This window comes from Mytilus galloprovincialis, chromosome 10, assembly GCF_965363235.1.
Source record: "Mytilus galloprovincialis chromosome 10, xbMytGall1.hap1.1, whole genome shotgun sequence".
In the NCBI taxonomy this organism is placed as follows: domain Eukaryota; kingdom Metazoa; phylum Mollusca; class Bivalvia; order Mytilida; family Mytilidae; genus Mytilus; species Mytilus galloprovincialis.
This window is the reverse complement of record NC_134847.1, coordinates 50,974,491-51,233,195: the sequence shown is the minus strand read 5'-3', so window position 1 is coordinate 51,233,195 and position 258,705 is coordinate 50,974,491. Positions and strand designations below refer to the sequence as shown.

The window sequence follows — 258,705 nt, the reverse complement described above, 5'->3', positions numbered from 1 at the left end:
GTGGCAAATTTATGAATCAGGAAAACTCTCAGCGGGAAATGCAAAAGACTATGACCCTCTTGTGAATACAATAAAAAATCTTATCAGTGATGGATTTTGATCATGGAAAAGTTACAAACAAATCAGATTTTTCGAAATTTATATTTATATTGTATTTACAAGGATAACATTCAATATAAGAACAAAATGTTTGTTTCCCTATCCTTTCAATCTGTGCTTGTGACTTGCATCATTAAATTGTGTTTTAAATTTCGCAACATGAACGCTCTATGTTTATGTTTGTTTCCACTGTAAAGCATCTTAGATTTCATATCTACTTACTTTCAAATACTAGTACTGACAATATTTAACATCCAAGTGTATTGTCTGCTATGGTTTTATTTATTATACACCCGCTTTAAAAAAAGGGGGGGTATACTGTTTTACCTCTGTCTGTCAGTCCGTCCGTCCATCAGTCCGTTCATCAGTCCGTCCGTCAGTTAGTCCGTCCCATGAAACTTTCGTCACATTTTTCTCAGGAACTACACATCCACCCTTTCTGTAATTTGGTATCAACATTTATATATGTCAGCCACACCGTGTGATGCGTTTTCAGATTCATCACTTGACAACTTCCTGTTTACCGAACACTTGTCTGATTTTACACATGATAGCCAAGTTGAAAATTTTCGTCACATTTTTCTCAGGAACTACAATACAAGGATTTCTGAAATTTGGTTTCAGGATTTATATAAGTCAGCTATACCGTGTGATGCGTTTTCAGATTCATCACTCGACAACTTCCTGTTTACCGAACACTTGTATGATTTTACACATGATAGCCAAGTTGAACATTTTCGTCACATTTTTCTCAGGAACTACAATACAAGGATTTCTGAAATTTGGTTTCAGGATTTATATAAGTCAGCTATACCGTGTGATGCGTTTTCAGATTCATCACTCGACTACTTCCTGTTTACCGAACACCTGTATGATTTTACACATGATAACCAAGTTAAAAATTTTCGTCACATTTTTCTCAGGAACTACAATACAAGGATTTCTAAAATTTGGTTTCAGGATTTTTATAAGTCAGCTATACCGTGTGATGCGTTTTCAGATTCATCACTCGACAACTTCCTGTTTACCGAACACTTGCATATTTTTACACTATTAATATTATCCACTTGCGGCGGGGGTATCATCAGTGAGCAGTAGCTCGCAGTTTCACTTGTTAGCTTACGAAAAAGTATATATTTTACAAATTGTATAGATATTCAAATCCATTTGGCTCAATTTACCTTCTACACTTAATCCAATATCTTTCCTTCGGCCATCATTTTGGTGTACAAAGGGTGAATGCGCAGCAATTTCAGTACAGACTGACTATTTTATTCAAAATGTATTCATGACATTTAAACTGAATATCGACTACAAAGTGTCACCTAGCAATAGTCTTTCATAAGGAAATAAACTCGAGGTTTACAGCTTTTACATTAATGCTAGCAAGACAAATCTTTGTTTGGCTTGCTTGCTTTGTTTGTATTAATGTTTGCTCAAGCATGGTAATTAAGATAGGCGGGGCTTTAGCTTGTATACATCATACTTCAATTTTATTGGACGTTATGTTGGATTTCAAAACATCACATGATACATATTCTAACATGTTTCCTGACCTCTAAATACACAATACAGACAGGTTTCTACTTCGTCGAAATTATCTTTCTATTACGCCAGTTCATTTTCACAATAGTAGAAACGGAAGACAATTTTTTTTTTCAGAGATCCAACTTAAAGACTGTCGTCAAGCACTTTTAGTAAAATAGCTATTCGAACACACCTACTCTGATTTTGTGATCCATTGGATAGGTTTTTCACTTGACCCCTATATTTCATCTTTTAGTACTGTGATTTTTTGTTATGTTATAAAGTCAACCTGTAGCTTTGCTATATAAAATGATGGAGTCTGAAGCGAGATGATGTATCAAATACTCTTGTTTTGTACATTTTCAAGACAAAATATTCATCTCAAACACACCCTAACATAAAAAAGGTGCACTCGATTTTCTCTTTTCGATACAATTGTTTTCCATTTTTCAGAATATTTTCTTGAGTTGCATAGTCGAAGGACAGACATGGAAATAACTGACTGAACTAATAGATTGATATGTTATAAAAACAATATTAGGTCAATTAATGTTGAAGACCAGTTTCTCAGCCTCATACAAGAAAAAAGTTTATATTTTTCTTTCATTGACAAATTATTGTATTTTTACAGGTGAGAAAACATGTGAGAATATTTGACATGTGATGTTTTAAAATTAAGTGTCCTTAACCTCAGACATAACGTCCAATACAATCTAAGTATGATGTATACAAGCTGAAGCCCCGCCTATCTTAATTACCATGCTTGAGCAAACACTGATACAAATAAAGCAAGCAAGCCAAACAAAGATTTGTCTTGCTAGCATTAATGTAATAGCTGTAAACTATATATATACAAACTTTGCTTTGATATTTCATTATTATAAATCAAAAAGTAAAATCACAAAAATACTGAACTTAGAGGAAGATCAATAATATTCTCATTACATCATATCATGCGTATTTCTTAAAGGGACACTAGCTGTCAAATTCATGTTCACCGATTTGACTCATCTTCTCATGTTTGATTTATAGCATATCAAAACATTTATTTAAATTACAAAAAATTATAAAATAAACAATTAACAGGCATGGGCTCGATGTTAGGTCTCGTCGTTTGGTGTATATTTTAGTTGAGACGCCATCTAATTAAGTATCGTGTTGTCCTCTCCGAATACTGCCTATGGTGATGGTCATAGAAGTGATATTTTAAACATAAATAGAGATATGAATATATAACGAACTCGTGCAATTGTATTTTTGTAGGTCTGTTTCATTTCATATTATAGGTTAAAATATATATTTAATCATCGTTTTCACCTGTATAACAATGGGTGTTTGAGGATCGAATCAGACAATCAAATGTTTCACTTTCAATGTCTACATACTGCTCCTTTTGATAACTGAACACGAGCAATTAATGGGTTATCCATCTCTAACTGAGTTAGCAATACACAGTTAGCAGTTTGGTTTCGTATTATGGCCATGGTGAATTTATTAGATATGAAAGTTTTTGTACAATAAAATTGATATTTAAATAGTTGAAGAATAATATAGCCTTCGAAGTGAAGATTTTTTTTATGTTTTATAGGTAATTTTTCTGTTTCACAGTCCATATTTTCTTATCCGTACCACCAATAGGCTAGAACTTGTTGTAGTGTTTTTTCAACAAAGATTTGACGCTCTATCTTTTCAATTCAGTTTTATGAAAAAACGAGCAGAAATGCACCTGTTGATTGATAAATGTCTATGTTTTTAGTAAAGGTAGCACTCTAATTGATTGAAACTTTCCTTTGGACCTAATTTTTGGAGACTTTTGTGACATTTCACCTCCCCCCTCTTTGCAATATTTTATATCAAATAAATGCAGATAATTGCCATGGTTATATAAAAAAAAAAGAGAATATATTTTATTGAAAATGAAATCTATGGGAGATGCTCTTTCTAGAAAATTAATATACACATGCAGAACACAAATAGTAAGCCTTATTTATTAGACAGGTAGGAAAATAGGGTGGTTAAAAATTATTATAAGTTTGTTTTTAACTGTGTATTGTTACCTAAGGGTTAAAATGAAGTTCACATGAATACGGATTCAATGAGGTCGAATTATTCACTTGCAAGTAAAAAAATCATCATATGTGTTCCTCAGCTTAATTTAAAAAAATTGAACCGTGCTGGCTGCTAAAAGCGAATTATTATTTATTATTTCAATTTCATTAATAATTGAACAAAAATAAATCATGTTTTATACTTTTTTTTATATATATATATATCTCGTAACTATTGCCCATTTAAGACGAACAGAACTAGTTATAATGCATTCAACTTTTAGTTTCATCATTTCCTCAGATTGAACTACCCCGACATTTGTAAAATTATGTCTGTAAAATTTTGCAGACAATAGCAGGCGTTTTTTTTTTTTTTTTTTTGCTCTTTTAAAGTTTTCAATCGAATTGCCTAAATTACACGACTTCAGTGACTGATTTATTTTGTTTGCTGGACATCATCAATTATGACTGGATTAAAATGAAATCAAGAAAATTACCGAAATTCAACAATCACTATCATCAATCATCACGGATTATCACCTTCATTAACGAAAGACGTATACTGTTGTGACCCTGCACTGCATATAAATTAATGCTATCTCGACTGTATATATACAATGTTGTAACCACTGGATATTATGTTTTAAATACTGCATATAATGTTATGACCACTGCATATAATGTTATAACAACTGTATATAATATTGTATTCACTGTATATGTGTTGTGACCACTGCATATAATGATGTGATAATTGCATAATTATTATGATGATAATCAACATAAGGCAGTCCATAGGATTTTATTGTAAAAAACTGCCCATATTTATGTAGCAGAAGCATTTTACTATCCAATAAATAACTAAAAGTTTACATTTTAAAAATTTTGTAAAACTGCTATATTTTGGGGCCAAAAAAGGGTCTTACTGGACCTTCTCCTTTATAAGATATCGACAAAATATTTTTACAGAATTGTTAGTTGCAAATTGTTGTAACACGTACATTTTAGTTGAAAGAATACGTAGACATTGAGTCGCCCCTTTTTTTATCTTATATTAATCGTATCATCATTATCAATATATAGTAGAGACCTCTTTTTTTAGGCCCTTGTTTCATGACCTTGAAATTGGGGTCAAGGTTAGAGGTGAATTTGACGTTCTAGATTTTTACTTTTTCTTTAACTTTTAGTTTATGCATAATAAAGCTATGGGAATTTGTGCATAAAGTTGCAAGCTATATGACCTTTACAAAAACAACCAGAAATGACCTTTTGAAGTAGCTTTTTTTGTACTTAATTAATTTAAAAGTGCATCAAACCATGGAAGTATTATATTGACAGGAACTACAACGATTTATTAGCACTTATTTATAACCCGGGGAGCTCTGTAGAAAAGATATGGAAACTGACTAATTAGTATGTTATCGTTAATAGCCCTTTGTGACCATGTGCGATGCCGCCGTCCTAAACTGACCAGACATACTTCTTATCATCACGTGGTTTTTATTGCGAAAGGTTGTCTCTAATACCTGTCGGAAAACCCCTTTGTTTATTTCAATCTCGTCTTTGGTCTTTCGAAATTATTCAATTTTTCAAAACAAATCGACTGATGTACAAAACAAGAAAATCGGACGAGAACTTTGAATACTACAACGTTTTGAAATGGTGAGTGACAATATTTCATTAGTTTGTGGGTTAAGTTTAAATCGTAATTAAGGTGTGTTCCGGTTACCGCCGGTTAAAAATAAATATATTTGATAAAAATAAATACTGTGAAGTTTCGAGTAATCTATATAGTTAAGGTACTGGATAATCCTGGAAAGTAGAAATTTCCAGTTTAAAATACGAAAATTAATCGAACAAGTACCAACATCAACAAAATACAGCAGAAGAAAACAGAGATCTCACTTCGTTGTGTAGCTATTTATATAATGTTGGTTAATATCTTTTTAATTGTGAATATAAAAACTTCATGTCTACCCGCAATTGAAAGACCTTTCCGATCATATAAAGCCATGGTCAGTATTTTATCATTTGAACATGTATGACTATGCCAGTACTAGCCAAGATTTAAAAAAAGTCTTATGACCCGAGTATTGTTTTCTCACAAGGACAAATCTTAAATTTATCAACTTTTACTGTAAATCTAATGCTTTATATATTCACTTAAAAAACAAGGTTTTAATATCTATATCAAAAACTGAAACTGAAACTGTTTTACAGTGCACTTAACATATACATGTCCATGAAATCAGAATTCAGGGATGTATATTTGGCAGTCAGGATATTTCATATATAATTATATACGTAAAGCCTTATTTAACATGGTGTTATACCAACCGTGGATTTGGAGTAAGTCTTATAATTGTTCTATAATCAAATAGTCTTTTTTAAATCTTGATTAAATCGGCTCAATTTTCAATATGTACAGTCCCGAATATGAATGAAATACATGCCACTGGACGTAAGACAAACAACTTTCAATCACAACTTATGATGTGCTTTTTCTACCCTTCAACCCTTTAAAACAAATCCAATATAGTCTTTTTTGTCAACAGATATGGTAAATAATGGACCCAGACTATAACTGTCGTTTATGTGGAACTACAGAAAAGAGAACTGCTCACCACCTACCATACGAAAAATCAAAATATGCTAGAGACATAAAACTCTCACTAAACATTGATATTCAAAATGATACAAGTGATTTTCCAAAAATTTATTTGTATTAGTAGTCAATCTAAGCTGTATTTATGGAGAAAAAAATCAATAAAAGCAAGAAAGCTAACATAAATATACAGATAGCAGACTTCAGCCATTTGTGTCATCAAACCAGAACATGGGAAGATACTGAAACTTGCGATATATATTACATATAGTGCAATTTCTACCGAAAAAATAAATCAATAAAAATTGGGCATTTATTCAATAAATTTGGTACAAATTTCCATCGTCAATGTGTTTTTCTAACATGATTAATGATGACTCGCATTAATCAATCAATCACTCAATCGGCACAGTTAGGTAACGGAATCTGCCGAGGTTTGCCGATTGCTGTTTCCTAAGAATTTATCACAACTTTCGATTTCTTCGTTTTTTTCCGTAATCCCGAAAGCAACCCGGAGAGACAATATTGTAGGGCACCACACGCTGGTATGTAAATAACGTGCCATGTTTCAAGCTAATTAACATGTCATTAAATTGGTCGCGGCATCGCAGATGAAACGTTTGAAGTCGGGTCGTAGTAGTTCCTGTCAATATAATACTTCCATGATCAAACCATATATATTTGGAATCGGTGTCTATTAAACTGTCAAATGATAACGTAAGAGACATTTTTCAAACAGGAAGTAACAGAGTATCTCCCTTATTTCAAGAAAAAATGTAAAGATTAATATATTTCAAATTCAATGTACATTAAGCTATCATTTTGAACTGAAAATGACATTTCTATGCGAGTTTTTCACATCAAGATATATCATTTCAGGTAGAAAGACCTTCTTTTAATTATGTTTATAACTTTATATCGCCTATTTTACCATAGGGGGTCAACTCGATAGTTAATTAGATACGTCAGGACTAAAATACACATGAAACATGAAATTATGCCATGTAAATGGTTTATTTTAGACTTTTTATAATTTGGATAAATGTTTTACGTGGTTATAAATCAAATATGAGAATTTGAGTCAAATCGGTGAACATGAATTTGACAGCTAATTCCCCTTTAAAATATTCTTCTCCTTCTTCCTTTATAGTACAGGCTTCCCATGGGAGTATTATCGTTCTGTTTTATGTACATGTTCGATGTGAGAACTACAAATGTGCGGGTTGGTGCGAAGTATCTACAGTGAAAATGATGATTCTTTAAGATAACGATAAAAACAAGGTTGGACATCTATCGAAGCCGGACCACTTGTACAGCCCTTTTTAATGATTCAAGGGTTGTACAGCTTACTAAGTGTTGTGGCAGTCCATTTCAGATTATGATGGTATCTGAGAAAAACGAGTCCTGGCAAAAGGAATGAGGAATCTTTCTGTGTGTCCTATAACTGATGATGTTACTGGCTGTAAATTTGTAGTTGGTATGGCAATCAGTTGGTGCACTACTCTATAAAGCATGATGACCTTACATTGAGCTTTCCTTTCCTATAGTGTCTTCCAGTTTAGTGCTTGTAGCATTGATGTTACACTACTCGTTCTTCTGTAATCATTGAGTACAAATCGTGCGCATTGGCGTTGTATAGCTTCTAATTTGTTTATATTGTCCTAAGTAGATGGATCCTAGATGGTGCTAAAGTATTCCATGAGTGGTCTTACAAGGGTTTGGTAGCATAAGGCTTTAGTTTTACTAGGACATCTTTTGATGTTCCTCTGATGAAAAGCTCTGGTAGAATTAGTTTTCTTTGCGATGTTGTCAATGTTTTGTGTATGGAGACGCAAAGATATTTTGCAGAATCAATCTCTTCTAGGATATGGCCGTGGATATTATAATTTGCCTGAACTGTTTTTCGCTTTGTTGTTACTCTAAAGAGTTGGTATTTTGGGGGATGGAATTCCATCTGCCAGTCTGCCTCCCATTGTTGTAGTCAATCCAGGTCTTTTTGAAGGGTGGTCACATGTTTCATTTCTTATTTGTCGGTAGAGAACTCGTCTGCAAAAAATCTAACATTTGAAGATGCCACATACTCTGGGAGGTCATTTATAAAGATATAAATCATTAGCGGGCCAAACATGCTAACTTGTGGAACTCCAGACTGCACTGGCGAGGTTTCTGCCGATTCTCCCTCCAGGAATACACATTGCTGTGTGTTATCCAGAAAATTTCTCAGCCATTTTAGAGTAGTGTCGCTCCTCTAATGCCATAATGGTTGATCTTGTACAGTAGTCGCTCATTTTGGAAATTTGTTAAAGGCCTTTGAGAAGTCTATGAGAATTAGATCTACTTTCTCTTTATTGTCGATGTTCTTTACTAGGTCTTGAATTGTGAGTATCAGTTGGGATTCACAGGACCATTCTTTTCTGAAATCATGTTGAGCATCAGTCAAGGTGGAGTGACTTTCTAGGTGTTTGATGATGTTAGTACAGATGATATGCTCCAATAGTTTACATAATATTGCAGTTAGCGAGACAGGTCGATAATTTGATGCTTGGCTATGACCCCCTTTTTTTAAATATCGGTACCACATTTGCATTTTTCCATTCAGATGGTAATGTGCCTTGGTCGACTGAGGCTTGAAAAAAAGGTGGTTAGTATTGGTGATATTTCAGTAGCTATTGATTTTAATAATCTTGTAGTGGTTTCATCTGGCCCTGATGCTTTATGTATGTTAAGATTTGACAGTAATTTGTGTATTCCGTTTTCCACAATAGTGATGTTTTCCATGTGTGGGTACGGGTTCGTTTTCATTTTCTTTATGGTAGTCATGTCTTCATTGCTGTTAAATACCGAAGAGAACTGAATGTTGAGTAAATTTGCCTTCATTTTGTTATCCGAGTATGTGAGGCCATCTGTGTTTCTAAGTGGTGCAACTCTTCCGTTTTCGCATCTTTTATTCTTTATGAAGAACTTCTTAGGATTGGATTTCTGTTCTGGGCTGATGATGTCGTGGATGTATGTAGAATAAGCCTTCTAACACTCTATTTGTGAGCTCTTTGTTTAATGTTTTGTATCTCTTAAGGTCTTGAGTTGATTTTTTTGTTAGAGCTTTTTTTGAAAGCGTTCTTTTTGCCTCGTGTAATACGTTTTGTTATACCATTTATCCAAGGTTGGTGGCCTCTTGTTGATAACATTTTGGATGGTACATTTTTATCCTGGATAGTCTTGAGTCCTGATTTAATGAAGTCCTTCATATCTGTTATTGAGCTCTGTGTGTTGTTCAAGCCATGGAATATTTTGACTAGTTTTCTATGTCTGCTCTCTTCCAGATGTTATTTTTTCTTTGTGTTGGTTTTGGGTGCATTGCTATTGCATTACTATCAATATAGACGATGTCGTGGTCACCTATTTCAGGAATTGGCTCGCATCTATTTACTAACGATGGTCTGTTTGTGAGGAAAATATCGATTGTTGCTGTTCCTCTTGTGGGAAATGTGACCACTTGATCTAGGCAGCAGTTATTTACCATATCTACAAACCTGTTATTGATTTGTGTAGAATATTGGTTGCCACATACTGAATTTGATTTCCAGTCAATATCAGGAAGGTTTAGGTCTTCTCCTAACCATAATATTGAGTATTTCTTCTGCTGTGTTACTAATTTTATTTATGAAGATGATATCACTACTACTGGGTGGTCTATAGAGACATCCTACTATGATACATTTACTATCAGGTGTTGTTACTCTAATATATAAAGATGCTGTGTCACATTGTGCGGGTAGTTCTTCGCTGATGATGATGATATCTCGTACAGCTATCAATACACCCCCGTATCCATCTGTACGATAATTTCTATATACTGAGTATTGTGGTGGAAATATCTCGGAGCTTAATATGTCAGGTCTTAGCCATGTTTCAGTCCCTAACATTATTTCCGGATTGGAAGTGTCTACCATGTTCAATTATTATTCTTTTTTATTGTCTATGGTCTGAAAGTTCACAACAACAATTTTAGTGTTATTGCCTTTCTTATTTTGCTTCTGTTTGTCTATTTTTCTTTTTTGCTTAGGTGATGACGAGTAAGCTGGTAGTCCTGGACTTGATATTGATGTTTCACAGCTGGATAAGGATTGGAAAGAGTTGTAAGTTGAGTCGATGATGAAGGACTCAAATAATGATGACGAAAAATTTGCCATTCCGCAATTTACACAGTGCCATGAATTGGCCAGTGTGTTATATACAGGTGTAGATATTAACATGCAGTCTGCATTGTACCATTCACTGCAGTCATCACATGCCACTCCTCTCTGTTTCCATGTTACCGCTTTGGAGCATATTTGACAAAGATATTTAGAAGTACGTAGACAAGGATTTAGTTCAATATCTGCTAATCTTATTAACTCTCAAGTATATCAGAATATTGAACTACACCGTTGACGATTAGCCGTTGTTTGAAAGTTAAGAAATCGTACCACACTGTTATCGATACATTGCTGCATAAACTTTAAAAATTGAACTACCTTGTAAACAATATATAAATGTATAATCGTGAACAAATCTTACTAAACTGTTAATGTTACGTTGCTGTATACTGGTAAAAAAATTGAATTACACTGTTACATGTCGATCTTTAATTGTAGTCTTTGGGTGGGTTTTTTTTATGTATACTTATTTCTTATTGAGTAAATCTAGTTTTCACAGATACCATAGAAATTATTAATACTATTCTGTAGACCTTCTTTACTGTCTGATTTTAAAAGATATAGAGAGTCAAGGGTTGAGTAGTTTGGTTAACTAGAATATAGCTTGTATTTAAGCTACAATTAAAGAACCAATCTTGTAGGGAAAAAAAATATAAGAACAACGTTTAGTAGTCAGTCGAGAACCAGCTTACTAGTTTAAGAGGCATAGGTTGCTGGCAGGTAAAGCCGTCCGCCCTACAAGTCCGTTCATTTAACTTGACGATATGTTAACAAAATGCACGAGCGGACAGGAAGAATGATATAATATATACATAAAAGACGTGTAGATATGGAACGTCGTTACTGCCTTATGGTACTTCCTTCTTTATCACGATGAGGTTTTTCTTTATCATGATGAGGTTTTTCTCTATTTTGATAGGGTTCAAGGTCATGCTATGGAAATCCATTGTACTAAATTTGGTTGATATCCATTGAGAGATGTTGATTGTGGAGTGTTTTAAAGGATTTCTGCTGAAAATTAAAGACCCATAACGACCTTAACTTTTGACCCATGGCCTTGAAAATCAATAGGGTTCAAAGTCTTCTTATGGATATTTTTTTTACCTAAACGGTTAATATTCATTTAGCAATTTTAATTCTATAATGTTAAGAAGGATTGTATTTGCTGAATTTTTTTACAGTTAAAATGACATTAACCTTCACTTATAACCTTAAAAATAAACAGCTTTCAAGATCTTGAAACGGGCATTCATTGTACAACGTTTGTTTGAAATCCAATAAGTGATGTTGGTTCTAGGGTGTTTACAAGAATTATAACGGACAGATGAAGGCATTCACATACGTTGGCGATGGTATAAAAAAACAAACCACGAAAAACTGGGACGGCCTCGCGTATATATATAGGAAGATGTGGTGTGAGTGCCAATAAGACAACTCTCCATCAAAATAACAATTTATAAAAGTAAACCCATATAGGTCAATGTACGGCCTTCAACACGGAGCCTTGGCTCACACCTAACAACAAGCTATAAAAGGCCCCAAAATTACTAGTATAAATAGTTATCAAAGGTACCAGGATTATAATTTAGTACGCCGGACGCGCGTTTCGTCTACATAAGACTCATCAGTGACGCTCTTATCAAAACATTTATAAAGCCAAACAAGTACAAAGTTGAAGAGCATTGAGTATCTTAAATTCAAAAAAGTTGTGCAAAATACGGCTACGGTAATCTATGCCTGGGATAAGACAATCCTTAGTTTTTCGATAAATTTAAAGTTTTCTAACCAGGAAATTAAGAAAAATGACCACATTAATGATCTTCATGTCAACACCGAAGTGTTGACTACTTGGCTGGTGATACTCTCGGGGACGGAACGTCCACCAGCAGTGGCATCGACCCAGTGGTCTAAATAGTTATCAAATGTACCAGGATTATAATTTAGTGCGCCGGACGTGCGTTTCGTCTACATAAGACTCATCAGTGACACTCATATCAAAATATTTATATAAAGCCAAACAAGTACAAAGTTGAAGAGCATTGAGGATCTAACATTCAGAAAAAGTTGTGCCAAATACGGCTAAGGTAATCTATGCCTGGGATAAGAAAATCCTTAGTTTTCGATAAATTCAAAGTTTTGTAAACAGGAAATTTATAAAAATGACCACATTAATGATATTCATGTCAACACCGAAGTGTTGACTACTGGGCTTGTGATACCCTCGGTGACGATACGTCCACCAGCAGTGGAATCGACCCAGTGGTGTAAATAGTTATCAAAGGTACCAGGATTATAATTTAGTACGCCAGACGCGCGTTTCGTCTAAATAAGACTCATCAGTGACGCTCATATCAAAATATTTATAAAACCAAACAAGTACAAAGTTGTACCAAATACGGCTAAGGTAATCTATTATGCCTGGGATAAGAACATCCTTAGTTTTTCGATAAATTCAAAGTTTTGTAAACAGGAAATTTATAAAAATGACCACATTAATGATATTCATGTCAACACCGAAGTGTTGACTACTGGGCTGGTGATACCCTCGGAGACGAAACGTTCACCAGTAGTGGCATCGACCCAGTGGTGTCAATAGTTATCAAAGGTACCAGGATTATAATTTAGTACGCCAGACGCGCGTTTCGTCTACATAAAACTCATCAGTGACGCTCATATCAAAATATTTATAAAGCCAAACAAGTACAAACTTGAAGAGCATTGAGGATCTAAAATTCCAAAAAGTTGTGTCAAATACGGCTAAGGTAATCTATGCCTGGGATAAGAACATCCTTAGTTTTTCGATAAATTCAAAGTTTTGTAAACAGGAAATTTATAAAAATGACCACATTAATGATATTCATGTCAACACCGAAGTGTTGACCACTGGGCTGGTGATATCCTCGGGGACGAAACGTCCACCAGCAGTGGCATCGACCCAGTGGTGTAAATAGTTATCAAAGGTACCAGGATTAAAATTTAGTGCGCTGTACGCGCGTTTCGTCTACATAAGACTCATCTGTGACGCTCATATCAAAATATTTATATAAAGTCAAACAAGTACAAAATTGAAGAGCATTGAGGATCTAAAATTCCAAAAAAGTTGTGCCAAATACCGCTAAGGTTATCTATGCCTGGGATAAGAAAATCATTAGTTTTTCGAAAAATTCAAAGTTTTGTAAACAGGAAATTTATAAAAATGACCACATTTATGATATTCATGTCAACACCGAAGTGTTGACTACTGGGCTGGTGATACCCTCGGGGACGAAACGTCCACAAGCAGTGGCATCGACCCAGTTGTGTAAATAGCTATCAAAGGTACCAGGATTATAGTTTAGTGCGCCAAACGCGCGTTTCGTCTAAATAAGACTCATCAGTGACGCTCATATCAAAATATTCATAAAGCCAAACAAGTACAAAATTGAAGAGCATTGAGGATCTAATATCCAAAAAATTGTGCCAAATACGGCTAAGGTAATCTATGCCTGGGATAAGAAAATCCTTAGTTTTTCGATAAATTCAAAGTTTTGTAAACAGTAATTTATAAAAATGACCACATTAATGATATTCATGTCAACACCGAAGTGTTGACTACTGGGCTTGTGATACCCTCGGAAAAATTCGTTCGCGGTATCCCGACCGAGTTGGAAGCCGATCACTTCTTCGATGCATGGACCAGAAACCTACTCGTGCTGGACGACCTGATGTCGACCTCGGCCAAAGACCGTCGCATCAACGACTTGTTCACGGAGGGATCGCATCATCGGAACCTTCGGTGGTGGCTGTGAATCAGAACCTGTATTTCGGGAAGAATCCGACTCAGAGGAGAAACTGTCACTACCTGGTCCTCTTCGACAATCCAGTCGATCGCCAGCCCGTCGCCACGCTAGGTAGACAGATGTATCCGAGTCAGAGACACCTTTTGATGCAAACGTTCCGAGAGGCCACGAGGAGACCCTTCGGATACCTTCTGGTGGATCTGAAGGCCGCTACACCCGAACACTTGAGATTACGTAGCGACGTCTTGGGCGGAGGCGAGGACGACGCTGAAGCCGAGGACGAAGACGTCAATTCCACCGGAAGCGAATCGAACACCTTGGAATTCGGGGAAGAAGACGTCGGAAGCGAATCGGACCTGATGGCTTGCCGCGCATGTGGACTGGTATTTGCGCACGCCCGGGGACTCGAGATCCATCAAGAGGGGGACTGTGGCGACGAACCATCCGCCAAACGATGCAGAACGGAAGACGACGGCGTGGAGGGAACCTACGGATACGAACTGGAGTGTTATCTCAGAGACCTGCCGGCGACCGTGTGTTGTGCCGATGAACTGCCGGATGAAGTCTCGAACAGGCCCTGCAGTTTCGTCGTCAACACGGACGACTGCGACGGCAAGGGCATTCACTGGGTGGCGTTCCACTTCCCGCGAGAGGGACCCGTCGAATTTTTCGATTCGTTCGGTCGAGCGCCAGAAAAGTATTGATCTCGCTTCAGAGACGTGTTGGTCGCCAACGGACCCCTATACAAGTTCAGTCGGGTGCGAGTGCAGCCCGAAGACGGCGACAGTTGTGGATTGTACTGCATACAGTTCGACAAATACAGACACAAGCACTTCACAATGAAAGATATCGTGAACGAACTCACCGCCCGAGACCCAAAGACGATCGAATCCGAATTGAAAAACATTTACCAATGAGTTTGTTTGTGAATAAATAAACGTTTAAAACTAGACACGTCGTTATTGTGGACGCCATACATGACTCCTTCCTATATATGATTAAACAGAATGATATGCTAGACCAATGTCGGTTCGTCTAGAGTTATCTCCCATTTCCCGAGTTGCCTCCCCTCTCCATCGTTTTCAAGAGGTTGATTTTTGAATGACATACATTGTCTGAACATATTTTCCTTATATGGTCATATCATACTTCCATATATGGACATGTGTGTTTATTTCGATTTTCGTGTGAAAATAAAGGGTTGACCTTATTTGGACATATTTTCCTAATATGGTCATTTGATACTTTGAGTTATTTCCTTATATCGTCATGTGCGTTTATCTCGGTTTCTGAGTGAAAATAAAGTGTTGACCTTATTTGGACATGTTTTCCTTATATGGTCATATCATACTATGATTAGAACACACGGTGACCACGATTGCTGGTCAATCTTTTCATAGGTAATTACGTTTCGAGTTTATCTGGAATTGTTATCTTATATGTAGACAATTAGTGGTAAATGGATTGCACTGTAAAAGGTCATCTCGGGGCAATACCTCCGACGAAAACAAACAAGGGTGTACTTTTTTCCCCTAACTATTAGATTAAAAAATAAATATCATAACGAACAGAAAAAATACTTCTCGAATATTCATACGTACATCATGGTATTGTCATTTAGTGAGTCATGCCCCGATCTTGCATCCTGATGACTCATGGTTGCGTCATGACCAAATATGACCGGCGTCCATCCGTCGTGATTCATCTTCCTTACTTCCGCTGACGTCATTAGGGCTAGTATATGCCCATATATCATATTGGGGGCGGGGCATGCCCATATGACGTCAGCGCCTTAACGCCTTGTGTTTTTGGGGGGACTAAAACTGATCCGTCCCTACTACTAATGTGGTCTAATAAACTTAACAATTTACTTTTTTGCTTTTGAGCAATACACTATGCTGTTGAATATTAATCGCCTCAAAACAAATATTTTTAAGGAATTTCTTGAAATCTGAAATGAGTAAAATTGTACCCCCCCCTCCCTTTATTTTTTTGTTCACCTACCCCTTTCCCTTATTTCAAAAATTATTTCAATTCAAATTTCTAATTGAGTTTGCAACAATAACTACTCATTTAAATTCATCATAAAATATTAAAATATAAAATGACATACAGTCATGGTTAAAATTAATATTAATTAATTGTAACTTCTAAAAATGAATTTACAGCTAATGATCTCAAGACAATAATAATTTCTTAATTATTATATGAATTTAAGTCACAGTATTTGATGTTTCTAGAAACTGTTTAAAAAATTTCATACTAGAACTAGCAAAAAAACCATTAAGAAACAAAGCTAAAGTAATTGTCCATTAACAAGGAAACCCTTGTTTTCCCCCTTTTTTGCCCCTAATTCCTAATCAGATTGAGTAATAATTCCACAGATCCTAATCATCCTTTTGTGGTGTGGAAACTTGTGATACAATGTCAGGCAATTATTTACACTGTTCCACAAGTTATTGTCTGGACACTAGAAAAATGCGTATATATATATATATATTATTTGTGGCACAACATACTATATTATTTGTGGCACAACATCCTGTCCACAAGTTAACAATTTTTTTTTTCTGTGACGTATTAAATTTATATTGAGATCCATTTTGTTACATCTTGTGATCAATTTTATTTGGCAATCGGCAATGGCAGTCAGCAGGGTTAAAGAACATTAGTTGTTCGACCTGTTACTCAAATGCGTTTTGTTTAAATATACTTTTTCACTCTTTTGGTCTTTTGGAAAATGTTGTTTGTGCTGTTTTTAGACCCTTCTACAACGAAATTTGTTTGACATGCACACGTATAAAAATTGCGGTTTTTATCCAACGCAGTCATAGGTTTGAAAGTAGTTTTCAATTTAGACTCGTTTATATATTTTGTTTGGGCATGTATCATATTTTCCCTCCGGTTTATATGATCCGTTCATCCTATATATTGACTCTTAAAATTCAAGAGTTAATCTAAAAATGAGGGTACTTTCTCTAAAAATGAGGGTACTTTTTATATGGCCTTCCAAATACCGTTTCGATCCCTAACATCACTGAAAAGACATTTATTGTCGAAATCCGGATATGGTGTACTAAAGAAATATTGACACCGAATGTTTGTGGCACAACATCCTGTCCACAAGTTAACAATTTTTTTTTCTGTGACGTATTAAATTTATATTGAGATCCATTTTGTTACATCTTGTGATCAATTTTATTTGGCAATCGGCAATGGCAGTCAGCAGGGTTAAAGAACATTAGTTGTTCGACCTGTTACTCAAATGCGTTTTGTTTAAATATACTTTTTCACTCTTTTGGTCTTTTGGAAAATGTTGTTTGTGCTGTTTTTAGACCCTTCTACAACGAAATTTGTTTGACATGCACACGTATAAAAATTGCGGTTTTTATCCAACGCAGTCATAGGTTTGAACGTAGTTTTCAATTTAGACTCGTTTATATATATATAACTCGTCTAAACATCAACCCAACAATGTTAGATCTGTAAATTTGCTTTCGCAAATTTTTGGTTCTTCCCTCGCCGGGATTCGAACCCATGCTACTGTGATATCGTGACACCAAATCGCCTGCACTGCAGCCGTCCCGCTAGACCACACGACCACCTGGGCTCTAGCGGGACGGCTGCAGTGCAGGCGATTTGGTGTCACGATATCACAGTAGCATGGGTTCGAATCCCGGCGAGGGAAGAACCAAAAATTTGCGAAAGCAAATTTACAGATCTAACATTGTTGGGTTGATGTTTAGACGAGTTGTATATACATTATGTACACAGCCATGTATCACCATCATTGATGGCGATCCGATGGATACATCTGTTGTAGGGTTGTCACTGACTCAGACGTACTTATATATATATATATATATATATATATATATATATATATATAATTAAAAGCATTGTGAAGTAGTTCAAATATTACTTTTGGATTACACTGTTTTCAAATTGTCTTAACTATCCTTTAACCAGAAAAAAACCTTGTTCTTCCCCTTTTTTGCCCTTAATTCATTAATGGTTGGAGCAATAACCCCCCGAAGTCAATCCTTACCATCCCTTAGTAGTATGGAATCATGTGGTATAATTTCAGAAAGATTCATACACTTTTACACAAGTTATCTTGAAACTAGAAAAAATGCTTGTTTTTGGCCCTTTATTCCTAGACTGTTAGCTCCATAACCCTTAAAATAAATCCCACCCTTCTCCTTATGATATTAACATTGTGGTACAATTTCAGAGCAATTAAAATACCTATACACAACTTATTGTCCTGAAACTAGATACATGCTTATTTAGGGCCCCTTTAAGCCCCTAATTCCTAAACCTTAAGGATCATAACCCACAAAAGCTATCCCAAGCTTCCTTTTGTAGTTATAAACACTGTGTTAAAATGATATTCATTACTATTTACTTATAAAATTGAGAATGGAAATGGGGAATTATAAATACTTAAAAGGGCATACGATACAGTAGAGATCCCTCGTTGATTTTTTCTTAAAATTTTGATAGAAGGTCAATTTCAATGTGTATTTTTCAAGTATGCAAAGAAAAAAGTACCTTCATGACTTACTTTTTGAGATAATTTGGTTCGAAATTTGCATATTTGGAAGAAAATCCCTGAAATTTCATTAATAATGACTCTTAAAGAAAGTAACAATACTTTTGAACGAAAAGTCATAACTTGACCGGGTTTTTTGTAAAATATTCCCTTGATTCATGGCATCAACATACTGAAACAAGTATAAGGTTAAATCAAATCATCATGTTCCGGATTTTGATTGCTATATCCGAAATAAAGAAATTGACCATATTTTTGTGTCTTTTCGGAAGTGCAGAAAAAATTTGATCGTTGATTTTTTCCTAAAATTTTGGCGGAGTGTTCTTGAAACAGTACTTGATTGATTGCAAAAGAAAAAAATTGGGGTCCATGTGCTTGTTTTTTCAATAAAAGCCATATACCTTATTTTTTTACGACGTCTGTCAGTATGGCGCTAAATTACGTTGAATTAAGTTTTAATTGCAACAACGTCGTGTAATCATTCCCGCCGTACACGAGTTCGATGTCAAGTATATGCAGGTGTTTTTCAAAGCGTTCATACAAAAAGTTATAAGATGGTTAATCATAAAATGGAAAAATATTTTTGCTAAACATTTACGAAACGAAATTTGGACAGGAACCTTTTCATAATATAAAAAAAAAGACTATAAAAACGATTCTAGCAGATTGCTTTATCAGATATACGGCAAAAAAGAAAATCTGATAGAAGTATAAAGGTGCATCTCCGTCCGACATTAGTTCTAAATTGCTTCATGTACTGTAAGGGGATAGATAACATTATTGACATGACAAAATGTGAACCAACTATACATTAAATGAGGCGATACCATAAATTGACAACAGTACAACCTTCAACAATGACAAAACCGATACCGTATCGTCAACTTTAAAAGGTTCCGACGTACTTTGATTTTCTTTTTTTTTACATTCGAAAGATAGTCATCTTTCAAATTTGAATTATAATCAGTACTTCTTGTTTTATAATAAGAGCTGTTTTGTGCAATTTAAATCATGCCATTATTGCCTAAATCGACCTAAAATGAAGTTGTAATATACTATTTCATAGTACAGTAGCCGGTATAAGAGAATGATATTGAACGATGTCTTTATCAATAGATAAGTTACACAACCTTTTTTACGGCGTATACGTAAGAATATTGGCGTATTTGTTTGTCTAGAATTAGAGCTATATTGAAAACACTTTGTTCGTCTGTCCGATCGTCTAACTATACGACGAGTTTTAACGTGTGTACACTTTCTTATCTGTCTATCTGCAATTAGTATACATTTGCCGATACTTCAATTTTTATCTCTCAATACATTGAAGTACAATAGGGACATGCTTATACAAATAAGTAGACGTGGTATGATTACCAATGAGGCAAATCTCAATCAGAAACCAAATGGCTAAACGACTATAGTACATCGGACGGCCTTCAACAATGAGTAAAACCCATACTGCATAGTAAGCTTTGAAAGGCCCCTACATGACAAATGCAAAACACCTCAAACGGGAAACTTACGACCTGATTTAAGTACAAAACAATGAACAAAATACAAATATGATGAACATGATACCAAAAGACACCATTTAATTACAAGCCCTTTTAACAGCATTTGAACGGGCGTTTTCTTGTTTGGGTCTATTACATCCCTCGTCATATACAAAAAGAATACAACTAATTACAAACAAACTAACGTGTGACAATTCTGCATCTATTGGTAATATTTTGCTTAAATTCAAACCAAAAACGACACAAATATATTTTTTTGAAATCTTTTTAACGGACTTTTATTGACAGTTTTTCTACATACACATACAATATTATATGTTTTTAAAATATCCGAATTAAAATCGGCTATTTTTTTTATGTACCAATTTCAAGTCTAGAACAGGATGAGACACTCTCTTTATTTATTATTTTATTTACGAATAGGGGTGTTATACGACCTTGTCCACCAAATGAGGGTCTCGCACATGCAGTCGGTTTTGTTATTTCATTGATAGTCTGTTAAATTTGGCCTTACAATGACAATTCTCCGTAAAATTTGGAGGCTGCCAAATGCTAAACAAGAAAAGAAAAAAAAGACACAAACTTAACTATTTTGATTCTGATGTTTTTCAATTCAAGATAGTATTATTTACTTCGAATTCATTATCAATAATTGAAAATAACTGTTCTCGTCATGAAAAATATTGCACAGCTGTACAACACGCCGTAGTTATGCCTTTTGTGTATGGATTTCAACACCAAACCCGATTCGGTCACCCTACGCGCCATACATTTTGTTAAATTTTTCTCATTAATCACGGGTTCATACGTTAAGTTTTCTCATTCTTTAAGTTTCATTAAAATAACATTTGAATGTCATAAATATGCAATTATATATTTGCCGCTGGATGTTAAGCAGCTACTCATTATTAAATATTGCAAGTCGTTTTGTTCCGAATTGTGTTATTGGTAAAATGTTTTTCAGCATGTTACAGTTTAAGCAACGAATAGTAAGATAGACCCCAATTCCTTGAAATTTTTCTTTCTCTACGTTAAGCAGATTCCGCTGGGCCGTGCTGTTTTGGCAGTTATTCAGTGCCAGACTAAAAAGCTCCACAATTCTTCTTCCGTCTTTCCATGTTATACTGTCAGTACTCTCTTCTGTGTCTATCACCATTTCTTCAATTTCGTCATGCAAAATTGTTTTTGATTTATTGTATTTCCTTTAATCTCACTGCTTTTCGGCGGATTTCTCCGCCTTTTAGAAACGGCATGACCACTTTTTTAGCAGGTACTTTTTTGAAATTCGCGCAATCGAAACTTATGACGTCAGTGAATATTCCGCGAAATATTACTTCTTTTCAAGCAAAGTCGCAAAATGTTAACGTTCTGATTAGAAACATAGCGAAATTACAACGTTCTGGTTACCAACGTCGCGAAAACAACATGAACAGTTTTGAAAACGTTATTATCTGCCCCTGCTACTGTATCGTATTCCCTTAACGTCGGTTATTATCCAGAAACCATCCATCTTCGGACGACGCTGACGACGTGGTCGACGACGACGACGACGTGATACCAATATAGGACCGCAACAATTTTGCGGTCGTATAAAAACCTCCTCATAATAGAGAAAAACCTCATCATAATAGAGAAAAAACTCATCATAATAGAGAAAATCCTCATCATATTATAGAACAACCTCAACATGATAACGAAAAACCTCATCACAATAGAGAAAAACCTCATCATGATAGAGAAAAACCTCATCCTGATAGAGAAAAGCCTCATCATAATAAAGAAAAACGTCTTCATGGTAAAGAAGGAAGTATCATTTATAAGACAGTTACGGTACGGCGTTCCATATATGACCATATTTCTGTTTCAATGAGTCGATCAACAACAACAAACAAAAAAAAGAGTTTAAATATTTTTCATTTTTCTTCAAGATATTTCGATCATTGCTACACTGCTCTGTCGATTGTTCCAGCACTTTAACTTCAATTTCAACGCTTCTCGGAGTTTTACACTCATAACTATATAGATCATAAAGTTTGATGCACAACCAAAAACCATTGACAGTTTTAAAATTTCAGTTAGGAGCTTAAAATGATTCAAACTAATGTCAATATGTCCCCAGATTATGTTTAGTCTGTAGTTCATCGGTTCGCTGTAAGGGGTAGACCCTAATATCAGAAACGGAAGGTTTGAAACAAGTTCCTCAAATTTTGAAGTATATAAGCAGTCAGAGTTTAGAGAAATATTAAAAAACACGTCCATAAATATGTCTTCAGGTACATCATTACAGTATGAAGTTATGGAAGTCCTTATCATTAGTTGTTTTATCATAGTATCTTGTGAAGACGCGATCTTCTCAAATGCCTCGTATAGCTGGTCATACCGATTTGCCGGCATTATGTTTTTCATATTCAAAAAGAAATCGAAACCCTTTACATTCAAAAGTTTATTCGCATATAAATCTGCATTCCTTCTCAGTTTTGAAGGTGATTTGAAAATTAAATTTTGTATTTGAAACTTTCCTATAGAGACATTTGCTACGATATCAGTGACCCATCTCCAATCTGACGGAAGTTCGTCGAGTCCAGATATACAGGTCCAATCGTTAGTAAACTTCGCCTTCTCTCTTTGCTGTGCTTCGCTAATAAGATTTTCTGACAGACCCTTACCACATGATAACGACTGGCGGTAAATTTCTGTTTTAACTTTGTTCAAAGCAATATCTACCTTGTCCGTGTCTGATCGATATGTCTTGAATAATGATACGTTGATATACAATCTTGGAACTTCTGAGAGTAGAAAAACTACCATTACGCAAAGAGTCAATATAAAGGACCTCTTTGTAGACATTGACACGTGCCGAGAAGTATTTCCAGTGCTCTTCAATCGGTAGAGAGTGACACTTATACAAAACGTGGAAAACAGCATTGCCATTACAGCAATAATTAAAATGCTTGTAAACAGAATTGGATAATATGTCAAGACATACTTTTGTATATATTCGTGAGGTTCCGATACCATGCATTCGTCTTCTTTTCCTTGCGTTAAAGTGACGACGAACAGTTTTGGAATATTTATAATGATAGAAACAATGAAAAACATAACACAAACTATGGCAGATTTTCTTACATCAAGTTTCGTTATATTGATCCTGTGTCGTATAAGACATACTATTAACTTTTGTAATCCAAGACAAGTTGTCAATAATATAGATACGAGGTGGAACATGTCTGAAAGACCGGATAAACAGTAATGCATCAAACAATATGGAAACTTTAATCCAACTAGCCTTTTTGTCTCCTCTATAGAGACACGAAGTTCGTTTGTAATCTGATATAAGATGTTTCCTGTGCCAGAAATCCCGATTTCTTTATAATGTAGGGAAAACAGAGGCTCAAAGCCATAAGTACACAGCGCTGTTAACCCATCCGCCACTGCCAGTCCCTGCATAATTACCGTGGTAGGTGTGCGTACCCTTCTATCAAATAAAGTCACAAAGATTATGGTATTCATAACTATTGATAGATATGAAACTGTTGGTCCAGCTACAATATTTATCCAATACGGACTTCGAGCATAAAGTGTAAAAAACATTTGAAGAGTCTACAAGTAATAAACAACATTAATGATAAGATCACTTAAAATCATATTTCAAGTATGTATGTCCTGAGTAGGGATCATCTCAGAAGTTTAAGTTGTGATGAAATATGGATATTATGATTACTCATTTTTTATGATGTAAATAAACTCATCATAGATACCAGGATTGAAATTTTATATTTACCCCAGACGCACGTTTCGTCTTCGAAAGACTCATCAGTGGCGCTCGAATCAAAATGTTAAAAAGGCCAAATAAAGTACGAAGTTGAAGAGCATTGAAGACCAAATATTCCTCAAAGTTTTCCCAAATACATAAACATTTACAGCTAAAGGCAAACCCCTGAAAAAACAAATCATGGTATTTTGAACTAAATGTCAGTCACTTTATCTAAGGGGGGGGGGGGGGGTCTTGGGGTCCCGCTCTCTTTCCTCCAAAAAAGTGGTTGATTATAGATTTTATCACTGAGGCATCACTGTAGGGGGCCCCCTATTATGACAGTCATTGCACCCAACTTTTTTATAAAAAGTTTTGGGTCCGCCATTTTCTATTACTTATTTATGTTTGCTATTATTTGTATGGCACGCCTGAACCACTTTAATAGATAATCTAAGATTATCTCAGATAAATTAGGTTTATCTCAGATAATCCCGGTTTATCTCACTTTTTTTCATTAAGCTCAGATAAACCGGGATTATCTCGATTTTTTTCAAATAATCCCGGTTTTTCTCACAATTTTAAGATAAACAGGGATTATCTGAGCTTAATGCATTTTTGAGATAATTCAATATTTTTCTCAAAATATTAGATAAATAATTATCTGGAGATAATCCGGGATTATCTGAAAACTCTGAGAAAAACGATTATCTGGGGAAAAAAGAGAGACTCCGAATCATTAATTCGACCAATAGAAAGACACGACACATCGGTAAACATTTTGCAAACAAGCGCCATTTTTAAAAAACCAAAACATGTTGTAGTCACCATGAATCGTCTCCAAAGATCTCATCAACCTACTGTAAGCAGTGTCTTAGATCGTATCAGTAACACTTTAAGAGGTATTAAAAGACAATATTCTGCCAACACATTGGAACCTGAAGCTGCACATAGACAGGTAGATGAGGTAAGTCGGTTAAATTGTTTAGGTTGTCAGTGTTAAAAGTGGGTCTCATTGCCATTGGGTGGGGGGGGGGGGGGGGGGGGGGGGGGTTCTAGCGTGATGCGGGATTTCCGATTTTTTGTAAGCGTAACAGTAGTTTAGTTAGAATGTATAAATGTTCTATTGATATTACTTTTGTCTATATGTATACTTATAAAAACTATTGAAAGATATATAACAGTTCATAGTTTGCCAATTTTGCATAGTACACCTATAATTTTTTTTTAATGAGTAAATAAAAAATTGTTATTACGGAAAAAATATGCCTGTAATAACTTGAGGGTGTTATCACTTCAAAGCAGTTGCTCAGGCATACATCATGCTTGAGGTGGGATAGGACCTTTATCGGGACTCCGGGATCGGGTGTTTTTAAGCTCGGGATTTCGGGATTGACCCTTTCGGGATCCGGGAATTCTTTTTTCGAATTTCGGGACCTCGGGATCTCGTATTTTTTAAGCCCGGGATTTCGTGTTTTTAATCTCGGGATTTCGGGATCAAGACCCCTCCTAACCCCCCTCATGCTTATGTCACAGGGTACTATGGCCACTTGATCTTCGTAAATAGGGCGTTGAATATGTGACAAAATATAATGTTGCAAACCATTTATTTCACACTGAAAGTACATAATTATAATAAACATTTATTTCAAATGTTAACTTGAAGTTTCCTTATAAATTGAACTATGAATTGGATATAAGTACATGCATGATAAGGCCTAAAAGAAAATGTGCTTACCTGAAAGTAGGGAAAAAGTTAGGTCTCCCTTATGTAGCGTGCTAGTCCAAATAATTATGACGTCTTGAAAGGCTATTATAATTTTTTTCTTTGACGCCTTAAAGCGTGAAAGAAAAAAATTATAATAGCCTTTCAAGACGTCATAATTATTTGGACTAGTAGCGTGCGTGCTAAAGTGTGTGAAACTCGCATTAGTACGAGTTCACCGTATATATAGTGCTAGAAAAAGTGGCGGGGTTGCATGCATAATAACTTCGTGCAGAGTAGTATATAGAATAAAGTCTTTTTCTAACTGTCAGGGGTTTCATTATCTTTCATGTTGACTGGTACTTTCCACGTTTCTAGGTGGTACTTTTCAATTTATTCCATGAATATCTTATATAAAAATTCCTACATTTAGGCGGTACTTGTCAATAGCATAGGAGGGTAAAAGTACCGGGTACCGCCTCCTAATGAATGGCCTGAACTGTCCGTCAATGAATGAATGAATGTATGAATGAACATAGTAAATATATAGTACACACAACATATAGTGTAGTACTAGTATATAACTGTACCCTAATAAATAGCTACGGTGACACTTAATTACAATGTATTTTAATTTATTGTAAGAAATAATGACCAGAGCATGTACAAATGTACTGAGGTTCTGTCCAAGATTCTCAGTAATTCCCAAAGGTTTTATATAATAAGTTACATTCCTTTAATAGCTGAGTTTTGTTATCACAGCTAATTTTATCCATTGATAGCCTTGTCTCATTGATTTTCCATGGTATAAAATAAAAAATGTATTAATTAAATTAAAAATTAGTTATCAAGGCTATGCATTTAGTTTCTGCGCAAAGTCTCAAGAGTTCCCTAGAGCTCACTATAAATTAAATAATTTTACAAATAACAAACATATATAATATGTTATTACAGATTTAGAAAATTTAAGGAATAAAGAGTAGACGACTCATGAAAGTATCTGTAATAACACACACAAGTTATTCTCTGTAATAACCCTATAGAGTTATATCTCTGACTGTGACATGTAAGATGCTTGCTGAATTTTGCAAGTAAACTGATACCCTATTGGCTTTTGAATTGTTACCCATCATGTATACGCCATATTTTATATAATTTTTACATATAAATTAAAGACACTGTGACTATCAGGACTGTACATGTGTTTGCTTTTTTCCTCAGAAAAGAATTTAGTGCACTACAATGTACATATTTGTTTGTATTTAAGGTACTTCGCAACTTAACAAGATTGGAAGGCAGTGATTCTCTACCAGATGCAGATTTAAAGAGAGCTATCAGATCAGTTAAAGAATTTAAAGAAAATTTACCACACCATAAGGAAACATCTGAAGAACCAGAGCTAAACAGATATGGTAAGTTTACATATACTTATGAAAACTGTGACTTGTGATGTTCCATACCACAAAGGGAACGGTTGGGATTTAGTTTTGGGGTAATGACACCAAAGGGGCTTGACACTCATACCACATGACATCTTCTTATATCTAATAGTGTGTGTTGAAGTGAATGGATCTATTCAAAATTGTACCACAAAGTTCCATTTCACAAAGGGAAAACACAAATTAAGTTTTGTGGTAATGCCCCCAAGGGGTGATGAGGATTCATTTTTTTTTTTATAAATTTTTGAAATTGCTGAAAGCACCATTTTGTGCAATACACATCAGAATGCATTGAGTATGTAGATTTGTATAGAATCTTTGGTTAGCATGATCGTTAGATGAAGCGTGAAGTCATTTTGTCGAGCCTTCAACTTTTGTTGAAAAAGCGATATGTAAGGATCCTACATTTAAAATGGTGGTAGTGGCAGCCACAAATATTCACGCTGTGGTTAAAGTTTTTAAAATTTGAATAACTTTCTTAACGACATGAATTCACTTCCTAACTTGGACAGCTTTATTAGCTCACCGGTTATGCCATCACTTGGCATAAGTTGTTTGTCGTCGTAAACTATTTCAAAGATCTTCTCTGAATCTGCTTGGCCTGGGCAAATACCTTCAAACTTTAACTGAATGTTCCTTATATCTAATTTATAAATTATATCCAAAGTTTTGATCCATCGACAAACATGGCCACCATGGCTAAAAATAGTCTAGATGTTGGGCTTATATAAAAAACTAAACTTTTAGAGGAAATCTGACATGGGGTGAAATTGTTCAACATGTACAATGTATCAGTCCTGATATTTTCAAACGAATAGAACAACCCATTGTTGGGTTGCTGCCACTAAATTGGTAGTTTTAAGGAAATTTTTCAGTTTTTTGTTATTATCTTGAATATTATTATAGCTAGATATAAACTGTACCAGCAATGATGTTTAGCAAAGTAAGATCTACAAAAACGTTAAAAAGTCCATATTTGTCAATTGACCCCTTTAATTTAGAAGTAATTACCCTTAAAGACAATTTTACACAATGTGTTCTTCAAGTTTGCTAACCTTTAAAAATCTTCTTTTGTGAAATACAGGTGAGCAATTCAGGCTCTTGACAGCCTATTGTTATGATCTGACATAAGATAGTATCTCGAAGTAAAAAAAAATTAAATCCAATTTTTTGTATGGACTGAATTTTTGATAGGAAACATTACATTCACTTAGTAATTTAAGTTTTTAAAATTTTGATAACTTGCTTAAACTATCCTGGATTACAGAAGCTTGTTTATGATCAAAAGCTAGTTTCTAGAAGATAACTTTGTAAAAATTTTGTTCTTTTTTTTAGGTATTTTTTTTTATAAACAGACTGAGTTTTTTTTCTAGTTAACATTGCATACAGTCTGCAGTTAAAGTTTTGTAAATTTAAAAATATTTACTAGATTCATAAACTATCCTAGATTTTTACCAAACTTGGACAGAAGGTTATTACAATCAAAAGATAGTATAGAGAGAAATATTTTTATTTATTGTTTTCCGTATTAACTCACCTAGCCTGAAAGGCCAAGTGAGCTTTTCTCATCACTGGGCCTCCCTCGTCATCCTTCATGGTTAACTTTTACAAAAATCTTTTCTCTTCTGAAACTACTGCCGTACTGGGCAAAATGATTACTTAAACCAATCTTGGCCACAATCAACATTGGGGTATCTAGTTTAAAAATGTGTCCAGTGATCCCACTAACCTACCAAGATGGCCATCATGGCTTAAAATAGAACATAGGCCTAAAATGTAGAATTTGTCTTATATCTCTGAAACCAAAGCATTTAGAGCAAATCTGACACGGGGGTATACTAAACAGGTCAACATCTACATGTATCTGCTCTAAAATTTTCAGATGATCAAGACAACCTGTTTTTGGGTTGCCCCTTAATTGGTAAAAAAGCAAAATTTTGAGTTGCCTCAACCAAATTTTTTGAAACTTATACACATTTGCTTATAACCACAAAACACAAATCAAGTTGAATTTGGATAGTGTCACTTTAATTATCATAGAGTTATGCCCCTTTATATTATAATTTATTTATTATACCCCACGCAACAGGTTGCGAAGGGTTAATTGTTTTTGGTCAGTCCGTCCGTCAGTCCTGTTTCTTGTCATCGCAACTCCTCTCAAACCACACAACAGAATTTCACGAAACCTTTTCAGATAATAAGGACATACTATGTAGTTGTGCATATCGACAGGAAATTGCGATTAAATTTTTTTTCTAGGAGTTACGCCCATTTGAACTTATTTACTTTAATGTACTACTGCAACAGTTACGCCCATTTGAACTTATTTACTTTAATGTACTACTGCAACAGTTTGTCACCGCAACTCCTCTCAAACCACACAACAGAATTTCACGCAACCTTTTCAGATAATATGGACATACTATGTAGTTGTGCATATTGACAGGAAATTGCGATTCAATTTTTTTTCTAGGAGTTACACCCCTTTGAACTTATTTACTTAATGTACTACTGCAACTGTTTGTCATCGCAAATCCTTTGAAACCACACAACAGAATTTCATGAAACTTTGTAGATAATAAGGACATACTACATAGAATACATCTTAGATGTGCATATCGACAGGATATTATGATTCAATTTTTTTCCAGGAGTTACACCCCTTTGAACTTATTTGCTTTAATGTACTACTGCAACAGTTTGTCATCGCAATTTCTCTGAAACCATACAATAGAATTTCATGAAACTTTGTAGATAATAAGGACATGCTATGTAGACATGCATATTGATAGGAAATTACGATTTTTTTTTCTTTCTAGGAGTTGTGCTCCTTTGAACTTATTTGCTTCAATGTACTTTTGCAACAGTTTGTAATCGCAACTCCTCTGAAACCACACAACAGAATTTCATGAAACTTTGTAGATAATAAGGACATACTATGTAGATGTGCATATTGACAGAAAATTATGATTCAATTTTTTTTTGTTATACAATTTTCTTTTCTTACACTTATTTCATTTCTCCAATGACAATGTGGGGACGGTGGGGTATGTGAGCACGCTCACTAAGGTTCTTTAATTTTTTCTGTCCTGTAACTTAAGTTTGCCCAAACCAAGGGTTGTCAAATCTATACACAAAACTATGTATCACAAAACTCAAGTATAAGGCCAAAAAAAAATATGTCTGTTTCCTGTTGCATAACTGACAGGGACTCAAAACCCTGACCTGGTATTTTTCTTTAAATTCTGAGAAACGGTTGTTTCCTTCCAATCCCGATTCAGATCCAGATTCCGATCTTACTACATGTATGTCTAAACAATCAAATTGGCTGCTCCCAACACAAGTGGGCTACAATTAAGGTTTAAAAAATGGTGACATTTAATTTACCTTGGATGGTGTGATATCCAAAATAATACATGGTAATTCAGTTTTATATAAAACAAATGTTAATGCTGTATGCCAGCAGGGGAATCATCTGTGTCAAAAGGGATGCATTGCCTTTTCTCCATTTGTTTTATATAATACTGAATTACCATGTATGATTTTGGATATCATACCATTCTAGGTAAATTAAATGTCCCATCTAAAACTTTAAAGATCTTTGACCAATTATTTTGTGTCATAAACCTATAATGTGTCAAAAATCTGATCACAATCCAAATCATACATTATCAAGCTTAAATATTCAATATTCAACTGTTTAAGAATTTGAACATGACATATTAATTTTTGAGTTATTTTTCTGTGTACTTATAGGCCAAACCATACCAAACCAGTTTGGTAAAGGTAGAAACCAGCTAGACATTGACATGACAAAGTTTCAACAGCTTCTACAACTTGGGTTTACTGTTAAACAGATTGCTGAAGATGGACTTCTTGGTGGTGTTATACATGTTAACACGCTGTATCGTAAACTAAAAGAAAACAACATACAGATAAGATCCTCCTTCTCAAACATGCCAGATGATGAGCTTCAGGGATTAATCTCAGATTATAATAGAGATCATCCAAATGCAGGTTAGTATTATAGTTTTGTATACTGTATATCTTATGAGAGGTAAGTTTATCAGAAAAAAGGTATATGATTGAAGCTGATCGACATTTAGCTATGACTCAGCATTGAAGGCCATACTACAACATATAATTGTTATCTTCAACAACATTGTGTTTTGATGGAACATTGCCTAATTGCACTCATGCCACTTCTTTTTATTTCGACTTGAGTTAGCTACCACCTAAAACATGTGGCATTTAGTGGCCAAACTTTCAAACTTATATAGTATCTGGAACTCTCATCATAAAAGTTTTGTTGAGCCAATGCATTAACAGTAATTATATATATATATAAGCAGGGTAAAATATATAACATTATCTTCAATTTGCATGCTCAAATTAAATAACATTGATTTATTAATACTGGTTAAAGATTAGACTTTCTATTTCGCCTTGTTCAATGTTGTAAAAGTAATTTAAAAGGTTTGTCCATTGTTAAATGTGTTATGCATTGTAGTACTGCATTAGTTTCATTTGACAATGTAATAGCAAAAAAGTATGAAAACCCCTTTACTATTTATTTTAATAGGTGCTTTAGAGGTCCAAGCCTATTTAAAAACTAAAGGAGTAAATGTTCAGCGTCAGAGATGCAGAGACATATTAGGCAGAGTAGACCCACTTGGAACTGCTACAAGATGGTCATGTACTATTCAAAGGCGTCAATACAGTGTCCCCACTGCAAACTCAGTTTGGCATGTTGACACTCATCATTCACTCATCAGGTTGGTATTGATTATCATGATTATGACTGTGGCTACTGAATAGATATCTTATGTGGATGTACATTTACATGCAGATATAGGTGAACAGTTTCAAGATTAAATGATATAAATAGTGATTTAGTGTGAAGGTCTCTGAATCATGACATGTGAATCGCGATATAGTCCAATCGAAAATATACATTTAACATAGATCATTTTTCAAGGATTTAAAAAAGAAGTTCTTGTTCCTGCTGTACAAATGTACTTTTACATGTAGGTTCATAGGCTGATCCAGAGGGGCCCTGCCCCCTCCCCTTTTTTGGAAAATAATTATGTTTGATTATATAGGGAATCACTAAAAGTTCAGAAAAACATATAGAAATACATAAAAAATTGTTTATCTTTTTTATGGAGATTAACATGTAACACTATGTACATCCTTGAGATATTTTTCTGCATGTGTACAGGTTACCCTGATTATTCTGTATGTGTACATAGATATTATCAGTGATTTTTTACTTGTGTTTATATAATAAATATATATTTCTAACGATAAAAATATTCATATTATTAATTTATGTTCTTAACGAAAACATTTAAGAAATGAATTTCATAAAAAGCAAATAGAAATTTTATTTTGCACTCAATAATATCAGTGTATGTATAAATCAGTTAACAGTCAAAAACAAAAGTTGTGTATGTAGAAATCTTGCAGAAACAATACATTGGATTGCCCTCATTGTCATAGTGATGTAAAAAGTGTTGGTGTATAACACCTGGCTGTTAATGCACAATTTTTATATATGATAGCTCTGATGGGGTCAAAAGATGAAGAAATTTTGATGCGAAGGCGTTGAAAGGTTTCCTCTTCCTGAGTGCAGTTTGGAAAGAATGAGTTGGCAGTGCCACCTTTTAAATTGTTATCATCAGTCAGGCCTAAAATATCTATTCATTAAATTGGCTTACACACATGGGCACATGCATCACATATAGGAATAGATTTTTATTTATAGATATATAAATAATAGAAAAGATATGAGCTCAATAACCAATAATAAGTCATTCACTGCGATAAAGAGATGAAAGTTTGCAATTTTTTTTATTTAATGTTTTTAATTTTTCAGATGGGGCATAATTGTGCATGGCGGTATTGATGGTCACTCAAGACTAATTCCATTCCTAAGGGCTTCAACTTTCAACACATCAAAGGCTGCTGCATGCTTTTTTGTTCAAGGTGTGAAGAACTATGGAGTACCCAGCAGAATACGAGCTGACCATGGTACAGAATATGCAGACACTGGACGGTTCATGATTTCAGTAAACGGTGAGGGAAGAGGAAGCTTCATGACTGGGCCTTCTGTCCACAATCAAAGAATCGAAAGATTATGGCGTGACATATTTATCAAAGTCCTTGATGTTTTCTACAAACTATTTTGTCTTATGGAAGAACAGAACATTCTTAACACTACAAACAGTATCCACAGATGGGTCTTGCAGTATGTTTTCGTACCACGTATTGACTTTGCTTTAAGAGAGTGGATGAATACCCACAATAACCATAAGATTAGAACTGAGGGTAACAAAACACCAAATATGATGTGGTTCAAATCACTTTTACTAGGGAATCCAGAAAAGAACACCAGCATACGCAACATAGAGAATCCACCCGATGAGCGTGTTGATGAGGTCATTCAAACTTTAAACCTTGAACTGAATGGGACAATCTTCTTAAAACCAAGAGACAACTGCCCATTAATAGAAGATGAATTCACGGAATTAAGGAATACCATTGACATAACAAAATATTCAGTATCACATGGACTAGACGTGTTTAGAGATGTTATGCTCCATGTTATGTCTAAACAAACTTAAACACTACTTTTTCATATACAATGTATAACTGTAAATGTAATATTAAAAGTATAAGCTTTTATATAAATGCAATATTTGATATAGGAGTAATCTCCTTCTTTTGTATTAAAGCATATATATATATATACTGAGATTCAGTGCAAATGTATATTCACTGTGCAAATTGCATGGTTTCTCCATCAAGTTATAAAAAACGCCTATTAAATTGGTGTGATTAAATTATTTTTGAGCAATGATATCAGTATGTATTCCTTGACAAGATTTAACCCTTGTATACCAGGAATTATGTGTTTTACTGAACAGAATATGAAGTGTATGATCTAAGCTGTCAGTCTCTCTTATTTGTTGTGATGCTGTGATAAATGAATTCCTGTTTTTTTCTCTTTCAAATCTATAGTTTAAATCCTAGTATGCCCAATAAGGCCCTTAATTTTACTGCTAATAATAATTTTGTATACAGCCTTAAACACAGAGCAAAAGCCCACACTTTATACTTAGCTTTGAATCATTCCACAGTGACAAGTGTAAAAAAATGCAAATATGCAAGCAGCCTCATTTATATGCACAATTTAAAACAAAATCAAAAGTAAATACTGATACAATGACAACCCCTTATATTGGCTTATGGACACAATATGTCCAGATTGGGAACAGGCACAGGCGTTAATGGAAGGGGTAAAAAAAATGAGTGCCAAACCCTACCTTAAACTGAAACTGTACAAGTGGTGTTATGACAGTAGGTAAAAATTAGTTGAAAAAGGCTCAGATCAATGCACTTCAACAATAAACAAAACAATGAATAATACTCAAAGTTATGATCTTATAGTAATATCCATTTTTGTCGAGCCTGCATTTTTGTTCCATATCTCAGATACTATAAGCAATAGGTCTAGTACATTCAGTGTATGTAAGGACTGTAAAGTGTACATGTCCAACTGGCAGGTGTCATCTAACTTTGACCTCATTTTTGTATTTGTGTTTTGGTCTTTTTCTTTAACTATTAACAATAGGTCAACTATGTTTGTTGTATGGATGAATTGTTAGCTGTACATGTCTGCTTGGCATTGTTAATCTGACCTTGGACCTCACTTTGATGGTTCATTGGTCAATGTTTAGTTTTCTTGGTTTCTGTAAAGTGTATGTGACAGTTGTAATGAAGCTTTATAGTAAGGACTATCAACATGATATCAATGATTAGTGAAGAAGGCGAGACATTACAGTGTGTGCACTCTTGTTATACATTTCCACATGTACATAATAATTTTCATAAATCAAATCCTAACCAATATTATCCAGGATACATCAATCTTTTGTCAAAAATGTAGATATCTAAACAGTCCAAGAAATCCTAATTATTTGCAATACCAAAATAAAGTCCTGACAGGTGATCGAACCATTTATAGAGAATACAGCTATGTAGATCTGTTTTATTTTGGCATTGTCTTAATTCAGAAATGACCACATTTGTGCATTCAAAATGTATATGTGGTTGAAATTTTATTCAAGTCAACATGAGTTAGAACTAGAGTATTAATTTTCTATATAAAATACAATATATTATATACTATAAATCAAGTTGTTTTTTTAATATCTAATTGTATTTTTATTGTGTAAACAGTATGTAAATTCTATGTATTTATGCTAATAAATGTTCTTTTTCTTTATACTTGTATTCTCAATATGCCCCGTGTGGGCCCTTAATTGGTATTAAATTATATCTTATCTTTTATATAAAAGAATAATTTCCTATTCTTATTCTGTAATATTTGAATATTAGGTTCTTTTAAAGTTGAGATACTTTTGTTTCTAAATTTGGTCAATGGTCAAAGATGTAATAACTTGATACTTCATACCCTTTATACAAATACAAATATTATGTGTTGTATGTCTGTTGTCCAGTGACTGAGACATGTGAGAAAACAGACGGACGGACGAACGAATGGAGGCACAGACCAGAAAACATAATGCCCCTCTACTATCGTAGGTGGGGCATAAAAAAGATAACTACATGCATATCTTCCAAATTGCACATGTTTTTACAGTGGGTTTCACCAAGTTGAGAATTTGTGAATGGAATATCACTTGTGGTAAATTATATGTTTAATACTACAACCACTAGTTCTACTTTATTTGATGTAAGTCTTGATTGTTCATTAGGTTTTATTCCACCTGGTTCTAAATTTTTGTTGAGCCTGAGACTTTTGCAAAAGTGAGACATATTGATCCTACATTATGTATACTTTGGACATATTCTTGTTCTATTTGTAAAGGTCATAACTCTGGAATTGTAAAACATTCATGGTTATGAGAATTGTGATTTCTGTGGATTCATTATTATTCTTTGGATACCAATTGTAATGAACTTAGTGGGTACACAAATGACATATTTTCTAAAGGATTATACTCCAAAAAAAACAGAACTCCCCAATGAAGATCACATACGGTGGATACATGTAAAAAAAAGATGTAGTTACAGGTCTAGCTTTCAATGCAGAGCTTTCACAGATGCCTGTAGAAATCTATAAATGGTCAGTATTTAAATAATTATCAAGACATAACCAATAACGTGATTGAAAGACAATTTCTTCGTTTTCTTTGTTCACTTGACCGGGAAATTGGGGTGAAAACTGTAATTTGGCATTAAAATTAGAAAGATCATACCATAGAGAACATGTGTACTAAGTTTCAAGTTTATTGGACTTCAACTTCATCAAAAACATCCTTAACCAAAAACTTTAACCTGAAGTGGGGCAAACGAACAGACAGACAAACGGACCCACAAACCAGAAAAACATAATGCCCCATTACTATCGTAAAAAACGGACACTAGCGTCAGCAACAAATGACAAGCAAAATAAGAGGTCACACTATTATGAAAAAAAAACTGGATGGGCAACAAAATCAATGCTCTTAAAATATGTGTCTGGAAAGATAATCTTTTAAAGGCATGTCTTGTTTGCTTGGTTACTTCAGTTTCTCAGGTGCTACAGGTTATTAGTCTACTTTATATGTTGTATTAACTGGCTTCCTGATTCATATAACTCTTTTGTTCAAACTAAGAATTGTTTCTCTGATACAACTAATATGTTATCTATGTATATGGTGTTAAAAAAACTTAAATGGTGTAACTGTCCATTTATGGACACTCACAACCAATGTGAGCAGTAAACAAACTACTCAATTTTGCAAGTTTGACATGGATATTTAAATAACATAGATAATAGTAACAATTAGTTTGAAGGCTGATAATTTTATTTTTCATCAAGACACAACATCAATGATAATATAAGCAGCAATAGTTAAGAGCCTTGTTATAAATAGTGAGTCAGAACAATAGACTTTGAAAGTGAAATAATTTTATTTATTGTATAGCAATATAATATTTCCCACAGAAAGTAACCAAAAGTTAGCGTGCAATAAATTCCAATATTGCACTAGTGCAATAAATCTTCAAAATTCATGACGTCATCAATGTCAAAATCTCAGTTTAAACCAATTTGTACTTTCAAATATTATATTGCTATACAATAAAAGGGTTATTGCATGAATATTGGGGAATATTGTCCCTCGTAGAACATATATTGCACTCACAAGCTCGTGCAATATAAAATTCTACTCGGGACAATATTCCCCAATATTCATGCAATAACCCTATATTATCACATTATCAACATCATTTGATAAATAAATTAAACATAAAATAAGTATGTACAGTATACTGTGGATTCATTTATGTTCGTGGGTACCAATTTTCGTGGATTAAGAAAATCTTGCATATTCGTGGATATTTAATTTAATGGTTTTGCAGAGTCTGTATATATAAACCTTAATAAAAGTTTGTATTCGTTGAACATTTAATTTCGTGGTTCTGCTGTACCCACGAAATCCACGAACATTGGTATCCAATAAATAATAATGAATCCACAGTATATTTGGAATCCAAATAACAATGAGCCACTTAGCACTAACAAACATATCAAAAGGTCCTAAAAAATAACCCTTTTTTATCATAAGATATATATGATATATAACAAAATTAAAAGTTTAACTTGAACTATAAAGTTATAAACTATGTACAGTATATAAATTTTGGAAACCAAAAAATAATGAACCACGAGCACTTCCATATAAAAAAGAATCCAAAATAAATTGTTTTTCCAAAGAATATATTTTTGATATATCAGAACTTAAAATTGAACTTGGACCTTTAACTATGTACAGTATATATTTGGAATTCAAACACTAAATAGCCACTGAGCACTATTATTATATTAGCATAACAAATACCTCTTTTTTCTTTAAAGAAGCAACAAAGGTATTTACATATATCTTAAAATATCATAATTTTAATAATATCTCTTATTCAAACTGATCATTGAAGAATCTTGAGACTAGAAGCTTAAATATTCCTATCACATATTTCTACTATATATAGTTTACATGTATTAATTAAAAATGTTAACTTTGCCACTGAGCACTACTTTTTTTCTTCAGTTTCATCAAATTTATTCTTCTTTTATTCAAACAAACAGCAATAATGCATTCTTAATTTTCAAATCTTTATAAAAATAAAAGCAGATGAGAATTTTGCTTTGAGAAAATTGTTAGGTTAACATAAATGTCAAGAACATGAAGCAATAATTTTTAGAGTCATTCATAGTAACAGACCTTTTTCTACAATACAATTTATATGGAGTCAAACATTGCACTAGAACTATGTGATAAATACATATTGAATTCTTCTATAAGTTCATCGGCAGAAAAATAAAATCGACTTATTTGAAGAGTAGCTGAACAAGTGTTCGCAATAGGTCTTCTGTTGAAGCCTTGAGTGGAATTGAAAGAAACGTAAAGCCTTGGTATACATAAAATGTCACTTGATGTCCAAAACTTAAGAAAATGGAGAAGTTGTTGGTTGGAAAGGCTTCTGATGAATCTTTCAAAATAAGTCTTGACCTTTTCTTCTAAGGAGCATAGGGTTGGGTCATCTGATGTTGTGTAGGATATTAGGTTGATGACTTTCAAATGTGTCGGTTTGTATTGATTCATTAAATTAATAATCACATGTTCAGTAACACCGTTCCATAACAAATGGTAGCAGTCCATACCCACTTTAATCTTTGAAATAGGAACACATGGGATAACAGTCATATTTATTTTCGCCAAGTCAAGAATAGTCTGTTTAACATTAGTTTTTGTTGGTACCTCAAAACCTCCATATGTAGAGATGAGATTTACAATCTCTGCGTGTAGGCCTTCCCAGTTTGTGTTTGATAATAGATGGTTCACAAGGTTACTATCTGTTTCAGTGATAAATGATGAAAATGTTTGCAAGAGGAGTTCATCTGTATATATGCCATTGCCAGCAAAGATGTAAAGAAGCGGTGAAATTCCTTGAGGAAGATAGTTACACAACACATATGCATGACTGATGATTTTACCTATTAACTGAAGGGTCCCATTAAATAAAGTTCTTGCATCAACTCTAGGGAGTTTATGAAGGTTCCCGATGAAGAACTTCATAATGACGGCCATAAAAAAAACGGAAAACATTTCCCTAGTCACACCCTCTAAGTCTAGAGCATTTTCTTCCCCAACAAAAGTACAGTTGATGTGGTGGTGAATAATGTCTGGGTGCTCTCTGTAAGTAGTTAGTACATCTTCAATGATGTCTTCTCTTCTAATAGTGACATTGATGGCAGGAAGAAGGCCTTCTTGAATCCTGTCTCTTCTTGTTTCTAAATCTGTGAGATCTGAAAGTTACAGTCACAATTAAAATGCAATCAATTGGAATAAATCAAAATATTAGACCCAACATAAAACATCATTTAGAAAAATGTTACTTTTACATTGTATAAATGTAAAACAGATCATTGAATCTTTGTGGGAGTACAAAATGTACTGATTTTGTGTTCTTTGCTGAGTGAACCCTCAATCGTGGTCAAAACCTTAATCTTGCATATATTTTGAACCTAAAATAAATAGAAATGGGGCATGTGTCTCAAAGACATGAACATGACATAGCACAGAAAATCCATGGGTCTTCACAACAGGAAAACCAGCCCCTATAGTTGGCTCATTTGCTAGGCCCTTAATAATGCAGAATGTTTCAGTGTATGAAATTCACTTTATAACATACATCATACCTTAATTTCAACATGATTTTGCCATCATACAGACCAAAGTTTTGATATGGCTATGGTATAATTCATGAGATAACTTAACGAAAATAAAGAGGGAATGGTTTATGTGATACAGATGATGATCCCTGCATGCATTACATAGTAAGTTATACCGGGACATAACTAATGAATGATTAAAGTTAAGCTACTAAAATTTGTACTTTATCTGATTTTCGTGGTTATAAATATTGTGTATTAGTCTCATAACATATGATTAAGACTGACTTAAGGATGTTCGCCGGTCATGTTTGGTATTTTTGTCCGATTTTCAGAATCTGTTTTATCCATCAGAATGCATTAAAAAATTTTGCTCATTGACCCCTATTTTTCTTTTTATAAATCTTTTACATATGTAATGATAAGCCATCTGTAAAGGTCTTACAAAATCTTTGTTATTTTTTATTTTTTTTTACAAGCACATTGACATATCATATATATTTTTTTTGCTTTTTTGGTTCCTTTATAAACCCCTATCAATATAAACTCATGTTTTGAAAAGCTTGTTATTGTAAATCTGTGTGGCAAACTTCCTTAAGTCAAAGAACGGAAACTTTTGGATTTAAACACAAATGAACCAAAGGATGAATGTACTGACAAGGATAAAACTTTATGCCACCCTCCGTTAGGGAGGAGCACAAAAATATATAAGATATCAGTTTATGAGATATCTTGAAGTTAAAACAAATAATAAAACAGCTTGCCATATGTATTTGCATTGTTGATGGCAATAATTAAGTTGGGACAAATAACTTTCCTAGCAACTAGGTCACCTTGTCTATAACAGGAATACTTGTAAGTCTCATGATAATCATACCACTACATCTTTGTTTTAAAATGTTCCCTACTGATACAATTTAAAATTTGCCGTCAATGTTTCAATTAGTCATAAAACCATATGCTCCGCAGGGTGCAGCTTTATACGACCGCAGAGGTCAAACCCTGAACAGTTGGGGCAAGTATGGACACAACATTTAAGCTTGATACAGCTCTGAATTTTGATTGTGATTAAATAGACACAACATAGGTTTCTGACAAAGAATGAATGTGGTCTAAGAACTTAAACTTAAAAACTAAAAAAATTTAAATTGGATCAAAACTCCCGAAATCATCCCAACCTTCCTTTTGTGGTCATAAACCATATGTTAAAATTTCATAGATTTCTGTTTACTTATTCTAATGTTATTGTGCGAAAACCAAGAAAAATGTTTATTTGGGTCCTTTTTGGCCCCTAAATCCTAAACGGTTGGGACCAAACCCCCCAAAATCAAACCAAACCTTGCTTTTGTAGTCATAAACCTTGTGTTATAATTTCATAGATTTCTTCTTACTTATACCAAAGTCATAGTGCGAAAACCAAATGTCTTTGGACAATATTTGATGTCGTATAAAAAATTGGGCAAAAACTCCTATTAAATAATTTCTTACCATTTACATTAAGGAGGTTGATAGGTTCTGAATCTTCAGGTTCTTCTTCAGAGCTGCTATCATCAAGGATTTCCTAAAAAATGAAGGTGAAATTCAGAATCTGTCTTCATAGTGTACATAAAAATATTTCCAAAGTGACAAGTCTTTTGATATAGAACCCATACAAATTAAACGAACACAAGTGTGGTCGCATACAAAATGTACAGAAAATAACTGAAATATTGGTTGAATTCTTAATTAACTTAAAAAATTATGCCCATTATGTTTTACCAAATCTTATGAACTGCAGACTGACTTCTTGCTTGAGTCAGCATCTTATACTTCTGCATGGCAATACATCATATTTTGAATATTGGGCATGAAATGATCTTACGATTTGTAATCAAGCTTTTTATAGGTTTTGATATAGTGAATACCTTCATACATGATGAACATGCTTAACAATCATAAAATGTAACATGTGATTATTCTGTTCATCTACAAGACTTTAACTAAATGTTGGCAAGGATACATTGAATTCTAGTGAGGCAAATACTTAACATACTAGTTTTTTTTATGTTTTGATGTTGAATGACAAACGGTCCAAAGAAACTTATATCAGTGCTTTGATCATAAATAAAGCAGACATATCAGTAAATTTAAATGCCATGCAATCATTTAAGTGAATTTGGTTTTTACGGAAGTATAAATTATATGTTCTCAATGTTTGAAAAAAAAATACATATTCCAAATTTAAAATATAAAAAAAATAAAAAAAAATATGGGATTTAAATGATTTCTATGATATTTTGGCTGTTGACACATTATGCATAATATAAAATCTTAAATTGTCATACTCCAGTACACATTTTTGTATATAGTTAATAAATTGGATTATAATATCTGTATTTTAAATTCAGAAATCATCAAATAATTCTCTAACAAAATTTCAAGCACACTCATGCTCAATCGTCAGGAAAATAAAACGTTAAAATCAACCTAACTCTTCTTAATATTTTAGAGAAATTTTAGTCTGTTTCCCAAATATATTTTTCTGGGTTCAAATAAGAAAAAAATTCCAATATAAGAAAACTGTTGCCCCAAGCTACCATAGAATTAATCTAATTTCATTTATGAATATCTACCTCAAGATTCTCTTCAACAATGATTCTGGAGTTCCCTGTTATACCAAGGCTTTCTATAGTTGAATCCTCTCTTACCAGTAGCTGACCACAATACACAAGCTTTGCCAAAACAACATCTGTACATGCCTCTACATACAGGTGAAGAGTCTGAAGAGTTGAGAAAATAAACTTATAAGTAATTCACAGACCCAGCAACAGCATTAAAGCATAAATTCATTATTTCAGATTTAGAAGTAAGGATTTAATACAATTTTTTTTCCATTTTTACGCTAGAACATATTGTGTAATTGTCAATCTTTTATCCTCTCTTTCTGATACGATGTAAAAATATGGTGGCTAATTATTTATGGCTTGAAGCCGTAATTTGCCGATTGTCACCTTATAGAGAACAATCAACAAAGAATCATGGATATAAAGCAGACGTATAACACGTACAATCAGATAAAAATTTATTGCGATCACCCAATTTTTACAAGAAGGGTCATGCTAAGGTTACTTGTCTTATTTTGCATGCCAAAAAATATGTCGGCAAAATGCTTCCTGGAAGCACGTAATTATAAAAAAAAATCTTCTAAATGTGGACAAATTAATTTAAAGCAATTTTTCTTCAGAAAATTTTATGTGTACATCAGTTTCAAAATGAAAACTATCCATTAAGTTATAAAAACATGTGCATATTTGTTTTTTAATTTGAAGTTTCATATGACTCTAAGGTCAATACTTATATCGTAATTTATGTCACTTGGTCTCTTGTAGAGAGTTGTCTCATTGGCAATCATACCACTTTTTTATATTACTTATCATTAGCAACCCAATCATCAATACATTCAGAAACTAGTTTCATTTTAATAAGTACAATATTTTAAAACGTGTTTATGAACATTATTATCAATAACTTTAGAGAAATAAATGTTTACAGTAATTTATAACATTCATTAGAGAAAAAAACTAATATTTAACCAACAACTTCTAGAAATTGGGAATTCATTAAATTTATTTAATCATACAGAACTGACAAAGTAATTGTAATGTAATCAATTATATTGAAGGTAATTGGACCCATCTCTGAATATATGTACTGTATCCCCAGAGTAAACAATAAGTAAATAGTTACCTCAGAAGATGTTTTCTTAGAAACAGTCTTTTCTAAAACTGTCTGATCTGGTAACACAAATACTAGAGAGACGTGATCCTCAGCTAGAGATGTTATGAATAAGATGTGGAGATCTCCAACAGCCTTTATTTGTAGCTGAAAACAAAAGGAATATATTATGCTCCACCCTCGTAATATTACTAAGTGTCATTTCTTTCTTAAGCAAAAACATATGGATTTCACTGCTTATTTATGTAAAGCATGATATGCATGTCTCTTTTCAAAGGATAAAGTTCAATCAAGTCTCAATTTTATATCAGAAATTCATGAATAATAATTACAAGGGTATTATCTATAGGTATAAACTAGTGACCCAAGTTTTATGAAAAGCTTAAAGCTGGGAAATTTCCCCTTTTTATGAATTACATTGTCTTACTCAGAAAAATTAAATCTAAATATATAAAAATTTAAAGATAGAAAAAAACAAGTTTTGGAAAATAAAACACAAAATTTGTACATAAAAACCTGAAAGGAACCTCATATATTCATAAATGTAAACAAATCACCTAAGTTTCAGGCAAATATGCTATTATATGTAAATGGTTTTTGATTTAGTGTACGACATTATGAAGACTGAGTGGCAGACAGACTGAGGTATAGACAGACGGACAGACATCAGTATTCCATAAATAGGCATATAAAAATATATTAGAGTAAATTGTCACCATTTCTTTATTGACAACTTTATTTTACTAGTGTATGTGGTATAGAAATTATGAAAAGTTCAGCCTATATAAAACAGCACAAACAATAATCAAATGAATATTCTGTATAAAATGATATCTCTTCAATTACAGATTCTTTTATCCTGTGACCAAGCATAATACAGGTATCAAATGAGAATATTCTATTTCAAATACTAGTTGACGGCAAGAACATTGAAATGTTTTTAAAGCTGATAGTTTATGAATTTGTGCTGTTTCAAAGAGCTGTAACAATTTCTTGTATGATTCCTGAGTTTGAGCTGTTTATCAAACCAAAAAAAAAATATTTTTTCTTCCCAATTTCTTAGTTTTTCAAAAGTTTTATCACATATATCCATTTTCTTGATTGTTTACCAGTAATATTTCTTTTTCTTTAAAATAAAAATTGTAATGTGATAATTACAAACCTGTTCTATTGCCTCTTTTCTTTGTTCTCTTTGCCTAGTCCTTTCGGTACGCTCCAATGTTCTGCGAGCTCTTGCTGCCTGTCTAGACTCCTCCTGTAATTCAGAAAACATTATTTATAAGCATGTAATATTGTAAAGAAAAGTTTCAATGTAAACGACTCTAAAACAAGATAATAAAAGAATATTCTCTAAAAAACATTCAAACTAGCTACAAACGTTTAACAGAATAAATCTGTATAAGAATGTCACTGTTTTCTTTTCCAAGTGTCCCAAAGTACAAATTGTGAATCTTAATAAACTTTAGTAAGATGTTTTCTTTCTTCAATAAAATGACCTTTATATACTGTTTTTTACAAACTTTATGTTCATGTGTAGCACATATTTGTAAATGAGACGTAATTTTTTTTTTTCTTAATTATTTGATAATTTTGCAAATAGAAAACTACATATTATTCTAAATTTAATATGAAACTTTTAAACTAAAAATAAATAACTAAATTGAATAAAACACAACCTAGTGTGTCTTACAAAATCAATAATAAAACTTTTTGAATTCAACCTGATATATTGAACAGGATACATTAAAATATTTTTTTATACATAGCAAAGGAAATTATACATTTCTTCAGTTAGTACCTAACCCTGTGGCTAATATTTTGTTTTAGAATGAAATGTCAAATTGAAGAAACAACTATATGGAACTCAGATGAATTAAATGTCATATTTCCTTAATTTGAAATCAAATTTTTAATCTTGTATTACAAACCTTTTCCCTGTCTGCTGCTAGGGAACTTGCAAAGTCAATATCTTGTTCATTTACTAGGTGCTGCCTTGGATTGAAGGTCACCTGGAAAGAATGAACAAAAACTTAAGACTGATATAAAGACATTTTGTGAAAAAACAATTTTCAGAACTTATATAACCATAATAACTATAAGGGTAGAAATGCCCTTTAACAGTAATTTTCAGTTTAAGTTTTATTCAAATTGGTTTAAAGATGCTGTGATTCGTCCAAATAACCTTATCGTGAATCGTAAGAGGTCTAAAATAATTTTCGTTAAAAAAATTTATGGAAGAAATTAGAAGTTATAGGTAAAAAATAGTCATTTGTTAAGAATTTTCACCGTTGTTTGCCATAAAGGTATCCCTTTTGCAACCCTCATGACTATATTCAACAAAAATATTTGGTTGCTCCTTAAATAAGCTTGTTTAGAGATCAGGTGTCAACCTATAAACTATTTTGTCTGGAAAATTGGTTCTAAACAAGACCTGTAGTAATATGTTACAAAAATCTTTATATTTTTTCAATGGAATTGATATTTAAGAAAATGTATTCCTATATTTAACTAAAAATCATATCAATGCCTTTTAAATCAGAATTAACTAGAACTCTTGTAGTCATTATGGAAACGTTTTGTACAAGCCAATCAATTTAAAAAATAATAATAATAAATTACCACTGGAGTTCCCGATGAGATCCAGGTCTGATGATTAGGTGTAGCTTGAGTAAGTTCATGTTCTGTAGTAGTAGGAGAAGGTGCTAGTACTGGTGTGGCTGTAGTAGATACGGGTACTGGCCTGGCTGGAGTAGATACTGGTACTGGCCTGGCTGGAGTAGATACAGGTACTGGCCTGGCTGGAGTAGATACTGGTACTGGCCTGGCTGGAGTAGATACTGGTACTGGCCTGGCTGGAGTAGATATGGGTACAGGTCTGGCTGGAGTAGATACTGATACTGGCCTGGAAGTTGAAGGCTGGGTCGATGTTGCAAGTGCTGCAGTTGAAGTAGGAACTGTTAAGCTGTTTGTAGGATTCTAAAATAAAATTTCATTATTTTTTAAATTTTACCAAAAATAAGGAATATTTATATATTAATGAATGGCTTAAAAATGCCATTTAAATTTTCATTGTATCTGTCATATTATGTTTCAAAAGCAAATAAATGCATTTGACCCATATGTTCCATTTAAGTCATTGTGTCTAAAAAAATTATTTCTTGACGTATATAGAAATAAAATACAAAATTAGGTCCAGTAAGGGTAAGGTTCATCTGATGAAAGATTTGACATTTTTTTATCACTTATGTGTCTATTTCAGTTGATTCATTTAGTCTAGGTGAAAGATTTTACTGATTTACTCATTCAAAATGCTCCTATTCAAGCTTAAATATGAAAAATCTGTCAATCATGCCAAAAAATGTCACTTTACAGATGTTTTTTTGACAAAAATGAAAATGGCTGCAGCCGTCTTCATCCTCAACCTTCATATATGGTTGTATAATCATCAAATACAACTTTTATTTCAATATAAAGATTGAACGCAAATGCAGCCACTTTTATTTGAGACGGAATCAGTTTCTAAAATTTAACTAAAATGCTAAAATTGTGAAGATTTCAGTTAATTAGCATGTCTTAATGATACTAGTACCTGATATATGTGCATTCTATTGTTAAAAACAGCCCAATTTAAGTAACAGAAGCATATTTCTTTCCAATAATTAAATTAAACTTTACGTTTTAACAATTTTGTAAAACTGCTAAATTTTGGGGCCAAAAATGGGTCTTACTGCACCTACTCCTTTATACTAGATTCATTTGACAAGATTTTAAAATTAAAAAAACATAAACAACTTGTGTAAAATTGTCCTTAAATGGCAATAACCCCTTAAGGGATCAATTGACATTTAGGTCATATAACTTTTTTTTTTGTAGATCTTACTTTGCTGAACATTTCTGCTGTTTATATAGTTTATCTTTACCTTATATAATATTCAAGATAATACCAAAACTGCAACAAAATTTGCAAAATTAACCAGTTTAGTGGCAGCAACCCAACATTGGGTATTTTGGTGGTTTTTTTTTAAATTTCAGAGTTGATAGAAATTAACCTATTGATAATTTTATCCTACGTCAGACTTGCGCTAAAAGCTTTAATTTTTTATATGTAACCAAAAACTGCTTTTTACCCCTTATGTTCTATTTTGAGCAATGGCTGCCATGTTTGTCAATGGATAAAAAGTTTGGAAACAATTTATAACCTTGATATCTTAAGGAACATTTATTTAAAGTTTGATGGTATTTGGTCCAGTAGTTTCAGAGGTGAAGATTTTTTAAATAGTTTACGACAACAACAGACACCAAGTGATGGCAAGTGATTACTGAAAGACAGACCAACAGACATTATAAAATAGTGATGAGGGGTTGTAATAAGTATAATATAAATAGTAACTTACCACTAAATTTCCTGTAGCATCCTGAAAAAGAAAGAAAAAATTAAGATTGTGTGATTTTGTGTGAAATTGAAACATTATATACACTACCATAACTAGTAATATTTAAGTGGTAATATATTTCTCACTATTAGTTTGATTCTATTCTAATTATTTTCCTACTATGACAAATTAATAACAACTTTTTACCATAATTATATAAATCCTGCTAAAAGTTGTTCAAAAGTCAAACATTGCAGTAATTCAGTTGCAGCTGGAGTGTTTCTTATAATCAGGACTCAAAAGATCAACTTTGAAAGGAGTAAAATGGCCCCTCTTTTTTTTTAACCTAACTTGGATGTAGAAATCAACGTTTTAGAATAAAACTATGACAGAAATTGTTCTATACAACTTTGTCATGTCTTTAAGTCAACTTAAAACATTTCTTATCTTGTAGCAAATATGACCCTTATAATTCAGGCCAAATATGACCCTTATCGACTTTACTCCTTCACTGGCCAATAATTTTGATGAGATTGGCTAATAAGCATAAATAAGTAAATAAGTGTATAAATTTTCTAGCCAAATATTAAGTCATTTCATTCAGAAAAAATAAAAAGTTATTGCATTTTGCATTTTTCAAAAGATTGTGATGGAAATCTTTGGAAGGAGGATGAAAAGATGGTAAAACCGACATACAAGCAGATGCATGATTAGCCCCACCCCTACAGTGAGGGCATAACATGTGCCATAATTTATAACCAGAAACTATTACTTTTTTCAATTAAATGCTAATACTAACAATGACCACTGCCCTTTCCTCGGTCTTGATATCTATATCACTAACGGAAATCTTAATACTAAAATTTATGATAAACGAGATGATTTTTCATTTCCTTTCATTAATTATCCATTTTTAGATGGTGGCTTTCCCTTGATTTTATTTTATTATGACTTGTCATCCTGCCTTTTCTTTTACTCAAGACTTATGTCATGTTTCCCCCCATAAAACTCAAATAGTAAGCTCCCTCAGTAAAAAGTTATAAAAAAATGAATCTAAAATAAAGTACATACTTGGATTTTTATTATGACAACTCCTTGGTACTTCAGGTCCTTGAAGTGTTGAGGATGAAATGGTGCCTCAGTCAACTTTCTTCTTTGATTCTGGGTGTAAAGGTTGAATGTCTTGTTCATAAGCTTTGGGAAAAGGCTTTGCAACATTTCTTTTAATTCATCTTCACTTAGGTGGAGTGCCACAGGATGGTTTTTACCCTTGAAATTGCTGTAATACATCACTGGAAATCCTATGAAAAAAAAACACACTATTTAACAATAATTTAACCCTAGACCTGAACTAATATAATACCAATTTAAAGAACAATTGCTTACAAATTAAATCAAGGTTTACCATGAACCATTCACATTAAATCACTGTATATATTAATTTCCACGAAAATCAAAAAATTTAACCTTTAACCTCAGTATTTAAACCTTGAGCATCTCCATTTAAAAATCCATTAGGAAGGTGTCCTTAAAAACCCACAGAAGATTTAAAAATTGATTTTTTGTTTAAATAAGAATTTGTTAACTATACCCCTAATGCAATAAAAATTTCAAATTTTCATAATAGAATTTGAATCAGAAAAAAAAAGATGTTCCTTCATGCTACACATACATGATTTAAACATTGCCCTTATACAAACTCACAAGTACAAAAAATCTAAAAAACCTATATAAAAAAAACCTTTGCATTATAAATTAATTTCATTTAAAGGGGCACGTACTAGCTGTCAAATTCATGTTCACCGATTATTATCAAATTCTCAAATTGGATCTATAATAATGTTAAACATTTATTCAAAACAGTTAACAGGACATAGCCATGAAAATATGTAGCTTTGTTTCGTGTATTTTATTCTAGATGCCATCAAATAATTACTCAGTTGACCTCTAAAGTCATCTGATGACCATATAAGCGATGTTAACATAAATATAGATATAAATAGATTTCTCTAATTCTTCGTCAATTTATCCCTTTCTGAACCCATTGTATAAAAAAAATTAATCAACGTGTAGTTCGTTTGATATCAGTTCTTCATTGGTTAAAATCCGATTATGACGTCGAATTTTCTTGATTGTTTCTGAATTTCTTATTGTGATGGCGCGAAAAAAGGCAACCATGCCTGATGACGTCACATAGAAAGAACACATCTTTTTGCAGATCAGTCGTAAAGAAGGTAAAAGTTTGCCTGTTTAGTTTAGTCATTAACAGTTTATCATTGTTATTCTCACTTTTAGGGTACCAGCTCAAGCAAGAAAAATCTTATTTTTTTAGATGTCTAAAGATAATCCATAATAATATAAGGTTAATATATTATACAAGACTTTTTGTACCAGCAAAATATCATATCTCTCATGAAGTCATTTTTTATATGTTAACAATTCATCGATAATTACATGAATTATTCAAGGGACATTCTGAACAATATTGATAAAAAATTAAAGAGGCAATGTGTCCCTAAGGACACACGATGATGCCTGATCTATAGTAAATACCTTAAGTGATGCTACAAAAATTAAACCTGACTTTTGTGGTAATGAGCATTATATACACATTTCATAACGTTTAATTACAGACTTAATAAAGTAAGACAATGGAAACAAACAATAAAAAGGGGCATAACCCTAGAATGGTGAAATGACAACCAAAATTCATACTTGACGGGTGTTTTGTGGTGATGGACATTATCTTATTGATAGATTCTTTTATATATTTTGGAGTTTGGTACTATGTCTGTTATCATTGAACTGGTGTACATTTTAGGGCCAGCTGAAGCACATCTCCAGTGTGTGGTTTTCTCCCATTGTGACCTTTGGCTGTTTTCTTCTCTTTAGTTGGGTTTTGTCTCTTTGACACATTCCCCATTTTCATTCTAAATTTTATTGTGTAAAAGTTTCATAACATTTAGTAGATTTAGTAGAAGCAAAATAAGTACATGTAAGAAAACAGGAACGGAAAACTCAGCACTTTTTCCTTTTGGTAAAGGGGCATAACTCTTTAACCGTAAAAGTGACACCAACAAAATTCAAACTTAATCCATGTTGTGTGGTAAAGACATTGTGTATAAATTTCATATCATTTGGTTAAGACAAACTTAATTAATTAGCTGAGAATGGAAATGAAAAAAATCAATTTGTCAATATGTAAAGGGCATAACTATAAAATGGTATAAGTGACCCCATCAAAAATCAAACCCAACCTGTGTTCTGTGGTAATAAGCATTGTGTATAAGTTTCATAACATTTGGTTGAAAGAACTTAACCAGGTTTGGACAAACAGATGTATGTAAAGACTGACAAGGGTGAAACTTAAACGATAATGCCCCCTCCACTACGACAGGGGCATAAAAAAATGTAGCTCAGACAATATCAATTACTCTGGTATTATGATGTATAGATTTTTTTTTAAATATTTAGTTGATGCTTTACATACCATATCCTAAATTTTGATGCCTCTCAATAAGTGGGTCTGGTTTTGTGAACTTGGGAAGGTCACTGCCATCTGGAAGCAGATAAAATCTTAACCGGACTACTTTTGCTTTTGGACCTGGTTTCTGTTTTGCTGTCCTTGACCTCTTTGCTGGTCTTGAGTAATTTCTGAGTAAACCAATATCTGCAATTGCTGATTCAAGGCGTTCCTCATAGGTCTGGTTGGGTTGGAAATCATCATCAGAGTTGTGATCTGTAATTGTAAAAAACAAATGACAAGGGTTGTAGGAACAATTAATTGAAAGATTAAAGGTCTTTCAACAATATCACATGGTATTCATAATAATAGGAAGTGCAAGAGTTTTGTGAGAAAACATTAACTCTTTGCATATTAGCACTGGATCATACAAAATTCAGAAAGTTCTAGTCATTGACATTAATTTGTGTTCAAGCCAAAGAAAGTTAAATATTTGAGTTCAAGGTCCCCCCTTTAAAAGTGAAAAAATAATCGTTGATTATATAGGAAATCACTGAAGCAGGATTGGAAAGGGCCCCCTCTTAGAGCTGTCAGACTAGGTGCTTCAAATAGAGAACTACTTGGCATGAGTTAGAGTATATGTTTTATCCTGTTCTGTTTTATAGACAAATTTTACACAACATTTCATACCATATTTTAAGAAAGTAAATTTCCACCCTTAGCCTTCTTGTGTCTAGTGTACAAGCTTTAGTAACCATGTTATGTCAAGTTTCAAATATATTCTATAGAAACATATAAAAAAGAATTGTTTTACTGCTATGAAATATAGGGTTAATTTCTGTTCAGCCTTTTTTTTAACTCATTAATATATATGCACCTGGAGGTGACATATTAATATGTTTAAGAGGCATAATGCCTTTTCATTGAACTAAAACTGTATTTGGTTTATATATATTAGTTCAAATCCTAGCAACAGAAGTAAAAAAAAACAGATGCTCCGCAGGGCGCAGCTTTATACGACCGCAGAGGACAAACCCTGAACAGTTGGGACAAATATGGACACAACATTTAAGCTTGATACAGCTCTGAATTTGGATTGTGATTAAATAGTTGACACGACATAGGTTTCTGACACAGAATGAATGTGGTCTAAGAACTTAAACTTAATTAAAAACTTAAAATTTTTAAATCAGACATAATAAAAGACATTTACTATTATGGTCCAATATCCTAAATCTAAATACATGGTTCGATTCAGCATATCATAGAACCCAAATTTTTAATGAAATCAAATTATGTTCAATTTTAGACCCTTTAGACCTCAATGTAGACCAGTTTGGTAACCAGGCCCAAATATTGAAGACATGGTTAGATTCAGCATATTGAAGAACCCCATATATTCATGTTGAATACAAAGAAAGTTTAGTTTTGACCCTTTGGGCCTTAATGTAGACCAATTGGAAAACGGGACAATAATGTGCAATTGAATATTTCTTGCTATTTCGCAAAACTATGCAATTGAAAATTTCTTGATATTGCGAAATATTGTGAAATTGAAGATTTCTTGCTATTGCACAATTCTGTGCAATTGAAAATTTCTTGCTATTGCACAATACTGTGCAATTGAAAATTTTTTGCTAATGCACAATACTTAATATAATAATTTTGGACCCTGATTTGGACCAACTTGAAAACTTAGACCATAATCAAAAATCTAAGTACATGTTTAGATTCAGCATATCAAAGAACCCTAAGAATTCAATTTTTGTTGAAAACCAGCTAGTTTAATTTTGGAACCTTTGGACCTTAATGTAGACTAATTTGAAAACAGGACCAAAAATTAAGAATGTGAATACACAGTGAGATTTGGCATATCAAAGAACCCCAATAATTATTTTTTTGATGAAATCAAACAAGTTTAATTCTGACCCCTAATTCGTTGGGACCAAAACTCCCAAAATCATTCCAAACCTTCCTTTTGTGGGCATAAGCCTTGTGTTAAAATTTCATAGATTTCTATTACCTTATACTAAAGTAATTGTGCGAAAACCAAGAAAAATGCTTATTTGGGTCCTTTTTGGTCCCTAATTCCTAAACTGTTGGGACCAAAACACCCAAAATCAATCCCAACCTTTCTTTTATGGTAATAAACCTTGTGTTTAAATTTCATATATTTCTATTTACTTTTACTAGAGTGCAAAAACCGAAGTCTTCAGACAATGACGACGAAGTGATACCAATATACAACAAAAAAAATTCAATTTTTGCGGTCGTATAAAAATTGTGAAAGCAAAGGAGTAAGTTGGTAAGGGCCATATTTGGCCCCAATTATAAAGTTCATAATTCTAAAACGTTGAATTTTACATCCAAAAAGGTCAAGATAAGGGATTTTGGTGAAATTTGACAAAATCTGCTAGATTCCAACCAAATAAAGGACCAAGAAACATACAGCGCAGGCGTCGACAAGCTTAAGATTCAAATAAGACATGTGAAATGTCTTCACAAACATTATTTTAAAAGATCTTTGTTGTTGACGTATGCGCTCTATGTTTCCTGTCCAACAATCTATGGAAATTTACCCATTTTCATTGATTTTTTCGTGAAAATCAATATGAGTACATCTTGTGACGTCATAATGAAATAAATAAATTTGGTGAATTTACTGTCTTCTGATTGGTTAAAATAATTAGCTTTATTTTCAATGTTATCAATTTTTATGGCGACACGCCCACTCTAACATTGTGTATTCATACGCAAAAATCTGTGTACGTTGTTATTCGTATTAATATATATCTTTGAGCCTTATTTTTGATAGAAATTTATTTATAATGAATGGCAATAATTTATTTTGAATTTATTGAAATATATTATAAATAAATTCATTATAAATAAATTCAAAATAAATAACAGCCATTCATTAAACGCAGAATTGTAAAATTTTCAACAAAATGGTTTTTATCCTAGCTAGTCAATGTGTTAGCTATAATTTATCGTGATATTGGTCGATAAATCCGAATTTGAAATTTATGCTATAAAAGGGGGCCATCTTATCGAACATACTCCTTTATAGGATAACATTGTTGGGCTTATGTTTAGAGGAGTTATATATATAAATCTATATCAGTCTGTAATTGCCAACTGTTTGAGGGTTTGTCTTACTGAAAAAGAACTCTTTATGTTCCACTCAAAAGAATAAATTTTCTGTCTGACATACATTTGGTCGGTCAGACACAGTTTGGGAAACACATGTTACAGTAAATAGGTGAAATTAGGTTTTATTAAACAATTCAGTATTTACTTATTTTTTGGTCATTTTTACAGCTATTTACTAACTTGATATTTTGTTTCAAATTTGAGACATAATTGAAGACACCAAAAAAGAAAGTAAGATTGTAGGGATTACTTTAAGATAACTGAGGACTGTATAAATTTTTGTTCGATAGATTTCGTTTTGTGAATTGAAAGTGGAACATGGTTGTTTTATTATTTTTGGAACTCGCTAAAAATCATTGAAATTGTAAGACAATGATATAATCAACATAATTAACAGGCTATTATTTGAACTTTGAATTATTTTGAATTATGGAATTTGCATAATTTCTTGTGTTTAAATTTTTTTAATAAATTCCATGTTTATTTGGTATTATGATCTTTTGAGCAGTTAATAACACTTTCCATACAATGTATTTTGGTTAGATAGTGTTGTGCGCGGCACAGTACATTCTATTGAAAATATACTATTTTCTTTGTAATAGAAAGTGTTGTGCGCAGCACAGAACATTTCAGTACAGAATAAACGTTGAATTTATAAAAAAATTCAAAAACAAGAAATCAAGCAAATTCCATAATTAAAAATAATTCCAAGTTCAAATAATAGCCTGTTATATGAGAAATACATTTGTGAGAAGTTAATAGACAACTTTGCCATTTTTTTTTGTTGGTAGACAATTTATTATGCCAAATTCGGTTAAAAGATCTTGATAATTCATAATGAAAAATTAAAATATGTATTATGCATACTTTGCCGATCAATCACACCAACTGTATATATGAAATGATAAAATTCCTCTGAAAAATTAGGTTTAACTAATTAAAGAGGTCATATAGCTGTTACCCCCACCTTTTTTGTAGCAAAACTGAATACCAATTCATAATTAAAATACATGAATACGTTTATCGATGTTGAGTGGCTATTGACATTCAATTTGTTAGTGTCACATGAGAAGCCCTAATACAGCCCTGAATTTGGTTTGTGATTAAATATCTGACGCAGAATCGGTCTCTGACACAGAATAAATGTGGTCTTAGAACTTTTTTTATTTTTACCTCTTATGGTCCAATAAAAAAAAATGGTTACATTCAGTATATCAAAGAATCCTAAGAATTCAATTTTTGATGAAATCAAATAACCTTTAATCTTTTACCATTCAGACCTCAGTGTGAACTAATTTAATAATGGAGTCCAAAAATCAAAATACATGGTTAGCTTCAGTATATCAAAGAACCCCAAGAATTCTATTTTTTTTCGACAAAAAATGTGGACCAATTGATAAAGGGGGTCCAAAAATCAAAATACATGGTTTGATTCAATATATATTGGAGAACCCCTCATAGTCAATTTTTGTTGAAATCAAACGAACTTTTATTTTGGACCAACTATTCCCAGGTGACCCTGTTAAGGGTTTCATCATCCTCTGTGGATGGAATCTCCTATATATTCAACATGGCCCCATCTTTTTGTTTTTAATATTATCATGACCTTCTTAAGACAATAGTTACATATTATCATGATGTACAACCATATAAGTTCACGAGGATGCAAAAGATTTCACCATCACTTTTGAGAGTTATATCCACTTGAAGCAATTTTTTTTATTTGGATTTTTCTTAAAAAGTAATAGAGATGGAATCGATTTGAAATCAGCAACATTTACAAGAACTGATGGCAATATTTATAAATACATACACTTAGTTTGTTATCAATCCTTATAATGAGTTATTTTCCTTAAAACAGAAACATTTGGATTTCTAGAACTGGAAGTTGTAGAGACTAGGCACCTCCACCAAAATCTTACATTCATGCGATCTTCAATAAGCACTCAAAGTCAAAGGTCTTTAGCAAAAAAAAATGACGCTGCTATTTCAAGCTTGTTTATTAAAAAATGATAAAAATACACACAGTCTGTCAAAGATCCATTCCTCCCTAAGAACCTCAACATTTAACACATTAAGCCCAAAACTCTCCGTTCAAAAGTTACAACAAGATCATTCTAAAAAGTATATTTTTTAGTATTTCTTTGAAAAGGTAACAGATATGAACCTACTATCAATTGCAAAATTAATCAGTATACTAATACCTGCAATTTGAGGTCAACGTCAACTCAGGATCAAATTTACCCTAATCTTCAAAGTGTACTATAACCTTGACCTTGTGACATGTGAAAGCTCAAGTAGTCATGATTTAAACCGTGGTTGTCCAATGTCTCTATAACTTCCAGTTCTCAAGTTTGATATTGCATCATGTATTTTAATCATTGTGACCTTGATGAACCTTAAAATTATTTCCCCTAAAATGTTGTCCTTTCACAGTAGATCATCATGATCATTTTTCTATTAACAGATTTGAGAAATCTATTGTTGTTTTTAATGAGATAGTGCAGTTTGAAATTTTGCGAGTGGAGGCATGTTTTTCTAAATCATCAACAGTTTACCACCTAAACTTTTTAGAAATTGAAAAGTTTTACATGGATATAAGTTTGACCAAATGCCAAATCATTCTATGAAAAATACCCCGAAAAATCAATTTGAAATTTTTATGTTTTGCATCGACTTTGTAAGTTTCATAAGTTCTATGTATATAATTGATATTGCATCATTTTTGGTACTTTGATATATCAAATTAATGTCGTAATGAGCTTATATTCATAAATGAAAATTTTAAACTCCTTTTTTTCCAGTGGAAATGGTTAGGATATTAAGTGCAAAATATTCAAACTTGTATTTTGTCATTGTGTATACAATTCAAATATGAAATTCCTCTCCTAAAAAATGAGCAAGATGGGATCATCAAATGCAAAACATTAAACCTTTCAGATCTTGTTTTTGCATAGCAAATGAAAGATCATAAAGTCTTAATGTCAAATATCGTAATAACATTTGGAAATTGGTTGGAGTCATTAAGTGTAAACAATTCTGATCAAAGCGACCCAGTCCAGAAACTTCAAATGAGAGTTATTTCCCCTTCTGCATTAAAATTATTGGTAAACCATAACAGATATCTATCTAGGGTCTTTTGGTATTAGATCATTGTTCAAAAAATATATATGCTCAAGTTGAAGGGTAAAGGTCATTTTTAAATTTGAATTTAGGATTATTTTAAATTCTGTCCAAACAGTAACTATAGTACAGACCTCAATTTAACTAATTGAAAGATTATATCTTCATCGAATGAATATCAAGCACAATCCCTCTTGTTAAAGGCTTAGTATTATACCATCATAAAAATATCCTAAAACACCATATTTTATTAGATAAGGCATGCATGTAAGGACAGCATATTTACACATAATTGTTATTTGCTAAAATTTAAGAATATGCTAATTAGAGTTTCCTCTCCTCTTTTTAAGAATACATGTATGGTGATAAAACTCACTAACCAAATTTAATTAAGTTAGGGTGATTTGATTTGAGATCCCTGACGTTCCAGATTTCGACCTTGGATTTTACCTCGTATATAAATATACATAATACAGCCTTGGGATTTTTTGCATTAGATTGCAAGCCATTTAAGGGGGATCGCGGGTATAAATCTTGGTTGGTTGACCGTTACCAGACACATTTTTAAAACTTACTAGATACCCTAATGATGATTTTGTTTGGTTTAATTTGGGCCGGTAGTTTCAGAGGAGAAGATTTTAGTAAAAGTTTACAGACGACGGCAGAAGGACACCAAGTGATGAGAAAAGCTCACTTGGTCTTTTGGGCCAGGTGAGCTAAAAAGGGAACCATTAAAGGTAATTATCTATAAATAAAGTATAGTTTTGATGTAAAATGAATAATTTCAACCTACTTCATGTACTTTGAATAAACTATTACAGTATTACAATCTGGAAATCTGTACAATAAAACAGGTTAGACTAACCTCATACATGTCATAGCTGAGACACTTGTATAATTGTCAAATTTTTAAACAAGTATTTTTTTCTAAAGGTTAAGATTGATAAAGAATTTAATATTGGTATATCTTTAAGTTTCAAAGAGTGAAAAAAGGCAAGAGCTGAAAAGCAACAGGGGCCAAAGCTAGTATGTACAATATTTCATTATTCAAATATTGCATATTGGATTTATTCTACAGATTTATAATCATCATGATCATGGTAATGTTGATACTTTTGTATGGATTTTAAGTCTGTAAATTTGGTTTAAAGCTTTTGAAATGAAAACTTGTGACACTAATCTCTATAGTCGAGATTCACGTTGATAGTAAACATGCATATTTAGAGTATAAATATGGTATATTAGTATATATATGGTACAAATAAGTACAAATAAGGGATATATATAGAAAAATCTGAGATTTATGATTAAAAAAATATATATATAAAAAAGGGGGAGGGACTATTTGGGGCTCATACAGGATCCTGTCCTCAAGCACCTGTGTTTGGAATAGCCCGTGAAAGGTATAACAACAATTGGGTTCGAATTCGGGATTGTCTTTCATTTTGTAGTGCGACCAAATATTTTTTGTGTACATTGGAGCACTTCCGTTTTTAAATTTTTGTTGAAGAAGAACAAGGTAGAAAAGAAATTCCACACATTGACAGCCGCAATATTTAGTTTAAGAATGAAAAATAAATTATCCAACTGACACATTATATACCAAATTGAAAATTACAAGTGCCAAAATTACACATTTATCAACAGGGAAATTTTACGAACCTCTGATCAAAACACAGATCAAGTTCTAATTTGGGTACCATCACTTTTGTCACAGTTCAAGGATAATTCCACACACTCCGGCAACAGAGTCTTTCCCTTTATACTAGGAAGAACCTTGCAAATTGAAATAATCTATATAATCTATAACTATTGTAACAATAATATGTCTGTCTATATCAATACCCTGGGCCAACATTAAAAATATCTTAGTTTCCCCTCACCCGACTGAGGTTGTTAGGGTATGGGTAGGTAGGTAGGCAAATTATTTTATTGTATTCCTTGATATGGTTTTCTATATTGAATTTGTATAAAATTCAACAGGTAATGCTCAGGTCAAGAAAAGTTGGGTATTCCCTGTATTCTAATTCAGTGTACACCGGGTTACACTAATGACTGGACCGAATGACAGGACCGAATGACAGGACCAAATGAAAAATGCTAATAACTTTTTCGTTTCTCAAAGGATTGATCTCAAATTTGAAATATAAAAAGATTTCATCATTTGATAAATAGATTTAAGAAAAAAATTAAAAAAGTTTTGTAAGAAACTTTAGAAAATGTGACATGACCAACTCTGATAATGACAGGACCAACATCGAGAATGACAGGACCAAATAAAAATGCTAATAACTTTTTTATTTTTCAAAGGAATTATCTCAGCTTTAAAATATAAAATGGTATGTCATATTTTGAAACCTAAATGTTATAAAAAATATAGATTTATTTTCAAAAACTTTCGAAAACGTGACATGACCATCGCTGACTGACAGGACCAACAACGACAATATGACCGGACCAGATGAAATTGCTAATTTCTCTTTTAATTCTCAAATTATTTTTCTGAAATTTGAAATATAAGAAGATTTGATCATTTGATAATTAGATTTAAGAAAAAAATAATAAAAAATTTGTAAGAAACTTTAGAAAAAGTGACATGACCAACTCTGATAATGACATGACCAACATCGACAATGACAGGACCAAATTATAAAAAATGCTAATAACTTTTTTAATTTTTCAAAGGAATTCTCTCAGATTTGAAATATAAAATAATATGTCATATTTTGAAAAATAAATGTTATAAAAAATATAGAAAGTTTAAACGTGACATGACCATCGCTGACTGACAGGACCAACCTCGACAATGACGTACAGGACCAGATGAAATTGCTAATTACTTTTTATTTCTAAAAAATATTTTTCTGAAATTTGAGATATAATCAGATTTAACCATTTTATACATAAAGATAGGAATAATATAGAAAAAAAATATTAAAAGCTTGCTGTAATGTGACCTGATCAACACTGAATATTTTGTATATTAATTACCGGTCATAATCTGACACGTCTGAAAACAATTATAAGGTAACAAACAAAAGGTGTGACATAAGCCATAAATAAGTTGATAAATCCAATAAAGATTGTGATGACAGTAATTAAAATCACATAATAGTTCATGTCATTGTTTAAGTAATATGTTCAGAGCAGTAAATAATTATTTCCATGTATGCTTGAGTATATGCAGGATATATCTTTCCATAGTGGCTTAAATTGGGCCTCATGATGTCAAGAAATATTATGATGATAATTCAATAAATCTGAATTAATCTATAGTTTAATGAACTATCTCTTTAACTAAAAAATGATTATATACAATAACATATAAATATTTCAAGATCTCTTTCTTAAATATAGTGAATATTCGTGTCTTTTTGTCTTGTGACTCTGCATGTCCTGTGACTCTCTGCCAACATACGTTTAGTAGCTAGGTCAAGATTTTTAACCACCATAGAATATATTTTCCTGAATTTATAAGATATATCTTACTAATTATGGATCAGAATTGAACAATTTCAGTAAAATAAGAAAGAAATTATGATTTTTTCATCGGCCAGATCATAGCCGATGTTGGTCAGGTCACACAACTGCAAGCTTTCAATACGTTTTTTTCTATTTTTATCTTTATATGATGTGCAAAATCGTCTAAATTGTCATTCTTTCAAATTTGAGAGGAATCTTCTGACAAATGTTATGCATAATTAGCATTTTTATTTGGTCCTGTCATTAATTGTCGAGGATTGTCCTGTCATTGACAACGTTAACCAGGTCACATTTCAACAAGCTTTTTATACCTTTTTCATATATTTATGTATAAAATGGTATAATCTTCACATATTTTAAATTTCAGAGAAATATTCTGCGAAATAAAAGAATAATTAGCAAATCATTTGTTCCGGTCATTGTCGAGGTTGGTCATGTCAGTCAGCGATGGTCATGTCACGTTTTTGAAAATAAATCTATATTTTTTATACCATAAATGTTTCAAAATATGACATATCATTTAATGTTTCCAATCTGAGAAAATTCTTTTGAAAAATAAAAAAGTTATAAGCATTTTTATTTGGTCCTGTTATTGTCGAAGTCAGTCCTGTCATTATCAAAGTTGGTCATGTCACGTTTTCTAAAGTTTCTTACATATTTTTTTTAATTTTTTTCTTAAATCTATTTGTCAAATGATGAAATCTTATTATATTTCAAATTTCAGGAAAACATTTTAAGAAATAAAAGAGAAATTAGCAATTTCATCTGGTCCGGTCATTGTCGTTGTTGGTCCTGTCAGTCAGCGATGGTCATGTCACGTTTTCGAAAGTTTTCGAAAATAAATCTATATTTTTTATAACATTTAGGTTTCAAAATATGACATACCATTTTATATTTCAAATTTGAGATAATTCCTTTGAAAAATAAAAAAGTTATTAGCATTTTTATTTGGTCCTGTCATTCTCGATGTTGGTCCTGTCATTATCAGAGTTGGTCATGTCACGTTTTCTAAAGTTTCTTACAGAACTTTTTTATTTTTTTTCTTAAATCTATTTATCAAATGATGAAATCTTATTATATTTCAAATTTGAGATCAATCCTTTGAGAAACGAAAAAGTTATTAGCATTTTTCATTTGGTCCTGTCATTCGGTCCTGTCATTCGGTCCAGTCATTAGTGTAACCCGTTTTCACCCCAGTTTTCTGGTGTTAAAACAAAACAGTATACAGGGACCTCCTTTTTTCCTATTCATTTAATGTAATGAAATCTACAAAAGCGCATATTCTACTTGTGATAACAATGCTTAATGATAGCAAGTGTGTTTTTAGTTAAAAAATCAAGTTTATTTCAAGTCAAATTTGATGCATAACTCACAACAAAACAATTCCTTTGTTCACCAATTCATACCTTGATCATCAATTATGAGATGACAAAAAGATACATGTATGTTAATCACTTGGGAATTAAAATTCAATGAATAAAAATTTTCAATAGAAGTGAACATATTAATTTAGTTATGTTCAGTTACACCTGGATCATGCAGCTTGGTCAATTGATTTCTAAACAAAGATTTGTATGTATTTTTCGAGTTCTAGAAGAAACACGGCTTCACTTTATATTCATGTTTTGTATTTCCTAAAATACTTTTAATAAGTATTTACGAATTCTACGGATGCAGTTATAACGTTAAACGTGCCCTTTTGTAATGTTCATGCCATAAATTGAAAAAGGAAATCCCATTTAAACTGGGTTTTTTTTACACCAGAAAACAGGGACGTTCCCTGAAAGCAGGGAATACATGTATCCCACATTTCCTGACTTGTGCCCAACCTGTTCAAAGACAAAGTAAGTAGATAGATTTTAAAGCACGATTCAGGAACAGAGGTTAGATACAAAACAATTTAAGATGCACTCAGCGGGTTGAAAGATGCTTCAGGTTTTTTTTAATTTTCTAAAAGGATCACCCTTGCACACAAATCGTGTGGCTTTGTTTCCTTGATTCCGAATCATGTAGACGCTTCCTTGCAAAAATGCCTTGATTTAAAACGCTCGTTGACTACAGCATCATAAAGGTATCACCAAAAACCAACGCTCGTTGACTACAGCATCGGAAAGATAACACCAATAACCAACATAACAAAACAAAAATAGTGGACAAGAATGGCCAATAAAATTTTTCGGGTCGCGTTGATTTTACTGGGTCAGGGGAAACAAACAATATTTTATTTTTGGCCCTAGAGAATGAACTGGCTAGTGATACATATATTCCTGGGATCCATATTGCATACACCTTGTTGCTTTTCCCGGCTGACCAGAGAATTACAGAAGTCTGAAATATTTGTATAAAACTCATTTATATATGATTAGTGGGTTGAACTGTATTTGGATACACTAAAAAGTGCCACGATAAAAGAACAAAACATTTTACCCAGTAAAATCTGCCTAGTGAGAGGGAAAACATAGAAAATTTAATTATGACCTAAATTTAATTTCTGTAAAGATTTCTTTTATGTCAGTTACACGATTAGCAGAGCAAGCAACTGGTGAAAATTTGCACTTTCATTTTACCTTTACAGGAAAAAGATGCTAAAATGAGTTTTATGATTCAAGATTCACCAACTTCAAGGTATAACCAAAAGAATCGTCCAGGCAGTGCCAGTAGACGTCCTGGGAGCTCAATAAACCCTATAACAGTAAGTTAAATGCTTACCGGTAAAGTCAGACTTGGTTATTGTTACATGTAACTTGAAATATAGCTGTGGAACTGTAGCTCATATAGTTTAGATCCTCATGATATTTATTGACAATTGGCAAACCTAAGACCATAGATTTGCAAATGGTAAAAAAATATTATATGGACCTATATATGACCTACAGTTCCGCAGCTACTTATAATGTAGTTTTTGATTGACCCCTTGGTATCCTTTGTCTCTCTCTTTATCATTCACATTTCATGCTTTAGATTATTTTTTTACTTATATATAATTATGTTTCATAATATTTCTAGGGAGAAGAAACACCTGCATACAGACCGCCATCTAGACCACAATCAAGACCACCAACAAGACCATACAGTCTACGACCAGACGGGTAAAATCTTTAATTTTATTTAGACAATTTATTTTCCAGACAAACACTTTTAAAGTGCAGAAATGTAAAGTAACATGCAGAAGTTGCCAAATAAAATTATGTACATGTATGACATGCAATGAGTTTATGGTTGCATTTGAACATGCTATAATGTGTGATGCCCTTTTCTATCCATTGCTCCTCAAGTTCATGTTTCCTAATACATGTTCTTACTTTAGTAGTTTTATTAGTGAGTCATTGCTCAGAGTTCTTCTTGTTTCATTTTCAATTGTAGTGACTGTAATAGGAAAATGCTCTTAGTCTTAGTAATATTTTCAAACTCCTTTGGCACTTTAATAGCTGCAGAGGGATGATATGAAATTAATTTATAGCATGGAAAATGTCATTTAACATGTTTAAGGTAGTTTAAAAAAATGTTATTCTAATTATTTTCTTGAGTTAGAATGTGAAATAGTGTAGCTATTATATTCAATGTAGTAATATACACAAAATATGGCAAAGATATAAGTTGCACGAAGGCACTGTGCAATTGACGTGAGATTGGTATTAAACATTCTTTTGAAAAATATTTGACAGTGTTCCAGAACTTGATCTGCATTGCTTTAAAGCTGAGCCAAAGACAGTACTTCCAGAGCAGTATGATTATGTATTAGATTCTGGTAGATCAGGAGTATCCACAATTAGGTAAGACAATAACCTTTATTTGGATTTATTTTCAAGATTAATAGTTGGTTGCTTAATGTCCAGTGGCAAATATGTCATGATTGTTCAGGACAAGAATTGATTTATAATGCATTCTGACGAAATGTAGGTCTTTAAATAGGGGTTGACTATGATAAAGGACAGGAAAAATAGAGTGCCTCTGGAAAATTAGGGTAATTTGGATAGGGACTGAAATTTAGGCATTGAACAGGTCACCTTCACACCCCTTAAAGATTTATAGCAATAGTTTTCAATATGCAGAGATACCTGTCTTAAGAAGAAGGAAGAGTATATAGGTGCATAAAAGGGGAAAACAAATCCTTGAAATAATATTTGCATTGAAGAAAACTGTTTTTGCTGTTGTTTTTTTTATTTTGACAAAACTTGTTAAATAGTCTAAATGGTGCACTAAAAACTCTAAAAATATCTTCAAAGTAACATATACAGGAGAAATCTGTAGTGTGTATTCATTTCAAATGAATTTTCATTCCTTCATTATTTATATTGTCAATTTACCTGTTTTGACTACAAAATTTACAAAGTATTTCAGTTGATGATTGGTTTGATTGGACAGATTTGATTGTACTGTATGGTGTATTGCTATGTTTTTATATACTTTAAAGTCTTTTAATACCAATTTCTTTGTGATAATATGTATTTTTGCTTTTATATAATAGTTGGGGAACAGATACTGAAAGGAGCTATAGAGATTACCAGGAAAATGATACAGGACGAGGTAACCAAGGCTACCATGGTAACCAAGCATACCATGGTAACCAAGCATCTGCGAGATCAGCAAGAGTAAGTCACAATTATTTGTGCAGATCTATTTAATAGTTACAGTTTCGTAAAAACGCTTGGTTAACTTTTATAGTGCAGGGATACAGGTGATCCCCTCTATCAGGTAAATGACATCATAAAGGCGTGCCAAAATTAAGTGGATATGACAATTTTTTCCGGTGAAGGACATCCATTGAAAGTGGTCTTATTAATCTGATTTATATTTTTTTTTACATTGAGTTAAATACATACTACAATTTCTAAATTAATGTTGGATCAATAAAATCATTCTTAAAATTATATTGTTTTCTGTGCTTTAATAGAATAATATTGATGAAGACTTCAAGCATCTGAAATTGAAAACTGAAGATGATGTAAAACCAGTAAAGAAAAAGACCTATGGAGAGATAAGGAAAGAGGTTGAAGAAGAGGAGGACTACTTAGATCAGAACTGGTCTAAAAGGAAACCAGCCTCAAAAGCAGAAATGCTGAAAAAGATGGATGCTGTAAATATGCTTTGAAATTCAATAGAAATGTTCTTAAAGAAACTTATTTTTTTTATACTGCAGAATAATTAATTCTCCAAAAAATGTCAGTATTTATTAATACTTTTCCATTTTTTCTAGACAAACAGTTAACTTACAATGCACCAAGTTCCAAAATAACTAGAAAAATGTTTTTTGTTTTGTTTAATTCTCTCTATATTAAAACTTGATCTTACAGTGGATAGGTGAAGGTTCTTCAAAGAATATTTACAATGAAATGAGACAACCTTAAAAGCACCTGCCATAAATTACTATTTTAACAAAAAAATACAAGTACAAAGTATAAGCACAACAATAATAAACTATACATATCAAAGAAGTGTCACAGAAAGCATGCTTGAAGAACTTATAGTACACCATCAAAAAGAAGGTTGAAATAATAGTAAGGTGTATCCTTAATGTTGCATATTAACATAGTAAATTCTATTCATATGATGGCTAAAGTTATTCTGCAATAAATAAATGTGGTACTGTTTTTCAAGTCTTGTGAACTGATCCAAAGTTAACTAATGTATTGCCATTTATGCTGTTTTTTCCCATCCTAGTTTTTAGCAGTCCTGTGATCTTTTATCAGACAGATACTTTAATATTATGAGTTTTTTGTTGATAGGAGGAGCTCTTGGAACATAATAAGCAACAGAAACTTATTGAAACGGTTATGATTGATCAACTATCAAGGTAAATTAGCTTAGTCTGTATAAATTTAAAACCAGGTGTAATACCACCATTGATTTTTCCCTATTAGTCTTTGTTAAATTTGCATTTTTCAAAATAATGTGCAAAAGTTATCTTTGTTTCAAATAAAGAAATACTTAGCATGAGTAATGTTTTATCCTGTCCAGTACTATAGAAAAAAAATTACAAAACATTTCATTGCATATAAGAAAATAACCATCACTGGATGTTAACCAATCAAATTTCTCCCCTTATCTAACCTGTGTGCAAGGTTTAGGAACCATGTAACTGCAAGTTTAAAAAATATTCTATAGAAACCCCAAATAAAAAATAATAGTGATTTGAAATACCTAAGACATATGTTTATGAAATAGAAATGTTTTACTGCAATAAAATGAAGGATTAATTACCTACAACTGTCAAATTTCAGCTCTCTTCTTTCATTTCCACCCCAGAAAAATTAAGAAATGTATGAGAAAGGGAAAGAAAAAAAATAAAGAAAAAATACAGTATAATTAAAGGGAACTATATTCTTGAACAATGAAAAGCGGGGTTATTAATTGTGGTCTTGGGCCATGTGACATACCATGATTTGGTGGTACATGTATTACACATAAAACAGGGAGTAATTATTCTTGAAAGATACATATTATAGAAAGGAAATTAAAATTGTATTCAAGGTATAGATATAATTAAAAATTATTGAAATTTTAAATTATTATTGTTTTTTTTTGGGTATACAGAAGTTTAAAAGAATTTGTTCAAACTATTTTTTGGAAAGTCTACATGTACTGTAATTTATTATTTAAACTTTAGATTATTACTCAATTTACAGAGTACTTGGTATACAGAATTAGAGTGCTAAAAAATAAATGATTTCTTGGAAGGCATATTGAACACTTACAAAAAATTGATAGATTGAAAAATTTAACAAAACGATATACAACTCATTGCAACAAATTGAAATAATTTAATATGTTTTAATTACAGAAATGTTACTTGAGCAAAATGGATATTCCATAAAAAATAAACATGAGCACTTTTTAATCCACATAGTAATACATGTATAGACTGAAAATGATTAATATAACAAAACTTATAATTATTAAACAGACCTGTTATAAGTGATCCAGACCAAGATAGCAGATTAAGTGTACCAGTTTCAGAGAGGCCTCACAGAGGGAGCCAAAGAATGTTACATTCAACAAAGTAGGTTTTGAAAAGAAAGAAAAAAACATATTGAGGGCTTCATAAATAGAGAAAAAAAAGTCCCATACAAGTGGGTTAGTTTTCAAAATAATTTTTTTTGGTGTAAAACCCATAGTTATTTACATTTTACCATGCTCTGGGATATGTTTTCAATTGCTTTTAAGCTATCAAAATGTACAGTCATGTATATATGTAAAAAAAGACTTGATAATAAAGATAGAGAAGAAAGGGTGTGACACAAACAGTACAAAATGTTGAAAAACTTATGTTGAATGTCAGTCTTGAAGAAAAAAACACAGGGTATAATCCAGTAAATTCATATTACACATACACTTTGTAATCCTGAATAAACATTTTATCTTATTTGCATTTATTCTTCATAATAGTCAGCTTACTGCTACAATGTTGAAAACCAGAAATACTTGAAGAAAAAAACACAGGGTATAATCCAGTAAATTCATATTACACATACACTTTGTAATCCTGAATAAACATTTTATCTTATTTGCATTTATTCTTCATAATAGTCAGCTTACTGCTACAATGTTGAAAACCAGAAATACTGGTATATATGTTTTAAAACATTATCTGTTTGAATAGAAATAAATGATGTAAAAAGTATGAATTCATTTTTTTTTTTTTTTTTTTTTTATAGAATGAGAACTAAGAATACTACAACAGAAAATATGTTATCAAAGAGAGTAAGATTTGGAGCTAGAATTTTAACAAGGTATTTATTGAATCCTGCATTTGAATTTTTATTTGAACATATTTTAAAAAAGGGACAATTATAATAAAGAATAACAATGTATGTAAAGTAATAAAATACTGATGAAAAAAAATTGTACACTTTTCGTCAGGCAGCATTTCATAGATAGATATAGGAAGATGTGGTATGAGTGCCAATGAGACAACTCTCCATCCAAGTCACAATTATAAAAGTAAACCATTATAGGACAAGATACAGTCTTCAACACGGAGTCTTGGCTCACACTGAACAGCAAGCTATAAAGGGCCCCAAAAAAAGACTAGTGTAAAACCATTCAAACAGGAAAACCAACGGTCTGATCTATTTAAAAAATGAGAAACACATAAGAACCACATCAACAAACGACAACTACTGAACATCAAGTTCTTGACTTAGGGTTAAACGTTTTAATTGTGCAAACCTTCTCCCTTATCTAAAACAATAATGTAACATCACGACATTTACATTTGGTCAACATGTTATAACACTGTGCTATGAAACATGAAAAATATGTATTTTTGGGGTTGGTTATAAAACCAAGTAGAAGTTCAATTAATACTAAGGCATTTTTTGAGGTCCATGAAATGTGCTATAAATTCTTGTAATGATTTTTCTCTGCTTTATTCAATATTTTTATGTTTGATATTTTTCAAAAAATTCCTGCACAGTTTCCACTTTTAATATGTGATCCAAAGACATGTCATAAAAAGAAGATGACTTTGTCATTAATATTGTGATTCATTTGGTTACTGTAAATTCAGAAATTATTGTGTGCATTTATTATTGCAATTTTATCATTTTTGACTAAAACACGATTTTAATTTTTGTGATATTGATGAAAATCCTGTTTAGTTTATTAACAAAATTTAAAATGCTAGTTTGAATTATTGGGATTATAACACTGTCACATTTTTTGAAATAATAAAACATCACAATAATTTCTGAATTTACAGTATAAAAAAATATCATTTAGTCACATGGCTGCCATTACAATGATTGTGTTGCTCAAGACTCAGTAAAATATAGGGTTCATCTCTTATTGATTGATAATGGTGATGTGACGTGTAATATGTTCTTTTGATCTTTATTGGTTAAAATTCAATTATGATGTCAGGAAAAAAGGCAACAATGCATGATGGCATTACAGAGAAAAAACACACCAGTTTGCAGACTTAAAAAAGAAGAATTGAGTTTGTCTGCATATCGTTTAAAAATCATTTAAGAAACAGATTATATCACCAAATCTAGTGCTTTACAATATATATTTCCGCTTTCAGCCTTTAAAATTTAAAAAAATATATTTCTTAGCTGGAAACAGTGAAATTTTCAGTAATTTTTTTAAATTAAAATGCTGAAAGCGGAAATATATTGCCTATATATATATGGATTCATTTATTTTAATGGGTACCATTTTTGTGGATTGAGAAAAGTCCATTTACATGGATATAGAATTTTGTGGTTATGACTAGGCTGCATACAAATCTATAGAAAATTTGCAAATCGTTTAACATTTAAATTTGTGGTCTACCTGTACCATCAAAATCCACAAAAATTGATATCCAACAAAAATAATGAATCCACATTATCACACTCAATGCAGTGGTAGAAAATATCTAAATTTGTGGTTCACTTGTACCTTTGAAATCCACAAAAATTGGTATCCAACCAAGAGGGTGGTAATGGGGTACCTTCATGAGGAATAACGGTAAAAAATTTTGCCAAATGATGTAAACGGTAATATTTAATGCATTACATTATGTGCACCTTTTTTTTAAGACGAAAAAAAATCAACTGATTTTGACGAATCACATTGAATTTTTCTCAAAAATGATGGTAACAACAATTTTTGGAGACCTCTGACGAATCACGTTAGGATATTTTGAGGAATCACAGTAAAATTTTAACCAATTTGATGCTAACAGCAGCTGAAAATGACGGTTTGACATCTGATGGTAAAGGAGTCTGGACATTTCAACCTAAATGAATAATAATGAATCCACACTATCACACTTAATGCAATAGTAGAATGTATTTTGGCTATCTCGTTACAGAAACGGACATGATGCTTTGAGAGAACTTACTGGATTTTTCTTTCACTTTGACAATACACTTACCATTTATGAATTTAGGCAGTTTGGTAAAAGGTAAGTTATGTTTTATTTTTATTGTTTAAATTGTGGTCACTTCTTGTGTAGAATTGAATAAAAATGTACTAAAAATCTTATTGGAAAAAAACTCCTTAGAGTACATAACAGTATATCAAATATGAGAAAATTTTATGCTTGTCCTATTTTCAAGATGAAGTTTACCTCATTTTTTATTTCACTGTCCATTTATATAGATAGAACAAGCTCCAAAAAACAAACAATGTGTAACAAACACAGGCTAAACCATGAACAAAACCAGAATCAAAATTAACCAGATTTACAGTAAAGCATTGAGGATCCTGAGACAAAAGTTAACTTTAGACAAGTGTCTTTGTAGAATGGGTTTCTGAATAAACAGGTCTCATAGTAATACAAATTTTTAAATTAAACTGCATTATACATAATCTATTTTTAAGTTTTGGCCTATTTCTTCATGAAATACAGTTAAAAAGGACCTATTTCTTCATGAAATACAGTTAAAAAGGACCTATTTCTTCATGAAATACAGTTAAAAAGGACCTATTTCTTAATGAAATACAGTTAAAAAGGACAACATGCAATTGTTCAAATATGAATGCTATCTGCTATCAAAGGCAGATAAGTTAAAAAAATATTGAAGGAATACTTTAAATAATTTATTTTGCGTTTATAGATAATAATGTATTTTTAAGTGCAGAAAGATTTGCCTCTATTGAATATAAACTGGTCAAAAGGAAAATGTAAATAAGAATTTCATACTTTCTTTTAGAGGTAGTCTTGTAAGAGTCTTTGACTTCAAAGTTTTTCAACAGTTGTTGAAGTTGCCAAGATCTGAATTAAGTTTTATCTGCATTTTGATTTAGTATGGGTTCAATAATCCATTTACGTTTTTGAAAAAAGAGGGGAATTTTCATTGTGTATTTTCCAAATGATATATAGAAAAGTGTATATTTTATAGTGCGAAAGCTTTGCCATTTGTCACAAGAGGAAGATATGGTCACATACAGGGACCTAGAGAAGATGATCCATATAATCTAACAGATATATTTTCCGTAAGTAATATTACTCTAAGTGAAGATGCAAGATAAGTGCTAGGTAAACTCAATTTGCGACATTAAAATCTATGTTTTATAAAGGCCAAGCTTAAAATAAAATATAGTTATCTCCTAATTACCTGAAGTCTCATTTCTTACTACCAATACCAACAGTGATCAACACAAATGAGTGGATTGATTAATTTTTTGTGCCTAATGCCGTCTTCCACACTATTGGCTATATGATAGCATTCAGTTTTTATTGGTAGAGGAAGCAAGAGTGTCTGGAGAAAACAGGCTAATTACTGAGTGGAAACATTAATAAAAAAATATAACATTGTATTGAAACATTATAGTTCTGTTTATATCTAAAATTGTATGATTACTGTATATATAAATACTTCTTTTTTTCAGGGGAATGAAATTATAATTGAAACAAGAGGACAACATTCGCTTCCAGATACAGTAAAGAAAAGAGACTGGGTTTACTTCAAAATTACAGATGTTGATGAGGAAGAAAAACAAATTCTTTTGTAAGTGTTTCATCCTTTCTATTTTTAAGAAAAAAGAAAGCTGCTGGCATTAAGTTATAAATAAGTTATAATTATTATAGTAAATTGACCGTATTCTGTGTTGAATATATTTCTATAATAAATAACATATTTATGGTGATTTTACAAGTGAAAAATAGCAAATAAAGCACTATTTGCTTTTGATTTAACTTTTATATCATTTGGTGTTAAAATATGCCCAGGTCTATTCTAAATTTGAGATTTTGTCTAAAATCTATCAGTATGTCTTTATTGTGTAAAAATTGTAAATTGAAAAGGACCCATTAGGATTTTAATCCATTTGGTCATTAATGTCAAAGGAAAGTTTGTAAGGTTTTAGGGTTTTTATACGCCCGTCAAAATTTTGAAGGGACGTATTATGGTATACAAATGTCCGGTGTCCGTCCTTCGGTCTGTCTGTATGTCTGTCTGTCCGGCGTAAACATGTCGCACCGTAACTTGAGAACGACTTATCCAAATTTCATGAAACTTAACATAGTTGTTTCTTATGATGGTCAAATGATCTGTATACTTTTTGGTGAAAATAAGATTAAAACTGTTTGAGTTACGGCACTTTGTAACTAAAACAGGGGTGTGTTTTTTTCACATGTCGCACCGTATCTCAAAAACGATTCTTGATTATAGCTTAAAACTTTACACACTTCTTAGTTATATTAATCTTAATATCTGTATACTTTTTGGTGATGATTCAAAATTTTATTTTTGAGTTATTGAGTATTTTTTTAAAAAGGGGGAGGGTTTTTTTACATGTCACACCATATCTCATAAACGTTTTTTGATTATTGCTTAAAACTTTACACATGTCTTTGTTTAATTAATCTAAAGATCTGTATACTTTTTGGTGATGATTCAAAATTTCATTTTTGAGTTATTGAGTATTTTGTAAAAAAGGGGGAGGTTTTTTTTTACATGTTGTGCCGTATCTCAAAAACAATTTATGATTATTGCTTAAAACTTTACACACTTCTTTGTTATATTAATCTAAAGATCTGTCTACTTTTTGTTGATGATTCAAAACTTTATTTTGGAGTTATTGAGTATTTTGTTAAACAGGGGAGGTTTTTTTTTACATGTCGCGCCGTATCTCAAAAATAATTTATGATTATTGCTTAAAACTTTACACACTTCTTTGTTATATTAATCTAAAGATCTGTATACTTTTTGGTTTTGATTCAAAATTTTATTTTAGTGATATTTAGTTTTTCGAAGAAAAAAAACAGGGTTGGGGGTTTCACATGTCCCGCCGTGTCTCAAAAACAATACATGTATATGGTTATTGCTTAAAACTTTCTCAGAAACTATTTATGATTATTGCATAAAACTTCCACACAAGACGTCGGGCGTATCATGCGCCCATGGCGCAGCTGTTTATTAATTTTTTTAATATGAATAATATTTAGAAGTAAAATTATTTGGAATATAAGATATATTCCTTAATAATACTATTCCGGAGTCTTAAAACATTACAATTTGGAGGTACAATTAGTCCAGGATATTTGGTATGCAGTTAATGAATCTCATTTCTAGGCATATTATTTTGGCCTTGTCCACTCAGCCTCTGTTTATCAACATTGAAACTTTATCATAGTTTACATGTTAATGTTTGTGTTTGTATAAGGATAAATACTGATATTAAGTCAATTTCAACTAATGGGTTTGAATGCTCTTTAAGAGATAACTGTAGTGTATTTGAAGCTTTGCAGACGTCCATCTGAAGTTCTACTGTCACAAATTTAGTTAACCTGATGACGCATAATGGAGACAGGTAAACAGGTATTTCCAACAGTAAAACTACTGATGGACTTCCGCAAAGCATCAAATACAATACAGTTATCTCTATTCTAATGCAAAACAAGTTCATAATTAAATTTCAATCATTATTTCAGTGTAAAATTCTCATTAAAATAAAAATGTTATCTTCTTTGGTCCCTAAACTCAGTGACGTCATAGGTATGCTTCACGTCAAACGTAAACACCGGGCGTTTTCTTGCTTCTTGGTCGCTTCAGAATGTTATAAAATTTGATAAAAAGAAGATTTCTATGTGCAGCATGTGAGTTTTTTTGGCTTATTATCTTAGAAATAACATGTCAATACATTCCACAATTCAAAATGTCAGCATCCTTAGTTACAGAAAAGGAGATAGGGAATTTTACGCTTACTGTCATCCAATCAGAACCATTGATACAAAAGAATAGACAACTTTTGAGTTCGATGCAAACTTCGGTTTTAGTGAACATTATTCGTACCTTCAGGGGCGTAGTCACTTCCCTTCTAACATTGGAAAACTATGATGCCTACAGAACAAACATTATTTCTAGTTCATCCTGCACAATGTTGATCACTAAGACGGTTGATGAACGTTAATCCCCTCTATCTGGTAAATGACCCCAGAAAGGCATGCATAACTGAGTTTTTTTCGGTGAACAAACTTGAAAGTGGTCTATAGATTGCATTAGAATTGGTATCTTAATGTTGATATTTTATTTTAACAATTGCATTATACAATCAAAAATACATCCAGAATATGTTCAAGATCATTAATATCAACTGTTTGATAAATAACCTTTAAAATGAATTATAATACTTTACAGTTCTGTAAAATATGTCAAGTTCTTTAGATATATATATAACATAAGATATAGACCGAAAAACATGCTAGAGGTCAGAGGTTATGTAACATACAAGATAAACTATTTTAAAAGAAAATTTATGTATGGAATTATTTTTATTTTAGACAAGAGGAGACATACAGATCCCAAAATAAACAAGAAATGATAAATAGAAGAATTCTAGATGGTGTACAAGGTAAATATTTCACTACACAGAAAGTTCAAAATCCTGACTGAAATTTACATATTTCTTTAAAAGGTGTAAATTAGAATTTCTTTACACAGTAATTTTTAGTTACTAAGATAATGAAATCTGAAAAATCATTGTGATATTGCCAGAAAACTAGATTAAATTCAAATTATGCCCCCTAATAAGGTTTACCCTTCTCCTTCTTTATGTCCAGATTTGGTTTCTGTTCTCTAACTTTAGTTTGTTTCAACCAAATGTAATGAAATTTATACACAATGCTTATAAACCCAAACTCTGATCAAGTTTACATTTTGGTGGCATCTCTTTTACTTCTGAAGTAATGCCCCTTTATGGCATTATACACAAGCATCATCTATGTCACATTGACACATTCTCCGTTTATATCAAGATAATTTTCTGATTGATATTACAAAGCAAGTTATTATTAAAAAAGAAACTGTTTACTAAAAATGAAAAATTCAGTTAAAATTTGCAAAAAATGAAATATAAATTTTATAAGAATTGACATGGAAATAACTCATTCTCTCTTCCTTGCTTAGACTCATCAACCCAAACTAAAGCTTACCAAGGTTAAGAATACTGCTTTTTATATGACCCCAAAAAATGTTTTTGGATCTTATAATGGTATGATGTCGTCATCGTCGTCTAAAGACACATTGGTTTTCAGACAATAACTTAAGTTTGAGTGAATGGATCTCTATGAAATTTATTAATAAGGTTCAATACCACAAAAGGAAGGTTAGGATTGATTTCAGTGTTGATGGCCCCAACCGTTTAGGAGTAAGAGGCCCAAAAGGGGCCAAAAACAAGCATATTCTATTTTTCTAGTTTTAGGATGATAACTTGATAAGTATTTCTATTACTCTGAAATATACCACAATGTATAATACCACAAGTAAAAGGTTGGGATTTATTATAGGAGTTATGGGGCCAACAGTATAGGAGTTTAGGGCCAAAAAGGGACCAGTATTTTTCTAGTTTCCAGACAATAACTTGTGTGTAAGTGTATGTATCTCTCTGACATTCTACCACAAGGTTCCATACAACATATGGAAAGCTTGGATTGAGTTTGGGGTCAGTTTCCTCAAACTTATAGGAATAAAGGGCCAAAAACAAGCATTTTTCTAGTTTGGAGACAATTTTTCTAGTTTGGAGACAAAAACTTGTGTTTAAGTGTATGGATCTCTCTGAATTTGTACTACAAGATTCCTTACTACAAAGGAAAGGCTGGGATTGAGTTTTGTTGTTATTGCTCCTTGGGGGTTTCAAAAAATATAGGAAAGGGGATTTTTTTCCCCCATCTCTAAGGGATTCATATATTTTTCTTCTAAATTGCACAGTATTGCGCAATAGATTTGTAAGATCTTTGACCACATTTATTTTGTGTCAGAAACCTATATTATGTCAAAAATTTGATCACAATCCAAATTCAGACAGTATCAAGCTTGAATATTGTGTCCAAATTTGCCAAAACTGTTCAGAGGTAATTTTGATTTTATACATGAATTCTATGCATTAAATGTCATCTTTATATTACAGAGGAAGTGAGAGAAAGATTGAAGAAGAGAGGAATAAAAACAGTGACTGGTTTAGGGAGATACTACAGAAAACTGGATAAAACCGGATCTGGAGTACTGTACAAGTTTGAATTGGAGAAAGGATTGTTTACTTTCCATATAGAACTACCTCCTCAGGTGAGATTAAGTTTAAACATATTTATTTATAGTGGATTTGGAAACAAGTTATTACATCTTATATCAATCTTTTTCCATTTTGCGGGGGCTAGTCCTGCCTTGCAGCGCATTAGCCTGCTCTTTTTTTTTTTATATCTACAAGGTTGCATTTTACGTGCAAAGGATATTGCTCTCTCTTAACATGTGTCAGCCTTTTATCGTCCCCTTCTAATGGATTATCAATGTTTCTCAAGACCATACTCTCAAATGGTGTCAAGGGAGAGCAGAAAATTCAGTCCCTAAATAGATAAGTAATTATTTTATTTTATGGTATAAATACCCACAGAAAATAGTGTCTATGGAAATCTGGATAGAGTGAGGTTTTTTTCTTATTTTAAATATTTAGATTACAAGACATAGGCATGATCATCCAGCAGCAACAGATGCATCAACTATTTTATCAAGCTTCAAATTTCAGAGTTGGGTCTCAGTGGCTGAGTGGTCTAATTATAAGTATTCAAACTACTGTATCACTAGCCTGTCAATACTGAGATTTTGAGTTCATTTACAACATTAGCTCCTGACAACTAAATAAGATGGTAGCAAAGTTACAATATATGGTACACAAAAGTAATATACAGTACACCACATTAATATATAGTACACTAAATTGTGTTCTTGCAATGTTATTCTTCTGTTCTAGTACAATGGCCACCTGTTAACACAATTTCTGTCAGATAAGAAGGTAGATTGCTATTTTTTGTTTGATTTGGATTATTAATAGAATATAATCTATTGAATTTGTACAGGAATTATTTATATAGATATGGTATTGTAATCTTTATTTTACAGGATTTGGACCAAGCTTTTGATGTGCTAGACCCTGACGAGACAGGAGAATTAGATTATAGTATCTACATGAGAGGTGTCATAGGCCAAATGGTTGAATCTCGTAAAAATCTAGTCAGGAAGGTTGGTGTTTTTGATTCACACTTTAAGTACTAAGCTGATTAATATAAGAATAAGGAGATGTGGTATGATTGCTAACTAGAAAAATATCCAATAAGTTCAGATGACATAGATGATTTGTTTTTAAGAATGTGATCATCAGCACTTTTAATGTCGGCTTAGACTCACCTAAATACTAACATCAGATACAATCTCCTTTTCTCCACTGTCAAAGAAAAAACACCAAGACCCTTGTTTTGTAAAGTGTTTTTAAAATTTTCAGACTTTTTTTTTGTAAAAATCAAGGACAGATAAGTTTATTGAATTTAATAAGACAATATGCAATTTTTTGGCCCATGACCATAACTTTTATTTGATATTTGGTAATTATTTGTGAAAAGCAGTTCTCTCATTGAAATTTAACAAATTCTGTTGTTTAATATTTCTCCAATAAGGAGAAGTTTTCCTTAATGAATAAAAAAAAAAGAAAAAGAAATAATGGGGTCACAGGAGTTTTTTTCTTGCTACAGTAATCTGATTGTTGTAAAATACAGCAGTAAATAGGATAAAACACATAATTTTCTTTATTAACATGGAAAGTCTTACACATCAATCACATACTACTCTCAAAATTTGCACATTTAATTAATGATCTAAACCAATTGTTATCTGCTTCTTCAAAATCCAAAATGGAGGAAGACTCATAAGCCTCTTTTATGTGCTGTCTGTACAAGGGCTGTATAGCCAGTCGAGGTTGTTAAAAACTTCAATATAAATATATAGCTTCCTTTATAAGAATCATTTATTCACTATTTGCTAAAAAAAAAAATTTGCCTAAGTTTGTCGATTAGCTGTGTTTATGAGGAAGAATTTATTTACCAATGATGTATGATATAGGTTTCATAACAAGTGAAAATTGCATTTCTCTTGATATCAACTTTAGTTTAGTTATATACATTTTATTAACTTTTTAGCAAAGCAGATTAGATGTCTCTTTTTAAGCAGTAATACATATTTTTATCACCAGGCCTTTAGAAAAATAGATTCACAGAAAAGAGGAGTAATTACAGTTAGCGAGATCAAGAAATATTTCAATGCTAGTTTTCAGCCTCCTTATAAACAAGGTAAGAAAAACATGGTTCAATCATTATGCAGCATTGAAATTGTTGTACAATCTTCTTTAAACATTTTTGTACAAAAATTATATTTTTTTGTTTAACCCTAAATTTCTAATTTAAATTGTCCATCATCCTCAGTTATTCAAGAGTATGCAAATATGGAACATGTTTTCCACTAAATTTTGACTTTGAAATGTTTGCTTATTTTACATGTATTAGTTTTTGATTAGGTCAGTTCATTGGGAGCCACTACTGGTGGTTCAATGATATTTGGTATTCATTTTTATAAGCATTGGCACATCTCATTTCCATTGAGATTATTTGGCTCTGCCCCCTTAGTCATGGTCTATTGACTTTGAAACTTTTGCTCTGTTTCCATGTATTAGTTTGTGATAAGATCAGTTTAAGGTGAACTGCTAATGTTAAGTCAAAGATATTTGGTATGCAATTTTTTTGGCATTTGCAAGTCTTATTTCCATGGAGATTATAGAGCTCAATCTCCTCTTCATGGTTCATTGACTTTGAAACTTATACAAAGTTAACAAGTTAATGTTTGTGTTATGGTTTGTTCAAAGGGAATGACTTATGATAAGTCAATGGTATTTGGTATATATGCAGTTGTATAAACATTGGCACATCTCATTCCATTGAGAATGTTTAGCCATGTACATCAGTCATGGTTTATTGACTTTGAATATTTGCATAACTTATGTAACATGTTAAAGCATTGCTATTTTAATTTCAACATTTGCATAATTAAAATTACAAAAAGGCAAGACATTTCTCTGTGAAACAGTTTATTAATCTGTATATATTGAATGTTTTTATGCCCCACCTACGACAGTAGAGGGGCATTATGTTTTCTGGTCTGTGCCTCCGTTCGTCTGTCTGTGCGTCTGTTCGCTTCAGGTTAAAGTTTTTGGTCAAGGTAGTTTTTGAAGAAGTTGAAGTCTAATCAACTTGAAACTTAGTACACTTGTTCCCTATGATATGATCTTTCTAATTTTAATTCCAAATTAAAGTTTTGACCTCAATTTCACGGTCCACTGAACATAGAAAATGATAGTGCAAGTGGGGCATCCGTGTACTTGGGACACATTCTTGTTTTAATATTATTTTTATTTATACCATTTATGTTGTAGGTGCTACCCCTGGTGTTAGTAGTTTGAAGGCTTTTTTGGAAGCAATAACATCATCTCCAAACCAGGAAGAAATAACCTATGTAGAATTTGAAGAATATTATGAAGGACTTAGTATCAGTGTAGATGACAATAATGAATTTGCTAATATACTACACAATACATGGAACATATGATTACAGTCAGTTTAACATTTTGAAATGAGCCATCAACAATTTTATTTTTTTCTTCATGTAAGGAAGTTGAACTATAACCAATGTTATTTATATTTGTAGATGGATTTTATGTGGAAAAAAAATCCTTTTTCTTTTCATTTGTAATTATAACAAGTAATTTAAAAAAGATTGAATTTTTAATCAAATAATAATCAAAGTTCCAGCTCACATTGTTGATCTCAGAAATATATAAAATGGATTGTAGGGCTATTCCATTAAAATGTTTGTGGGAGGGTAGGAATGGACTTAAATAATACATGTATCCCACAACCAAGAACACATTTTTTAGATAATTTTGCATAATGGTTATAGACGCATACTGAAAAAAAAACCATGAACAACATTCACTAATTAAATTTTCCTTCCTACCCTTCCACATACATTTTAATGGAATAGCCCTTATTGCTTATTCCTCCAGGTGTAAAATTTTGGTTTTTGAGCATAATATTTTGAAACATACATTTTTCTATCTGAAAATTTGTTTACCATTTCCCTTGGGGAATGAGAAACCACAGAAATGTTGGTTTCAAATGATTTATTTTTTATATATCCCTCCAGTTCCAGGTTTTTATTGATAATGCCTCTTTAAGGAGGGAATATCTCTTAGTTTTGAGGTCACTTTGTCATAATCACAGTCATTTTGAAGCTATTAATAGACAGAAAACATGTACAAACTCAGCTCTGCCCAAAACTCTGGGTGTAACACATTTTGGCAAGGTGTCATATTACAACTGATTTTTTCAGTTATTTTTTTATTTGTCAGTCAACTTCATTGTAAATATTAAGATAAAATTTCTATGAATGGTTGCAAATGATATTTATGTCATGTTTTCAAAATAAATGTGCTTCTGATTCTTCAGGAATTGTCATTTTTACAATGCAGGTCATTTTAGAAAAAGGAATTATTTGAGAAATATTTTGAGAAAAAAATGGATGTTGAACATTGAATTCATTGACACAATGAGTGACAATGGGATTTTTTTTTAAATATTTTTTTCTGCAAACTATTTATTGCACAAGCTTTTTTGACATATTTTAAACATTCCATTATATTATGATTATTCTTTTAGTAAAACAAAATATAGAATTATAAGCACTGTGATAAAATGTTGAACATTGATATTTATTGTTATTCTATTATGTAATATTACTGCAGGTTAGTATTCCTCAAGGTTTGTGAATTTAAATACACAGAAATATGTACACTTAAGGTGAGAGGTACGTAAATGAACGCCTCTAGCGGAAAACGGGAAATTCGACGTTTGTTGCTATGGGAGTTATCTCCCGTACACCATAACAAATATTTTCAAGATGTCGGAATATATCCCGCTTCGTCGGAATAATGGTCAATTTGGTGAAAAAGTATTGAATGCAACTCATCAAAAATATATCTAAAATTGAAGAATGTAAAATGAAATATCTCGTAACAGTAAAACAGTGCTTTCCTTCCATGAAAATGAAAGAAACTTGGCATGTCGTGATGGCCGAAGAGCGACTGAGTTGGGTTTACTAATACTAGCGGACCAACTTAAAGCTTGCATTTAAATTACGTTTCTACAAAACTGTTTAAAGTACAAAGAATGGGTCTCGGAACTATTTTGTTAATACCTTGGGGTAACTGTCCATACATGAACTTACTATACGCCGTCAATCGGCTTAAAAAATCAAGAATGTTGATATGTGACGTAAAAACCAAATGTAGTATATTGAAAAGAATATATCATAAACACGCACATGCATTACACACGTAAACTCCCACAATAGCAAATTAAAGCTTATACCATATATTGTCATTTTATTTATTGAAATTCCAAAGCAAACTTTGTCACGGACTTACATTCAGTCTTTTGCATTCAAAGAAAAAAAAATCCCCAAAACAACTGTCAACGGTGAGTGAAAACGGCTAGGACGTATTCAATCCTCGACACAAAAAAAAGAGGTTAATACTTATATTTTTTAATTTGATATTCCTGTTATAACTGTTATATAACCATTTTCTCATATAAATATAAACATAAATCTTTCTTTACAGTGCTTTCTTTCACGTCCGCGATTTGGTCTATAAATAGAATTTGAAAATGAAAGTACAGTCTAGTACTATTTTAAAAAAACAAATAATTTATGTTTAGTAAAAATAAATATTGAAAAGCAAAAGAATGTAAATGCTTTCTGTGTGACATGAAATTTGTAAAATATAATGTCGGAAATTACTTCAGACGGGTAAGCAATAGAAAGTGACAATAAACTTTCAAAAACGAGAATCGTAATGACTAATGGTGATGGGACCTTCCGCATGAACAAACGGGAACTCCTAAGTAAAACTGTCTTTCAAAATTAACGAAAATTTGAAAGAAATGAATACACGGTGCTTTTCAGTCAATTTGAATTGAATGGAACATTGCGAATTACAAGCTTCCAGCGTGAAAAAGCGGCAAGGGAAAAATATAGATCCGCTGATTGAAAATTACGGCTTTACCATGTTTACCGCCACTTCAAAAATAATAATTAGCAAAGTATATATATTATACTGAAGATATAGAAATTTCTGCTTGCATCAATCAATTCATTTTTAATTGCACAAAATTTCGGAATTACAGTTATTTCGATTTCAGTTGATACTGTTTATATACGTGCAAATGCTGATGTAAAAATTTAGAATTAGAGTTTTTATTTTTGCTTTACGTATTTCTTCTCAATTTTCGCAAAACTTGCAAAAAATTCTAAAGTACGAACAGGAATATTGTTGGCATAAATTACGAGGTCCATAATACTGTTGGCGATTTCCAATCTCTGCAACATCTATAACATACGTTAAAATCCCTCGAAGACGGTTCTTCAAAATCACACGCAGCTTTTCTATTCAGTATATTGTAAGCTTGATCATTACAGCTCACAAAATCTAGACTGGATATATTTATCTGAACGTCATATAAAGTGTGTTCAAAGTCTATGTTGAACAATTTATAACAACACATAGCTAAGTGAGGGATAGAGAAGATTGGTATCCCTAGAAAACATTGTCAACCGCGGCGAAGCCAAATAACAAAAAAAAACACCAAAAGATAAATAAGTTGGAATGTATATACATTTGTTTTTAGATATTCACATCTATGCACTCTCCGCAATATAATAACGGAACAAAACCAACGATGGAAAAAAAAGTAGGGATAATATGCAACAAACTTTGAAATATTTTTTTTGTTGGTCTGGCCTATACTCTACATTTCTACATCTCCTTTCGTGTCATATTAAACACACTAATTAAGTTTGCAAATGAACAGTACTATTTGGATCGAAGTATGTGTTCATGTTTATGTTATGTTCTCGTGTCATTGAACCATAATTTTATATATTTTATATGCATGACCTCCTGCAACTATCGGAGGATTAAAAGTTAAATGTTGTGTTTTTTTTATGCACACGCTGTATCGGAGGGGGCATTACTTTAAGCACTTGTCCGTCTGTCCGTCCATCGTATACCGTCCGAAATTGGTTTCCGTTCTCTAACTTTAGTTTGCCTCAAACAAATGTTAGAAGACTTATACACAATGCTGATTACTAAAACAAATCCTAGATCTAGTTTAAATTTTGGTGGCGTCACTTTTAAAGATTTTTAGTAATATCACTTTATAATATCATATGCAAGCGGGCGCATCATCTGTGTCCCATGGACACATTTCCCTATTTATTTACCTTTGTTTGTCTTTTGGCCGTTTTTCGTTTTTTTCACATGACATTGTCAGTATGTTTTCGGCTTATAAGTTTCAATTTCCCGTTGCACGGTATATTTCGCCTCCAATATTGTGAAGCAGGAAAATTGTGGTCGAATATATGAACATTGAATGTATCTCGTCATTCGGAGAATCTTTTTTAATGATAGATCTTTTATCGTTTCTGTTCAATAAGTTTATAAACATATATCCTTAAACATTGTGTTTTAAATCATTCCAGCCATACGTTATAAATACTTAGGACTTCGCATAATCACTGAAAAAACAGTAATAGATAATCAATCCTTTTTTCCAGGCAGGATAATATGCTCTATATGGCATTTGAATAACCAAACAAATTATAATGAGGCAGTCGTTGTCTTTACAATTCTGCTGAAATAGCTTTGACGTTGCGTAATCTTTTCGGCGACGTCATGATTTTTTCTGTCTTTTCCCGTCAACAACACCCTTTCAACGGCTGATATATGAAAGAGGAGTTCGGTAACCCCATGAAAATTATATATCAAAAGAAAGGAAAATAATACCTCAAAAACATTTGATTTTTATAGAAAAATCGTAGGATTTATTTAAACTGCAGAATAAATAAAGCATGAAATTTCTTATTATTGGTTCAAATTTGACGTTATGTCTATGTACTTTATGTCGTTTCATTACCATTTTCAAATGCCTGGAACTCGGAAATTAGATCGGTGACCAACTTAAATTTTTCGATTTTTCATTATCTTTTGATAAGTTCTACGTGTATACAATTTCTTTTAAAAATCACAGGACAAGCCATTTACGTACCTGTTACCTTAACAGAAATGTGTCCTATTTAAAATGTTTACTCTTGCTAGTTTAACTTGACTTTGATATCCTGTAGATTTATTTATATTTTCGTGGGTATCAATTTTTTCGTGGATTTCTAAAAATTTCATTTTTGTGGATATTTGATTTCTTGGTTTTTCCAATCTCTGTATACAAAGCCTACCAGTACTGAAATATGTTATTGGTTTTAATATTTGAATTCTTGGTCCGATCACCTCTACCCACGAAACCCACAAAATTAGTAACCAATGAATAATAATGAATCCACAGTACTAAAGATTCATTTTAATTCATGGGTACCAATTTTCAATGATTTAGTGGTTTATATAGGGATAGGGAAACCGCAAATATAAATGACATATACATTTTTTTAGTATACTTACATTTTTAAAAACATGAAATCTAATATCCATACAAATACACTTTTTCCTCTATCCTTGAAAATTGGTATGCTATTCTGATAATCCATAATTGTAACAATTTGAAAGCCAAAGGATTAAACAATTAAGTTAATAAGGTTAAATAGTAATAACAAATTGTGGTCATATTTTGTGCTTAACAATACTTGTATAGTTTATATTACATGTTGGGCTATTTGGGGAGAAATATTGTATTTTTTTATTCTGAACACTGCAGATGGAAACAATTTACTCAAATACAGCAAGGTGAAAGTGAGAATAATTATGATTTATTTATATTGTTAATACATGTAATGTCTTTAATGTGAATCAGTGTTTATTCAAATGTAGTTTTAACCATGGTTGACCCATCACCCTGATTCAAAATAATATGCAAATATCTTGAATATTTTCGTAAAGATTCAAAATAACCGTATTAGTTTATAATAGCTCTATACCTTAATTCTGTTATTTCTGGATTGTTTTACAATGGTAGCAAATATGTATAATGTAAAGTAAGTTGATTTCAAATGATTTAAATGATTTTCCATTCATTATACAGTCAAACCTGCTGAAGAGACCACCTATATTGAGCAAAAATCTGTGTTATAAGACCATTCATTTTAGATCCCTCTGTAGAACATTTTATATAAATTAAAACTGTATTAAAAGACCATCTGTCTTAAGAGACCACATTTTTGCTCTCCCTTAAGTTGTCTCATAAAACAGGTTTCACTGTATATGTAAGTTCAGAAATTATTGCGATGTTTTTATTAATAGGAGTAATGCAACTTCTTGGATATCCCAATAATAAGAACTCCCATTCTAATATCAAGTACATACATTTGTATGTAATTTTTTAAATAATAACAACAATTATACTCACGTTTTTTTTGGTTCATTCTTCCAAAATCCCAATAATAAATACATGCAACAATTTCTGAATTTACAGAAGACAAAGTTCATTAATGTGTTTTGCTATTTAAATTACATTTTACATTTATAAATGCGTTTTAAATTCCTTACCAAGAATTTTCTGGTGTCTAATTCGTAGAAACACTCATACTTTCAGCACACGCCAAATATGTGTGAACTCATTTTCTTGCATATGAATTGAGATAAAATGTCAATGCTAAAATCAGTGTTGCATAGGTTAACTCATGTCATTGTGAGTAAAGTATTTTGCAAGCTATATAGATTGAATTGACCAGTTACAAGACAATTGGCTAAGACATATACAGTTGATCCTGTAATAAGAAATCCATTTTTAAACTACAGTCTGTTTAAGACTAGATTTGTTTACATTAAATTGTGATGAAGTAATATATATATATACCTCTTGTGATTTTCTATTGTTGTAGTTATTTTTTATGCTACTTATTTTCTGTTTTGTTTGTTTTACATTCCGTCCAATAAGGATCATTGATTAGAAAATGTAAATTTAATGTAAATTTAATGTAGGTTAATAACAAAATGTTATAACAGATAGCCAACATTAGTACAACCCTGCATATGTATGATTTTTTGCAACTGGTAAAATCTTTTAAAGTATCTAACTTTTGAAATAAAAAAAAATCAGTTGTAATTAGAACCTTATGTTGTTAACTTTTTTTAATCACATTTTTGGGGTTTTTAATCTGTAAATATGAGAAAAGTGGGGATATTAGTTTGTGAGCTCTACACCCAGCATTTATTTTGTGAAAGAATTAAATCGATAATTAAAAAGTGAGAAAAACAAACCAGAAATGTCTTTTATTTCTTCAAAATAAAAAGAGCAGTTAAGTTTATAATACTGTAAACCAACTAATTTTTACGAGAATTTATTTTTGCAAGTTTCACAAGTAGAAAAATAACACGAATATAAATCATCACAAATATGTAAAACTTGGATTTTTCCCTATTTTATTACATCAAATAAATTTCAGAATTGCGATATCACATCTCTTGAAAATAGACTAGAATTTAGGGCTAAATGTGAAATAAAGTATCCGCAAAAATAAGTTGGTTAACAGTATACACCTTTACAGTAAAATGAAATTAGATGGAACAGAATGTTGTTAGCTATTGTTCTAGAATCTGACTTTTCATGTTTTATATATTTATTTTACATGTGTTGCAAATTAAATATAACTAATTTACATAATAATTCTTTGTTTTTATTATCATAAATAATTGAAAGTTTAGAGCTCTTTTCCTAATGCTTGTAGTTTAAAGGTTTGATTGGCTTGCTTGCTTTGTTTGTATAACTGTTTGCTCAAGCATTTTGATGAAGATTGTCCGTAGACTACAATCATAGATAGGCGAGGCATTTCAGATGTCAATCTAATTACAAAGTTTAAGCAAGCATTTATACTAACAAAGCAGACAAGCCAACCAAACCTTTAAACTACATGCATTAGGTAAATCTAAATTATGTCACCACCTAATTACAAGCTGAAATTCAATGCAGTCAGATGACATACAAAAACAACTGTTGCAGGCTGTAAAGTGACCTATCGTTTCTTACTCCAACATATAAGAATGATGACATAATACATAAAAAGAGTACCAGAAATCTCTGAAAATACAGGAGAGTTTAACAGACCACATTACCCAATAACAATAAAGAAATTGAAAACACATTGGTGGTGTGGTGTGGTGTTGTGGATTTTTATTTTGGTCAGGTTGTTGTCTCTCAAGTTCAGGGGTACTTGTAGGTTTATGTCTGTCATATTTTTACCTGTTAATTGCTTTTATAAAGGCAGTTAGTTTTCTAATTTGATTTATTACACATTTTTCATATCTGATCCTTTTATAGCTGACATGGGTTTTTCTCATTGTTAAAAGTCATTTGGTGGCCTACTTTTGTTTTTATTTACTTCATACAATAGTTTTCTCATTTGCATGCATGTATTCATACCACATCTCCTTATTTTCATAATATTTCAGAAATGCTGTTGCATTACAGAAACATAATTGTTTTGAATGTTCAGGAATAATTTTTCTAGAAGGCATTTGGCAAAATCTTTCTGAATTTTGGGTTCTTAATGCTCTTCAGACTTGTACTTTATTTGGCTGTTTAATATTTTTTTCAGGTGTCTCTGGTGAGTCTTTTGTATACCAAATGCACATCTGTGGTACAAAATTATAAACCTGGTATCTATGATTTTTTTAAGAAATCATGGCAAAATAAGTAAGAAGATGCTTAAAGGGTGCAATAGTAAACTATCAGTTGAAAAAGGCTTACAACTCCATCACAAAAAGGCTGAATAAAGCATGCAGTCAATTAAACTACACACAAAAATGAAGATTGGAGCCAGACAAACAGAAATTATTAACCAAAGGTGAACTCACAATACCCCTGAAAAGGTAAAAAAATTAAAAAAAACATGTTATGAATTTAATGCATGCTTTTCTGGATTTACCTTCATCAGGAATGCAAAGCTTAATATTTCGAAAGTAAAGAGTTCATACTCATCTAGAGGCACATATTCTGTTAACTTAAACAAAAAGACCAAGCAACAACTAACCAACCAAAAATAAATTATTATGGGCGCAGTGGCGATAGGTGAATTGTCCATTTTTGGTTGATTAGTTGTTGCTTGGTCTTTTTGTTTAAGTTAAGTTCACTGTGGACTGTTCATTTTTTGTCTTTTCAAAATTTGTCTATATGCCAGTGTGTTACTTAACAGTGTGCACCACTTTTTTTATGTTATTTCCAATAGACAGAAAAAATATTACAGTCATTTCTTATAATTTAATTCTAAATTCCATTTTAAACCGTAGAAAACCATGAAAAAACGTTGATGACGTCACGGTCACATGACTAAATTATATATATGGGCTGATAACAAAATAACGTCAGCTAATCAGAAGACGTGTTACATACTAAATTAAATTATTTGGTTTTAATTCAAAATTATAAATGAAAATATTCTGGATTCAGTATATCTTTTATTCGAAATATTGATTCAAATAGTTGCTTTTAGTCCTTTTAAAAGAAAAAAAAGTACAAGAAATGCTGTATTAGACCATTTTTACATTCTAACCAGTGGCGGATCCAGAACTTTTCCTAAGGGGGGGCCCGCTGACTGACCTAAGGGGGAAAGGGGGGGGGGCTCAATTCATGCTTCAATGATTCCCTATATAATCAACCAATTTTTTCCCATAAAAGGGGGGACCTAGGCCCCAACCCCCCTGGATCCGCCTATGCTAACTTGCTTTATTTGAACCGTGATTTGAACTTGAAAATTGTCGTCTTCTGTTTTAAACATTTTAGTCCAAACTTTTTATTGTATTAACATAATTAAGATGAGAGCAACAATCAAAGCATTTGATAATTTGCACAATGCAAGTCAAAAAATTTAAAATAAAATTACTTGTTTTGACTTAGTTCAGTGACAAGTCTTTACTTAAGTTTAGAAAGTCCCTGCTTTATAGTTAAAACAAACATAGTAGCTAAAAAATATCAAAATTTGTCCAAAAAAAATGTCAAACAAATAAAATTACCACAACTCCCCAATAGAGCTCGTCAAGAGTTACAGTTCAGACGTTTAGAAAGCCTTTTTTTATAATGTGGCATTTTATATTATATGCCTTGGTACGTTTTAGTATTATGTTATCCAACATATTTAATTTTGTCTATAGATATATCATAGACCCGGAAGTTACATAATTATCTCCCCTGAAGAAAAATAATACACGTTCGTTCTTCTGTCAACATGGCAGCCCCTGGTATACTTCCAAACCGATATGTAAACGGGGTTCCCGTCCCTACTTCAAGAAAGACATTAAGAATGAAAGAGAAATACATTATCCTGTTGGTATTCATTACATTTGGAACTGTATGTTTTGGTGCTTTTATGTACCTACCAGACATGAGAGATCGAGCTCGCGTGGAATCACTTCGGGGACAATTTCGTGATGTTATAGTACCACATCATGGAGGGGTGGGGAAAATAGTACATGACAACGATGGTATTGATATCCATGCAATAAATGACAAAGCGCGATTGGGTCAAAAAATAGAAATGGACATGGCCGAACGGAATAGAATTGTAAAAGTTGGACAACAATTGAACATGTCCAAAGATGATACTCTAGGGTTTAAACAGAACATTGAGAACGATAAAGAGAGAATTCGACAACAGAAGAAGGAGGAGGAAGAAAAGAAGAGACAATCTGAGATGGAAAAGCTTAAGGTGATAAAGCAAGAACATCCAGGGGGAGAGGGCGCTCAAGGAGGTGCACCATCCGAAGAAGATGTACTAGAAAAAAGAAATGCAGTTAAAGAGGTATACAACTATTATTGAATATAATATGAGGCAGGCATTACCTGTAAATCGGGACGAAGTCTGTATTAATTTTTTTTCAATTAAAACATGATAATAAAAGAAACGGAAATACCGTAACGTTTCCGATATAAACGTATTTACACTTTTGGTATTTAGCTGAATCTTGCCTCTGAATGACCTTAGATCTACTCCGAATCACCTTTTGACGTCAAGCAACAATCACTTTTAAATTGTGACGTCAAATATTTTGAATTATGATGTCAAAGTTTACGGGAACCTGTGTGATTTTACGTAATGGCGGACAAATTTGCATACAAGTGTAAATACGTCTATTGGTTCTGTTGTTAGGGATTTAGTTATGACGTTATTTAAGTTATGACATATTCAATGTAAACAAAGAAACGCTGTTATCAGGTGACGTTTTTTTCTTATCAAACAATTATTAAAAATGATTGAGTGTTGAATTCCGTCCTATATTTGTTGATATGTTGATAAATATACATTTTATTGTAAGTCTCATGCAAACAAGACCGGAACAGGAAGTAGATCTGAAAAAAAAGTTAACGATTTTGAGTTCATTAGTAGAATGAAAAATTTGGGAAATTTTCCTGATTTTTTCTTCTTTTTTTTTATTGATTTTTCTACCGTATTTGTCCCCATATTATTTTAAGGAAAGCCCTTTTTACATCATGTCTCAGATGAAAGAAAAGTCATGTGTGTCGAACCCTACCTACCCAAATTGTTAGTGTGTATCCTACCATTTTTATGGAATTTTGGAACAAACACTGTTCAAGTCTGACTAGTAGTAACCGGGTAAAACGAATGACTGAATAACACTTGTAATGACCGAATAACGCTTGAAATTTTAATATTAGCACATATTGGTGACTTTTAAACATTGATTATTATAAAATAGTATATTATCGATGTATTTTATAATCAATACATGTAATGTAATAATGATTTACAGAAAGCAGATGTTCATAAAGAACTTTTTTAATTTAGTGTGTTCATCCAACATGGTGGTTGTGGAAATCACAATGGCCGCCATGTTGGAAGAACACACTAAATTTAAAATGATCTTTATGAACTTATCTGCTTTCTGTAAATCATTTTTAAGTTATTAAATACATCAATAATATATTCTTATTTAATAATCAATGTTTAAAAGTCCCAAATATGTGCTGATGTAAAAATTTCAAGTGTTATTCGGATATTAACAGTGTTATACAGATATTAACAGTGTTATTCGGTCATTCCAGGTACCGGTAATAACCAGCAAAAAAATGTCTGCAAATTAAAATAATATTGTCCACTTACCTTCCCTAATGTATTCAGCACGTTAATTAGCAGAAACACATGTATTTTTTGGGGGGTCCTTAGATCTTACTTGAGTGTTTATGCACAGAGTACATTATGTACATGTACATTTGTACTTGTAAACCAATGGTATCATCTATAACTGTATACATGTATCCTGAACGCTACAAATCATTTCGACAAGAAAAATAGAGATTTCTGAAGTCACCAATTGTTGAAGGACTAATACTGTTAAAAAAAGATACATGTCACCATGGTAACTATGAGTGTTATGAGAGTGTTGCCTAATCACTCAGCTGATTTGATTTATTTTTATCAATAACAAGCAAACCAGTTGTACTTTTCATGAGGTTTAGCAAATGTTTAGGGGAGAGTATAAACAGCAAATTTCTTTTATTATTTTTATTAAAAGTGAAATATGAAAAGTAAAATAAAGCCAACACATAATTTGATTGTACATGTACATGTAAATACACGTTCAAAGTGTTGTCATATTTGTTATCTTGTGGTGCAAAATATTATACCACCATGAAAAAAGATATTTCTAGAAAGTTCTGTACTGTGTGTGCTACATTTTTTGTACCAACTGTCCTACAATGTATCACTATTAACATTATTAAGATAACTTTCATGAGATCATGATACAGGGGCGTTACATGTACAATGCACATCTCTTGTGAATTTGTGTTGAGAAAGTAAGACAATACAGAAATTGTTTCACAGATGAGTCACTGGTTCCAAAGAAAGCCTTAATGAGAACTGAAGCATTGTCTTTTTGCTGCCAAGCGATAACTGTAATTTTGAGCAAAATGATTTTTGTGGCATAGTCTCAAAAAAGTCACAAAGGCCTGTCTCATGTTAATCCAAAGAATAATGATGTTTTGAAAAGCTATTATATTTTTATGCCCCATTTATGTTTTCTGTTCTGTGCCGCCGTTCGTCTGTTTGTCTGTTCCGCTTCAGGTTAAAGTTTTTGGTCAAGGTAGTTTTTGATGAAGTTAAAGTCCAATCAACTTGAAACTTAGTACACATGTTCCTTAATAAGTTATGATATATGATCTTTGTAATTTTAATGCCAAATTAGAGTTTTTATCCCAATTTCACGGTCCACTGAATACAAAAAATTGCTGTGACATGTGATGATTACGTCTTCAGAACTATTTTATCCCTGAAACCTTCAGATATGTAGTTCAATGACATAGAGGTTTTTCATAATTCACATGTTAAAGTACATGTACATGTCATGTATTTCCATTTTAGTTTTTAACATCAACATTTACATTTTTCTTTCAAAATAACTTACAGACAAGATATATCTATGTGTCTTACTCTATTTTCATAGCTATGGTAAAGTTACATGTAGTTAAGATTAACAGACTTTTTCATATTATACAATTACTGCCTTTTGAGTATTAATTTTTTCGACAAGTTACCAACTCTTAGATAAGACATTCTGTTACTTGGTCAAGTAAGAGCAACAAAAAGAACTAAAATCAAGCCTACTATAGGTGCAATTAAAAAAAACCTGTTTTATGTTCTCGATACACAACAAATTCACCAATCAATTGCCTCCCCAAACTGCACCAATTGTAAGCTTTTACTTCTATGATTTGCTCTTCCTTGACTATGTTGCCAGTAAAATGCATGTACATAGCATATATGTAATATTTGTATCATACATTTTTTAAACCTGTCTAATACATTTTTTATATTTTATTTACCTGTATAATACATTTTATTTACCTGTGTAATACATTTTTTATACCTGTATAATACATTTTATTTACCTGTATAATACATTTTATATACCTGTATAATACATTTTTTATACCTGTATGATACATTTTTAGGTCTTTCCACTTTTCGTGAAAAGACCTTTTGTTTTTCTTCTGATAATTTTTTTTTATTTTTTTTTTTTTTATTCTGCCGTCTGAGATGCTTTTTTGTCTTACAACATATCGAATGGATTTTTTGGCCAATGATGTTGTACAGTAATGGGGGTTTCAAAACTCACCCTGTGTGACCGAACACTTATTCTTATAGGAGTTATCTCCCCACGTCCCCTTTTTCTTGTTATCGCTATATCTCTAAAACCGTAAAAGATTTTAGCGAACTGTTTTCACAGAAACTGTGACAGTAAATGATATGATTTGTTTGCCAAATAACTGTTTACAATTAGGCGCAACTTCAACCTATTTAAGTCAAAGTGTTTTGGTTAACCCTAATAGGAGTTTTCTCCCCTTATGTATTTCAAATCAGTATTTCTCCACAACCATACAAGTGATTGACCTCCGGTCTTCTATTTTGAGTTCACTGACCTATGACCTTGAAACTGAGATCAAGGTCAAAGGTCAAGGTCATGTTATAAATTTTGAATTTTGCTTGTTATCGTTATTCCACAGAAACTGTTACAGTTAATGATATGATTTGTTTGCCAAATTACTGTTTACAAAAAGGCGCAACTTCAACCTATTTCAGTCGAAGTGTTTTGGTTAACCCTTATAGGAGTTTTCTCCCCTTATGTATTTGAAATCAGTATTTCTCCACAACCATACAAATGATTGACCTTGGGTCTTTTGATTTAAGATCACTGACCTATGACCTTGAAATTGAGGTCAAGGTCAAAGGTCAATTTGATGTTCTAGATTTTGACCTTTGCTAAAAATTATATTCTGTTCACAATAAAACAATTAAGTCTTCTGCATATACCTATTAATCTTATTCTTTTATATCAATTTGAAGAACCAAATTACATCAACAAGGAGTGACATTTTCTAACATCGTTTAATTCTTACTATCGAGGTGGAAAGACCTTCAATTGTCCTCTAAAGAATTGGTTTTTAATTTATATCTGTATAATATATTTTTATACCTGTATAATACTTTTTTTTACCTGTATAATACATTTTATATCTGTATGATTCAATTTTTTATATCTATATAATACATTTTTTATACCTGTATAATACATTTTTTATCTGTATGATACATTTTTTTATATCTATATAATACATTTTTTATACCTGTATAATACATTTTTTATACCTTTATAATACATTTTTTAACTGAAATTTTAGATGATGAGACATGCATGGGCTAATTATAAGAAGCATGCCTGGGGTTCCAATGAATTAAGACCAATATCACACAGAGGACACAGTGCCAGTATATTTGGAACGCTGAATTTAGGGGCCACAATAGTTGATGCTGCTGATACATTGTTTATCATGGAGATGACGGAGGAATATAAAGTAGCAAGAGATTGGATTGCTGAAAATTTAAACTTTGAAGGGGTAAGTAACAAGGGTCAAGGTTTTTATACGACTGCAAAAATTGAAAATTTTTTGGTCGTATATTGGTATCACGTTAGCATTGTCCGAAGACATTTGGTTTTCGCACTCTACTTTAGTAAAAGTAAATAGAAATCTATGAAATTTAAACAAAAGGTTTATCACCATAAAAGGAAGGTTGAGATTGATTTTGGGTGTGTCGGTCCCAACAGTTTATGAATTAGGGGCCAAAAAGGGCCTAAATAAGCATTTTTCTTGGTTTTTTGCACAATAACTTAAGTATAAGTATACAGAAATGTATGAAATTTAAACACAAGGTCTATGACCACAAAAGGAAGGTTGGGATTGATTTTGGGAGTTTTGGTCCCAAGGAGTTAGGGGCCAAAATTAAAATTTGTTTGATTTCATCAAAAAATGAATTATTGGGGTTCTTTGATATGCCAAATCTAACCATGTATTCAGATTCTTAATTTTTTGTCCTGTTTTCAAATTGGTCTACATTAAGGTCCAAAGGGTCCAAAATTAAACTTAGCTTGATTTAAAAAAAAATTGAATTCTTGCGGTTCTTTGATATGCTGAATCTAAACAGATTTTTGATTATGGGCCAAGTTTTCAAGTTGGTCCAAATCGGGGTCCAAAATTATTATATTAAGCATTGTGCAATGGGTGCAATCAACAGTTTTTTTCTATGACGTCACATTTTGAGGGACCATGCATAAGTGACCCTTAGTGGTGGACTGATTAATAAAGATACTTGTATAAAACTAGATATCACTGGAATCAGAATGTTCTCTAGTTTATAATGAAATAAAAATAATATGTACTTTTAATATATTTAAAAGATTCCATCCAATGAACATGGGGAAAAAAGGTCTAATTTGAACATAAAAAAACTTGAAACAAGGTCATGTGCACACCCATGAAGACATGATCCATGCACATTTTACATAATCAAAACTGTATGAAATTTGTAGGTTTTTACCTGGCCTTTCAAAAAAATCTTGTTTCAGGGTACGGTTTCATGCTCCGAAAAGAGCTACAGTGGCTGCAAATAAGTTTTCAATTTTCACTGCCAAAAAAACAGGATGTTTACAGTGTTGTCTCCCCTCAAAACATGTAAAGTTAATATAATTTTTAAAATTATTTCAATCATTCAACCTGTTTTAATTCAAAGCTAATTAACTAATTTTTACAATCAAATACAAAAAACATGATACTTTTTCACCAATTGAGTACATAAACAGGGGTTTCCCTCCATGGTTATTTTTAGTCGGGGAATAACCTCTAGTTTTTTATACGAAACTGTTTATAGCACCCAATAGCAAGAAATTTTCATTTGCACAGTATTCCGCAATAGCAAAAAATTTTCAATTGCACAATATTGTCCCGTTTTCAAATTGGTCTACATTAAGGTCCAAAGGGTCAAAAATTAAACTTTGTTTGATTTCAACAACCATGTATTTAGATTTTTAATATTTGGGCCCAGTTATCAAATTGGTACACATTGAGGTCTAAACATGCTAAAGGGTCTAAAATTGAACATTATTTGATTTCATCAAAAAATTAATTCTTGGGGTTCTATGATATGCTGAATCTAACCATGTATTTAGATTTTGGATATTGGACCCATAGTAGGTAAATGTCCAATTTAAATTTTTTAAGTTTTTAAGTTTAAGTTCTTAAACCACATTCATTCTGTGTCAGTAACCTATGTTGTGTCAAGTTTTTAATCACAATCCAAATTCAGAGCTGTATCAAGCTTAAATGTTGTGTCCATACTTGCCCCAACTGTTCAGGGTTTGACCTCTGCGGTCGTATCAAGCTGCGCCCTGTGGAGCATCTGGTTTAACTTCTTAACCTTCAACTTACAACCTTGAATATCTGTCAGTCATAACATTTCTTTAAATTTATGTTGCTTGGAAGGAGTCTTTTCAAGAAAATTGTACTGATCAGAACAAGGGTGGGGTCAGTTACTTTATAAAGTAATTGATTAAATTACAATTACTTTGCTAATTAAATGTAACTGATTACATTACAATTACTTTTCTAATTTAATGTAATTAATTACATTACAATTACACCTAACATCTTAAATCAAATGTAATTGATTACATTAATTTACTCAACCTAGAAGTAATCATACTGACACTGGATTACATAATATATTAGATATACTTACATGTATAGATAAGGCAAACATATTTTTAGCATACAAAATTTGCCTTGAGAAGTACATTTTAACATACTGGTATGTGTATCAAATGTCAGAAGTTACAAAAAATGTACATCTTAGAAAGAAAAAATATTTGGAAAAATATAACCCCAAATAATGAATATATATAAACTCTTTCAAGCATAGAAATGATGTTTGACTAATCATGCTAATATTGATATAGGTTTTTATGACACAATTTGTAAGTATAATTTGCACATACTTCACATACAGTTATTTGTAAATTAAGTGTGCCTTCTGTTTTAAAATAAAAGGGTTTTTGATATTACCAACTTGACTTCCCCCCTCTGCCTTTGGGTAAAAGTAATAAATACTAATATCAACTTTTTGCAATATATTTAAACAGAATGCAGACTATGAATATTTCACATAATTGTAACATTCTTCTGATTTAAAACAGAGTAGGTTTTTTTTAAACAAAACAGAACTTAGAATAACTCCTGTAAGAAGTTGTCTGACAGTTTGACCTTATGGACATTTCCTAGTATTAATGATATCATAACATTAGAATATTGACTATATGCCATCAAATTGAAACACTGTATTCAAACAAAAAATGTCAACTTATTATCTAAAATTGAGAATGGAAATAGGGAATGTGTCAAAAAGACAACAACCCAACCATAGAGAAAACAACAGCAGAAGGTCACCAATAGGTCTTCAATGCAGCGAGAAATTCCCGCACCCAGAGGCGTCCTTCAGCTGGCCCCTAAACAAATATATATACTAGTTCAGTGATAATGAACGCCATACTAAACTCCAAATTGTACACAAGAAACTAAAATTAAAAATAATACAAGACTAACAAAGGCCAGAGGCTCCTGACTTGGGACAGGCACAAAAATGCGACTGGGTTAAACATGTTTATGAGATCTCAACCCTCCCCCTATACCTCTAGCCAATGCAGAAACTAGTTAGCAGCACACTATGAATTGTTGTTCTCAACTCTCACATATGAAAATATATTGATACTGTGAGTGTTTACTGTTAATTTTAAATGTCCACTTGCAGTCAACATGATAACCTGTGATATTAATTTACTGTCACTATACCAAATTAACTTTTGGGTCAATTTAAGAATGAAAATAAGTAATAAATCTGGGAAAAAAAACTAAAGGTCAGAACATACACGGAAAACCAACTGGAACTTCTATTGATTCATTGCTTTGACTGTTCAAAATAATTGGGCAGATAGATAGTTTTATTATTAAAGTACAATGTATTGTTAATTTTCACGGACTTTCTAAAACAAAACTTTTTTTTGTTCTTTGCAATTTGGTAGTAAGGCAAAACTGGAAAAGCTTGATATACAGTCAAACAATTAAATAAGCATGTCTTAGAAACCCAAAACCAGATTGTATAATATTCTGATTGTGATCTTTTTTAAAGGCAGTGCTTTAAGGCCTGACTTTCAAGTCATGAGGTTCATCTTTCCTTACGCAAATCTTTGCTGGGGGTCATTTTGCAAGAAATAGATCCGGAAATGTTTAAATTTCTCCTCTACTTTTTGTGGTATGTATTGGTTTTTGTTCCTTTCATTTACATTGGGAAATAAAGAAACGATCAGTGTGTATTGTTCGTTTTAAAAATCTGTTTATTAATGTGTCTTTTGCATTATAAGCAGTCAATCTGATTACAAACTATCATTATTCGAATTCCGTGTGGAAAGAGGTCCGTTCAATTTCGTGTACTATTTGCGATCTAAAGATATTTTAAAATCATTTCACTCGTTGATATAACATGATATTATAATTAAAAGTCGACTGACCATGAATTATATTGCATTATATACAATTTAAAGTATTTCTGTACGTGAAGCCGTATGACGTTATAGTTATTTCGGTCTCAGTTATGTAAAATATGAAATTATCGTTCCTGAATAGGGTTCCACTAATTAAAGACAAGAAGCGTCAAAAAGTGATAAGAAGCGACAATAAAATTAAAATAGCGATAAGAAGCGACAATATAATTAATTTAGCGAGAAGAAGCGTCAAGAAGACTATATAGCGACTATACATAAATAAAAAAAATGTCATTGCAACAACTTATTCCCCATAGATATTAAAAAAACACATGCATTATTTTTTATTATAGGGGCGGTTATAAAACATTTTTTATATTACTGCACATTGATAGATAAAAATATATTTTTTTTAAGAAGAAAGGGATTAGTTTTTATTAGATATAAAAAAATATATATTTTATGCACACGCCAAAAATTGGCCATCAAAACAAAAAAAAATCAATTTCCTTTTAAAGAATTTATTGAATAAAAACCATGAAATATCATTTCCTTTCTAACAGTGAAATTCTTCTTTTTGATAGGGACATATTTGATAGGTGTAGCTTCACCCTATCACATCAAATGAGAATAGCCTCGTGAGAGAATTACGATTCGCTTGTCCCTTGTTAGTTATTGTCGCTTCGTCACTAAATTAAACTTCTTGTCGCTGTTTGTCTCTAAAATTCTTCTTGTCTCTTATTAGTGAGACCAGTCAGTTCCGTCCTTAACTTCCGTTTTTGCACTGCAAAACAATCACACAATTAACGATGCCTAGTCCTTGTTGGTGTGTACCTGAGTGTCATTTAAGAGGAGGACTTGCATTTCTAAATGACTTAATAAGAAGGAAAAGTTGGATCAACGCCATGGCTCAAACGTAGATTGTCATGTGCGATGCAATCGCAGAACCCATATCAATCAGCTGTTGTTTGCAAGGCACATTTTACTGAAAACGACTACGTTCAGGAAACTATTCATGGTAAAACTTTATTTTCTTTAAGAAATATGTACTGTTATTTATATAATCACCATGCAAGTAAACCAAAGTCTGTTTGCAACCGCAATTATCGTTTTAGAATAAAAAGGGGGGTGAATTCAAGACGTCATAACTTTTGGGATTACGATTCAATATCATCTGTTTGACATTTTTTGGTTAATACTACAATTGTATGGTTTTTCTACAAGAGATATATTATACTGATAATTATTTTAGCAGTAATTATGTAAATTTCGGTTGTAATGACAAGAATTCATGAGCTATGCCTCGGGCTTTCTTGAAAAATATCAATGACAATGTAAACAGGAACAAAACAATGACATGAATGATGCTCTCCACCTATGTTATAGTTATTTAGGTATGTGTGTTGCACAAGTCTTTCACAAGTTTCAAAAAAGCTAATGTTATAAAACTTTTTTCAGGGCACATACCCACTTTATAGAGACTTGTCTACTGCCATGCATTCCCATCCTATTTTCATGCACCATTTGTAAGCAAGAGACTGAATGGTTTACAAAATTAAAAATCAGGACGGTGTCCCGTTAAACCAAAAGAACTAAACTGGATGAATATTGTAGGAGAAATCTAGAGGAAAGTTTTGATTTGTGAAATTGGTTTTCCTGAACAGATGTACATTCATCCTGCAGGAAAGATTTATAACTGTCCTTCACCAACTGACGAGCTAATGTTGAGCTTCACAGATGGAATTACTCAAACACCATAAATGCCTATGTTTTCAGCACAGATTTCACAAATCATGACACAGCTGTGCATTTTTATGCCCCACCTACGATAGTAGGGGAGCATTATGTTTTCTGGTCTGTGCGTCCGTTCGTCTGTTCGTCCGTTCGTCCGTTCGTCCGTCCGTCTGTCCCTCTTCAGGTTAAAGTTTTTGGTCAAGGTAGTTTTTGATGAAGTTGAAGTCCAATCGACTTCAAACTTGGTACACATGTTCCCTATGATATGATCTTTTTAATTTTAATGCCAAATTAGAGTTTTTACCCCAATGTCACGGTCCACTGAACATGGAAAATGATAGTGCGAGTGGGGCATTCGTGTACTGGGGACACATTCTTGTTTATACCTGTTAAGAGTCGAAAACTAAATAAAATTTTTATATAAATAAACATATATTGCGTCATTTTAGAACTTATATTTTTCCAAAGGATGCATGAATGAAAGTAGTGAAATTCATTTTGCTTTGATATATAGATTTGAATTACAATTGTTCATGTTATTGTAATGCATATAAAAATAAGGAGATGTGGCACAATGTAAATATATGATATTCTGTGAGTTTATCAAACTAAAGGGGATAAGAAATGGGTATAAGCAGTTACAAGACTGTACTACTGTACAATCTCCAACAATGAGAAAAACTCATACTGTAAAGAGAATTTCATATTTACAAGTAAGTTTTGTTTTTTCATTGAATAATTTTCTTCTATTGTCTTAAAAGCAAATATGGAAAGTGGTTAAAATGCTAATGAGACAGCTTTTATGGCCACCAGATGTCATTGTTACCTTGATTAAAAACTCCTTTTTAGCTCACCTGACCTAACTCATCACTTGGTTTCGTCGTCCATAAACTTTTACAAAAAATCTTCTCTGAAACTACTGCGCCAAATTTAACCAAACTTAGCCAAAATCATCATTGCGGTATCTAATTTAAAAAATGTGTGGTTAGACCCGGTCAACCAACCGAGATTAAAAATCAAAAATAGAACATACAGGTAAAATGTAGATTTTGGCTTATAACTCTGAAACCAAAGCATTTAGAGCAAATCTGACATAGGGTGAAATTGTCTCTTCAGTGAAGATCTATCTGCCCAGGAATTTTCAGACAAATCTGACAACCCGTTGATGGATTGCTGCCCCCAAATTAGTAATTTGAAGGAAATTTTGCAGAGTTTGGTTATTATCTTAAATATTATTATAGATAGAGATAAACTGTAAACAGCAATAATGTTCTGCAAAGTAAGATCTACAAATAAGTCAATATGACCAAAATTTTAAGTTGACCCCTTAAAGAGTTATTGCCCTTTATAGTCAATTTTTAACAATTTTCATAAATTTTTGTATTTTTTGTTAATTTTTAAAAAATATTTTCAACTGTAAATACTGGGCCATGTTTATTATAGATAGAGATAATTGTAGCACCAAGAATGTTCAGTAAAGAAAGATCTACAAACACATCCCCATCATCAAAAACACAATTTTGTCATTTTATATGTGTCCGTTGTTTAATATGCACATAGACCGTCCAAGGTGAGCGACACAGGCTCTTGAGAGTCTCTAGGTCATTAATACAGGTAGATAACTTTATCATGTTTATACTGAAAAATAATTTTGCTTGGAGGGAGAATTTTAAAAAAGTTCTGTCTTCAAAAGAGTTGACATGTTACTATGTACATTAACCATTATGTTACTTGATGTTCTAGCAATACACACAGAACGGAGACTAGTCAATCTTTGTGAATTATTTTTCATAGGATAGGAGTAATTGAATATGTGTATATAATCAATAATTATTAAGAATGTGTCCTCAGTACACGAATGCCCCACTCGCACTATCATTTTCTATGTTCATTGGACCGTGAAATTGGAGTAAAATCTCTAATTTGGCATTGAAATTAGAAAGATCATATCATAGGGAACATGTGTACCAAGTTTGAAGTCGATTGGACTTCAACTTCATCAAAAACTACCTCGACCAAAAACTTTAACCTGAGGCGGGACAGACGGACGGACGGACAGACGGACGGACGGACAGACGGACGGACGCACAGACCAGAAAACATAATGCCCCTCTACTATCGTAGGTGGGGCATAAAAATAGTTTTATTTACATTAAAAAGGAAAAGTTCTTATGTCTTAAAAATGCATTTCATGGCGAGGTACAGAAAATATACTGTAAACAGTAGACTATAGATATAGGTGAACTAGGTACAAGAGAACTCTAAATCTTAAATACTACAAACCACCTCTGTTCTATGGAAGATAATGATATAACTGGACTAGAAATACACACAACCTGTAATTAACTGCCTTTACAGCGCTTTCGCGCTTTGATTTAAATCTCTTACTATAAAAGGTCCAAAACTTGCACATCTCAAGGGTGATTGGGGAATATTAAATACATTCCCTTTTGGTCATCTTCCAACTGACAAAAAAAAACCTTGCCAAAGTGGAGTATTAGCTTGGATTTGTGGGATGCAGTGATTTTGTTAGCTCTTGGTCATTTTTCGTCTTTCCCAAAATGACAAAAGTACTTCAAATCATTTTCGTCACTTAAATTTAGAAAGTGTAAAACTATTTTCAAATGAAAATATTGTAACTTTATCTGTGTTGATGTAAAGATGGCTTCTGTAGACAGAGTGCTAGAATCTCTGCACTTTTTGAACCCTATGAACTACTTTAGAGGGGTCTGAAAGTCACCGTAGATCTGTTGCAAGGGAAAATTTCTATCCATATATATATCCAATATTCCCTGAATATTTTCCAAGGACAGTCCAAATGACCTGCATCATATTTTGTTTGACCTGTATTACAGGACCTACAAAAATGTACTTATTGTATTATTTGTTAATTTGTTCTCACCCTGAACAAGCATGAAATATTTGCCACTGAACATAATGCAAATAACAATCCCAAATTTATTGCAAAAAATTTTAAAGATCAATTTCGTTATCTTGTTTCTTAATTTAACATTAAGAATCTAGTAAACTTCTATTATTTTGAGTAAAAAACTGTTATAGTTTACATGTTTGTGATCAAATCTGATTATTCTGGACTAGAGATATGACTTATCTGAACTAGATGAATACCCTTGGAAAGAAATAATCAATCATGTTTTCCAGTTGTTATTGATAAACCTAATCATTGTTGACATTCTATTGAATACTTATATAGCTTTACGATTCAATTCCTTCACAGCAAAGGGAATAAATAGTTTTTCACCATATATATGACTATTTACTTAAGTGTTTAAGATGTAATATATCCTGTGTAAATATTGACATTATAAAAATGGAGATTCTTTTAGACAGCAAATTATATTAAAACACAACTGTGTCTCTCACTGTCCTTGAAAATCACTATTTATTACAGAACTTCAGAAGTCTTATTTTATTAAAAATAATTACCAGTCACTAATATTTTGCCCCTTTGATAGTTCTTTATTTAGTCTTTTGTTTTAGTTCTTTTCCTGAAAACAAGGAACATATAATATTGTCCTCAATAAATACAGGAGCAGACACATCTTTTAGATTTAAATCAAAACTTTGTTTAGAAGCATGTTGTACCCTTAGTAGTAACAGTCAGTGTATTGCAGGACCATCCAGTCACTGTGACTGCAATTTCTCTGTGTAAATATTTGAAGAAAAAAAAAAATTTATATCAAGAACTGTTTATTCAAATATGAATGTGTGTGTTCTGGTTCATGCAAAAAAAGAAGAATTAATTAGATGGGGATCCAGAATTTTTTAGAGGGAGAGGGAGGGGGTAGGAGCACTGACTGCTAAAAAAAGGGGCTTGCTTCAGGCATGCTTTACCGATTCCCTATATCATCGAACAAAATTTCCCCCACTTGATCCACCTATGTAGAAGATGGAAAAACAATGGTATAGAACATTGTAATATTTGAACTCAATTTAAGTAATATTCCACAACATATGATAAAATAGCTCATTAATATCACTTCCATTATTGTGTAATATTGAAGATTTATGCATGCATTTAATTTAGAAAATACATTAACTTCAGTGGAAAAAGATGTTATAATATCCTGAAACACTTCACGATTTATGAATTTCTATGCTAATTACAAGAATGATTAATTCAGAAATCCTGTTTGAGAACATTATTTACAAGAACAATAGAATTTTTTTTTTGAACAAATTTTGTTTAGTTTTACAAAAATACCAGAAGTTTTTTCTTTTTTTTTAATTTTGAATTATAACAAATTAAACATTGCACCCATCATTACTTGTTCAGTTTAAAACTTTTTTAGTTAAATAAAAAATAAAGGATGATATATTTGTTGATGCCTTGGGACATTTTACTAATTGATGACTTGTAAAATTGTACCTTTCATGAATATATATGTAACACACACTTCCTTGTGTTACATATAAACAAAGACCTTTTAGATGAAAGCATTTAACTAATTTCTGCCTTTCTCTTTTTACATATCCATCATACCAATATATCTCCTGATATTTTGCTTCTGTATTAAAAAAGAAAAAACTTCTTTATATATTCTTGGCAGTGGCCTGTGTGTGTTAAAGCATACAACAACAAAAAAACGACTTTATAATCACAGTTGGGAGTGTGAAAAAAAATAATGATATCATACTAAGTGTCTTTATTAAATTTTCATGCTGTTATTTATCGGGAAATAACAGATTTATTAATAGTTCTCTATCATGACTATAAAAAGCAGAAAACCTTATGAGGTTTGATTTTATTCTCTGCTTTTAAAGGTCAAACAAAGTAGCGTTATTTGTTTATTTTGTTAATGTATGAAAATATAAATAAGGTCATTTATCTAACAATGGAGTAAATAAGTAGTAATGGCCTTTCCTGATTCCTACCAATATTAATTCAGTATTCAATAACAATACTTATTAATTATTCACTAGATCTGTAGTAACTGTTTTGCTTATTTTGCAAAACCATTGATTAGTTTCTGAAAAAACAAACATTAAAATTGACAAGGAAATAGAGACCAACGTTATGCGGTATAATACCTCTTTACCGTCAGAGTTTTTAGATATTCAATGTGATGATGGAAGTTTTTAAAGACCTAGACTGGCTATAAAGCCATCACACTGTAAGTTATTCAATGTGATTGTCGAAAGAGACTGTAATATCCAGGGGCAGATTCAGCCATTTTTAGCTAACCTGGCCCAAAAGGCCAAGTGTCAGAGCTTTTCTCATCACTTGGCGTCCGACATCAGCGTTGTTAACTTTTACAAAAATCTTCTCCTCTAAAACTACAGGGCCAAATTTAACCAAACTAGGCCACAATCATCATTAGGGTATCCAGTTTAAAAAATGTGTCCGGTGACTCGGCCAACCAACCAAAATGGCTGCCATGGCTAAAAATAGAACATAGGGGTAAAATGTAGATTTTTGCTTATAACTCTGAAACCAAAGCATTTAGAGCAAATCTGACATGGGGGTGAAATTGTTAATCAGGTCAAGATTTATCTGCCCTGAAATTTTCAGATGAATTGGACAACCGGTTGTTTGGTTGCTGCCCCTGAATTGGTAATTTTAAGGAAATTTTGCCGTTTCTGGTTATTATCTTGAATATTATTATAGATAGAGATAAACTATAAACAGCAATAATGTTCAGCAAAGTAAGATCTACAAATAAGTCAACATGACTAAAATGATCAGTTGACCACTTAAGGAGTTATTGACCTTTATAGTCATTTTTTACCAATTTTTCGTAAATGTTTGTAATCTTTTACAAAAATCTTCTTCTCTGAAACTACTGGGCCAAATTTAACCAATCTTAGCCACAATCATTATTAGGGAATTTAGATTAAAAATGTGTGCAGTGACCAAGCCAGCCAACCTAGAAGATGGCCACCATGGCTAAAAATAGAACATAGGGGTAAAATGTAGATTTTGGCTTTTATCTCTGAAACCAAAGCATTTAGAGCAAATCTGACAGGGAATTAAATTGTTCAACAAGTCAATATCTATCTGCCCTGAAATTGTCGAATTGGACAACTGGTTGTTTGATTGCTGCCCCCCAATTGGCAATTTTTAAAGAAATTTTGTCGTTTTTGGTTATTATCTTGAATACTATTATAGATAGAGATAAACTGTAAACAGCAATAATGTACAGCAAAGTATTGTAAGATCTATAAATAAGTCAACATGACCAAAATGGTCATATGACCCTCAAGGAGTTATTGCCCTTTATAGTCAATTTTTAACAATTTTCATTAATTTGGTTAATTTTTGTAAATTTTTACAAAATATTTTCCTCTAACTAAAGGGCCAAGTTTATTATAGATAGAGAAAATTGTAAGTAGCAAGAATGTTCAGTAAAGTAAGATCTACAAACACATCACAATCACCAAAACACAATTTTGTCATGAATCCATCTGTGTCCTTTGTTTGATATGCACATAGATCAAGGTGAGCGACACAGGCTCTTAACCCCTGGAACCCCACCCCCCCCCCCTAAGGATCCGCCACTGTTATTTTGACGAAATTCTCAGGATGTTGAAAGACTTGATTATCTTGTCACTATTTATTAATGCAGCCTTACACACACACACATTATATAAATAGTATATAAATAATATATAACCAACCTTCTTTTTTCACATTAAAACATTCTTATACTATATCTTTATTAATTTCTACCTAACATTTTAAATAATAAACCATGCAAAACCATGTAAATAATGTAATTAGCTGTCAGTGTACATCCCTTGAGTCAATGTTCATACTAATTAACAATAATTAGATTTCTTAATTGCCAATTAAAATGATAATTGGGAATAAAGGTATCTGAAATTTAACTCCTATCTATTGATTTTCAAGGGACTGGCTGACAATAGAATAAGCTTGGCGCTGACCAGAAATTTTAAAGTGGCGCACCGCCATCCAAAATAGGTTGTGGTTATTCCTGCATTTTCTATCAATGTCCAAAGAGTAGATCTGCCACAAATTTTTCTTCATGCCTGATTTTATTTTATTAGATGCTTTAACATTTACTTCAAGTTGAACTCTAATGTCAAGGTTAGATAATGTGTGGATTTAACATTTATCTCAAAGTTGAACTCTTAATGTCATGGTTAGATAATGTGTTGATGTTGTGAAATTGTCTGTAAACTTTTAGCACAAAATATCTTATAATCTGTTCAGGCTGGTTGGTCAATATGGTCCAGCAGTCAGTATAACCTTGTCATTAGGTTTATATCCAAGAAGTCAAGGTCAATAGAATAGAAGCATTGTATCTTGGGATTATGTGCAAGCCAACTCCTCTTACTGCATGTACTCCACACAATTATTATGAAACATATATTTGTGCCATGATTGCAGGGTCAGGGAACGAAAGATGTTGATGAGGAGGATCATAGGCTAAAAGGGGCAAATTAAATGCCCTTTTACATTCAGTATGCTAAAGATAATCATATATTCCCAGTTCACACTATGCAAATTAACTTGTGATTTAGATCCCAAATAGTAAATCTTGGTAAAATTTTGGGTTAGTGTGAATGTCTTAAGACATGGCCAAACTGTGGTTAAGATTACCCCTCATCTAAGGTGGAGCAAACCTATGTTATTAAGCTAATCTTATGTGTGTGAATTTTTAAAAAGTGAAAAGAACAAAGGCATTGAAATAATGCTACTGTATTAGATACAAAGATTGAAATCAGCTTCAGTGGACAGACACAAGAGTAACAATTTTGGTGCATTCATTTCTAATTATTTTGGGTGAAGAAAAAAAACAAAAATGGGTTTATTTTCTAAAAGTGTAAACCAGAGTAATGTATACAATTTTTTTTTTATTCGTTTTAGTCATAAGTGGTGCTGGTTTTGCTTTGCGTGATAAAATCTTTAGTATCTTCAGTAATGTATAATGAATTTTTTTTTGGTTATAAAAGTCATCCGATTTGTTTGTATATGTTATGATAAATTATAATGATGTATCTATGATAAAATGTATATTTTATTCATTTCAGTCTTCAGAGTTGTCTGTATTTGAAACAAACATTAGATTTGTTGGAGGATTGCTGGCTCTCTATGCCTTAACTGGTGATAAGGTAAGGGGATATAACTTTAATAAGGGGACACAACTAATGTATTAGAACTTAATATTGACAGCATGCTAACAGTCTGTAATTTCTGAAGTGTAGTTCAGTCGACTGTAGAGTGTATAAAAAAGTTTGACATGAGTGAAAGAAAAAAGATGTTTTTATGAACAAGAGAAGAAGAGGACAGATGATGATCAAAAGTTAATGTGAAACCAACAAAACTATTGCAAAAGCATTCAATGACAAAAAGACAAACTGTCTAGGAAACACTACTTGAAAAACTGAGCAACCGAACACAATCATAAAGACTAACATGGAATTAAGGGAACTTCTAGTAGATATCTATGACTCCAGTGTGTTATTGCATCATCGATCATCTATCATGAAGTAATGGGTGATGGTTGATCAAAGCTTGGATGTCATACATTAAGGGTATTCATAATATTGATGATGATATCGATGTAACCTGGCAACTTGAATCAAGTTTTCACATCACTGAAAATTTCTTGAGGTTCCATTCTGTCAAATAGAGGGAGGATATTAGATATGGTTTATGTTCTAAAACTGAAACATTAAAGCCTTAAAGAAACCGGTACCTTGCAAAAAAAAATTGTGTATTAAATTTCATATTTTTGCATCTACAAAAAAAATGATTCTAGTATTTTATATTATTAGAGGACTTTTGCAGGAGCTTTGCTTTTAATATCATTATATAAAATACACATTGGAAGAAATAGATAAATATTAATTGTTTTTTTCAGATGTATAAAGAAAAAGTTGTTAAAATAGCAGATAAATTATTACCAGCATTCAATACACCGTCAGGAATACCAAACTCTATGGTTAATGTCAGAACGTAAGTTTTTAGGATTAGGAAACTCAGAATGACCAATGAAATGCATATTTCAATGTGTTAAAAGTATCAATAATTCAGTTCTTATAACTAAAAAATGAACCTTATGGTTTATTTATTTTCTTAGAAAGTAAAAGCTGTGATTGGAAAAATAAAGAAAAATGTCATGGCTTTTTTGGCAACAGCTGATTTTGTAAATGATTGCTACTATTATTGAGTTGGGGTCAGGGTCATGATGGGTGACAGTTCTTCCTACTAGCTGTTACCTTGTGGGCCAGCATGGTCTACTCTCCAAACAGTCTTCAGACTATTCACTCACACTGTTAGTCTTGTTAGCATCTTTTTGACATAAAATCATTGTCTTAAAATTTCCATTGATTTTTTTATCCATTGGACATTATGTATCTGTCAATGAATAAATCATTCAAATTAAGGTACAACAGAGCATCTATGAAGCATACAGAGAGCGATGAGAACATGACAATTTTCAAACACAAGGATCGAAATTGCTTCAGAAAAGGAAACGTTTGTTCAGTGATAAATGATCAAATAATCCAATCACTAATTATTAGGAGCAGAAGTTATAATGACAACTAAAATTTTGCACCCTTTTTATGGGCTTTTACTTTTCCGAACTTATAACATAGTCAATTCATAACTGTCAGAAATTATTTCAATGTTTTTAGTATTCCAACAATAACAACAAGGTAAGTTTCACAAAAGGGAAAACTCACATTTATATTTTATATTATAATAGCATTGTTTGTATTTAGCATTTATATTTATTGTTAAGAAATACAATATTTCACCAGTTTGACTAGCTTTACTTTTGTTGATTTTAATTTTTGATCATTTAACTGTCCAATTGAATGAAGACAGTAGTTATTGTTTTCCGTTGAGCTAATTCAGTGGAACCTTTATTTTCTTCTAAAAGAAATTAATCTCTCATTGTTTAATTTACATGGTGACAAAAATTATTTGATTTTGTAGTTTTGCTAAAATCTGCATATAGAAAATTTAAAATTGGTTAATCAGACAAATTTGTGTCCTCAGTTCCCCACAAAAATGTGTATCCAAGGAATAATAATAAATCAAACAATATATATGGCAAAAATATTCAGCATAATAAAATCTTCAAATAATCAATATGTTAATTTTGCGCTTTTAATCCTTATTCTCCAAGTTTGAATTCTTTTGTTTGTCGTTTTATTATTATTTATAGCTATGTTTAAAAACAGAAATCGAAAGTTGATCTCTAAACTTAATTTCAACTACATATATTTAATTTATATTTACAGAGGTGGATCAAGAAACTGGGGTTGGGCTTCAGGTGGTTGTTCTATTTTGGCAGAATTTGGATCTTTTCATTTAGAATTTGTCTATCTATCTGAAATAACTGGTAATCCAATTTACAAAGAAAAGGTAAGAAAGTCCTGATTTCAAATGAAGTAACGTCTTTTTATGAATATTAGGAGATGTGCATATCCATAGTCAGGGCAGATTCAGATAAATCCGAGACATATATTTGCTAAAGACCAGATGTGTACAATTGCCAATGAGAATATCTACCCAGTTTCGGAACAATTTATTTTGTAAAAAATGCCGAAACAATATTGAAAATGATGGATATGAAAGTTTAGTTTTCAATTAATATTCTTCATGCAAAAATTTGGCATGTGACTCACATTAGACTAAGTATTACTGACCTCTGACCATCTCTGCAGAAGGGGTCATAAAATGAAAACTGTTATTAAGAATAACCTTAAAGGTTACTTGTGTTTTCTATCTAGAAATAGCCTTGTGCAAGTCATGAATGTTAATCTATAAATTTTTCTGGTTTTTTTTGTTTATGGTAATTATGTGTCTTAATATAATCGTTGTTTGTGCTTCAGGTTGATAAGATTAGAGAAGTATTGAACCAGATAGAAAAACCTGATGGACTGTATCCAAACTACCTTAATCCTAAGACAGGTAGATGGGGCCAGCGTAAGTATATCTGATGATCTGTCTTAAATAAAATATAAATATATTAGATTAGTTGATAACTATAAATCTAATTTAAATGTGAATATATAATGGACAGTTATCTTTGAATTATGACAATCCCCTTGATATGGGATTTATGTTTAACAAGAATGTTAAGCACCTTTATATGATATCAATGTTACACAATATCAGGTGAAATATAATTGATGAATTTAGTGAATTGTTTAATGTAAAGCAGAAATATTTCACTCTGGTTTTTTCCTCTCATAAATTTGAGGTATACGTAAATCAGAGTCATGAACAAGAAAACCATAATAATAAAACCTGGTAAACAAATTTTTCGTTAGATAACTAGAATAATGAAGTTTGAGAAAAGAAAGTTTTACAGTACAATTTAATTTACTGGCTGATATTTTTTGTTTACATTGAGTTTTTGAGAAATTTTATTCCATCTATTCAATTGAAATTGTACTTTAAGATATTATTCTTTTTGGTTTTTATGTCCCATTTCTGTATTTCTGTCTGTATGTCAGTTTGTTCATTTGTTCGTCTGTTCGTCCGTCTATTCTACTTCAGGTTAAAGTTTTTGGTCAAGGTAGATTTTGAATGAAGTTGAAGTCCAATCAGCTTCCCTATGATATGATTTTTAACCGGATTTTTTTGACAAAAATGTCGGTTATTGATTTGGGGATGTACGGCGGGCGGACGGGCGGCAATTTAATGTTGTCCGTGCATTAACTCATGAACCATTCAACCAAAGCTTTTAAAATTTTTATATGTTGTTACTGACAACTAAATGAAGGTCAAGTTCAATAATGGCGATTTTGACTTTTACCGTTCAGGAGTTATGGTTCTTGAAAGATTGAAAAATGGAGTATCCAGTGGTGTCCGTGCATTTACGCATGAACTGTTCTACCAAAGCTTCCCAAATTTTAATATGTTGTTACCGATGACAAAATGGAGGTCAAGTCCAATAATGACGATTTTGACTTTTACGGTTCAGGAGTTATGGTTCTTGAAAGATTGAAAAATGGAGTATCCAGTGGTGTCCGTGCATTTACGCATGAACTGTTCTACCAAAGCTTCCCAAATTTTAATATGTTGTTACCGATAACAAAATGGAGGTCAAGTCCAATAATGACGATTTTGACTTTTACGGTTCAGGAGTTATGGTTCTTGAAAGATTGAAAAATGGAGTTTTCAGTTGTGTCCGTGCATTTACGCATGAACTGTTCTACCAAAGCTTCCCAAATATTAATATATTGTTACTGATGACAAAATGGAGGTCAAGTTCAATAATGACGATTTTACCGTTCAGGAGTTATGGTTCTTGAAAGATTGAAAAATGGTGTTTCCAGTCGTGTCCGTGCATTTTCTCATAAACCATTCAACCAAAGCTTTTGAAATTTTTATATGATGTTACTGATGACAAAATAGAGGTCAAGTTCAATAATGACGATTTTGACTTGTACCGTTCAGGAGTTATGGTTCTTGAAAGATTGTAAAATGCCATTCACGTTGTTGCATTTACTAATGAACCATTCAATCTAAGCTTTTCAAATTTTAATATGTTGATACTGACTACAAAATGGAGGTCAAATTTGATATTGACGATTTTCACTTTCAGCATTCATCAGTTATGGTTCTTGTGATATTGCCAGGACACAAATAAATGTTAATAAATCCGGTTTGCTGTCGTTGTGACAGCCTCTTAATTCACAGTCTAATGAACATGGATAATTATTTTGCTAGTGGGGCATCTGCCATAAATAATCATTAACCTAATAATTTTTGCAGAACATGTTGCGATAGGAGCACTTGGAGACAGTTTTTATGAATATTTGATAAAGTCATATGTACAGTCTGGAAACAAAGATGAACTTGCAAAGAAAATGTACTTTGATGCAGTAAAGGTTAGAAATTTCAATCAGAACATTTATTCGTTTATTTACAAAGTATATTATGACTACTGTGCTGGATCTTACTTAGTGTCTTTAACTCTTATAGATTAAAACAATGTTTAATGATCAATTTATTATATATCTTAAAAATTCTTTTTGTGATGCTTTTATTTTCATGAAAGAAGATCACCTATGAAAATAAAGATGATTTTAAAAATCTACATATTCTATATATGGTTTATACAGTAAAGTCAATGGAAAAGTCTATTATATAGAATGCTAAATCTTTGCAAACACCACATTTGATTTTTTAAACATCTTCATAACCCTATGTAGGATTATGTTCCAAAAAAAAAGTCAAAACAATACGTAAGAGATGTTATGGTTATTAAAAAAAATACTATAGATGATGAAAGGAGTCTAAAAAATATTGATTTATTTTTAGTCATTCTTTGTTACTTTTTCAGGCAATGGAGAAGAAAATGTTACAAAAATCTAAAAGTGGAATGGTTTACTTAGCAGAATATAAATCAGGAAGACTAGAGCATAAAATGGACCATTTAGGATGTTTCTGTGGTATAGTTGCTTATTCTTTTATGCCTTTATTACAAAAATAATAAAAACGTTTCCCAAGGTCAGTGGGTTTTTACTTGGCCATTTAAATTTTTGTTTTTTCATCACTAAGAGTCTATTTTTGGTGCAGGTTAATAAATCATTCAATAGAACAGTTCCTTTTGCAAAACTTTAAATGGCCATGTGAATAACAACTGATTCTGTGTAAAATATTTCAATTCCATTACAATTCCATTACAATTCCATTACAATTCCATTACAATAAAAATATTTCAGAAGACTGGTGTAAATTTTAATTTAATGTTCAAATACATGTATTTATATAGTTTGTTTACTTTATTGAAAAAATAAGATGTTTTATGATTGCCTGCTTACTTTATTGAAAAAATAAGATGTTTTATGAGACAACTCTTCACAAGAGACCAAGTGATACAGAAATTAACAACTATAGGTCACTGTACGGCCTTCAACAATGAGCAAAGCCCATGATTTTCTCAAACCTGTAAGGTAAAAGACTGAATTAGATATTGAAAGTGAAGTTAACATGCATGCTGAATTCACTAAAATATGGAGAATGTAAATAATTTGATTTGATTTCATTAACGTTGTTTGTGATTTTAAAACTTGAATGACATAAATTTATTTTCAGGTGGCATGTTTGCTTTGGGAGCTGAATATTCAGATGATAAAGCAAAATACATGAAACTTGGAGCAGATATAGCACATACCTGTCATGAGTCTTATGACAGATCAGGTACGTAGAGAAACTGTTATTATTTATTTTAGCGGTGAGAACAATCATTTGTAATATTCACTTTTTCAATGATACTAAAAAAATTGCATAACACAGTACTCTTGAAAATATGGATAGCACAAATATAATAAAGTTCTAAAGCTTGGAGATAAAACTTGCAACAAGTTGTAACAAATAATACCATGGTACTTTAATACCAGAAAATTGTTTTGTGGATTTATTTATATTTGTGTGATAGAAGCTTTCTTGGATTTGGTGAGTTTAGATTAACTTTGAATTTAAAATATTCAACAAAATATAACATTTCATAAGATTTCCATGCTGACTTTGGCAAAACCATGCAATAAATACCCACAAAGTTACAAGTTTAGGCAATTCACCAAAAATTGGTGCATCCTAAAATGAATTCATCAACAGTATGCTCACAAAAAATATGAAAAATTGTATGATTGGACAAAATTTATATAAATATGAACATTGAAAAAGTACTGTCTATGGAAAAAATAGACTAAAATTATAAGGAGGACATAAAAAATTTGTATAAAAGAGAAGGGGAAAAAATACAATACCATAGCAAAAAATGTAAAAAAAAACTTTGTGAAGAGAGACAGCAAAGCAGTCTACTACACAATAGATAGAAAACTGAAAACTGCAACATTTAACACCAAGTACAAAGGGTCACCTTTGGTGCTCCTGAAAGGTAATCTGGTCTGCTCCACATGTGGCACCCATTTATAAGACAGGTCAATTTCAAAGTTGAACATATTGGATGAAATTAAATAAATTATAAGTTATTTGGTACTAAGTTATTTATTCAAATATATATTTAAATAGAATATTTTGTTATAAAAATTGAATTTATATCTAAACTCTTGTAAACTGATGATGTTATTTATTTCCAGCTACAAAACTAGGACCAGAAGCATTTAGATTTGATGGACAGACAGAAGCCAAATCTATTAGACAGAATGAAAAATATTATATATTAAGACCAGAAGTAGTAGAAACTCACTTTTATATGTGGAGATTTACAAAAGAACAAAAATACAGAGATTGGGCTTGGGAGGCTGTAAATGTAAGTGTAGATACATGTAGCTCTGTCCAGAGGCAGATTTAGAGGGGGCCCAGGGGTGTGGGAAATATTTGGTTGATTATACAGGGAATTAATGAAGCATGACTGGAGCAGCCCCCTCTAAGTCAGTTAGTGGGCCCCCTCTTATGAAAATTTCTGCATCTGCCACTGCTGTCCCACTTGTAGAAGACATTTGTAGTGAGTCTGAGTTGACTGGTTGTCTAGTTTGGGGGGGGGGGGGGGGGCACTCCCTATATATAAGGTGATAGGACATGCTGCTTGAATAGATCACCTTTTCAAGCTTGAAATATGTGAATGATCACCCAAACAATAGAAAGTGCAGAACCAGAAGTCAATTATTTTAAGCATATGTCTATTGATAAAAAAGAATGATATTAAACTTGAATCTCTCACCCTCAAAATTACTGGTGTGCTCTGTGTTTCTTGTTAGACACGTCTGTGAGATATTTAATTTTAACACACATGTAAATTACAGAAATGCGAAGAAAAAAATTCTCACCAAAACGCTAATTATGAAAGATTTTCTTTGGTAGCCATTTTACATTGAGCAATTTTTAAAATATATAAAAAAAAGAGCAGAAACTGAAATATATGAAAAGGAACCAATTAAAATACATTAAAAGGAACTAAATGAAATACATTAAAAGGGACAACAGGAATCGCCAAAATTCTGGAAAGCCTAAAAGACCACAGTAACAAACAACTCATGGTCCAGTATATATTTTGCTTGTATGTAATTATATTAAAACATCTGGAAATATTTGAGAAAAAAAAATTTCAAAGAGATCTGGTAAATATGATTGAGAAGACAATCAACAAAAGCACACAGACTAATTTTATATGGGGTCTTTTGGTAGTTATTGGCAATCCGATCTCATCTCCTCATTTTATATTTATATTATTGCTTTCAACCTTTGTGAAGTTAGATATAATCGATGGATGTTGTTTTTACAGGCATTAAACAAGAATTGTAAAGTTGATGGTGGATTTACAGGAATACGAGATGTCTATCAGGAACATGGATCACAGGATGACGTCCAGCAAAGTTTCTTTTTGGCGGAAACTTTAAAATATTTATATCTGACATTCTCAGAAGATACAGTGATACCATTAAATAAATGGGTATTTAATACAGAGGCCCATCCATTACCCATACAGGGAGCAAATACTGTTAAGGAAATAGAATCATGAAAGGAAAAAATAAGATAATTAGGTTTAAACTAATTTATGAAATGAAGGTGTTTGTCCCAGTTCAGGTCAATATGTTACATGATATGGAGAAAAACACAGTTAAACCTTTATTTCCATTAAAAAGAATTACCATAATATAAATTTTATGACAGACGAAATCAATTGATTATTTGTTTTCTGATTTTGGTAGTGTAATTTTGTAATATACAAATTTACTAATTGCATATTCAGAAATTATTAAGTTGATTTTATAAATGAAAACACTTTTGACAGGATGAACTTAACAATTATTCAAATGCACATTTTATAAAATTTTTGATAGTAGGTCATGTGTGTTAATTATGCTAGTACATCTTGTGTAATGAAATGTAATGTTAAAAAAGTGTTAACAAATTTATTCGAATGAATTCTAGATTTATTACTTTGATGCATAAGGTATTGAATGTTCCAAAATTAATCAAGGTGGATGAGAGGAGTTCAAATTATCAAGTGTGGGTTGGTGGGTGTGTCTTCCTTAATATTGTGTTAGAATTATAATTAAAATTACAACTTTTATATTATGAGGTTAGGGTTTAAAAAATTGCATCCCAGACCCACCATTCAATTAATTTTGGAACAGTCTTAAGGATTTTAATAAAGTTTTGTCTTTACAGATTATGTTAAAGTAAAACTTGATTCAGTTAAGTTTATAGTTTATGATATCAATTGTATGAATTCATGTAAATATTTTTTTTTATCTAAACAGATTTTAAATAATTGGTCTGTAGTAAATTATTTATAATCATGAACAAGAGAAGATGGAGTTTGTCTTTTCTATGAGTGATATAATTATGTAATTATGTTCCTGCTGGAAGGAATACAGTTGTGCAGAATTTAAATTTCATAATTAATTTTATTTTGACATAAATGAAATATGGGGGGAATGTACAATATTATATTTTTTTATATTCCACCACCCTTTAACATTTTGTTTAAAACAGCACTGTTTTTGGCTTCTTACTGTTAATACACACAGAAGAAAAAGCAGATGGTTTCTAGTTCTGCCATCCATTTTTTACTGGAATATCTGTAAACAATTTACCATTTTAGAATCTAATGCACTGTACCTGAAATGTACACCGAAATATTTTGATTGGTCTAGGAACAATGTAACGTAATATCTTTGGCCAAAAAAAACTATTGTTTTTGCACAAAAATTTCAAGAATAATCATTTTACCCATATGCCTTTAGTTTCTGAAATGGAGGATTAACTTGTTTCATTAGCATATTTCAATGTTTTCAATGATCTTTTTTTCATAAATTTGATACAAACAAACACACTATCTGCAAAACTAGATAATTCTGGTGATAAACAATCCTTTATTCTGCATAGCAGTGATATGAAAATAAAGAAATAATGTTGTTCTGTATATTTATGTTTGTAAATTACTATAAATTATTACTTGAAAAACAATTATTTTGCATAGTAGTACAAATGTATAATTAAGACTTGATTTTTCATAAAAATCATGATTTTATGTAACATAAAAGTACTATATTTCATAAGAAATATTATATTATTAAAGATATTACAAGAGTTTGTTTGAAGAGTTGCCACCATCAATTTGGGATTTGAAAATTGCAAATTATAAACTTTCACCGTAGCAAATATTTGTGAACATCAAATCGCAAGTTGATGGAGTCAACTTTTGAAACACATTAATGTTATTCATATTCTAATGCAATACTAGGAAAATGTTTAAAGTAAAACATGTGAATTAACCCAGAAATGTTGATACAACATTGTGCAATGTTGTTGGCAACTACTCTGAATGTCATCCAATCGAAAGTAGTGGTACATATCATGTTGCATTGGACTTACTCATATGATGACATCATTTTTTGAGTCATGTACTTTATATTTTTGTAAAGACTATTCTTTGTGTGCATGAGGTAGTTTTTGTTTTTCATCATCTTTAGGTTTCCTCATGTTGGAATAATTAATATTGTATAACTCTTATTCCATTAATATGATGAGCAAAAGATTATAAACACTGTTATATGACTTGTCACTATGTGGCTTTTGCAGAATCTTTTACTCATGTGAAGATATAGCATTGTTTAGGCGGATCCAGGGGGGCATCCCCTTTTTTGGGAAAAATTTGGTTGATTATATAGGGAATCACTAGAGCATGACTGGAATGGGTCCCCTCTTATAAAAAGTTCTGAATCCTCTACTGCATTGTGATCATATTCTTCGCATTAATTATTCCGTATTTTACCATTTTAAAATAGACCTAATTATTGGCAGTTGACATAACTCACCTGGAAAGGTTGCAGGGAAGTGGCTTGATTCCATGGTACCTTTCACAAACTTTTATTTAATGGAACATTTTGTGCTACTTAATTCACTGACAGAATCTGATATTTTGAAACATTGGTTGATATTTTACATTTTTTCTAAACCTTCATCCAAAACATAAAAATACTCTTCTTTCAATTATGTGTTAAATGAAGCGTTAAAGGTGCAGTATAATCAAGTTTGTAAAAAAACAATAGAAATGAATAAGTGCCAAACCTCCCATATTGTAAATAGACCTTTTTATTTTCATATTGGCTTTTCTAGAAATAAACAAACAGGGGTGGGAGTACTCAAATAAGAATGGTAATGTGTGTGGTTTAAAATAAAAGATTGATGAACAATTATCAAAAGTTGTGTACATTTCTGAAAATTCACTCAATGTATTTGTATGCAACACCTAGGGGCATTATGTTTTTCAATCTGTCCGTCTTTCTGTCCTGTTCAGGCTTAAGTTTTTGGTCAAGGTAGTTATTGTTGAAGTTTAAGCCAAATCAATTTAAAACATTGTACACATGTTCCCCATGATATGATCTTTCTAATCTTTTAATGCCAAATTAGATAGTATCTTGACGGCAGAGTGAACTGAAAGTTAAAGTCTGATATTTTAATCAAAAATCTATTAGAAACATTCCATTTGTTCGATTGTCTTTTAAGAAAGTCTATATGATGCCTAGAAAATAATCATGTTATACAACTTTTTCAACCTTTATTGATGTGAAAATCTCCGTTCTTATTTGAGGTCAGAAGTATGTACCTCTTGTCCCTTACTAACCCCTTGTATATTGTTTTTGGAATTGCATCAAGTTGGTTATTACAGCTTTCCATTAATGCTATTTTGATATTTAAAAGATATGTTGTTTATAAGTTTGACCTGGTTTTTATCCAGGTTTACTTTTAATGTGTCGACTGAAGAGTACTGCAATTGAAGTAGATAATTGGGACCAACACACTCTCTATTACTGTAGATTCATTTATTTTGTGGGTACCAATTTTCAAGGATTGAGGAAATCTTGTATTTATGTAGATATTTAGTTTCATGATTTTGCTAAAGTCTGCATACGAACTAATAAAAAAGTTGTAAATTATTGAACATTTAAATTTGTGGTTATCCTAAGAAAAATATTGAATCCATAGTAACTTTATAAAATTGTAGTAATTATTTCATCATTATTGTAAAAGGCTTATCATTTATATAGGCTGTGTGTCATTTTATAATATTTGTTCAATCTTAAAGATGTGAGAATAAATTTTGTTATATTTGCTATGATTGGTGAAATTTTCTACACCTATGTTATTACTGATTTAGTAATTGGTTTAAACAAATTTTCTAAGCCTGTGATTTTTTAAATATTTTTTATTCTAAGTGACCGGGATATATATAGAGTAACAAATGTCTATTCTTCTATTATTTTGAAATCCAACAGACAGTTTTTTTTATGCCTGTAGACACCCCTAAATGATGAGCTGAAGTTTGGTAAATGAATATAGAATTGTAAATTACCGGTACAGTGATTGTGTTTTTTTGTTTCTGGTAATTTTTCTTTTCATGAAATTATGTCTTATAGACTAAGAAAATTTCATGAAAATTATAATTGTCATTAGATAAAGGCATTGGTGTTGTCAAAACACATCAAGCTACAATAAAACTACTTTCCCTTTACTTAGTTTATAATCAGAGTCTTCTTATGGTTTATTTTTTATACCGTTGTCTCATCAATTCATTGTACTGGCGGAAGAGCCACTTACTATTTTTATTCACTTTTTGACTTGATTTTTTTTGTTCACTTGATTGAAGTATGTTTGTGAGTGTAAGATTGAAAAAGTTTTTATACGACTGCAAATTCTATATTGATATTGTGATGTAGTGTTTTTCATCTCCTACCAAAGTCTATATATGACCTATCTTCATCATGTGTAAACTGTTGTTTGTAATATTTGATACTGAAACATGTCTGAATTTACATTAGTAGAATGTTTTGCACTTTGTAATTAATAATATAACTCCTGTTGCAATCTGTAACAGATTTAATTAGTTTCATATGAGTGGGTGTATATTTTCATCATAAATTAATACCAGTAGTACAAACTTAAACTGTTACCTTTTGTTGTATGATCTCTAATACTATGCGGGAAAGGTGATCGTTCTTATCTTCTACAAAGTCTAAACTTTTTTTATTTTAATATTGCTACCATCATGAAAAAGGATAAAAAATTGAAAAACCATTTGATATTTTTAGGGAAAATTTGGCTATTTTTTTCAGAGATGAATGTCCAAACATAGGCATTTTAATATTATTGTGAGAACCAGGTACCCTTCTTTTCAATTCCCTTAAATGTTGATATGGGTGAATAATCTAAAAGAACCACAAATATAATGTTTATAAAATTTAAAAAAAATTATTGTATTTTCCTTTTTCGTCACTTTATAGAAACAATCAAAATCAGCACTTTGGACAACAAGTGCATGGACAGTATATATGATACAATTATCTTGATTGAAATGTCTTGCACCAGTTATAATATAAAGGGCACATTTAGTTGTGTATATAGTACTTGTTTGTATATTGCATGTTACTATTTATAGCTTTGCTCAGGTAACTAATGAAGTGCTAAAGTATGTATGCATGTGAAAAGGTTTTGTTTTCTGTGTGTAAAGTAGACTAATGATTAAAATATTAACTTGTGACATAATTTGATCCTGAATGGTGGCTTGGTATCATACTAAAAAGTAGAAGTAGATTGAAGGTGTACTAAGTACTAACTTTTTCATAAAATTGTACATCATGCATTACATGGTATACTATTTTGATTAGTTAAATAATCCCTAAATTTTTGTCATTCGTTGAATGTAATGAAAAAAAACATGTAGACCATGCTTATTTATTATAATAGAATGACTGATTAATACCAAAATCTGGTATCACTGATCTCTTTAGCTCATCTTCGGCAGGAGTACAGTAATGTAATAATTTTAGTAGTTTATTCATAATATAAAACACCAATTGTAATAATGCTGAAATATTTTATTTAAAAGATATCGTTACATCTTATTATGATTAAATTTTCTTTTTATTTCATTTCTCATATATTGGACTGCCAAGCTATCCTATTTATCGAAAATAACTATCTATATGTATATACAGTAAAAATACTTGCGACTTGGAAACAATAGACAAATCTTGGAAAGAAAATTCTGTTCCTTTTCATACTTCCACTTTCAAAGTGATTTTGTTCTTGTTTCTTAAATAAGATACTTTTTATTTATAATGTTTTGACTGTCAGAACTTTTCTGATCAACTATAGATATTGATGTGATGAGGACAGGGTGTATTTTTAACGACCTTAAATACCCATGAGGGTCTTGCTTTGTTCAGATATGTATTACCGAGACATACCAGGCCTATAGAAAGGAAAATTTGGCATCCTATTTTCAGTTAACCTCTTACTTTCTTTGAATAGGGTATAGTACTAATAGAATACCTCTGCATATCAACATTGTAACTTGTTTTATGTAAAACTGTAACTGGTTTACCTTCATTCTTTTATTAAAAGGGTGATATGATATAAATTAAAGTAGGGATAATTGCCCCCAGAATTTTCAATGTACTTTATTTTAGTCAGTTATTTTCTCTCATCAAATTAAATAAGAATACAACAGATAACAAAGAAACATGTTACAAAATTTGATAAGGGAGACAATATAAATTTAAAGTCATTAATTTTACTAGAATTATCTCCCTTGGCTATCTATTTTTTTCCTTTGTTTGATCTGCACAGTTATACAACTAAATCTGCTTTCATTTGTACTGTTAATTAAATACAATACTTATTCACAATTTAATACTTAAAATGTAATACAAGTATTATGCTATTCTCTCATATTAATGAAAATTCAGCAGTAGTGTTGAAAGTAGATTGGAGTCGATATTTTCCTTAGTTTATCAAGAGAGGCATTTAGCAATATAAAGGTGTGTGATATCTATTCTTTACTGTAATGAGTTTGATAAGATGTATATATAGTGATTGTAAGAATGAATAAGTGCTGTTGACTGTTAAATGTTTTAAATGTTTGTGTGATCATGTAAATTATTTATATAAATATGATTAAACCTCTTCATAAAAATGCTTCTTTGTCTTGTTAATTGAACATGTATAGAATCTGTATATTATCAGTCAAGGTTATCTTCCTTTATTTTAACATACTACAGTTTACTTATACAAAAAAGGTGCACTTGAATAACTAACCATAATCACTTATTCCATACAAAAAAAGGTGCACTTGAATAACTAACCATAATCACTTATTCACTGTTATCTGGGAACAGTATTCCTCCTGTCATTGAAAAATGTGTGTTTTATACAAAGCTAAAAAAAGATTTAATAATTTTCTCCTTGAGTAGATGCTATATTTTCAGCATACTGGTTGGCCCAAAATTGATCGGAGTCTATATAAAAAAAAGATGTGGTATGACTGCGAATGAGACAACTCTCCACAAGAGACAAGTGAATCTCTCATTTTAGGGCCTTTTATAGATGACCATGCAGTATGGGCTTTGCTCATTGTTAGAGGCTGTACGGTGACCTATAGTTGTTCATTTCTGTGCCATTTTGGTCTCTTGTGGAGAGTTGTCTCATTCGCAGTCATACCACATCTTTTTTTTATATAGACTCCGATCAATTTTGGGCCAACCGAGATTCACTTGTTGTCGAGTATCGAGTTGCGAGTTAAAAAAATTGAGTTGCAAGTTAAGAAAGTCGAGTTGCGAGTTACGAAAGTCGAGTTACGAGTTACAAAAGTCGAGTTGCGAGTTACAAAAGTCGAGTTGCGAGTTACATAAGTCGAGTTGCAAGTTACAAAAGTCGAGTTACGAAAGTCGAGTTGCGAGTTACGAAAGTCGAGTTGCGAGTTACAAAAGTCGAGTTGCGAGTTATAAAAGTCGAGTTGCGAGTTACAAAAGTCGAGTTGCGAGTTACAAAAGTCGAGTTGCGAGTTACGAAAGTCGAGTTGCGAGTTACAAAAGTCGAGTTGCGAGTTAAGAAAGTCGAGTTGCGAGTTACAAAAGTCGAATTGCGTAAAAATATGGAAACTGAAATATTTTATTTTTTTGGTGCAGCTGTATAACATTTTGGAATGATGATTGCTTATAGAATTGTACATAGTGTTGTTGATTATTTTTGTGGTTTGTACTTTATCTGAGTCTCTTGTAAAAATAAAAAGGACTAGATAATAACTACGTATAGTATTTTCTGAAGAAGCAGATTGCCTTTTGAAATACAGCAGATGGCTTGCAGTTTAATTATTTTTAAATTTCATACATAGCACCGTCGTATTAAACGTAAAGGGAGATAGCAACTAAACTATAGTACATATATGTAAAACACCCCTTCTGCAGATTTCGTTTAAAGTGGGCTTTTTGGGGCAGCTGCAGAGCCGGGCAATACCGATTTGTTAGGGACCGCAAAATTTATTGTTTGTCAGTGACACTCAAAATTGAGGATGTTAAAATTATATGTGTCTTATACATTGGCCAGAGATGAGGGGGAAATGATGGGCGTGAATAAAACCAGTTTAACCCCCCCCCCCCCCCCCCCCCCCCATTTTTGTGTCTGACCTATGTCAGGTACTTTTAGCCTTGTTGCTCTTGTATATGTTTTAATTTTGGTTCATCTTTATATTTAGCAGCATAGAATGGCGTCTATATTCTTGATCTATCTAATATTGTGTTTCGGGGCCTGCTCAGGGCTCCCTCTAGGTGTGTGATTTTTCGCTGTGTTGTAGACCCAATGACCTTTGGTTGAATTGTATATTTTGATTTGGTTGCTGTCTCTTTGAATCATTCCCCGTTTTTATTCTTTATTTTATAAATGTAGCTGTCAAAGATACTATTGTAAAAACTACATTTGCGCCATTTTACAGGTAAGATTTAATTGGAAAGTATAAAATGATTATTGCTACATCGTGATTTCATAAGTATTTTTTTAAAGTATTGGGTAACTTATTAAACTGAGTCACCTATTAGGTTTAAACTTGAGTTATATAGTGTTCACATGTTTGATATTGTCAATTATAAGTTATTTTTAACTTAATTAAAACCGGCAAAATAGCAAAAATCTATATAAATCGCTATTCTGCTGGAGCTGGTAAAATAGCCCCGAAGGGAGTCGACAAAACAGCCACTGCCATATTTTATACGTTGAAACGAAATATTATTCTAAATAAGTCACAAACATTTAATTCAAGACAGGACCTGAACTATAAAATCATTACAATTATCATTGTTAAGTAACATATATTCATTTACATTTCGTTTAACATCTAGACTTGTAATAATATACAAATGTAGTTCCCTAAATATTTATGTACAGACACATTCTCAAATATACATAACAAAACAAATTTTGTCTCATTTGAGAGATATGAAAAATTAGCAAAAATACTAAACAATATCTCCTTGAAACACATCTCCCTACAGATCATCTTTGTACATGCCGGACAACTTGTAATGAAATGTTGTTCATCTTCAACTACATTTCTTACAAATCCTTTAAAATGGTCTCTTGCTATATACAAAGTTTTATATATTGTCTCTTTCTATTTTGAGATCGTGGGCACTGATTCTGATTTTACATATGACGACACTTCATCAAAAAATTGTTTAAAGATTCATGTAGATACATTTCTTTAGAAAAACAAGTTTTTAATTTGAAATAAAAATCTAATTTACTACTCTTTGTATCTATTCTTTTTGTGTTCCAAAATTTTACCAAACTATAACAAAGTTTTTGCTTAACTGACTTGATAACAAAGTCAAGCTTTACTTCCAAATTATGGATATTTCAGCTTTTTGAAAAAAATAATGTATGTGTATGGATGAATTAAAGCATTCAATGTTATTAGTGAACATGTTTTTGTTACACATAAAGGTATACATAGTAAACCATCTTTCATATTGTTTTTTTTAATTTTTATTCTAAACCGATATTTCATAATTGATAATACAACTGAACAATATAAAGGGAATATATCAAGCTCTCCTAGCACAGCTATAAAGTTACTATTTGTTTAACCTAAAATATATTTCATATACTAGTATTTTAAATTGGATTCATCTAAAAAATCGTTCATATGTAAAGGTGCTGTAATAAATATTCACTTTCTTTCTGGCATGCTGCAGAGATAGTTTTGAACATTCCTGTAATTTCACTGCCATTCATTAAAATAGGTTTTATTGTATGGTCACATATATATATGTTATAGAGTAAAATTACTTGGATTGTTAGATGATGAAGTTCGCAATTTAAATATTGCTTATAGTGATTTTTTGTATACCTCTCCATTTCCATGCTTAAAAAGTCAATATACATTTTAATCCTAGATACTGATAATTGTAAACACATTCTATTATATCTTTTTCGCAATACAAATATTCTTTTAAACGTTTTCCAGGTTTCAAACTTTGTTAAACATATTAACTTTGGTTTTAGATAGATTGACCTCTAAACACCATTTTATAGTACAGGATAAACTATCAAGTCGTTTTTGAAAGACTTGCCTTGGAACTAGACAAAAAATAACAAGATCCTCTGCATACATGAGGCAGTCAATTCTGCGGTCATTTATATCAACAGCATCTGGTGAAAAATGTCAGTGTTCACCTCAAAAGCTTACAAAACCTTTAAACAGACTTATTAAGAAGGGATAAAGTTACGATACTGTTGTCAGGTCATTAAAGATTGCATAGTTTGGTGCTTCCGGTAAAATTCATTAATAAAAATCTTGAAAAGGGTGGGATTCAAAATATCCCCTTAGTTTACTCCAATTTTGGAATAAAAATTAGAAGTAAGCACATTGTCTATTTTAGCACATAATTCACTTTTATTGTACACATCTCTCACGATTGCATGGAAATTACTACCTATGTTTGGCGGCAAAAACACACGTTTTTCAAAACGATGGATGAAATAATGAAAACGGAAAAGATCGATCTTCAATCGGTCTTAAAAAGTCTACTTTCAGATATCGATGTAGTTTTAAAAAGATCAATCTTATTTGAATCGATCTTTTTTCAAGTGTAAACGCTTAAAGCCCCAGTCCCACTAGACCACGATCGCACCACGCTCACCGCGATCTAAAATAAATTTAGATCGTGGTGAGGTCGCGGTATGAGCGGCATGAAAATGTTAATTTTCGTTGCTTTCACGATGCTACTACGTCCTAATTACGCTTCTACAACGATCCCGCTACGATTAAACCACGTTCTCACCGCGCTTATTCTGCGACCTTCACGTTCTCACTACGACCATACCACGAGTTATCCGATTGCAACACGATCTTACTGCGATTATAGCACGTTCTTATCACGATTATAATACGTTCATACCGCGATCTTACTACGTTCTCAGCAATACCGTCAATATCGTGTTTCATATCAATAGAGTTCCATTCCTTCTATTTCTGATTAAAACGGAGATTTCTCGGAAACAATACAGTCATGCCACCAAAATCTACTAGAACACGTGGGCGTGGTGGTAGGGGTTGGTGTAGAGGCAGAGAGAGCAAAGTATGAACGCCATACTAAACTCCAAATAGTACACAAGAAACTAAAATTAAAATAGTACAAGACTAACAAAGGCCAGAGGGTCCTGACTTGGGACAGGCGCAAAAATAGTGGGGTTAAACATGTTTGCGAGATCTCAACCCTCCCCCTATACCTCTAGCCAATGAAGAAAAGTAAACGCATAACAATACGCACATTAAAATTCAGTTCAAGAGAAGTCCGAGTCTGATGTCAGAAGATGTGACTAAAGAAAATAAACAAAATGACAATAATACATAAATAACAACAGACTACTAGCAGTTAACTGACATGCCAGCTCCAGACTTCAATTAAACTGAAACTATACACTTAAGTAGTGTAATACTTGTCATCAAGAGATGTCGGAACGACCAATCAAAACTAAATACAACCTATTGCTGGTCCATAAAGCTCAAATGACGATATTTTAGTGAACGATAGCAGAGATGACACAGATGTGTCAATATATATAGGAAGATGTGGTATGAGTGCCAATGAGACAACTCTCCATCAACGTACAAATCTATAAAAGTAAATCATTATAGGCCAAGGTACGGCCTTCAATACGGAGCCTTGGCTCACACCGAACAGCACGCTAAAAAGGGCCCAAACAAATACTAATGTTAAACCATTTAAACGGGAAAAACCAACGGTCTAATCTATATAAAAACGAGAAGCATAGTTGAGCCGTTAGAGCAAATGGATAAATACATTCAGACAAACAAAATCTAGGGATTTTTTTTATATATTTTATAGGAAAATGACAATAAAAATGATGGTCGTAGTGTGAACGTAGTAAGGTCGTGAGAAGAGCGTGATGAGGACGGCAAGGGCGTGCTAGAATCGTACTATGGTCGTGATCAGCGTGGTTAAGTCGTAGTGGAAGCGTAGTTGGGTCGCGGTGAGAACGTAATGGTCGTAGTAAGGTCGTGATAACGTCGCTGTGAGATCGTAGTGAAATCTCTCTGAATAGAATCACGCTTTCGCTACGCTCTCGCTACGATTGTACAGCGACCTTTGCGATCTTACTACGATCTTAGTGCGCTCTCACTACGCTTCTACTACGACCTAATTTCGCCACGACCGCACCACGATTGTTTTGAACATGTTCAAAGTTGGCCACGCTCTTCACGATCTTGAAGACCTCACCACGACCGTGGTACGACCTTACTGCGACCTACACGATCGTACCACGATCATCAAAATTTGCATTTTTTTCACAGATCGTAGTGCGATCGTGGCCTAGTGGGACTAGGGTATAGATCGATCGCTTTTTTCAGGTGAAAGTTATATTCAGATATGAAAATAAATCTGCGCATGTTCGGCGTGTTTAAAAATGATGGATGGAATACGAAAAGTAAACATAGATTCGGCTTTTTTTTTATTATCTTCTAAATCAATAAGTTCTATTTGTTTGCTGCAAATCCTCATCTTCAAAGATCTTCAAACGCATTGGCCGTTCGTTATTTAGCGATAGTCTACACACATATCTTTGTTTAATGACTTGTGATGTATGATCCAAAATAATGATTCATAAGTCCATACGAAATTCCAATGAGCAAACTATTTTCTCAATGATTTTGCAATGTGTAATAGTTCGCGCGAGATGCAGAATTTCCTTTACTATTCTATTTTTAGGATTATTTGTTTACGAAAGGTAATTTATGGTCAGATCGGTTCTTTTTATGTTGTAGTGTAAACGCATTGGATTAAATAAGATCGATCTCGTCCATTAAGGATACATTTTTTTTTTAAATGCTTCCAGAACTTAACTTATATTAGACTCTTATAAATAAGTATCACATATAACTGTTCCAAATCCCACAATCACAGGAATAACTAAGTTCGGGTACATCCATGTTTTGTTTATCAAATGTGAATCAAACCTGAAAATTCGGTGTAAACAATATTTTTGTAACTCGCAACTCGACTTTTGTAACTCGCAACTCGACTTTCTTAACTCGCAACTCGACTTTTGTAACTCGCAACTCGACTTTCGTAACTCGCAACTCGACTTTCGTAACTCGCAACTCGACTTTTGTAACTCGCAACTCGACTTTTGTAACTCGCAACTCGACTTTCGTAACTCGCAACTCGACTTTTGTAACTCGCAACTCGACTTTCGTAACTCGCAACTCGACTTTTGTAACTCGCAACTCGACTTTTTTAACTCGCAACTCGACTTTCTTAACTCGCAACTCGACTTTCTTAACTCGCAACTCGACTTTCTTAACTCGCAACTCGACTTTCTTAACTCGCAACTTGCAACTCGACGATAAGAAACCCTCCTAAAGTGACATGCAAACCATTCAAATGAGAAAACTAACTGCCTAATTTATGTACATAAATGAAAGAAAAACAAATATGTAAGGCATAAACAAACAACCACCACTGAATTACTGGCTCCTGACATGGGACTGGCACATACATACAGAATGTGGCGGGGTTAAACATGTTAGTGGGATCCAGACCCTCCCCCTAAGCTGGGACAGTGGTATTACAGTACAACATAAGAATGAACTATAACAAGGTGCTCCGCAGGGCACAGCTTTATACGACCAAAGAAGTTGAACCCTAAACAGTTGGGGCAAGTATGGATACAACATTCAAGCTTGATACAGCTCTGAATTTGGATTGCGATCAAATTATTGACATAATATGAGTTTCTGACACAAAACAAACGTCAAGATCTTACAAATCTATTGCGCAATATTGTGCAATTAAAGATTTCTTCTTTTAACTTTTCAAAATTTAGGAATTTGAGAAAATTGAAAACAACTACCACCCCCCTTTTTGTCTCGCCTTGAAAGAGTCAAAAAGCGAGACATAGGTATGCTGTTTCCGGCAGCGGCGGCGATGGCGTCAACAATGTATTAGTTTGTGATAAGGTCTTGTTTATGGTGAACCACAAGTGGTAGGTCAATCATAATTGGTATGCAGTTGTATATCCATTGGCACATCCCATTTCCATGGAGATTATTTAGCCCTGCCCCTTCAGTCATGGTCTATTGACTTTGAAACTTTTGCTTATTTTACATGTATTAGTTTATGATTAGGTCAGTTTATGTGGAACCACAAGTGGTAGGTCAATGATATTTGGTATGCAGTTGTATAAGCATTGGCACATCTGATTTCCATGGAGATTATTTGGCCCTGCCCCTTCAGTCATGGCCTATTGACTTTGAAACTTTTGCTTATTTAACATGTATTAGTTAGTGATTAGGTCAGTTTATGTGGAACCACAAGTGATAGGTCAATGATATTTGGTTGTATAAGCATTGGCATATCTCATTTCCATGGAGATAATTTGGCTCCACCCCCTTAGTCATGGACTATTGACTTTGAAATTTTTTCAAAGTATCAGTCTTAGTTTGTGATTAGGTCATTTCAAGGGAACCACAAGTGGAAGGCCAATGTTAATTGGTATTCAGTTGTATAAGCATTGGCCTCGCCCCTCAGTCACAGTCTAATGACTTTGAAAGTTATCTAAGTTTACATGTATTAGTTTGTGATTAGATCAGTTTAAGATGAACTGCTAATGTTAAGTCAATGATATTTGGTATGCATATTTATTGGCATCTGCAAGTATCGTTTCCATGGAGATTATTTAGCCCCACCCCCTCTTCATGGTTCATTGACTTTGAAACTTTTTCATAGTTTACAAGTTAATGTTTGTATTTAGGTTTGGAAACGACTTATAATAAGTCAATGGTATTTGGTATGCAGTTGTATTAGCATCTTATTTACATGGAGATTGTTGAGCCATGTTACTCAGTCACGGTTCATTGACTTTGAATATTTGCATAAGATGTTAAAGTATTGCTATTTTGATTTCAACATTTGCATAATCAAAATTACAAAAAGTCGAGACATATCTCTGTGATAACAGTTTTTTTCGCAATTAGTCCAAAACTTGACATTTCCTTAAACATAATATACAAATAGTGTAAGGGAGGTAAATCCAAACATACCTAACATTTTATGTTAAATGTTTTAGAATTACCTCCCTTACACTGCTTTTAAATTGTCTTAATTGTCCATTGACCAGAAATACCTAGTTTTTCCCCTTTTTTGCCCCTAATTCGGAAAAATTTTGAGCCATAACCCCCCAAAGTCAATACTAACCATCCCTTCATGGTATGGAAACTTGTGGTTTAATTTCAGAGAGATTCATACACTTAAACATAAGTTATTGTTTGAAAACTACAAAAATGATTATTTTGGGCCCCCTTTTTGGCTCCAAATTCCTAAACTATTGGGACCATAACCCCCAAAATCAATCCCAACCTTTCTTTAGTGGTATTGAACCTTCTTGTAAAAATTTATAGAGATCTATAAGCTTGAACACAAGTAATTGTCTGTAAACCAGAAAAATGCTTCTTTTTGGCCCCTTATTCCTACATATTTGGGAAATTTAATCCCAAACTGAATCCCAGCCTCCCCTGTGTTATATGGAAACTTGTGGTACAATGTCAGAGAGATCCATACAATTGCACACAAGTTATTGTCTTGAAACTAGAAAAATGCATATTTTTGGCCCTTTATTCCTAGACTGTTTGCCCAATAACCCTTTAAAATAAATCCCAATCTTCTACTTATGATATTAAGCTTTGTGGTACAATTTCAGAACAATTGAAATACTAATATGCAACTTTTTGTCCTGAAACTAGATAAACGCTGTTTTTGGCCCCTTTGGGCCCCTAATTCCTAAACCTTTGTGACCATAACCCCAAAAATCAGTCCCAAGCTTCATTTTGTGGTTATAAACATTGTGTTAAAATTTTATTGGTTTCTTTTCACTTATTCAAAAGTTATTATCCGGAAACAATCTGTCTTCAGACGACGCTGACGACGTGATACCAATATACGACCAAAAAAAATATAATTTTTGCGGTTGTATAAAAATCAGTTGAAAAAGGCTCAACTCATCAGATGGATAAAAATACAAGTGGACGTGAACGGGCACTTGAACATCTCAACAACAAAAGGCACCAGGTACAGATCTGAGAGTACTTGCAGTTAACCGACAGCTAGTTCAAAGCCTCTAACAACTAATAAAAAAATCAAGCATCTAAGACTTAATAACCAATCCTTACACATCGTGTAAAGACGCCATAAACCTTTCGGGGAAAACATGACCTTGTGCAATGCTTGCAATGCTAACCCATCCAACTTTCAGCACTTCGCCTATATTGTGGCAGTCTATTTTTATTAGTGCAGGAAGACAGAGTGCCTAGAGAGAACTACCGAACTTTAGAAGGAAAACTGACAACCTTTTTCACTTAAGATATGAACCGTGCAGGGTTTGAACTTACAAAACTCAGTCTTAACAGGTTAGCGATACAGGAGTATAATCTTCGCCTAAGAACAAGGCGATCAATTTTCCACCAATAAGCATCTTTCATCCGTCAATCCCAATTTCTTATTTACATGTTAGTCACAGTTATGACTAATCCTGTGTTAACCAAACTTTGCTGAAATGATGTAATGTGCATCTTTTATGAATGATTTTTCCACCATTTTTCATCATAAGAAAATGCCTGTACCAAGTCAGGTGTTGGCCATTCGCTTGATCTTTTGATTCAGGACTTTCTGTTTGGAATTTTCCTCAGAGTTCAGTATTTTTGTGATTTTAATTTTTTTCATTTGGTTTAAATTATTTTATTTCTGCTTACATAATTTGAATTCTCGTAAAGCACCTTCATACTATGTTTGTATAATTTGTTTTTCATTAGAAATCACCTCCATATCTTTAAAACTTGATACAATATAGCTTTTTTTCTGCTCTTTGGTCGGGTCACGGTCTCCGACACATTCCCCATTATTGTGATAAAAGAATGAGGCAAGGGACAACAAACTTGTACGACACCATTCATATACACCTTAACCTTTGGACTGCACAGCTCTTCTACCTCCTGAAATGTTGAGTTTTGTTGCTGTTTATGCACTTGTAAATGGAATAGCACAATTGTATACAACATTGGTGATTCCTTTTGACCATACCAAAAATCATGCCTACTTTAATGAATGCTTTTTTATGGTCTATTACTCTGCTACTCAGATACACACAGACTTGGTTCTAAACACAATCACCTTTAAGAAAGTTTGAATAAAACTTGGGGTTCTCACATTGAACAAAACACTTGGGGTTCCAACATTGAACAAGTGGATGTAGGTTATCTCCCAAGCCTTGTCAAACCAGACTTGAATATTGGTATTGCTGTTTCATTTGGCTAACCTTGTGAACTACCATAATAAAACGCCAGGTTTGAATGACAGTCTAGTACAAAGCAGAGTTCATATTCATATATCACTGAGTGGCGGGTGGAGTCATAATTTCATAAATAGTAAATAATCATCCAGTCAAACTTAAATTCTGACTTGCAAATCAAATCGTCTTTTAAATAAATCATATGAACATAATAGTCACGAAGAGGAATTATTTTAAATAAATTTTATTTAAAGAATGACAAAAGTAAAGGTGTTGCACGAGGATTCATCCAATGAGTTATCAGACATGAAATATAGCCTTTTTTACAATAAAAGTCCCTAAACTCTGGAACAACTTTAATATACTGAATATCCTAAAATCAAAGATACTGATAGCTAGTACCCATGAAACGCAACATTTTGTAAAAATTATGTATTAAAGGATTCATTGAAGCATGATTTGAGTCATTTTGATACATATAAGAACTATTTAAAACAAGTAAAAATCAAATATGTTCAACCCTGCCACATTCTGTATGGGCCTGCCCCAGGTTAGGACCCTGCAATTCAGTGGTTCTCTTTTATATGCTGTATATCATGTTGTTTATTTCTACTGTTTTGTACTTATACTAGGACATCTCTTGAATTGTGTACAATTGTCTTTTCTGGGCCTCATATAGCTTTATACTATGCAGTATGGTTGGATTGATTCTTTGATGTTTTAAAAAATGCCAAAATTGGTACCCTAGTGCTATTTTATGGCAGTCAGTTTTGATTGTTGTAAGAAGTCGGAGTGATTTTTTTTCAATACAGCCTACTAGCCTATTGATCTTGCCATCCAATTTTTAATGCCCATTGACTAAGTTTAATCAATAACTCAATAAAACCCTAGGTATCTCTTGTTCAAATTTTTAGTATTAAAGGGTTATTCTAGGGAAAATGTATGGGAAGGTTAGACCACTTTTTTTTACCCGTCCACAAACTTTCTTTTTATTTGTAACAGAATTATTTGCTTCAACCCTTATTAAACACAGAAAAATCAAGAATGTGTCCGTAGTACATGGATGCTTCACTTGCACTATCATTTTTTTGTTCATTGTACTGTGAAATTGGGGTCAAAACTCTTAATTAGGCCACACCAATTTGATTCCTTGTTCGACGGACCAGCCCGCACATATTTTTTTCAAAACAGAATTTTTTTATTTTTTATATATTCCCGCTTCCCGCATCTGGAAATGTAATCATGTCCATTTCCCGCATCGTTTTTTTTTTGGTAAATATTATAAAAAGATATCAACATTTGTTTTTAAAATCACAGTCTAACCTGTATATAACGATTTTAAACATAAAAGCACCCCACCACACTTTGTAAATATCTGTGAGAATATTTGTTTCAGCATGAAACCTATTTATCCAAAGCGGGAGTGCTCCGTAACAAATTTATAACAGCGGATACCCGTAAAGAACAAAAAATTGGTTACTTTCCCCCTTACTTATATTTCCTATCAAAAAATATTCGTTGTTAGAATAAAGTACAAAGAACTTCTGAAGGATTTGCCTTCAACTGCAATTATATTGTATGCTGGCGAAACAAAACTATCCATAGCCGCTGCATGTTTATGCACCTGTCCTGATTGATTGAGGGGCCTGTCGTTCAGCAGTTATTGTTTGTTGCTGACTGCTGTTGTTCATTGGTATTTTCCCGTTTGGATATACATGATATATAAATTAGATTGTTGGTTTTCCTGTTCGAATTGTGTAAGCTAATATTTTTGGGGTCCTTTATAGCCTGCTGTTTGGTCTGTAGCAAAGCCCTGTGTAAAAGGCTGTACTTTGACCTGTGTTTGTTATTATCAGGTTGAGAACAACCCTCCCTCAGACAAGGGGTCAGTTTACTGATGTAGAAAAGAAAATAGAAATACCAAGGATTTGTATAGTTCTTCTATACAAAATCTTTGAAAACTGAGAATTTTGTACTCAAAAAGAGGAGAGTTGCATCATATTTTAAACAACTTTTTCTAAAAGAAGGGTCCACTTATTTTGAATAATATTAGACTGTTAAAGTAAATGTGTTAACTTGGTTAAAGTCCAGGAATATTACAAAATTCTTGGACATGTTTGACCATTTAATACCAGATAGATATATAGTTCTTTGAGAAAATATGAGCCCTTTTGTACAAACAAATATACTATAACTTATATTGATCCCTCATAAAACATGTAAAAGGGATATTTATAACATTAAGGGGTTGTCCCCAAACTGATTATGACTTGGATGGAGAACTGTCTCATTGTCAGTCACACATACATAGACCAGATTTAATTATTTCTTGGTGAACAGGGAAAAAATACTTCAGAAATTAAAGAAATGTCAAAGTACAAGTGATAAATCAAGCTTTAATATTGTCAAAACCTACTATTTTATGTTTACAAAAAAAAATTATAATCGCTCGCCTTTACTTTTCAAGCTTCGCCTCAAAAACTTGCAAATTAAATATTTTTTTATTAAAATTTTTTAAATCGCTCGCTCGCCCCAAATTTTGGAGTCCAAAAATCCGTAGAACAAGAAATTAAATTGGTGTGGCCTTAGGCATGAAAATTATCATAGGGAGCATGTGTACTAAGTTTCATTATGATTAGACTTCAACTTCATGAAAACCTGCATTGACAATTTTTTTTTACCTGAAGTGGGATAGACCGATGGACAAAGGAACAGACACACAGATGGAAAAAACAGAATGCCCTTTAGTAGGTGGGGCATAAAAATCATGTGATGTCCAACACTCATATTTTTATTGGAATAGCCATATCCAGGTATTTAATGTGTAAACTAATCATGCTGATTCAGCAGCAGCAAACATCTATCTATCATGTTTTTTTTATTTTCATTAATTACAACAAATTTAAGAGTAAATAAAATTTATTTTACAATGACATGATTGAAAAGACGACATGAGTAATAAAGAAAATGATAGGAATTCAACAGACAACTTCAAGTTAATTTGCAACATACCACAAAGTACAATGATAAGATAATGTTTTGTAATTGCCATCCATTCCCTAAATTAGTGTCCTGATTTTATAAAAAACTGGTACCAGATTTGCCATTAAATTAAAATTAACACCTTTATGCAGACATTGGGAAATGTATGCAAATTAAATTGAAGTGACCGGCAATGATGTTTTGATGTTATTGCAAAAAATTGATGTTTAGGAATATCTGCACTTTCTTAAGAGCTTTGAATACTTTTAAGAATAAAATCTAAAAAACAGATTTTGTAACAAAAATATAAAATTGGTATTTGTTGTCCCATTTGAAACTTAAAAGTTGTTGTGACACCGTTCTTCATGTAGTCACAAAGTCACAAAAATTTTACAACATTCTTCCAAACAATATGGAATCTCTCTGACTTGTTCCCTGTTAAGATATACATCCTACTGTTGATTACGTCTCAGTCTGTACTTGTTGGATTAATGTGATGTTATCTCCCTTAAGCATTATTCTTCCTGAAAAATAAAAAAAAACAAGGAATAGTAATATGCACATTTCCTACAGCACATTCAAGAGTGATTCACTGTGATAATACTTGATTTACAAACCAATCCTGCATAACATAACATATTGAATATTCAGTCTGTTCTACATAATAAACAGTTGTTGTTTTCTTATGTTGTACTTAAACACGACAAACATGTTTAACCCTGGAAATTCTTCAAGTGTCTGTCTTAAGCAAGTTATTCAATGGATGGTTGGTTTATTTCCTTCAAATTTGTTTTTCATTAATGGTATTGTATTGATGGCTATTTAGTTTTATTCGTTTTGTTTCACATTTTTTATGTCAGGGCCTTTTAAAGCTAAGGGAAGACATGATTTTTTCTCAATGTTGAATAATAATTGATTTTATCTCTTTATATGAACTATGTTGGATAGTTGCCTCACTGGCAATCATACCACATCTACTTACTATGGTGGATAGTTGCCTCACTGGCAATCATACCACATCTACTTACTATGGTGGATAGTTGCCTCACTGGCAATCATACCACATCTACTTACTATGGTGGATAGCTGTCTCACTGGCATTCATACCACATCTACTTACTATGGTGGATAGTTGCCTCACTGGCAATCATACCACATCTACTTACTATGGTGGATAGTTGCCTCACTGGCAATCATACCACATCTACTTACTATGGTGGATAGTTGCCTCACTGGCAATCATACCACATCTACTTACTATGGTGGATAGTTGCCTCACTGGCAATCATACCACATCTACTTATTTTTATACAGAAACACTGCAGTCAAATACCCACAATCACTAACTAAGAGATATTTTTGACTGAATCACTTTATGTAAATTATATTCACATATCTTATTTGGCATATGCAACATTTTTGGATTTTTCATGTTTATAAGGGGCACAGTTTTATCTGCTTTCACAATGTCTCTGTTTGAATCTGCACAGGTTTTCTTGGTACAACCAGAAACTTCTTGTAATCTATATAATTGTGTTTATTGTGTTGAATGATGAAGTTCAGGTGTGATTATGACCTGTGTTTATATAAAATCCCACCGTTAAGTTGTGTGCCGGAGAGAGTCTAAACTTACAGATTGGGTAACAGGTACTATCATGTGACTATAGGTATCAGTATCAGATTCCACCTGTACTTGTTAATTATTGGTAATATTAATTGTGTGGATAACAAAAAAGACCTTGAATGACGAATTTCTAATCCATTGTACTATATAAGTTACATATAAAGTTTAATTCTTTGATTTGTCTTTTTTACTTCATTCAAGCTAACAAATTTGACCTACTTATTTAAGTAGTATAGATTTATCTTTTAAAATTATACCCAAGTATTAACAACAAACCAGGCCTTACCAAGTGTTTTTCTGTTCTTTGTCTTCATGTGAACTTCTTCTGCTTCATCTAATACCAAATTCATATATTCATCAAAACCCTGAAATGACAAAAATATGCTTGTATATTTCATAGATCAGAAAATTGAAATTTTTAAAGTCTTAATATGAAATAACTGTGTATATGTAAAAAAAAAGATGTGGTATGATTGCCAATGAGACAACTCTCCACAAGAGACTAAATGACACAGAAATTAACAACTTTAGGTCACTGTAGGGCTAATCATATACTGGTAGTAACTTATCTAATCATTGACTCCATTCCTTTAAAATTAAATAATCAAATGCAAGGTTTAATGTTACTTTACCACATATTTACATTGAAATCAAATACCAGATTATTTTTTTTAAACAGCCAATTTAATCAATGAATGATTGGCTTTTTCATAATAAAGATATAATCTTACCACAATACATCCTTCTATTCTGAGGTTTGTCTGTTCATACAGCCATACTGAGATCCTGGATCTCTGTTAATACAAAAAGTAATCAGTAAGAAAAAAAGTCAAATATTTCAAAAGCAAAATCAAAATTCAATGATTAAGTGTGCATTTCTTTCTAACAAAACAATGTGTGGCATCTGTTGCTGTTTTCTATAAGCTACAAAAGTAGAAACAAATACATCGTTTAATCAATGTTAACTGACCCTGTTTGAACTTGCAATAACGCATGCACATGTTATTGGTAAACAGACTTTTACAAACGTAGAAACAAATACATTGGTTAATCAGGGTGAAGTTATAAACAAATTTGTCCTTTGTTCTAACAAACGATGAACGACAAACTGTAGACGCATATCTAGAGTGCATAATTTGTAAACGTATGTTAGAAACAAATGATCAAACCATGTGCACACTTTGCCGTTTGCATCGTTTGTGTTAAGAGAGAAATGCACCCTTGAACATTATCTTATTTGGATTCAAGAGATGAACCATCTTTTCTTTTGGAAGTTGTTAATAATGGAACATTTAAAAAACCGAGTTTGAAACAAAATGCTAATCTATAAAGCTTCCCTTTTGTCTGTCTGAATACAACATACAAAGATGTTTGACTTTTGTTATGCTTTGAATAAGATTTATTAGTAAAAGGAAAATTAATTTCAACAATTTATCAGAATTTATATACTTACATTTTGTAGATATCTAAAAATCAAGTTCTGTGTAACAGTTAAGGAAAATACTCTTTTCTATTAATACATTCATAGTTTAAACATATTTATTTAAAGTGGATACATTCATGACATTATAAGTAGAAGTGAGTACAGTGCATGTATAATTATACCTTTATCATTCAAAGAAACAACCTTTTAAAAGGCTTTAACTAACATGAATAACATGACAGAATATTGCATGTTTTTAAACAATTTTTTTATAGATTTATAGGAATCATTGTGTGAAAAGCCTAACAAGTAATTATATAAATATATACATAAGGTTGGTCTGCAATTAGCAAAAAATATAGCTGGTCTTTCATTTTTTTAAAATTAATACTCAATTTGAAACAGACATAATGATGGAAAACATTTGAATATATAATATAAAATACACAAAGAATCATTATTGAGACATAAAAGTATGTATGCAGCTGTATGTATGGTATGTATGGTTAGCTAGGGATTCCTTTTTAAATATCTACAGGTTTGTAGGTCCTTCTAAAAGACTTCTTTATATAATGTATATTTCAAAATTGAATTATTTTGATCAGGTTTATATATTTATCATGTTTATTATAAACATGATCAAAATTTTTGAAATATATAGATAAAAATCTGTGTTTTACAAAATTGAACGTGATGACTGGGAATCCATAACTATTTGACCGTAATAGCTTATAGTCGCCGTCAGCTGAAATTCGTAGCGGTTATCGGTAAAATTAATCTAAACTATCAATCGCGTTCACTCGAGATATAGTTTTTCACATTCCATTCATAAATCGCAAAAGAAAAACCACTACTGACCTACCTTTTAAGTGATCGCACTGTAATAATCCTGACCTTCACATTTTCCAGAATGTTTTCCATTGTAATTCCGCCATCTTCGTTTCTATGAGGATCATTTGTTTACATATGACATTCGTCATTTACGCAGTTTCCTGAAATGTTCTTTTCATTGATGTGATAAGGTTTCCCGCGCTTTATGCAAATTTTATGAAATTGAACTCCACGGAAACACTTCCGGTAAAAACAATGGCGGATTCCACCATTCAAAATCGTCTATGAAAATGTGAAGGTCAGGATTATCACAGTGCAATCACTTAAAAGGTAGGTCAGTAGTGGTTTTTCTTTTTGCGATTTATGAATGGAATGTGAAAAACTATATCTCGAGTGAACGAGATTGATAGTTTAGATTATTTTTACCGATAACCGCTACGAATTTCAGCTGACGGCGACTATAGTTTTGATTGCAAAATTGGCATCTATGATGATTTGACAAACTACCGAAACAGTTAAACAATCAAACAAATTACAAAAGGAAATTGGCGGACCCGGAGAATTTGTTTGCAATCAGGACTGATTTGTTTTTGCTAGTCTGTTTTCCACTGCACAGGATAGTCTGCTTTGTGAGTTGTTTTGTAAATTTGAGCCCAATTGACGTGTAAACACAGCCATGTTTTTCATTTGTTTTCTTATGCAAATCCTTTCGTTATTTAAAAGCGTAATTCGTCTGAATTATCAATCTTTGTGAGTCATTGTAGCAGGAGATGTAGTGTGTTGTCTGTACAGTCAGTTTGATTTTTTAACGTTCGTATAACGGACGTTTTGTACACAACCACAGTTGTTGACTGGATGTAAATACATGTTGACTGTTGTGGTTTACATAAAACTATGAAATCTCATGGCGATTGCTTTCATTAATTTGAAAAAGGATACAATAGGTTGTACCATAACCTTCTGAACTTTCTGTCCTCCTTTGTATGCCATCGTTAGAGGCTTCCAAAAAATTTGCTATAATAGCACGTTGTGAAAATGGCGGCGAATAATATTCGACTGATCCTGCAGACCGACGAAAATGTCAGATTTAATGTGACCATAGCAAGAAACGAACCACGCTAAAGAGGAACCAGTTAGTGTGAGGTTCCGACGGGAGAATTTTTAAAATTCAGACAAAATAAGTATTACATTTCTGTATACCGCACTACAACATTGAACATAATAATATAAAAATTAGATAATAATTATAATAAAAATTAATAATAAGATTATCATCCGTTCTAGTAGTCAACAAGTCTCACTTCAAACTTGGCCAACCTTTTTTTTAAAACCTCAAGAGCAATCACAAAAATAAAAGTAATGAAAAAATAAAAAACAGAAATGAACTAGAGGTACTGCGAGCCAGCATTATAACTAATAAATTATACACAAAGCGTAATGCAAATTGTATGACCTGCCAAGGGGACCCCAGAATTTCCGTTACATATAACACGAGGATACTGTTATATATTTTTTTTTCTTTTGGAACTTATTTTATAAATCAAGGACGTATAACTAACGTCTAATATACGTCCTTGTATAAATGAACTTCTATTCCGGCCGTGAAAGTGATTATCTCAGATATGTCATGATAACCTTCTTCTTCCAGTAATCGGTCACTGTCAACTGGTTGACTAACCTGCCACATTTATGGAGTGCGCGCATGAATTTTTTTAGGTGAAATTTATATACAGATGCTGAGACTACTATAACTATGTGTTATAGTATAGTAGTCTCAGACAGATGCAAATAAAAACATGTCAACTATTTTTTCCTACAAAACGGGGAGGTTGCCCCCCCCCCCCACCCCCCCCCCCCCCAAAAAAAATAAATCCGCCCGTCTCAGTGATAACGTTACGTCCTTTAGTATACCAGAGACATACATTATGTTATGTCTCTGAATATACTATAAACGGCATATAGATAATGCCGATTTAGGAGAATTAGAAATGCTATAATGATAGGCACCCAAATATAAAGGAAACATGCTTTTTGGTGAACCTTTCAAATAATTCTAAAGAATTTAAAGAAAAAATAGGTGGTGCATATTTTTCGTCGGAGTTCGGTAATTTTGTTACTTTACTTTTTGTGCAATACCACTTTATTGATATCTAATCAAGGTTGAGAGAATTTTAAAAGTTGAAATAAGAAATTTAAGAAAACTGCTTTCGGATACAAACTACTGATTTAACTCAAAATAACGACTCGACAAAGACAGCAATTTAGTAAGAGATCAAACCCCTAAAATAATATGGGACCCGAAAACATATTATATGTAGGAGACGGACAATGGCATTGTAATATAAAGATTCTGAGCAAGATTCAATGATATGTTAATGATAAAGGGTTTAACAGGAGTAACGGGGAGAAAGTTTGCCTTCTGTATAGTGTGCAGATATATGGTTAAGTCAAAATGGCATTCAAACTGAGATCATTCAGATATTTTAGAAGATGAAATGAAATAGGAGGTGCAAAATACTGCAGACATCATATACGTTCAGGTTTTCACATCCAATCTTTTAGTAGTTATATTCTTTACAAATTAAGCACAAAAATGTCGGCATTCACCTCATTTTAGCAAAAGATTTAAACAGACTTAGTCAATATACAATTATAGCCTTTGTATGAGGTCGATACGAGGTTATATCGACCTAAGAGAAGCATATTGACTGAGGACGAAGTCCGAGGTCGATATGCTTCTCTAGGTCGATATAACATCGTATTGACCTTAACCAAAGGCTATATATATACATTACAATTGTTATATTATTAATCAACAACTATTGCATGAACAATATAAATATGGGGATTTCTAGAATGCATTTTTAGTGACATGCTGTATGCCTGTGCAATATGCTGTTTTTGACCTACGAAAACTAAACACAACAGTATTGGCGTGCAAACTGAGTAAATACAAATGTTCATGTGATCATGCAAGTTTTAACGAATCACAAATCCTTAAAAATATTCAACTAATAATATTAAGGGATATAGTTACGATACTGTTGTCAGGTGATTAAAGATGGCATATTTTCGCTTTAATATTGGTTCACTTAAAGGGTCTCCTCATTTGAAATAATATAGGGTTATTGCATGAATATTGTCCCGAGTAGAACTTTATACTGCACGAGCTTGCGAGTGCAATATATGTTCTACGAGGGACAATATTCCCCAATATTCATGCAATAACCCTTTTATTGTATAGCAATATAATATTTGAAAGTAAAACTTAGTTTAAACTAAGATTTTGTCGTTGATGACGTCATGAATTTTGAAGATTTATTGCACTAGTGCAATATTGGAATTTATTGCACGCTAACTTTTGGTTACTTTCTGTTGGAAATATTATATTGCTATGCAATAATATACAATTACTGTCTCTTGATGAGGTAAATGTGTGGTTTTGTTGACTTTTGAAGAAAAAAAAAAACTCATATTCACTGAGGCCAACGACCGAAGTGAATGTTACTAGGGTTTTAAAAAATCAATTAAACCACATAGTTTACCGAAACAAAAGATCGTCATTATTTTATTCCATGTTCTGAGAGAAAAAAAATGTGTGTAAAAAAACAATTTTTTACCAAAACTAACTAAACGTAAAATATTGTATCGCTATACGCAAATGCACGCGACGTTTTGAGCGGTGAATATACATTTCCGCAGGTGAATATGTTTATTTGAAAACCCAATTCATGAAGTTCTATCAATATGGAATAAACACATTTGCTCTTAAACTAGTTGTTGGCATATGATACGGGTTATGTTCTTCTCATATATTTTAGAATGGTATGATACTTAACCACTAACGGAAGGAATTGTGCTTGATATTTATATGATGAAGCACAGGCACCAGTCTCAGAATAAAATATTCCTATATACCTTAATCATGTTTAATATAACACTATTAAGGTATATATCACAGTGCCTGTGTTACAAACACCGGTTTTTCTTTATAAATCATTTAATTATGATAAAAAAATGTATGATTTCCAAAGAATTGTTGTCCATACAAACGCAAAACACATTTATTTGATCTTGTGTAGCAAAGATATTCTAGATGGTTTGTTTTTTTACTAAACTTCGCTTGAATTAATGTATTGAAACAGAAAAGTTAAGTTTGTCCGTCCATTCCCGGAAAAGAAATGCCAAAGAAACCGAAATGTCCAGTAAATTGCTAAAATATCTACCCTTTATATCTCTTAAAGTAGCACATTCGGGTAGATGTTTTTTTACAGTTGAATTGACAAGGTAAAAAAGCTTAGAATTGTATATAAACTTTCGTCAAAATTCACTGTGGGAACAAAACTTTATTGTATGCCCCGTTTGCCAAGTTCGTGTGGATGTATAGCATTGACATGACCATGGTAATTCAAGTGGTAACCATACATTATAAACAGGTCAAATACATACTTTTGAACTTTGGTGGATCGCAAAATTTGTCTCATTTGCAATCACACCACTTCTCCTGATTTTCATATTAAATGTTAAAGAAATCAAGACTCTGGTGTTTTACTCTAAGGGATGTGAACTGAATCATACTGTTTAAAGTTGTTTTTTTTTCTGGTTGCTGATAAGTCAAACCTTTACCAACTGTCCTACAGGATTGATCGTTCATAAACATTTGAACTCACAACATGATCAATGCGACTCTCGCTATTTTTGAGCTCATTATATTTCCGAGGTTTTCGTGGTTTGCTGTCTGCCAATTTTCATTTCATTTTCGTTTTTAAATCAAATTAACATAAATCTTAATTTTTGTTTTTTTTTTAAGTCCAATTTGAAGTATTTGACAGTTAGTCATGACGGAATCAGAGTTGCTCCTTGCCGAAGACTAGCTGTATGGTAGATAGATGCTTTATATTCTCTAAAAACTAAAAGAATGTTGACAGGGAAATTACAATATGAATAGAGTCAAATACGCTGAATAAAAAGACGTTGATGTAAACAGCTGCAGTTAGTACGATAATGTAGAATGAAATATAACTGCATGAACATCATAATGACACAATGTAAACTAAATACGAAGAAAACCTCGAGAAGAAAACTGACCAACTGTTGTTAAACCGCGGCCTGGCTACCTTTACGCCGTTTAAAAAGTTACAAAAGAGAAAAATTGTTTTTATTTATATCAATATTTGAAGAAATTTTACCCCTAATTAAGTTCCGACTACCAATTTAAGGATCGAAAACCTGCTCTGGTTATGTTAACCTAAGGATAAACACTGGTATGACTATCTTATGTCCCAGATTTAGGATTTGTGTACACAGTGGCGGACCTAGTGGGGGCTCTGGGGATTGGAACCCTACCTTTTTTGGACGATCAATGCATTTGAATGGGGACTTATAGTTGGAACCCCCATTTATCCTTTCCTTACTCTGAACCACATGCAGTTTACTCATGATAAAAAATACCATAAATAAGTTGAAATTGGGTACGAATAATCGCTAATAAATAAAATTATCTGGGATTATCTGTACATCCTTGATTTATAGTCCTAGGTAAGCTTAAAAGTATTTATTTATGTCAAAATGTACACGAATTATAGTTTAAATCACCGCAAGAAGTTGTTTACCGTGGATACTGCTTTTTCGATTTTATCAGTTAAGCTGATTTCCACGTAAAAAAAATATAGAAATTTATTTTACATTAGAGTTCACAAAAATGATAGAAATTTAAAGATACAATATTTCTGGGAACAGTATATATCTAATATATAAGTTCCTGAATATTTCGAGCACTTGCTTAATTGTAATCAATCCGGAAATAAAAACCTGATCCGAGCCGATATTTACATTTCCTTATATGGTAATATTGAGGACTTCCTGTTTATCAACCGATCCATGTGTGAAATATCATATGAGTAACAGTTTCCAGAAGCTCTGATATCATTCCAAGCTTAAAATATAAACATGGACGTAAGTTATTTAATATGGCGTTACTTATAATGTTTGAAAATAACTTTTTACATAATTAATTTTGAGAAATCTCGATCACTGTATCTGTAATCGTAGTTCTGCCAATCAAGGCACACCTCCATTCACACAGAGGAAAATGTCAATACGCAATATAACACAATACAACGCGCATCACTGAAAATTGTCAAAAATTATGATGAAGTCTGTAGTTTATCTGCTTTTCAAATAGTAAAATTTGCATATAATTTCAATTGACATCAGGAAATGGGCCTCTCTGTAGTTACTTGAGCGGATTCAGGCATTTTCAAAAATGTGGGTTCCTGACATCGGATGAAAAAAGAGGGGGAGGGGAATGTTCCAACTACATGTATATGTGCCCATAATTTCAAATGCATTGAGTGTCCCAAAAAAGGGGTTCCCCCCAGAACCCTCCTCATGGAACCACCATTGTCTTAAGTATAAGATGAATAAGCCTAGAAATTGTACCTGTGACCAGAACTATACCTTGGGCTGTTTTCTACTCTTTTGGTTATGTTGTTGTGTACATGTAGGTCTCTGTTTTCATTTTCCATTTTAGATTTATCTTTTATTATTTATATGCAAATACATGTGATTCACAAATCTTGGAAATATGTACATGTAGCATGGTAAGTGACAAAATGAGTGATGGGTTTACGTTTGATATTTTAGAATCGACAGCTGGGTGTCAGTCTGACTGGTGTAACCCATTCTTATTAGAAAATACCTGACTGTAAGATACACAACATTGTATGTTTATATTACAATAACATTTACCAATTCTTTTGAACCCAAAGATGCATCAAGGTTTTAATTTTATCTATGTCAAAATACTGAGCTTTAGACTCAACTGAAGGATACATCTAGTAAGCTATCTCATGTATTTGCACCACTGTTTCACAACATGTACATTGTAGCTTAAGAAGGCCTTATGTACACTGTGAGATATTATGGATTGCACATACTGTTATTATATGTATACATTGTATTCATGAAATATTATATTTTAGGACCCAAATGCAGATACACAGTGGAATGATATTCTCCGACAGAAAGGAATTCTTCCACCAAAAGAAGAGAAAGAAATCACAGAGGATGATATCATTAGTATGGTAGAAAACACAATAGATGAAAAATCACATGGTAAAATTTCTTAGTAATCTGATCCATTTATATCAAATGCATTTATACACATTCAATTTATCTCATGGTCATTTGGAACCAAACTTGGCCATTACATGTATGTCAAAAAGAACAACTGTTCTCCCCCGGGCCTTTTAGTATCATGTTAATGTGATGCTATATATATATCTGAAGTGGTTTTCTTATAGATTATGTTATGGTATGATTGCCAATCAGACAATGAAACATATTATTCTGATATACGACTACCTTTAAGTATGTCATGAATGTTATAATTCAAATCTGAAAAGTGAGACATTTTTGTGGACTTGAGTTTGACAGCCACTGACATTAGACAATACTTTATTAAGATAGTGTAAGAAAATAATTGTAACTTACAAAAATGTACTGTTAATTAATTAAGCATTTAAGAAAAATAAACAATATAACATATTGTATTAAAAAGGATCAGCTGATCACCTTTTCAAAATCTAGAGGACTGTTTGTAATCTCATTGTTCGTACACCAAAATGAAAATAACATTTTGTCATTGGTTGAATTTCTTTTGTTAATCACGTTTTAAAACAATCACAACTTTTGAAAATGTTACCCAGGATGCATTCTGAATTTGTTTATTATAGGTAAAGCATTTGATGACATGACTTTAGATGAATTGAATGAAAAAGAGGATGATATTGATGAAGAAGAAGAAAGAATTTTTGAAGCATACAGGTAAGATTTTCCTAGCCAATTCTTGTGGACTCATGTTTATTTCTAAAACACAAGTTTGTGTTAACTATTATTTCATTCAATTTTATAATTGGTTGATAATTCATCAGATCGACATGTACATTGTAGCATGCAAAGACTAACAAAAATTGTGAAAAAGCACAGGATTCTCACTAAGGCAAGTCCATGAGTCCTGAACTCATGAACATCTGTCTGGACTCACAATTAAATAAGTCAAAAGATGCATCAAGATTGATTTTTTTTGTATAAACTGAACACACATATCAATATCATTTTACAGCATAAGTTTGAAAGTAATCTGTATTTAATGTCTTTTCATAGCTTTATTTATAGGTCATCATGGACATGGAGACTAAAATATATAAATTATATAAGATATTTTCTTCTTACCTAAAGGACTCACCATGGCCAAAAATCTTCAATTTAGGTATCTAAAAACATTTAATGTACTTAAAGCTTGTTCAAAGCAAATTTCAGTTATGTAATAAACCATGTTTTTTCAGACTTAAGTATCAGTCAAGACACGTACATCACTAACATCAGATTTACTATAAAAACATCATACCTGATTGCTAGACAACAAGTCTTATCATGTTCTATAATTAATTCAGTCATTAAATTCATTTTTATATCACAGGAGACAAAGAATGGCAGAAATGAGGGAAGCCAGTATGAAAGCCAAATTTGGATGTGTCAAAGAAATATCAAAAGTAGATTATGTAACAGAAGTTAACCAAGCAGGGGAAGGTGTATGGGTAGTTTTACATGTGTATAAAAATGAGTAAGTAATTTTTAAACACAGATTTGTAAAATTAATTTTGAAATTCATTGTAATGACATAAATGTGTTACCGTACTTAAAAACACAAAAAATTTAAAGATTAGAAAATATTACATGAATTTATCCAAAGTGACATATATAGAAAGTAGTTTCTAAACTATTATAGATCTAAGACCGGTCTTCAACATGGAGCTTTGGCTCACACCAAATAGCAAGCTTTTAAGGACCCCAAAATGACAAGTGAAAACCAATTCAAACAGGAAAACCAACGGTCTAATCTATATACAACACAAAAAACAGTTACACTTAGAACTACATCAACAAATGACAACCACTGGACAACAGGTTCCTAGACAAAGGTATTAATGGTGACTATATATTATATAAAGGTTTGAGTACCCTATGACTATACTTTCAAATAAAAAAAAAACATATTGCAAAAAGCAGAAATATAAACTCAACTGTGCAAGTTTGTAGCAGATTGACAAGTTGAAAAGTAAATCAATTTCTTTTGAGTGAATAGTCAAACTGTGTATATAAAATAGCCTATAGGTGAGATAATATATGTTTCATTTTCTTTTTCAGTATTCCTTTATGTAAGTTAATCAATCAACATATCATGAACTTAGCGGGGAAATTCCCTGAAGTTAAATTTTTGAGAAGTGTATCATCTGTGTGCATTCCTAATTATCCAGACAAAAACTTACCAACAATATTTGTGTATTATGAAGGAGATATGAAGAAACAGTTTATAGGACCACATGAATTTGGTGGAATGAATTTTACGCAAGATGGTAGGTCATGATATATAACTTATGCAGAGTGTTAGATTATAAAGGCCTTTTAATGCCAAAAATAGCTGTGATGTTTTAGAAGGTTCAAACCGTAGATATATGAAAAAAAGTATTTAACTTGGAATATTTAAACTTTCTAGCTAGTTTTGCAGTAGTTTCAGTTAGTAGGAACCAATTATATATGTTTATTACATTGGTTGACATGAATTACATTGATTTCCCAGTGAAATAAGAACCGATAATCTCACATGTGAAATAAATGTGGTTATTTCACTCATCTGACGTCATACAACAATAGGTGTTTCCAAGACGTCGATTAACAAAATCAAATATCTACCAAACATGCCAAAAGACAATTCTCTCAGAATCCAAGAAATTGAGTACCAACAAAAAAAAATCAGCCCCCAGTAGTGCATTGATCATAACATTCAATAATCCTATCCATGAACATTTCCAGAAATTTATGAATGAAATGTATGCTCAGATCTTCAAGTCACAAAATGATGTTATACTTGTCAAGAAAATAACATTACTTTTGCAAGGTGCAAGAATTTAATATCTGTTCTAAAATGAAAATGGGGAATGTGTCAAATAGACTACAACCCAATAGTAAAATATGAGTTTAGATAATATTCCTAAAGTATTGAACATATATAGAAATTCTAGCTTGGAAACACACTCCATTATCTTGTATATTATAAGAGCTTAAACTTGAAGCACAGGTGATCTCCACATGGCACGAAAGACATTAAAGTCATCTTAAAATTTTGGAGTTGTCTTCCTTTGTCTAGTATTCCAATGGAATCAACTACAACCAATGCTTTATAATATTACTTCCCACTGATAGATTGATGAATATTCTAAGAAAGTTGCAGTAAATTCTGAGTATGGATTTCTGATGGAAAACAGTTACTAGAGTGTAGACATACAACAAAGTAAACAAACATCTTTTGAAGAAATGAAATATAAAGTTTTTCATGGAAGTTACATTCTCTGAATGGTATCACAAAATAATCATTATTAGTATAAAACATGTATTGGAAAAAAAGTTAATAAAATTATATAAATAAATTTGTATATATTTTTTTTCAGAATTAGAATGGAACCTATCAAAAATTGGTACAGTAAAAACAGAATTAGAAGAACCACCTAAAAAATCAATATCAGATGTAATGGACCGTGCAATGAAAGAAAATACAATAGACGATTGTGATGATGACAATGATTGGTGATAATTACTATCATTTATGTATATAACCTATGTATTTATTGTAAATAAACATATTTTTATCATCATTTAACTGTGTAGTTTGAAATCTGGCATACAAAATTTGGACTAGGATCTACATCTTACTAAAGTTATTTCCCTTTAGCACATTTGTGCTAAAAAAAATCAATATTCAATGTATTATTATAAGGAAGAACTGAATTATGCTGTTTACTTTTAACTTTTTTTTTTGTTTAACTTTTTTATACAATATAAAGACAATATAAAAAAATATAAAAACTTATAACAGTCCCATTGTATAAAAATAAGATTTGATATGGTTGTCAACAAGACAAATGCCCATCTGAGACTGAATGATGTAGATGTTGGCAATGGATGTCTAATAATGTGACCTTCATAGATGAAGGGGAGCATTTCATTCAAACTTCTTAAACTGTCCTGTCAAGTTTCATTTATTTTTGTTACTGGTAATTTAATTTTTTGTGTTAAATTTTGCATTATTTAGGTATGTTGTGGTTCATTGTTGTTTGCTTATTTTTACGGTTCTTAATCATGTCTTTTCTGATGCAAGAAGTTATTAGTGTACGACCAGAAATAAATAAAAAAAGTATCAAATATTGAACTCATTGAAATTTTTCACCTGCTTTACAAATCATTGATATTATGTTGATAGTTCTAACTATAAAACTGTACTACAACTACACATAAACTTAATATGATCCAAGAAGATGAGGTCAAGGTTATATAAACCATGCTAGAAATACATGTACCGGTACACATTACAATCATTTAATACATTAAATATAGTTGACCTATTGCTTATAGTTTCTAAGAAACAGAAAATGAGGTCAAGGTCAGATGATCCATGTCAGGCAGACTTGTACAGCTTATAATTCTTCCATACAACAAATATAGTTGACCTATTGCTAATAGTTGAAGAAAAACAGACAAAACAAACAAACTAAACACTGGACAATTAACTGTGAAATTGAGATCAAGGGCAAATAAAACCCTAGAGCCTGACATGTACAACCTAAAATATTTCCATACACCAAATTTAGTAAACCTATTGCATACAGTATAAGAACAGACCAAAACACAAAAGCTTAACTTTAATCACTGAACCATGAAAATGAGGTCAAGGTCAGAAGACACCTGCCAGTTGGACATGTACACCTTACAATCCTTATATTCACCAAATATACTAGATCTATTGCTTAAAGTATCTGAGATATGGACTTGACCACCAAAACTTAACCTTGTTCACTGATCCAAGAAATGAGTTCAAGTGAAAACTGTCTAATGGTCATGAGGACCTTGCAAGCTATGCACAAACCAAATATAGTTATATCCTATAACTCATAATAAGAGAGAAATTAAACATTATAAAAAATCTTAACTTTTTTCAAGAAATCACTGAACCATGAAAATGAGGTAAAGGACAATGGACATGTGATAAACAGAAACTTTGTAACATGAGGCAACTATATACAAAATACAGAGCATCCAGGTCTTCCACCTTCTAAAATATTTAAAAGCTTTTAAGAAGTTAGCTAATGCTGCAGTAGTAGCTGCTCTAGTAGCCGCTGCGGGTTAGCTATCCCTATGTCGAGCTTTCTGTAACAAAGTCACAAGCTCGACAAAAATGATCAGGCACACCTTACATAGACTGCCATTAATTGTAGCAAATAGGAATTTTCTTGGTGTAGGACATATTCTACATTGATTTATACAAGTAGATTTTAAATTAATGTATCTTTTTACAGGTTGACTGTTTTCTAGTGATAATGTTTAGGGCTGAAAAATTTGTTTGGTGTTGGGGAGACAGTCCCACTCAAAAGAATCTTTAAATTGTGATTGTTTATGAAAACCTTGATTTCGAAAACAACTAATTAGACAACTCAACTATCAAGGCCCTTAAAGCTTTAATTTTTTTGTATTTCTCTGTAAATATATGAGTGCATCTTGTATAAACAAAAGGCTTCAGTAGCTGATAGTCTCTGTGAATTTTGAAACATGGCATGGATTTTTTTCAAAGTTGAAGGCCACTTGCTTACATCCACATTATTTGACCTTTGGTGGATTGTTGTCTAATTGGCAATCATATCGCATCTCCTGATTTTTTTTTTTTTAAAGATTATATCAGTATCAAAGCAGGTAACAATCTTTTCAAAGAAATGAACATCATAATCAATAGTTTTTATTCTCATTTTGTAAAAATATATAAACTGATAACAAATTTTTGATAAACATATAATTCTATAAATAAATATTTTGATCACAGTTTGAAAGATGCAAAAGGACGGAATAAAAAATCTATTGTATAAAAGGCAGAAATAAAAAATATATTTACCTAACCCAATAAACACATATGTAAATGTTTCTATAAAAAATTATTGCAAGAAAGAGATAAACAATATAATGAGCATAAAAAAGAGAGTTTAATATGTATAATGGATTAAGACATTGCTTAAGACACTGTTATGGAAAACCACTCTATTTGTCCTACATTTTTTTTAATATATTTCCTCAATTTTATTAACACTAGAACACACCCGCGAAATCGTGGGCATTCCGAGCGGAGTTAAAAGTATGTAAAGTGTTGTTAGAAGTTTTATACCTCCTCCTTCATTTTCAAAATTCCCAATTTTTGGTTTTCTATCAATTTCAATATGAACATACATTTAGTATGTTATGAACATTTAAGTAAGGAGCCTGTAGTTCAGTGGTTGTCGTTTGTTTGTGTGTTACATATTTGTTTTTCGTTCCTTTTTTTTTTGTACATAAATAAGGCCGCTAGTTTTCTCGTTTGAATTTTTTTACATCGTCATTTCGGGGCCTTTTAAAGCTGAGTATGCGGTATGGGCTTTGCTCGTTGTTGAAGGCCGTACGGTGACCTATAGTCGTAAATTTCTGTGTCATTTTGGTCTCTTGTGGAGAGTTGTCTCAACATGGCAATCATACCACATCTTTTTTTTTTTGTTATCAATGAATTTTGTAAAATATTTAATGAATGGAGAATTTCAGAAAAGGTATCAAAAGTTCACATGAATAATTTTAGCGCTTATCTGTATATTACTATATAAATAAAGTGTATTTACTTTCAATTCTTAGTTTAGTAATCGATCCATGGTGGTCAATTGACATAGTATACAGACCCTCTCCATTTAATAAACTCTGAACAGAATTAAAATACACTTTATTCGTACTATTTGTTTGTTCAAAGTATACAGAAAAACGCAAACCGGAAGTATAATCTGACTTAAAATTTCATCCAATGACGGGACAATATCCGGATGCCTTTTTTCTCGTTTTTCTCCCAAAATAACTCAATCTGAATAATCATATGAATGGATGACAAATGCGACTATGCACTGTACATATAGGACACAGAGTCGTGTTGATTAATTTATTGTGGAAAGAAGAGAAGCGACACCAAAAATGAGGTCTTCTCGTTTAATAGTATAGATAATTATAATTTATGTCCTTTTCCAAACTTAATTTTTAATTGAGAGATTTATTTCCACTTTCATCAAAAATATATTTATATATATCGATAAAAAATATTGCATTAACAGTTTTACAAGAGAATGAGCATAAAAAATAGAGTTAAAATATGTGAAATGAATATCGATGGGTGTTTAGGAAAAACACTCTATTGATCATAATATTTTTCTCATATAAGGCACTTAGCATTAAAATCATTCTTGACCATTTCCTAAGTCAACTTTGAATATAGAGATTCTCTTTCCAGTGTTCTCAAAATATTTTTTTCTAAAAGCAGTAAGCAATTTAAAAAAAAAGTAATAATTTTTTTTTTTTACCATTTAAGGATTTAAAAAATGATTTGCTAGATTTCTTACTTTTTTCTATGCATAAATCTCTTTTTATGACATACAAAATGTATCAGAATCAAATGAATTCTAACGACCTACTGTTCCATTAATTTTAATCATCTAGTGCATGAGATAAAACAAGAAGTGAGAATTTTGTTTTTTCATGTCTTTTCATAGATTTCATTTATTTACTTTTCCAATCTACTTGGCATCAGCTTTATACATGTTATATGGTATAGCATACAATTTTCATACACTGCATATAAGATGGAGAGACATTAAAAAAACTAATGTAAAATCTAAATTTACAGAGCATTGATAAAATTGCACTTCTTTGTCTTAATGGTTGCCTATTACAACAGAAGCTATCAAGTGGTAAATTCTATAAACTGTTTCAGAATAACAACATAAAAACTATATACCTCTCAACAAAAATCAGGTAAAAAAAGTCAAGCTGCAAAGCATCTAAATGTAAATTTAAGCTTTTTCATGTTTAATAGGAATAACTGTGCGGTAATTTTAGAATTGCATTTAATTAATTTCTAATAAACAGACATATTTTGAAAAGTTCTAGTACTTAAACTTGACAAGAAATTTTGATAAATATATTGTGGATAGATACAGAATAAATCTGGTCAAAATGTATCATTCTTTTAACTTTAAATTGTTTTCTTTAGTTTGAAAGACTGTCATTAACAACATTTATCGAGCCTTCTTTCTCTTTTCTCTAAGTTTAGCTTCTTTCTTCTTCTTTTCTTGTTCTCCAATAGGTCTGGAATTAAAAAAAGACAAGTTATCAGGCTGTTGGATTCCTTGTAATGTCCTGTCAGAACTTTTTAGCTTTTTTTTTTTTTTTTTTTTTTTTTTTTTCTAATGATACTCAAATTTACTTGTATTGTCAGGTATGTTTGTCAGGTATGTATATTTTCTAAAGTATTCTTGTAATTTGTATCAAACATAAAATACTTTTGTGGGTGCCAGTCAAATGAAATGGCTGTCAGAAAGCTTAATATCAGAATCATAAGATTTTTTTTTATACACCTGGCAAATATTAACATTCAATAGCTCGTGATCATACTGAAATTACCTCATATAAGTTTCCATTGGCCAGTTTATAAAATATGAGTATACAAAAGCTCTGTTAATTCCCTGACTATGTCGTATCTTGTTCAGATTAGATTTGGCATCAATATTTGTATCTCGTCTCTGTATGGCTTCTTCTCTTCGTTTTTCTGTATCTTGTTTCATCCTTTCTCTCACTTCCTCTTCTAATTGTAGAAGCTGTAATAACAGTCAAATATTTGTCTCTTTCTACATTGTTCTATACGAATATTAATTTACAGTATCTGGCAAACGGATTAAGCCTAAAGGTTATTTAATTCTGTCAAATACTTAAGTTAGGATTTGTTCCGAAGGGACAGATGTCCTATGATAAATAGTCAAATACTTAAGTTAGGATTTGTTCCGAAGGGACAGATGTCCTACGATAAATAGTCAAATACTTAAGTTAGGATTTGTTCCGAAGGGACAGATGTCCTACGATAAATAGTCAAATACTTAAGTTAGGATTTGTTCCGAAGGGACAGATGTCCTACGATAAATAGTCAAATACTTAAGTTAGGATTTGTTCCGAAGGGACAGATGTCCTACGATAAATAGTCAAATACTTAAGTTAAGATTTGTTCCGAAGGGACAGATGTCCTACGATAAATAGTCAATACTTAAGTTAGGATTTGTTCCGAAGGGACAGATGTCCTACGATAAATAGTCAAATACTTAAGTTAAGATTTGTTCCGAATGGACAGATGTCCTACGATAAATAGTCAAATACTTAAGTTAGGATTTGTTCCGAAGGGACAGATGTCCTACGATAAATAGTCAAATACTTCAGTTAGGATTTGTTCCGAAGGGACAGATGTCCTACGATAAATAGTCAAATACTTAAGTTAGGATTTGTTCCAAAGGGACAGATGTCCTACGATAAATAGTCAAATACTTAAGTTAAGATTTGTTCTGAAGGGACAGATGTCCTACGATAAATAGTCAAATACTTAAGTTAGGATTTGTTCCGAAGGGACAGATGTCCTACGATAAATAGTCAAATACTTCAGTTAGGATTTGTTCCAAAGGGACAGATGTCCTACGATAAATAAGTACTATGATTGGATATCTTAACCTCAGCGGTAAGAAGCAAGTCAATATTGACAAAAATTACTTTTAAAGTCTGGACAGGAACTATTTTCATCAAACCACTTATGTTGAAAAGAACTTATAAGATGAAACTTGACGCAAAAAAAAAATTCTCATTTAATGATTTTTTTTTCAAAGAGCAATAAATCTGTCAAATATTAATAAACTTAAGAAAAATGCATACAATGTTTGACTTATCACTAAACATCTATAAACATAAACAAGTGGAAAGCTGGCACTGCCTACTGATGCACCTGAACTGCACATCTATTTAGAAAAAAACTTTTAATTTTAAGAATTCAAAATACAAGAATGCTTGGAGGGACAAATAAAACAAGAACAACTATTGCAAATGTTCACCTGTATTTAAATTTATACTTCACTTGTTCTATTAAAACAGTTAAAATGCATTGACTGTATATTTCTATGTCATATTCAGTTCCCAATATAACTTTTCCTTATGAATATGTAAATAGTCGATGCTGGAACTATATTTAATTATTCATGATGACCTCTTCTCAATCTGTCTTTGTTTCAAATGTATACAACTAACTATATCATTAATAATTGGTTCATAAAACTAAATTTTGTTATGTATGCATGACAAACCAATGTTTTGCAAGAACACTAACAAATGAAATTGGATCATAAATACCCTGTCCTAAAAATTATATTAAGTGCTATCTTACTATAACAAATTACTATCTACATGATTCTGTTTAGAAAGGTTTAAATGTGTAAAACAAATAAGCTACCTCATTTATTCTTGCCCTTTCTTCTGCCTGTCTCTTCAATTCTTCTTGTTGTTTTCTATCCAATTCTTCCACTTGTCTTTGTTCCTCTAAAGCAGCGAGTTCCCTGTTACAACAAATATGACCATTGATATACTAGATTCAGTAAGGATTGTGAAAGTTTTGTACAGAAAGATTGAATTCACAAGGTTCTATATAATACCCGTATCCCTGCACTATATATGTTCATCAATTGTCATAGTGATCGTCATTGTGCAGGATAATTGTTCTGTAGGTACTTAATCACAATTCCCTAATGACAGCAGTGCTGATTGTCAATTATGACCATGCAATTTGCCTAATAATTCGTAATTTTTGAAGGAATTGCATTGAACTCAAAAGTTGTCTATTGTAAAATCCCTTACTTGTTGCATTAATTTTTCAAGGTGCAATTATCAAGTTTTAAACTATTTTTTTTTTAAATGTAAGACAATTTAAATTTGAAATCTAATGGTCTAATTCAATTAAGCATGGAGATTGGGGGGTTGGGGGGGTTGGGGTTGGCCAAGTGGTCTAAATAGTTCTACAACTGTAATAACAAGCCTGTCAACATTGAGGTTGTGAGTTTGAACCCAACCTGTACAAGTGCACTTGACTCCAATCCTAATTGACTATGACTGTCGTTTTTCTATTGAAAGTCTATGGTTTTCTCTGGGCACTCATGCTTCCTCCACCAATAAAGAATGGCCACCAGGAAATAGTCCAAATGTGGCACTCAAATATCAACAATCAACCAATCAAACGATTAATTATGCATGTCTTACCTCTTTCTCCTCTGTTCCTCTAACAGAGCCTCTTTCTGAGCTTGAACAACTTCTTGTTGTTTTCTTATTTCATCTTGCTCCACTTGAATTCTTCTCAGCTCCTCTTGTTCAATCTGCATATAAATACAAAGTTATGGAGAAAACTGTCTGACTTTTACAATGATGGTTTCAAAAATAATTCAGTCTTAAAAATTATTTTAACAGAAAGACGCAAGCACTCTAAAAAAGACTATAATATACATATAAAGATATCTAAGAAAATATACAAGATATCATTTTTGCTGTTTAAAATTTCCCTTTAAGTTTTGAAGATTATAGACTAAAACATAAACTATAGGTAAAAATCTTATTAAAGAGCAAAAACTAACTCCTCTAAAGAGGCAATTGACAACTTCTTTGTAGATCTAGTATTGCTAATAAATACATTATCACCAAATGAGGGTTGGTAGGATGTGGTGTCCAGAAGTAATCATTTTTTCATGGATCCTGATAAATTAACCCTGAATTCCAAACTCCCAATGGGAGTAAATCCTGAATTCCAACAAAAATATAAGCCCTATGCCAAATTCCTGTAAAAATTGAGGTCTAATACTGACTTCACAAAAAAGGTCCTTGTCCCTTTTAAAATTGACAAAGCAATCAATAAACATGCAAGAATATCCTCATCTTTTCATAAAATAAATGGGAAATGTGTCCATGGGACATAACTGAAGTACAGTAACATTAATGCTACCCAAATTTGATGTAATAAGTACATGTATTGTGTATAAGTCTCATACCATTTGGTTAGCAAACAGAAACGAAAAATTCAACAATTTTTCCATTCACAAACAAGCATAAGTCTAGATTGGTGAAACTGACACCATCAACAATCAAACATGAAATGAATTTTATGGTAATAAGCATTGTTTATAAGTTTCATAACATCTGGTTGAGGCAAACTAAAATTAGAGAATGGAAACCAAAAATTCAGTATTTTTTTTTATATTTATAAAGGATAAAGGGGCATAACTCGTGAACGGTGTAAGTGACGCCTACCTATTTCAAACTTGATCAGTATTATATAGTAATAAGCATTGTGTATAAGTTTCATAACATTTGGGTGAAGCAAACTTAAGTTACAGGACGGAAACCAAAAATTCAGCAATTTTTGTGTTTAGAAAGGGCAAAACTCAATAACGGTAAAAGTGATGCCACCCAATTTTGAATTTGATCTGTATTTAATGAATGGCTATTATTTATTTTGAATTTATTGAACCATAAAATTAATTTTTGACTCTTCACATTGAATAATCCGCGAAGCGGATTATGTAACATGTGAAGAGTCAAAAATTAATTTTATGGGTCAATAAATTCAAAATAAATTATTGCCATTCATTATAAATAAATTTTTCGATCAAAAATAAGGCTCAAAGAACTTTTTATATTATTGATATAACAATAACAACGTATGTACACACATGTTGGCGTATGAATACACAACGTCAGAGTGGGCGTGTCGCCATAAAAATTGACAACATTGAAAATATAACTAATACTTTTAACCAATCAGAAGACAGTAAATACACCAAATTTATTTATTAAGTGGTAATAAGGATTGTGTATACATTTCATAACATTTGGTTGAGGCAAACTAAAGATAGAGAATGGAAACAAAGTAATAAGCAATTTTTATGTTTAGAAAGGGGTATAACTCAAGAACGACAAACGTGACGCCACCCAATTTCTAACTAGATCTGTATTATGTGATAATAAGCATTGTGTATAAGTTTCATAACACATGGTTGAGACAAACAAAAGTTAAAGAACGGAAACAAACTTTGGGACTTACGTACGTACAGATGGACAAGGATAAAACTTAATGCCCCCTACGATGTGGGAGGGGGCATAAAACCCACTTCAAATGACTGCTATAAAGAGTCTCAATTATACACAGTTCATACCTCTTCCTCTAATGCTCTTCGTCTATCTTCTTCTTCTCTTTCTTGCCTGGCAAATTCTTCTTCCATTTCCTGGAAAAAGGTAAATTTCAAAATTAAGCACATTCATTATAATTAGTCAATAAAAGGTGATCTGTAAAATTTCATTGAAATTATGACTTTTTTCTTGTGTAATGATAGACAAAAAAATATAGCAATACATGTATACTTATTTTTCTTTTTGTTTTGCACATTTGTCATGCTGCAGACAGAACAAAAAATTTATATTATTAAGTTTTAACTCTATAGACATTTCTTGTAAAAACAGTTTTTATGCATCTATCTTACCTTTCTCTTCTTTTCTTCTTCCTTTTCATCTTCCTCCTTTTTAAGCCTTTCTTCTTCTTGTCTTTTCTTTCTTTCTTCATCATCCATCAACATCATAATTTTTTGAAGCTCCCTCTGTCGAGCCTCCTCTTTCAGTTGTTTCTCCTGTTGTTTTCTATCTATCAACTGCTGTCTTTTCCTGGCTAATTCTTCTTTCTTCAGTTTAGCTTTTTCTTCCATTCTTTTCATCCTTTCTTCTCTCAATGCCTGCCTGACATCTGCTTCCGTCTGCTCAGCCATGTAAGCCTCTCTTTCAATTCTTTCCAATTCCATTTGTACCTCCTGTTGAATATGAATATATAAAAAATGAATTTAACTGAACAATTCAATATCAATTCACTTCTAGTAAGCAGTATTTTTTTCTGAAGTTAAAATTTTTAAATACATGTAAAAGATAATTTTTTTTATAAAAAACATTTTTTTTTCATTCAATGTTGACAAAAATAATTTAATAAATCAACAAAACTAAAGCCTAAACTCAAAGCCAATACTAGCTTAACTGAAAAAATAATACTGCGGAAGGTATGTTGTACTCATAACTATGAATTTTAATATATGACATTTGGGTTCACACTTTTAGTGAAATGACATATTTCAAGACTAAGAGTTTTCAGTTGAATTAAGGATCCAGTTCAGATAAATAACATATGAATATTTACAAGACTTCAATTTCGTTGGTATAATGGTAAACTTGGTTTAAATCATATGATTATTCACCAACAAAAATAAAAAAATAAACTAACTGTAAACCAAAACAGAAAGAGAAAGAAAGTTTTACTTTATCTGACACCTACAAAATTCTTTCCATCACCAAATCTGAATAATTCCTAAATTAATTCTTTTTATTGAAAAAAAAAAAAAAAAAACGAAACAGAGATACCTCTTTAATTTCATATGTCTATTGAAATGAACAATGAAAACTTACCAATAGTAACTGATATCAGGGTCTGGATAGGGGTTCATTTATATATTCTTCAATTGTTTGCCAGTTTTTTTCAATTCTTTCTTTTTTGCCAATTAATATCTATTTCTTTCTCTTACCCTCTGATAATGTGAGTTTGTGACACTTATCAGTTATTTTGGCAACCAATTACATATAGTTCAGAATAGAGAATTATAATAACTCAACAATAAAAAATGTTGAAAAAATATCACCATCAAAATATAACTTTAGAAAAACTATCACATGTACCAGTGGAACAAATAATTGTTATTTGGCCCTTTAATTGTATTATGCAGACACACAAATTCCAGAACAGATTTCTGATTTTCTATACTAGCAATAAAATCACTCATAAGTTTCAACATATCTAAATAACCCTGTAGTGAAACTTTCTTCCGTAAAAATCAATTTTACATAAACCATTCCAACACCACACTGCATTACTTACATTGTCTGTCTAAAAACAAAAGTCATATAAATGTATATTTATTATCAGTTTTTATATAACTTCTTAAGCGTGGAAGCTGTACAAATAACCATTTAGCAGTAACAACTCCAAGTCAGTATATCATACAAAACCTTTTGCCTTGAAACACCATGGTCAGAAGAAACTACTTGTGTTACCCCAAAACATTATCAAATTCATAATAAAATAGTACATCTGCATTCTCTAAGATGACTCCAGTTAAGTTTTCACCTGAACCTTGACTTCTATTTTTAATTGAAAGTCAAGATAATAAGCAGACTTCACTTTATCTGTTGTATCTGTTATCATAAAATCAATATGATAGATGCAATCAAAGTCATTAAATCTCTATTTTGTAGCCCATGCATTTCTTAACCTTTAGTGATATTCAAATAGTAAAAAACACAGGACTGAAGTACAAGTGATGACATACCAAGATCACAAGACTAACTTTGGAATCATGATCAAAGTCACAAGACTAACTTTGGAATCATGATCTGTAGGTTAGAAATGCTGAAAATTAAAGGCATAGAAAACATCTAATTAACACATATGGCATAAGATAAAAAAAAACAACAAGAATGTGTCCCCAGTACACGGATGCCCCACTCACTCTATCATTTTCTATGTTCAGTGGACCGTGAAATTGGGCTCAAAACTCTTATTCGGCATTAAAATTAGAAAGATCATATCATAAGGAACATGTGTACTAAGTTTCAAGTTGATTGGACTTCAACTTCATCAAAAACTACCTTGACCAAAAACTTTAACCTGAAGCGAGACGAACGGACAGACAGTCCAGAAAACATAATGCCCCTCTACTATCGTAGGTGGGGCATAAAAAAATGTTTAGATTTTAACTCTTATTGAGTCAATTAATTTACCTGTAATTTATCTTTAAATTTCTTATCGTCAGCAGACATGCTGTTGGATTGTGCTGCAATCTTCTCCTCCAATGCTCTAATCTCTTCCATACGTTGCTGCAATATCAAGTAATATTTCTTAATCCATATTTATAACAGCACAGCAGTTGTAGGCATATTTATACAAGGAATTTTAATGAATATTTGAGTATCACTAAGGGATAAACATATAATTTTCAAAAATGATACTCCATTATTCAGATTTTTTATTACTTAATATGAACTTATGAGTAAGTTTCTCCTTGAAAAACAAATAATAGCAACTGTTATTTCATTACGCAGTTCATCTTGTAAAAATTTAAATACACTGAACAAACCAACTTGTTGAAAACGAATGTTGAATGTTGAAAACAAATGTTGAAAGTTTAAAATGGAATGTTGAAAACGACTTTTGAATGTTGAAAACGAATGTTGAAAACGAATGTTGAAAGTTGAAAATCGAATGTTGAAAACGAATTTTGAATGTTGAAAACGAATGTTGAATGTTGAAAACGAATGTTGAAAGTTGAAAATCGAATGTTGAAAATTAACGAATGTTGAATGTTGAACACGAATGTTGAATGTTGAAAATGGATGCAAGAAAAAAAAAAGTTAAGATTTAAAGCTTATAACATATTTTGAAGTTATATAGGAGTATGCTATAGAATTGGAAGCGAGCTCGCATCCAATTAATACTTTTCTAATAATTTTGCCAGAAAAAGAAAACCAAAATTATACCGTACATTCCTGCAATTTCAAATCTTTCCATATTCACTTCAATCATAGTAATTGATGTTAAAACCTGTGCAGATCCTTTTACAAAATGTGTTTTGAACAAGTAACTTTTATGTGGTTTTCTGCTGACAACCTTTTACCACATGCACCAAAACTGATAAAAAGTTATACATAAAATAACTGTATATATACAGGTATAAGTGACATAAAGTCTATTTCATTTCTAAAAGTATTGGTCATGAATATATGACATTTATAATTAACATGGAATATGTTTAACATTTTGATTTTAGATCAAATTTTTCTGTTAAACAGAAGTGATTATTCAAATTCAAATGAGAAACATATTCAAATAATTTAATTTTGGATGTAACGCGTCTTCTTATTGGCTGATGTTATTTTGTTATCAGCCCATAGACATAATTAAGTCATGTGACCGTGACATCATCAACGTTTTTTCATGGTTTTCTACAGTTTAAAATGGAATTTAGAATTAAATTATAAAAAATGACTGTAAAATTTTTTTTCTGTCTATTCGAAATAACATAAAAAAATATGGTGCACACTGTTAAATAACCCGTTACACGCGTTATTCAATGTGCACCAAATTTTTTATGTTATTTCTTCATCGTCAGAAAAATATAACAGTCATTCCTTAAATGTCCAAATGCATTATGTATGTTTTAACTATAATTTCTTGCATCTTCGGACAGCAATCCTGTTAATGCCCATGCTCAAGCATTATCATTAGGATTCATGCTCTTTTAAGTACATAAGCAAACATAAGTAAAACATTTACTATGCTTGAAAATACAATAGTAAGCAAACAAAAAAGTATAAATCTAATTTTTGAAATTTTATGAAAATTGGCAAAGAGTCGATTAACATATATGTAGTAATAAATTTGTTTTCGGCATGAAAAGGGGTCTAAATAAATACATTTGTTTTAAACTGATATTCCTTGTTTTAAAATTGTTTTATTCATTTACAAGGCTTGCAATATCTGTTCCATGTAAAATATAATTTGGTCTGAATGCAATCTGATTAAAAATGTTAATTGTGCATAAATGCATTATATGACATTCTTTAACACCATGCACTTATAAAATGAACAATAAATGTGTACCAAAAATACACCATGCCCTTTACTAAAAACCATGCCCTTTACTCAAAATCATGCCCTTTACGCAAAAACCATGCACCAACTATTATACTTACTGGTGAATTAGACTTCAAATCATAAATAAAAATATATATTATTCATTCTGTAACCATTTTTTTTTGTGAATGTATATATTTTTCTCCAATGTTTGATTGTTTTGTATGAAGGTTATTGTTTTGTATGAAGGTCATTGTTTTGTATGAAGGTTATTGTTTTGTATCAAGGTAATTGTTTTGTATGAAGGTTATTGTTTTGTATGAAGGTTATTGTTTTGTATCAAGGTAATTGTTTTGTATGAAGGTTATTGTTTTGTATGAAGGTTATTGTTTTGTATGAAGGTTATTGTTTTGTATGAAGGTTATTGTTTTGTATAAAGGTTATTGTTTTGTATTAAGGTTATTGTTTTGTATCAAGGTAATTGTTTCGTATAAAGGTTATTGTTTCGTATCAAAGTTATTGTTTTGTATGAAGGTTATTGTTTTGTATGAAGGTTATTGTTTTGTATGAAGGTTATTGTTTTGTATAAAGGTTATTGTTTTGTATGAAGGTTATTGTTTTGTATCAAAGTTATTGTTTTGTATGAAGGTTATTGTTTTGTATCAAGGTTATTGTTTTGTATCAAAGTATTTTTTTTGTATCAAGGTTATTGTTTTGTATTTGTATCAAAGTTATTGTTTTGTATCAATAATATTGTTTTGTATCAATAATAGTGTTTTGTATCAAAGTTATTGTTTTGTATCAATAATATTGTTTTCTACCAATATTTTTAGATGTAATCTATCTTACCAGTTTTTCTTGTTCTTTCAAAGCTCTTATTCTCTCCTTTTCCATTTGAAGAGGATCTTTGCCACCTTTAGATTTTTTAGACCTCACACTACTACTGCCACCAGATTTTTTACTTTTTTCATCCATCTTTTTCTGTGGTTTCCCTTTCAGTAATTTTTCTTTTGCAAGTTCTTCTCTTTTCTTTTTTGAAAAAAAAAAGATATATTAGTCTTATTTTTTTTAATTCCTATTTCATAAAATGATCAATTTCATAGAAAATACCTTTTCTGCATATAGACCTTATCTTTGCATATGGTATTACATTAAAATACAATAAAAGCAGTTAAAACATTAGTACCCTTCTTACAAAGGAATTGGTTATCTTTGTTTTACTACAAACACATAAATATATTACTATTTTTAAGAAAAAAGTTACCATTTGGATCTTTAATGTATCATATTTTTAAAAAAAATTGTACTAATATTGACTCTTTACATTGGATACAGTTGGCTTTACATTGTTAGAATGATTGTGGCCAAAAGAGATTCAAATAGTCTTCATAGATTCAGAGGACAGTTCTTTTTTATGTTTACAATGAATAGAATTCAACATCATTTTATCTCTGCTGGATATTTGTCTCATCATCAATCATACCATAATTTCTCATTTTTATTAAGAAATGAGAAAAGCCACATCATTACAAAAAGTTTATGTTTTACCAAACTGTCTCAGGTTAGGGTGAAGGTTGGCTCCTGTTAAAACATATAAACCTGCTGTATTTTAACACACCTTTTCCATGTCAGGACCCTGTTGTTCAGTTAAGTTGTTGTTTTTGGTGTGGTTCATAAGCATTTCTTTATTTTCTTTTTTTTATATAGATTACACTGATGTTATTCCTGTTTGAATTAATTACACTGGGCTTTTTAAGGCCCTTTATAGCTTGCTGTTTGGTTTGAGCCAAAGCTCCATGATAAAGGCCATACTTTGACCTTTAATTGTTAACTTTTAATACACATTGTGACATGGATGGAGAAGTGTCTCATTTCCATTCATACCACGTCTTCTTATTTATATTTAGATTTACCTTCAGTTCTTTCTTTTCCAATTCTAATTCCTCTACTGTCATTCCTTCCCCTTCATACGATGTATTACCTATCTCTTTTTCTATCATCCTTTGTTCTTAAAGAAGAAATACATCACACACATATATACTACTACCTTGAAGTCATCATTATTCATCAGATATTAATTTTCTTTAATTTTGTGGGTATAGGTTACCCATGAATTCAAATGTTCAACTAGTTATAAATTTTCTACAGGCTTTTATGCAGACTTTTAAAAAACCATGAAATGAAATATTCATGAAAATACATTTTAACCTCAATCCAAGAAAATGGGAAAGAAGGAATATAAATGACCCCACAGTAGTACATTCTGTTGGGGTCAAACCTTGTAGTTTTCATTTGATACTAGTTAAATTAGTTTTCATTCAACATGTTGACAATTCAAAGTATCAGATAACTTGAAAATGGTATCCCTTATAACAGATCTAAAAAGCTCTGTAAGTTACAACTCATCATTATCAAGCTAATAACCTAATACTAAGTCATTCTGTTCTGCAGTAAAGAAGAAAAGTGTGAAGCAAACTTTGCTTATTTAACATATCGAATTATTAAGGTTATCAGCTAACAAGAAGACATGGCTTTGTGTTGAAAACAGTACTTTGACCTATAACTGTTAACTTTTTATACATTATGACTTGGATGGAGATTTGTCTCATTGGTACTCATACCACAACTTCTTTAATATTTATTAAAAAAAAAGGCAAACTGACAATGGTACATCAAAATACATCCTAAATTTTTACAGAAAAACTGTATCTTACTTTCTGCAAATTCTTCTTCTAGCTGTAGTCTTGATCTTTCTTTACTTCTATTGAGGGCCTCAGTAACAAAGTCAGGCATAACGCTATGTTCATTCTCCGGGGGTAATGTCACTTTCTTCCTTATAATCTGTGTAATCTAATAGACAAAATCACAGTAAAAATATCTAATTGGACATATATGCCACATCTCTTTTCAATCATATGTTGATTCCTACAGCAGTTTGGTAAGATGACAAGGTACAAGATTTATCCTCTTCAAATACTTGTACCAGACCTATTTTCAAATGTTTCATTTATTATGTTTATACCAAGTCAAGAATGTTATGGTTTGTTTACAGTTGATCAGTGATGATGCAGTCTCAATACTACTTAATTTTTTTTCACAAAGGGTGTATTTTATTTATGAAATTAAAATTGTAAACATATTCCCACTCATAAATTTAATTTAAACAAGATTCTGTCCATAGTACATGGATGCCCCAATCGCACTATCTTTTTTCTATGTTCAGTGAACTGTAAAATTGGGGTAAAAACTCTAATTTTGCTTAAAAATTGGAAAGATCATATCATAGGGAACATGTGTACTAAGTTTCAAGTTGATTGAACTTCAAATTCATCAAAACTACCTTGACCAAAAACTTTAACTGAAGCGGGACAGACGGATAAACAGAGGAATGAACAGACGGATGAACGAACAGACAATCGAATGGATGCACAGACCAAAAAACATAGTACCCATAAATGGGGCATAAAAATCTTATCAGAATTAGGAGCAAAAATGAAAATATAACCTTATAAACAGTTTAAGCTCAAAACATTACAAAATGTAATCTTAGCAAATAAAATACTTCACAGTAATGCTTTTCAAAACCCTATACCGACCTCGTCCTGTTCTTCAGGTTGTACAGATGTTATATCTATAGCTTTAGAGACATCGGCAGGGGTCTTTGTTGTCTTTTCTTCCTTTTTAACTTTTGTAATTTGTCCTTTCTTTTTCTGATCCTGTTAAGTATTAATACAAATCTACTGTCTACATACTACCACAAACACCATTCTACTTTGAATACTTTTAAGTAAATTATTATTTCATTATCACGATTATTGTTAAAGCTTTAACTCTTAAAACAAAAAAAAAGAAGCAAAAAACATTTTCATTCCTAGGAATGAAGGATCATTTGAAATAATTGAGTAAATAGTATGTTATTAGACAGAGCAAAGAAACATTGTCATATGTTCTACTATAAGAAAACAAATCTACCAAAAAAATCAAAATATCAAAAACAAACATAGAAATTACATTACTAGAGAGAATGGTAAAGTATAAATTAGCAATGTCACAGAAAAAAACCCTAATACATCAAAATCAACACCTAAAACTATTGATGAATGCCACAATAAAGCATATTAACAGTTTTAGAAAGTTTTAATACAAAATTACATCTAAGATTTTAGAAAGTTAACAAAATTACATCTAAGATTTTAGAAAGTTAACAAAATTACATCTAAGATTTTAGAAAGTTAACAAAATTACATCTAAGATTTTAGAAAGTTAACAAAATTACATCCAAGATAGATAGAAAACATCTACCAAAAGTTAATTCAATTAGACTTCTCATTTACTGCTGACAATTCAGATTTTTTTGTGATTTTTTTTTATTATTGCGAAAATTGCTACAGGTAAAACACTTCCCATTTCCAATTTGATAGCATTATATATATGCTACATTTCTTTAAAATGCAATACTTATCTTCAATTTGTTAAATCAAAAAAACAATAATAAATGCACCACACAAATTACTAAATCTACTTTATCTTAATGCAAGAATTTTTAAACCTATTATACTCGTAACAATATTGTAAATGTTTTACCTTTTTAGCTTGTGGTTTTGACTGTTGTTTTGATTGAGTTTTTGGTTTAAGGTAATCTGGTATAGTAGGCATGGTAGGTAACTCTGCCTTTTTCTGGGCAAACTTATCTTCAACAATGGATACCAATGTTTCTGGGTCAACATCTTCCTCAATCTTCTCACCTAAATTTGTTTATTAATAAATATATTTAATCAAACAATGAAAGTAAAGTAGCAAAGCTATAAAGGCCCTCAGATACTACTAGTGTAAAACCATTCAAACAGGAAAACCAACAGTTTAATCTATAAAAAAAAAAAAACGAGAAACAAGGAACACTTATGAATAACATCAATAAAACGATAACCACTAAACAACAGGTTCACCTGACTTAGGACAGGTGGAAACATATGCAGCGGATTTAAATGTTTTAACAGGTGCCAACCTTCACCCTATTATCCTATCCAGACAAAATATTCTGCCTCTAAATATTTCCTCTTACTCCTCAATGGTGTATGCTTAGCGACCACCAGGTCGTTTGACCAATTCAGAAGAATCCACATTACCCCCCTTACTGTTGTTCAACGCCTTGTAGTTATTTAAAGTATGCAAATTGTACTTGGACTCAGAATTCCAATAATCAAACAGTCAAAATACTGGAGTTGAGCGTTTTTAAGCACAAATCTAGTACTTCAGAGTATTGAGTAAGTTTATGAAATAACTATGTCAAAAAGTGTATTTCATAGTTCAACCTGCTTCAAATTTGCTTCTCTTTGTCATTCTTTGTGACATTGATCACTGGTATGATCTTCTCCAGCACTAGCTAGCATGTATTAGTTGTTGGACGTTTATTTTACACAAAGTGGTCAATTTGTCCAGCACTTGTTTGCGTACCAGTAGACTATTTACTTTACACTGGGTGATTACAACATGTTTAAGTACTGTTTTAGGTTAGTTTTTTTACTCATCACACTATGTCTACAGTTTTGTACTAACCTAGTTTAGAAGAAGATTCTGACCTAGGTCTTGGTGATACTTTATCTTCAGTAGCTATATCAGTAGATCTGGGTGTTGTTGGATGTGGAATTTCTATTAACAAATAAACAATGATCTGAATTAGATGTATTGTAACTTTTTACACTAAGAGGACTAATACAGTTACTACCATTCAGCTTTTATCCCTATAAAGTTGAAATTTCAAGAAAACAGCTGTATGATATATAATAGCAATCAATGCATTAGGTAATAAAATTAGGGAATAACAGTACTGTAGTTGAAGAGTTGCTGCTGTCAACTGGAGATTTGACAGTTGCAAATACATTTTTACTATTGATACTGAACAGAGCAAATGAATTTGAATTTGCCATCAATTCCCCAATTGACAGCAGCAACTCTTCAACTACAGTACTGTTCAATTATGAAATAAATCAATACATTTAAGCTGGGAAAACTGTAAAAATGTATAAAAAAAAAAAAAAAAAAAAAAAAAAAAATCTGTGAAACTTCATGCATGTTTTAGTACATAAGGGTTATACAAAAGAAAAAGTTCTGTTCCATTTGATAATATTTCATTAAATTTGGTACTGTGTTGTTTCCAGGAATTTAATATGGCATCTCACTCCATTGCCATGACAATTTTATATCAATTGCAGATTTGACTGTTATTTTAGGCCAATGAAAATAAATATTATGGTTCACAAAAATTGCATTAGAATTGTATACTGTAAATTATTGCGTGCTTTTATTAATGCAATTTTGTCATTCTAGACTAATATGTGATTTTAATTTTTGCAATATTGAGAAAAATCCTGTTTAATTAATATATTTTCAAAAAAATTATCACGACTATAACCCTGTTGCATTTTTAAGAAATAATAAAAACCTTGAATTTACAGTATAACAATTTCTATATATCCTATAAATATCATGTGGCATCACTTTCTAAACTTTACTTCTGGTAAAATGAATGGCTTCCCATCAAGCATAGTTTTTTTTTTTTATATACCGCAGTATAAAAATGCAGAAAATCAACTGAATGACAACATTCTAAAATAATATTGTTACATATTTAAAATGCATTCAAAAGTTATGACATATATGGCATGTTAATTTTCAGAAACACAAATTGTTACTTGTTAGCAAAAGATTATATACACTGAGAATGCCACTGCTGATGAAGTATCAAATCCTCTGGGTAAATGGCCAGACGCTGATAAAATAAGATATTTTTTTTTTATGTATTTTCATTTTACATGGTCAATGATTTCTTTATTGTACTTAACTTTAAGTTGCAATTCCCTTATGCAGAGTTGACCTTTAAGATAACTTTGGTCTGTTTGGGTCCTTTTGGTTTTGTTGTCATATTTAGTTTAATGCAGGATTGAACAATTGTGAAAATGAAACTTAAAATGAAAAGATACTAAATGTGATCTACACATTTTAAATCTAAATTAAAAAATAAACTTAAATCAGTATAAACAGGAGAAAAACAAAATACATTAATTTGTGAATTATAAGTCTAACACACTGCTGTGCATGAAAATAAATCAGTTATCTACAAAAACATGGAAAATGTCAATTTCTTCTGGAAAAAATAAAATTCAGTGATAAAAAATAAAATTAGATTTCAGTGAGTATCATTAAATAAGCAGCAGGTTAAATATTAACTGAAATGACAGCAATTTTCAAAAGTAAAAAATGTACGCAAATATAACCTGCACTGTTGTCTGAATTATTATCTGTTGGTGTTTCATCTAAATTATCTCCCTTTACTAAAACAGCAGTCTCTGATTCTTTAGCATTTATTTTTATTTTGATTCCAGATTCATCTCCCTTAGTAGATTCAGGTTTGATATTTGATACGTTAAGACTAGATTCATCTTTTGTCATAGAATTTTGACTAGGGGATCGTTCTCTCAAACTTGATGGTGATGAAGATTTGATTCGTTCCTCTATTTCAGCATGAATTGACTCAATTTCACTCATTTTTGATTCAGGTTTTAATATTTTGTCTTTTAGATCTTCCTGTTTCTGATTATTGACATGTGACTGAACTGTATCTTCTTGTTCCTGTTTGTATGCATGTGATTGAACAGAATCTTGTTTTTGTTCCTGAACATATGTAGGAGAAGGTGAAGGAATTACCCCATTAGAAATTGCTGGGGACTCATTTTTTACAGTCTCTTTTGAAGAAAATTTCTTTTCAAGAATTATTGAACTAACTGAATTATTTTCTGACAAATTTATTTGCTTTTCTTCTGTTACAGGAGAAACTGTTTCTTGAGTTGAATCTGGAACCATTTGATTTTCTGCACTTTGCAGTTTTATTGATTCATCTTTAACAGGGGACCAGTTATTACTAGCAGACGACTCAGATACATCAAATGCATTGGTTGGAGTAGGGGGAGGAAAAGGAGTACTAGTTTTAGTAAAGTGGAGATTTAAATCGTCATTATCTGAAAGGCAAATAACATAAATATGTCTAAATTATAAAAATATAGTACATTCATAATAAACAGGATTTGTGTAATAAGTGTTCTGATCTATTTTAAGTTCATAGTGAATATTTTACACATTAGTGAATAAAATGACATAATTTACAACAAAACAATCAAAAGAAGATAACTTCAATGCGATCTGTTTTAAAATATATATAGGATCTTAAAAAATAAAAATTAGTGCATCATGCTACCTGTTTATATTAATCATACATCCTTTATGTAGACTATAATTTAAAACAAAGAACATGTAAATCTTCTGCATGATGATGGAAGTTATTAACAACCATGACTGGCTATAGAGCCCTTGCACAGTCGGTAAATCTTCTACAAGACACATTTTATGGATCAAAAAAGTAAACAAAAGTTTCAAATAGTTGATTACATTTTACTTGTACAAGATTTACTTCATAAAACTTCATGAAATAAGTTGACAATTACATGTACTTGCACTTGAAATTCTGCACGGAGGGATTAGACATCTACTTTGAGACATGCAAAATTTCTGCATTATCATTGCACTAGTCTAATTTTATTTTTATGTGTCATTGAAATTTGGGGTTATCCCAGTATTTAAGTAAATCAGTTGTTTCTACTTGTCCCTAAAATTTCAAAATCAAATTTGAAGTCATTCCCTGTATGATAAAATAAGTTTGCAATAGTGTGATAATATATAAAGCAAAATACCTGTAATTAAGGTTTTGTCAAAACTATATGAAAATTAAACGAGGCAAATATATTTTAGCCAAAGAATTGGGTAACACATTTAAAATATCAAAGTTATACAGTATTGTTCATTAAAAGTCATTCAACAAAATATTTGTTTTCCAAAAATCATCAAAGAAGTTTATTCATTTCAATATGACAATTTAAATTAACTTATAAATCTTTGCCTAGAATAACACAAGACTGTCTATCATCAATTGATCATGGATAACTAGAATTAAATAAACCATCAAATATCATGATTCAAGTTACTTAACCTTAAATTAACATGTGTGCCATTCAATTAGCTCATGAAAAACTTAAAACAGAACAATCACTCATCTACAGTCTATGCTTTAAATACAGATACTTTTATACCAAGAAAACTGAAAACCATTGATCCCCAAACCAAACATTTTCTCCATGAGTCTATCACCTTGTGTACAGTAGTTTCATTGTGACAAATGTACTTACCAATCATCTCAATTCTTCCTCTGTCATCTCGAGGCCTGTTATAGAAATATTTTCAAATGTAAAACATTATAATTATATTCCTATAGCAAACTTCTTTGTAACCGAGCATGTGGCAGCAAATACATAGTTTTTAGCTAAAGAAGACCTCAAGCATCTTAGAAAAGGTTCTATTTTCAATTGAATGTTTTGTGAACAACAAAATTGACAATTTTACAGAAATAATTACCAAACAGTTTTTTGCCAGAAATTGTATCAACAAGTACAACTAATACTGAAAACGTAAGCACCTTATCTTTTTCTTTTTCCTTGAATAAATTACCAGATTTAGCATTCAAACAATATGAAAACTAGAGGCTCTAAAGAGCCTGTGTCGCTCACCTTGGTCTATGTGCATATTAAACAAAGGACACAAATGGATTCATGACAAAATTGTATTTTGGTGATGGTGATGTGTTTGAAGTTCTTACTTTACTGAATGTTCTTGCTTTTTACAATTATATCTATAATAAACCTTGCCCATTAGTAACAGAGAAAAATATTTGGTAAAAATTTACATAAATTTACCAAATTAATGAAAATTGTTAAAAATTGACTATTAAGGGCAATAACTCCTTAAGGGGTCAATTGACCATTTAGGTCATGTTGACTTATTTGTAGATCTTACTTTGCTGAACATTATTGCTGTTTACAGTTTATCTCTATCTATAATAGTATTCAAGATAATAACCAAAAACGGCAAAATTTCTTTAAAAATTACCAATTGGAGGGCAGCAACCCAACAACCGATTGTCCAATTCATCTGAAAATTTCAGGGCAGATAGATATTGACTTGATTAACATTTTATCTTCTTGTCAGATTTGCTCTAAATGCTTTGGTTTCAGAGTTATAAGCCAAAATCTACATTTTACCCCTGTTATAATTTTAGCCGTGGCGGCCATCTTGGTTGAATGGCCAGGTCAACGGACACATTTTTCAAACTAGATACCCCAAAGATGATTGTGGCCAAGTTTGGATTAATTTGGCCCAGTAGTTTCAGAGGAGAAGATTTTTGTAAAAGATTACTTAGATTTATGAAAAATGGTTAAAAATTGACTATAAAGGGCAATAACTCCTAAAGGGGTCAACTGACCATTTCGGTCATGTTGACTTATTTGTAAATCTAACTTTGATGAACATTATTGCTGTTTACAGTTTATCTCTATCTATAATAATATTCAAGATAATAACCAAAAACAGCAAAATTTCCTTACAATTACCAATTCAGGGGCAGCAACCCAACAACAGCTTGTCCAATTCATCTGAAAATTTCAAGGCAGATAGATCTTGACCTGATGAACATTTTTATCCCTTGTCAGATTTCCTCAAAATGCTTTGGTTTTTGAGTTATAAGCCAAACACTGCATTTTACCCCTATGTTCTATTTTTAGCAGTGGCGACCATCTTGGTTGGTTGACCGGGTCACGCCACACATTTTTTAAACTAGATACCCCAAAGATGATTGTGGCCAAGTTTGGATTAATTTGGCCAAGTAGTTTCAGAGGAGAAGATTTTTGTAAAAGATTCCTTAGATTTATGAAAAATGGTTAAAAATTGACTATAAAGGGCAATAACTCCTAAAGGGGTCAACTGACCATTTCGGTCATGTTGACTTATTTGTAAATCTAACTTTGCTGAACATTATTGCTGTTTACAGTTTATCTCTATCTATAATAATATTCAAGATAATAACCAAAAACAGCAAAATTTCCTTACAATTACCAATTCAGGGGCAGCAACCCAACAACAGGTTGACCGATTCATCTGAAAATTTCAGGGCAGATAGATCTTGACCTGATAAACATTTTTACCCCATGTCAGATTTCCTCTAAATGCTTTGGTTTTTGAGTTATAAGCCAAAAACTGCATTTTACCCCTATGTTCTATTTTTAGCCATGGCGGCCATCTTGGTTGGTTGACCGGGTCACGCCACACATTTTTTAAACTAGATACCCCAATGATGATTGTGGCCAAGATTGGTTTGATTTGGCCCAGTAGTTTCAGAGGAGAAGATTTTTGTAAAAGCTAACGCCGGACGACGACGGACGACGGACGACGGACGCCAAGTGATGAGAAAAGCTCACTTGGCCCTTTGGGCCAGGTGAGCTAATAATATAGGACTTTTACTTTTTAACTTTCAAACATAGCTTTATAAAATTAACATGTTCTAACTTCACTATCAGACACATAAACTTACAGTCTTGGGTCAATTATCTCCCCTAGTTTATCTGAAATAGAAATATAAGAATGTAGGATATTCTCAATAATGTAAAACTTTACCCATTAGATTATTTTTTTTAAACTCACTATTTTTCCAAATATTCTGGGAAAATCTTAACTCTATTCAATAAATATTCATCATTCCTTAGATTATGTGTGAATAAATAATAATTGATAGAGTTAAAAAATAATGTAAGTCTTAATAGAAAATTAGATACATACCTCTACTTTCTTCATCATCACCATGAATATCTAGCAAATTGAAAGAAAAACAAAACATATCATTAATAAAACATTTTCCAATTTCAGAAAAAAAAATGAAACAGTTAGACTGGCAAGCTTTAATTTGTGACCCTTATACCACTCATTATTTGGCATAATGTGTCATCTTGAACTAGTGTCACAAAAAAAATTTGATTATAAGCTCCTCCAAAGAGTACCGTAGTCACCAATATAAGAATCCAACCAGCAAATTCATCATTAGTTATAACTTTGAGCTGGTAGTATTCCTTGATACAAACATTGTTATATATAATTGTTTTTTTCCTTAATAAATCTGTGATTTAAGTTGTCTATTGGTTCATCAATATAGAGTTTGAATACTTTTTTAGTACTAGTTTGTAAATTTATGTTAGACTATGTAACATTTTTTATTCCACTGGTGTTGACTGAGACTGATCAGGAAACTGAACAACACAATTAGGTTTCGTGATGAAGAGGATCTGCTTTAACCCTTCTGGAGCACCTAAATTCATCCTGCCGTATGTTAAGCATTAGATTTTCTTTTGCATTTTTATTTGTGTCACTGACACTGACATATACTGCTAGCTTCTTTTAACTCTTTTCCATTTTTAATACCATTTGATTTTTTATAAATACCTTTACCCACCCTCGCCCATTATCCCTTACAGACTCTCTTTCTACCCCCTTTGTCTTAAGCTGTCAATTCCCTTGCATCCCTCCAGTTTCATAAAAACAAACATTTTTAATATTGTACCTGTGAGCTGTTGAGTGACAGAAGTAGTATCCTCTCCCATGGACATAACAGTTGAAGTGACATCATCTCCTGTGGCCAGTGAGTCTGTATCCTTCACCAGTGTTTGTGATTCAGCTTCAGCTGTAGGTGCAATAAGGTCAGTGATTTGTGACTCACCAACATGTTCTTGTGCAATGCTTTGATCAGAGACTGACTGAGTTGGTGATTTAGCAGACTTGACATCAACTGATATCAGGTCTTGGTCATGTGGTAAAATAGTGACAGATGATTGGTCATCATCATGTGCAAAAGTGCTGTGCATGCTGGATGCCCTTGACATTGTTTGTTTGTGTGATGAAGCACTACCAGGTTTGACACCTCCAAGACTTTCATCTTGAGATGAAATGCTTTTTTGATTTTGAATTAATTTGACCTCATTTTCAATAACATCATCGACACTCTCTCCATCACTTGCTATGAATTCTGGGTCAGATCCATAGGCTATATCATCACAATCTGTCGCTACAACATTATTTACATTTAAATTTGACTCATTCTGAATATATTCAGACAAATTCTTTTTTATATTTATTAAATTATGACCAGAAATTTCACCAATATCTTGTTTTGAATCTATTTCCGGCTGAACTATTGCACTTTTCACTTCCTGTTGTATTTCATTAGTTACTTTATTTGATAAATTGTCATGATTTGATAATATTAAATCAGGTGATAAAGATTTAACAGAATGAGTTTGAACACTAATATCATTACTATGGAAACCCTCCACCGTATCTAGCGTATTATCAGGCACTTCTATATGGCTACCAGTACTATATATAATTTCTACATCTGAATCATCACTATCCTGAGCAAAACCTACAACTATCCCCTCACCATCTAAACCTTCGTCCTCACTATCCTCAAAATCAATGCTACCTTTGTCTACCATCTTTTTTTTATCAACCGATGGTGTTTTTGGTTGAAGCACTTCTTCGGCAGGTGTTTGGGAATTGACAGGTGTCCAGTTGCGTGGGCCTAAAATAAAACTGCAACTATCACCTTGTGAAACACTGTGATACCCATCATCCCTTGAACTTGACTTTGCATCCAAACAGTGCTCATCAATTTCAGCCTCTTCCTCTTCATCTGGTAAATTGACCTTGACAATACCTTGATCTCTTGTTGGTGTATTTGTATGAGGTCGTTGTGACCGATGCCTTCTAAAATCTTCATCAGTTGGCTCTCTTGCATATTTACTTCGTTTCACACTATCAACATCTCCTTCCTTATGTTTGGCACGTCTTCTAGTAAGAAGTGGAACTCCATTATTGTTATCTGCAAAAAAAAACATCACATCAGATTATTTTATCAGTAATAAACAACTAAACCATGAGTTCACAATTAATTCACAATATGTTTATCTCTCTTTGACTCTGTACAAGATACAAAAAAATGCATAAACTTTAGGAAAAAATCCAATACCAATTTTGAAAATCATTAAAATCAAGATAGAGCTTGTGTTTTACCTATTTTTGTCTAGCCATTTATCTACCTGCCAGAGTGTTTGAATGATGCCACAATATTCTTACAGTACATGAAAATTGAGATGAATAAGAGTATTTCAATAAAGATACCTAATTATGAAAAACGTATTGCTTAACAATAAACCTTGAATATGAGGTCACAGTCAGATGAACATGAACACTTAACAATCAATCTACATGTATATACCAATCATAGTTGGCCTATTACTAATTGTATCTGAGAAATGGACCTAATTGACATACAAGTATGACTTGAAATGAATCATTATACCAAACTTAGTTGTCCTATAAGTCATTATGACAGAAAAACAAAAATCAAATGTTAAAAAAAAACAAATTTCTATACATTTTAAATGCTCCATCAAAATGAGGTAATTTTGGTTTAGGTGATGAACATTTGCCATACAGAAACCTCAGGCCATTAGACAGCTGGTTACAAGATTTAGATTATCCATCTCTTCTATCTTCAGAAATATGAATCTTAATACAAATAACTAATAATACAGCTCAATTAGAATTTCTATGTCTCCCATTGTGAAACTTTAGTTGTGGATGCATATGGGACAAAAATGATAGAAATTTATTTGATGAAAAATGTAGTGTTGGTTTATCACACAGCTGGGGTGTATTTTTAATTACACTGGAAATTCAGGTCTTGAAAACATTCATTTGCAAATAATTTTTTCTTTTTTTTAGTAAAAAAAAATAAGAAAATTCATTACCTAGTGATCTACCTAAATATGACCTGAGTGACTGTACTGAATCTTCAAGCTTGTCGGAGGATAATATACGCTGACTTTGGTTTCTGTAAAAGAAATAACAATAAATTCATCAATATTATTTTCAATTATTTTCTCACTATTCATTGTTAGGCTTTAAAACCTAATTATGTCACAGTAGAAACATATATACTGTTCCAAGGTCACAGCACTGGCTGTGGTTTCCAAGCAAAGTGACTTAAATTGTTAAGTTTGCAACTTGTTGCTAAGATTGAAATAATTTACACTCTCTTAATACCTTATTCTTAACAATCAGCCTAGTATCAATATTAATTCTGGAATAATAGTATATTGATCTATTTTATCATTTTTTCAATTTCCATCCTTTTCATTAGTATAAATAGCCTCTTAACATGACTTATTATGAAACTTTGACTGAGGGACATTATTAATCATTTAATAAAAATTGATAGGAAATATGAATTGTTGAGTTGGGATATAATTTTCTACGTCACTATTTGACGATTTCCAATAAAATCAATTTCCCATACCTTGTCCCGTTATATATTAGATATCGGGTGGTACTAAGCCATCACTGTTGTATATTTCAATATTTTGACATCAATGATTTTAAAATCAAATTAATTGGTTTCGAGGTTAAAAAAGTTAATCTGATGATTTAGTTTCTGATAGATTATTTGCAAAACAAACATGAAATTGTGACAATAACCCTGGGAATTGTACATAGAACATTGTAAAATATCGAGTGAAAAAATATAAATTATATATATCAATGCTGTCCTCTAGGCAATGGCAATACTGGGAATAATGTTCATGATCTTCTTGACTTCAAAACTAATATAATAGTACATGTATGATTGATTGGGAATGTGTCCATGGGACAAAGATGATGCCCCCTCTTGCATATAACTTTATAAAGGGATATAACTCAAGAACTGTAAAAGTGACGCCAACAAAATTCAAACTTGATCTGTATTTAGTGGTTATAAGCATTTTGTATATGTTTAATAATGTTTAGTTGAAGAAAACTAAAGTTAGAGCAAGGAAACAAAAAAATCAGCAATTTTTCAATTTGTAAAGGAGCATAACTCTAGAACAGTACAAGTGACACCACCAAAATTTAAACTTATAGAATCTATGTTTTATATGGTAAAAAGCATTGTGTATAATTTCATAACATTTGATGGAGGCAATTTTACTCAAATAAGAAAACGGAAAAGAAAAATTCAGCAATTTAACCATTTGTAAAGGGGCACAGCTCTAGAATAGTAAAAAATGACACCACCCAAAGTTCAAACTTGATTTCTATTTTATGGTAATAAGCATTGTGTATATGGTTCATAACATTTGGTTGAGGCAAACTAACATTAGAGAACGGAAACCAATTTTTGGATGTACATGTATGTACAGACAGTCAAGGGTAAAACTTAATGTACCCTCCGCTACAACATTTATATGTTGTGCCGTACATCACTATCCCAGGTTCGGGGAGGGTTGTATGCTAACTTGAGTGTAATTCAGTGGGTGTCATTGATTAATGTCTGTCATTTCTGTTTTTTTCATTTATTGTTTTGCCATAAATCAGACTTTTGGTTTTTTCATTTGAATTGTTTCACACTTTGTCATATCACGGTCTATTATATATGGTGTGGCTTTTGCTCATTGTTGAAGGTTGTGCAGTTACCTATGGTTGCTTAAATCAGCTTTATTTGGATTCTGTTGGAAAGTTCAATAAGTTGTCTGATGAGCAATTACATCAAATCTCCTTATTTTATCTTATGTACTATATAGCGTGTCACTAAAAACATTGTCATTTACAAAAAAAAAAAAGGTGAACCATACTTTCAGCTGGTTTTAAACTATTATTTTCTTTATCATTGATCTGCAACAAAATTATTAACAATAAAGATTTAATTGGTTTAGTCAAGAAAGTAATTTATTAAGGAAACTATTCACACTTTCAAACAAATTATATAACGGGGCATTCAATCAATAGCAATCAACTAAACAATGACATACATGTCAACGGAAAACAAAAGTTTTGTACAACTCAATATCTTTAAAAGAAACTCTAAACCCGTTTAGGCTGGTAAAAAAATAATTTGAAAGATTTCAATCAATTTTTAAAATACTTTTCAAGGATTTAAATATAATACCTGCTAAAAGCATACAGGTGTACTTGTAATATTAAAATCATTGGTATATTGAATATCGATAGACTTTTATTTTACTACCTATTTATCTTTTTATTACTTTTTCGACTCAACGAGAAACTTGACCTTTTTTAAAAGTATTTTGAAATTTATTTCAATAAAGATTTTAAATTATTTTGCTACAGTGAGTAGGTAAAGAAAAATAGACAAAAATCAAACAATCAATGTTTAAAACAAATCATTCTAGGTCTTATTTCAGAGACTAATTAGTTTCTTTTTCCAACAAGGTTTTCAATCAAGTTTAAAAACTCACTGCTGATATTATATTTTTGTTGTTGAAATAGTCATTATATTGTGTCTGGTTAAAATGATTTCAATTTTATAGAGAGACTCTTTTATGTGAAAACACAGTATTCAATAAAAACGTCAACTATTTTTTTAATAAAGAAATAAATGGAGAATGTGTCCCAATGCCCCAGCTTGCATATAACATAATAGAAAGGTATTCAACTGTAAAATGGTAAAAGTGGTACTACAAATTCCAATTTGATCTGAGTTTTGTGGTAATAAGTATTGCATATAAATTTCATAACACTTAGTTGAGGCAAACTTGAGTAAGAGAATGGAAACAAAAAAATTGGCAATTTATTTTCATTTGTAAAGGGGCGTAACTCTAGAATGGTAAAAGTGGTGCTACCCAAATGCAAACTTGATCTGTGATTTGTAATAATGAGCACTGTGTATAAGTTTTATAATGTTTGCTCGAGGAAATTAAAGCAAAGGAAAAAAACAAAAATCAAGTTAGATACATAGATACAGACAGACAGACATACAAACAGACAAGATTAACACTTAAGGCCTCTATGTGTGATAGGGGCTTTAAAATTGAAATTGTATAAATAACTTTCTGTATAGGTTAAAAGTTGTTCACTTTCTCATCATGGATACCTATTATACTCCTTTGGTAAAACCGATCAACTCAATAAATCAATAATCAGACAGGCGTTTTAATATCAAAAGTATTTGACGAAAATGAAATTTATGTATGTATATCTGACTTAGTAAAATTCAATAAACTTGTTACTGCTGGGAAACTGAATGTCACTGCAGGAATCAATAATCTAAAATATTTAATAAATTGATATGTTTTTTAATTATGCAGCTGCTATATTTTATAACTTGAATCTTTAATGTACATTTAAAACTTAAAATCTTCAAATGATCTACTTTGTGTACATGACATTGTATACAATGAATGGAGTTTAATCCTATGCAATCTTATTTTATAGTTTAACTTATCTTTTTTGGTTTCAATTTTGCATAGTTAAAAAGTCTTTAAATTTTACAATATATTTTTGACGATTTATGCCTTTTACATTTTCCCTGTTCCAACCAAACACAGTACAAAACCTATGTGTATAAATATCAAATATACAAAGTCTACAGTTTAAGCTCAACCAGTCCTGAATGTGTTAGTCTACAGTTTAAGCTCAACAAGTCCTGAATGTGTTTTCACAATTTGAAGTATAGGCTCATGGAGTAATAATTATAGGTTTCATAGCCAGTGAGAATTGGATATATTGTTGGAAGCTGGATATCAACTCCTGTTATTTAATTTAAATAGCACAGGGATTGAACCAGGAACCTTTGTGTTTGTAGTCGGATGCGATAGCCAGTACACCATGGCTCTCATATAGTATATATTACTGTATATATTTCCCTTTCGACAATGAAAAAACATTACTGAAGTCAATATATTATATACCTGGGTGGATGATGCAAATGTGCAGCAGGTCTTGAAAATTGTTCAGCTAAGTTACTTGGTCTTTTGAAGTCTGCACCTGTTTGTCTGTAGGTCATTGGCCATGATCCATCCCCTTGTAGACCAAGTAGAATAGCCCTCAATTCTAAGGCTTCACGATTTCTTGGCAATGCTGTGTCACCTGAAAGTCCCATCTGCAAACTGAAAATGAAAAAAAAATATTTAGTGTCCACAACACTCCATGTTCTGTGAACCACAAAAACTAGGTTAAACCATAATTTGACATACATATTTTAAAAATCACATTATTATGAACATACAAGAAGCTTAGATGTATGGGATGTAGTGTTAAACATATACACATGCTTGTGATGCAAAGTATTGAAAAAACAAGAAGTAGGTGTCAGACATAAATAAATCATCAATGACAAGCTGCTGACCAGTCAATTTGTTTAGAAGTACACCTGAGAAAAATGTTACCAAAGTATTTGTTAGACTTAAGATGTAACATAAGGGTAACCTCCTCTAAAAAAAAACCCAATAAAATTGACCTCCCTAGCTTGCTTGTAATAGTTTGATTTCTAATAAAGATCACAATATAAAATGATATACAATTTTTATTACAAAAGAATGGTTGTCTGTTTCTATGATAAAATAAATGCCTTTAAACTTTAAACAAATAAGTAAGGATATAAGAGATATGACTTATCTTTCGAATCCCTGATAAGACTATTTAAATTGAACTATTCTGTTTAATTTGTCAATAAAGTCAGGACAGATGATTGATCGAGTGCAGAGTAACGAGAATAAAATGTGCAAATATTCTGTAAATAAATATGTTCAAGTTGGTATGCATGTATATATATGCTATATGTTCAAGTTGGAATGCATGTGGTATGTATGCATATGCTGTCTGTTGTGTCAGCCAAGGCTCTCTGAAGACCATACTTTGACCTATAATGGTTTACTTTTACAAATTGTGACTCGGATAGAGAGTTTTCTCATTGGCACTCATACCACATCTTCTTGTATATGCAATGATTTTTTACATGTTAACACAATACTTCAGTGCATCTCTTTTTAATAAAGGGTGCCGATCACAATTCAATTAGAATGAAAAGCTAGAATTTATTTATCCAGATAAAACTAATAGTACTGTAAATACCCAAGGAGTATAAAACCTTCTTGGTACACCTAAGCAAAAGAGGGTTATCTTGTAACTAAGTTGACATTTCTCATGTCAGAAATTCAAGACTTATGCTTTAACCCTTGTATGAGTGAGACAATTTTTGCCACTTCTTTTGAATGAAATATGGGTTGGTGCAATTCTGCATGCAGGTGTTGAAATGAATTACCATTGACTCTCATATATTGAATATATCTTTAATTTTACAGTACATATGTATTTGTTTAAACGGTTGAGTACTCTGTTTATGTTATTCTTATAATTTGATGTTAAATTACTTCACTTAATTTTAATATCTGACCATGCATATGCTTCAATTATAGATTTTTGCACTTCAAACTAATGGATCAGACTAGCTGCCAATACTGCCATTGATATGCAATACTTATAAAGTTTTAAAGTTAGGTCTACTTTTAATATTAGTTTACATTACACTCAAAAAGTTAAGAGTATTTTATAATACTGAAATATTTTTTCACAAGTGCAAGATCTTTTATCAAAGGGGATCATTGTTTAAAGTGATTTTCAATGTCACCAGGTTCTGCCAAGATAAGAATTAAATCCAACACCTAGATATGACATTAGCAAAAATTTGAGTGGTTTTATATTGACTTAAACTCTGGTAAAAAAGGAACTTGTAAATCCTATGGTAAATATTAGTCTGACTATTGTGCTGAATGTAAACACAAACATCATACACCCGCAAAATAAATCTAACATTTAAATGGTCATAAGAAATTAAATAAATCAAGTTGTTGCGATATAAGCAATGTTTTACTGCAAATTTTTACACTCCATTAATGTAAAACTTCAAATTAAAAGGGACCTATTAATGTAGGCTATCATAAAACAGCAACAATAACAGAAGCAAGGGTTTTACCATTTAACCATACAGAAAATGTTAATGTTTTTCTTAGGGTTTATTTTTTTCAATGTAAGCTTAAACTTCAAAAGCCAATCAACAGATGGCATTATTAAAGCCTATTTCAAATCTACTTAAATTTTAGCACACAAACATTAACATGATAAACTTAAGGCCTCCCCCCTAATAAAAATTTCTGGATCTGCCACTGCAACTTGTTTCTAAAAATTATAGCATCACATGGTTATCCATAAACAATCTATATAAAAATCATTTCAAATAGCATCACATTAATACCATATGATGCTTATAAGCACTGGGCAATTAGGATTCACATTTCTGGATTCTTTTTTAAAGTTGAAAAAAACATTTCAAAGGTTGTAATAACTGTTTAAACTATAGGTTGCTGAAAACGCTTACCATTTTGCCAATGAAACATAAATAATAATGTCTAAATGGTTTATACTTCTAAAGGATATTAAGTAAAGATTTACTATTAGATTAAATGTACATTTATATTGTAAGCACACAAAGGGTTGTTCAATTTAATGATGATCTGTGTTCAAACACAAACATACCTGGTTTTATGCTTAAGATCACTGAGGTAATATTTAACATCACCACCAGGCTGAGCCCGCTTGTCAACATCACGATCGTCTACTTTGTTTAAAAACTTCATAAACATCTTATTTTTCTCATCTGTAACATTGCTGTTCTCCTTTGGAATTTCCTGCAAAATAAATGTTTTATATATGATAAAAAAAAATCACAGACGTATAAACTAGAGACTACTAGAAAACAAATTCATCTATATTTGAAGAGTGGTAAAGGGTTATTTTCGTGCAACATGTTTTGCAATTTTTATTTCACATGCAGCCGTGAAAAGGGATTGTTATTCACTGTGTTTTGTGAAATCAAATCAGCAAAAAGACCAATGTGGAAAAAATTTTTAGTTGTTCGTTCATCGTGAAATGGCAATTTTATTTCGCCTTCTTGCAGATACCCCTTTTACGCCCCTCTTTGAAAGCAATGCGTTGAGTGTCTATTAAAATAAATACATGTGATTAAAAATTTTAAATGCACCTTGTCTTTAAACTCAAATATTACAATCAAAATATATTTCTTTGAATATAAAATCCATCCTTCTACATATTTGTAGATGTACATTACTGTAGGGAATTTCCTTCTTTGTTACAGTCTGTTACAAAGAATGAAATTCCATAATTCAATGCATATAATATCAATATTTCATGTTTAGGAAGCAGATTCATGCTTTTCTACTTGACTTTTCGGTGAAAATACTTTTTTGAACTAAAATGTGATTAATTCAGAAAATGGTCTAAAATGATAAAAATGCAGCCATTATGACCAAGTCTTATTCAATAATATATATTATGAAATTGAGTAAAACATGTAATTATTGGATGTTTTTCAAATTCACATATCTGAACTTTTGGAAAATCCTGTGTGAAAGACAACAATTGTTAAAAGATAAGCTGTGTTAAGGATCTATAAACTTTAACCTTGAAACTGAAGTTATTCACACACAGCCCATTACTTAAAGAGATATATATTGTTAAGATACATGTACTTTCTTTTGTACATGTACAAGAATATATCTTTAATAAAAATCCGTCTTAAATGAAATATTAACCATAATAATCAACATATCAACATGCCTATTGACATGATAGAGCAAACATCAACATGATAAAGAATTAATGACTTTTTTTGGTAATACAAAATGTACAATGTATTTATGATTATCTTAAACTAAGATTCAAATTTGTTTGCTCTTTTCAATTGTTTTACATTTTGTTACCCCAGGACCTTTTGTTATTGTTGCATGCCATATAGCCAGATATAGATCTCCTTATTTTTACACAATTGTCCTTCGTCCATTTTTTAATTAACAATTAACATCCTCATGAACATTCATGATTGTACAAGTTTAATTCTTTGATATATATTTGTAAATTTTCCAAAATAATAAATTTTATTATAATAATTTTCAACAAAATGTTATCATGGTAATTATGTCATTATGTTGTATGGGACTAGATCTTTGTTTACAGTTGAAGGTCGCCATGGTAAAAGATGTTTCTTTTTTAACAACATTTTAAGCTATTCATCAGGCTTATAACATTCACAAAAGCGAGACCCAGGTGCTAAAATGAATGATACAACTATCCACCAGAGACCAAATGAAGTACATGTTTAAGCAACTTAAGGTCACTGTATGTCCTTTAACCATGAGCAAAACATAATTTAAATATTTTTCTGAAACCAAAAAGCTAAATGTATATATATAATCAAGGCTAATTATTCCAAAATTAAATACATGTTATTCAGTGTCATGTACATGTATCAATGATTTGACCTTGGTACATGTATTATGTTAAATGATCTCTCGATGACAATTTCCACTTTCAGTATCTTTTTTTTATTGACATGAGGTTAGATCACCCAATTGAGTCAATAAACAGAAAAATATATACAGTTTACATGTATAACAAAACAAATATTCGTAAATCTTAAAGCAACCTGTCATAGAAAATGTTTAAAATCTTAACATCAGTACATTCAATGATTGTATACATATAGGAGTTGGGAGATATTAGCCATGTCAATGTGGATCAAGGTTGAAAAAGTTGTATCAGCTGTGACATTTTGAAGCATCTACATGGTCTTTCAATTAAAGATTTCCACATGAAAATTTCCAACCACCTTTCTATTTTGAACCCTGTGACCTACTAAATACAATGTATCAATGTCTGGTAACACTACTCTTTACAAAGATGATATTTCATGCAGATGGTGTTTTGTGGATTCCAAATAAAGCCAATTTTCTATTTCAATTATGTGACTTGTGTGTTATTAAAAAATAGTTAAGACCAGAATGAGATACATGTAAGCAGACAATCTCAGAACTCCTCTATTATTCCTTAAGTAATCAATGCAAACACACTTATAATTATTAGCCTTATAAATAACATTGTATGTGTACCACATTTATTGTATATACATGTATATACATTACAGTGTTTACCTCTTCACCAAACTGAAGAACTGACATAGCTAATTTGTCCATTGTACCAAGCTTTAAACTTGTATCAATCACATCAACAGGTTTCCTTATTCTCATTACCCTGGGCTGGACATCAGTTCTTGAAGTTAATGAGTCAAGTTCACCTTCATCTGCTGCAAATAACATTAAGGCACCTTTTCTTGTTAGAAATGTTTTTGGCAAGTTCATTTGTGAATCAGAATTTTCCCTAGACATTGGATCAGCAAATAATACTTCTCTTCCTGGACCATTTCTCTTTCCTGATAGAGTTGCTTCCCTTGCATAATGTGTACTTGCTGATAAAGTAGCCTCTCTTGCATGACTACTAGTTCTCCCATATGGAGGGGATATAAGAGTGGCTGAGGGAGTTCTGGATACAAACCCAACAGTGATCCCATGTCGATGAGGCTCCTCTATACCTGGCAAGGAACAAAATGAGGTATCGGATTCCTAAAAAAAAAACAAATGTTAAAATAAACATAATTTTATTAAACAACAAGAATGTGTCCCCAGTAATGGATGCCCATCCGCACTATCATTTTCTGTGTTCAGTGAACCATGAAAATGGGGAGAAATCTCTAATTTGGCATTAAAATTAAAAAGATCATATCCAATACATATAAATCTTTTTATGCAAACAAAGGTTACAAATGTACATGTAGTAACTTTTTGCAATCTTAACATATATATTGTAATAATTTGTAAAATGATGCCCTTTATGGGTTCTTGATTAGATTAATAAAATTCTTATCTTATCTTACATGTATCTTATAAAGGTCTAATCAAACAAAATATTATAAAATGTATATCAATCTATTCATATAAGATACAAAATTTATAAACATGTAGATGATCATATGTGTACAAATAATGTAAATATACAATGTCAATAAAAAATATATACTGGTTTCTTGGCTCATGTCAGAATAAAATAGGGTACATGTACTTAAATAATTTGTTTTAGGTATATTACATAGACTTTTATCATGTTTACAATACAGTGGAAAAGTTCTAGACTTTTATAGTATACATGTATAACAATAAATGTCTTGAATCGAAATTATGGTTCTCATCAAACAAAAATGTCCTCAGCATGCAATAGGGTAGACATGTAAATGTTTTTGGTTTTTTTTTTTTGCTTTTTTTAGGGGGGTTGGGGTACGAAAATTAAATGATAAAATGTATACACATTTTACTCATTGGGATTTGTAATATTGATAAAGTTTTGAAGCATTTTTTGTCATTTGTTTGTGTATTTCATTTTTTGGGGGGCTTATATAATATCTGTTTATAGAACTTATATGTACATTTTATCTGGTAAAGTAAATAAGTACAAATACGAATATACAAGTAATATATAAAATGTATATCAATATATTTTTACATGAAAAGGAGTAGTTACATGCTAATTTAAAGTTTTAAATCTAATTAAAAAAAAATTCATTGTCCTATGTCTTGAAAACCGTAAGGAATATAAGCACTTAAAATGTAAAAAACTTACCGCTCCATCTTCATTATATGGATCGTAATTCCCTGTCCATGTCCCGAAACCTCGGGAAAGTGGACTTAACATATTTTTAATTTTCTTTCAGAACAGTTTTAAATTACAATCTTTTCTTTTTTTTTTACTTTTATCTATCCCATATTTAAAATAATAAGAGTGACATCGATATTATTTCAAGTAAAAATCTATGCAGTGACAGTTTCCCTATCGTTTATCCGTTAATTAACACTTAATTGATATAAATTGATTTCGTATCAGTGACAATCTACTGTCCCCTTGTTGATGTTAGGGAAAACAAATATGGAACATTTCATTCTTGAAGGGGGGAAAGGATGTTTTTTTTCTTTATTTTACACATTTTTTCTATTTTTTCATCTTTTAACATTAATTATGTAAGTAAAAAAATATTTAAACACTATGTTTGTTCCATTCAAATCGTGATCAGGACAAATATAAGTAATGTTTTGAAGGTGCTAAAATATCTATTCACTGTTTACTTTCTTAATGGAATCACCTTACTTTCACTTTTGGTCATGCGCATTAACGAGCACCTTGTACTTCCTTTACTTCCGGTCCGGCGAAAACATTGAAATGGTATTTACTCGATATAATTTAGCCATGTATGCCTACTTCTGTAGAATGCATACATATCTAACGTTTGACAAAATGTACAAAATAGACAAACAAACATATTTTACATGTGCATCGTCTAAATGTGTTAAATTTACGAGTCTGCTGTTGAAGTTTTTGTTAAAATTTGACACGTGTCAAACTCACTATTGCTAATATTAATTTATAGCTAAATAGATATAAGAAGATGTGGTATGAGTGCTGATGAGACATCTCGTCATCCAAGTCACAATTTGTAAAATAAATACCATTATGTACAGAAATTAACAAGGTTTCCTGTCATATTCATAAATAGCAAATGTGTAGAAAAAATGTTTAAACTGATAAAACAAAGTTTAATATGAAAGGTTTTTATTCTTTGAAGAAATTGTTCCCAAATAGTTATACATCTGTCTGGTATAATCATAATTATTTGGTTAAAACATTTCCAAGAATTTTGTAATATTCATGAATTTGCACATGTTTATCTATATAGATATGAAACAACTCTCCATCAAAATAACAATTTTTAGAAGTAAACCATTATAGGTCAATGTACGGCCTTTAACACAGAGCCTTGACTCACACCAAACAACAAGCTATAAAGGGCCCCAAATTACTACCAGCCGGCTCGTTGTTCCTAGGAACTAAAAGTATGACGTCACTCACCGGGTTTCGGCTGTCTACACTTAGGATTTAAAATGAGCAGACGCTCATACTTTGGCTGGCGAATATGGACCCTTTATTTATACAAGTAGCTGTAGACTTGCCACCACCTTATATTTATTTATGTGAACTTATGTTCAACCATATATATATGTCTTTTTAATAAACATGTTTATATTTACATGTTTTACATAGTTTGTCCAATATCCCAAAACTTGGGTAGACAAAACGGGAAAACGAAGCCAGTGGAAACTCCACTCCTGTTACAATAACTTGAAACTAACCTGAAATTATTGTCAATATTATTGATAATCATATTAAACTGGATTGAAATTTGATCAGTAGGCATGCATGTGTTGTGTTCAGCTAAAGACGACAAGATTACTCTTAAAATAAGAACTCAAAGCAAATTTTCTTATGCTACATGTTAATTTTATTATCTCTTTTTCAGGAGTTAACATTGGATTCCATGAGTCGTTATGTTAGTCCAATTAATCCTGCAGTATTCCCTCACCTGACGGTGGTTCTTCTAGGAATTGGAATTTTCTTCATGGCATGGTTTTTTGTGTATCCTTGCATATTTTAGTGTTATAATTAGATTTATACAAAGAAACATCAATCTGTTCTACTTCATACAGAATATTTAGATAATTTACACAGTCCTACCCAATATGAAAACAAGTCATTTTAGTTTTGACTGATAGAAGTCAAATTATCTTTGTTTCATGAGTTATCTCCCTGTAGGAATGTCACTATAATTTGACTACATGCAAATCAATGAGTAACATGCAAACATTAGAAGCACTAAGATTTTGATAAAATATATCTTCTGAAAAGGTTGAGCACCAAATCTGCTTTAATCATAATGTTTAAGTTATATATTTAATAAAGATCAATGCAGATGACAATTTAAAAAAAAAAAAAAAGAAGAAAACTTGTGAATTCATTATTAATTTTCAAGAATTAATTTTCCTAAATTCAGTTAGTATAGCCCAACTAAGATTTTTATGCATTGTCCGATCTGTAAAAATAATGAAAACAATTATCCATACAATAAGATATCATTTATCATCTCAAATAGAATATTTTCATATAATCAACTTTTGACTTCAGATTTTATTATTTTTCGACAGGTACAATGTAACCTATTCTGTGGCAAGAAATCGTAGTTCTAGGTCAAGTAAGAGCAACCAAAAGAAGTATAAACAAACATATAATCAGTGCAACCTTTGGGGAAAGTTTTCTGTTTTCTATAAAAGAAAACATAAATCAGTACATTCACCCCTGAATAGTAAAGATTGTAAGCTTGATTTTACTTCTTTAAGTTGCCTCTACTTGACAGAGTACCACGATGTCCTACTACAGAGAAGGAAACCTGTTGGAAGAAAAAGATAATCTCTGGAGTCAGAAGGCAGTAATATGAAAATAGTCTCTTGGTACACAGGAAAATAAATGAACCAACAGTTATCCAGTGTCTGATGTTTCAAAAATTTAAGGGGAGATCATTTAAACACGGTCCTTTTTAAATCTTTTAAACAATAAAGCTATTCAGTAGTGTAATTAAATTTAAGTGGAAAAAAAGAATTACAACTTAGAAATTTACAGAATTTTTAAAGGAATGGATTTTTTTTTTTTTTTATAGAGAAATGTTCATGTAGCTAGCTTTATGCACTGAAATGAATTATTAGAGAATTGTCCAGCATTTCAAAAAAAAATCATCTTAGACATCATTGATCATACATGATTTATTTCCTTGACCACAATACAGATATGAAGTGACCAGTAATAAATTTACTCGTGATCTGTCTAAAGAACTACTTGTATCATTAGTAGCCTCAGTATTCATGGGATTTGGAGTAGTATTCCTACTGTTATGGGTTGGAATTTTCATATAGATATAGGTAAGGTTTATTTAACTTTTAGAGATTTTTTTATCATTCAAAGGAAGTTGCACAGCGCACAAGGTAGAATTTTTTTATCTGAGACATTTTTTCCTAAAAAGAATTATGTTAACTATTCCAAAACTGACTGAAAAAAAAATCATTACACAATACTTCAACAAAATAAACACAAAATAATTAAACTAACAAATCAAAAGAGGGATTCTTTGCTGGAATTACAGTAAAAAAAATCACACATGTTTATTTTATTGAAAATATTAAATAGATTTTTAGTATACATAAAATGAGACAGCAAACATGTGATAAAAATGCATAGAAAATAGCTCATGTTAATAAGTTTAATGCAGAATACAAACCTCTAAATTAACAAAGACAACTGAAGATATGCCTTCAACAGCAACTTTTCTAACAGACCAAAAACATTTTAGAGATAACTTAAGTCAATTATTGAGAATGTTCATTATCGCTATTTTGTGCATTTTTCCTTTGATCTTTTTTTGTGATAATTTTTCATATCATGCTACTCGCTTGAGCTGGAAAATTATCGCTAGAAACTAAGAAGGCACGTGGCGTTGCTAATGAAATTGACATGAAATTGACAACGTCGTCATAGGTAAAATAGCGATCAACAGATTATCATTGGTCATCTCAACTCAATTTCCTTTCTCGCATTCGCCGTCCCGGCTCAAGCGAGAAAATCAAAACGATAATCTATTATTATTGCAGACAGACACATGAACATACACGTATGGTGGTATTTTACTGGTTTTTATATACATTAAAAAAAATGATTTAGTTGTTTCCTTTAAATATTCTATTTTGTTGTTTTTTTTCAGATTTCAAAAGCATTTAATTCAAAGAAGTATGGATGGGTAGAGTGCAAGTGGACTAGATATTTGTTTTGTTATTGTCTAAATAAATATATTAAAAAGACTTCTAAAAGTCATATACATTTTGTATTGAGAATGGAGGGTAGATACCTAGCAATGAAGAGCCATAAGTTGAAGAACAACATAACGATTGCCAAAAAAACACCCAAAAAAATGAACACAAACTAAAACAGACATTTTAAAATTCAACAGATGATAGTTCATGGTTCTTTACTTTGGTCACTCATTGTCATACTAAAAAGTAAAATCACAAAAATACTAACCTCTGAGGAAAATTAAAAACAATAAAGTCCCTAATCAAATGGAAAAATGAAAAGCTCAAACACATCAAACGAATGGAAAACAACTGTCATATTCCTGGTGGATTAAACCTGGTTTTATAGCTAGCTAAATCTTTCAATTGTATGTCAGTCACACCAAATTACATTATATTGACAATGATGTGTGAAAAAACGGACAGACATAATAGGTAAAAATGTCAAAAAATAGGGATACAGCAGTCAACATTGTGTTCGGTGCTTTGCTTTTGCGCCAATTGGCATTTCATTTGCCCCCAAAAAATCTTCCATTTGCGCCACGAACTATATTTCATTTGCTCCAATTATAAAATCTTTCATTTGCGCCAATATTACAGGTAAATACGCATGATACAGGTTAATACAGGTATTAATAAAAAAAAAAGTTAAAAGAAAACCACACTTTTGATTAAGTTCTTGTTAGTCAAAACATATTCCTCAGAAACAAGTCATCATACAACCATAAGTAAACCTTTGAACATCTGATGAATCTTATTTCCTTGGTTTGTCTCTGAATTGACAATGTCCATATTGATACATGTACATCTAAAATGTGAACACTATATAGATCTAAACCTAAGTGACTTTCAGTTTTGAATTTAGAAATGAGTATGATTGAACTGAATCAATTATCCAGGGGTAATACTTGAGACTACTATTATTGTAGTCTCAGTAATACTGTATAAACAAATCTTAAATATTCACGATAGAGCGATGATTAAATAAAGTAGTTAATTTTTTCCGCAGATGAAATATAACCTTGTGTCGCAAATGAAAGATTGGATTTTTTAAAAATTGGTGCAAATGCAATACGCCCATTCTGTTATAATCTTAATCTCTCTAAAAACAAACAAATATGTAAAAAAGAAGCCTAAAAAGGCATAAAGACAAAGCACATTAGAAAAAAATGTCAAACAAGACAATAAAATTGAGAATGGAAATGGGAAATGTGTCAAAGAGACAACAACCAGACCATAGAAAAAATAACAGCAGAAGGTCACCAACAGGTCTTCAAAGTAGCGAGAAATTCCTGCACCCAGAGGCGTCCTTCAGCTGGCCCCTAAGCAAATATATATACTAGTTCAGTGATAATAAACGCCATACTAATTTCCAAATTGTACACAAGAAACTAAAATTAAAATAATACAAGACTAACAAAGGCCAGAGGCTCCTGACTTGGGACAGGTGGAAAAATGCGGCTGAGTTAAACAAGTTTGAGATCTCAACCCTCCCCCTATACCTCTAGCCAATGTAGAAAAATAAACACATAACAATACGAACATTTAAAATTCAGTTGAAGTGAAGTCCGAATCTGATGTCAGAAGATGTAACTAAAGAAAATAAACAAAATGACATAAATAACAACAGACTACTAGCAGTTAACTGACATGCCAGCTCCAGACTTCAATTAAACTGGTTGAAAGATTATGATTTCATCATTTGAATATCAGGCACAATCCTTCCCGTTAGGGGTTTAGTATCATACCATCATAACATATATGAGAAGAACATAAGGCAGCAACCATTTGATTTTCTGGGGGGGGGGGGCTATGGTTTTTTTTGGAAAAAAAAGTTTGTTTCCAGTTTGTGGAGAAAAAAATAATTTAGTTTTTGATTCTGAGAAAAAAAAATTGTTTGTTTCACCCTCAGCTGCCACTATATGTAATGCTAAAATTGAAAGAAAAAAAATTGTTTTTGACTTGTCGCGAAAAAAAATAGATTGTTTTTCGCCGCAGGCGAAATAAAAAATTTGTCCAGAAAAAAAAACCATAGCCCCCCCAGAAAATCAAATGGTGGCTGCCTAACCTGTGTCATGCCAAGAACTGGGTCTTTGCTGATTTTTGTCATAAATTGTAACTCATATAGCAATACAAAAACAGCACATTAACATAATGATGAGATGTACAAGTACTAAGCAACGTCACATGTACGGAAAAAAGAAGAAAATTGTTGAACTTTGGTGCTTTGGAAAGGTTAGTAAGTCCCTTGTCTACCAGCAGCATTTTCTCTTTTTAATTGTATGTGAAATTCAGCTGATATACCAAGTTTGTTGGTCATAAATGAGGGGGACAAAAGAACAGGTTTGTTCTATGAAAAGTGAGGCTTGTCAATGATAATCTTGGAAAAGGATATAATGGTCAAATCAAATCATGGTTACATTTTCAAAAAACTTTCAAAAAGATGAAATCACTTTTACCATCTAAATAAGAATTATTATTTCAATTGCTTCCTTGTAGGCAGCAATCCTGTACCCTGAAATTAAGTATCAAATGAAAGATGTATACTGTACCTGATTTGCAGGTGCTGCTGGAGTGACAATACTGAAATAGAAAGTCAACAATTAGAAATTTGAAACCATATATTTTCATTAACAGTTTAGTTTACAAACTTACTGTCAAACAAATTTTGTAAATAAAAACTTATGACTGGTACCAAAGTCTTTAAATAATTTTTGGAAATAACTTTTTTGATACAATTATAAATTTACAAGTTTTTTTTTCTGGACAAGCGTGTAGCTTCAGTTCAGGCCACAAAAAGTACTAAATGCAGAGGAAAATTCAAAACAAAAAGTCCCCAATCAAATGGCCAAATCAAAAGCTCAAACACATTTAATGTGTGGATAACAACTGGTATATTCCTGACTTGGTACAGGTAATGTTTTGTTGGAGCTGTAGTTTTCTGAAAAGCCATGCCAGAAACAACACATGAATAAATATCAAATCTGAATGACTTGAAGAAAAAGGAACCACACATTTATATATGATCATTAGTATAATTAAGAAGATGTGGTATTGGAGCCAATGAGGCAATTATTGTCAACTTAAAGTCTACAGATTTTCTATTCTGTTGAACAACATAGTCCTGTAAACTGACAGGTTAAGAATGGCAACATTGGTATATTTTTGTATGAGAAACTTAGGGCGGTTAGCAATTAAGGTTAGTAGGCAATCTTTAAAAAGTAAATTCACTCATCTTCATGGCGGTTAGCAATTAAGGTTAAGAGGCAATCTTTCATTTTCACAATTTTTGAAAAAAAAACAACACTGAAATATTGAACTTTGAGGAAAATCCTAAACGGAAAGTCACTTATCAAAATTAATGGCAAAATCAAAAGCTCATACACCCTAAATGAATGGATAACAACTGTCATATTCTTGATGATACATGCATTTTCTTATGAAGAAAATGGTGGATTAAACCTAGTTTTATAGCTAGCTAAACCCCTGACTTGTATGACAGTCGAATCAATTCCATTATATTAACATATAGGTAAAAATGTTTAAAAAATAGGGGTTAAACAGTCAACATTGTGTCATTACTGTAGCCCAGCTGTTATGTTCAAGTGTCGCTCCGTCTCCATGTATTTTTGGGACCTCATGACTTCCTTTTTCTCCCTAGTTTCTATGTCCATGCTAATATACAATTCTTAGTACACAGCACATCCATCCCCAACGTCCCTCTATATACATCATCACTTTTCTTTTGTTTGTTCCAGCTATGAAGTGATGATTTTTATTAGATATGGTGTTGGGCCATCTTGTTCACAGAAGTTGTCTGACATTTATTTTGAAAGGGGTTTAATTTTTTTTAATTCTTTTTGTCTTGTTCTGTCGTTTAAAGGTTTCATATCTAGGCAATAGTGCCGATATAACCAAACCGTTGAAAATAACTTTGACAATGCTAATGATCTCTATATTTCTTAAGATGCAAAATTTGCCTTTTTGACATTTTGATAGTTATCAAAGGTACCAGGCTTATAATTTGATACGCCAGACGTGCGTTTTGTCTACATTAAACGCATAAGTGACGCTCTGATCAAAATAGTTAGAGAAAGCCAAGCAAGTGTAAAGTTGAAGAGCATTGGGGACCCAAAATTCCAAAAAAAAAGTTGTTCCAAATACGGCTATAAGGTTATATATGCCTGTTTTCTATTTCATGTTCACAGCTACTCAATCTAATTAAAATATTGATCTCTGATTATACTACATATGTAGTATAACGTTGACTACATATGTAGTATAACGTAATCAGAGATCAATATTTTAATTAGATTGACAGCTACTTTTTGTTGTAGTTATTATGGGTTCGACGACTTACAGAAAAGAGCGACGATTTACAGAAAAGAACCGAAAAGGACCGAAAAGGACCAAAAAGAACCGAAAAGGACCGAAAAGAACCGAAAAGGAGATCGAAGTTTTTTGTAATCGAAGAAAATTAGCAAATTGCAAAATTATATAAGTCTATTATAAATAAAAAGATATTTTTCACAAAGTTCATCTTAGGTTTTGAAACCTTATACTGCGACAGGACTACATATAATAACTTACTGTACATGTGAAAAATTATAGGTAGGGTCGGATGCCTATCTTATGGAATAGAAAACATAGAACAGACAAGAAAATAAAAGATATTAATGCAGTACTGTCAAACAATCGTTCTACGTGAATTATATTTATAAGCTAAGTGCCATTATTTTGTTCAATCTTGGTCGCTAATTCATTTCGAACATTACAACAGTTCCTTATAATTTTTTTGGAATGTGTTCCATTCATCAGTGAATATATATATATATATATATATATATATATATATATATATATATATATATATATATATATAAAACACGGACATTCGGACAATCAGACAAAAACAAAATAAAACAAAATATCGTTTAAAACATGACGGAAAACTTTATATGTAGGAGTTATTGAATAAATACGAATATTTCGTTCTTTTCGTGTGTGTATTAAATATTAAATGAAAACACATTGATTGTTACTTTGACACGTTAAACCTGTCAAGGATTTTAATTCGTCAAGGAAAAGCCCCGTTATCTCCATGCACAAGTTTCTCTATAGATACATGTAGCACCACAGGCCAACATTGATCACCATCTGACATCATTCCACTAATCTGCATATCTGTTTTAAGTGGTTTATTAGATAAAATTAATAGAAATCAACAGGCCATTAACTTTTTCACACCCTTTAATCTATACGCTATTATGGCGGCTATATAAAGAGTAAACCATTATCAATTATACCGAAAGCGGGTGCGCTTTTCATTTATTTATATTTCTTGAAAGACGAAATGAAATGACTGTGTTTTGCACAAAATTTATAATATATAGATAATGACGTATTTTTTTATTGATTAATCTCCTTTTATTCCCATGTAGCCCATGTAGCCCATCGTTTTATACCGTAAATTGAATTAAGAAATTGAAACGAATCAAGAAAATCGTAAAGTTTGCCAAGGTTTACATGTAGCAGGAATTGAAATTTTCTTCAAATGTTTTTTACAATTCTATTTTCGAGAACAAAGGAAATGACACTTTGATTTTTTTTTTTCAAAAATATTTAAATGCCTTAATCTGATACAGAGAAATCTAACCTTTTTTGTAAGTCTTCATGTCCATATAAATGTACAATCTAAATTTGAATTATACATTCCTTTATTACGAGGTGGGACATTGGTGTATAGATATATACATTGTTTTAACTTTAAATAATAATCAATAATTATATGTATGCTCTTTTCGGTTCTTTTCGGTCCTTTTCGGTTCTTTTTGGTCCTTTTCGGTTCTTTTCGGTTCTTTTCTGTAAATCGTCGCTCTTTTCTGTAAATCGTTGGACCGGTTATTATTCCTCCTAGTATAATATGAATATTTTGTAGGTCTTTTTTCAATTAACCTCACCAGATTGTTATGAGTAGTTTTCATCAGTCAGACTTTTGTCTTGGACGCATTTATCTTCAATCCCATTTTGCAGGCATTTTCTTGTAGTCTGCTTGGTTCAGCTGTTTACGTATGAAATTTTGCATGGTTATCTACGAAATCAAGGTCTTTAAGTTTAATGATAAATTTTCATTTTATTTCTGTTTCATTTGCTTTTGTTGTTTGCTTCCCAACATGGCTAATGAGTAACATAAATAAAAACATTAAACAACTTTGCTTTACTTCTATTTACTTTGAACAATTCAGATTGTACGCATTCGTCAATTAACGCACATGCAAATGCATCAATAAAGAGTTTTATACCTGATATGGCTTATGTGAAAGGCTTTCAAGATGGACTATTATCTTTCCCTGTGGAGGGAGTCAAATGCTTGAAACTCTGCAAAATTGATGTAATTGGAACACTCAATCCAGAACATATTTCAATGATGTTTTGGTAAAGTAAGAATTGGCTCAGAAGAACGTTCCCCCCTCCCCCGTCTGAAACCACCTTGTTTTAGTTTAAGTTCATTATCTATTCCTTCCTGGAGTCTTTGTATTATTATATAAGAGAATACCTTACTGTGCACAGATAATATAGATATACCTCTGTTGTGATCTCATAATGTTTTATCTCCTTTCTTTAATTACTTTAACAACAAGACCTTCAAACCACTGCTTTTATATGACTTATTTGCCCCATATCATATTGAAAAGCTTAAGCAAAGTTTAGTTGTTGTTATTTTGTCTGCTTTAAGGATATTCTCTGGTGTGCAATCTACTCCTGCTGATTCCCCCCTTCTTTTTTTAATATCTTTGCAAGGGTTTTGTAATTATTCCTTCCTGATTGAATACAATCTCGCATTCATAGAATGATACAGGTTCAGCTTTGTGTAAAACATTTTTCGAAGTGTGCTCTCCATATTTTCAGTTTTCGACATGGCTAGATTTTGGATTTCCAAAGTTGTCCTTGATGACCTAGCTTAGGTTGCTTTTGTTATGCATTGCAAATTGTTTTTTCATAAACGGTTTTAATACCCAATTAATTGCTGTCTTCGGGTTTCTTCAATTGATTTAAATCTGCATTTCTTATATTTTGCATTTCATCCTTTCTTTAATCGTTCTGATCTACTGCTGCAGTTCTGTTTTTTTTTGTTCAGATGTCTTTTCTAATGTACAAGGTTCCATGATTTAGTGGAGAGTCAAGTTTTAGGTCCACGCATTTTGAATCCTATAGTACACTACCAATAATTTACTTACGCTTTTTGGGTACATTTCTACCCTCGTGCATATCAGTACTGTTAGGAAAGACTGAAAACTTATAACGTTATACTTTGTTTGAATTCAGTACTGATTTTGTCAGTACCAGGGGCGTAGCTAGGTATTCATTCAACTGTAGGCACAAATCGGCAGGGTGTCTGGCTCAAGGTCCAGGGCAGAGCCCTGATAGGGGTTTAGCGGCCCCCGACGGAAAACGGATTTCAGCGTTTCGGCTGCAAAAGGAGTAGGTCCAGTAAGGACCGATTTTGACCTCAAATTTCAGGTTCATCCAGTGGCGGATCCAGCCATTTTAAAAGGGGGGGTTCCCAACCCAGAGTAAAGGGGGGGGGGGGTCCAACTATATGCTCCCATTCAAATTCCAACCCCCGGAACCCCCCCCTCCCTTCCGGATCCGCCACTGTTCATCTAACGAAAGATTTTGACCACTTTTTAAACACTTAAGTGTCTATTTCATTTGATTCGATTAGTTTATGTGAAAGATTTTAACTGATTTAGTCATTAAAAACTATCCGATTCAAGCCTAAATATGAAAAATTTACCAAATATGCCAAAAAATGTCACTTTTCAGGTGGTTTTTGTCAAAAATGAAAGTGGCCGCATCCGTGTTCAACCTCAACCTTTATATATGTTATGTATAATCATAAAATACAACTTACATTTCAATATTAAGGATGAACACGAATGCGGCCACTTTCGTTTTACACGAAAACCGTCCAAAATTCAACTAAAATGCTAGAATTGTGAGGATTGCAGTAATTTAGCATGACTTAATGGTGCTAGTACCCGATATATGTGCATTGTATTATCAAAAACAGCCCATATTTATGTAGCAGAAGCATTCTACTGTCCAATGAATAAATAAAAGTTTACATTTTAACAATTTTGTAAAACTGCTATATTTTGGGGCCAAAAAGGGGTCTAACTAGACCTACTCCTTTTAAACACAAAAATATTAAATTTTCTGGTTATTTAATCATTAAAATTATAATATACATGATGAAAACATCGAAGAATTATGAATAATTTACCATAACATCATTAAAATCTGAATGGTGAATTAAATAACGCAGTACAATTGGAAAATCAAATATTAAAAAAAAAATATTTACAATATGTACTGCCCAGCATAGATCCGCGTATCCCTTTAATTAAGCAGTACACCCTGTTTGGTATTTTCAAATCTATTCCGTTATGATCGAAATATACGTTTAACTAAATTGATAGTACATATTGACGATCCTTCATTAAAAAAAATAGGCACGTGCACGTAAACACTGATATTACTATATAATAACATTATCCTTTTGGCTAGAAAGACATCAACCATGAATCTTTTTATTCTTAAACCTTCACCCTAGCCACACAAACACATACACATAGTCGATGCCTAATGCAAAAGTTCTGTTCATACTAACGTAACAAAATTCAAGAAATTCGTATTTCTTTATATCCCGCTCTACTGTAAAATCCCTACTTACTTAGGAATTTGAATAATTGTGGTCATTACACGTAGATCTGAAGGTACTCAAAACTACTGGAAGCTAGTTGATAGATTGATTTTTAAACATCCAGTGTAAAATATTTATGCAAGTTTAGAAAAAAAAAAATGATTATTTACAATAAACACAACAGGGAGCTTAAAATTAGTCCTGTAATAGGTGTTGTAAAGGACGAAGGTTTGGAAATTTGAAAATGCCATGCATTGGAAAATGAGGGATTATGGGATAGGAGCAGGCACTTTGCCTTTCAGTAGGCCAACTACGAACTCCTCAAAGAGTGGCATTCTCTCTACAACTAGGCATAAGATTAAATGTCCCCATTCTGACCAGACGTGACTACGTATTTATACATCCTGCACAGCCAAACGGACGACCAACATTGGCAAGTCGGGTGAAGACAAAGTGGAAAGCTAGTTGAAAACTAACAACAACTAATTAAAAATTGAGTATAAGTTGAGGTTCATTCAAGAATTTGTTGATAAAATTGAAATGATCCGAACCAAAGTTCTAGTTTATAGTTTCTATATAAGATACACACATAAAAAACATTCAATTCTATCCAATATTCTTTTCACTATTAAAGGACGAGAGCCCATGACATTCGATAATTAGAGTTGTGACAACTTCACTGGAGTCCACTGATCTACATATAACGTTGTTTATTAATTTTTTAAATAAAAAACAAATATTTGTGAAAAAATTATGTGTAGGCACGTGCCTAAAGTGCCTAACGGCAGCTACGCCCCTGAGTACTATTTCAGTACTGTTTCAGTACTGTTTCAGTACTGATTTTGTCAGTATCATTTCAGTACTGTTTCAGTAGATTTTTTCAGTACTGCATAAGGACTGATTTTGTCGGTACTGTTTAAGGACTGATTTTGTCAGTACTGTTTCAGTCTTTTTAGTGTATTGATTTTATTAGTACTGGTTTTGTGATCTTCTGTTTGTAATAAATACTTACTTTTCAGGTTTTTTTTATATTTATCAATATCAGAAATGAGTTTATTTATGTATAGCTTTATAAGTTGATTTGATGTGTTTCTTTGTTGTTTTTTTTTAAATTTGAATGCATATTGTTTTGAATAAATTGAGACCTGAAAACTAACAAATTAGGTATGTATAGAATGGTTTAGTGTGACATGTTGACGACTCTTTGTAATTTATTTTTTTATATATTGTATCTTGTGTAGACATCTCAGATTCAATATTGGTCTGTATTTTCGGAGAAATTTGGACAGATGTGCATCTGTTTGAGCACAATTGGTATTACAATATAGTTTTGATAATTCTGTGATAATATTTCTACTTGTAGTATCCAGCATGTCTACGCCTAGGTTCAACTGTTGAGATTGATTTATCAGCGACGTGAAAAAGACTAAAGAAAAGTCTCAAAACTATTTCCCATATTAAAAAACTATTCAAGCGAAGGTAAAACAACATAAAAGAGGGACGAAAGATACCAAAGGGACAGTCAAACAGTCATATATCGAAAATAAACTGACAACGCCATGGCTAAAAATGAAAAAGACAAACAGACAAACAATAGTACACATGACACAACATAGAAAACTAAAGAATAAACAACACGAACCCCACCAAAAACTAGGGGTGATCTCAGGTGCTCCGAAAGGGTAAGCAGATCCTGCTCCACATGTGGCATCCGTCGTGTTGCTTATGTGATAACAAATCCGGTAAATAGTCTAATTCTAATTCGGTAGGTCACATTTATGAAAGGGAACGGGATTGCAGTTACGACGTAAGGAACATATCCGATATCATTGATTGCTGATTTTTTATAGCATTTCATTCTTCCCAAAAATCGTGGTAAGATGGTGCAAGTAATAACCCGGTTGTTCCTCTAACAATTACCAAAAACTGATCATACCTTTCATTTCTTATTCTTATTCCTTGCCTTCCCTTGATGTTCTCGTGACCTACATTGTTCATTCCAAACTTAACATTAAAAGTCTCCCATTACAAGGAGGATTGCATGTTAAGGTTTTCCTATTAAAACCCTATCTAATTGCTAAATGGATATGTCTTTTTTTTTAAATTCGTCTATAGCAACGTTGGTCGTTGCATTTATAGTTTTTGTCAAGCCTGCGACTTTTGTCGTAAAAGCGAGACATAGCGGTTCTACATTCCTTCGCCGGCGTCAGCGGCGGCATCCACACATATTCATACTGTGGTTAAAGTTTTTGAAATTTCTAAACTTTCTTAAACTATCCTAGATTTTTACCAAACTTGGACTTGTTTATTCAAACTTGGACTTGTTCATTATGTTCAGTAATTGACTGGTATGTTGACTATAAGTCTAACTTCTAACCTCTGATTCTATTCTTTCTGACTATAACTGAATTTTCAACTAATGTGCAAAATGGGTTGAGTCACTTAACAGATTTTTAATTAAGTCACGAATAGTAATAGCGAGTAATCGTAGATCGAAACTTTTTTCTTTTGTCATTTTGTCATTTTGACAGTTTTTTTTTTTATTGTGAACTCTAATCTGTTTAGTCAAGACCTTCTCAAGCTGTTTTATGGTTTACTCTAATATTGTAATTTAAACTACTTCTATATATGTTATAGGGTTGAGCGCTTAATTACAAACATGTTTGTCCAGCCGCATTCTGTTCATTGTGCCTGTCTCACGCCAGAAAACAATCATCAGTGGTTGTTATTGGTTAAGAAGAATACTACAATCTTAAACCATTAATATCAATTATACTATCTTAAAAAATGCACGTGGTAGAATGGTTTTTCTTTTGGTCTTTAAAAGCCCTTCTAAAATGTTCAATTTGAATTCTGCTTAATACGAGTATAAAAAAACAAGTCGGCTAATAGATATTTTAGAACTCCGACTGTTTGTCGAAATATCAATCAAACGAACTGAACAAATATGCAGTCAATTAAAAAAGATATGACTCTTTTTTTCCCCACAAGAATCACTGTGAAGTTTCAGTATCCAATATAAAGAAGGGATACTTTCATCGTCTTTTTGTGTTCATAGCTAACGACAAATATAAAGTTCTACTATTAGTTATTAAAACATCTTGTTTCGTGATTGATTGAGGCGTAAAAGTTGAATTCCAAGATTTGCCATTATTCCAAGCTCTAATGGGACTGCTGGTGGAGTTTTAATTCTCCGCGGGTATCACCAGCCCGTAGTCAGCACTTATGTGTTGACTTGAGTTACCATTGGTATGTTCATAATAACAAATTAACTGCAAACACAACGTTGGATTTTTGAATACTTCGGCTTTTCTACCTCAGTAAAAGATTACCTTAGCTGTGCTTGGCCAAATTTTTAGAAATTTTGTTTTTGAATGCTCTTCAACTTTGTACTTTATTTGGCCTTAATAATATTTTTGTATTCGATCGTCACTAATGAGTCTTGTGTAGAGGAAACGTGCATCTGGCGTAAACATAAAATTTTAATCCTGGTATCTATGATGAGTTTAATTAGTCAATCCAGTTTTGACATTATCATTTTAAATGCACTTCCAAAAACAAAATAATTCATTTCGATAAAGTATAGAGTCAAACGTCATCTTGCTAACGCTTAACTCGTGTTCTGATATAGTTATTAGCTGCGCATAATGTTTTGAAATTTGTGATGTCGGATCAGGAATGAAATGCATTAAAAGGTCAAATTACAAAAAATACCGAAATCCAAGGAAAATTCCAATCGGAAAGTCCTTTAAAATACAAATTCATGGAGATGATGTCACCAAAATTTTATTTAACAACAACTTAGTTATAAATATATTTCAACACCCAGTCGGTATTCCTATACTAATTGTGAAGCACTACTGTTAGACTTTTTTTTGTACTCACCTGCAGCTGAATTAAAACAGAAAATTCTCAAAGACTGAAATTAACAGAAATTAGAAGTTCTTTAATATCTGAATAAATCCGTAGTTCATTTAATGCTTGCATCTCATATTTACCAGTGAATTTGATATTAAAGTTGCTTTCGAAACTATAAGGTTTGATACATATTTCGATCTTTTCTTAGATATTGAAATAGATTAAAACATGACAAACGTAATGATTGCAACGTATTTAACTGTCAAATTCCAATTTTTCAGCAGAAAGAGCAGTAAAACACCCTCTGCACAATCATTTGACCTTTATAAATCTGAATTAGATATGTTACACTCATACACTTCCTACACACAAAGATTGCTCTAACTGAGTTGCAAGGAAGGACGATTAAAACCGTCATTCAGAAGTTTTACGGTCACCACCACTTATTGGTTGAGCCACTCGATATTTTTAGATATTTTTGCGTCTTATTTTGAGTCCTATTTTCGACCATGAATTTTTGACGGAGTGTGATATCGTATGATGAGTATTCATACACATAGCATTTGGGAGACGACTAACCTTCCAACGCACACGGTTTAGCTTCTTTAGAGTTTATACAATTTACTCAGTGTTAGTTTGTTATCTTGATTTATATTTTTCGTATAGATTTAGGAAATTTAAACATCCGTGAACTTCTTTCGCCTTAATTTATACCATCCATTCAAGTCAAATGATTGTCTCCTTTGAATTTGTATGGTAACAAACTAAAAATGCGTAACATTATTATTCTTCATCTTTATTTTTCATGTAGTGATAATTTTCATTTCAACAAACGGAAGTGACTTCTTCAAAACAGCAGCCTTAGAAATCCGACTGACTATGTTCACTCTATATGGTAACGAAATTCATTTCTATTAACCGTAAAGTAGTGACAACTAAAAGAGAAGGAACATCTCCTAACTACTTTTCAGTTCTTCAGCACATAAAATTTGCGGGGACAATTATACACCAACAATTCATCAACAATAGTTAAAGGAGTGAACAAACGAAGTTTCAAATTAAAGCACAGCAAAGACTATCACAAGAAAATCCCACAAAGCTTCAAAAAATTGAAATGCAATACTGTCACAAAACAATACTTAAAAATTGTTATATCAAAAGCAACCTAATTGAAACATGAAACAGTTCGTCTGCTTCGTTTCTCACGAATTAAACTAAACCAATAAGAGACTTGCAGCGAAGGTTAAGATGCTGAACATTCTATGCATGTATACCAAGCAAAATATGATATTGTCAATGATATAAAGCGTTTTTAACTCAATTATCCAGTTAATCACATTTTATACCTACAAGGGCAATTTGGATATCTATATTATCCGCATATGTCACTGAAATTATGTATTCAAGATTAATATGTGCCTATCAATATGAAGAAAAGCGGTAAAGCCCTTAACTGAAATTTCAAAATTTATATAAAATCAATTACAAAACACATAACTATAAATCTATGGCATGTTCACAAGCGCTAAGTTATGGACACTTCTTAAATTTGTTATTTCTGAGAATGTAACTGTTTTCTTGGCGATGTCAATGGCAGCTATGACGTCAGCATCTGTGTCAGCTAGTCTGAAGACATGATACAAAACACCTTCAGGACTTATACCATTGAAAATACTTCCTCCATAGTATCGTGCAAAATAACCTGTATAAAAAATTTAAGCGATGAATTTTTTCAAGAAATTTTTTCCCCCATTTTTTTTTATGTTTTTGTTTATTCTTTTTCTGTGTTTTCGTTGGATCTTAATCTGAGTCTTAATTGAACCAGAAAAAAAACCCGATTGATTCAGAAGAAAAGAAGTTCAGTATACGAGTGCCTACATTATACCGAATCGAGATCTTCCATCTTCAGTTAAATGTTTTGTTCCACACGTCGCCTTCCACTTTAAAATTCAATTATTATTTCTCATATATTCGAGTTTTGCACAGTTCTTAGATTTCTTTGTAGTGTTTTTTGTTTTGTTTGTCATTTCATTTTTACAATGGCATTGTCAGTTTGTTTTCGACTTGTGAGTTTGGATAACTCTTTAGTATCTTTCGCGTCTCCTTGATATTTACATAATAGTTCTTGAAAAACTGGTCATTATCGTGATATATGGACTGCCCACAGGACAGTTGTATTGACTAAGATAGTGATAATGACTGAGCCGAAGGCAGGGTCATTATCACTGTCACAGTCAATACTACTGTCCTACGGGCAGTCCATATATCACGATAATGACCAGTTTTTCAATAACTATTATGTTTATTTCATTGAGGAACCAGGTTTTTCTAAAAATTCTCATAAATTCAAAATGTCCAAAGCAAATTCGAGTAGTTTTACGATTTCTATGGCAAAGAGTGAAGACAAGCCGTAGTAAAACTGCTATTCATTTTAGTGCAATTTTTCAGTATATGAATACTCAATCAAGTTCCCTATTATTTTATAATTTACCAAAACATATGGAAACAATTCAACAACTTAAATATAATATTGAAAACAGTAAAATGTTTTATTATAAAAGGGACATCTCTCTTGTGAGATAAACCACGCCCCATCGGTCATTAACAGAGAAACCACGCCCCAACGGTCATTAACAGACGGGCATCACGCCCCACCGATCATTATCATATAAAAAACCGTTAACGACCGGTTTTCTAGTCCGTTTTGTTCTGTTAATGACCGCTGGAATTTATTACTGAATAATGAATGTCATGTGGCCCCTTTTTATCCAATAAGAGAAGCTTATTCTCAACCGATATGAAATAAACTTGATTACTGTTGTGATATATTAAACATCCATCAAACATTTCGTCATAAGTGCGTTCTTTTCAAAACTCTGCATTGTTACCATTTTAAAAAATACGAATAAACAAATAAATACTGTATGATCTTACCAAATGAAGCAATCTGAAAAACACTTTCTGATTTGCCAGTTAATGGATCGACTTCTATCAAATGCCACTGAACGTTCGTTGAATAAAAAAGCCCAGGTGAGACAGCGTAAAGCTTCCCTGAAAGAAAAGATAGAAGTGACTTTCAAATAATTATACCGAAGCAACATATTGATGTAAAGGGATTATTAGGCATGGCTTATAGAATATAAAACTACGAATATGTGTAAGAGTGAAGCATATTTGGGAAGAATATTGTGCATTTAAGCTGAAATATATTAAAGATAACCTACTAAGTAATCAACGTGTGTAAAACAGTATTATAAATGCGTCCAAACAAGGATTTGTATAGAACTACACAAATCCTTGGTTCAAACAACTTTTAAGCCGTTTATTTCATAAAAGTTTCCCTTCAATTTTATTTAATTCAAATAAAATGTTTCATAATAAATAAATGAATAGATATAGGCTTACCAGTTCTTTTATCCAAGTGCATCGATGTAAATGTAAACTGATCTACGTCAATATTTGTTATTACAATTGACCTGAAATTGAAACAGAAGGTTTCTAAAAAAGGAAAATCTAGTTGCAATTTTTTTCAAAAATTAAACTAATTCCACTACAAACACTAAGCAATTGAATCCTTTAATGGTGAACCCATTCTCTGTAAGAACGCTAATTACACAAGGAAACCTTAAGACTTGCAAACTGAAATAATGAAGAAAAAAATATATACAATATACTATATATGCTTATTTAAGATAGGAAGTCTTTTTTTAAGAAAAAAAATATGAGTTGTTTCAGGAAAAATATCAATTTTATGTGTCTACTGGTTGTATAGCCTGTATATGTCATTGGATTATCATACATAGAGTTAATTCAAGTTACCAAACAAATGCAAAATGACCTTATTCCGTTATAAAACTTCAAAAAGAACACATCAAAAATATTTTTCCAACTTTTAACATGAACAGACCAGACATTACTTTTAAATCATAATGGTCATATGGACAAAAAAATATATCCTTTAATTTCTTTGTCAAACATCAAAATGGTACAATTTATGAGTGCGCCTAGATGCTATACATGGCATTGTTGTTCTTTGAGTCATTTCTTTTCTCTCTAACACTGTGCGTGTGCACGTGCATCGTGTTTTTGAAATGTAACTTGGCAAAATATTTCAAACAACTTCAAGAGCCTAGAGTTTCTGTGTACGTGCAACGTGCATTTGAAATGAAAAATGGCACAATCTTTATTTTTCAAACAACCCCACGAACCTGCCTTGGACTAAAATAAATAAATCAGATTTTATGTGAAAATATATAGCCAGAAAATACTTACGTGTTGAATGCACTGAAGATATACAATCTAGCTTGTAAACGATCTGGTGAATTTTCATTTCCCATCAAAACATAAACCAAATGTCTGATTGGATCATATTCTGCCCACTGGAAGTTTATATATAAATTCTCCTGTGTCTTTACAATTGGTGTATACTGATACCATGGGTCATAATCCTTATGGTCGGGATGAAATATCAATGTTCCTAATTCAAATGCATAGTCTCCTACAAAGTGAATGGAATATATGAGATAATAGGAAGCTAACACACTCTTTTAACAGAAAAGGGTAGACATCTGAAGATCTCTAGAGATCAAAGGTACTGAAAATTCTGTAATGAGATAGAGAACAAAAAACACTTCTCAAATGCCCTAAATATAACCTTTATAGAAATAAAAAAATCGACTCCATGAAAATTTATTCGGAGTGGAATGATACTGCTAAAAATGACATGCTAAAATCTTAAAACAAAACTAAACCCCACATCTCACAGTCAAATTAAAAATACAGTTTCCTTTATTAGACAGTCATTAGTACGGAAGCCGTAAGGGGACACACAAAACATTAGAAAATATTTTTTTCTAATTCGAGATCACGATAAAACATTACCGTTTAAAAACTGGTTAAAATCATGTTATTTAAAACTGCAAAGTTTCGTTTGCTCATTGACATACTTTAAGTGTTTCCAATATGTCGTGCAAGCACAGCATTAGCGATTCATTATTTTTCGAAATAGTACATTAATATCTAGATAATGATTAATCACTAGCCCTTCCAAAACTCTCAAAACACATCACTATTCCCAGTTGTTTAATTGAGTTCGCATTATTCAAGCTTTAGTTTTTAAGTCAATCTTTTATGTTTTGTCCAATTTAATGACTCGCTCCTGAATCAAAACTGATTTAAGCGGATCATGTAATACCAACATCATGCATGCGCTCTGTTTATACATTAAGAACCAGAACACACAATATGCACGGACTTTATGTTCTTAGTGTCATAATAGTGACAAACGATTGATTGATAGATTAATTGGATTGATTGTATCAAGTATCAACAATTTAGATCGAGAACGACAATGCACTCAATATTTAAGTTCTGCAAGTAAGAACTAGATAGAATGGACAAGTGAAATAAAAAAAATATGTAGATATATCTAAAAGAGTAAACGTACTACCTAAGGTGTATTGTAGATATATTTCACGATTCTCCATTTAATATTTCCCCAAATCATTGAAAGTTATTCAGACTACTAGACAAATTATTTTTTTAGCTTGTTGATCAATTTGAACCAAATTTCAAGACAAATAAATTACAAATTGTTTTGGATAATTGTAAAAGTTGTAGAAGCTGGAAGCAGCAAACTAAGCAATTTCTGGTAAAAGCGAAGGCAAAATTGTGCAAACACGAAATTTGCTGCATCCGGCTTCCATAAGCAGTTTGTTTAATGATGAAACTGTGAATATTCAAGGTGTTCTTATCAGCAATAATTACAACAGAATTATACTACACAGCGTTACTTACCGGCATCCGATCCCTCTGCAATTGAGAAAGTATAGAAGCTTCCATTGGAATATGGTAGAATGGCATTGATTGGTGCTTTTAGACTTTTTATTGGGTAAAACTCAGTATTTCCCCCATGTAGGCTTATTTCCATGAAGTTGAATGCTAAGTCATCGTCCAATTTTTCGTCATGAAATAGTCCAACATAATTCCCCCTTGAATTAATGGCACCAATAGCGGCACATATGTAACCAAAAATCTTTTCGGTTTCCCTGGTAACAGATTTTCGCTTTGTAACATCATTTTTTAATTTAGATTCAATAATTATCAAATCGACTCCGTCGAAGTATTTAGGGTAACCTGTTGTTAACGAAATGTTCATAAAATTTACTATAGCTTTGTCAAATGGGTTATATGATAGTCCAAAAACATATTGTTTGTCCATTTTTGGTCCAAACCTGTTTCTGTGTCTCAATACATCCATCTTCTTTCTGACAGTTCTATACTCCGGATCGAGGCTCTGTGACAATGGAGGAAGAGACATTGGTGGGGTCTGCGTTAATCCATCAGATTTCTTGATTTTGATATCAGCACATTGATAGAAAATTGTTTCTCCCGGTTTATGAGGGTTGTAACGGGCTCGAATCACACAGTGGTCACAATCAATGTTAGGCAGCACCTATAAAGAAGAAGAAAAAATGGAAAACTATCGAAACTAAAGGCTCTTAAGAGCCTGTGTCGCTCACCTTGGTCTATGTGCATATTAGACAAAGGACACAGATGGATTCATGACAAAATTGTGTTTTGGTGATGGTGATGTGTTTATAGGTACTTAACTGAGCATTCTTGCTACTTACAATTTTCTCTATCTGTAATGAACTTGGACCTTTATAATTAGTTACAGAGGAAAATATTTTGTAAAAACAAAAATTTTCCAAATTAACGAAAATTGTTTAAAATTGACTATAAAGGGCAATAACTCCTTAAGGGGACAACTGACCATTTTGGTCATGTTTGACATATCAATTTGTAGAACTTACTTTGCTGAACATTTTGCTGTTTACAGTTTATCTCTATCTATAATAATATTCAAGATAATAACCAAAAACTTCAAAATTTCTTTAAAATTACCAATTCAGGGGCAGCAACCCAACAACCTGTTGTCCAATTCATCTGAAAATTTCCGGGCAGAGAGATATCAACTTGATAAACAATTTTACCCCCATGTCAGATTTGCTTTAAATGCTTTGGTTTCAGAGTTATAAGCCAAAATCTACATTTTGTCCCTATGTTCTATTTTTAGCCATGGCGACCATCTTGGTTGGTTGGCTGGGTCACCGGACACATTTTTTACACTAGATACTCCAATGATGATTGTGGCCAGGTTTGGTTAAATTTGGCCCAGTAGTTTCAGAGGAGAAGATTTTTGTAAAAGTTAACGACGACGGACGACGACGACGGACGCCAAGTGATGAGAAAAGCTCACTTGGCCGTTTGGGTCAGGTGAGCTAAAAATGTAAGAAATATTATATCCTTAGAAATTATAGACGAAATGATTCTTTTACTGGAATAATTTTTTTTTATAAAAATACGTGCCTGTATATAATTATTTAAAAAAAACAACGATTCAGAGATATGTTTCGGTTGCATCTTACTATTATAGTATATTACAAAAGTTAAAATAACAAGAATGTGTTCATAGCACACGGATTCGCACTATCATTTTCCATGTTCAGTGGACCATGAAATTGGGTCAAAACTTTAATTTTGAATTAAAATTAGAAAGATCATATCATAGGGAACATGTGTACTAAGTTTCAAGTTGGTGTGTCTTCATGTTCATCAAAAACTACCTTGACCAAAAACTTGAACCAAAACTTGAACCTGAACTTTGCACTATCATTTTCTATATTCAGTGGACCGTGAAATTGGGGTCAAAACTTTAATTTGAAATTAAAATTAGAAAGATCATATCATTGGGAATATGTGCACTAAGTTTCAAGTTGATTGGACTTCAACTTCATCAAAAACTACCTTGAACAAAAACTTTAACCTGAAGCGGGAGGAACGAACGAACGGACGGACGAACAGACGGGCGAACGGACCCACAGACTAGAATAATGCCCCTCTACTATCGTAGGTGGGGCATAAAAATGGCTACAACTATATGAAAGGTTAAGTCAATAGAACGGTTGTCTATGGATCATGACTGAGGAGGCAAGGCCAAATAAAACATCTGTTATGCAAGTAGGAGGTTGAGCTAGCTATGAAACCAGGTTTAACTCAAAATAATCTTCAGAACTGCATGTACAATATCAGGAATACATAGCATTTGTTTTTCACTTTTGTCAGTATTAATGGAAAATTTACGCAAGCAAAGGCGTGTTTTGATTTTTTTAGTGCATATTTGTATGATTGTCAATATGACAATTATGCACCAGAGATCAAATGATGAGGGTTAAAGAAACTAAATGTGATCATACGACTTTCTACAACGAGCAAAACCCGTAAAGTCAGTGATGAAAGGCCCGATACATGGCAAATGCAAATGAAAAAAACAAGGGCCTAAATTCCTACAAAACAATAAACGAAAAACAAATATGATAAATAGCAACAAAAGACAACCAATGATTAACGGGCCCATGAATAACTTCTGGGTTAAATATCTTTTCTATTTAATCGTACGCCCAGTCATGTAAGCATTCTTATGCCTTCATTTCTTGTCAGATTTTAATGACATTATCTGACATTGATAAAATTGAGATGGGAAATAAGTCTTAAAGACAACAACCCCAACCAAAGAGCAGATAAAAGCCGAAGGTAGCCTTCTCGAAAAGGTAACAATTACCATTGTACAAAATTTACAAGTTTAATATGATTATGAAAGTGCGTACAGATTAAGGAAAAGATTAACCAGCCATGAATAAATATTTCATGTTAGTATATTTTGACAATGGTACCACTGCAAATGAAACAGATGTTGTTTGGTGCTAGACAGCTACATGCGCATAGCACAGTAAACGATCTTTCGCCCACATTTTTTTAGGCGCCTTTGATAAAGTTAATCAAAGTACTGAAGTACTGAAAATCGAATGACCGAAAATTCTGGTGGATGGTCACACACACTTGTCTTATGTTGAGGATGAATATATAAATGACACTGGGGAATTCAAACTCACCGTAATAACTATTATATTGACAATGTAGTGATATAATCATTTGTTATCAGCAGAGACTGTAGATATGTTTTTGTTATCAATTTATTTACTCTGGTGTGTTGTTAATATATATATATTTATATTTGTATAACATTTATATATATAATTTTCGTCTATTTGTATATCTTTCTTTCTACTATTCTGATGATTAAACTTGAGTAGGCATTCATATTTTCCTGCATTTGTTGCAAAATGTTTTTGAGATATTCTTCCGCATGCGTTAACACAAATTTTCAGTATTCTTGATTTGTTATTGAGATATATATATACATATTTTATGCACATATACATCCTGATCGGTATCTAACGCTAAAGATAATTTCACGGAAACCCGTTTTGTGGCCGTCTTAAACTAACAGGTTGAAGAACATTTTTGCAATATGTCTAAGGTTTCAACGTGAATTTCAAATGAAGACAACAATACAATGGACTTTCTTTCGCTTTTTGAGTTTTCCATGTGTAAGTAGTTATGTTGTATAAGTTGATATATCACGCCCATACATGTAGTCGTCCGTTTAATTACCGACCGTGCAATTGAAGGGCTTTAAAAACTTCCATTTGTTATTCCGTTTTATTTCAAAATCAGGATATGAAGTAAGTATACAGATAAGAAGATGTGGCACAGTTGCCCATAAGACAACTATCCAGAAGCAGTAATAACAAATATAGGTCACTGGGTACGACCCTCCAGAATGAGCAAAACACATACCGCATAGTAAGCTATAAAAAGTACCAAAATCACAAATGTAAAACAATTAAAACGAGAATCCTGACGGCCTGATTAATGTACAAAACAATAAACGATAAGCAAATATGGTATACAGCAATTGCAACAAACATCAACCACTAATCTCGTTTCTGAAACAGGCACATTCTGAATGTACTGGGGGTTAGACATGTTTACTGGCGATAGATATTCAGTCACAAGGTTCCTCTTCACACTTCTGCAAAAAATAACTGTGATAGGACCTTACAATTTACTCGGACTATAGACAAACCCGGTGCGAGACTTTTTTATTGTGTTAAAGACCTATTGGTGGCATTCATCTGTTTTCTGCTCTTTGGTCGGGTTGTTTTCTCTTTGGCAGATTCCCTATTTCCATTTCTCAATTTTATCTTCAAAAGTTTGAGGACATTGCATGGCCAAGATAAAAAAAAGTTCAGATGTACTTTATGTTTAAGAAATTGAAAACATAACATTATTTTATACGGTTTTGTTTCCAACTGTTGCTATATTTTCTTACTTTAATTATCTGGTGTATTTTGTTTATATGTATATATTGTGAATTATTATCATATAAAGCTTGTGAAAATATATGTCCAAAAAAACGTTTTCAATACCCATGAATAACAATATAAGAACGTACTATGATTAAATAACTTAAACACTAATATTCTCTCTTTTTATTTTTTTTCAATAAAACATGTTTGTATGCAAAGTATAATTTGGCTAATGTGTTGGATCAGACAGTTAGAGGACTGCTAATGGAAAGATACCGTGAACTCTGTCACCAAATGGATAGAACAATTTAACAAAAGTAATACTATTTTTGTGGCTTTATCATGTTTATGCGATACTTATATTAATATACCGGTATGCATATTTATTTTTCCACACCCAGATTTTCGTAAGTATGGCGTTGTCATCATATATCTGTACTAAAATTGTAATCGTTGCTCAGCTATTTCAAGAATTTCCTTTCGATTCGGTTTACCAGTAACAGTTTTTGGAAATTTCTCAAATATAACATACTTTTGTGTTTTTATTAACATTGCCTTCAAATTAATTGCACCTTGTAAAGCGAATGCTTCTAGCTCATCTACTGTTAGCGTAATGTCATCTTTTGGAACAACACATACACAGGGTTTTTGAAATGATATCGGGTCACTTATCCGCAAAACACACACTTCAGTAATACCCGGATGTTTCATCATAACAGCTTCTATATTTGACGGCTTTAAAGGAGCCCCATAACATAGAATAATGTCAGAACATCTACCGTGTACAACATATTCGCTTTCTTCGTTCATATAAGCAACATCGTCTGTTCGAAACCATCCGTCTGCATCAAAAGATTTGTCTGTCTCGTGTTGATTTCCAAAGTAGCCATTGAAACTCTTCTTATTGCGAACAAATAATTCTCCATCCTCGTTTTTCTCAGCAGTTTCTCCATTCTTATTTACAACTTTCATTTCAATCCAAGGTAAAGGCTTGCCAACACAGTAATCTGAAAATTCTGATTGACTTTTGACGTGCTTAAAGGATACGAAATTCATCTCTGACGAGCCGTAATGAGAAACGAACTCATCACAAAATCTACCTAGAACTTCAGCACAATTCGCAGGAACAGGTAGACCACTGGTATCGATAATTCTTAATCGATAAGTCGGGTTCTCTCGTTTTAGCAGTTCGAAGATGAACAATGGCAACATTTTCGAAACTGTACATTTTTCGCTCTCCATTACTTGCCACATAAAATCACATATATCCGAAAAACTTCCAATGGTAAATTGGTCTAATAAGGTGACATGGGTGGACCCACTAACTAAATATACAACGGGATAGCCACCTAGCCAGTCAAAAAGTCGGTCATTGAAGAACACATCATCTGCAGTCATTCCACATGCAAATACAGCTCCTTCTCCATAATCAAGGAGCTGGATGTGAGTCTTCGGTACCAGTTTCGGTAAACCAGTTGATCCGGAAGTTGTTAGATAAATTATCACATCGTCTGGGAAAGTTTCAGGAAGACATGACTTGTCGAATTCGGAACCCAATGTTAAAACATCGGTAAAGTTAATGCATTGGATAGGTCCATTCTCTAAACCCTCGCAAATGACACATTTCAGATGAGACAGCACTGTTTTCTCCTTGTCATTTGTCGAGTTTACCAGCCCCTCAATAAATTTATTATTGGTCTTCTCATTAGAATCTAGAATAATTGCTGTACAATTTCCAAGAATTTGCAAGATTTGTATAACTTCCTTTCCGTCCTCTGATCTAAATTTGAAGTGAAAAGGAATAGCACCAATTATTTGGCAACCAAAAGTTGCAATAAGCCACTGTCTGCTGTTAAAGAAAGATATTCCAACTGTGTTACCTTTACGTAAACCTTTCTGGAAAAGACCCGCAGCAAATGAAAGGCTCTGTTCATAAATCTCATGGCATGAGATCACATCTCTTGTGCCTTTAGCAGGACGTATGGTAAAGGCAGTTTTGTCTGGCCTTACCGATGCATGATGTTTGAGACGTCCGCCAATAGTCCATTGCGAATTTTCCATTGTACTATGACCCGAAAATTGTTCGTTCAAAAGTTATTACTGTTGATTTTATATCTTTTTATATATACTTAATGATTTGTCTTATCATTACAATTCCTTATCGTAATCCTTTCATTTACATTAATTATTAAAGATTTATATCCATTTTTATGTCCAAACACGGGCAACAAAGAATATATTTCAGAGTATATTTCTTTCTAAAACAAACGACACAAACGGCTATGCGCACACATGTTTCTAACATAATTACGTTTTCAAAGTTAACATAAACTTTGACACACTATGCGTCTACATTTTGTCGTTCCTCGTTTGTTAGTGCAAACGTGACATTAGCTGATTAAACGATGTATTTGGTTGACCTGTGTTTGAACTTTGTTTGAACTTTGTAATAATAATAGTTATCCCACGAGGACGCGGCGTGTCAGTGTAAGATCACCCCGATGGTCGGAGTATTTTACATCCCAGATGTTTTAGATATACGAAAAACCATTTACAATTCATAAAATCTAGTTTAGAACGCCACACAACCATTATAATATTCTTTATATATTACAATATGATGTATACCCTTAATGACCCCCCGAACACGATGAGTAGATATCACTGAATAATGTATACTCGCCCCACTGGCCAATCGGCCAACACTATATCGCCACTTTATAAAAAATGCCCCACTCTTGTTTACCGACTCGCCCCAATTTGAAAAAGTGTAAAATCAAATTAAACAATCAGTCTGAAAACTCACTTATAAACGAAGAGGGTTTAAACCCCACTGAATACAGGTCTGCCAACTCGCCCCACTTATAAAAAAGATCTTGCTTCCTTTACGTATGTTAAATTACTGTTAGTTCCTCTCCAGTCGTCCTGGTGTAGTGGTATGTGTCATGGCTTGATATGCTAAAGGTCTTGAGTTCGAAGCCCAATATATAAACTTAATTTTTTCTACGTGAATTTTGATAGATAGTCTTTTCCGTATAATTAATTATAAGTTTTATAGTGGATTTGAAATTCCCGCCAAAATGTTACAGAACAAAGGAAAGCATGCATAAAATGAGTCTAACAAAGAAACTCAAACTGGGGTGATCTGGAAGGGGTGATCCGGCTCAGATCACCCCTGTTAAAACAAAGGAGCTGGGATGTAAGTCTGTTTACCAACAACATCTGCATGCATTATTGAAAGTTCAAAAAGGGTCAGTAAACACTGCTTAAACGATATATTTGTTTCTACTCTTGTAGCATTTAGAAAACTATGACAACGCCACACAAGTTTACAAAATTTGGTTAGAAAGAAATGCACCCTATATTTTGATTGTTTTAGTTTCCGCATTTAAATCAGTCTTTGAAATTGTATATTCATTGCTATGTTGTTATGCAGTTATGTTTTTGAGATTGAAATAAATATGTAAACTTTCCAGCATAACCTCTCTTGAACATATGCTTATTATCCGTCTATATATGCAGCTAGATCAGAAAAAGTCGGTGAAATTTTAAAGGAATTGATTGGTATGCAGTGAAGATTGACACTTTTGAAATAAGGTTACTAAGCAAATTTAATCTAACTTATTTCGATATGAATAATGCATTTAAATCGATCGAAAACACCGCAAATACACGTAAAAAAATATAGACAACATTTTCTTAAAACTGCATAAAAAAGCGTAAAAAGATGCCTACTTTCTGTGTTATTTTGGTCTTTTGTGGATAGTTGTCTCATTGGCATCACACCACATCTTCTTTTTTATATACTTTATAAAAAAATATATCTTTTAACGACTAATGTTGTTATATTCACGAAGAGATGATATTTTATATTGAATTTTCATGTAACGAGATTAAACCGGTGTTCTTGAAAAATTAATATATGAAAAATAAGTATATTTTGGGGAAATTGTAACAGCTAAGGACTTTGTGGAACATTTGACCCCGAAGATCTAAATATATACGTGATTTTTTCAATATTTTTTTTTATCAATAAGCAGCAAAGACTAGCATTTTTTAGATTTCGGTTTCACATTTTTAACAAGTTTCTAATTCAATTATCTCGATAAAATACTGAACATAAATTTTACGAATAATTTCTTTAAAATGTACAATTGTTATGTCGAAATTACTTTTGATCAGTGTCGTCATCGGCATTGTATTCAGTGTAATGATATCAAAAATTTTCTCCCAGAAAATCAGTAATAAAACAATGCCGATGACGACACTCAGTTTGATCGAAAGGGAGAAATCGGTTTGCTCCAAAAATGCTTCCTGGTTTGGTAGCATTTTACTAGAATGATAAGAAACATCAACATTTTTTGGAAAGACATTAAAGGTAAAAAGCAACCCAAAACCACCCAACTACTAAAAAAAAGAAAACATATAAGGTAGCCTCGCTTAAGTATATATCGCTTAAGTATATAAAGTGACAGATTACATAGAAACGTTCACAGACATTATCAAAAGTCAGACATATTTTAATTATTATGTCTTGAATCGGCAAGTTGTAAAAATCTTCGTGTAAGTGAGCATAGGCGGATCCAGCGGGAGATGGGGGAGGGGGCTGGGTCCCCCCCTCTTTCGTGAGAAATATTTGGTTGATTACATAGGGAATCACTGAACAATGACTGGAGTGGATCCGCCTTAGGCCAGTCAGCGGCCCCCCTTACGAAAAGTTCTGGATCCACCAATTGTGAGTTTGAGATATCATACGGTATAAATATAATAGAATAAACTATTTTTACTAGCCAAATTACGACCCTAATAGGACTAAAAGTAGTTAACCTTCCGTTTGACAAATGGTTAAACTGGGAATATTATACAATAATAGTCCTAGGGTTAGATGAATATATAAAAAAGAAGATGTGGTATGATTGCAAATGAGACAACTCTCCACTAGAGGCCAAAATGACACAGAAATAAACAACTATAGGTCACCGTACGGCCTTCAACAATGAGCAAAGCCCATACCGCATAGTCAGCTATAAAAACTGCTATGTTGTCTCGGAATCAAGGTCATAATTTTATATGAATTTATTCCAGCATATGCTAAACTCATTTCAGCTTATGCTTAATTCAGTTAAGCATATCTTTAATAGTACTAATGTATATTATTAATTCGTATATTTTAACAAATTTGATTCGTTTAGGGATAGTCACATGTTAAACTATATTTTCGAAGGTAGAGGGAAAACGACGGGTAGCAAAAAGCATATTGCACGGTTATTTTTAGAATATCTAAAAACCGATATACTTTGTGACGTCATGTAATGAATTTCAGGTTATTGTTTAACGTTTTGAAACACATGATATCTGTGATCGATTATTTGACGAAAAAAATCTTCAAATACATAAGATGTCAACAACAAAAAAGTAAATGAAATAACAACATTGTCAAGGAGACAATGTAATATCTATAAAATTCCAACAAACCTAAATGACGAGTTTGATACAAATATCGTCGGAAATTAATAATATAACAAATATAGCCTTTGTATGAGGCCAATACAGGATATATCGACCCAAAGAAGTATATCGACCTCGGACTTCGTCCTCAGTCAATATACTTCTTTCAAGTCAATATATCCTTGTATCGACCTCATACAAAGGGTGTATTTGTATAATATACTGAATTGTTGAATTTAAAGAAAATGTGAGGACTAGGCCAATAGGACAGTAATATAGGACATATAACGACTAAAACATCTACAACTCTAGATATCAATATACGGTTTTCAATATGTAAATACTTTGTGGAATTGAAGTAATCGAAAGCTAGTATGATTTTAATATGATTTAAAATTATTGTATTTAAACAATATTTACCCTGGGACTATTATACTAACTATTAGTATAATAGTCCCAGATTTACCACTATAGTTGTGAAATTCTTCTGATGATCCTGCGCATGCACGTAGTAATCTGGTGTAAATGCCAACATCTGGAAGTCAAGGCTATTTAGTGGAGCAATAGCAATATCCATATATCCTACGAACAAAAGACATTAAAATTAGAAATATCATATTATAGGGAACATGTATGCTAAGTTTCAATTTGACCTTCAACTTCTTCAAAAACTACCTTGACCAAAAACTTTAACATGAAGCTGAAAGACGGACGGACGGACGGACGAACTGACGAACGAACGAACGAACGAACGGACGAACGAACGAACGGACGAACGAATGAACGAACGGACATACAGACCAGCAAACATAATACCCCGCTACTATCGTAGGTGAGGCATTACAAAAAATACCACTTGACAATTTTCTTGCGTTCAAAGCGCTTTTCTTATTAACATTGATTCATCAGGAACGCTCAAAGGCGAATATTTGGAAGTCAAGGATGTTTAAGTATCAAAACAGATGAATAGCTATATGACTATAAAAAATAATAGCCGAGTCCATCTATGGTTATCTTTTACCGAAGAGGTTGAAAACTTAGCTTAAAAAAGTTTTTAATAGTTTTCAAATTAGTAGTAATAGTCTGGTGTAAATACTTGTAGTCAGTACAGGGCAAATATTATAATTAAGAAATAATTCATGGGGATGGAATATATCGTGATTTTACCACGGGTTGCCCCTTTATTTACCCTGAGTGATAGCGAGGGGTAAAATATCGGCATAAAGGGACAACCCGTGGTAAAATCACGATATATTCAAGCCACCATGAATTATTTCGATTCTAGTAGGACAAATACGGCTATTGTTTTTGATCGAAGCGCTCTAGGCGGAGGCAAATATTTGCCGTTCCAATAAATAAACGCACTATTAAATTGGCGTAAAAGAACGGAGCAAACAGAATTAGTGACATGCTTAAAGATTTTACAATAACGAATTTAGATAGTTTTGGGTGAATTTAAATTATTATTTACTTATAATGTCTTGTATGTTTTAAAAAAAATCGGCTTATACCACATTTAGCATGATCGTTTGTTTACGTTTCCTTGTGTTGATTTTTGCTTTGGCAAGCGTGTATTTTCCCGTAAAATACTCATATTCTTACGTCATCGTTCTATGACGTCGGGTATCTCATTCATAAAAAAGCATATAATGTCAGTTGGAAAGCAGGTCACGGTTTGACCCAAAGTTTATCAGCAACAATAGAGTCACGTGACCGTGAAAATTCAGTAAAAAAACGGATGAGACAAACCTCATTTTAACTCACTGAATACTATTGTCGTAATAAAAACTTATTGACCTAACTAATCTTGAGTATCCATAGTTTATTCTCGTCAAAGCTCGCACATCAAATCAAAGTCCTTTATTCTTTATTTTATCTGCAAACTTGGAGTTTGGGTGAAAATTGTCAAGTCTCCTGAACGAAAAATCTAAATATTTACGAGGAAACTAAAAATGATGGGCTGAATTTAAATTTAATAAAGCATCTCATTAAGACAAACACTCGATACGAATATCTCAGCAATAGAATGTTGGATACGCAAACGTCAAATTGATTTCAAACCGAAGCGGTGGTTTTTATGCCGATTTGTGCAAGTGGTTATCTCCCCTTAATTAATATCACCAGTCAAAAATAAAAACCCAGCAAAATGCAGAAAAAATTAAAAAAGGAGTTTACTTTACAAAAATTAGAAAGAAAATAAACGAAACTCGATTTATAACTATGTTATGATAATATAAAGAAGAGATACTTCCCCCTATTTTTCAGAGAAGGACTAAATGTAAATATTAAAGGACAAAATATTACTGCAGTAAAAAAAAAACAATTCAGAAATGTGGATAATGACACCTACATGTAAAATTAAAAACCTAGCTATATTGAAAGAAATTAGATCTGGGATGAAATATACAACATGTAATTTTTATATGTGGGATCATTCCTAGAGCAGAATTTTTTTAAACACTTCTGATTATATTTAATGCAATAAAACATAGTTTATACAATTTCAATAATCTTTCTGAAAATTGATATAATTATTAAATAAATAGTACTGATCATATATATTTTATATTCTATAAAGTGTGACCAAGAGTCACAACAAATTTCTTCAAATTAAGAGAGCCTATAAACTCAAGCCTATGTTTCTTAGTTGAACAGTAAAATACAAAAAAGGGATTTATAAGTTTTATACCAAAAATATTGACAGAAATTCAGTAAAAAAAATATGCTTTAAATTATAAGTGAAAGTGACACAATTTTAAATTTCAGAATCATTATTATTGTAAAATTAAACTATTAGATTAGCTTGCACAGTAGCCCTTTGTCTTATTTCTCAGGGTATTTTATAGATTATGAAAGTAAACTTTTTGGAAAAAATGGGGCTTCTTCTCTTGAACAGGTTGCTGTATCAGCTTCTTTAAATAATTACATATTTATAAACAAAGTATTGTGTATATACTTTACCTGAATACTAGTAATAGGAAATGAAATGAAACTGGTGGGACAAATTTTGTGCATTTTACTTCAATAATGATCAAAGATGCTTAAATTTGACAAGAATTTGCCATTTGAATAAATTCAATTTTGTAAGAACACATCTCTATGAATAAACTTCTTGTTTGGCTGACTTGGCTTGATAAGCTAGTTTTTGCTCTTATTACCATAAAATTGAGATTGTAAATATAGCTTACTAAGTAAAGAGATAATAATATAAGCAAGATTTTATTAACTGACCTTCATTTTCTTTTTTCATATATGTTTTTTTCCTACAGAATTTTCTTTGCAATGCATTTTCTATTGCTATTTTTGTGCTTTTGTCCATCTATACAGTAGGCTATCAATAGTTTGTCAGATCTGTCAGAATTTTCCAAGACGTTTAGCTTTAAACGCAATAAAGAAGATCTTCGTTTGTTGATTTCACTTTTCCAATGTGTAAATTTTTACTTTTGTTATAAACGTTACATGACGTATGTTGAAAAAAGAAAACAATGTCACCGTCAATTTATGTAGGGGATCAAAAGGGGTTTTAGTTACTTTAAAATGCAAGTATCGTATGGAATTGTGAAAATCCTCAACTTTTAATCAAAATTTCATTCATGTCTTTAATAAAATCAGTATTTTAGAGCACTTTGAAACAGGTACAATGAAAAGAAGCTAAACTTTACTGTTTTGAAGTAGAAATGTAGCTAAGGCAGCAACCATTTGATTTTCTGGGGGGGGGGGGGGGCTATGTTTTTTTTTCTGTACAAACTTTTTTTTTTCGCCTGCGGCGAAAAACAATCTATTTTTTTCGCGACAAGTCGAAAACAATTTTTTTCTTTCAATTTTAGCATTACATATAGTGGCAGCTGAGGGTGAAACAAACAATTTTTTTTTCTCAGAATCAAAAACAAATTATTTTTTTTCTCCAAAATTATTTTTGATATTCAAATACGGCGATTAGTTATACTATAAAACTTATTATTTTAGTACAAACAAAGTGCTTTTATCTTTGGGTTTTACTTCTTGATTTTAAAGTATGTGAATATATTGCGTTTAAGTTGACTATTCCGGCTCGACATTCTACTCCCATCTCCCCATGGTGAGCAGAAGACAACAGTCATAAACATATTATGGGTGACAATTCATATCATTTGTACAACTGGCTAACAGGAGAGGTCAATAAGGATAAATGAAAAATAAAATTCACCTGTAATTTATACGGAAGCCGATAAGGGCCATTCAAAAAAAAAAATTATGTCGTAATTACGACATAGCATGTCGTAATTTCGACATAACATGTCGTTATAACGACATCGCTATGTCGTAATTTCGACATAATATGTCGTTATAACGACATCGTTATGTCGTAATTTCGACATAACATGTCGTTATAACGACATCGCTATGTCGTAATTTCGACATAATATGTCGTTATAACGACATCGCTTTGTCGTAATTTCGACATAACTTGTCGTAATAACGACATAGCTATGTCGTAATAACGACATCACTATATATATTAAAGAATATGTATTATGATTCCCAAGACACTAAATGACACAGAAATTAACAACTATAGGTCATATCATAATGCCCCCAATAACTAGAAAAGCCCCCGCATAATCAGCTATAAAAGAGGGACGAAAGATACCAGAGGGAGAGCCCCCGAAATGCTGTGTGGCAGACAGTGTTATTAATTAATTATTAGCTCCCTTGGTAAAACTCCAAATTTCATATTTAATGTATTTCATTGTTAAATAATTTACATGAAGCTGAATAAGTATATATCTGTTAATTGCATAGCTTTTGCTATTTGAATTCATTGATTAAAGATATTTATTTATATTGTAAAGTTTAATATTTGTATCGTCGCAAAATCTTTGGTCACCTTCTTTAGTTATCTTCAGTGAGAAACTTATATATTTTATAGATCCTAATCGAAAGTAATAAGAAACCGACCGGGGACTAAGCCGACTGACATAAAGTCCTATCAAGGCAAGCAAAGCCTAACACCTTTCTTTAAAGAAGCGCACAACTCCGTGGTTTGTGGTAATGAGGGTGAATGAACGTATCGATTGCTGTGTATTTACTGTCAAACGAAGGGCACGATGTTCCTAAAACACGACGTTACACTTTAAAAGCGGCGTCGAAGAGGGTTTTTGACTAATTTTTGCGAGTTTTATTCGTTTTTTTATATGTTGGTTGATTTATTAATTATATTACAAAAATTTTTTAATTTCTGATTCTGGTTCTGTTCGTTTTGTGATGTCATTTTATCATAAATTACCTCAAGTTGTGGAAATCTATTTAATAATGTTTACCCTTTAAGTTATTTCAACTAAAAATGCATTACTGTCGCAAGTAATGTGGGAAAGAAAGATAGGACAGAAGTAGATATAGGCAGATGTGGTACAGTTTTCCGTAAAAAAGATATTTTTTTTTAGATGTACGAAACTTTTATCATATGATGTTTAACTTTCAAGGTGCATATCATCTGTCATTGTAAAATTTCTAAATCTTAACTCAACCCCAATACAAATATATCTGACACTCTGCAAGTAAATCGAACATTTTTACCCTTGGTTAAATTTGAATAGAATTGTATTTTCCCTGGCACATAAGTTGTCGAAATACACCCCTTCAATTACTTGACCTTGGCTTGAGAATTATTTCCGCAAGTCATCTATAGTGTTTAATTTCTGATATACATTTTAAAATATAGTAATCTACTCCTGGATCGTCCGCGAAAACGGCTTAAATAATCCCGGGTTTTTAAAATTCGATGAAACGGTTTTCGTCGCTGTTTTGGATTTGTCTTTCAATTACTAGTACCTCCATTTCATGCACAAGTTTATATTGACGAAAAGTTCCGGCTTCGCTAGCACAGGAATTAATTTCATCACGACAGTTATAACATGAATAGCAGGACAAATCGCGAAGTAAAACACTCCGTGAACTGGTATAAGTCTTTTAATATTGGTGATTGCACCTTACTGAAATGACGACTTTAAATGATCTATGGAGTACTTCCACAATATAAATTTCAATTCGAATTTTACATTTAGAGGATTGTCTTGGTGTCTAAAAATTGTCTTTGCAAAAGTTGGACGAAGTTCATGTAATGAGATGTTTTTCCCCATTTCACCATTCTTTTAAATAAATCGTTAAAAGCTATAAACGATTAATAAAAATTGCAAAATTTAACCTGTGTCGAACCTATGTCCCCGGGTGGAGTCTATAGCAACATGCGCTATTCTTTTTTTTCGGCAGCAATCATCAACCTGTTTTTTCCAAATTTCACAACACGATTTGTTTTAATTATCATGAACATTTAATTGAAACTTAAGCACATGTAACGACGGAAATTAGCGTCTTTCGAACTTTCGACGTTTGGACAAATTGGCTACTGTTTTGTAATGTGTGGAAGCATTTTATTCCTTTAAGACCCAAACATGTAGTTAATAAGAAAAGAATCTTGTCATTTTTTACTCTTCGTGTATCTAACTTTTGTTTTGATTAATTATAAAAAATACGCGTTAACTGCTTTGAAAAATGAAATATCAACTTGGACAAAATGGCTACCGTTTGAAAAACGACTGTGTAGAGAAGATTTTATTGAATCAGCAATATTTGAACTCACGAACAATGAGGCAAATATTTGTACTTTTGTTAGATATTATTATTGTCTTACTATTTTTATTCATTTTCTGCTACTTACAAAATTCACTTTCAGTCGTTGAGATAACGAAAAACGTCGTTGGACATTTTTCTTATTCCCGCTTAATATAAAGCCACCGAGTCAAATAAAATTTGGCAAAAATAACGTCTTTAACGCCACAAAGAACCGACATCTGTCGTTGTTCCTGCCAAGTATCAAGAAGATCAGAGAATAAGAAATAGGATCACTATACATAAGATTTAAAACAGTTTTTCATAAATGTAACGTTGGACATCCGGTTTTTTTCACATAGCTTTGCTAATATAATCATCAAATATACTAGATATTACTTAGTTTATGACCAAGAGCTGTAAAAACATAATTTGAAACATATATTGAATTTGCTTTAATATTGGTTCGTGTTTTCTAACATTTTTATTTTGATGAAATTTCGAAGATTCTGTTTTAAATACTAGAGGTTGTAGAAACATCGTGTCCAACGTTTGTAAGTAGAAAGAGAGCAATCAATATATTTCAATTCACCCTTATTACACGAAGGCATGTAGTTGGGCGCTGGTTTATAGGTCGGATGTATGTCAGTCCTCATATAATTCCTCACATATTAGTTCAAACAAGTAGAGAGTTTATCACACTAAGTGGGTATCTCCTTGATTAGGATCTATAAATTATATAAGTTTCTCACAGAAGGTAACCAAAGAAGGTGACCAAAGATTTTGCAACGATACAAATATTAAACTTTACAATATGAATAAATATCTTTAATCAATGAATTCAAATAGCAAAAGATATGCAAATAACAAATATATACTTATTAAGCATCATGTAAATTAATCAACAATGAAATACTTTAAATATGAAATTTGGAGTTTTACCAAGGGAGCTAATAATTAATTAATGTTAACACTGTCTGCCACACAGCATTTCGGGGCCTCTCCCTCTGGTACCTTTCGTCCCTCTTTTATAGCTGACTATGCGGGGGCTTTTCTAATTATTGGGGGCATTATGATAACATATAGTTGTTAATTTCTGTGTCATTTAGTCTCTTGGCAATGATAATACATATTCTTTAATATATATAGAGATGTCGTTATTACGACATAGCTATGTCGTTAAAACGACATAGTGATGTCGTAATAACGACATGTTATGTCGAAATAACGACATAGCGATGTCGTAATAACGACATGTTATGTCGAAATTACGACATAGCGATGTCGTAATAACGACATGTTATGTCGAAATTACGACATGCTATGTCGTAATTACGACATAATTTTTTTTTTTTGAATGGCCCTTATCGGCTTCCGTAAATTTACCTGTTAAAAAATCGGCGCAAATGAAAAGAAAACGAATCGGCACAAATGAAAGAAAAATTGGCGCAAATGAAATGCAGATCAGCGCAAATGCAAAACGCCGCTATAAATATGCTATTTTCCGCCGAGTATGGCATGGACGATATTCGATAAAATGATTAAAGTCGTATAATGATTTAATGGGTTGCATTGTCAATTACCTGGAAACCCAACTTCATAGTGATTATAGTTCTGTTGGATTTTAATCCACATTTGTTGTCCGCCCATATACGGAGTGACTCCCGGCGTTTCAGGTGCTTGTCCTCCACATGGAGCACCATGTCTGAAGCATGTACTACTACCACTCTGAAACGAAAGACAATGTTATTTTATATACTTAACTGAGATTATTTTCTGGGATCCTGACCCATTATTTACAGTACCGTATATTTGAATTGAAGTTTTCAAAATCGAAAATATTTCATCAGGATTCCAGGTCAACTGAGATTAAAGTCGGATATACATTAAAAAAAGTAGTGAATTAAAAAGAAGTGTCAAACAGTATTCAAAACTAACAAAGGAGCAGTATCAGTTTTTTTTGACAGAGTAATCATTGCATATACATATATTGCAATATATAAAAAAAAACATTCTGAAAGAAAGAATTTGATTAAAATGTAATATTATTAAGACTGAAGTCAATGTGCCTATTTGCCAGATTCTTCTTCAAAGTGTTTTGCTAGTCTTATATATTTCATATTATCATTTTTGAAATAATGTTTCGACTTATATATATAAAACCTTACCCTAGTGATATCCATATCCCCTCTCTGTTCTGGGAATATAAGACACAGATGACACCATGACTGTGGAACGCCAATCAACAACAGAAGGAATACACTTCTACACTCCATGACGATAAAGATGCTCAGCTAACTATGTTTATATTAAACAACTGAACAAGACTGTCTCGCGAAAACAATTTAAATTTTTAAAATTTTAAGAGCACGTGTGACATATTATCACATGATTTATTAATATTTATAGTAACTATAATAATAATAATGATAACACCTAACCTTTGTAAAATCATAAGACACATTTGATATCGTTTTTGAGATAACTAACGTTAACAAATCACCAGATCAGACACATGAATATTTACTTTCATGACATAGATGTTTTTAAACGTATCATGACAACGAAGCAGTTTTTAAGTAGATTATGCTTATAACATAGAATTACGATTTACAGTTCATGCTTTCCGCCCGCATTTTTGTATTTCTGCTACCTTCTGTGTACTGAATTTTGAATATATATATTAAAACTGACGAGGAAAGGTAACACACGGCCACTGAAAGCTTTATTGTAGTGGAGCCCAGGTGGTCGTGTGGTCTAGCGGGACGGCTATAGTGCAGGCGATTAGGTGTCACGATATCTCAGTAGCATGTGTTCGAATCACGGCGAGGGAAGTACAAAAAAATTGCTTTCGCAAATTTACAGATCTAACATTGATGGGTTGATGTTTAGACGAGTTATATATAAATATATATTGCTTCACCTGGTCCCTTAACAAAAATGTGCACTATTTCAGCGAAAATGAATGTCATACTAAACTTCGAAACATATGAGCCAAGATCAGAAAAAAAACATACAAAACTAACATTAGTCAGAAGCTCCTGATTTGAATTAGGCGCAATAAAAAACAAAATGCGACGGGATTAAACATGGTTTTTTTTTTTTTAGATCTAAACCTCCCCCTATACCTTTAGCAAATTTGTAATAAACAAACACACAGCAGTACGTATAGAATAGGCAATAACAGAAACTAAGCAAAATGATAATGATACATAAATTAACAATGGACTACTAGCAGTTACTGACATGCCAGTTCCAGACCTAAATTTAAATGATTGAAAGACTATGTCTTAATCATATGAATATCAAGCACAATACCTCCCGTTAGGGGTTAAGTATCATACCATCATAAACCATAGAGCAATCAACCCGTATCATGCATACAACCTGAATTCAGAAAAATGTGTTTATTTCCGATGCAAAGACCCTATAAATGAATCAATATTAAGGCCAAAATATGCCATATTTAATGACTTGACCACAGAAACGTAACTATATCCCTTCTGAATAAGTCTGTTTACAGTTTTGGTAAGCTTTTGATGTGAATGATGACATTTTTGTGCTTTGCATATAATGCTTCCATAAACGATTGGATGCGAAATATCCGAAAGCACAAGATGTCTGCATGTTGATCTATATTTACGAATAATGACACAAGATGTATGTTTCATTATAATACTTTATTCTGATTGGCTAACAGCACATCACGTGTTATTCCGTAAGCAATTGCATTGCTTAATACAACTTTTCATTCATGATAACACGTGGTCCAACAATAAAGTGCACAGGTGAATTAAATAAAAAAATATATAAAGTTCGTGTTTTCATGATCATAGCTAAAAAATGTAATTATAAATATTGAAGCGGCTTCTTTTTGTAACTTTATAGGGTTGTAAAAGCGTTGACCGTGCGCACATTTTTAGAATGAAGCGCTTCCGCGCTTCATACAAAATGTACTTCAGTCAACGTTTTTACACCCCATTAAATTTACAAAAAGAAGCATTCAATTCTTAAATGATATCCTTTTACCGATGATAAAATTTTGTAAATGTTTTGAAACATTAATGATATTGAAAACCTTGAGAGGTATAGATAAATACAGAGAAATTTATCGTCAAAATCTACTATGTTGTTACAAACACGAGCAAATCGAACAAGTTGACACATATAAACACCGTATGGTGACAGGGAAACGTCACCATCTAAAAATGGGTAATTAATCGTAAATTTTTGTATTAAGCTTCCTGTTAAAGATATATATATATATATATATATATATATATATATATATATATATATATATATACAACTCGTCTAAACATCAACCCAACAATGTTAGATCTAACATTGTTGGGTTGATGTTTAGACGAGTTGTATATACATTATGTACACAGCCATGTATCACCATCATTGATGGCGATCCGATGGATACATCTGTTGTAGAGTTGTCACTGACTCAGACGTACTTATATATATATATATATATATATATATATATATTCAGATCCAGGGAAGGACAGTGTTCATTGATAGTATTATCTTTATTTAAAGTCAAATCAGAGTTATAAATCTCTTTTGTGTACATACTGAAGTTGTCATTATTGAGAGCCAACTATTGAGAGCCAACATATCATCCAGAATATCAATAAAATACATTTGTGTATCAGATGTTGTTTCTATGGGTCTGTGCTGTCTTTAGTAATGCATGGTACCTCGTTACAATACAGAAACAGGTCCGCAATGAGTGGTGCACAGTTAGTCCCCATTGAAATTGCAATATCTTGACGATTTTCGAAATCTCCATAAATTGTTTGAATTAGCAAACCCAATATCAACAAAACATTTGACACCAATCGGTCATTTTTTGAAAGTATACATTAGCATTGAGGACAGAAGCAGTTTAATGTTTGATGGCGCACGCCCGGTACTTGTTTGTACCCCTGCAACTCATAGATCGGGTTACAAAACTACACATCGTAAAAAGGGACACAATATTCAGCAAGTTAATGAAACAAATTTATAAGATATTTGAGCTACAGTACACGTTGGAAGTAATGAAAAAAGACACTAGTAATATAAATATTTATTTTGAACTATAAACATTCACCTATGTAATATCCAGACATATAAGAATAAGTCATTCCTAGCATCTGCTGCGTGAGAGAGTCTACATGCATCAAATACACAGCATCACCTTTTACCTCCAAAACTCAGTTGCACCGTGGATTTTCGGACATTACATAGACATTATCGTTTTCCTATTTTTGACCACACTTATATGTAAACTACCTCCGTTGTACGACATAATTGTGAAAGAAAACTGATAAAGACCAGACTTTGGAGCAGTGAACTTTCCAGTTTTCGGATCATAACCATCACTACGATTTAAAATTATGTTATCAAACTTTGCAATGACAATTCCGCTCAAAGTCAAGAGGTTGGTCTTAAGGGTTACTGTAAAGGCAGGTCTGTTGTTTGAATCTGTAACGGTAAACCACAAATGAAATTTTTCATCAAAGGTTGTACAAGTTTAAGTGTAGACCAATTCTTAAATAATCAGCATAGTTACCTTTTCACATGACAATTAACGACTTGAAATAGAATTTAAAAGATAATAAGACAGTGAAGTTTTGTAAAATTAGGAAAAAATGAGTTAGTCCTGAAGTTGATAACTATAACTGAAACTAAGATATAAATACTAATTGCAGTACTTAAAAAGTAATTATATTGGAGACTTTTTCCATATTTGGTAAATTGTCCTAAATATTCATTGAGATTATAAAGCATTACCCTGCTTTGTGGATCAGACTTTAAATCAACAATCATATCCAATAGCTTGTCTAAGATCTTGTTTTCTAAAATGAAATGTTTTAAATATATATATGTATTCTCTTTAAAATAAAAGAAATTCCCAAAATAATTCTACAAAAAATTAAATCTGTAATGGTAAGCCAAAAAATGAAAGTACAGACAAACTTAGAATAGTTGATGGAAGGAATTTCATTAAATGCCTGTACCAAGTCAGGAATATGACAGTTGTTATCCATTCGTTTGATATGTTTTGAGCTTTTGATTTTGCCATGTGATTAGGGACTCTTCGTTTAGAATTTTCCTCGGAGTTCAGTATTTTTGTGGTTTTACTTTTTAGGTATCAAGACAGAAATGTGTAAAAAAAAATACACTTTTGCTTCAAAGAATCTGTTTAAATTTTCTTAAAATGTCCTGTACCAAGTCAGGAATATGGCAGTTGATATAAAATTGTTCCTTTCTATGAATGTTGCATTGGCCTTTGTTTTTGTTGCAGTTCAGTGTGTCTGTTGTACCGTTGTTTTGTACCGTTGTTTTCATCTGAACGATGATGTGTTTCCCTCTGTTTAAGTTTGTAACCTGTTTTTTTTTTCTCGTTTAATCGATTGATGACTATTGAAAAGCGCTCTAATACTGTTGTCTTTATATACTATGAATTCATTATTATTCGTTGGATGCTAACTTTTATGGATATCGTGGGTACAGGTAAACGACGAAATTAAATGTTCAACGAATGACAAATTTTCTATATGCTTGTATGCAGACCTGGGCAAAACCAAAACATTAGATATCCACGAATCTACAAGTTTTCCTGTATCCACGAAATTTGGTACCCACGAAAATAAATGAATCCACAGTACGAGAAGTACGTATTCGTTTTTCTGTATTAAATAAAATGTTGCCTTTTTTGTTTATATATCTGTCTGTGTTTATTTGATACAGAGTTGTTCTGCATATTGACCTCTGTAATTCTAATACGTTATCCGCAATTATGTAAGTGGTTTTGCAGAAAAGTCGTTTCGATGGTCTTAATTTTCAATCGCCTTAATCAATTTCCTACAAAAGCACCAAGCATCATCAAATGTATCAAAGAAATTTGTGATAATTTGCATTAAAGAAATCACATAAATAAACAACACAATTTCAATAAAACTTTATCAGAGCACTGAATAAAACATGCGCACTGAGTCGTCTTCAATATGCAAGGAATATGTTACCTCTGAACATAAAGCAAACTACAACTGGTTAATCACAAACTTAAATAAGATAATTTATTTTATATTTGAAACATATACCTGTTGTAAATTCTTACAAAGTCGTGAACATGAGTCTCCAGCCTCAACCTTGGAATACTTCATAAATATACCAACCAGTATTAATCTCAACAGATAGTCAATAGCCATTGTATTGTTGCAATTACTTTAAATTTATTTTTTGAGTGATAACTGTCCAATATTATACCTAAATTTATCCTTTTAAATTCATAAATTTTACTAATCTTTCAACCCTGTTTTCTTTTGTGATTCCTTTTGCACACCATTTTTGTTACGTGTTTTATAACACAACATCCGATTAAACGGCACTTTTAAAAGGGGTGAACCAAATAACACAGTATATACTACTTACTTTTTCTAAGTCACTGTGACAAGAGGATAAACATGGAATAACTTCAATGAGATAGCAAGTTTAAAAACACAATTCTATATAAATTAGCACATAACAAACTGCACCGTCTTTTATACACCAGTTACATAATCTTACAAATCATCGAGTAGGCTCAAAGGTTAACTTTTACTTCCCTTTGTTTCCCTATATGATAATGGTGCCTAGCATATTCTAAGACATTATAATTATTGGTGAGAGTAAAAAAAGAAACAAAATATAGAAATATATCTTTATTCTTTTTTTTATCCTTGAAATAGAAAATCAAAGGATATGGGATATTCATTCATGACACAAAAATCCGTACATACGCAAAAATGAAAAGGAACAGACATTTTATTGCTGTTCTTCATCTCAAAAGCGCAGTGAAGTCTTCAACATGGAGCAAAATAATACTCACACCTCACGTCAAAGTTCGACATTTAGAGATAACAAGTATTGTTTGCTCGAATATATGATAGATTATGTAAATGTCTCAGGTTCGTAATTTCAGAAAATGTCATCTTGTAAGTATTTATATTTATTCCGACGATGACGTCAGCATTTGTGTCAATCAATCTTAACACGTGATACAAAGTATCAGTTTCTTCATCAATTCCATTGAATACGGTTCCACCATAATACAGTGAAAAATATCCTGAAAATGAAATACATGTTTCTATACTGGTTAACTATGAATGCTTTAACATAATGTAGAAAATGTCCTTTATATTCCTTTGTAACGATACATTGAGAAGACGAACAATATTCAATTCTTGTCAAAATATGAGTAATTATAACTTGAGTTTACATAAATTTAATCATTTGAATGAACGCTTCTATTGGTAAGCGATACATTCCTGCATCATAAGTTGGTGACTTAATTAAGACTAAAGACCAATCGTTTCTGCTACATCCAATCGAAGACGGTAAAGACATTTACACCATCTTGAGCTTCTCCTTCGCCTTTTTGTTGTTCTATGTAATTTACACAAATGTATGCATGCTTTTGTCTATTGTATTGTTGAACATGTTAAATGGAAAAGACTTCAAAAGTATGCCTGAATTGCAATTGTGTCTTATCGTATTTGTATGTGTGGAGATAAGATATGTTTTAACTAAACCGGATGAGTCCGAAAATGTCGTCAAAAGAAAACATAGAACAGATGATAATTAATTTTACAAAAATCCATATTCTTACCAACATTAGTAATAAGTTTCAGATTTTTAGATTTTCCAGTAGATGGATCGACCTCAATAAGTGACCAATATGGATTAAAATGATATGTAAGTCCGGGAGAAACTGCAAAAAGACGACCTGAAAAAAGTTGCAAGTTATAAAAACAATATGGAAAGGAGACGAGAGAAAATATATAAGACGTTCAAGGTTTATATCATTTATATTTAAACATTGTGTAAACGAATAGTTAGAGGTTAACACCATCTGAGAAGTTCAAAGCAGTGTAAAAAAAAACTCTGCACAATTGAAAAAACCCATTATAATTCACTTCATACAAAGTGCAATACAAAATCTGAAATTATATTCGAGATCCATTATCAAGTTATTAAGGTAATCATAATTTGCTTCGGGAGTTTTGATTTAACAAATACACGTATATCTTCCAAATTAGTCTTTAATTTTATCTATTAATTTTCAAGATTATCATATTTAACCATAATGCTTGGTAATGATATATATTTCTAACTAATTCAATTGAACTATTGCGTAATTGTTATTCCTGAAAATTGTGCCGATTTTACTGACATTTGCAATGAATCCCTTTATCTGTTTTAACTTTAATATTATTCCTTTCAAGCTGAGGTCGAATAAGTCTTAGTTGACAAACTTTATGAAAAACTAAATTCCATGAAACGCCATTTGATCATATATAGCCCTTGGAGTGATTAAGTAGGTATATGCATTCTTGACTTTTTTTATATGAACGTTCCTGATGAAGTTCATTCATGAAAAGCACATATAACTTAAATTTATAAAGTATTTTTGTTGTTGTTGTTTAACCTATTGGAATAAACTTTATACACACCAAACATTTTAGCATGTCGTTCACCTTTATATAAATATAACTAATGGCGTTTTTTTTTTTGTGGAACTTCAGTGTTGTTTTGTTTGTTGCACTTCATTGTTCCTGCTGTACCGTTGTTTTTCTCTTCTAGTTGATGTGTTTCCCTCGGTTTCAGTTTGTAATCCCGTTCTGTTTTTCTCTCAATCGATTTATGACTATTGAACAGCGGTATGCTACTGTTACCTTTATCTACTGGTTTTTACTAGTAGTATTTAATTCTACTTAATATTTGTTTTACTTTCAATGCACATTCTTTTTCCGACCAAGCACTGTTCGAAGCACCGTTGTATTGTTTTCAAAATTGTATCTACGAAAACTCTGTTTATTTTGCTGTGCGCATCGACCATATGTCATTGAAATATCTCACCAGTTTAAAAAGACTCATCTAAAAAAAAAACAATATTGACAAACTTTTCACGAAAAAGAAGTGACACGACTTGATTGAATACTAACCTGTCTTTTTATGAACATGGAAAGACATATACGTATAATCAGAAACATCTACCTCCACCCAGGAAACATTTCTGTAAAGAAATAGTATATGTGTAGCCCTTTATCTTGGACGAGGTAGATAGCTGTATACAATGCTGATTCTGTAGTTTAAAGAGGAATATATTGATTATTGTGACAGATTTGACCGTATACGGTGCAGGAAATGCTTACCCTTCCGGAGCATCTGATTTTACTTCCAGTTTTTAGTGGAGTTCGTGTTGTTTCTTATTTCTTATTTATAACTGTTGATGTAAATGTCCTTTGGTTTTGTGAGTCTTTGATTACTTCTTGGTTTTGATTGTTATTGTCTTGAAGGCGCTAACAGCTGTGAAAATTGTATCAATTGTTTAGGACACAGAGCAAATTAAGCAATTGTGGTCAGCTGCTAAGATTTTCTCCGTATATGAAAGCGCTAAACCTCTCACTTGTACGACAGTCTCATCAAATTCCGTATATTTACAACGACGCATGAACAAAACAGACATAATAAATAAAATAGTCAAAATATGGATACAGCAGTCAATACTTTGTTTTTTTAGTTATTTTAGAATCTGCCAAATTCATATTTAAGTAAAAAAATGATGTATTGGAACATTAAATAAAATTTTAAATGATAGTATAGAAATGAAAAACTTGTTTCCTTCAAACTCTAGATCTAAAAAACATATGGTCAAATGGAAACAATAAAAGGAACCCTTAAATGATGTTTCTAACCGAAAAATTAACAAATCTTTCGTGGTACTAGGGTTTACATGAAAATAGTTTTTTCAAGAAATACATGGAATAGCACTAATAAAGATATAATATCGCTTCATTGATTGCCTTACCCTTCTGTGATATCGTATGTATATATTCTTGCCTGAAGTCTATCTGGCGAGTTCTCGTTGCCCATCAGTAAATATACACGATTTCTCACACTGTCATATTCCGCCCATTGATAATTCACATAAAGTGATTCTGGTTCTGACCACATGATAGGTTTGTAAGAGAATTGCTGAATCGCTGTATATGTCAACTTTCCAAGAATGAACTGGAATTGTCCTAATGATATACAATATGCAAACTGCACTCACAACGGATATTATTCCAATAAATTTCATATCGATAAATTTTGATTAACAAATAAGGTTCAAATATAGACATTGTAATAGCAGACGATCTTACTAAAATACGGAGACGTTCTAAATGACTTAGCCACAATTTCGTCCACTCGTTTATGACATCACCGCAAACGACTTATCACCTAATTTTATTTGGCATGAGTAGCACGACGGGTGCTATAAGTAGAGTAGGAACTTCTCACCCTTCAGGTGCTCCTGACTTCGCTGGAGTTTCTCTTGCGCAGTCGTAATTTTTCTGTGTTATATTTTGTGAAAATTTGTAGGAATGTTCTTTTTTTTCATGAAGCCAGGGTTTTATGTTCTTTCTTTGATAAATTGATTTTATCTTGGTATATTTGTCATCTTTTTGATAGCATAGACTGGTTTTCTCTGTTAATCCATTATAAATTGAATAAGATATGAATCAAGCTAATGGATTGGAGCAAAAAAAAGTGGAGAAGTATTTGAAAGAAGATTACACGAAGGTCTTGCATGAGAGTCTCTGTGAAAGTGGATATTTTGAAACTCTTACCTTTATCTACACGATCTGCCAGAGTTACTGTATAATAACTGTCTTCAGCGTAAGGCATTACTGTGCTGATAGGGAAGTCTAAATTGTTGACAATTTTCGCCCTTTTAATGACATCTCCTGGATGCTTGAGGTCAACCTCCATAACAAAATCAATAACAATGTCAGCCGTTTCCCCGGTGTGGTATAAATTCACAAAATTACCATTTGAATTAATGGCAGATATGGCATCATACACAAAATCTCCGTTATCCGCTCTTATTCGATTCCTTTTATTCCTCTGTTTTTGTTGAAGGGCAATATTAATATAAAATTTTTCCATTTCTCTTGTTTCACCTGTCCTTAAATTAACACTCATTAAGAAACTATCAAAAGGAGTCAAGCGATTATATGAAAATCCAATCAAACAATGTTGATCGATGTACTGAGAACTGTCGTGTTTTCTTTTTAAATTGTTATACTTTTTTAATATGGATCCATATTGAGTGTCAAGGTCTTGTTGCTGTAGTGGAGTTGGTTTTGCTTGTTCTAGTTCTGCGTGTGTTTGTTTTATTACAACATCCGAACACTGGTAAAATATCGATTCTCCTGGTTTGTGCGACTGGTACCGAGCTCTGATAACACAATGAGCACACTCAATGTTTGGGAGTACCTTTAAATAATCAGATCAAATTATAAAACCTTTACAACATTTTTTAATGAAAGAACCGACGTCATTTAGTCTCTGGTGACTAGTTCGCTCATTTGCAATTATACCAAATTTGCTATTTTTTTAAATTGAATATAACCACTCTTATCTGGTCACACATTATTTCTCATTTGTTTTGTAGCCTTGGTAAAAGTTACCCAGACAACATGGGAACGAACCAGACTCCTGCCTTTAAGTGTAAAATCAAAATGAGGAAAATTCTTTTAAAATACTAGAGCTACACTACAAAAATCAGGAATAAGAAAGTAATTTGTGCAATATCGCAAGTACATTTGTGTAAAATGCTTTAATCGATATCAAAAAGTACCAGGATTATAATTTAGTACGCCAGACGCGCGTTTCGTCTACATAAGACTAATCAGTGACGCTCAAATCGAAATATTTATAAAGTCAAAGTTATAGAGCATTGAGGATCCAAAATTGCCTGAAATAAGAAAATCCTTAGTTTTTCGAAAAATTCAAAGTTTTGTAAACAGATGAAACAGGAAATTTATAAAAATGACCACATGATTGATATTCATGTCAACACCGAAATGTCGACTACTGGGCTGGTAATACCCAAAAATTAGTATACTGTTGGCTTGAAAATGAATTCTTCAACAGTCTATCATAGAAAGGTTAACATATAAAATTATCTCTAACATATCATGCTTATCTTTTCTGTCGCAATAATTTGACCCCTTTTGAATTTGACACCTTTTGAATTTGACTATAAAACTTTCTGCAATATTGAGCAAAGCAAAAATACTTACAACTATTGCTGTGTAATTTCTTTGGTGATCCTGAGCATAGAAATATTCATCTGCCACATAAGCTATAGTTTTCCAGTTTGATGAATTCAATGGTGCATACGCCACATCCATATACCCTGCGAGTTAAAGATAGAATCAGTATTGTATTTTCACGTCATTATAAGTAAACAAAATCCTTACAGAAAAGATTTATGGCGTTGAAGAAAAAATGATGTTCCAGCTAATTAGGTAAGTTGAAGACCCATACTTTGACCTATTGTTGGTTTCTTTTATAAATTGTGACTTAGATGGAGAGCTGTCTCATTGTACTCACACCACATCTTCTTATATCTATTAGTTTTTACTAGTTAACATATTGTGTTTTAACTAATTGTTGTTATTCCAATAAACAGAAAGATAAAATGACCTGCTTAATGAGAATTACATTTAAACATGTTAAATTCATCGTCCTTTTTTTAATTTTTTTTTTATTTATTAATATCTAACAATAAAAAGCTACCAGTTAAATGCTTTAACATACAACATATATATATCCATTTATTTCACTTGCGACTTATCTCTCCATAGCATGTTCATACTTTATTCATTGGCATAAACATAAAACTAACAAAAAGTACAAAGTCGAAAACATATTCAATCATATAATACATGTGAACATGTAATAAGCCGACCACATAGAAAAGAAAACAACAGGCTTATATAACGGACTGTTATCAAAGTGAGAGGGTTAGCGCTATAAAACCAGGTTTAATCCACCATTTTCTACGTTTGAAAATGCCTGTACCAAGTCGGAAATATGACAGTTCTTGTCCATTCGTTTTTGATGCGTTTTGTTATTTTATTTTGCCATGTGATTATGGACTTTCCGAATTGATTTTTTTCTAAGTTCAGTATGTTTGTGATTTTACTTTATACAAGAATTACTTATCATGCTGATACACATGTGATTTCTTCTATGTGACTTCAATTTCGTCTTCTTCTTATATAGCTTTTCTTCAATTTTGTCATTTTTTTCTAGACTTTCTTGTCATTATTGTAAATAATTGTTCTTTTATTTTATTTTTCCGATAGTCACAAATGTTTTATACGTACATCGGATAAATCGAAAAATCCGATACATACTAGTATACTTTGAGTAGTAGCCACGTTTCTTTTGCAGAGGCCTCTATTAGATGTAGGTATCTTTATTTAAATTACACTATGTTCTATCAAGAGTTTAGTACCTGGATATCCTACATCGTAATGGTTATAATTCTGTTGCCACTTTATCCACATTTGTTTGCCGCCCATAAACCAATGAACTGGTGTCTCTGGTGGCTGTCCTCCACATTCGGGTTCGTGACGAAAACATGTTTTACTTCCACTCTACAAAATAAGTAAGTTCACTACATTTATTAATCTAATTTGATTTGATTGCATATATGAAGCCAGATCGGTACATTGATACATTGCAAGTACACAGCACTGAGCTTTGCTTTAAAGCATTGTAAGCATACCTGTAACACAGGATCTTAATTTTAGCGGCCCATCATAAGGAGTGGGTTTCCAAGTAATCTTTTACTCACAATTGTGTTGCCAATATAATCACAAAATCATGATTTTATTTTAACATGATCATCAAATAAGCAAAAATACAGTCCTAGATTATCAAATAATCATTAAATATTTGGTCTAGTAATCAAATAATCACTGTAGAAATAGTAATAATATAGTCAAACACCTCATGAGGAGGCTCACTGATACAGTTACACTTACCATTGTAATCTCCATATCACCTCTCTGTAGTGGATGTATTAAACAAAGATGTCCCCATGACAAAGGAAAGAGTAGGCATATTATAAAGACTTCCAGTGATTTTCTCATAATTGTTTGCATTTGATTTAATTTCTACCATAATAAAGTGTTTTAATCTTTCATTTGTTTATTTGATTTCAAATTGGTCTCGTGATAACCGCATGAATTGTCTATCTTTTAAATTATGTTAATATAATATGATTTAACAAAGATAGGCTATAAATAATCTCAAGTTAAAATTATGTTAATAATAACACTGATAATATTATCAAAATAAATTATGCAAAATTATATCTAGTCTAAAGACAAATTATATACAGCAAAATTATTTAGTGTTTAAAGTATTACAAAGTAAAATCACATAAATACTGAACTGCAAGGACAATTCAAAAAGGAAAGTTCCTTACCAAATGACAATATCAAAAGCTAAAACACATCAAACGAATGGATAACAACTGCAATATTACTAATTATGTAAAGGTATTTTCTTATGACGAAAATGGGGGATTAAACTTTGTTTAAATCGCTCTTTGTATGACAGTCTTATAAAATATATATCAAGCGCAACCTGGTAAAGGGAGGGGGGTATTGCATCAACAAACAAATCTGTTCACAAATGATGAACTATCCTCTGCCCTGCATCAAGTTCAATATATGCAGTAAAATTTCACCTAGTCCTTGTTTGTTTAACAGCCAACAGGTGTGAATTTTTAATTATCACCCAATGATTGCTCGTCAAATCACGTTGATTTTCGCTCATATTTAAATTTAAACATTTGAATACACAGTTGGACGGAAGATTACTGATATAACAATGCGTGTAACAGAAGCATCATTATTAATAGGTGCCGTTTTGTCGTGATGTAAATTGTTTTGTAACATATATGAATTTCGAACAGCGGTATACTACTGTTGCTTTTATTTACGATAATTTGAAAACTGGGACCTTGTTTATAACAGAAAGACTTCCATCTTTATTGCAAGATTTTTATTGAAAAAATCTTGTATATATACAGATTTCATTTCATTTTAGTTATCAGTTTAAAATCAAATTCCATTATAACCTACATCTTTCCTATTTATCTCTTTTGCTTAACTCACTATTAACATACCTCTGCTTCCATTATTTTATGTTAAGCTCTTGGTAACAAGGTTATTTTGTATATCTAGGAAGTGATCTTTATGTATTTCCACTAGATCACTGAACATTTTTTGACTCAAAAAAAGGAAATAATTAACAATTTTCCTAAATCTATATACGGACATAAGATTCAATGAATGTTGGTTATACTATTCAGAAAATATATTTCTTTATGATACTTTAAACAGTTTTGAAATGTGTAAAGCAAGTTTCTGTAGTAGAGAATTGATAAGAAGTAGTGGATTCGTAAACGATAATCAACGAGCGACTTTAGTCGCGAGTTGACTATCGTTTACGAATTCACTACTTGTTATCAATTCTCTAGCTTAACCCATTTCTAGTAAAACGACTATCTGTTTTATGATTTTACAATGAATCAACGGAATTTCATGAAAATTATTTCTAATTTTGTCTTTTTTATGCTATAATAGCTGGAAATGATTAGATCCACACGGTTCACATTAATATTTAAGTTTACATAAGTTCAATTTAATGTACATGGGTTTTTCTCACCCCGTTTTAATGCCAGATTTTATATTTGTACATACATATTTCATTCAATTTTTAATCATTACAAATCATTTATATTAAATAGATTTTAGGATTTATAATGTATTCAAAAAGTAATATAATTAATAAACAGAATTTATTTATCTTTTTTGGAAAGTTAAAAAAATTAATTACCAAAATTTAGAAACCTTTAATATTTACATATATAGTATTTAGCATTCGAGTGTACAATGGGTAATATCTCCCAAATGTTTGGGATTACAACACATATTAAATGATCAAACATATTTAAAATTCTATTGAAGTATAAATGCCACAGATGTACCACTGCACATGGCACCAGCTGATGATGAAATAAATAAAATTATTGGTGTTAATTGAACAATTATACATAAATTTTGTGTCAACTGTTTCTCTTTCATTATGTTTAGATTATTTTAACGTTATTACAGTATGCTTCCATCGTCAATCAGTCAATAAACTAGTATTATTTGTGGTCCGCATTTTTATAAATCAAAAGTAAACATTTGCTATGATGAAAAGGAAAAATCCTTGTACGATAAAAGTAACAAGTGTAATGTGTATATGGATGTTTATTTTCTCAAGGAATTGTACTAATAAGTAAAATATACAATTCCTTGATTCTATAGTGTTTATATGTTTTATTAGATAACAAAAAGACAGAAATACAGTTTATTGACGTGTATTGACAGGTATACGCTATAAGAGTGTTATTTAAATAACAACAACTATTAACAGCACTCGTGGTCTAGTGGTATCATGCATAGACTGCAGATTTCACTGAAGAAATTACGCGGGAGTTCAAACCATTCATTTGACCCTCGTTTTTGAGAGGATAACATATCGTAAGTTAATAGTTTAAAGTCATGATATAAGTTATCTTCATTTATTTGGGAAAATAAACCTGACAAGATAAAAAGAGAAATATTATGTTCTGAACACAAATAAGGAAAGCTGAAAATGATAGATATTTACAAATATATAAAAGGATTGAAACTAACTTGGATAAGAAGGTTGTTGAAAAACAACCCAAAACTAAATAAGCTATTAAAAAGTACTAAAAAATTAGTATTGAAAACCTAGTTTAATTAGGCCCAACAAAATGATGTAAAAACCCTTTTTGGGAAGAAGTTTTTAAAGCTTGGATAGATTTACAAAATAAATTCATACCAAAAAATGAAGATTTTTTATCAGATTCGCTCTGGAATAATGAAAACATAAAAATAGGAACAACATCCATTTTCTATACAGACTGGATAGATAAAGGGATCTTTTTGATAAATGATTTATTAAACGATGAGGGAAAACTAATGACTTTTCAACAATTCCAAAACATTTATAAAATTAAGTCAAACTTTCTTACTTATGATGGGGTCATTTCATCAATAAAATCATATGAAAAGGCTTTAAAAAACTATATATCCATAAACAATTGTTATAAAGCACTAGGACCAATTATGCCAAATAATATAAGAATATTTTTTTTTTTATCAAGAAAAGGCTCGAAAGATATGTATAATGCTTTATTTGAAAAAAGCAGTACTAAACTTAGATGTGAAGAAAAATGGTCCTTAACACTCAACAAAAATTTTGATTGGAAAACTGTGTATAATATGTCTTTTTACTCCACAAAAAGCTCAAAACTCCACTGGTTCCAATATAGAATAATACACAGAATATTGGGCACAAATAAATTTTTATTTAAGATAAAAATAAAACAAAGCGACAAATGTACTTTCTGCAATGAAGTTACTGAAGATATTGAACACGTATTTTGGACATGCCATAAAATAACAGATCTGTGGATAAGACTCATGGACTGGATTTATAACCAAACACAAATAATTATTCCATTTAACATGGATATAATTTTATTCGGAAATTTAGGAAAAACAGAAAATAATAAAATAAAAAACTTAATACAACTTTTATCAAAATTCCTTATCTATAGAACAAAACTGTGTGAAAATCAAGTAAATTTTGTAGGGCTGAAAAACTATCTAAAAGAAAATCTAATACTAGAAAAGAATATATTTTTTAAAACAAAGCTTCTTCACATTGCCAACCTCTACTAGGACCCCTGGCTTCAATTATTAGAATAATTTACACTTAAGCAACTTAATTAGCATTACCCTATGTAATGTTATTGTGCATTTTATTTTAGCCTTCTCACACCAACATATATGTTTTTATATAATATAATGTTATATGTTGTTTATTGTTTATTGTCTTTTGTTCTTGCTTTGTGCCTAAAATGCATATACATTCTTTAATATCTGTTTTGTATTTGTATGAATTATTTACAATGGAAAACCAACTTTGCCAAATTTATTTAGTGTTGTATCTTAAGAAAAAAATACTGCTGCCAAATTCCAAATTTCAAGGACTTTTTATTTTTTATTTTTTTTCTCTAGTTTTTATTTTTTTGTTTTTGTTTTGCATTTGTGTTTGATTTATTCATTATTTTCTCTTCTCTTTTCTCACTTTCTCTCTTAAATAAAATTCTCACTTTATTGATCAACATTGAAATAATTGATACACAATAATATACTGTATATATATAGTCTATAATTTTGAATACTAACAATTACTAACATTTTTTCTAAATAAACAATCTAATGTTTAACGAGGCCGGGATAAGGTACCGGTACTTTCTGTATCAAACTAACAAATGTGAAAGTTTTCAATAAAGTATGTATAATTAAAAAAAAAAAAAAAAAAAAAAAAGTTATCTTAAGTTAACAAAGTGATCAGTGGATTCTTGAAAAATAATCCACTGTTCGAACAATAGACTGACGTCAGAAAAAATGGATTAATTTTAATTTCACTTATATCAGTGTAACTGTTTTTATACGGAGCATATATTTTTGCCACTGAACCAACATAGCTATTTTCCTTTATCTATTCACATTATAATTAGTTACGGTCTCATTTGAATTAAGACTCCATTGATAATGTTGGATCGCAAAAATGGTATTTTTTTCCTTTGGGAATTCCTATACGGAGTTCATAAACAATATCATCTATATTGACTTATTTCCCATCTTGGTCATGTTGTTCATATATGTCTTTTACTGTTTTAAAGAAAAAAGACAAAATATCCCCAAAAATACAAAAAATCATGTAAAGTTATATGAAATGAGTTTTCTTGTAGTTATAATGTTATAAAAATATTTAACCAATGCAAGCATGTGAACTTAACTATGTACGCACGTTTTATTTATTAATTTTTAAAATTAATTACAAATCTATAATGTATTAACGAAAAATCATATTTTATTCAGTGATTGTTGATTGCAAGCTAAGTAATTTTCTATTGATAAACAATCTACATCGTGCACCTACATGACGTAAAAATAAGTGAACTAACAGAAACATTACCTTTTTTTATATTATCCATGCATTCTTATAAACTTTTTTGCAGTTCTTAAGTGATTTGGTGTATCTTATTTGTTCTTTAAGAACCAGCTATTACTACTTACCTTCCAATGCACATTTCTTTACCAATCACGGCTACCCCCTCGCACTTGGGCTATGCGGTTGCCTAAGTTTCAAACGAGAGGTCTTGTAGTTAAGGTCACTGCATATTGGGAAATTAATTTAAGGGAATACAATAATTCAATAATTATATATTGATAAAAAAATGATAATACAAAGGATTTTCTTTTACAAGAAAGCTCGCATACACTTGTTTTGTAATAATACTTACCCATTCAAGTATTTGTCTCATGGACATTCATAATAAATCTCCAATTTTTATTAGAATTATTTAAGAATAGCAGCCATTTTGGTTAGCCCGCAAGATTTTTTAAAACAAGATATCGAAGGATAATTATGAGTTTGGTTCCTAGTAGTTTCTTGTGACATAATTTATGTAAAAGTTAATGAACAATAACGAGAGAATTCCTACGATTGAAGCCAAGTAATGACAAATTCTAAATGTCAAGAGAGGAGATATATTGATTAGAACAAGATATTGATTCTTATTTTCTAATGATTTTTCACCAAATTCTAGGCAAATATGAGTTCTTTTTCAACTTTCGGCCGAACAAAATTTTTGAATCTTGGTGATTGAAGAAATGAGATCAAGCAAACGACACTGATTTAAAAAGATAATCAAATGTTTAACATTGCCATTAAAGTGCGAGGTTTGGCATGCAGCAAAACCAGGTTCAACCCATCATCTTTTTCTTTAAAAATTTCCTGTACCAAGTCAGGAAAATGGCCATTGTTATATCATAGTTCGTTTCTGTGTGAGTAACATTTTTACGTTGTGTTTCCGTTGTGTCGTTTGTTTTCTCTTATGTTTTAGTGTGAATTCACATTACTATAAGACGTGTCACGGTACTTTTCAATCCCAAATTCATGTATTTGGTTTTGATGTTATATTTGTTATTCTCATCGGATTTTGTCTAATGCTTAGTCTGTTTCTGTGTGTGTTACATTTTAATGTTGTGTTGTTGTTCTCCTTTTATATTTAATGCGTTTCCCTCAGTTTTGGTTTGTTACCCAGATTTTGTTTTTTTGTCCATAGATTTACGAGTTTTGAACAGCAGTATACTACTGTTGCCTTTATTTGGAAAAGTATAAAGGGGCAAAACATTAGAGAAATTGTTTTGAATACAAATGTATTACTTACCTTTGGTTTTTACCTTCAATAAAAACGATATGAGTTTTATAAACAAAATTTGTTTAACTTTATTTGTATTGTTGTCCTGTTATTTAATGTTGTCATTTTAATTTTATATTTAACATTGCCATTAAAGCGGGAGGTTTGTCATGCCTCAAAACCAGGTTCAACCCACCATTTGTTTTTTTAAAATGTCCTGTACCAAGTCAGGAAAATGGCCTTGTTATATTATAGTTCGTCTATGTGTGTATTACATTTTAATATTGTGCTTCTGTTGTGTCGTAGTTCTCATCATACATTTGATGTGTTTCCCTCAGTTTTAGTTTGTAACATGGATTTGATTTTTCGAACAGCGGTATACTACTGTTGCCTTTATCCAAAGAACACATTTCAGATTTCAGACTGGGGATTACATTTTCCGAAAGCTGTCATCTTGATTTTGTCTTGAAGTTTATTACACAGTAATTGTTTTTCATAAAAAAAATAACATTTTACATTGTAAGAATGGTTTTCAATATTTCTTACTTGCAGGCTGTAATTTCTGTTATTCTCTTATACAAGACAATCTGGACAGATGAGTGACTTTGCGTACTTTGAATTACAGATGCTGGAAAAGTCTTTGACATAAAAAAATGTCAATACATTACGTTGTTATAAGGTCAGTAGAAAAATAACACACAAAAAAAAACGTCACATACTGTGTGGTTTTATATTGATGAATGAATGGGTCAGATCACTAGTAGACCCTTTTTATATGTGTTGCATCTTCATGTTTTCTTTTGATAAAAGTTGTTCCGTTTTTAGGGAATTTTTCTCTACTTTTTTATCAGAATTTTGAAAAAAATGAAGAAAAAAAATAATATATATGGCAAATCGACTTTTATTAATTTGCAATTCCAATATTTGGCACTGAGTGTTCCTGATAAAGGTAAATCCAACAAATCGTTTTGGACCATTGGAACAATTAACATGTTTTACTGAATAAGTGGGTCTTCTCAGTTTTTTTTTATTGTTATTGAAAGATTATAACTAAAGAAAAGGTGAGAAAGTCCGTCCAATCATATTTTAAAGAGAAACATTATAACCACTGATAAAATGTTAACTTAGACTAACACTAACTGTAAAACCCTTCAAAAGGTTCCAAAAGCATTCAAAAGTATTCAAAAGTATTCAAAAGTTGTAAGTACCTCCTACCTCACAACCCAGTAAAACTAACGTCTGAGTCAACATTAAGCCACTTCCATCTAAATCAGCTTTATCAGATCTTCCTGTGTTAAAATTCAGTATATTGTTGAAAACCTACATGTGTGTTTCGAATATGAATAATAAAGATCTGTTGTTTCGTCAAATTAAATGCTTTCAAATGATAAATTATACAGAAGTGATAAAATAAAAAGTACATTTGCTAAGTAAAGAAAAATACTATTCTTTTTGTATTGTCAACATGCTGTTGTTGGTTTATCACAAATAATCATGAACATCATAAAGCTAAAAATTTGTTAAACAAATAGTTCCTTTTAACAAAATAGTGTAAATAAAACATGTATAAATGTATCTACAAAAATACCGAACTTTCAGTTAAATTCAAAAAGAGGAAGTCCTTTCAACTGAAAAGACCAAAAAGCCCGGCCATATCTATCTATGGAACGACTTGGCACATTTTTGGGAGAAAAAATATGTTTCTTTGAATATAAGCACAATCGCTGTTATAAAAAATGTGCATAAGAATCATTTTTAAGTCAAAAGATATTTTTGTAGGAATTTTCAACACATCTTTCCTCTTTATGTCCTTCTGGGGCACATATGAGCTATTGCTCTACCTGTGTATGTGTGGCAACACTTGGACCACAGAAATTCACAGGGATACTAATGGGATGGTATGCTGTTGATTCATTGATATCGTCTTTAAACAAACTATTGGAATATGTAGGAGGTACTGTTACGGGAACATAATGTGTCCCAAGAGGATGAAGTACAAAGGCAGGTAAAGGCACTTGATTCGAATAACGACCTTTCTTAACTAAATTATTCTGAAAGCGTGGAATTTTTTTTTCTTGCAATAACTATTTGTAGAACAATTTTCAGATCCTAAATAATGTAAATATGGATTGTATTCAGTGCTAGGGCTGGAAGTACTATAGCTGATAATGTTTTGCTTTTCTTGTTCATTTTCATCTTCCATTGAATCTGAAGATCTTTCACTTCTTGGATGCCAAGGACTTATTTCTTTAGTAAACCTTTTTGTGATATTGTGCTTAAATTTGTAAGCATGTGACTTGTGGTAATAATTCTTGCTGCCATTACTGCCTTCGAATGAGTTTTCCTGACTGGAGCATAAACTGCCTCTTGACTCGTTACTTTCATTTTGCTCTGTTGTATCTCCCTGAACAGACTGTATTGTAATGCATGAAACGCTTCCCTCTGATAACGACTGGCTTCTGATGCTGTTGTATCCTGATTTTCGACTAGATGTTTGTTCTGTTCGCTTCAGCAAGGTACAAAAATGTTCATTCTGTTTTATCATTGCGATGCTGTTTTCAAAAATTCCCATGCCTTTTAGCATTTGACGATTTTTCTGTGAGTTTGAATTTGAAATTGGTGCTTCTGACCTCAAAGAATCATTATGCTTTACATCTTGGATATCAGATGTAGTTTTTACTACAATAGAAAACACTTAAATGAAATGTGTGTACAACCGGTAAGTTAAAAATAGAAAAGAGAAAACTTTACTACATTATCATCTAAGACACAAGGTCATCTTGAAATGTCTTGTTTATTTATCTAACGATGTTTTAAATTAATTTTTATTCATAATTAGCAACACTTCATATCTTGACTTACATCTAGAAATTGACAATGAGGGTCGGTTGAAGACAAAACTTTACGACAAAAGAGATGATTTCAGCTTTCCAATTGTGAACTTTCCATTTCTAAGTAGCAACATTCCAGCAGCACCTGCATACGGGGTATATATCTCTCAATTGATACGATATTCCCGTGCTTGCATTTCCTATCATGATTTTCTTGATAGAGGGTTACTGCTCACAAGGAAGCTATTAAATCAAGAGTTCCAAATGGTGAAGTTGAAATCATCCCTTCGTAAATTTTACGGACGCCATCACGAGTTGGTTGACCGTTATGGAATAACCATTTCACAAATGATATCGGATATGTTCCTCACGTCGTAACTACAATTCTCTTCCCTTTCATGAATTTGACCTACCGAATTAGACTATTTACCGGATTTGTAATCACATAAGCAACACGACGGGTGCCGCATGTGGAGCAGGATCTGCTTACCCTTCCGGAGCACCTGAGATCACCCCTAGTTTTTGGTGGGGTTCGTGTTGTTTATTCTTTAGTTTTCTATGTTGTGTCATGTGTACTATTGTTTTTCTGTTTGTCTTTTTCATTTTTAGCCATGGCGTTGTCAGTTTGTTTTAGATTTATGAGTTTGACTGTCCCTTTGGTATCTTTCGTCCCTCTTTTAAAACAAGTATTAAAAATTATCAAATAAATAGAAATTTGTTTACCAAATTATACGTACATTTTTGTATTTTCTTTTTTAACTAAAGTGTTTTACCAGGAGCACATCATACATTCGTTGTTTGTGTTCAAGATAAGAAATCAAACAATTAAATAATTATTTTGAATATACTTACTTAGTAATAAAATATACTACATAGCTTTGATATAGATATAAAAAACATGGACATATTTGACAAGTTGGATACACAACAATCAAACTCATAGAAAAGGCAATGATTATACAATGAACACTGATTGATTACACCAAACACAAGAATAAAGTTTTAAGATATCTTTATAGAAAATGCATTGACTGTTTACATTAGCAGCAACATTTAAACATTGTTAACTCTATTCATGTTACATCCGAGACAAACCCATGGATATTACAATGTAAAACTTGCATCACGCAGAACGATACCAATTTTCGTAGATTTCGTTGGGACAGGAGAACCACGAATGTAAATATTCAACAAATAACAAATTTTCCACAAGAATGAATGGAGACTTTGCCAAAACCACGAAATTAAATATCCACCAATATGCAAGTTTTTCTTAAACCACGAAAATTGGTAACCACGAAAATAAATGAATCCACAGTACTTGAACACCACATATCGACTGTTCAACCAATCTTAAACATAACAGAAGATTATTTTGAAAGTTACACCACCAGTTTTAAAATGGCTCATCCCTATTCATACACACATGTGAAGATATATAGATTCTTACATTGTTAGCAGTGGATTATCGTGTTTCTCCAATCGAGATAGTTAAATTATGAAATTTTAAGTCCGAGCCTTGGCGAGGACTTAAAATTTCATAATTTAACTATCGAGATTGGAGAAACACGATAATCCACTGCTAACAATGTAAGAATCTGTTTCTCTAATGACCAAAAAACCTATTTTAGTTTCATAAAAAAATAAATTCTCCCAACCATGCCTTAAACTACGTCATCCGGTGTTACGCGCCAGCATATTTATACGCACATAAGTCTTTTGTTTAATTTCAAGTATTATCTAAAAAAAAACACAATCCAATTCAATTTGAATTCCAACATATTCATATTTAATCACAAAAAGAACATTAAAATAGTTTTTATCAATTGAACGTTGATAAGAAAAAAGAACTTTTTTCGCGTAGAATGAAGTTCACCGCTCACTGAAATATATATATATATCTTTTTGAAAAATGAGTAAGCTTAATATAGGTTTTTGGAATACTCATGGCTTAAATAGTCACAAAATTGAAGATGTAGATTTTGTTACTTATGTAAATAGTTTTGAGATAGTTGGTTTTGTTGAAACTTTAGTATCTGACTCACCTGGAAATCTCCCAGATTTTTCTATGCCTTTTACTGTAAAACCTATTAAACGCAAAAGAAAGGGAAGGGCATCAGGTGGTATAGCAGTATACTGCAAACCGCATATCAGAAAGGGAGTAAAAGAGATGAAAAGATCAAAATTTTCACTTTGGTTAAAGCTGGATAAGCAAATACTTGGACTATCTTATACAGTTTATTTGTGTTTTTGTTATATAAAACCATATCTGAATAAAGATGATTCAGAATTGATATTTACACAGCTTCAAAATGAAATCATGCAGTTTAAACATCAGGGAGAAATTCTAATCTGTGGTGATTTTAATGCCCGAACAGGAGGACTGCAGGACTACATTCAAAATGATGATGAAAATGAAAATTTCATTGATTGTCCTGTCCCTATTAATTACTCCCCTGATATTCCCTTAGTAAGACGTCAAATGGATAGAGAAAAAAATATACATGGCACTCTTCTTGTGTCCCTTTGTAAAGATTTACAGTTGAGACTTCTTAATGGGAGATTTCTAGGCGATTCCTTAGGATTTTTTACTTTTTATAATTCTAATGGCCAAAGCACAGTTGATTATATGTTAACAACACCTAATTTATTCTATTGTGTACAGCATTTTATTGTTAGATCTCCAGTGGAATTGTCTGACCACTGTTTATTATCTGTATGCTTTAAATCATGTACTCAAAGAGAGACAACTCTTGAGTCTCATTCAGATGTTGGTAAATTTCAATGGGAACATTCCATGTCAGACAATTATCATGATGCTTTATTGCATAAAGAGTCTGTAAATGATATATTAGATCTAATGAACAATATTGATGATGAAAACTGTGATGATATTGATTTTCTTGTCTCATCAGTTAATAAAATTTATGTTAATGCAGCATCACAAACTTTAGTATTAAAAAAGAAAAGTTCTCGTCCATCTAATAAGAGAAAAAGAGCTAAACCAAAAAAAGCATGGATGTCCAATGATTGTCTTTTGTTGAGGAAAGAAGTAAGGTCTCTTGGTAAAAGACTCCAAAAGGATAAAAATAATGCTAACCTTCGCCAAACATATTCTAATTGTGTAAAACATTATAATAAACAAAAAAAGAGCTTAAAAGCAGAGTTTTATAGGACATTTATTAGTAAATTGAATAGCCTAGAACACAAAGATTCTAAGTCCTTTTGGAAATCTATTAACGATCTAAAAAATAACCACCAACAGGCACCCAGTCCATTATCAAAGCAGGAATGGGTAGAACATTACAAATCCTTATTAAACTCTGATTCAGAACTTAATTTTCCTGATGATCTTGAGACATCAAAGGACAATCATTGCTCTCTGGATTACCCATTTACTTGTAATGAAGTTAAAAAGGGTATCACTAGACTTAAATCTGGTAAGTCTGGTGGTCCTGATTTGATATTGAATGAGTTTATTAAATGTAGTGCCTCATCCATGGTACTAGTTATAGTAAAACTTTTTAATAAAATACTTCAATGTGGAAAATTTCCAAAATCATGGAATCTGTCATATATTTCTTCAATTTTTAAATCAGGTGATCCTAGTGATTGCAATAACTATAGAGGTATATGTGTCTCTAGCTGTTTAGGTAAATTATTTACTTCATTACTGCAAAACAGATTAACTGTGTTCATAGAGTCTAAAGACTTGTTGAGTGCCAATCAGGGTGGCTTTCGTGAAGGATATAGAACAAGTGACCATATATTCATAATGAAAACTTTAATTAATAAATATCTAAATAAGTGTAAGAAAAATCTTTACATTTGTTTTGTGGACTTTAAAAAGGCGTTCAACAGTGTTGTAAGAAAGGCATTACTACATAAATTGCTCAAAAAGGGAATAGGTGGGAAATTTTATGACTTGTTAAAACATATGTATAGTAATACATTATATTGTTGTAAAACAGATGGATTTATTAGTGAATCATTCCATGCTAATTTAGGGGTGAAACAGGGGGACAGTCTTAGCCCCACCCTTTTTAATATTTTTGTCGATGACATAGATTCCTATTTCAACCCTGTTTTGTCTGATCCAGTTAATTTAAATCAGAATAACTTTAGTCATCTTCTTTATGCAGATGATTTAATCTTAATTTCAGAAACACCTAATGGCTT

General features: G+C 31.8%; 10 protein-coding genes and 2 long non-coding RNA genes across 16 annotated transcripts; 6 read left to right on the top strand and 6 right to left on the bottom strand.

Annotated features, from left to right (window-relative positions):
- The first annotated feature begins 24,773 nt into the window (after window positions 1–24,773).
- LOC143049520 (uncharacterized) lies at window positions 24,774–33,844 on the top strand. Its single transcript, XM_076223126.1, has 5 exons — window positions 24,774–25,041; window positions 27,047–27,191; window positions 30,975–31,235; window positions 31,801–31,993; window positions 33,097–33,844. Exons 1-5 carry the CDS (start codon window positions 24,904–24,906, stop codon window positions 33,842–33,844), a joined length of 1,485 nt encoding a protein of 494 aa, XP_076079241.1. The 5' UTR covers window positions 24,774–24,903.
- A 4,686-nt stretch (window positions 33,845–38,530) lies between these two features.
- Window positions 38,531–51,785, bottom strand: LOC143049518 (uncharacterized). Its single transcript, XM_076223125.1, has 10 exons — window positions 51,541–51,785; window positions 49,122–49,351; window positions 48,072–48,092; window positions 46,297–46,653; window positions 45,606–45,686; window positions 44,840–44,932; window positions 43,690–43,824; window positions 42,576–42,722; window positions 41,452–41,524; window positions 38,531–39,597 (listed from the first exon to the last, which is right to left on the bottom strand). Exons 2-10 carry the CDS (start codon window positions 49,338–49,340, stop codon window positions 38,531–38,533), a joined length of 2,193 nt encoding a protein of 730 aa, XP_076079240.1. The 5' UTR covers window positions 49,341–49,351; window positions 51,541–51,785.
- A 7,451-nt stretch (window positions 51,786–59,236) lies between these two features.
- Window positions 59,237–80,752, top strand: LOC143047773 (calcyphosin-2-like). Of its 2 annotated transcripts, none has more exons than XM_076221021.1 (17): window positions 59,237–59,308; window positions 63,848–63,964; window positions 64,279–64,361; window positions 64,938–65,045; window positions 65,741–65,864; window positions 66,167–66,349; window positions 66,999–67,066; window positions 68,177–68,272; window positions 68,928–69,002; window positions 71,072–71,164; window positions 72,105–72,198; window positions 72,595–72,713; window positions 75,488–75,558; window positions 77,113–77,267; window positions 78,099–78,218; window positions 79,222–79,318; window positions 80,455–80,752. In XM_076221021.1, the coding sequence occupies exons 2-17, from the start codon at window positions 63,863–63,865 to the stop codon at window positions 80,625–80,627; spliced, it is 1,761 nt and encodes a 586-aa protein (XP_076077136.1). In that variant the 5' UTR covers window positions 59,237–59,308; window positions 63,848–63,862; the 3' UTR covers window positions 80,628–80,752. The 2 variants fall into 2 exon arrangements, with proteins under 2 accessions (XP_076077136.1, XP_076077137.1); XM_076221022.1 differs by lacking the exon at window positions 59,237–59,308 and adding an exon at window positions 63,037–63,116.
- Window positions 80,753–90,263: 9,511 nt separating this feature from the next.
- On the top strand, window positions 90,264–124,099 carry LOC143047772 (mannosyl-oligosaccharide 1,2-alpha-mannosidase IA-like). Its single transcript, XM_076221020.1, has 11 exons — window positions 90,264–90,875; window positions 95,273–95,488; window positions 109,210–109,290; window positions 110,043–110,137; window positions 111,433–111,556; window positions 112,027–112,120; window positions 113,918–114,033; window positions 114,489–114,597; window positions 115,244–115,348; window positions 116,251–116,423; window positions 117,396–124,099. Exons 1-11 carry the CDS (start codon window positions 90,303–90,305, stop codon window positions 117,630–117,632), a joined length of 1,923 nt encoding a protein of 640 aa, XP_076077135.1. The 5' UTR covers window positions 90,264–90,302; the 3' UTR covers window positions 117,633–124,099.
- LOC143047771 (uncharacterized) lies at window positions 99,104–102,977 on the top strand. Its single transcript, XR_012969656.1, has 2 exons — window positions 99,104–100,477; window positions 100,918–102,977. It is a non-coding gene; the product is annotated as an uncharacterized LOC143047771 (long non-coding RNA).
- A 13,563-nt stretch (window positions 124,100–137,662) lies between the features above and the next one.
- LOC143047770 (small nuclear ribonucleoprotein E) lies at window positions 137,663–142,742 on the bottom strand. Its single transcript, XM_076221019.1, has 5 exons — window positions 142,561–142,742; window positions 140,821–140,847; window positions 140,099–140,161; window positions 139,654–139,732; window positions 137,663–138,267 (listed from the first exon to the last, which is right to left on the bottom strand). The coding sequence occupies exons 1-5, from the start codon at window positions 142,609–142,611 to the stop codon at window positions 138,206–138,208; spliced, it is 282 nt and encodes a 93-aa protein (XP_076077134.1). The 5' UTR covers window positions 142,612–142,742; the 3' UTR covers window positions 137,663–138,205.
- Window positions 142,743–147,446: 4,704 nt separating this feature from the next.
- Window positions 147,447–152,341, top strand: LOC143047769 (phosducin-like protein 3). The gene is made up of 6 exons (XM_076221018.1): window positions 147,447–147,576; window positions 148,605–148,737; window positions 149,358–149,448; window positions 150,104–150,247; window positions 150,832–151,040; window positions 152,133–152,341. The coding sequence occupies exons 1-6, from the start codon at window positions 147,571–147,573 to the stop codon at window positions 152,270–152,272; spliced, it is 723 nt and encodes a 240-aa protein (XP_076077133.1). The 5' UTR covers window positions 147,447–147,570; the 3' UTR covers window positions 152,273–152,341.
- A 4,325-nt stretch (window positions 152,342–156,666) lies between these two features.
- On the bottom strand, window positions 156,667–191,771 carry LOC143047767 (uncharacterized). Of its 4 annotated transcripts, none has more exons than XM_076221013.1 (23): window positions 191,588–191,771; window positions 190,069–190,536; window positions 187,598–187,749; window positions 184,975–185,172; window positions 181,039–181,121; window positions 178,791–180,107; window positions 178,016–178,045; window positions 177,771–177,801; window positions 175,537–175,571; window positions 173,575–174,315; window positions 171,857–171,949; window positions 170,885–171,045; window positions 169,897–170,016; window positions 169,015–169,150; window positions 168,214–168,308; window positions 167,150–167,329; window positions 164,449–164,544; window positions 162,117–162,437; window positions 161,793–161,861; window positions 159,850–159,962; window positions 159,050–159,152; window positions 157,192–157,385; window positions 156,667–156,876 (listed from the first exon to the last, which is right to left on the bottom strand). In XM_076221013.1, exons 1-23 carry the CDS (start codon window positions 191,657–191,659, stop codon window positions 156,807–156,809), a joined length of 4,878 nt encoding a protein of 1,625 aa, XP_076077128.1. In that variant the 5' UTR covers window positions 191,660–191,771; the 3' UTR covers window positions 156,667–156,806. The 4 variants fall into 4 exon arrangements, with proteins under 4 accessions (XP_076077128.1, XP_076077131.1, XP_076077129.1 ...); XM_076221016.1 differs by having other exon boundaries at window positions 179,943–180,107; window positions 191,588–191,767; XM_076221014.1 differs by lacking the exon at window positions 173,575–174,315 and having other exon boundaries at window positions 191,588–191,763.
- A 352-nt stretch (window positions 191,772–192,123) lies between these two features.
- Window positions 192,124–194,669, top strand: LOC143047768 (uncharacterized). Its single transcript, XR_012969655.1, has 3 exons — window positions 192,124–192,184; window positions 193,317–193,432; window positions 194,634–194,669. It is a non-coding gene; the product is annotated as an uncharacterized LOC143047768 (long non-coding RNA).
- Window positions 194,670–209,709: 15,040 nt separating this feature from the next.
- On the bottom strand, window positions 209,710–232,871 carry LOC143047765 (uncharacterized). The gene is made up of 8 exons (XM_076221011.1): window positions 232,674–232,871; window positions 232,089–232,233; window positions 224,384–224,499; window positions 214,052–214,709; window positions 212,528–212,753; window positions 211,661–211,731; window positions 211,190–211,306; window positions 209,710–209,957 (listed from the first exon to the last, which is right to left on the bottom strand). The coding sequence occupies exons 1-8, from the start codon at window positions 232,779–232,781 to the stop codon at window positions 209,761–209,763; spliced, it is 1,638 nt and encodes a 545-aa protein (XP_076077126.1). The 5' UTR covers window positions 232,782–232,871; the 3' UTR covers window positions 209,710–209,760.
- On the bottom strand, window positions 218,641–220,801 carry LOC143047766 (uncharacterized). The gene has a single exon (XM_076221012.1). It carries the CDS (start codon window positions 220,528–220,530, stop codon window positions 218,908–218,910), a length of 1,623 nt encoding a protein of 540 aa, XP_076077127.1. The 5' UTR covers window positions 220,531–220,801; the 3' UTR covers window positions 218,641–218,907.
- A 5,322-nt stretch (window positions 232,872–238,193) lies between the features above and the next one.
- On the bottom strand, window positions 238,194–245,561 carry LOC143047763 (uncharacterized). The gene is made up of 8 exons (XM_076221010.1): window positions 245,376–245,561; window positions 244,844–244,985; window positions 243,621–243,736; window positions 242,163–242,811; window positions 241,358–241,571; window positions 240,492–240,562; window positions 239,156–239,272; window positions 238,194–238,612 (listed from the first exon to the last, which is right to left on the bottom strand). The coding sequence occupies exons 1-8, from the start codon at window positions 245,493–245,495 to the stop codon at window positions 238,398–238,400; spliced, it is 1,644 nt and encodes a 547-aa protein (XP_076077125.1). The 5' UTR covers window positions 245,496–245,561; the 3' UTR covers window positions 238,194–238,397.
- Window positions 245,562–258,705: the final 13,144 nt, after the last annotated feature.

What these genes read in the sequence shown, in the direction of transcription:
- LOC143049518 (XM_076223125.1), bottom strand. Translation starts at nt 49,340, where the DNA reads ATGTATTACAGCAATTTCAAGGGTAAAAACCATCCTGTGGCACTCCAC. An exon ending in CTAAGAAAACATCTTCTGAG is followed by an intron (nt 42,723 to 43,689) that starts GTAACTATTTAC and finishes TCAACTCTTCAG; the next exon opens with ACTCTTCACCTGTATGTAGA. An exon ending in TTGTTGAAGAGAATCTTGAG is followed by an intron (nt 41,525 to 42,575) that starts GTAGATATTCAT and finishes TTCATTTTTTAG; the next exon opens with GAAATCCTTGATGATAGCAG.
- LOC143047765 (XM_076221011.1), bottom strand. Translation starts at nt 232,781, where the DNA reads ATGGAGTGTAGAAGTGTATTCCTTCTGTTGTTGATTGGCGTTCCACAG. An exon ending in CTATGAAGTTGGGTTTCCAG is followed by an intron (nt 224,500 to 232,088) that starts GTAATTGACAAT and finishes TTTTGTTCGTAG; the next exon opens with GATATATGGATATTGCTATT. An exon ending in GCACTTGGATAAAAGAACTG is followed by an intron (nt 211,307 to 211,660) that starts GTAAGCCTATAT and finishes CTTTTCTTTCAG; the next exon opens with GGAAGCTTTACGCTGTCTCA.
- LOC143047766 (XM_076221012.1), bottom strand. Translation starts at nt 220,530, where the DNA reads ATGGAAAATTCGCAATGGACTATTGGCGGACGTCTCAAACATCATGCA.
- LOC143047773 (XM_076221021.1), top strand. Translation starts at nt 63,863, where the DNA reads ATGAGTTTTATGATTCAAGATTCACCAACTTCAAGGTATAACCAAAAG. An exon ending in GCTCAATAAACCCTATAACA is followed by an intron (nt 63,965 to 64,278) that starts GTAAGTTAAATG and finishes TAATATTTCTAG; the next exon opens with GGAGAAGAAACACCTGCATA. An exon ending in AATTCTAGATGGTGTACAAG is followed by an intron (nt 75,559 to 77,112) that starts GTAAATATTTCA and finishes TTTATATTACAG; the next exon opens with AGGAAGTGAGAGAAAGATTG.
- LOC143047763 (XM_076221010.1), bottom strand. Translation starts at nt 245,495, where the DNA reads ATGCAAACAATTATGAGAAAATCACTGGAAGTCTTTATAATATGCCTA. An exon ending in ACATACGATATCACAGAAGG is followed by an intron (nt 240,563 to 241,357) that starts GTAAGGCAATCA and finishes ATTTCTTTACAG; the next exon opens with AAATGTTTCCTGGGTGGAGG. An exon ending in GAAACTTATTACTAATGTTG is followed by an intron (nt 238,613 to 239,155) that starts GTAAGAATATGG and finishes TTTCATTTTCAG; the next exon opens with GATATTTTTCACTGTATTAT.
- LOC143049520 (XM_076223126.1), top strand. Translation starts at nt 24,904, where the DNA reads ATGAATCGTCTCCAAAGATCTCATCAACCTACTGTAAGCAGTGTCTTA. An exon ending in ACCAGAGCTAAACAGATATG is followed by an intron (nt 27,192 to 30,974) that starts GTAAGTTTACAT and finishes GTGTACTTATAG; the next exon opens with GCCAAACCATACCAAACCAG. An exon ending in TAGAGATCATCCAAATGCAG is followed by an intron (nt 31,236 to 31,800) that starts GTTAGTATTATA and finishes TTATTTTAATAG; the next exon opens with GTGCTTTAGAGGTCCAAGCC.
- LOC143047767 (XM_076221013.1), bottom strand. Translation starts at nt 191,659, where the DNA reads ATGTTAAGTCCACTTTCCCGAGGTTTCGGGACATGGACAGGGAATTAC. An exon ending in ATATTTAGGTAGATCACTAG is followed by an intron (nt 180,108 to 181,038) that starts GTAATGAATTTT and finishes TTTTTTTTGCAG; the next exon opens with ATAACAATAATGGAGTTCCA. An exon ending in AAGAAGAAAAGAAGAGAAAG is followed by an intron (nt 161,862 to 162,116) that starts GTAAGATAGATG and finishes ACCTTTTTCCAG; the next exon opens with GAAATGGAAGAAGAATTTGC.
- LOC143047770 (XM_076221019.1), bottom strand. Translation starts at nt 142,611, where the DNA reads ATGGCATACAAAGGAGGACAGAAAGTTCAGAAGGTTATGGTACAACCT. An exon ending in AGGTTATGGTACAACCTATT is followed by an intron (nt 140,848 to 142,560) that starts GTATCCTTTTTC and finishes ACTGTTACACAG; the next exon opens with AACTTGATTTTTAGATATCT. An exon ending in TTTTTAGATATCTACAAAAT is followed by an intron (nt 140,162 to 140,820) that starts GTAAGTATATAA and finishes TTGTATTAACAG; the next exon opens with AGATCCAGGATCTCAGTATG.
- LOC143047769 (XM_076221018.1), top strand. An exon ending in AGAATTTTTGAAGCATACAG is followed by an intron (nt 149,449 to 150,103) that starts GTAAGATTTTCC and finishes TTTATATCACAG; the next exon opens with GAGACAAAGAATGGCAGAAA. An exon ending in TTACATGTGTATAAAAATGA is followed by an intron (nt 150,248 to 150,831) that starts GTAAGTAATTTT and finishes TTTCTTTTTCAG; the next exon opens with TATTCCTTTATGTAAGTTAA.
- LOC143047772 (XM_076221020.1), top strand. Translation starts at nt 90,303, where the DNA reads ATGGCAGCCCCTGGTATACTTCCAAACCGATATGTAAACGGGGTTCCC. An exon ending in ATGCCTTAACTGGTGATAAG is followed by an intron (nt 109,291 to 110,042) that starts GTAAGGGGATAT and finishes TGTTTTTTTCAG; the next exon opens with ATGTATAAAGAAAAAGTTGT. An exon ending in CCATTTAGGATGTTTCTGTG is followed by an intron (nt 114,598 to 115,243) that starts GTATAGTTGCTT and finishes ATTTATTTTCAG; the next exon opens with GTGGCATGTTTGCTTTGGGA.